This window comes from Podarcis gaigeae (assembly GCF_964106915.1).
Source record: "Podarcis gaigeae genome assembly, chromosome: 5".
In the NCBI taxonomy this organism is placed as follows: domain Eukaryota; kingdom Metazoa; phylum Chordata; class Lepidosauria; order Squamata; family Lacertidae; genus Podarcis; species Podarcis gaigeae.
Window position 1 is genome coordinate 81,738,292 of NC_139681.1, and position 288,358 is coordinate 82,026,649.

Here is a 288,358-nt window from a genome sequence, read left to right on the forward strand (position 1 = left end):
GTCGCTATCTGTACCCCCTATCCCCTCCCACTCAAACCATGTATACAAGGTGACTCCACTTCCTCTCCTCCCCCCAGTCATCTCCCTGACTGCTTCTTCCCTCATGCCTACATCATGATATATCGGAATATTGTGATGTTTAGCTGCTGATATATCATGATGTTGAAAACCTATATCGCTCAGCCCTAGCCTGTTTTTTTAATACACCTAAAATCCTTTGCTGATTAGGGGCTACCCCATATTTTGTTGAAAAAATTGCTTTGCAGAGGTAACTACCATTGAGTTATCAAAACTTTCAAAAGTAGAGGGGGCTGTGGCTTGGCTTTTAAAAAATAGGGGGTCCTCCATAATTAGCTAATTGGGAACCACTGATCTAGGGCAAGAACTTTAATAATTTTGCACGCACACACACACAAAAGAGCAAAACAGGAGATGCAATCTTTTCTACTTTGATTTTTTGAATATTGGTGGGAACTCTCTCCTGCTGAAAATTCTTAAGTATCCAGTGTGACATTCATACTGTCTCCCCACCTGCTGCTCTTGCATAATTGTTAACTGCATGTAAAACCATAGTATGTGTTCCATTCCATTCAATGCTCTGCTTTTGGAACGAATCGGGGAATGAGCATTGGGAAGAGAAAATACATCTTGGTGGTGGAATGGCTAGCCAGTTGATGCCAGTCAGAATTAGCTTCTGTTGCTAACTTACAAAACTAGATTATTTTTTCAACAAAAATAGCAGATAGCTGTGCTTGTTCATTAAAAAACAACAACCAAAGCCAACAGTTCCTGTAGTAGAAAGTCTGGACTCCAGTTCCCATTGGCTTAAGACAGGAAAAAGCTTATGATGGGAGAGTGAAGGGAAGGAAGGGTTAGTGGGTCACTCTGATCCCTGCATGGTGCAGTGCCTGAGCCAGCAACCTGGGTTCTCCTTGAACCTTTTCAAAATGGTGAAAGCAGAACAAATACAGGCATCCTCTGATTCTGGTTGTTTTCCAGGTTATCACGCATGATGGTGGAACACGCATAAGCCTGTTCTGCCCCCTTTCTGGCCACTTTTGTGTCCCTCTGATGTGTACATGAGCAGTCACCATCACACGCATATCAAACATGTAAATTGGTCATTGCCTGTACCTGAAAGAGAGAACGCAAGGCGTTAATGTTCTTTTTTGGGTCCTGAGTAGTTCCAATGGAATAATAAACCTGTGGAGAAGGCATGGGCTGGAGAATCCCACAGAGACCAAACAGACTTAAAAGGTTTTGTTTTCTGAGGGGAAGGGTTACATAAAACAAGGGAATGAAATTGTGAACCTGGCTAGATGAGGGGTTTGTATACTAGAGTGGAAGTTTCGAGCTGTGGGGCATTTAGGGTCTGGCTTACAGGACAAAGTTGAATTTTATGTCCAAAATTGAATACTTATTCTAAGTCAGATTGATATTTACCATAAGCATCAGTGTAAAAGTACTGAATGCAAAAAAGATTCTGTGTGTAGCCTTGGATAAAATATCCTAACCTTAAAAAATGCAAGCGACTCATCACTTTACTGGTAGAGATAATGTTAGTTGAAAAGAAAGGTGCTTTAGTTCGTGTCAGCTAATGAACAGCCAGAAGTGTGTGTCTGTATTGGTCATGTACAAAAGGCATCTGCTGCTAAATAAGATGGATTTGTATCCAACCAGAGCTTTTGGTTCTCATGGAAGAGAGAACAAATTTCCCTCTTGTTAGGGAAGGTAACTAGTATATACCATTGTATACTTCCTTTATCATGATTGCAAAGAAAACACCATGCCTTGATTGACTGTCACTTGTAGCAGAAAACTCAAAGAGCCAGGGGCGCATCCTGTATTACAGCAAGACGAAACATCACAGAAACAATCGCTAGAAGAAGAAAAACAATATTTTGCAACCAGTGAAGCTTCTGCACTACTTTAATGAAGACCTCAGCACATTTCAGCATGGTCGAAAAATGCTTCTTGGATCTGAGTGTTCTATATTGTTTACATAACATCATATGCAGGAATTATCCCCATATGTTTTAGCTTCTCTTATATAAAATTTCACACGCTACACAGTTTGAACAGGCATCTTTTCAACGTTTCACCAATTTTTAAAGTTTTCTATTGCATTAATTTTGGGGGGGTTCCTTTGAAAAAACAAGGATACTGTACTGTAACTTTTTCCTGCATTTTCTTCTGGACCTTCACATCTTTTTCATAAGAGTAAGTTACAACATTTTCATTTCAACTGATAAAAGCTGATCTTTATGCATGGAATTCAAAGATGTTTTTTACTTAGAGTAGACCCACAAAAGTTAATGAACATGACTAAGTCCATTCATTTCAATGCAACTACTGAGTATTATTATTATTATTGGCCTTTATTCACATAGGTTTAAACAATAAAATCCTACAAAGTCATCCAAATACATTGGCAAACACATACTATATATAAAAGACTAGATAGCCACCGTTGAATAAATCAGGCAACTCTCAATTTAGTTTTAAAGATCTCTGCTAAATACCCCGAAACAATCTTGGTAGTTTACTCTGAGTAAAACACTGAGTAAAACTTAGTTGAATACCACCCTATGTTCCCATATTATTATATATTTGTATTGTTATTTACTGATATTATGTATAGTCACTATCTTACAACATTCGATAGTTTGTTAAAATATGTTCCTGTTGCTTGCCTATTACCTGGGAATATCAGTGCAGACCATAATGGGAATATTGCTAAGGACTTGGTGCTGGATCCAAGATCTCATATTTCCCAGTTCTGTAATGATCAGAAGCGTATATCACCTACCTAGGTTCCATAGAAATGATTGTGGAAGCCATTGCTAAATTAAGAAATAATTTAGGTTGTAATTCTGTGCATACCTGCTTTGGAATAAGCTTAATTCAAAACACACCCACACTCACTTCTGTAAACATGCATGTATAGAGTCCCTGTAGTTTGAAGACAAGCTTAGAATATTCACATGGGAAAATGGGAAATGGAAGCCAATTAGTTTGAACATATTCTTGTCATTTAACATGAAAGGAGGAAAATTTACAATATTCATAATTTAGTATGTGCCCTCCAGACACATCATCCCAGGAAGTTTTCCAGTCAGTTGCTTGCCTGTGAATCTGGCTCAGCAGAAGTTTTTCTAATTGCTTAGACCATTGAATAGCTAGCTCCAGAAACTTCCATGGGAGATGGAGACCTGCTCTGGTAAAAGGTGAAAAGAAGCCTCTTGGTTGACTTTCCTTTGACCAGAGCTGGCTGGTGACACCCAGTCTTAATCACTGCCAGGCATCTCTCAGATTAACATGCACACCCAGTTCAGAGTTGAGAAGCAGGCTTAAATCCTGACAGCCAAGCTCAGTAATGGACCTGTGCTTGGGATTTTTATTCAAATATCTTATTATGCTTGGTTGTGTTTGTTTGTTTGTTATTTTAATTGACTCTTAAAGGCTTGTTACTCAGTGCAGTCCCCAAATGGCACAACTAGGCAGTACCTGATTGACAGAATAAAATACCGTATTTTTTGCACCATAACACTCACTTTTTTCCTCCTAGAAAGTAAGGGGAAATGTCTGTGCGTGTTATGGAGTGAATGCCTGCGGGTGGCGGGGGGGGGATCTGTGCAGTTGTGAGCAGAGGATCCATGGTTCCCCTTCCTTCCCTCCACTGTGGTTACAAAGCATGGATCCACATGGATCCTCAGGATTTTTACATTGGGCTACTCCAAACTCACTGTCAGATCACATGTCTGTGGCCACAGCATGAACCACAAAAATCATATATCCACTATTTCGTTTAGAATATTTTTTTTCTTGTTTTCCTCCTCTAAAAACTACGTGCGTGTTATGGTCTGGTGCGTGTTATAGAGCGAAAAATACGGTAATAGAAATTCTGCAATGGTTTTTCCAATAAACAATTCCACTTTTCTATATTGTGCAGCTTGTTTGGAACTTGATATGCAACAAGAAGTCATTTCTTTGGCCACAGGCTGCCATGGCACAGATAAGATTAGAATTTTGCTGCCAATGCAAGCTGAGACAGAGAAGAATTGATAAGGAGACAGCCTGTTTGCTGTGCACATGTAATTTCAGCAATAGTAACCAGAGGAGGCAAAAACTAATGGTTTGCGTAAATACTGTTCTTTTCAAGTTTGCCCTAGTTAAAGAAGTCTCTTTCAAAGTTAGGAACAATTGCTGATAATTTATGGGAGTTCTTTTATCTCACCAAGAAATAACCAGTATCTAAACTATTCATGTTTTTTCTGGAAGTCCCCCAATGTTACAGCAATGTTCAGCTCAGTGATTAATGCCCCCCCAACTTAAGAATGATTTGCTGGTGCACTGTGCCTGTTTATTGCTTCCTACATCCCCTGCTGCCTCCTTTCATTCTTACACTGCAAGCTCTGTGGGGCACAAACCGCAGTCCTGCCTGGGGGAGTTTCATGGGGCACTGCTTCTAAGCTGGGCTCTATCTACTCCTCCTGCTTCTTTCCTTTATACTCTCCTGTCCACTTCTTGTTCCATCCTACAAAAGATTGTGTAGGCGTATTTTTCGGGGGGGGGGGGAGTGTATTTTCACAACAGCTCTGCAGGAAGAGAGCCTCTTCTACACCACCAAGGAGCCACAAATTGATTCAATTTCCTTTTTTTTATTGCCACCCTATCTTTCAAGCCATAAAGATTCCCAAGTGAGCTTGCTTTATTTAACAAAAACTATATACTGCTTGATAGTAAGAAACCTCTAAGCAGTTTGCTTATTTATGTAAGGTTTACTTACTTATGTAAAAAAATAATAATGACTGCTATCTCAGGGATGGAGCCACTGGAGCAGCTCACGGTCGCCGAAAAAATCTATCGTAATAAAAACAGTGTAAAATCTCCATAACTATAATATGCATATACAATATAAAACAGCATGAAAGAAAATCCAGCCGTGCAAACGTCATTAACAAATTGCAGGAGCTTGATCAACAGCTTGGGAGAACAATTGCATTTCACCTTCCTGTAAAAGGAGGCATTTCAGCTGTTGGCAGCTGTGTGGTCTGCTGCCGGGCTACATGTTCCTTTCTTCCTCATGGAACTGCAGGTCTTTTCACTGTCCAAAGGCAGAAAGAGAGAAAAGTTGGCAGCCTGGGTGTAGCCAGGACTTGGGGGGGGGGGCAGGCCTTTTGTTGGGGGGGGGGACAAAACCTCAGCTATCTATATTGATTTGACTACACCCATGGTTGGCAGATAATCAGTTGCCTGGCTGCACACTTCACATATTGGGGATTGAGGGCCTAAACACATGGTAAACTTAGCCAGTGTCTGAGATGCCACTAAAAACAGCCTTCCTTTAGCGGTTGTGCTAAAACAATTGGGACTACTTGCTGGAGGAGACTCTTGAGAGTCCCATGGACTGCAAAAATATAAAACCTATTCATTCCTAAGGAAATCAGCCCTGAGTGCTCACTGGAAGGACAGATCCTGAAGCTCAGGCTCCAATACTTTGGCCACCTCATGAGAAGAGAAGACTCCCTGGAAAAGACCCTGATGTTGGGAAAGATTTAGGGCACAAGGAGAAGGGGACGACAGAGGGCGAGATGGTTGGACAGTGTTCTTGAAGCTACTAACATGAGTTTGAAAAAACTGCGGGAGGCAGTGGAAGACAGGAGTGCCTGGCGAGCTCTGGTCCATGGGGTCACGAAGAGTCGGACACAACTAAACAACAACACATGGATCACTCCAAATTCACTCTGCGGACCACATGGTGAATTATCTCTGTGGCATGAAGGCTGCAGATGTCACCTAAATAGCTTGGTAGATAGTGCTGGAGAGGAGTCAGTTGTCACTGTGCATGCTGGCACCAATGGCAGAAGTGAGGTAATCGGAGCAAAATTTAGGTTGCCAGGTAGAATACTGAAAGCCAGGACCTCCAAGGTAGCGTTCCCTGAAATGCTACCGGTTTCACGCAAAGGGCCAGCTAGACAGGCACAACTCTGTAGTCTCAATGAGCCGATGTGAGGATGGCTTTGGATTAGTTAAGCTCCACTTAAACTGGGATGAAACCACAGTTGGTGCTTAAATTTAGAAGAAAGGTGTCTTAGCCGCTGAGAAGGGTCCAGTTCAGAACAATCCCCATAGGGGACAAAACATTGTAGGTCAAACAACAAGCTGTTCTGAGAGTCTTTTTGACTAAAGGGCCGGGTATAAAATGCTGTAAGTACCGTAAATATGAGACAGCCCTCAAATAATTGAATCAGAATTGAAATCTGTGATTATTTACATATATTTAAAATTGAAGGTTTAAGTGGTATGTATCAATGCTACATAAGAAGAAAATGCAAAATGTTCAAACTAGAACCTACAAAAACGCTTTCCTAAATAACCAATGAACTTTGCTGTTTGTTTTGAAAGAATCAAGCCTGTCTGGATTAATAGAGACAATTTATCAGTGTTTGTTTTGCAAGATCCTAGCTAAATCTTAATTTTACATGAAGTTACAGCATTTCACACTGGCTCCTTCTGTACTTCTAATTGCAACGGGTGTAACAAACCAACAGATGGCTCACTTTTGAAAAGCTCTTAACTACAACAGAGTGCCTCCTTGTGGTATCCTATGCTAATAAGGAACTCATTCCTTGAACGAGGATCCTTGTGTAGCCAAAATGGCACCGTCCATGCCCAAGAGGAAGGCGTAAGCAGGTTTGGGAAAACCCCAAGGTTTGCAGGAGTACATAAAAATCTTCAGGAACACAAATACTAAAGGGTGCTGAGGGTGGGGAGTGGAGACAGACCCAAAAGAGCCTAGTAAGGGTTATGCATGATCAGCTAGACAGGGAATTCTGACTGCTGGCTGGGTGGGCAGGAAATGGAATGGAGTTCCTGGAAAAGGGAAGGCTGGTTGGAACACTCTCTACTGGAACATTTTGTTGCAGGTCCCACTTGTGTCAGCTTTTTTCTAATGCAACTTTGCAATGCCTGTTTCTTTGGGGTCAGGTGAAGATCCAAAGGAAGTGACGGTCCCTTACTTAACTTGAGAGAAGGCCGCCTTCCCCCTTGATTTTTTTAAAAGATGGATCTTTTGAATTGACTTTCACTTATCTTAACTCTTTTCCACTTTCAATTCCAGTGCAGATTGCACTAAGGATAAATACCATTTTTAAAATTTATTCTCTGGCTGTATATCTTAACCTTAACTGGCCTGGGGCTGACCTTGTGAAAACTTAGCTCATTTGAATAATTTGATCTGACTTGTAATGCATTAGGCTGATTAGAAAGCAAGGACAATTAGAGGCATGTTAACGATAGGATCTAGAGATGTAGGAGCATTGATAGCAAGAGAGGGAGGTTCTAAAGTTCATGTGTTCCAGTTCCTGACTGCGCCACTTCTGTCTAAGTCTCAGGAGCACCTATGCCTATTCACAAAGATCACAGACTGACATTACCTGAAGTCATTTGTATGATCAGGCGCTTCCACACAGCGTTTTATCAGCAACTGCCCCAGTTCCCATTCTGGCCATGACGTTTTTTTAAAGGTCCTGCATAAAGATTGTCCCTGCAGAGGTGCCGATTCATACAGCCTGCTTCCATGAAGTCCTGGCCAGGTTGTGAGGCTGGCGATAATAGCTCCGTGTGCTCCCAGAGACAATTATACAGTGCCTACTAGATGCAGGAAACCCTTAAGCCCCATGTGATATCTTAAGCTTTTACTGTACATTTTCAGACATTTTAAATAAAAAATATCAGGAAGCTAGATGATATGTATTTGTTGTAAAATACAAAAATGTCCATGCTATTTTTTATTTTATTTTTTAGGAGATAACACATGTTGGATTAAGGAACCAGGTATCTATGAGGCATTTGCAGCCCACGATTTTGATTTCAGTACTGTACTGGACCTGTGCTCGTATTCCCTTTCATAGGAAGATCTACTCCAGGTTTTCCTCAAAGCTACCTGTGCTGGTCCCGGGGGGTTACAATGCGGCAAGGTCCGAGGTCGAGGGTGCGGTATGGAGGCTGTCTGTCAAAGCTGAAGCGGGGTCCAAGACAGGGAGTCAGGCGAGGTCAGGAACTCTGGCAGAAGAGCAGGACAGGGTGCAGACAGGTACCAGTTACCAACAATGTTGCTCCCACAACCTGGGACTGGGCAGGCTGACTTTTATCTGCCCCGAGGCATAGGGCGGTCCTGGTCCACAGGTGACTTGCCTCTCCTAGCCCGGAGGTGAGCACTCCTCCTGCGAGAACTTTGTTCCCTCCACCTCTCGGCCCTGAGCCTCTGCAACTCAGGAAAGGCTGGAGGGTTACCAGACCCAGAGGCAACCTCACCTTCCCCTGATGGGGCTAAGAGTGGAGCACCTGCAGGCAATGGGTCCTCAATCACCTCCAGAGCCAGAGCAGACTCAGCTGGTGTCTGCTCCTGCACAGGTGAGGACCCTTGAGGCTCAAGCCCCAACCCTGGCTCAGCTGGTCCTGGAGGCAGGGACTCCTGTGCAGGCTGGGATTCCTCAGGTTCAGCCTCTGAATCTGATTTCCAGGCCATCACACTACCTTTGTTTCAGCAGTGTAACGTAGGGTGTAAAAAGTATTTTAGCTGTCATGATTAAACAACGAAGAGTTAGAAACTTTTGCTGATTTACTGTGTATCACCCAGAGACCTGCCAGTGTATTAAGCTCTACCATCGGTTATGGTTGTGGATGATGGGAGTTGCAGTCTTAATGTCGAATGAAGAGCACCATATTGACCATCCCTAGGCAGTGGCGCTGGAGCTGGGAGTGTTCAGTACCCTTTTATGTGCTCCTTTTCCTAGGATGTGCACAAACTGCTCAGCAAACATTGACATTGTATTCCAGAGCTTGCTGCTACAGGACAGATGTGACTCATTCCACAAAGATGTTTCCAAGCGAGTCACTGTGTTACTGTGCACCAGTTGGAGCGACAGGGCGGGGAGGAGGTACCTAGGTTTTGGGAATCAAGGAACAATGGCCTTTTAACTTCAACAACAGTATAGAGTTGTTGTCTTTAATAAGCTATGGACAAAATGAATGCATCAAAGGAAGTTGGTTTTGTTCTGTTTCGATGAAACAAAATGAAGTTTTGTGCTAAAATGCGAGGTCCTCCTTGCTTCAACAGAACTCTGCCATTGCCCTCTTTGGGCAGGGTTTTTGTTTCGGATTTGGGGAGGCGCTGTGTGTGATAGGAATTTTGAGGTCTTAAATATATGTTAAATGTTCATAAGTGTACCAACCAAGCACGTACATAGATCAGCACAGGAAGACCGACCTGAAACCATTTTTGATTCCCAAACTGACCAAATGTTTTCTCTGCAAGGTCAAAGGAAAATGGAAAATCCTCCTCGTTGTCTTTTCCTTCACAAATCCTGTCTTAAGGGCACATTTAAGATATGAATAGGGTGTGAGCCTGTGACCTGGCTCAGGAACGAAGTATTTATCATTACAAAAGACTGGCCAGGCTCCCCAGGCAATTCAATCAAGTGTCCATTAAACAGGTAACCTGGCAGAGGAGATAAACAGCATTCAAATTTCTGTTTTAGACCACCTTTTCTGTGATGTAGGTATGATGTTTGTGGGGGTGGTGGTCTTGGGTTACACCCCTTCTGTGATGTATGTATGTATGTATGTATGTATGTATGTATGATATATGGAGGGCTGGTCTTGAGCTCCAGGGCAGGGAATTTAAAATGTCTATATAAGGGCAGGCACGCCTTGGTTCTGGGTTCCTCCTCCCTCCTGCGTGTGGTGAGTGAGGACCCTGTTGTAACAGATCAATAAAGATCAGGCTAGTAAGCGGCTTTGCTTCTCAATATTCTCTGGTTGGCCTCTGTTATTTTCTCCTACCAATAGGGAACCCACGTAAGGACTCTATATGGGCTCTTGGATACCCCATAAGGGGGGAAAGGGCAGATTTTTGTTTACAACATGTGTCACATCAGAATTCCTTTCACCCCTCTGCCTTGGCTTCCCACCAAGAGTTAAAATTCCTGAGCTTTCAGTTAATCTCTTCCTCCTAGCATCTGCTGGCAGCTTTCCCAGTCCAGTATGAGATGAGAGGGATTGGCCCCTTTGAATGAGGAATTCCAACTCTGCCTCTCTCTGGGCCCAACCTTCTGTGTACTTCCCAGATTTATTCTCTTGGCGGGAGTGTGGGGCAGGCGGCCAGGTTGAAGAGAAGAAACGTAGGCCTTTTTAGGCCCTGTGGGGAACCTTCTGTGTAAGAATACCAAATCTACAGCGGACTGGATTGAACCCAGTGTGATTAACTCAAGGACCTGAAACAAAAGCTTCCAACAAACCATTTCATGACTCTCCAAGTAATAAAACTGTTCTAATGGGATGTGCAAATATTCCCAATCCATTTAAGAGAACAAACATATATACATGATACAAATTACACAAGAGTTTGAAAATCGACTCTCAAAATCTAGTTTCTGTGGACTACTTTCTTAAGCAAGAAATGTTTTTCCCCCAGTCTTCGAAAGTCTGCTACTTGGAATGGATCCCTTCTTCTAAATATGGATGCAGCAGATTTGCCAGTTTGGAAGAGGGTTCTGTTGCAAACAAGCAGGATTTATCCCAGCCAAGGGAACTGATAATCCGTGAAATGACCTGTTTATTCACCCTCATTTGTTTGCACAAAGTTTGTGTGGAGATTATAAGATGTTGACTTTTTACTTGGCATCATTTCAGATTTGTTTCTTAACACAATTCTAACTTGGGGCTAGAGGGCAGGGAAATGGGTTTGTTGCACAACAGTGCTGAAATTGCATTAATTGTGCACTCTTGAATCCCACCCACAAACTTGCGGCAGTCTGGAAGTGCCTGCAGAGAAAAGTGAGCTCCTCTTTAATAAATAATAATAATAATAAATTTTTATTTATACCCCGCCCTTCCCGGTTCAAAAACCGGGCTCAGGGCAGCTAACAACAAATTTAAAACACTTTTAAACACTTAATTATAAAATTTAAAGAGCCACTTATGTTGCATGTATAATTAAAACAATTATAAAATTTAAAGAGTCACTTATGTTGCATGTATCAAAACTGAAAGTGGAGTAAGCTTCTAGATGTCACTGTTTCAGGCCTGTCTATTTACCTAACAAACTGGTTTCACCATGTTAGCTGCCCCCTTTTTCTGCAGAATATTGTCGTACAACTATAAAATCACAGGGTTTAAGGGGACCACCCCTCAAATAATCTAGTCTAACCCCAAACCATTATAGAAATATAATTCAGCTAGAAATATACCGTATTTTTCGCCCCATAGGACGCACTTTTTCCCCTCCAAAAATGAAGGGGAAAAGTGTGTGCGTCCTATGGGGCGAATGCAGGCTTTCGCTGAAGCCTGGAGAGCGAGAGGCATCGGTGCGCACCGACCCCTCTCGCTCTCCAGGCTTCAGGAAGCTATCCGCAAGCCTTGCGCGCCCGGCAGGAGCTCCTGCCAGGCGCGCGAGGCTTGGGGCGGCAGCCTGCTGCCCGAAGCACAGGGAGCCCTCCGGAGGGCTCCCCGTGCTTCGGGCGAGTGTCTGCAAGCCTTGCGCGCCCGGCAGGAGCTCCCGCCGAGCTCGCGAGGCTTGGGGCGGCAGCCTGTTGCCCGAAGCACAGGGAGCCCTCCGGAGGGTGCCCCGTGCTTCAGGCAGGCGTGTGCAAGGCTTGGGGCGGCAGCCGCGGCTGGGGGGGGAATATATATTTTTTATTCATTCCCCACGCCGAAAAACGAGGTGCGTCCTATGGGCCGGTGCGTCCTATAGGACGAAAAATACGGTAATTCAGCACCTTTTGCCCACTTCTCTTGTCAAATCTTTGTTTCCAATCAGATGCCACAAAAGGTAAACTCATAGTGAAAGACCAACTCACAGCCAAATTCACAACAATAATTGTAATTCAGTTTTTGAGAGCTTGTGATAAAAAGCCCATGATTGTATGCTTTCAAAGAGCAAGCAAAAAACCCAATTAAATTGTTTTCATCAGAAGCTGTTTATTTTATAGCTTCAGGAAGGCTTCAGTTACTCTTAATTGTGCTCCGAATCAGAAAATGACTAAAGTCAAGTCTTGCTTAATTGCTTTGTACATTTGGGGATTTAGGCCTCAGTGGTTTTTTTAAAAAAAAATGTTTATTATGTGCATGTTGTCTCAAAGGATGGCAATCAACAAAGGATGAAATCAATAGGCTTACATGTACAGAATAAGTCTATAAATATGTAGGTAATCTAGAATCCAATTTAAAATTAAATAAACGGGGGGGAGGGAATTCTATAGTTCTAGGCAATGCGTATTGCTTTCTCAACCTGCCTCTAACATTTTATTTTATTTTAAATTTGTTGTGATTTACCTTCACCCATCCAGCATCCTTGCTTTTGTTATATTCATCCATAATGCCTTAAAACGTGGCTATATTCCAGGGGAAAATATGAAGCAGCGAGTTAAGATTTCAACCTTAAAGGCACAGCCTAGAACCGTTGACATCAGTGGGGAAACTTGAAATACAGATTGTTAATAAGATGCATTGAAGCCATACATATGTTTCATAAAGATAAATATAATTTTAACACAGAGCAGGCTGTTTTCCAGCGATACATATCAAGGAGCATGAGTAAGTAATATACTTCAATATTTCTCTCCATCTCTAATAACAGGTGAATGGGGCATTCTTACAACTGTCAATGAGGCAACATTTTTGTAAGCCCTTTTGAACATTATCTAGATTCATATATGAGGTGCAATGGGCAAGGAGGAGGCTGCTAGAGTCCCAAATCTATTGTCCTTCACTCCCAGTTCAGTGTGACTGGGAGTGATAGGTCTAGTAGGCAAATAATGTATACAGTGGTACCTCGGGTTAAGAACTTAATTCGTTCTGGAGGTCTGTTGTTAACCTGAAACTGTTCTTAACCTGAGGCACCACTTTAGCTAATGGGGCCTCCCACCGCCGTTGTGTGATTTCTGTTCTTATCCTGAGGTAAAGTTCTCAACCCAAGGTACTATTTCTGGGTTAGCGGAGTCTGTAACCTGAAGCATCTGTAACCTGAATCCTCTGTAACCTGAGGTACCACTGTACTCTTCATTAGTGATGTAAAATTCTCAAGAATAATGAGATTTAAAATAGGAGGATATTCATTTTAATGCATTGAAAATTATATAATTTTAATGCATTGAAAATTATATAATTAATATATATGTTTATTCATGGGTAAACTTGTTCAGATGGCAACCAAAAACTGTACAGATACTTTTATTCAATGGGGTAATACAGTGATTCACATTCTTTGATATTTGTTTTTGCAGCAAACTTGAAATTGACTCATGTTAATCACTAAGCCTGCCACTAACCGTATATTTACCATCAACTTTGAATTCTAATGATGTTATGCATGTATGAAATGTAGCTTTTAAAGTAAAAGGAATATAAAAAACCCCTCAGGTCTGCTACATATGTTCTTTAATAAGCATATCTGCATGGTACAGTATTTTCAGTGCAACACTAATAAAATCAATGTAAAGTTTAAAATAAATGCTATTTCCAGAAAATAAAACACAAATAATCAGTAATGACAAGTTACATAACATCAGAAATTCAAACCACTATCTGCTTAGACAAGTAAGGCAACACACAACATTTTTAAATTATAACTGATAAATTGGCACAAGAAAGAAATTTATTTTAAAAATAGGCATTAAGTAACAAGTCTCAAATGTTTATAAATTTATATTGACTTCTCAAACATCTTAAGAGGATAAGTCACCATCTTCATCTCCACTGGTAACAGAGCTTTCAGTTCCACACTGATCATCTGTCAATCTCTGGAAAATGGCACCTTGTACCATTTAATGGCACTGCAAAAAACAGTTACTGGCACCAAATAAAAATATAGAAACGTCAATTGTTTAAATCAAGGCTACCTCACATGCTGTTACACATAATTGTATAGGCCTAGGTACTTTAAGTGTATAAAGCATCAAAGCTACTTTCTGTATTAAAAAAAAATCACACTGTATGGCAAAGGGTATAGAATTGCTAAGAATAAGGTCACACTAAAACAGAAAAAAGGCTATTACATATAGCTGAAATACATACAAATTCAAATGTTCATCAAATTAAATGAATGGTGTGGGTGTTTTTTTTTAAATGTTTTCTGTAGCTCACATTTCAGAACTGCCAATGGTGAATGACACAATACCCAGTAATTTAACTAGATTTAAAAAAAATCATTATTCATTACACTGGCAATATCACAGCTTGACTTATTATTTACTAGATTTTTTTAAATGTGGGTTGTAAAACTGGTTCTTACATTAGAATTTACAGTTTGTGGAGAATATTCTCACCTCGCATCATTACTCTTCATCCACCCTTCACACTTGAAGGCTATCCCTTCCCAATATAACCCTTTCATATATATGAAAGTGAATATATTAAGGATTTATTTAAGGGAAGAGTTTGACTGGGAAGCAGAATAGGTTAACTATATACACACTGAAACAAGGCTAAAAACATGCGGGTACGGGAACTCTGACTGCATTCAAACTTTCTCCAGTCAACTGTTGCATAGTTTTCTTTGGCAGTTATACCACTCCTATTATGGGTACCAAATATTTAAAATTTCAAGAACATTCCAGTCCAGTTTTATGCCGTTTCATCATCAATGAAGTTGGGAATTGCATTTATTCATTAAAATGCAGCAAAATAGTAACTCTGAAAACAGTAAAGTGACTTGGGATAAATATGTTCTATCTTAGAAAAGTCCGAACAGCAGCACCAGATATTCCATTAAATGACTGACTTTCTGTCCCAGTCAGCTTTGCATGGCTGTTCTCCCTTGCATCAGAATAGAGTATGTTAATCTTGCTTGAAAAGAGCAAAAGCTTCTTGTTTAGATTTCATGCAGGATTTTGCAAAGGACGTCACTTTACGAAACCCTTCTGATAAGCCCTCACCTGTAATTGCACAACAGGGTTGTACGTACCAGTTTCGGTCGTGGCAGTGCTTTTTCATGTTCAGCCTCCTGGTTATTTCCTCAGCACTCAGAGCTCCAGGAAGATCCTGTTTGTTTGCTAGCACAACCACAGGCACATTCTTAATCCTCTCATTCCTCAAAAGAAGCTCCAATTCTTTCTTGGACTCTTCCAACCGCTGGTTGTCTGTGCTGTCCACAACATAGACCAGGCTATCCACGTCCTCCAAGTAGTTGCTCCAAGCAGGCCTCATTTGGTGTTGGCCCCCAACATCCCAGACGGTTAAGGCAATGTCTTTCCCTGTTTCAAGCATCTCCACATTGAAACCAATGGTTGGCAAAGTTTGGAAGACATCATTAAATTTCAGCTTATACAAGAGGGTGGATTTCCCTGCTGAATCAAGCCCAAGCATTAGAATCTGGGCTTGTTTAAACTGCTTAGAATTTGCAAGGCCCATTCTCTCTACAGTACCTTGTTGCTTCTTCTTTCTCAAAAGCTGTTTCGTTCAGTTGACGATTATCATTTTTGCCGCGTCTGCCTTTCTTTGTTTCTCCAGTGAGCAAAGGAAGAAGAAACAGAAGGCCAGGCTTGCGCTATGTGAAAAGAATAAGAACATTTATGCATTTGTTCTCCGACTTTATCGCTGTTGCACTGTGCAAACAGAATGTGATTAAAATATAACCTTAGCTGCCTAGCTGGAGGGTGGAGTTTAATTGAACAGTCACATAAGCCAAAGGTTGACCAGTGTCACAACTCAGGTCCACATAATGACCATATTCTTGTGTTCTGGGGTATTCGTCTCTCTTACTGTGTAGGTGGGTGTAGTTTTGTAATGCATGCTCTTAATCAGCCACTAACCCTGTAACTTTCTTAGACTTTGCTCATGCCACTCAAACCAGGGATGGTGAACCTCAGGCCCGGAGGCCAAAGGTTCTCTCTTTGGGACAGAGGTAACTTGGCTGCTGTATTCCATTCACTGGTAACCTCCAGATTGGATTATTGCAATGTGTTCTACACGTTGGGTGTGATGGAAAAGTTTGGTTTTGCTGGGCAGATTGAGTCCCCAAGTGTTTTCTTTTTCCCTGCCAGAAAATGGTTAATGTAATAATAATATTATAATAATTTATTATTTATACCCCACCCATCTGGCTGGGTTTCCCCAGCCACTCTGGGCGGCTTCCAACCGAATTAAAAAAGAACATAGTGTCAGACATTAAAAACTTCCCTAAACAATTGTCTTTTAAAACTAAAATAGTTCTTTATTGCCTTGACATCTGCTGGGAGGGCATTCCACAGGGCAGGTGCCACTACCGAGAATTGGCCAAGGTTCCAGAGGAGGGTGGGGTTTGAAAAGGAGAGGATTTGGAGAGACAGTTAGATTTGGAGAGACAGAGAGGAGAGAGTTGGTTCTGGGTAGAAACATCCACTATGAGGAAAATATCACAAGCTAGAGAAAGGAGTCTCTGAGTTTAGTGTGAAGGACAGTGTGTGGTGTCCTGTAAGAGTAATTAGGCCGGGAATTAACTGGGAGGCTGAGGCTGAGCCAGGAGAAGTAGAAGCTTTAAAGAGACAGTCTACTTAGGTCTCATTCCAATCAGGAGGGGAGAGATTCTGCTACAAAAAGAGAAGACTCCCAAACCAGTTAAGAGGGGTGTGGTGATCCCTTGGGTCTGTTACTTGGAGTACCTCAGGAGTAGGGGTGTGTAACTGACAGAAAATGCCACCGTGTTTAAGAACCAAAGTATTGTTTAAGAACCAAAGTATTAAGCGGCAACAGCTGTGCAACATCTGAGAAAGCATTGAAGTGAACTAACATCATAATCTGAAGTATCCTGTTTCACCCACTTGTGTCATAATCTTCCTTTGTTAAATAAATTCTTTATTGGGTTTTTTGAACAAATCCTGCCTGAGACTCCAAATTATTAAGTTCTCCCTCTCGCAAGTCCCCCACAAGATAATCTGGGGTAGTTTGTGGGAATTCATGGAAGAGGTGGGTGCACTATATTTCAGTGAAGTAAGGGCCCAACGGCGCCATTGAGCTGTCCCATGGGACTCCCCTGAAAATGACTCAGAAGCTGCAAGTGGTCTGAAACACAGCAGCCAGATTACTGGTCTTGCTCAGCACTAACATGTGGCCCCCAGAAGAGAATGTGGCCCTTGAGTTGAAAAAGCCAGACCCAACACACCTTAAACAGCTGCATTTATCAGGCATGTTTAAACAGTTAAACAGAATAACCTATCACTGCCCTTTGCCCCTTATTCTCCAAGAGATCTGTGAGAGATGACGACTGATACCCAAGTGGTCATAGGTCAGGAAGCTATCGGAAAGCAGGGTGAAGCAAGACAGCGGCAAATAACCAAAACAAGATAGTTCACTTGGAAGAGCTGGAGGGCTTTGCTGAGGATCCGTCACCTCTATCAAGGGTAAGCAAACCAAGAGCTTCCTGACTTTTGCAGACCGGCTTAGAATTACCCAGTTTTAAAACTATTCCTACAACATCTGTTTTTAGAGATGTAAACACTAAAAGCTAAAACTGGCAGACTTCAGCCTGCTGGTGCAAAATCATTTGTTGTTATCAAAAATGATAAAAAATAGGTCACCAAGGGAAATGTGAGAACAGGTATGTAGCACTTGAGCAGTGAGCTCACTGTGGAAGCATCGCCACCAGGTTTTGCTTAAAGTTACTTCTTGTTTCCCAGCTTGAGCTCAAGGTAACCATTCCTGCGAATTTGTAGTTGGTTGTGCACAGCTCTAACTGGCTAGAACCAGTATCGTCATTAAGTCAGCTCCCCAGATGCATTTCCCCACTATTTTAGAATTTGTTATAGTTTATTATCAGTAAGTTGGAGTATTATAATAATTGTACACTTAGCCTCTAAAAATACAGGGGATACAGGACAGTGGTTAGAGGGTTGGGCTAGGACCTGGAAGACCAGGGTTCGAATCCCCATTGGGCCATGAAGCTCACTGGGTAACTTTGGGTCAGTCACTGCCTTTCAGCCTTACCTACCTCAAAGGGTTGTTGTGGGGATTAAATGAGGAGAGAGCACCCTGAGCTCCCGGGGGGAGGGGGATATTAAATAAATACATACATATGCACATACTTAGAACACCTGAAGTATGGAGGGAGGAAACAACTGATTGGTTCTGCATTCAGTTCACTCATTAGTACTTCTGTCACTTGTATTCCAAACTCAGGAGGAAGCCTGGCTCATGGTGGGGGTGGAAAGTAGGGATCCACTGTGACTACTTTTCTTGTTCTTCAAATATTTCTATGTGCCCTTAACAGGCCAGACTGTCTCCACAGTCTCGTTGCTGAGCAACAAAGTGCAGAGCTCAGTGGAGTGGGAAGCCGGCCAAATTAGAAGAGTCTTTGAGATCTACTTGCCTGGGCACATCTGAAGTCAGATATAATAATAATAATAATTTATTATTTATACCCCGCCCATCTGGCTGGGTTTCCCCAGCCACTCTGGGCGGCTTCCAAAAAAATATTAAAATACTGTAATACATCAAACATTAAAAACTTCCCTAAACAGGGCTGTCTTCAGATGTCTTCTAAAAGTCTGGTAGTTGTTGTTCTCTTTGACATCTGGTGGGAGGGCATTCTACAAAGAGGGCGCCACTACCGAGAAGGCCCTCTGCCTGGTTCCCTGTAACTTGGCTTCTCGCAGTGAGGGAACCGCCAGAAGGCCCTTGGTGCTGGACCTCAGTGTCCGGGTAGAACGATGCGGGTGGAGACGCTCCTTCAGATATACTGGAACGAGGCCGTTTAGGGCTTTAAAGGTCAGCACCAACACTTTGAATTGTGCTTGGAAACGTACTGGGAGCCAATGTAGGTCTTTCAAGACCGGTGTTATATGGTCTTGGTGGCTGCTCCCTGTCACCAGTCTAGCTGCTGCATTCTGAATTAGTTGTAGTTTCCGGGTCACCTTCAAAGGTAGCCCCACGTAGAGTGCATTGCAGTAGTCCAAGCGGGAGATAACCAGAGCATGCACCACTCTGGCGAGGCAGTCCGCAGGCAGATAGGGTCTCAGCCTACGTACCAGATGGAGCTGGTAAACAGCTGCCCTGGACACAGATTTAACCTGTGTCTCCATGGACAGTTGTGAGTCCAAAATGACTCCCAGGCTGCGCACCTGGTCCTTCAGGGGCACAGTTACCCCATTCAGGACCAGGGAATCCTCCACACCTGTCCGCCTCCTGTCCCCCAAAACAGTACTTCTGTCTTGTCAGGATTCAACCTCAATCTGTTAGCCGCCATCCATCCTCCAACCGCCTCCAGACACTCACACAGGACCTTCACCGCCTTCACTGGTTCTGATTTAAAAGAGAGGTAGAGCTGGCTATCATCTGCATATTGATGAACACCCAGCCCAAACCCCCTGATGATCTCTCCCAGCGGCTGCATGTAGATGTTGAAAAGCATGGGGGAGAGGACAGAACCCTGAGGCACCCCACAAGTGAGAGCCCAGGGGTCTGAACACTCATCCCCCACCACCACTTTCTGAACACGGCCCAGGAGGAAGGAGCAGAACCACTGTATGACAGTGCCCCCAGCTCCCAGCCCCTCAAGACAGTCCAGAAGGATGTTGTGGTCGATGGTATCGATGTTTCCTAGATCCAGCAGAACTAGGAAACAGCTCTCACCTTTGTCCCTAGCCCGCCGGAGATCATCGACCAGTGCAACCAAGGCAGTCTCAGTCCCATCATGAGGCCTGAATCCCGACTGGAAGGGATCCAAATGGTCCGCTTCTTCCAGGCGTGCCTGGAGTTGTTCAGCAACCACTCGCTCAATCACCTTGCCCAAGAATGGAAGATTTGAGACTGGGCGATAGTTGGCCATCGTGGCCGCATCTAAAGATGGTTTTTAAAGAAGCGGTTTAATAACCACCTCTTTCAGCGGGTCTGGGAAGGCTCCCTCATGTAGGGAAGCATTCACCACCCCACGAAGCCCATCGCCCAGCCCTTCCCGGCTAACTTTTACAAGCCAGGATGGGCAAGGATCAAGGAGACAGGTGGTTGGTTTTACTCATCCAAGCAGCCTGTCCACATCCTCGGAGGTAACAGATTGGAATTGATCCCACGCAACTTGACTAGACAGGACTCTAGCACTCTCCCGCCCCAGCCCTGCTCCCACGGTGGAGTCTACCTCTTCCCGAATCTGAGCGACTTTATCTGCAAAAAACTTTGCAAAATCATTGCAGGAGATCATGTGGCCCGTACTGGGTCCCGATGTAGCAGGTGGTTCCGCTAAATTGCGAACCACCTCAAAAAGTCTCCTGCTGCTGTTTTCTACAGATGCAATTGAGGCGGTGAAGAAAGACTTCTTCGCCGTCGCTACCGCCACTTGGTAGGCTCGACATTGAGCTCTAACCCGTGTCCGGTCAGCTTCAGAATGAGTTATCTGCCACCGGCGCTCTAGCCGTCTCAACAATTGTTTCATTGCCCTCAGATCCGTGGAAAACCACGGGGCTGTCCTGGGGTTGGGTGAACAGCAATCTGCGTGGTCAGATGGTCCAGGGGGTCAGGGAAGCTGATGATCAGAGGGTCAAGACCAGCAGGAAGCAGAAAGGTATGGTCAGCAACTACAAGCAGCATCTGACTGCTGCTGGAAGCTCTGCTTAAAAAGGTTGATACTGGCTGGTTATCATCAGAGCCTTCTCCTCCGTATCCCTGAAGGCTGATCAGCTGCAGGTGGAGTCACTCCCCCCTCAGGCTGTTGTGCACAGGTGAAGCTGATTCCTGGCCCATGACAAAAACTCTGAATCAACATCTTAGCTGGGCACAGTATTACCCATAACTAAACTGCATGCCTGCATCCATCTAGCTCTAAACCAGACAGGAGATTTGCTGAGGCAGCTTTGAAAATAAGAAAGGAGGATCTAATGGTAGGAAGAGCCACTGCTAAATTGCTAAGCTCTGGACTAGAGGTTCTGCTATACAGTGGTACCTTGGTTTAAGAACAGTCCTGTTGAAGAACGATTCGGTTTACAAACTCCACAAATCGGAAATAGTGTCCCGGTTTGAGAACTTTACCTTGGTCTAAGAACAGAATCTGAACGGTAGAAGGGCACCGCCAGCGGGAGGCCTCATTAGGGAAAGCGAGCCTTGGTTTAAGAACAGTTTTGGATTAAGAACAGACTTCCAGAATGAATTAAGTTCATAAACCGAGGTACAACTGTAATATTATTTCTAAAGTTGACACGCAACCATACATACATAAAAGTGATTTGTTAAACCAACAATAAAGCACCTCCATAATCAAATGGAAGAAGGGTAAAACATCTAGTAAAGAAGAATAGCTGCAAGTAATAGTACTATTTCTTAACACTGAGGCTCAAGAAGGGTAATAACACTTCCTAATATCAATATTCTGCGAGGCCTCAACCGGCATTCCTCTATGGACTGTTCCAGATGACCAGTTTACTGAGCATTCACCCTGATTTGCTTGTACAAATCTATGCAGTGGTTAGACTATGTCTGATCTTCATTGAGAATTTTCCTTCCTGGTTTGTTTATGAGGCAATTAAATGACAATGAGCATCGATACCGATCTGTTCCGGTACTCCTCCTAAAAGTCCTATTTCAGATAAAGAAAACTTTATAGGCTGAAGTATTTGTTCAAGGAATCTTGGCAAGCAAGCTATCAACTGAATCATGTTTTTATGTAGTTTTTATGTAGTTTTTCAATTTCATTGTTCTGCATGGGACAATGACAATAAAGATATCGTATGTCTCTCAGATCAAAGTCCAAAATTACATTTTGTGATCTGCTGCTTACAAACTCTGCTACTTGTATTCTCCTTGAACAAACCCATGGCACGAGGTGATCTTGTAAAATTATAAATGCAACTTGTCCCATCAGGCCAGAATTATGATGAGACATAGGCCCCCAACAAATGAAAATAAGGCATTAAGATTTAAAATTCGGCTACACAATACAGTGGTAACTCGCAAGACAAAATTAATTCGTTCTGTGAGTTTTTTCGTCTTGCGAAGCACGGACTTTGGAAAAGCTTCAAAAATCACCAAAGTCTTCAAAAACCTCAAAAAGGGCTACCACACTGCGTGCTATGAGTTGCTCCTCGAAGTGAATGTACGGTTTTAAGAAAAAGGAAACAAACTTGCAAGACAAAGGAAACAAACTTGCAAGACGTTTTCGTCTTGCGAAGCAAGCCCATAGGGAAATTTGTCTTGCGAAGCAACTCAAAAAACGAAAAACTCTTTCGCCTTGCGAGTTTTTCGTCTTACAAGGCATTCGTCTTGCGAGGTACCACTGTAATCTAATCAAGTTTGCATCATGCACCGTGCCAGATTTTTAAATATCTGAATGAATACAACTCCCATTAAGTCAATAACCACCGCAGACCTGATAAACGTAATTTTTAATACTGTAGCCCACTCTTTGCCTGATAAAGGTTCCCGGAATTTATTATTGTTTTAATTTTATTTTAGACCACCTCTGTACTGCTGAATATACAAAATAAATCTTAAGCAGTGTACAGCAAATTTTAAAAACACAAGTATTACAGAAATATACAAAAAATGAGTAGAAATCAATACAAGGGTAATAAATTCAAACTGATTTGATTAAGTTGGCAAAATATTTTGGTGAAAATATCCAACTATCAGCATAGGAAAGATTATGGAATAAAGAATGGAAATTTACGGCCTGTTATACACTAAAAGAAAATCTTTTGAAGATGTTTTACAGGTGGTATATAACTCCCAGAAAACTATCCAAAATGTATAAAATGAGATCTAATATGTGCTAGAGGTGTAAACAGGCAGACGGGACACTGTTTCATATGCGGTGGGGTTGCAAAAAAATTAAGAATTTTTGGGATGTTATATATGAGGAATTGAAAAAAATGTTTAAGCAAACTTTCATAAAGAAACTAGAAGCCTTCATCTTAGGCATTTTAGATTCAGATATTCCAAATGAAAAAAGAGAATATTTTTATATGCTACAACAGCAGCAAGAATAGTAATTGCCAGAAATTGGAATGGAGAATTAGTACCAACAAAAGAGGAATGGCAGGATAAATTATTTGAATATCTTGAACTGGCAAAAATGATGGAGACAATTAGGAGATAACCAAACCTAAAGTTCAAAAAGGAGCGGGAAATTTATAAATAATATTTAAAAAAACAGTGCCCTCAAGTTAAAACCTGGACATGCTTTGATTAATCTTCGCAAACCACAATATGGATAATAAGTATAGTATTCAGATAACAGAATAAATGATGAAATGATTAAAGAAGCAGTTTATTGAACAGATAAGACAGACCCGCTTTGAGGAAGACGGAAGTCTATTGGGGAAGATAAAGAATTGGAAATTAAGAACATGGTGGCATTAAGTTCTTTTGTAAGAACGTATGGATGTATGGATGTTTTTGCTATTATTTTATCATTTTTGTTAATTTCTTGTGTGTGTTTGTTAACTAAGAAAACTAATAAGAAGAATATATTTTAAAAGAACATGAAAAAATACATACATGCATACATACATACATACTGATATCAATACCATAATAGAGTATGGATGCTACTATCTTCTAGCTTAGCTCCCCTTCCCACTCAATATCGCTCTCATCCTCCTGGCTTTTACTCAGGAATCTACCTATCCATCCTGGCTCCAACACAGGGCTCAAAAGCTCACAGGTCTCCCCAAAATATGTCACACTTACAAAATTCAGTAATAAGACCGTCCCTGCCCATGGCAGACCCAGTACATTTTGTCATTTGAGGCAAAACAACAAACCACACACACCCTGCCACCACCGCCTCCTTCTTCAGAGACCCACCCTGTGTGCTGAAGGAGGAAAGGGAGCAAAAAGAGCTCAAATCTGCCGCCAGAGTTGCCTGCCTCACCGTGCCCTGCCATGCCCTTTGACTTACAACCTACGCCAGATGATGTACAGGAAAAAGGGATTGAGAAGGAGGAGCACACCGGAATATAACTGAACTTAGAATGTCTGTCCAAGGGCCTGTTTGGATGTTCCCTAAAGGTCTCTTCCCTATTCATAGATTGTGCTTCTTCTTACACAGTGAGAATACCCTCCAACATTTCGCTCATGAAAACAGGGACATCCTATTCAATAATATTAATAATAATATTACATAATAATAAATAATAATATTTATACATTGCCCATCTGACTGGGTTGCCCCAGCCACTCTGGACAGCTTCTGACATATATAAAAACATAATAAAACATTTTAAAAACTTCCCTATACAGAGCTGCCTTCAGATGTCTTCTGGTAGTTGCTTAGTTACTTATCTCCTTGGCTTGGGGATTGCATAACTCCATACCCTCCAACATTTCTCTGATGAAACTAGGGAAATTCTAAGGAAAATATGACACAACTTTGATAATAATAATAAGAAGAGTTTGGATTTGATATCCCGCCTTTCACTTCCTTTTAAGGAGTCTCAAAGCGGCTAACATTCTTCTTTCCTTTCCTCCCCCACAACACTCTGGGCGGCTCCCAATAAAGTATTAACAACAATACAGCGTTAAATATTAAAAACTTCCTTGAACAGGGCTGCCTTCAGATGTCTTTTAAAGATAGGATAGCTACTTATTTCCTTCACATCTTGGCAGAAAGTGAGGAGGAAGTAAAGAACCTCTTAATGAGGGTGAAAGAGGAGAGTGCAAAATATGGTCTGAAGCTCAACATAAAAAAAAAAAAAACTAAGATCATGGCCACTGGTCCCATCACCTCCTGGCAAATAGAAGGGGAAGAAATGGAGGCAGTGAGAGATTTTACTTTCTTGGGCTCCATGATCACTGTAGATGGTGACAGCAGTCACAAAATTAAAAGACGCCTGCCTCTTGGGAGAAAAGCAATGACAAACCTAGACAGCATCTTATAAAGCAGAGACATCACCTTGGCGGCAAAGGTCCGTATAGTTAAAGTAGTGATGTATGGAAGTGAGAGCTGGACCATAAATAAGGCTGATTGCTGAAGAATTGATGCTTTTGAATTATGGTGCTGGAGGAGACTCTTGAGAATCGCATGGACTGCAAGAAGATCAAACCTATCCATTCTTAAGGAAATCAGCCCTGAGTGCTCACTGGAAGGACAGATCCTGAAGTTGAGGCTCCAATACTTTGGCCACCTCATGAGAAGACTCCCTGGAAAAGACCTTGATGTTGGGAAAGATGGAGGGCACAAGGAGAAGGGCACGACAGAGGACGAGATGGTTGGACAATGTTCTCGAAGCTACTAACATGAGTCTGACCAAACTGTGGGAGGCAGTGGAAGACAGGAGCTCCTGGCGTGCTCTGGTCCATAGGGTCACGAAGAGTCAACAACAAGGAAAAGAGGGACATTCCGTGATCACATCAGAAACCGTGACGGTTTGTTCCATGGCCTGATGATTATCAGTGTGTAACAGAGAGGTGGCACCAGTTAGGAGGACAAAACCACAGTTTAGATTTGACTTGCAGCGATGTGGGCCAGAAGTAAAGCAGCAAGTTGGGGAGCAATTACTCATTTCTAATTAAATCCAAGGCTGAGACTATGGGAGAAACAAGACCCCTTTGGCAGGTCAGTACTGTGAACCCTCCATTGCAGGCTCAGGTTGTATATGTGTGTAAATAAACCCTATATCATACAGACACCAGAGACTCCGCTGTGCCTCATTCCAAAAGGAAACATAAACCCTGGGTCTGCATCTGAAACCCCTGGAATCTAGCACCGCTTGGAGAGGAAGGCAACAGTATGTTCTGATTAAAGGATGTTTAATTGTTCCTGTTCAAATTCTTACTGTGTTATCTTATAGCTGCAAATGGCTTAGAAGCTGTTATGGCACATTAGTGTTACATATCAAAATAAATACAATCTGATAGGGTGCAGCTGAAGGAGAGAAAAAAACAGCTCCCTGGAAAAAGGGGGGTGGGAAGTCGACAAAAATAAGAGAAAAGACGAAATTGTGTTAATAGAAACGGAGTTGGAAGGGACCCAAGGGTCATCTAGTCTAGGCTTCCTCAACCTCGGCCCTCCAGATGTTTTTGGCCTACAACTCCCATGATCCCTAGCTAGCAGGACCACTGGTCAGGGATGATGGGAATTGTAGTCTCAAAACATATGGAGGGCCGAGTCGGGGACCCCTGATCTAGTCCAACACCCTGCAATTTAGGAATCTCAGCTAAAGCATCCATGACAGATCAAACCCGGATGTTGTAAATACAGTACAGTGGTACCTCGGGTTAAGTACTTAATTCTGAAACTGTTCTTAACCCAGTGGCGTAGCGTGGGGGGTGCAGGGGGGGCCGGCCGCACCGGGCGCAACATCTGGGGGTTAGGGTTAGGGGGCGCAAATCCACGGGTTAGGGGGCTCAAATCCACCGGTTAGGGGGTGCAAATTACTTGCCTTGCCCCGGGTGCTGACAACCCACGCTACGCCACTGTCTTAACCTGAAGCACCACTTTAGCTAATGGGGCCTCCCGCTGCCGAAGCACAATTTCTGTTCTCATCCTGAAGCAAAGTTCTTAACCTGAAGCACTATTTCTGGGTTAGCGGAGTCTGTAACCTGAAGCGTATGTAACCTGAGGTACCACTGTACAGTGTTTTGGCTGTATATGTTAAAAACGTTGAAACATAATGAAACATAATTGCAAAATAAATACATAAAACCTAATATTTAGGAATCAGTTATATGCTAAACTCTTACTGAGTTCTTCTTCCTCCTATATTCTGATTCAGTTCTCCGAGCGCTGTTGCTTATGTAGTCACAATGACGCCAGCCAAAGGGAGGCACTGAGATGCATTGAGAGAACTGGAGTAACCAACTCGTTAAAGTACAAAAAAAACCCGCAACCCCAACCTAAAAGTTCTAAATAAAACATGACACACCTTGCACTTTCTAACAACTCTAGATAAGGAATGAGCATGTTCTGTACCCACGCAAAGAATGCTGACAGCAAGAGACCCGTAAATCAAGTGGGAGGGATAAAAAATGGAGTAGCCGGGAGAGAAACACCCAGTTATGTAAAAGGCTGCCGGGAAGGACTTTGCTTTCCTTGCTAGCTCAGCTTCTGGTACGACTTGAGCCTCGCGGTTATTTCTCCCCTCCTAGCGCAAGAAGCATTTGAAGCGCAATTTTTTTGAGAGTCGCACAGCGATTGCATTTGATTCCGCCACCCCACCCCCACCCCGTCTCCATTGCCTACGAAAGAAAGCACGAGTTTGAACGATCACGAACTTCTGCCTTTCCCCTTTAACAAGCAACCAAAACAAAGAAACTTTCCCCGATTCACTTGCCGAGAAACTGCGGCTGCTACGCGAAGCAGCGCAAAGCGATCAGGAAATCCGGCCTGCAAGCACAGGGGTCGCTCGCCGGGAACTTGCACATGTCTGACTCGCTTGCGTCTCTTTCTTCTTTCTCCGGGAAGCCATCGCCGGCCGGAAAGGAGGCGCGATTGCCATCTGGGTTTTGCTGCAGACCGGCTGGAGTGAGCGGGATCCGGGCCCGGAAAGCAGAAGCGAGCCGGCGGAACTTTCGGAGAGGTTGGCGGTGAGAAAGGAGACGTGGGTGGGGAAAAGATGGGGGAGGGCGTTTTATGCTGCTTCCAGTCGTCTTTCGGGGTGGGGGTAGGGTAGCTCATGAAATCCGCATTTTTCTGTTATCCCGAGCGATTGGAAACGAGGACAAGGCTCCTTGCCTTTGGCTGCCGCTCTCTGAAACCCAAACAAGCATGGAAACAACAGGGGGAGTCTCGCGGCAGCGCCTTAAAGACATAACGGGATTTTGTGTACGCACCGTCGGGTGCCTGGATGAGCTGCAGCTTACCGGTCAGATTTATAGACAGGGGAACATCGAATGGCACTGGGAGGCAAGGTGATGGATTTCCAGAGCATAAGAAGTTCATTAAACAAGCATTTGCAGGAGTGAATTGGTGACCCGCGGTCACCAAAGCTCAGCCACGCCCTACGATCTGCCCTGCGCAGATAAGAGGAAAAATCGGGACAAGGAGAGCCCCCGGAGGATGGACGGGGCTGGGTTGCAGTCTGTGGATTTGTAGATTTGTAGGGCGACCGTCCAACCACGTGCAATGCAGGATCCTCAACGGAGGCATCCATGACAGATGGCCACGTGGAGGGAGATAAGGAAGGGATGGCTCATCAGTGGAAGATGGGAAGTGGCTCAAAATGGTTAAGGGTCGGGATGAGTATGCAAATAGAGTTTGAAACTGAAAGTGTGTACAGTATATAGTACTGAGGTCAAGCTGCCTCTTAAAATGGTAAACAAACAAACAGTACAACATCCACACAAAACCTTTGGCAATATTTCACAATATGGGGCTCTCTGAGTGGCAAAATGGATCTTCTCAATAATGGGCCTTCTCTATTTTGCACCCCCTCGGCTCGATTGACACCCTGTGTGGGGGAACCGCCTACACAGCCCTAAATCTGAACAAAACATTCCCCATCTTGGAAAGCATTTGCAGATACTGTACTGTATTAGATTTCAGGATCTGAACTGTGTGCAATGCTCCAGATGGTCAAGCTGTGCTGGCTCTATTTCTGCAGGAATAGTGTGGTACAGGAATGGGGATCTGTTGGCCTCTAGGTGGTGGACTGCAACTCTCCTCAGCCCCAGCCAGCACGCCCAAGGGACAGGGATGATGGGAGTAGTCCAATTACCGGTACTTCTTGATGGACTCCAATGTCATCAGTCCCATCCAGAAGAGCCAGTGTGGTGTAGTGGTTAAGAGCGGTAGTCTCATAATCTGATGAACCGGGTTCGATTCCCCGCTCCTCCACATGCAGCTGCTGGGTGACCTTGGGCCAGTCACACTTCTCTGAAGTCTCTCAGCCCCACTCAACTCACAGAGTGTTTGTTGTGGGGGAGGAAGGGAAAGGAGAATGTTAGCCGCTTTGAGACTCCTTAGGGTAGTGATAAAGCGGGCTATCAAATCCAAACTCTTCTTCTTCTTCAGAAGGAAGTCACTGTGCTGTCTACTTTTTCTTAGTTTGATGAGAAACACCCACCTATTTTAAGGTGTGCTGTCCTGCCTTCAGTTATGTCATGAGTCATTCCAGCACTTTAACTTGGCAGGGATGAAATCTTAGATGGTGTGGTGTGGAAAGCAGTGCAAAGCTTTTGCTGTTGTCTAGTTTCCTCCATGCCCAAGGATCACATTTCCTCTCATGCCAGGGACAGATAATAGATTCAGATGTCATTCATTATAGTCCTAACAATGCAGTTGGTTCAGGTTCTATAGCCTGTGCTTTGGGGAAAAACTTAGCGCGACTCATTCTAAATTAACCACTTTGGATTCATGTGATGAAGCAAAGATTTGTTGCTGTTCATATCCAAGGTTTATGTTTTACCCCAGCTTGGCTTCACTTGTCTCTTCAAGTTAAAACATTATTGCTTCCTGTCCTCCATTATCTGCAGGCATTTCTGCACAGACTTGAAGAAACCCATCTCTTTCTTTCTCTCCACCAAATTCACCTGACCCCATTTCCTTTAATATCTCCTTCCGTTCAATGCACCAGACAGAATTTTCTGCATATGACATACTTTGGTAGCAAGCATTAGCCCCTTCCCTGTGCTTTTATGAGCATCTTGTTCTTGCAGAGTTTACCAGGTCTTAGGGTTTGTCTCCATTTGATCTGCAGATTTTTGCAGATCAAGTTGCTATTAAAGGCACAGGAACAGGCAATGCTGACCTTTCTCTAGACACCTGGTAACCCATTACCTAAATTAATCAATCCCCATTTATTTGTTTGAGAACAGGAACTCCATGCTCTTCTCTAGCTTACTAACAATGGGCCTCCTGAACCAGAAGTCCCATAATATTCAACTTTTTATGTCATTTATTGCATTTGTATACAGTGGTACCTTGGTTTACAACCATAATCCGTTCCGGAGGTCCGTTTGTAAACCAAAACAGGTTGTAGCCCAAGGCGCGCTTTCATCAGTGGGGCCTCCCAAAATTAGTTCGTAATCCAAAAAAAAAAATGGGTTGTAATCCAAAAAAAGGTTGCAAACCGGGACACGCACTTCTGGGTTTGACGTGTTTGTAATCTAAAACGTATGCAAACCAAGGTACCACTGTACTGCCTTTCTGCCAAGGCACCCAAGGCAGTTAACAATTTAAAAATACTAAAACAAATAAGTTATATAAAGTATAGAGTGACAGAGTCCTCTCAGACTGGCTGGGGCCAATGGGGCATGCTCCCTGGCCTGGTCTCCCTCACTTCTGAAGGTGGGAAAGGGCTGCTCTGAAAGTTCTCTTAGGATATTGGTTCTTATTAGGAGACAATGTTCTTTGCTTCCTGGCCTGGCCTTCCTGATTCCTCCTCTCCCCCACCTGCACCCCCAATCACAGACCCACTTTGAGGGCAGAACTGGATAGTGAACTTCAAACAACAGCCTTTTTGTGTGTGTCAAAGTTGATCAGGCCTGAAATATACAGGATCTTTTCTTTGCAAAAGGGAATGTGTAGATACCAGGGTAAAAAACTATGTCACATATGAAAATTAAAAACTTAATTTGCTAAACTAATGTTACTGCAAGGGCATTTTCAACTTAATGAAGAGTCAGCCTGGAAATGGGGAGTAGAAATTGTGGAGTGAAATAATTAGCCTGCCTTGGCAGACTAGTCCTTAATTCACACCCACACACCAAGGACTCAGGCTAAGGATTCTGTAACAAGCACAAATAGAAAAAAGGTGAGTGCTGGAGACACATGTTGCTTCTTTAGATTTTGCTGGGATACTCTTCTGCCAGTTGAAATCCTTTTTTCAGACTTCAATGAATCTTCTTGGTCTTCTCTTTGTGGGATAACCAGCCTCATATAACCTGTTGATTGAGCCTCATTATTGCATGAAGGGGTTAATATCATAGAGCAGGCATAGGCAAACTCCGGCCCTCCAGATGTTTGGGACTACAATTCCTACCATCCCTAGCTAACAGGACTGGTGGTCAGGGATGATGAGAATTGTAGTCCTAAATTTCTGGAGGGCCAGAGTTTGCCTATGCCTGCCATAGAGTAAGCTGTCCTACCAGGCACTCTCCTTATCTTGGGAGGAAATAGGTAATCAAGCCTATGTTCCCCCGCAGTCTACCTAAGAAGTTCAGTGTGTGAAGAGGTTTGAACTGGTTGCTCCAGCTTAGACCACATGGCTCCCGCCAGCCTCTCTTGAGTTCCTATACCAATAATTTAGGAACCTGCCCTGCTTTGTAGCTAAGCCAAGGTTTACTGCCTGTGCAACTTTCTGAAGCACATGAATATGACCTTTGAAGCATTGGTAAGCAAACAATTTTTAAACTTACCAGACGTGTGGTATTTTTCGTATGCTGAGGGAAGAGCGAAAGAAACTTACCATATTTTCAAAACTAGGCATCTAGGGGTTTCCAGGGGTTTCATCACTTGAAAAGGAAGCACTGGGTCATTTTCCATTTTGGAAAATGTTCCACTTTACATCACAGCTTGAAAGGGGGGGGGCATTTCTGTGATATTTATTATGCCCTATCAGTGCGCATTACATGTTAAGAGTAATTTAAGAAAAGCAAAAGAGGTCCTATCCCCTGGGAGCTTACAGTCTAACTTCTAACTGTGGGAGACAGCAGGAGAAGGGAATGGAGAGGAAAGAATAAAGGGATGAGTGCAGTTATGCAGATTCAAGTTTTATTAAGGAATGTATATGCTGCCTTTGGGGGGGGGGGAAGCTCTCTAAAGGCAGCTTACAAAACATAATGAAAACAATATAAAACAACTTTTAAAGAAATGCATATTAAAAAATCAATTAGGAAGCTAAAACAGCTGCAGTTTAAAAATTAGCACAAAATGCAAATTGAAACCAAAACAGTTTAAAAGTCCTTTTTAAGAGCTAGCGAAAGTGGGAGGGGGGCACCATGCACATTTCCTTCAACAGAGAGGTCCAGAGATACAGGGCCAGAACTGAAAAAGTTCTTTCCAGTCTGCTGGAACTTGATGGGAGGCCTCTGATGCTGCTGCTCCTAAGGCAAATAGAGTCAACCAGCAAAGAGAACTACAAACAAATCTCCAACAATGAGGAGGATAAATAAACAGAAGCAAAAGCTAACATTTTGTTGCCGCCCTCCAGACTTCTTGTCGAAGAAGCACACAAAGAAGGGGCTCAGATGATGATCGCAGGGTCTGGGTCGGTTCATATTCAGCGAGAAATGATCCTTGAGTTGTTGCCATTTAAGGCTTTATAGGTCAAAACCAGCACTTTGAATTGGGCCCATCAATTAATTGGCAGCCAAGCAGTCAGGCCAAGATTGGCATTATATGCTCAAGGAACTTCTTGCCCCAGTGAGCAACTTGGCCACTGAATTCTGCACCAAACTGTCTTCAGAGGCCGCCCCACATGTAATGCATTGTAGTAATCTAACACAGAGATTACCAGAGTGTAGATGATAGAAGTTAGGCTATCCATGTCCAGATAGGGGCGTAGCTGGACCACCAGCCATAGCTGATGGAAGGCATTCTGTGCCACTGAGGCCACCTGAGCCTCAACCAACAGCATTGGATCCAAATGAACCCCCAGGCTGTGTACCCATTAAGGGCAGGAAGAACCACTGCAAATAAAAAAACCTGTGATTTCCCCCCCCCCCCCGCATCAAGAGTGCTCCCACCACTGGTTTGTTAAGCCATGCACACACAATATTAGCCACAGTCTACAACTATCCTGTATTTTCTTGAGAAATACTGCTTTTTGAGGTATTTCTCCTCAAAACAGCTTTGCTTTGATTTGAGAACAGAAGCCACATGTGAATTGAAACACAGTGGGGGAGAACTACCTTACTGTGTTTTAGGTAGGTAATGTGTACGCAGCTGTAGCTAAAAACAAGTTGAATCAGCAACAAAATGTTGTAGTGTGGAGTGCTTCACTCCCTGTACTCCATTCCTTCCATATCTAGTTGTGCATCCCCCCCCCCACCTGCAAAAAGCAGTGTTTTGTGACCCTCAGCATGCTCAGTCCTCAGTGGGGCATTTTTGGGGTTTCCCCTTAAGGGGTTTTTGTTTTGGTCACCCTAACCCTTCTTTTGTATTCCCTAACCCTTTTTTCGTACAGTGGTACCTCAGGTTAAGAACTTAATTCGTTCTGGAGGTCCATTCTTAACCTGAAACTGTTCTTAACTTGAGGTACCACATTAGCTAATGGAGCCTCCAGCTGCTGCTGCGCCGCCGGAGCACGATTTCTGTTCTCATCCTGAAGCAAACCCTTCTTTTGTACTCCCTAACCCTTCTTTTGTACTCCCTAACCCTTCTTTCGTACTCCCTAACCCTTCTTTCGTACTCCCTAACCCTTCTTTCCTACACCTACAAACCTGCTGTTTCCCTCAGGGGATGTTCATTTGCCTACATAAGCACTAGCACTGAAAGCCTGAACATCAGGGAGGGAATGGTTGACTCAAGAACCTTGTAAAACAACTCTCTGATTTTAGAACTGCGGCTTCTTCCCTACAGTTTAGTGTAACTTCAGCAGAGGGCAGCAAATTCCTTCTTCTGAAAGTAGGCAGTGCTGGTGGTTGTTTTACTTTCTGAGAGAGGCGTAGGATGTGAAGCGTGAATGCCTGCAAACTGATTGCCAAATAATATTCATGTTTTTCAAAAAAGAGAGAGTAGAAATTGGGGGTTGTAGATGGTTGATGGAGAACCCTGGGTGAGAGACAGAGAAATGTCATTCTCCCAGGGTGAGAAGCTGCGAGGAGAAAGGAAAGATCCCAGGTGAGAGCTGGGATGAGTGAATTTAGTCTGCGGGTGTTAAGGGCTAAGAATTATTTTTTAAGAGAGGACTCCGTATCCTACTTATTCTGTTCATATTTTTTGTAGCTGCTATTTTATTGTACAGTGGTACCTCAGGTTACATATGCTTCAGGTTACATACGCTTTAGGTTACAGACTCCGCTAACCCAGAAATAGTACCTCGGGTTAAGAACTTTGCTTCAGGATGAGAACAGAAATCATGCTCCAGCGGCGTGGCAGCAGCGGAAGGCCCAATTAGCTAAAGTGGTGCTTCAGGTTAAGAACAGTTTCAGGTTAAAAACGGACCTCCGGAACGAATTAAGTACTTAACCCGAGGTACTACTGTATTCTGAAAAACTTTAATAAAAACCTCATACCTGAAAGAGAGAGAGAGAGGTGAAAATTTTGATTGAGAGCTGAAAATTTTGTATTGGAGTTTGGGGGAGAGACACAAAACATTCCACTAAAACAACTGTGAATTTGCTCTCTGCTTGACTTCGTCCCATCTTCAATTTGTACACCACATTGTAAATTTAAAATGCCACTCTGTATTCATTTACCTCAGATTTCCCCCAGCTAAATGCCTTTAATGCCTGGTATGGAATTCAGTGGGGTTATAACCATTTTAAGATTGTAGACGTGGAAGGTTCCCCCCCCGCCCCCAAAGAATTTTCATCGCCCATCATTCCCTTGTTCTTCAAGTATGATTGTACATGACTGGAACAAAGGACCAGTGAAACATTGATCCCAGCGCAGTATTGCAACCAGCCACAAAGACTGTTCACATGTTCCATTCGCCAGCAGTAGCATCTGTTCACTTTGTAATGTTTATGTACTAATCCCACAGCTCTGTAAGGCAGATTATACACAGGAACATAGGAGGCTGCTTTAATGAGAGTCAGGCAGTTTGCCCATCTAGATCAGTGTTTCCCAGACTTGGGTCTTCAGCTGTTTTTGGACTACAGTTCCCATCATCCCTGGTCCTATTAGCTAGGGATGTTGGGAGTTGTAGTCCAAAAAAAAATAGCTGGAGACCCAAGGCTGCTTGGACCAGGGATGAGGAACATGGGGCCCTCCAGATGTTGCAGTACCACAACTCCTATCATCCCTGCCATTTATTATTATTATTAATAATAATATAACGCCCTATACCCGGAGGTCTCAGGGCAGTTCACAGAATAAAATCAAAATATAAAACCACAAAATACACAATCAAAATAAAAACAACAACCCAATACCCCCTCCCAACCCCCACATTTTAAAAGGGCATAGGATGTCAGGAAGAACTTCAGTTTCTTAGGGCAAGACTAGCTCAGTTAATTAGAGCATGATGCTAATAATGCCAAGGTTGCCGGTTCGATCCTTGTATGTGACAGCTGCATATTCCTTAAAATGGTTATAATGGTTTTTTTTTTACTAGCTAATCCTCCCAGTTCTACAAATCTGTGATCCTATGACTAGATGTTAGGGAGTCGTTGCAGCTCCATAGTTTTCATCTCTTCCCCTTGTTGTTTCGCATTACTAGATTACAGCACATAGTGCCATGAAGCCGTACCAACGCTGCCACCTGTTACTGGTTGGACAGAGAAATACACAGTGTATAATGATGCCATGTTGCGCCTTGTGCATGAAACCAGGCATCCAGAGAAAAGAAGGAGAGAGAGAGAGAGAGAGAGAGAGAGAGAGAGAGAGGAGCTGTAGTCTATTAAGGCGGTGAGAGTTTTAGGAGACTCCTGTTCCCTTCACACAGCTACACTTTCCCTCTTCTTGGAGTCAAGGCGCTAACTCCTTGGTAGAGGTTGGGCAACCAGTGAGTGCCCCTCTTCAGTTTCTCAAGACATCCCTAAATACATTGAAATCTTGAATTTGCAAGAAATCCTTTTCATCCCTGCTCCACTGCACATACTAAGCAGTGAACAACATATTTAGTTCTGCTTTCTGCATTTATTTGTCTCTGTGGTGTACCTCAGCTAATAAGAGTTCCCTCTAGTGGCCAAAGGAGGGGGGGAATCTTCTTGGTCTCACAGACTTTAGAGCTAATTACTGTATTTTTCGCTCTATAACACGCACCCGACCATAACACGCACGTAGTTTTTATAGGAGGAAAATCCGTAGGCATGCCACCCGTAGGCATTCCCTTCATAACACGCACAGACATTTCCCCTTACTTTTTAGGGGGAAAAAAGTGAGTGTTATGGTGCAAAAAATACGGTATCTCACGTAATAATTGTGTGTGTGTTTTTATGGAAAAGCATTTGGACCACTGTTATTTTATTTTTCACAAAAGGAATTTGCACTTTTGTCCCAATAAGCATCAGCTCCAATGAGTTAACACTTTTGTAATGGAAAATAAGGCATGCAGACCCAGACAAAAACCCATATTGTGCAAAATGAGCTGAAGAGGAGCTTTATTTCACAACGGCTGTCACATGGAAGACAGAACAAGCTTGTTTACTCCTGCTCAGGAGGGTAGGACTCGAACCAATGACTTCAAGTTACAAGAAAGGAGATTCCGACTAAATATTTGGAAAAAAAACTTTTGGACAGTAAGAGCTGTTTGACAGTGGGTTGTGGACTCTCCTTCCTTGGAGGTTTTTAAGCAGAGGTTGGATGGTCATCTGTCATGGATGCTTTAGCTGAGATTTCTGCATTGCAGGGGGTTGGACTAGATGACCCTTGAGTCCCTTCCAACTCTTAAGATTCTATTTTGATCTGCAGGGCAGCAAACATCAAAGTTTTAAAACAATACAATTTAAAATGAAATAAAAGCATATCTCAAACATTTAAAGACAATTAGAAGTGTTTAGCATATCTAAAAACCATCATGCACTCTCACTAATTCCAAGGCTGCTGTGGCCAGTGCAGTGGTACCTCAGGATAAGAACTTAATTCGTTCTGGAGGTCTGTTCTTAACCTGAAACTGTTCTTAACCTGAGGTACCACTTTAGCTAATGGGGCCTCCTGCTGCCGCCGCACGATTTCTGTTCTCATCCTGAGGTAAAGTTCTTAACCTGAGGTACTACTTCGGATTAGCGGAGTCTGTAACCTGAAGCGTCTGTAACCTTAAGCATCTGTAACCTTAAGCGTCTGTAACCCAAGGTACCACTGTATATTTCAGCCATCAAAGGCCTGGGTATTTTAATTTTAAAACAGGAATGTTTTAACATTTCTCCTGAAAGTCGATAAAGACAGAGACATCATATGCTCAGTCACTGTAGATACATTTATAGTCCCAGAATTTTATTATTGAATCTTGAGATGATGTATGCATTTGTTTTATGTGCAGCTGGATAAATGTGCTTATGCCAGGCCTCACCACTTACATGGACCACACTCATCAAAAGACATGTGAACTTGCCTAAGTTGTAATTTTTGTGCATTCCTAATAAGCCATAAAACAAATGGAGAGCAACTGTTTTCCTTTGATAGCATCACTTCTGGTATGAAGGTTCAGATATACAGAATGCGAACGCCTGTGTTCTCCACGTAGTAATTTTCTTCTTCACTGGTTTTTCTTTTTCAGCAAAGTGTTTATTGCCCAGCTCTTCTCTCCATAGCTCAACAATCCTCTGGAAACGCGATCGAAAACTCCCGCTTCTCTTTCTTCAGATTCAAGGACCGATGCCTTTGCCATCCTTGAAAAAAGTTTTTTTTGGTCTGTCCCTTACCTCAGTCATATTCACAGCATGGTACATGGTCGTCCCCTCCAACAATGTGGTGGAATATAACAACTGGATGTATTTCTATGACTACGAGCCCATCCATAAGCAGAACTTCCTCTTTACGCTACGCGAGCGATCGAAATGTGAAGACAACAATCCGTTCCTCATCATTTTGGTGACATCACGGCCTACGGATGTGCAGGTAAGGCAGGCCATTCGAGTAACCTGGGGGTCTCAAAGATCCTGGTGGGGGAACCAGGTGTTGACACTGTTTCTGTTGGGCAAAGGAGCAGAAAGCGACGACTTCGCAAGCTTATCTATAGAAGATGAAAGCATTCTTTATGGTGACATCATCCAACAAGACTTCATTGACACTTACAACAACCTTTCCTTGAAAACCATCATGGCTTTCAGATGGGTGACGGAGTTTTGTTCCAGTGCTAAATACGTTATGAAGGCAGATTCAGACGTTTTCATCAACACGGGCAACTTAGTGAAATTCCTTCTGAATTTGAATGCCTCGGAAAACTTCATTACCGGCTACCCTTTAGTGAATACCTTCTCTTACAGAGGATTTTATAAGAAAACCTATATTTCTTACACGGAATATCCCTTTAGGAGGTATCCTCCATACCTCAGTGGACTTGGTTATGTTTTTGACACCAGACTGGCTGCAAAGGTTTATAAAATGATGGGTCATGTTAAGCCTATTAAGTTTGAAGATGTCTATGTTGGGATCTGTTTAAATATACTTGGTGTGAACATCTCCATTGCAGAAGATAAAGAACTCTTCTACTTGTACAGAATTCGCTTTGATGTTTGCAAGTTCAAGCACTTGATTGCTGTACATGGTGTATCGCCCCAGGAAATGGTTTCCTTCTGGCAGGAAATAACAAGAGAGACTTCACTTCTGTGCCAGTGATTCCATCCTGTTTTAAAATCCTGTTACTTCAAGCCTGTTTGCTCCCCAGCAGAGCAGGGGTGGGCAGATTTTAGGCTGTGTGTCCCTCCCCCCCCCAAAAAAACCCAAGAACTACTGTTAAGAGCCAGGAAGAAAATCTGTAAGCACCTTCCAAGTCTACAAAATGTCTTTTCCCAAATGTGGTTCGCCAGCTGTTGTTGGACTACAACTCCCATCATCCCGTCACTGGTCTTTGCTAGCTAGGGATGATGGGAGTTGTCGTCCGACAACAGCTGGAGACCCAAGTTTGGGAAACGCTGCTTTTTAGAGGTTGAGGTGTTCGATGCTCTCCCAGCTTCTGCAGTTTATACGACATAAATTTGTGAGGACTTTTGTGAAGCTAGGAAATGATTATAAGGAAAGTCTTATGCACCAGTGGACATGCACATATTGGACACTCAGCGGGGCCCATTATAGTTGCAAAGTTCTGACCTTATGCTTCTGCTTCTAGAAGGGGGAGGCAGAACATTTGGGTGATTCAGCAGGAATGTCCTTTGCACAGCTTCTCCCAACCTGGTACGCTCTAGAGGTTATTGCGCTCATAGCTCGAACCATCTGTGCCCACCAGCCATGCTGGCTATGGCTGATGGGAGTCCAAAACATTTGAAGGTCACTTTCAGAAATGTAAATACTAGTTGAGTAGTTGTGCTTAGTGCAATACTGACAGAGGCCTGCTTTGTGCACCACAGTAAGCCAGAGCAGGGCATACCATGAGTCCATGAACATGCTGGTTGCCAGTGAGGAAGTGGCACTCGTTTTCCTCCTCCCTGGACTTCTTAGCTCACCGCAGCATGTGCTTTGGCTCAGCGTGTCATCCAAACCAGGGATCATGGTTAAGGTGTCTCAGTCGTGACCTGTAACCATAGATGGTTGTTAAGGAGGGAGGAACCTAACCAGGTTCAGGCAACATGCTAAGCCAATCCATGGCTCCACCGCCATTTTGCGCTGTCCTAAAAAGCACAGGGAGGAACAAAAATGCCTATGGCGAGCCATTGTTTTGGTGCTAAACCATGGTTTGAACTGGGTGCGTGGTCAATGTGATAGCCTGTTACCACATAATGAAAGATACGCTTTCTGCAAATGGGTTTGTGCATTCTGTTCCTCCTCCTTTAAATAAATTTAGGGGAGGTATGTATTACAGCTCCGGAGAATCGAAAAGCACTGAAATTTAACAGTGGCTAGATAGTTATCCACTGCCGGTCATATCTTGACATATCTAAACCTCTTGTTTAGGTTTGCTGCAGTACTTTTTAATTTTAATAAGTTTTTACTGGTGGTCTGATAGCTTTCAAATCACGGAACTTCCATCCATGGGAAACTCACTTGATTCCCTCAGTAAAGGGAACCTCAGACAATAGGTCAACACTCAGAGGCGTACCTAGGTATTGGAGAGACTGACTCTCGCTGTTGAAACTTCCCGCCCTTCTCACATCGCAGCACAAAGGTGTGCGTTCGTCCCCCCTTACCCTTATTCCAGACACTTTTTGAGACAAATAGAATGGAGCAATTTCTAATGTGGCAATTGTGGTAACGTGATTGGGGGCGCATGCCGATACAGCTTCTTGCCCAGGGATCCTAGGGATGCCATTGTCGACGCTTCACTGCTTCAAGGCACATTTGGGATAAGATTCATTTATTTCTATAATTTACACGCTGCCTTTCTGTTCTTAATCTGCACAAGCATCTAAAATGCAAAACAGCACAGTAGCCGAACCATTGCCATTCCTTTGAGAGCAGCAGCGATTTAAAAATGCACTGAGAGCCAGAACTAAATAAGTAAATGACCACTGAACCATTCCGGAATCCTCTGCTCAATCTGGAAAAAGTTGTTCCTCCTGTGTGTGTGTTTTGGTAAAACACATAGATATCCAACTACGGCGGGGTCCAAAACTCTTCCCAAGCTGCAAACCAGCGGCTTCAAATGTCATGTGATAGGTCATTTAGCTGTTGTTCTTAGGGTTATGTTTTGTTTTCTGTAGTTCTTATAATGTTGCTGCTGTATTGTTTTCATATAATATTAGTACTTTGTGAATTTTGAATAACGGGAAAGTGGAATAAAAATGAATGTTGGCTCTACCCTTGCCTCCGGTCATGGGGGGTGGGGTGGGTCGTCTTCAGAACTCCAACTGGTCTTACATTCTCAGGAGATCCCAAATGGGCGGGATCATACACAAAGAGGTCGGTTAATCACCTTTCATCACTGGACGCCGGTCTGTTTTGGTTTTGCATACAATTTTCTCTCCTGTCTTTTCTCCTCTCTTACTCTTTCCCAGTCACTTGTGTGTCTCCCTGCTCCCCAGTGGTTTCCTCTCGCCTCCCTTTCTATAGATCCCTGCCTTTTCATCTCTCTCCCGCTTTCCTGCTCACTTCTAGGACTAACAGCTCCCGCTCCTGCTATCCCATTGCACCCTTTCTGACACAGCACCCACTCCCTTTGTAGCTTGCTTCATCTCTCGACTTCCATCTCTCTTCTTGTGCCCAAACCATCCTGGTTCCTTTGCCTCCTCTGTGTTATTCCTCTGTCACTCCTGTCCTCCCACAACCCACCACCTTGCAAGGACCTGGCTGAGACACTTCTAACCACTGCATCCTTTGGCTGCTGGCTGTTCCCACCCTCCAGGATCCCCTCGCAATCTGTATTCAAATAAACACTTTAATTAAGATGTTTTTGATTTTATTTTTACCATTGGAGCGATATTTATTAGTGTTAGGACTTGGTATAAATTTATGTGGCTCGTGACCTCTCCTGGAAAGTTTCCCCAGGAAGAATGCAGTCCTTCAAGCTGAAAAAAGTTCCTCATCGTTGCCCCAGCAATTCCACTTACAACTCTTAAAACCAATTGTCTGTCCTTAGCAACATTAGCTTAGGATGCTGTTCCTTTTTTTGAAGGGACAGGGAACTCCTCCAACTTAATGTCACTTCAGAAAAAAAGCGCATGGCCGTAGCTCATGACTAGTGGGAACTGCAACATAATCTTGCAGTGGATTCGCTGGAGAAGTTCTCCCCCGCACACCCCAAGTTTGTGCATGTGTGTCTCCTTGGACCTTTCTGCCGATTCCCTTGGTTATGTGCTGGCTCATTCGCCAACTGCCTTTCTCTCCTGCGCAGCCCATCCTTTGTGTGGGGGCAGTGCATACCAACTGTTGCTTTCCCTATTTCCCTCCTCGCCTTCCTGTTTCCCACCATCCCCGGGCGGTGCGAGAATAATCCACACACATCTTTCAGAGCTATTGCCTAGCTAAGGCTGAGGTAACTTCCCTTCTGTTTTCTGTGTGTGTGTTCATGTGTGTTATTTCTGTGTTTCCTTGCTCTCTCCACCCTCTGAGGCAAATGTGTATGCTGTGTCTTGTGTTTTTTGGAAGGGATGGCTCATTCCACTTTGTGGAGCCACCTTTTAGAAGTCCATGGGGTGCTCAGTTTTGCTGACAAACTGGAATGGCCAGGGTAGGGGATCAATCCAGTTTGCTGCTGGAGGGAATGACGATTTCTGGTGTGGGCTGTTTGCTTTCCTGATGCAGAACTCAAGCAGGGATCAGAATCGTTTATTCCTGCGTAGGACGAGGACGTGTGTGTATCAAAAGAAACAGCAAGACACCATAACCCAAAAGAGAAAAGAGGCTTGTTATTTATTTAAATATGCTCCTTTTATAGCCTTTATTTTTTATTTTAACCATACAACCAAAGCCTTCCCCCACCCCCAAATCAGTAGTTTACACTTCCTGTAGACATTAACATAGAATCTGCAGTTGCATGAAACATATATTCCTCACACATTTAAAAGGAAGGGGGGGGGGGGAAAGCTACTTCTAACGCACACACTGAAAGATACAATGGTTGCCCACATCTAGAAGTGACAGAGCACCGCCACTTTTAGGTTATACTACAGCTAATGTTATATTTACATTTCGTTTGACCGTGTTTCAGATTGTCTCTTAGAGACAGATGTAGATTAAGTACAAAAGAAACCTACTAGTACCAAGAATTATGAGGTTTCGCCAGTTTCTTCCTTTCTTGCGCATTATGGTCAAAAGTGCTGGGTTTGGACAGGTTAAAATGAGTTCGAATCATGATTTCAGTGTGCGGTTGTAGATGCCACACTGGGTTCGTTTTTAAAACCAGCAAGAATTGCTTCCAGAATTCTTTCTGAAGTCTACCTTAAGATGTGCACAAATGCGATGTGACAACAGCATCTATGTGCTGAGAAAGGTGTCTGTTCTCTGGCTTGGCTTCAGCCTCATCTGGAAGAACTGATGGGCACAGTGTGCTTTCCTACATGAACATCTGCATACATCTCATGATGCAGTTACACGCCTGTGTTTTTAAAATAACCGATGCCGAAAGATTAGCAAAGTAGAAAGCAGCTCTGTAGCTCTCCCAGATTTGGCTCCCTTATTTCACATTAAAAAGGCCTTGAGCTCCTATTGATTGGCTTTGGCGAAAATGGCATCGAACACCCTTGTGCTCTCAATTCAACAATGTAAGAAACGTGTTCCGATAGGGTGCCTTGCAGAGAGAGAGAGAAGCATTGCTGTTAAACCAGAGTAAGTGGTCTCTTAGGTCCTACTGCATGGAGAATGAGTTGGTCCACCAGGACTGTAGCTCACTAGTCAAGCTGAAGGTCTCAGGTTTGATTCCCAGAATCTCCAACCAGGGCTAGGAAAATACCTTGCTGGAAACCCCGCAGAAGCTGCGGACAGCCAGTGTAGACAATATGGGCTTGACTCAGTAGCTTCCTGTGTAGTGGCTGAGACTCTCTCACCCGTTCCCATTTGCTTCTGAGCCACCTCAGTGGCTCTGAGAATCTAGTGGTGCGTTATTCACCAACCCTTTCCTGAGTCCAAGTTAGTGTAGACCCTTTTTTTTTTTCAGAAGAAGGGAGTAGGGATTGTGACTTAAATTGCAGCCGTAGTAAATAATTTAAGACTGCAGCAGTGCTAGGTTTTATGAAGTGCCAGGGCAAAGATGTTTACTTTTGGCCTGGGTATCTTTTAAGTATTAATTGTTCTGATTGTGGATAAGTGCCAGACTTTTCGCTGAAAACCTGCCAGAACCTTTTACTTACTTAAAAAGTGACTGGGTCATACGTAACCCTAGGACTGTGGAGAGAGGCTTGGCAGCAGCTAATGTTGCTTTTAAACAATACTCTGCAATTAGGGGCAATTTCTTCTGAGAAATTATTTAAGGCAGACACGTTTATGGCTGGGAAAATTAAGATATGGCCACAACGTTAAGAGAAACGGCTCCAGCAAATGCCACTTTCCCCAGCCACGATACTCATTTTTTAATGAAGTGTTGCCTTCTGGAAGCTAAAAACATGTTGGGCTGATGCCCCTGTTTAGCCACACTGAAATTAAAGTGACAGTATTGCTTTACTGAATTTTAGAACAAGTTTAAATTCTAGAAAATCAGCTGTGTGAAGAAATCAAGAGTATGATGTTTTCAACAATTCTACATGATGAATACACCTGTCTACCTTCGCAGATGCCTTTTGTTCTACATGAAAGAACATGTTTCTTCTAAGGTGGTGCCTTGATGGTGGCTGTTTTTAAAATCTCCTGCTCGGACAGTTGGGATCACCTTTTGAATCGACTAGAAGGTTTTCTACTGAATAATCTAAAAATTAGCTAAACTTTACAGTCCTGTCCTATCTAGATCCTACTTTCTTGCTGCATTTCTGTTTTGTCTTAAATGTTCTACTCCACCACATGTTTATCTCGAATGGAAGAACAATTACGCTACAGCAATTGCAATGTCACATTAATAGCAATCTGCTGGGGCAGATACATATGGACTCTGCTACTTAAAATAAATTATAGGGGGGGTGTGTGTGTGTGTGTAGATATATGCACATATGTATGTTTTTGTGGAATCATTTTCAATATCTCATTCCACAATTTAAACACACCTGCTTTTCAAAAGACAAATCCACTTACAGTACCAGAGCAAATGTTTGTCATTAAAAAAAAAAAAGCATCCACAAAAATGCCTCAGAACCACAAGTTATGGTTAGCTGAGCTTTCAGAGCAGGGCACAGATGATAGTTTTCATTCCAGAGCTGCAACAGGGGTGACAAATAAAATATTGTGGGGGCCCAGATATGCCCCACCCTACATAATCATATGGTGATTTGAATGACAATGCCCATCAACTTGGGGGGGGGTCCTACTCAAATGTTTTACTGCGGGGGCTGAAGCCCCCACAGCCCCTAGGAGTTGGCTCCTATGAACCCCTAAGATTTTGGTTGGATCATGTAAGTTATGTGAGGGGGACTATGGGAACTCATTAGGTCAACTTTGCGCCCTAAATGTTGGAAGCCCGTTGTCCATGCTGAATGTGCATCCATGCGCTCATGCCTAGGGGAATCATAGAACTGGAAGGTACCCCAGGAGTAATCTACTCTAACCCCCTGCAATACTCAGGACTCCATGGAGTATGCACAAGGTAAACAGGCACTGGTATATGCACCTGCCACAAAGAGAGCTCCAAAATTTATAGCCATAATTATATGTACCACTGTACTTTACATCTTGCACTATGCCCTTTCTAGGTGCACATGGAACTAATAACTGAAGCAACTATGAACAGTGGTGCCTCGGGTTACAGACGCTTCAGGTTACAGACTCTGCTAACCCAGAAGTAGTACCTCGGGTTAAGGATGAGAACAGAAATTGCTCGGTGGCAGTGTGGTGGCAGCGGGAGGCCCCATTAGCTAAAGTGGTGCTGCACGTTAAGAACAGTTTCAGGTTAAGAACGGACCTCCAGAACGAATTAAGTTCTTAACCCGAGGTACCACTGTACTACCATGTGAGCCATCCTGGTTTTAACCTTGTAAATCCCAGCCAAAGTGAACACTTTAATAGTCCATTGATTTCAATAGGAGAAACGAAACATGTTCAACTCTATTAAAATCAATGCGGCTAATTAAAAAAAAAAGTTTCATTTTGGCTGATCATGACCATAGATTTCAATGGGGCTGAATCACATCTGTGTTTCTATAGGTTGTGCCCCCAAAGTATCATCTTCTACATATTGTGCCACCAGTTTTATGAACATTTCCGGATCTAGATACTTTCAGTGACTACACAATAAATGTTGATGGACTATCCCTACAATCCAGGGAATGATGTGCCCATTGTATATACCATAATGCTGTAAATCAAGGCTGGGGAACCTGTGGTCCTCTAGACGTTGGGACGTCCATCAGTCTCAATCAGCATGGCCAACCGTCTGAGTTGACAGGAGCTGCGGTCCAACATATGGAGGGCCAGAGGTTCCCTACCCATGTCATTCCCAGGGAAATGCATGCCCAACAGGCTTAGATACACATAGCTGCATAAACTAGATAGGTTAAATACCTTGCATGATTCCAGTCTACAATTGGATTCATTTCTCTTTACAGAATACTTGTAGTTTCCTAGACCTAGATCTTAACCCCTGTGCAAACCCACTATTTAAATCCATTTTCACATCAAACACATTTATTATTTTCACATCAACTGTAAATGGTCATATTTCCTACCATTTCTTAATTCAGTATGAAAACATTGTTCACTTTCTCAGGCCCCACATAGCCATAAAGCTAAACTATATTTGTCCCTACACATTGATTCTTTAACTCCATGGTTAAAGGCTGATGAAGAATAAGGAAGTGGAACCATAAACTGAAGAGGGTTTACAAGTCATTGTTGGCACTAATCATGGTTATATATTACATGTGCAGTGGGCTAAGCATGGTTAGGCTTGTGTTATACTAATTCCACTAATCTTTCCAAACAAGACCCATTGTTTGGGTCACAACATGCCTGCTCCCCTAGAAGTCGTTACCCTCGTCAGCCTTTCTGCTTGCAAGATAACAACAAGGTTCTCCTTGCTGGTTTCAATACTGCCTCCTTAGATCTCATCTTCCCACAGAGCTTCATTCAGCAAACTAAACCATGGTTTCACTGTATGGTTGTGATCTTCACTAGGGTTAAGGCAACGATCCATGGTTGATTATTATGTTTGTACTGGGCTAAAATAGAATTAGAAAATCACTGAGATGGCTATCAATAAGTCAACGCAGCGAATTCCTGACACATGTAACAGGTATGAGTTGTAAACTTGGGTCTAAAAGCACCATTTAGTAATCTGGTATAACTCTTTGAACTCAGTAGCTATTTCCCCTCTTTTCTTTTTTAAAACTAAGAAGGCATTTTTTCTATTATTGAGTGTGTGGCAATGAACTATCTCAAAACGTCCTTGCATATATGATAGGAATTAGTTTCAAATTCTCCAGGTGTGGTTATGCAAGTCATGTTTCTGTAGAAGTATTATTTCTCAAGTCAAGCAATTTCTGCTCTTCCATTAAGCCATGCTTGTTGGGTGCTTATTTCCTTATGTAGGAGCCTTTCCTACAAGAAGAAAACTGTAAACAAGTCTATAAATATTCGTTTGAAGCCATTAATTCCTAATATACGGTGTGAGACAATTTTTCTTTATGCCTAGCTGGCTGGGCAAACGAGGCCTTTTTAAACACTTGACTGAATCTAACCTGTGTTCTGTAATTGTTTGCAGACTATTGCCTTTTCACAATGAGCTTTCCCCTCCTTAGATGTTTAAAAAATGGCTTTGAACAGAATGCAAATTAACAAACATGCAGGTTTCCCTGATAACCCAATTATCTTACACACTGATGATAAATCACCATTTCCTCTTGCTCATTTTGATCTATGCTATGTATAGTATCTTCTGGACTTATAACAAAAATTAATACCTGCTAGCTATCAAGTTTTGTAAAGATCCCACATACTTCAATTTTCTGATCAATAATCAAGATGGGGATGAGAAATACATTTCAGTTATTTCTTCCTCTAATACATTTAATGGTTTGTAAAGCTTGTATCAGTGACCTAACTTTCCTACATTTAAAAAATGTCACAGTTCCAAGAATTAAGCTGCACCTAAAGTAGTAGGCTACTGACTAGTTTTGTTTCTTACTAATGGTTTCCCCCCCACTTTTATTACATTTCCCACCTTGAATTGTACCCCCCATCTCCCTACTTTCATTGCACCTTTATCCTGCTTATGAATGGAAGTCTCACTTGTTTCACATCAAGGCTGCTGAGCAAATCTGCACCTGCTTGGGTTTTCCATAGCAATGCACAGCCAGCTGCTTCTACATCACTAAACTGGGCCCCCTCTTCCTATTTCAAAGCATCAAGTGAGTATCACATATCACAGTTTTTACTCACCTTACTTCACACAGCAACTAAGTGAAAACCAGCATTACAGGAGCCTAAAAGATTTAAGCGCCTCTTGAAAATAAAACTAAGTAGTGAAATTACCGGGAACTTGGCACAGGGCCTTCTCGGCAGTGGCACCCACCCTGTGGAATGCCTTTCCATCAGACGCCAAGGAGACAAACAACGATACAACTTTTAAAAGGCATCTGAATGTATGATGTTTTATTATGTTTTTAATATGTGTTGGAAGCTGACCAGAGTGGCTGGGGCAACCCTATAAGATGTGTGGGGTATAAATAGTAAAAATATTATTATTAGAAAGGCAGGCCTTGGAAAGCTGTTTTCAATGCCATGGTCAGTTGTGCTTGTGAAAAGCAATGGATCACAAAAGCCAATGTGATCTCCCGTTAGAGAAGGGCAGGTAGGGGATGCCAGCAGATATTGGCAGAGGCAGAGTACACCCATGAAGTATGCCATGCATCAAAGGATTACAACAAAGGAAGAATTGGCCATGGCTGAAAAAGATGCAAAGTGTGACAATGGGAAGGTTAAAAAGACCATTAAAAGAGTGATGTTATGGATGGTCCCTCGCCAACATCTATCAATGTTTTACAACAGCATCTTGTTCTTTTGCCACTGCATAGAATAAGGATTAGCCCAAGGTTAAGTGAGATTATTGAAAACAGTTCTTTGCAGGAAGTGAATAGCACTTCTAGTGAATAGCACTTCTAGTTTTGATTCACCTCCCACAGAAATGTGAGACCAGTCCTTTCAATGACCTCCACTGAATCTGGTTGCTTATATCTTTTATCTACTCTTACAACAAATGTGCCAGCCCAATTAGAAGAAGAAGAAGAGGAGTTTGGATTTGATATCCCGCCTTTCACTCCCCTTCAGGAGTCTCAAAGCGGCTAACATTCTCCTTTCCCTTCCTCCCCCACAACAAACACTCTGTGAGGTGAGTGGGGCTGAGAGACTTCAAAGAAGTGTGACTGGCCCAAGGTCACCCAGCAGCTGCATGTGGAGGAGCGGAGACACGAACCCGGTTCCCCAGATTACGAGACTACCGCTCTTAACCACTACACCACACTGGCTCTCCAATTAATCCTCCAAAACAATCTGGCCTGATCACCATGCGGACTGGCACCTCGTACTCAGGCTCAGTGGTAGAGCAATGGCTTTTCATGCAGAACATCAGATCCAATTCCCTGCATCTCCAGGAAAAAAAAGCCCTGGAGAGCTGCTGTTGATCAGTGCAGACAGTACTGAGCTACATGGGCTGGTGGTGTGACTCAAGTCTAAGGCAGCTCCTATGTTCCAATCTAAAAGATCCTGGGCAGAGCTGGTATCCTTGGGCACTGATGAGATGCATGCTGTTAACCCCCAGAGCTCTCTGCCCCTATCTTATTGCAAGGAGAATGCATTAAGAGTCAATTGTACTTTGCTAAAAGCATTGGAGCCATTCATTAAGTCATTCAGTTAAAGGAGCTATTATTCCACATTAATATAGGAGGGCAGCAAAATAGGGGCAGGGATAAGGACTTTGTTTGTATTTACCTGCCCAAGCGGTCTGACACCGGAGTTCATTTGTTTTAAGAGTGCACACAATATAATTGAAGACAAGGGCAAGAAATAAGAGACCAGAAGGATGAAATACACACTTTGCGTATCTTAATCCCTTGCTGTGTTATTTGCAAGACACTCCTGTTTCAGGGAAAGTTAAGGACACTTTCCTTGCTGCCATTGAGGGGCATGGGTTATCTGTTGAGGGGGTCCTACGTATACCTACAGGAGGGATGAGGAGTAACACTTTCCAGCTCCCATCATCTGGCCAGCATGGCCACAATGGGCATTTGAGTTCAACAACACCTGGACGGCAACAGGCTCTCCAGATCTACAGCAAATGAAGAGAGAGAGACTGCGCAAATGGCACTTCCAGAAGTGCTAAAGTCTAGCAATAGCCCACCTACTAATGCACATTCACTAGAACCTAGTGGCCATGCTCTAGTATGTGAATGGAGGCCTTCTCCTTCACTTCCATCAGAAGCGAAATGTCTCCTAACAGGGCGTTCTCCACTATATGTACTCAAGTTTCCCTCTTCATAGAAGAGACTGGGAATCCCTTGCATGCATATGGCTTTGAATTATAGCTTACTGACATGACCCAGCAGCCCACATGTCTCTTTCTTTCTTTCTTTCTTTCTTTCTTTCTTTCTTTCTTTCTTTCTTTCTTTCTTTCTTTCTTCTTTCTTTCTTTCTTTCTTTCTTAGGGCAGCAACGCTACACAGGTGAACCAGGGTAGCACTCACCCACCTTTCTTCAGCTCACGGAAACATACAGTTTGCTCTGCACATGCACATCAGAGCCAGCAGAAACAGGCAGGAGTTCATTGACCGCCAAGTGCATTTAAAGCAGTTCAATGGGTAACCCGGGATCAGAACCCTGCTGAACAACAAAGTGTCTCTTGTTAAGCTATGGTATAAAATTGTGCAGCCTCTGCAAGTGACGTTTATGAAGGCAGCACCGCTCCACTGGCCCACCTGCCCATTTCCTCGACCATGGAGCTATCAGGTGATGAGCATTATGGGGGATTAAGTAGCCAGGTCACACCTACATTATTAATCAATACTGGGATTGGAAAGGTCCATTTTCTATGGCAAAGCATATGATATTCAGAGGCTCCAAAATACAGCTATACATAATCAACACTTTTGATTCCTTAGGCCGGCTTTCGATTATTTACATAATTAAATACCCAGGCCACCAGAATTATTTTACCCTTGTCCATCTTTTTCTTTCTTTTTTTGAATTAAGCTTCCATTCTACTGAAAAGCTGCTGCTGGTGCGTGCGTGTGTGTGTGTGTGTGTGTGTGTGTGTGCACGTATGTGTGTGAACTAGGCAGCAAGTTCACATTTCAGCTTGTTCGCTTCATCAACAACCCTGCCTTGTATCTGAACACACGTTGATAACAGAATGAAAATAGTATTCTGTGCTAAACACTCAGCTGACTTACACAGGATCTTTGTATCCCCAGCCCTTACAACAATCTGTGATATATATATATATATATATATATATATATATATATAAATATTTTTTGCAGGCATAGCCTAGTCCTGATATCCACCATGTCTAGAAGGAAGAGTCAATGAATGCTGTTTGTGCAATTTTTCCCAAGGAGCATGGACCGCAAAAGCTACCTGCTGGATGGAATTGAAAACAAGGCAAAGCACCATTCAAGGCATGCACACAGACAGTAGAAACAGACAGCTGGAGAAGCTCAAGAGCTTGTCTTTACTTATGTGGCAGGAAGGATGTTTACCTATGAAATGAGGGAGAAGGGTGGCCTGTTGTGTGCCCAGCAGGCTCCCTCCTTCACCTCCTCCTATGAAAAGACAGATCAACAGTTACAAATTTGTTTGCTACCCACCTTCCTACTTCTGCAGTTTAGCAGGGCTTGGGGACAGAGAGCAATAGCATTAAAACAGAGTGCATGCCGGGGTGGAGATAGTTACAATGGTGAAAGTCCTGTGTCACTTCCATCAATTGCTCACAAGCCATTCTTGTCTTGCCCTGGCCGTGCCACTCCCAAGTTGAGCTCCTGGGTGGATGACTAAGAAATCACAGCTGTTCAAAATAGCCTAAGCAGGAGTTGATTAGCCTTTGAGAATGGGAGAATTTATCCTTAAAAGAGCTGGAGAAAAGAAAGCAAGCATGAGCTTTTTTTTTTTAACCCCCACACAATGGTTTTAAATGCGTTTGCCACATAGCTCTGCTTTAAAAAAAAAAAAAAGGAAAAAATGTGATTTCTTTTTCCTCTTTTCTTTTTGGATGTACAGTCTTAATGCTAATATACTTGCTACAGCTGTCTACCATGTTGAAGTGTAAAGGTTTGATGAAGGAGTTCGCTGAGAGAGAGAGAGGCAGAAAGATAGGAGAATTATTATTATTATTTTACTGGTCTTCTGTTTTACTGCTACTCTTGAACTTCACCACCATGACTGTTATGTTGTCAGGGCAGCCTCTGTAAAATGACTGCAGGACTATACTCTTGGCTCCAAAGTGTGGCTCATCCAAGCGTTCTTTGATGAACCGTACGGCCTCCTCGTTGCTGAAAGCATCCCACAGCCCATCAGATGCTAAGATCATGAATTCTGGTTGAAGTTTGTCCAGGTCAAAGGTTAGGATATCTGGGTCAGGGATGACAACGTTCAGATTTTTCAGCGGGTAATCTCCAAGGGAGCGGGACATGGCCAGGATCCCCTGAACACGCCAGGAACCATTAAAACTGATGAAGCCACCTGGAGGGAAGAAAAACAAACAAACACACACACATATTGTATTAAATTGCTACTGCATGAGGTTGTTCTCAGACGCTTCTGTGCCTCTGGGCTGTAAAACTAGTTAGAAAACAGAGAAATTGTTTTGCTTTGCATTTCTTATTGCGATCTTTCTTTCCCAAGCACTCCTCACATTTCAATGCCCCCTTCCTATTTTCCTTCCATTCCCCATAATACACCAGTGTCTCTGCTGCTAAGACGTAAGGAAGGAAAAATTCCTCAGGGAAACCATTTAGGAAACGTGAAGCTAAGAGCGAAGTTTCCTTATTTGGAGAACCATTCCATTATAACTATACTTCCTGTGCTTCGATTCAATGAAAACTTTAAAGAGAGGAGAACACGCCACCATTGAAGGTACTATTATAGGATGTGTGGATGTGTGTGTTAGCTTGAATGTGATATTTGAAATCACCCCCAAGCTTGTCGTTTTGTATCCACAAGATGGGATTCTGCTAAAGTGGTAAAGCCAGTCTTTCCGGCAAGTTATTGGCTGTAGGCAAGTCTGTTGTGTTATCTCTTTGCATGACTAAAGAGTACAAGTGACTGGTTGCCATAGAAATTAATAGCTGGAGGTGTTTTCAGAAGATGGGCTAAAGAGGGCAGGCCTTCTTCCTGTTCCCTGGCTGGTCTTGTCCATCTATACTGAATCCAAAGCTATGACTTTATCCACCCCAAGAAAGAAAAGAAGGAAGGAAGGAAGGAAGGAAGGAAGGAAGGAAGGAAGGAAGGAAGGACACTAATTGTGGGACAAAATTTGTTGGGATGTAAACAGATCCCAACCATCTTACGTTCAGCCTGTATATATTTTTATATATAAACTTTATATTATAAAGATGCCACAGTCTCTAGCGACTCTCATTCTAAAGAAACCAAACGCAAGGTATGTGTTGGCACCCTGAACTATCACACTGTGCATGTTGGGTGTGCATAGCAATGCCTGTAAGGTCGAAATTACAGCTTCCTCCTGATTTGAAGATGCTCTCAAAAATGTAACTCATGAATTGAAGTTCTCTCCCGCTTCCAGGTCATGATGTCGCCACATGGCATTTCTGCCCTTCCTCACTTGATTTCACTGGCGGCTGCTGCTGGTAAGGTAACACACCTGTTGATGCTGCAAATATTCCTAAATATCAGTAGGAGGGGAAGACAGGGAGGAGGAGGAGAACTTAACATCTGCATGATTGCTGCTACCATTGTCTCATGGGTAACACCCCAAGGCTGGACTTCTATGCACATTGTTTCTTAGATCCATTGGATTAGTCCATTAAAAAAGAAAGGAAGATGTACTGTGAGAGGAAAAACGTATAAATATTGAGTAGCATGATTAACAGAACCTGCATGAATGGACTGTGAAGATGATCTCCTTGGAGTTATTTCCTCCATTTTATGCTATGTATTTTGAAATCCATTTTGAAATACCCAAACATTGCTACAAGGAGTTGGGTTGTGTCAGTATCCAAGCCAATGCCATTGAAATGGTTGTCACATGAATTCCTGGAGGCAAGTACATCCTTACGTGTTTTGTTTTGTTTTTTGCTCGCCAAATAGACTTGACAAATTGCTCAACAGCAAGAAAATATCAGCCTTTGTTTCTGATGTTTGCCATACAGTGATGTGCTCAGGCAGCCTGCCTCCTAGCTCTAAGCAAGCCCTCTTTCTCCCTTCGGCACAATTCAAGAGGAGGTTCGCACTCATTTAAAAAGATTTATGAAGGCGGCGGCACATCAGATACACACTTGTAAAGACCAAAATCTTACCCTGGGGCAAAAAGGAAAGGAAATAACACAAATGAAGTTGATCCTCCTTCTCCCCAAGGGTCCTTGCAATGATCCAGAAAAGTCTTTTGAAAATAATCACCTCACACTTCAGAGTTCTAGGAAGGAAAAGGGGGGAACGTTCTGGGTACAAACAGCAGGCATCTTCCTTAAAGCAAAGGATATGGCAGGGGAGGGGAGCAGAAGGGAAGGACTCCAGCCATTTGCAAAATTCCATTACATTCTGTGACTGCCATCAAACTGGATCCACAGGATTCCCATGGCTCTGCATGTGTTTAAGCCAAAACTTTATTTGTTTGTTAACTTTGCTGCGTTAAATGTTGATTCTGTAGCTGGCCTTCTTTTGCAATGTCTTGTTTTGAAATCTTCAGATAATATTTTAGTTTCCTGTTGCTTTGAATTGTATACTTTATATTTGACTTCCTTCTCTAATGTTTTATTCTGGATTGTTTTATTTGACGTTTTAATGTAGGTTGTAAACTGCGTTGAGATTCCCCCCCACCTTAAAAATTTAAAGCGGAATAGAAATGAAATTAACAACTGCAACAATACATGTAGCTCCCTTTGCCTGCAGCAAAGAGTTGATATTCATTGGTTTCCATCTTTGCAGGATTGCTTTTTGCTTTTCCAGGCCTCAACAGCCACCTCTTATGCACGGAAAGTGGCTTTCTGCTGCCTCTGTGAAGCAAAGGCTGAAATCTCAACAAAAAACATGTGGTGTTTGCCTGCGGCTGGATGAGAAGCATTTCCTTTTAGAAAAAAAGTTCAGGTTTCTGCCTTTGAAAGAGCACTTCGAAATCCTCATTACAAAACCAAACATTGTGCACTTCAAGCTTCTGCTTAAGAGGGAGGTTTTTTTAAAAAGGTTTTTGGCACTGCTGCATGTTGAGCTCACGTCAAAAGGATCCGAAAGTTCAACATGAATAAAAAGTATATCCATATCAGGAATATGCAGTTTTTGCAAACTGGAGCTCCACACCTCTGCACACCTTTTACAGCTCCATGTGGCACCAGTCAATGGCACCAGTCAATATGGATTCCCAAAGGAAACAAAAAAACAGCACCCTCGCATACGTGCGATCACGAAGTACGTCAGTGAACAAAGGCTACCCCCTATTCTAATTACATAAAAGTTAAATTGGTACAGGAAGCCCTTTGTTCTTCCGGTCCAGCAGAATCCAGTGGCCAAGCTGTGGAAGATGAGCAGCCAAAGCTAACAAATGCATATTTTTGCTAGTGAGCATGAGAAGGAGCTAACACCACAGAGCTGCATTGCTGATAGGCAGATACTCAAACCATAGAAATACAATTGATAGAGAGGGCTCTGTGTGATGTCATTTCCCCTCCTTTCCTGGAGAAAGAGCATATAGTACTTCCTGTTCCTCCCTCTCCCTTTGACCGGTGCTGGAGGCAAACATACCTCTGCTTGCCCCAGTTTTAGGCACATGCCTGAAGCTGGTTATACTGTAAATATAAGAATTTTGCCGGCATAGATTTGCTGCTGTCTTTTCTGCGAACCAATGTAAATAAATCTTGTTTTTAAACTTACTTCACAAGTTGTTAAGCTGGGATAGAAGGGGGAAGCCCACTTACTTCATTAGCTGGACTTGAGCAAAACAAGCTTTTACATTCTAATTCCTATACCTGTTACTGCTTGCACATACAGGAAGGCACTGCTCAAAGCAGGCAAATAAGCAGTAGCTGTTAAGGAAAACCAAGGGGAGGGCCAAGGGGCACCATGGTGAGGACCCTGTCAAGGTATCAGATCTCAGCAGCTGCCTGGTGATGTCTGGCACCATTGCTGCCCATAAAAATAAATTTAAAAAGGAACAACTCCCTCGCCTACCCCCCCCTTCCCAAACAAGGCCAATACAGCATACAGAGAGAAAAATAACATAAAAGTTGCATTTCCAAAGCAGCAGGAGTTCTTTCAGCTGATTATTTAAGTGAAAATTTTAGAATATTCATCTCTTTAATGAAGCCGCCTCTTCTGGATTACAATAATCAGGTTCAAATGTTAATTGCTAATAGGTGCTCTGCTGTTAAAAGACTACTTTGTGCTCTCTCACCAGTGTATGGAATCTACATTTTCTTCTCTTTCCCACAGAGAACTATTGCCTGCTCTGAATGAATCGCTATCACAGGACATAACGCAGCATTAGCCAGAAGAGGCACTGGTTTTTATCCATTCTGAACTGGAAGCTTCAAGTTGTTTTTTTCCTCTCCAATCAAGCTACCAGAGTTTTGTGTGTGCATCTTTCTATGTTGTGTGAATTTCTATGTTGTGTACCACCCTGTGATCTTTGGATGAAGGGCGGTATACAAATTTAATAAAGAATAAAAGAATAAGCAATCTCTGGTCCTGGCTTCTCCAACCTAGACTATTGCTAGACTACAAGTCCCATTAGCTACAGGCCATACTGTCTGGCTCCAGCCTCTCCACTCCCTGAGGAGAAGCTCCATACAGCCGTATTTCCAAAAATGCAAACAACATCTTCCCGCCAAGTTTATTACAGTATATAAGGCCCACAGAAGTAAACACCAAACTTTATAAGCTTACCGGCTCTTTTAATCCTCTTCCTCTCCTTGAGCTGGTAGGGCTTGTGATCGTGCGACAAAGGGATAGCATTGCCATCCTTATCGCACAAAACGCCCCTCGAATCCCCAACGTTGGCCACCGTGAGCTCCTTATCTGACAGCAACGCAATCAAACACGTTGTACCTGAAAGGGGCAGAGGAGGAGGGACGGAGAGAGATGAAGAGAGCATCAAGACAATGGAGCGGAAATCACTACTGCTCACGTCAACACTTTCTCCCCCCCGCAAAAAACCCTGTGTTATCTGCATTCAGCAGCCATCAGAAACAGCAGCTGTGTTTGTATCTGAACGAAACATCTAGTACTCCGATGACAGCCTATTTAATGACACTGATCAAATCTGACAGTAAATTTCTTCCCTGCACAATATTTCTAGTATATCTGATTTTGGGTTGGCATTACAGGGGTCAGTCCTCCGGCACAGCACTTCTCACCTGGCTTATCATTCAGGTGTAATTTTAAATGGCAGGAAATCACATTATACACATACACACACACACACACACACACACACACACACACACCTTTTCACGGTATATAAAGACTGCCCCTTGATTTTGGGGGACACAAATGCATGGGAGACTTGCAAAAACGTGAACGGCACCTTGCTGCGTGTGGTAAAGGACACGAGGAAACAGCCTCTAAATTACGAAAGGCAGAGGGAAATATATTCCCGGTGATAACCTGACAGGTGTCTTCTCTCACTGGGCAAGGAGAGTAATAAGAGAGAAAATTCCTATTGACATATCAGCCTGCTTGTTGCCGTTCATGACTGACAGCGACTTACATTTACAAGATGTAGGAATCAACTATATCTGGGGCAGCTGCAACCTGCTTGACCCCCCTGTCAAATTGAGTGCCGTAAGGAAAGGCAACTTCTGGGCATGTGACCACGAGAAGCCTCGTTATCCAGAAAAGGTTGATTTTACATCCTCAGAGCATATGCTGCTGCCTCATACCTGCCCGGACCATCTAGCCCAATTCAGTTGTCCAATGCAACGGCAAACCTGCAATCTCCTACATGCAATGCACTTGCTTTTAGCTGAGGGTTTGGGCGCTGGTCACGCCTCCTGCAAAGACACCATAAATGTGCCCTTCTGGAGGAGGTTTGAGTTGCAAAATCATCTAGCATGAATCGATTCAGAACAGTTCATCAAGAAAAGCTACCCAATCTCTTTAAAACTCCGTTTTTTTGAGGGGGGTGCTTTATGTATGATGCACTTCCTATAAAGATACAACTTCCTTGTAGAAAACTGAAAGCAAGAAGAGCCCTGTGGATCAGGCCAAGGTAAGGTAGGTAAAAGTCAAGGACCCCTGGACAGTTAAGTCCTGTCAAAGGTGACTATGGGGTGCGGCACTCATCTTGTTTTCAGGCCGAGGTAGCTGGCGTTTGTCCACAGACAGCTTTCCAGGTCATGTGGCCAGCATGACTAAACTGCTTCTGGTGCAACGGAACACCGTGACAGAAACCACGGCGCACGGAAACGCCGTTTACTTTCCCTACTTGCACTGGTGTGCCTTCGAACTGCTAGGTTGGCAGGAGCTGGAGCAGAGCAATGGGAGCTCATTCCGTCACAGGGATTCAAACCGCCAACCTTCCGATCGGAAAACCCAAGAGGCTGAGTGGTTTAGACCACAGTGCCACCCGCGTCCCTAACAGGTCAAAGGCCCATCCAGTCCAGCACTCTGGTGGCAAAGCAAGCAGGTCGTGAGTGCAAAAGCACTCTTCCCACTTGTGATTCTCAGCAACTGTTATTCAGAGGCATATGCTTCCTCCAAAAATGGAAGCAGGCCATAGCCACCATATCTAGCAATCTGATTACCGCCATGTGTGGTGATACACACTTAATGTCTCCTTTTCTACACGTAGTTGCTACCAAAAAAAGTCCAACAGCGATTGAGTTTCAGCTGTCCTTAACAGGCAAGCCTATCCATATACTGCCAGAGGCATCTAAAAGCATGCCCCACCCTCACCGCCAAGTAGAATTAAATCTTTCTGAACAAGATGGGATCTAGTTTTGCACATACCTTTTGTGTGCTAAGACCACTCCCATGGTTTTAGAACGTTTGACTTAATTGCCAAGAAACCCCTGCATATCTGCCACAGAATCCCCACGCACCACGTGGAATTCTGGATTGTGTTTACGGAACATGTTTCTTGCGGCACGTTGGCCAGGCCTGCTGGGCCTCACCATCACGCTTAAGGGACAGCCTAGAAGACATGCAACACTCCAGGGTGTTGATCTGCCACTGATGGAAGCTTTCTGCCCTTTGCTGGTCTTCTCACTGTAAAACTAGCTAATAACCATCAGGGGAATGACAGAGCTTCCTAGGCCATTACCTGGATTTTAAAAGGGGTTGAAAGCTAAATGCAGCTTCACGAGTATTTTCAGAAAGATTCCTGATGGCTCAAAGGGGGAACAGCATCCATGGAGGGGTTAAGGAACTTAAGAACATACATGTTAAATAAATGATAATGAAATGCAACAGCCGTTTTTTTGTCCTTCATCCCTCACTCCCTTCCATCCATTCATCCCAGTATTGCATCTGAATAAACTAGATGGGTCTGCACAGTTAGAAATCTTGAAGGACTGGATTCTGTCTTATGCTAACTCTGGGTTTCCTTCATGAAGTTGCAAGGAAAAGCAGCTATTAAATATTTCCGGGGTACACACCTGACATTTAACTTGACTTACTTGAAGACTGCTGAAATTAATTTATTTTCGCATCATCACAATTCATGTTCTGGTTTATCATTTACCGGTAAATAAAATTAATTTCATGCTTGCTTTCTTTTTCCTTTTATGTGGGCCAGAGGAGTGCGAGGTGAATTTTCACCTCAGTTAGTTAATCTACATCTGATTATTCATAAGACTGAAACATCTGTCTCTGCATATAATGGAGACTTGGAAGATGGTGTGTGGTTGTGTGGGAATTATCAGCTGTGCAGGAGAAGGAGGAAGTTATGGAAACCCATTGTTAATGTATGCATGAGAAGGAAAGAAGCGTAAAGCAGTAACATAGGCACACATTTTGGAATCCTGATCCTGAAAAACTGTGATGCTGTTGCAGCCCAGAACACAGAAGCGATGTCGTTACAAGTTGGTGCAACAAGATGATTTCTGTAATACTGCAACTGTGCTAGTTTGACCCCTTCTAAACATTCACCTGCTATTGGCTCAAATTAAAGGACTGGGCTGTGAAGGTTGTGTTGTACCTTCAAACGACTGGTTTACACCACGTGGATTCTGCAGCTTTATAGGGAAGTTATGCATCACAGTTTCCAGTAATGCAGGAAAGTGGGAAGGGAGCCAGGTGTAATGATCCCACCTCCAATGTCGCTTTTCAGACAGGCTACACCCCCGAACATTTGCATGTTGGGTGGAAAAGGCCTGAAGGAGAAGTCAATGCATGTGCAGCTGAATACACACACCGTCCTCCATGCAACCCTGTGTAATCTGGGTTCTCAATCGCATGGAAAAGCCTGCACATGTTCAGATGAATATGGGTTTCCCCTTCAGAATTCCGCTCAATGTACAAAGATCTGAGGATTGAGCCAGCAGGGATGGGGATGTTGGCGTGTGCATGGAGTGTGCATGTCTCATTTGTGTAAAGATCTTGGGTATGACCTCTCCTTTCTCTGGGGGTGGCTAAAGGAGGAAAGGGTGGGGGGGAAATCACACAAACAATGTGCAGAGCACCAAGGTTGCATCTTACACTGCGCATGCCATGGAACAAATTATGTATGTCCACTTCTCCATCCTAGAATTGCTGGCTGATTAGATACTCACATGTGAGTCACCCCAAAGAGGTAGATGTAACTCTTTGGTACATTACAGAAAAAGCCATTACGGCATAAGGCGAATGCTGAACAGCTTCACAGTGGTACCTTGGTTCTCAAACACCTTGGTACTCAAACAACTTGGAACCCAAACACTGCAAACCCAGAAGGTTTGCAATCTTTTTCCGAAGCTGAACGTGAGTGTTACGCTGACAATTTGAGTGCCACACTTCTGATTTGAGTGTTATGCTGACTATCTGTTATGCTGAGGTCTGTCTGTTTTTGCTATTTGTTTTGCCTTTTTGTTTTTGCAACTCTTTTTGTTTTGTTTTGTGTGGAACCCAGTTCAGCTACTGATTGATTGTGTGACTGCAGTACATTGTTTATTGCTTTCATTTTATGGATCAATGGTCTCGTTAGATAGTAAAACTCATGTTAAATTTCTGTTTTAGGGGTTGCTTTTAAAAGTCTGGAATGGATTAATCCATTTTGCATTACTTTTTATGGGAAAGCGTGCCTTGGTTTTGGAACGCTTTGGTTTTGGAACACACTTCCAGAACGGATTAAGTTTGAGAACCAAGGTACCACTGTACTATACCACTGTTCTGATTCTGTTCATTGGCTTTGGCAGAAAATCTAGACACAGTTGGAGTTTTTAGGACAAAAAGTTATACATCTGAAAACAGCAATTCTTAAGAACACCATCTCAGATACTTAAAAGGACTTGTCTCCAGCACCTGACCTTGACTTGACATTTTCAACTTCTGCACTAATTCCCATGTGACTGGAGAAGGAATAGATGCAAGCAATTGGGGACGGATGGAAGGTAATTGCATTAAATACCAGGCCTTTGTCTGTCCCACAGTTTTGGGAATAGGGAGATTTTGATCACCTGTATGGAAAGAGGCAGGATTAAACAATGCTTTCTTGCAGAAAATTCAAGTACTTTACCCCACTGCCTTTAAGTTTGTTTTTAAAAATAAAGATAAAAATTGGGAGATCCAGTTACAGATTGCTTGCATCTCATCTGTTTTGGCCCTGAGAGATGTCAGCTAGTATTTGTCCGTCTCCTGGTTTTATGACAAATGTGATATCTAATCCTCTTTACTCTCACGATGCTGCAGCAACGCTGCAATCCTATCCCTGTTTATTTAGGAGTAAATCCCACTGAGTTAAATGGGGCACAGTCTAGGGTAACTGTGCACAGGACTGCCGTTTAACCCTCTTATATGATCTATTTCTCAGCCTCTCTCTCCTTTCTGAAGTGATACATTTGCATGAGCAGCTGCAAGACAATGTCACCGGACAACAGGAAACCATTGTAGGCGATGATGTCTTCAAAATGTATCATGAGAAACATTAAAGTGGTTTTCGTTTCATGCTTTATTTTGGGGCAGAATGAGTTCCTTAGTGTTTCTAACATGGGTGTGCAAAAGAAGAACACCCCCCCACACACGTAGGAGCAGGATGATAATTTCCAGTGTGATTTATGAAACCTCACTTTTCATCTTTTGCTGCAAGAGTCGACTGACAGCGGGGTTAGCATTAAGTCCCTGACCCCATGTGGGCAGCCTGCCATCACGGGAGAAGAAATCCTATTTGAACTTTGTTTTCCTTTCCAGCTATTGTTATTTCATTCGTGTAACCTTGCATTGTGTGTGTGTGTGTTGTTGCCGGGGTGAAGGTGCACTTCTCAGGCGCCTCCAAATTTAACGTAATTGCACAGTGGAAAATTCCTAACATAAAAGGCCCAAAATTGAGAACACATGTTGTGTCTTGGTCCCCAGACAGCCCACTGAACACCAACCTGCTGTGCGCTTTGAAAAGAAGTCCCCAGAAAACATGAAGGCCCCTGTACACTAACTGGAAGAGAAAGCCTGTGCTTTTCCCCGCATAACCAACAAGCTGGAAACAGAAAATTAAAATGAAACAAGGCATGGTTTAGATCTCTTGGAGCTGCACAGATTTACAAAGCACACAATCTCCCTATCCCAACATTAGGGACATTGGAGAATTCTGCTGGAAATGGGAAAGGAAACTGCCACCATGTGCATGTTCTTCTGAGGTCAGGTACAGACATTACGCAAGTGTGTAAAAGCAGTATTTGTGGTTTGTGGGGATTCTTTTTAGTCCTCAAACGTTATGTAAATAAGTTAAGTAGTTTTCTGCATTGTTGCAGGCATTTCCCTTCCACTGAAATGGAGTACGTCGTTGATTGCTTAATTGATTATAGTGGTACCTCGGGTTACATACGCTTCAGGTTACATACACTTCAGGTTACAGACTCCGCTAACCCAGAAATAGTGCTTCAGGTTAAGAACTTTGCTTCAGGATGAGAACAGAAATTGTGCTGCTGCGGCAGAACGGCGGCAGCAGGAGGCCCCATTAGCTAAAGTGGTGCTTCAGGTTAAGAACGGACCTCCGGAACGAATTAAGCACTTAACCTGAGGTACCACTGTACATTAGTTAAAGCCACAAAGGAAAGAATGTAGTAACGTAGGAAAAGCCGGCTGGATCAGGCCCATCGCCTGTGGGAAATTGGCAAGCAGGATCTGTGCACAAGAGCAGTTCCCAGCAAATGTATTCAGAAGCATTAATGCCTCTGACTCTGGAGGCAAAGCATAGCCATTGTGACTAGCAGCCATTGGTAACCTTGTCCTCCACAAGAGACAAATAATGTTGGTTTCAGTGGAAGCCGAACTGTAACAGAAGAGAAACAGTGCTGAATCCAACGATCCCAGTTATAGGATGTAAATCGCTGCCTCTTTACATCCCTAGTATCATCTGATGCTCATCCCCCCTCCCCCCAAGAGTTGTCATTCACATCCTATCACTTTTTGACCATGATTAGATAGACGGTTACAGACTGCCAAGTTCATTTTTGGCAAGACGGCAGATAGCATGAGAGCGCTAGGAGGTGTCATGTAATTCCTGCGATTAAGCCAAGCCCTCCAGTTTGCAGAGATTACGCTGCTGTTTTTCCCCTGCCTCCCTCCTCTCACTAGACACTAAATTCACCTTACAAAGGAAAATACTGACACCCTAAAAGCTGTTTTTGGTTGTTATGGCAACTAATGCTCCATAAATTACTATGATCAGGAAAATGCCACTGGCCTTGAATTAAGAGGAGGGTTCTTCCACTGTGGGTTCTATTTTCTATATCACTGCTCTGAACTCTCTTTTAAATTAAGAAGAGGAGGAAGAGGAGGAAAGGTGCTGCAGTGTTGCTCAGTCGAAGCGAAGAGAAAAAACAGGGACAAAGAGTTGCCATCAAATGATGGCCCAGCATTTGTTTGGGTTTGTTGTTGTTTTGCATCCTGTGCGAGCTGTCCCTGATTCTGAAACCAAATGAATATGCAAAGCTAGAAGGCATACACTGCCAAAGAGTGTGAGCTTGGAAATGCCACTTTCAAATTTCATCTTAGCTATATATTCTGGTCCTTTTCAGATACCAGACTAAACTGTGATTTAGTGCTATGTCTATGAGCACCTCAAGGGACGCGGGTGGCGCTGTGGGTTAAACCACAGAGCCTAGGGCTTGCCGATCAGAAGGTCGGCGGTTCGAATCCCCGCAACGGGGTGAGCTCCCATTGCTTGGTCCCTGCTTCTGCCAACCTAGCAGTTTGAAAGCACATCAAAATGCAAGTAGAGAAATAGGTACCGCTCCGGCGGGAAGGTAAATGGCATTTCCGTGCGCTGCTCTGGTTCGCCAGAAGTGGCTTAGTCCTGCTGGCCACATGACCCAGAAGTTGTACGCCGGCTCCCTCAGCCAATAAAGCGAGATGAGCGCCGCAACCCCAAAGTCGGTCACGACCGACCTAATGATCAGGGGTCCCTTTACCTATGAGTACCTCAGGCCTGTATTCTCCCCACTTCCTTTTCCTCAGATACCAGGAAGACTACAGAAGTTTCTGCAACGAAGAACTTGGGGACTTCTAGTTAGTTTAAACTAGTGCTGGTTCAAATAAAGCAGGAACAAACCATGGTTTATGTTCCTGACCTGCTCATTATTCAGAGTTTAATCTAACCAGAGTTCCAGTCAACTTACAGGTTAATAAATAATAATAATAATAATAATAATAATTTATTATTTGTACCCCGCCCATCTGGTTGGGTTTCCCCAGCCACTCTGGGCGGCTTCCAACAAAGATAAAAGATACACTGAAATGTTACATATTAAAAACTTCCCTGAACAGGGCTGCCTTCAGATGTCTTCTGAATGTCAGGTAGATGTTTATCGCTTTGACATCTGATGGGAGGGCGTTCCACAGGGCGGGCGCCACTACCGAGAAGGCCCTCTGCCTGGTTCCCTGTAACCTGGCCTCTCGCAGTGAGGGAACCGCCAGAAGGCCCTCGGAGCTGGACCTCAGTGTCCGGGCAGAACGATGGGGGAGGAGACGCTCCTTCAGATATACTGGACCGAGGCCGTTTAGGGCTTTAAAGGTCAGCACCTTTAAAGATTTTGGTAAAAAAATTGACATCTTCGGAATCAGAAAGGTTTCAGAAAGAGACAGAGTTAAATGTGGTTAAAAAAGTGAAGTACCTAGGGGTTAATTTGACTGCTAAAAATTTGAACTTATTTAAAGATAATTATGAAAAATGTTGGTCAGAAATTAAAAAGGATTTAGAAATTTGGTCAAGATTGAAACTTTCCTTATTGGGTCGAATCGCAGCTATAAAAATGAATGTATTGCCAAAGATGTTGTTTTTGTTCCAGGCTCTACAGATTGTGGACAGAGTGGAATGTTTTGGAAAATGGCAGAAAGATATTTCTAAGTTTATCTGGCAGGGCAAAAAGCCCCGAATAAAATTTAAAATACTAACTGATGCAAAAGAAAGAGGGGGGTTTGCCCTGCCAGATTTAAAGTTATATTATGAAGCTGCAGCTTTCTGCTGGATGAAAGATTGGTTACTTCTTGAGAACACTGATGCCCTAGATCTGGAAGGGTTTAACAATGCTTTTGGTTGGCATGCATACTTGTGGTATAAGGTAAAGGTTCATAAAATGTTCAAAAACCATATTGTCAGAAAAGCAATATTTATTGTTTGGACAAAATATAAAGACTTGCTAGAAAGTGAGACCTCGAGATGGTTTTTGGGCTAAGGCCCAAAAGAGACTCAATATGGAGGCCGGTTGGCCGAAATATTGGGAAATAATAGAAAAAATTGGAGATAAATGGAGGTTGCAGAGCTTGGAGAAATTAAAGAATAAGGTGCAAGATTGGTTACATTACGCCCAAATTCAAGAGGTTTTTAAATTGGACAAAAAGATAGGATTCCAGGTGGAGAAGTCGAAATTAGAGACAGAACTGTTGGAACCAAAGACTAAGGTACTTTCGAGAATGTATAACTTGCTTAAATGGAACACACAGGATGAGACTGTTAAATCAGCCATGATAAAATGGGCCCAGGATATAGGGTATAACATTATGTTTGAGGACTGGGAAAGGTTATGGACCACCGGAATAAAATTCACGGCATGTAATGCCTTGAAGGAGAATATTATGAAAATGATATATAGGTGGTACATGACCCCAGTCAAGCTTGCAAAAATATATCACCTGTCTGATAATAAATGTTGGAAATGTAGAGAGGCTGAGGGGACATTCTTTCATCTCTGGTGGACATGCCCTAAAGTGAAAGCCTTCTGGGAAATGATCTATAATGAACTAAAAAAGGTATTTAAATATACCTTTGTTAAGAAACCGGAGGCCTTCCTCTTGGGCATTGTCGGCCAGAAAGTGTTAAAAAAGGACAGAAGTTTCTTTATGTATGCGACAACAGCAGCAAGAATACTTATTGCAAAGTATTGGAAGACACAAGACTTGCCCACGCTGGAAGAGTGGCAGACGCAATTGATGGACTATATGGAATTGGCTGAAATGACTGGCAGAATCTGAGACTTGGGAGAAGAAACAATGGAAGAGGACTGGAAGAAGTTTAAGGACTATCTACAAAAACATTATAAGTTGTATGAATGTTAAGTATTTGCACGATTTAGAAAATATCAGTTCCAGCAAATAGACTTTGTAAAAAAGCAAATTAAGTTATAAGTAAGAAAAGGTCGAAATTTAAGGCAACACTACGTTTAATTTTAAGGTATGAGCAATTGATAAAAATTGTTTTAAATTTTGAAGTATAATATTTGGAAAGTACAAAATAAGGTATGAAACAAGGTAATAATTTGCTGACATTCTTATTATAAATAATGCAGGGTAAGGAGATGTGAGGAAGTCCAATTAGTTATATAAGAAAAGTTGTACTGAATGGTTGGTTATACTTTTCTCTTTTTTCTTTTTTCTTTTTTATTTCTTTCTTTCTATATGGTTCTTTGGTGTTTCTGTTCTGGCTTTTTGGTGTAGGGATCTTGTATTATGTATTTGAAAATTCAATAAAATATTTATTAAAAATAAAAATAAAAAATAAAGGTCAGCACCAACACTTTGAATTGTGCTCGGAAACGTACTGGGAGCCAATGTAGGTCTTTCAAGACCGGTGTTATATGGTCTCGGCGGCCGCTCCCAGTCACCAGTCTAGCTGCCGCATTCTAGATTAGTTGTAGTTTCCGGGTCACCTTCAAAGGTAGCCCCACGTAGAGCGCATTGCAGTAGTCCAAGCAGGAGATAACCAGAGCATGTACCACTCTGGCGAGACAGTCTGCAGGCAGATAGGGTCTCAGCCTACGTACCAGATGGAGCTGGTACACAGCTGCCCTGGATACAGATTTGACCTGTGCCTCCATGGACAGCTGTGAGTCCAAAATGACTCCCAGGCTGTGCATCTGGTCCTTCAGGGGTACAGTTACCCCATTCAGGACCAGGGAGTCCTCCACACCTGCCCGCCTCCTGTCCCCCAAAAACAGTACTTCTGTCTTGTCAGGATTCAACCTCAATCTGTTAGCCAGGTTGATGCCAGAAAGGCATGATGACATCATCTAAAATCAGACTCCTGCCCCTTATGCCAACAGAAATGCTCAGATCAACACCAACAGGTAAAGGGAAAAGCAACAAGGAGAAGGGGCCCTTGAAGTAGCTTATCAGCAGGTAGAATATGGACAGCAGGTGAAACAACCTCCCAGGTCATCTGAGCTCAGTCAATCTTGCTATGGTGTAATGCACTGATTTCTAATCATCGTAATCATTTCTAAAAATTGCATACATACATACATACATACATACATACATACATACATACATACAATTTAGCATTTGTGAATTTTAAGCCCAACTGTCGTTTGTTGTTGTCTTTTTAGGTATTGTATTTCTCTCTCTTTCTGGCAATACAGAAATAGCCACTCTATCTGTGAGTTCTGGGGTATTTAATATATAAAAAAATCTGCTCTGATAATCGGGCTCTGAACAGTCATGCGTCATGTTGTCAGGATCCAAATGTGTTTAAAAGAACAAGCCCTTAGTTCTCCTGGCCTTATTCATTCTGAGATCTGTTTGTTAAATATTATTTTAGATACTACTTTTCTGCTCATATGCCCCTCTTATTCCCGCAGGCTGGGAGAGATAATATGGTAATTACTTTCATTCCATTGGTTGCTAAATGTGAGAATTAATTATATCTGTTAACGATAGCGATACCTCTAGCTATGCTGCCACTTCATATCCTTATACCACGGTGTAGCCAAACACCCAAGGTGATATTTCATAATTCATTCCCCCACCTTCTCATTTGACTACCCCAAAACCCTGCAAATTAGAAGCTAATAAAGAAAAATTAAATCTGTATGGCGCTGCAGGAAGGGAGAATTGCTTGACTTTGTAATTCTGCTCCTTTGAAGATATCATCATGGACATTTTAATATTTGCAGTGGAAACCGTGTGAGGATGCTAATTGGGCTTGATGTTGCCGGCTCAGAGATGATCAAAAAGGCCAGACTGGAAGCCCTGGCACAGCCTGTAGGGTCTTCCCTGCTGGGCTTGCCACAGGTCACAGTGGATCTCACAGTGGATCTCAGGCAAAGGAATTTGGGTTGAGGCCCATCCAAACAGAAGACAATAGAGGATTCATCTTGCAATGCTAATCTGAAGATTAGAAAGAGTCCATTGACGATCAAGAGTACAGGGACCCACAGTACAGGTTGTCAGAGCAAAAACATGAAGGTTAGCATTCTAATTGGTGGCCTATCCAAGACACATCCTGGGAAGCAATTGTGAAGGGGGGCCTGACAGAGGCAAAGATTCACAAGACCATCAAGGCTAGATGGATGCCTCTGAGCAGCTCACAACCAGGCCATAAAAGCAATAGCCCTTCGCTGTGGTTTATCCCTCAGTAACTAGAATTCAGAGGAAAACAGCTTCTGGACCTAGATATTCCCTTTAGAAAGAGCTATCAACAGACCTACCCCCCGCCCTGAATGGGCCTGGACAATCAGGCAGAGACAGATTATAAAAAACTGAGGCCCTTGGGTTGTGGGCAGAGAAGCAATTGAACAGATATTGAAGGGAATTTGTTTGAGGGCAATCCCTGAAACAGAAGACGGGGGAGAGACCCTGCAAAATCTCTAAAGGAATGGTTTAAGAGACTAAACATGGGAATTGCTGTCACTGCTGAGGGTACTAAAGGAGCACACAGAGTAGCAGGCCCACAGTCTTGCAATGAAGAAGTGACCAGAGATATCACTGTGTGCTTTGAACTGTACTGCAAAGAGAGAGCAGGTGTAAAAAGCATTGCAAAACAATGACGAACAAAAAGAGATATTTCAAGACATATACATCCTGAGATGTTCAAGTGATTCTGAGCTTTCAAGCCCTTTAGAGCAGCACTCAGAATCTTCTCTGTTAAATTGGTAGTGCAGCACAACGGGAAATTGCTAAACCCCGGGGATGAAAGGCCAAGCTATTTCTGAAAGATCTCAAAATATCTCCTGTTGAACCTGGCCGAGGAGTGAAGCCAAGATGACCCAAAGTGGTTTGGGATGTCGCCCTATCAGAGCATTTAACACACCACAGGGTAGTCAAGGGAATGTTCAAGCACAATCATTTTGATGTAATATGTTTTCCGTTTCTTTATTTTGTCAACGTGCAACATTATGGCATGGACATCTCTATATAATAGACTTTTGCATTATTGTAACATTCCTAACTTACCTGGCACTAGAACAAAACTGCTATGATTGTTTATTATTTGTTTTGTATTCTGGGAAATTAATAAAACATTTTTTAAAGAAGGGTGAATATAGTGTTTTGATACTTTCAAATTCTATGGTTTTAGGATTTCTAGCATTTTTTTAAAAAAATAAAATTTATAATACCTGCCATAATGCAATTAATGCATTTTTTTCTTAACAATATAGCATGAATAGTATCCTTCAAACAATGAGGGTCAATAGTATATTATTTTGCCCCAACTATTAATAAAGTGCTGTTTACTAACTCAACAATTCTGGAATCAAAATGATCTCCTTAAATCCATTTGAAATATTGTAAAATCTGAACTTGTACATGGCACATGATCTCTATTAATTTATGAAACTCTCCTTCCCATTCTTACACAGGCCATGGGCTTGTGTAATATTGGATAACCCCATACCTGGCTTTCTCATTTTAAAACTGGCAACAGATTTGAAGATGGAAGTGGTTTCAGTGCCAGATTAAGCAGCATGGAGAAAAACAGATGCCTACCTGAACAATGAAGAGTGTACCGAGGCAAAGAGATTATTACAACTCATGCAGACTAAACCAGAGATTATTAGAAACTGTGGTGGGAGGTGGGGGAGGAGAGAGACCTGCTGGCAGACAGTGAGGAAGTTGTTTGTGAAATCACGAAACAATGGAGGCAAAGCAATCTAGGTAGCAAATCTGCTAAAGATGGATTAGGAAGAGGGATACAGGAACAAAATGTACACCTGTGCCAGCTCAAATGATGTATTGCTGTGGGGGGAAATGCAGTATGCTTTGACAAAGACTAGGCTTGCCACCTCCATCAGAAAGAGAGAGGGGGGAAACTCTACAAATACACAGCTGCATACACTTAAATATACGCACATCTGATGGCTGCTTATCGACCAATATATAGAAGGGAAGTGGCAGAGCTATGGGTTGAATGCACACCAGATGTGGAATTGCACTGCAAACAGGTACCACTTTAGTATTATACTAAATATTTCAGTGAGGAATACTCTTATCCAGTTTTTCAATTTGTTGTGTTCTGCTGGCAGGCTATTCCATTGCGCACTCCTGTTTCCATCCCTCCCACTTTAAGCAGGGATATAAGAGAGCAGCAATTTCCATTCTGGCCTGTATTGATCACAATCAGCCCGTTTCTGTTCTACTGCAGTTCAGCTTCTGCCAAATACTATGTTATTTATCTCGCTTTCTGCTATTTAACTGAAGTGATATAACTTACATTCATTTCAGTGTAAACACTGAAAGTATGTTCTTTTTTAAAAACAACAAATCCTACCACTAATTATTATTTGTAAATGATACAAATAAATACTGAATGGATTCTCTTTCGATCCTGGCCACAGACAAACACACAAACTGCAGCAATTCCTACTTCCTTTTCCATTTTCATTAGATTTTTTCTGACATCCATACCTTAGAGCCAGGATTACTTCCCTTAAAACCTGCACATTCTGGAATAGGGCAGTACATTCTGAAAAAATATCATGGCTGCAGGTAGCAGCCACATAACTAAGAAACCTGGACATTTACAGGTTACAACTCTAATCAGCATAACTAAAAAACTAGGTTTGATTCTTCCATCTTCTCCACCCAGTGACGGAACATTTAGAAAGGAACAATGTGGCTTGAGTTACCCTGTTATAGATGCTGCTCCTGACTTGTTATGGACCCAAGCAACATCTTTGAACTTTCCTGCACTTTCCTGCAGTTTAGCTCAGTAAGTGTGGTGTAGTAGAGAGACCCAGTTGGGTGTAATGGTTAGAGAGTGTTGATCCCCGCACTTGGCTCCAAAGCTCACTGGGTGACCTTAGGCCAATCACTGCCTGTCAGGCTAACTTACTTCACAGCAGTTGCACCAACTCCTAGGGGCTAAGGAAGCCCTCCCCCATATTTTCTGAGGGGACCTAGTCCCCTCAATATTCAGGGGGCGTTTGCCCCTGCCCCTGGGCATGTGATGTCAGGGCGTTGAGCAGCACCACACACAGGCCCCCTCAATCCCCTTGAGAAGATGGGGCCTCTCGCCGCACAGGGTTGTTATGAAGTTTAAATGAGGAGGAGGACCATGTACGCCCCCTTGAGTTCCTTGGAGAGAACGGTGGAATAGAAATTATATATTTCCTCCTATTTCCTCTCAGTTCCAGGTTATTCCGACAAACAACCATTTGCCTTTACAGTTGAATTTTGAAGGTGGTGATTTATTTTGAAGGGTGGTGAATACAGCACAAGATATTATGGGCTGTCCCGTGAATCCGCTGGATGACATTGAGGAAGAACGTTGCCTCAGGAGAGTGAGTAAAATTCTCAGGGATGATTCACACCCTGGCCGGCACTTTCTTGATCTCCTGCCCTTGGGCAGAAGATATAGAAGCATGATTAGTCGCACCAACAGGGTAAAGAACAGCTTCTGTCTGTGGGCTGTTAGGCTGCTGGATGAAAAGATAACATCAGGGCAACTGACTTTGGGTTTGGCGGGTGTGCGTCAATAAACAAGGGGAATTAAGACTAAGAGAGCTGAGTGGGGGGTGCTCGTGTAATCTCAAATTGTACAAGTGACAATAAAGTATTTCATTTATTTAAGCCATACCTTGCTCTCAACTTAGAATGGGAAACTACAGTTAGAAACCAGTTTCCATGTCGGGCTTGGAGGTTTGCCCCATGTGGTTGTAATGCAAGCACAGTTTGCTGGAATTAGGAAATGAGGGAGGGATGACAGTGTACAACAGGAAGCGGAAGTATGTGAGCCTGAAGGCCAAAGTAAAACTCATGTGGCTATTAAGTTCAGCTGAGCCAGAGTACTGGAGCTGGGCCAGGAAGTCCAGGTACAAATCCCTGATGTGCACAGGTAGGGCAGCCATGGGCAAGTCATGGGACATAGATAATAGAAATTTGCCTTATTATCCCAAGTGAGACCACTTGTCAATCTAGCATGGTACTGTCTATACTGACTGGAAGCAGGTCTTCCAGATTTCAGAACTTTTCCATGTACAGCAAATGAACTACTACTGAGCCAAGACCCTCTCTCAAATCTCTCTCATTCAAATTCCCCTCAAGAGTTGTTGTGATGATTAGATGCAGAAACATACACTGCAGTCATATGTAAGGGTGGGGCACAAATGTAATACTTAAAAAGCAGGCAAAGGTAAGGGCATCTATAAGAATACCAACATAAATAAATATGTTACAATGACTAGCCCAAATCCCTTCAGCCAAAATAAAAATGTGTAGCTCGTAATTATCAGAAGGAATATCACCACTACTAAGACTAATAAATACTAATAAATCTGCCTCCATCTCCCCCCTGTTCTCTTGGGTTGTTGTGAATAATTGCATGATCTTTAGATTACTGAAGCTTGCAAATATTGGGTCTTGCTTAATTATGGTGTGAATTCAAGCTTGAACACCAGTATGTGTATATGTGTGTGCGTACATAATAGTCAAGTCTGCTTTAATAAATAACCACCACATCTCACGTTTCCAACTTTAAGTTGCATTTACTCCCTCATGCTATAGTGGGTTTCCATTCTGAAAGGGCCAAGAACTGCAAATGGGGTAGAAATGCAAACCCATGGGTTTATCAGCATGTGATGCCCACTTCTGGAAAAATGGTTTTCGGTTTTTAGCAGGGCTTTTATTTCCTTCCAACAGTGGGCCAGATCTATAGATGAGCTACTACAGAGAATGGGCTATAGCTCAGTGGCAGAGCCCATGCGCGGCATGTGGAAGCTACTGGATTCAACCCCCACATTTCCAATTCTTTCTCTACAAAGTAAGTCACTTGTGCTTACTGGGACCATGACGGAATGGGAAGGTCAGTGTGGTGCTAATCTAGGGGTCCTGCTGTTGTGTTTGCACCTCATCAACCTTCCCATGGTCTGGTCTCCCCCTTCCCCTCCCATTTCCTGGTAACCATCAGTGACCCAACTGTCAGGAGGTCAGGTGTGCATTGCCACCCCATCACAATGGGCTTCTTTGACAAGATCCATGGATCTTGTCATATACATGCTGCACGCAAGGAGCTGTAGATCAGGATGCTTATCCCAACATCAGCCCTGGAACAACATCTTTCTGACGCTCCTGAGCAGGGAAATGGAAGAAGGCCGTAATGGGAATGTGGCCATCCCGACAAATCTCTTGTGAATGGAAGGTGGGTGGAAGGGGAGGCATTCCACCTACACAGATATTCGCTTATGGGGAAAGCAGTTTCTACCTGTCTCAGGATTCTATCCCTTCCCTGGAATTTTGCAAAACAAAAAAATTCCTTCCAGTAGCACCTTAAAGACCAACTAAGTTAGTTCTTGGTATGAGCTTTCATGTGCATGCATACTTCTTCAGATACACTGAAACAGAAGTCACCAGACCCTTCTATATAGTGAGAAGGTGGGGAGGGGTATTACTCAGAAGGGTGAGTATATACCTTCTCACTATATAGAAGGGTCTGGTAACTTCTGTTTCAGTGTATCTGAAGAAGTGTGCATGCACACGAAAGCTCATACCAAGAACTAACTTAGTTGGTCTTTAAGGTGCTACTGGAAGGAATTTTTTTGTTTTGACTATGGCAGACCAACACAGCTACCTATCTGTAACTGGAATTTTGCAGCTTCTGCTCCATATGCCTACGCTGCCCAGAGAGACCTTCATGCCCTTCACTGTTTGGAAAACCATTGCAGTAAAGAATATTGGAATCGATTTACTCCGATTTACTGTTTTCTATAGCGTCAAATGCAATGAATGTTGGAAATGATGGCAGGGGCTGCGTCCAGTTGCCGGCCTGAAGGGGTAGGTTGTGCCCTGGTGCTAGGATCCTGAAGTTGAAGCTTTTCAAATGCTACAAGAGCAAAGCCGTTTCTGAGATCAGCAATGAAATAAACTAACACATTTCCTTAGGGCATAACTGTTGTTAGGTAATGGGTGTCCAGCAGTCAGAAAGCTAGGCAATTGCCTTTCTTTGTCTAAACATGCATATCTTTGTGTAGAATATTGGGATATACCCCCCCCCTTTACACATCAGATACATTCCCCTTTTGCTTTCTAGCGTTCTGGGAGTCTTCAGATTATAAAATATATACGTGGGAATCTGTGGCCCCCCAGATTCTCCTGAACTACATATCCCTGGGCATCGGCCATGCTGCCTGAGGCTCATGGGAGTTGTAGTCCCCAACAGCACCTAGAGAGCCTTAATTAATACGCTGACAGAAAATACTTCAGTAGCTGTGAATTTGGTAAAACAGATATGGATAGGAGCTCCTTCTTCTCCCTGCCTAACCCAAGACAAGTAGAAAAGAATACCTGGCGACTAACAAATCTTTTGGGTGACATTACATTTTATGTATCAAGGCACGGAAAGTTAATCACTGAAAAATGGAACCGCTATCGGGCAGCCTCTCCATCTTCTGGACTGCCTCATGAATATAATGCTGGCCTCTGCACAATAATGGTTGGCGACACAGCACCAACGTCTTCACACAAGACAAAAGGAGGGTGATTAATTACTCTTCCTTTTGCTTTCTTTCTTTTTTATTTTTTTAATAAAAAATAATGCAAGAGAGAAACTGTAATCTCAAAGCTGCTGCTCTGTGCACTGCTCATGACACACAGAAAATCTCCCATTAAATACCACATAGACGAGAGCTTTCTAAACTTCGCATGTTGTTGACACACTTTTTAGACATGCATCATTTCGCGACATACTAATTCAGTTTTACTTGCAAACCAGCATCCAGGCATTTATTCTAACTGTGGGTGTTTCCCATTGAGCTTTCGTCTTGATTCGTTTGCAAGGAGATCCCACAATGTTGGCTATTTAATGAAGGTTCCTTCTGATTTGTTTGAAGCAGGGTTAGGTGGTGGTGTGTCAAAGCATCTGTGACTCCACACATTCCGGTGCATTTTCCTGCCACTTTCCTTACTGCAAAAAGCCTGAACTGGGGAAGCAGGACTATTGCACAAGACCTCCCACTCTGTTAGAATTGCACAACTTGAATTTCTCAGCACATGGCTGAATTTCAACCAGACCCCTCCTGCCTGCCTTCTTACAATGAGTCCAACAGGTTGCTCTGGCTGCAAGTTTCCTCCTCACTATTCTCAGTTTTGCCCCTGTAGAACTCAGCAGGGAGGAGGATGGGGAGAACAGTACAATTAGCTGGCTCTGCCTGCCACTGGCACTGACTCCAACTGCTGTTGGGCTCCTTGCCTTCCCAATGGGCACTAGGAACCACTGCTCTCAATCCTCACAGATTGCTCTTGCTCACCTACCTAGCATATGGTCACTGACTCATAAGGAATAGGGAAGATCATGATTCAGGTATTAGGCAATGTCTTCACATCCCCCCACCCCCATCCCCCAGTCGTTCTCCCCTATTATTTGAAGAAGCAGAAATGTTGGCCTTGGCCTTGTTTCATTAACCACCTCTAAGAAAAAAGCAGTAGCAAGAGCAGCTTAGGCGTTGGGTGTTGATGGTAAACATATATTGAGGGTGGTCATTTTTTATTCAGTCTGTCCCCCTTAGGTACTTCCTGTCTGCAACAATCTGCACATTGTTTAAATTATTCCAATTAATATTTTTGCTCCATAATGTTCAAATTATTCCAATTAATTTTGTTTTCAGAATCACCGACTACAAGGATGGCTGCAGGCAATATGGCAAAGTACTGATTGCTTTCCGTACTGTGAATACGCCTCATTTCCGCTTAGAAGTTCATGCTCATAATGATCTGCAGTTGATTGTTACAATAAACCCAGTCTCGAAGAATGGAAAAGTGCTTCCAACTAATTTTATAACTAAGGCGATATTCTGACTTCTGATAAATCAAAAAGCAAGGAGGTTCTTTCCCCAAGAACGTAAAATTCTCAACCAAAATTAATTTAGCCAAATTGGGGGAAACTTCTTCACTGTTCCAGCTTCTACTTTTACTCTCATTTGGCTAATCTCTCCCCCCCCCCCCCAATTTCTATACAAGCAAATATAAAACAGCAAACTCGGATCTAAAGCCAACAATTTAACTGGGTAAAAATAGCCTAAGAGCAACAATACAAGAATATACCAATAGCAAACTCGGGTGCTAAGCTGCCTCCAGAAGCCAGCTTTATTATCATTACTTATTTATTTATTTATCTATCCATACCCCACCCCATCTGGCTGGGTTTCCCCAGCCACTCTGGGCGGCTTCCAACAGAATATTGAAAATACGATAAAACATCAAACATTAAAAACTTCCCTAAACAGCATTGCCTTCAGATGTGTTCTAAAAGTCAGATACCGTATTTTTCGCTCTATAGGATGCATTTTTCACCTCCAGAAATGAAGTGGAAAGGTTCGCGTCTCCGCTCCTCCACATGCAGCTGCTGGGTGACCTTGGGCCAGTCACACTTCTCTGAAGTCTCTCAGCCCCACTCAGTGTTTGTCTCTCAGCCTCACAGAGTGTTTGTTGTGGGGGAGGAAGGGAAAGGAGAATGTTAGCCACTTTGAGACTCCTGAAGGGGAGTGAAAGGCGGGGTATCAAATCCAAACTTTTCTTCTTCTGTGTACGCCCTATGGAGCGAATACAGGCTTTCGCTGAAGCCTGCAGAGAGAGAGGGGTCGGTGCGCACCGACCCCTCTCACTCTCCAGGCTTCAGGAAGCTATCCACAAGCCTTCGGAGCGTGGCGGGAGTTCCCGGGGCTCCGAAGGCTTGCAGCCCGAAGAGCGCAGCGCTGCGCACCCCGGGCTTCGGGCAGCTATCCGCAGCGCTTGCCGCCACTCCCAGACCTGTTCTGGGGGCTGGGGTCGCCCCAGCCCTGCGGCTAAAAACGAAGCCATGCGCAGCCTCTCCCGGCTGGAGAGGTTGTGCGTGGCTAAAGAGGAAGCCAAGACAGCCAGCGGGATGGATCCCGCTGGCTGTCTTGGCTTCTTTCCTCTTTGGGGCTGGGAAAAAAAATAATTTTCTCTCTCTTTATTCCCCCCCCCAAAAAAACTAGGTGCGCCCTATGGTCCGGTGTGCCCTATAGAGTGAAAAATACGGTAGTTGTTTATTTCTTTGACATCTGATAGGAGGATGTTCCACAGGGCACGTGCCACTACCGAGAAGGCCCTCTGCCTGGTTCCCTGTAACCTCACTTCTTGCAGTGAGGGAAACACCAGAAGGCCCTCAGAGCTGGACTTTAATGTCTGGACTTAATGATGGAGGTGGAGACGCTCCTTCAGGTCTACTGGGCCAAAGCCATTTAGGGCTTTAAAGGTCAGCACCAACACTTTGAATTGTGCTTGTAAACGTACTGGGGCAGGGCTGGGCAGCAGAGAAGTTGGGGCTGTGTGATACACCAATGGCGCCAATCTGGCATTCCCACTGGTGCATCTGGGCAGCCTTGACCTTGAGCACCAGCATTGTTGGTGCTGGGAGGATGGCTCTGCCCTACCACACCGGCCTCTGCTGAAGGCAAGCATGTTTTCTTGTGGGCTTCCTCCCACATAGCCTTTACAGAAAAGATGATGGGAGCATCTCCTAGTGTGTCAGAGGGCACTTTCATTCAATTGAGGATAAGATGGGAGTTTGGGCTAGGGTGGGGATGCAAACTGAAGGGCTATCTGTTGCAAGCCCAATTTATAGATAAAGAATCTTAAGAAGGCACTTTGCAACTGTCTGTTAACAGCAGACCTCTTGAACAGCAAGAAGAAACTCTGGGCACATCAAGAACAGAGTCAGGGGAACCAATTTTTAGCAGAAATTAAATTTGCCTTAATTTGTGGCTGATTTGGAAAATGAATAAAAAAGATTTGGCAAAAAAGAAGAGAGATTTCTTCACTTTGATGAGATGTATTTAGAGTAGAATGTCTATTTCTAATTTCACATCTGTAATGTATAAGTAAGCATATATCTATGTCCCCTCCTGTCCTTTTGTGTATGGAGGGGGGGGAATCAGTGGCCTTCCTCCAGATGTTTCTAGGAATCGGAACTTCCACCATGAGCCTCAGACAGCACAGCCAGTGGTAAGGTATGTTGGGAGTTGTAGTCCAGCAGCACTCAGTGGGCCACAGATTCCCCACCCTTGATGGAGTTATGAAAGACGCTGCAATGAGTCGCCTGTTTGTTTTGACGTAGAACCATCCCACTGTAATACTGGTTGAAATTAATTGGGCTGGGAATGGCAGCCAACATACTGGGACACCGCTGTAAACCCTGAAAAACACCCCAACTTTGCCTTTTAAGGTATCGTACAAACAGATGAATTGAGCAATTGAGAAAACAGGTTCCAGGTTTTCTTAACCACGAAATAATTTGGGATTCTTCAATTACTTAAATGCTGAACAGGAGTCAGGCACTGGAGACTGGCTGAGAAAATTAGGAACATATAATTGGAAAGTTTTGTCTTCAGTAGTTGGCAGCAGGCTTGGGAATAGGGTCCAGGAGTCTGTCACTAGTCCTGTATATAGCAGCAATATGAAATGCTTGCAGAGATAATGGATTAAGGGTGGGATGCGAACCTAAACCAGCAAATCGGCTTACAATAAAATCTGCAGAGTGCCATGCAATTCATGCAAAGCCGTAGAGAGCAAGGAAGCTTGGAAAGAAGGTCTCCATTTAAAGCCTAGCCTTGTATTAGCCATACCACATCGTGTTGCTTCTGTTGGCATAAGAGTAAGATGACAACAAAAGGGTGAAATTACGTTACAGGTGTATATCAGTTTTAGATCATTTGAACTTTTAGCACCTTCAAAGGATTCTGGGAATTGCAGTCTGAGGGTCCTGAGAATTTTGTTAGAGAACTGGAGACCATTCACAGAACTGCAGTTTCTAGGATTTCCTGGGATGAGAGAGCAATATTATATGAGTTTAACAAATACTACCAAGATATTCATGGCCAAATGCCTGTTGCAGACCACATCACGTGCATATTTCTGCATTTCTGGCCACGTGAACTTGCTCTCAGATGGCCAAATAAGCACTCCATGTATACTGTAGGTTCTTCCCCAAGTTATATTCGTTTTCTCCGCCACCCAGGAGGCAAATTTATGTCTAGTTTGTTTTGTTGAGTGGCTAAAGTATTGTACTTGCAGACTTGACAGGAAAGGAGATCTAGGCTTAGACTTTTGTATTTCCACTGACACTTTTGCAAGACAGGATTATTATGAATCATAAGAATGATACCATAAAAAGTAACTTTCTGCATTACAATCATGTGCAGAGGAGGTTTCAAAACACAACATCAACATAAAGCATTCTTAGTTCATGACAGTGCACCTCCTTAGTCTGTCATATATATTTTTTAAAGTGCGGGAACCGAATTAATATTTATTGTTTTAAAGAACACAAATGCGTAGCAAATGAACTCCTCATTAACTCAGATGTTGCAGTTGTAAACATCAAGTATAAAGGCTATGAAGAGCTACAGGTGCTACAAGCAGCATGAGTTGAGTGACAGATTGATGAACATTTATCACAAATTGTTGTTCCTTGATCACTTCAGCTTTCGAAGCCAAAATATCCCCAACCATCTAAAGTGACTTATAGCAATGCTTTTATCTTTTAAAAATCTGATTTAATAAAATCCATATGTCTTGATAACTGTACTTAAAACCAGCACCTGTCTAAAAATATGGCTGCAAAGAAATTAATGCAATATACAAATATGAATCATTTATATAGGCTTCTATGGATTCAAAGCCAAAGCTCATACCAACCTCCCAAAACCAGAAAGTAGAGATCAACATCTTGTTGCATTATATAGCAGGGATAGACAACATAGCGCCCTCCAAATGTTGCTGAACTACAACTCCCATCATCCCAAATGGCTATGTTGCCTGGGGATGACAGGAGATGTAGTCTGACAACATCTAGAGGATACCATATTAGAGACCTCTGGGTTACAGCTTTAAAAAATGCACATTCTCATGTCTGTAATGAGGCACACCTGTTCTGCAACAAGCTATTCTGTCCTGATATTGTGTTTATGCTAATTCGGCTAAACTCAAAGTCTAGGAGAAATTTAGGTTGTAGTACTATACTCACTGGGGAATGAGTATATGAGTGCATTCCCAGGATTGTGCTGTTAGTGTCATTATCCTAGTGTCATTATACTATTTTGCAATCTGAAACGTTCTTAAAATGTATCAGCTGGATTTTAAGTGTCAATAGGATATATATGCTTCTTAGATTATTCATTAAAGCTGCCAGTTTTAAATTTTGCATCCTGATGTTGCATTTCAAGTCCATCAAAACCAGATGTGGAATTGGAATTACAATAGCAATAATCCTTTTCCGCCCAGGGAAAAACTTCCATGACTCAAATGGCACTGATTATGACTGAGAAGAACCTTCTGCCCCCCAAATATGCATTTAAATCCCACAGAAATAATCCACTCAAAATATGTGGATGTACCAGGGTTCACTCTTTTGCAGCCAACTGTACTGCACACAAGCCAACTTGTGGCTTTTATGAGGAGGAGGAAATGTTCCAGATGTATATACAAATGTTGAAATGGAAGTACCCAACATTTCCATAGAAAGCTCCTATGCACCGTATTGACGATTTGGCATGTGCATTAAGAATTACAAAAATACAGCCTGTGCATCAGATTCACAGCAACAGTGTGAACAGGTAGAGCTCCTGAAAAAAAATGGGTTACTTATACCAACTTGCTAAAGGTGAGTAAAACAAGGGTCAAAGTAAATGGATCTGCCTTTTTAAGTGACTTGCAACCAAATCCCACCTTGCACCTGTAGTTAAAAGGAGAGGTTATCTTTCTTCCAAATTACTTTCCGTCTCCTCTACTACAGAAATAGGATGGCCCCAGTTTTGTGAAAAGAAATCAAGACAACGCACACTGCAGCAACAACTCAATGAAGCAACATTAATTTCTACACCAAGTTGCAAAGGTACTGGGCGAATATGGTACATAAAGATGGCAGTTGACCACAAGAGGAGAAGAGAGGCTAGATAACAAGGCTGGAAGTAATGCTTTGTTTATAAATTATAGGAACATAAGAAGCTGACTTGCATACCAAATCAGGCCAGTGATCCATCTAGTTCAGTACTGTTGGCAATGACTGGCAATGACTCTCTGCTGTTTTCAGACACCAGACATTCCCAGTCTTACCTGGAGATTCTGGGAATGAAACCTGAGACCTTCTGCATGAAAAGCAGATGTTCTACCACTGAGATCCTATTCATCCCCATATCAGTAAGTTAGTGTGAGAAAAGTACTATCTCCTTTTCCAGTTATGGGCAGTTTTTTTTACAGTGATAGCACAATCCAAATCACTGGTGCAGCCCTAGTTAATTCTGATGCTCCAAATCAGCCTGCAAATTACTAATAACAATGAGTTAAACTAAGTCATTGTTTCTCAGTAAAAGGTAAAAAAGTAAAGGACCCCTGGATGGCTAAGGCCAGTCAAAGGCGACTATGGGGTTGCGGCACTCATCTCGCTTTCAGGCCGAGGAAGACGGCGTTTGTCCGCAGACAGCTTTCCAGGTCATGTAGCTAGCATGACCAAACTGCTTCTGGTGCAACGGAACACCATGACAGAAGCCAGAGTGCACAGAAATGCTGTTTACCTTCCCGCCACAGTGGTACCTATTTATCTACTGGAACTGGTGTGCTTTCAAACTGCTAGGATGGCAGGAGCTGGGACAGAGTAACGGGAGCTCACTCTGTCATGGGGATCTGAACTGTCGACCTTCCAATTGGCAAGCCCAAGAGGCTCAGTGGTTTTAGACCACAGTGCCACCTGTGTTTATCTGTAAATCAGTCCATTCCACAGACCGTTTAAGCATTAGGCTAATTGCTACCACTTTTCTGTATAATAACACAGACGCGAATGCATTCATAAGATTCCTGATGAAGAATATTCCAAAAGCAACAGTTTAAACTCTTAATATCTTGTGAAATAAAGCAGCCATGTATTATGGTAATCATTAAAGTAAAAAATAAATAAATAGATCACAGATTTGGGTAGAAAAATTGACATTAACTCCCCCGCCTCCAAAAATTCTTCTTAGGAATCTCGGTAGGCAGCCAACTATGGAACCACCCCAGACTTAGAAAAGAAGGACTGCCTGAGGTTATAGTTATCCATTGGAATTTCCATTATCTTACTGTTTTCAGACAAATAACAGATCCCCTAACCCCCAGTGCCAAGAACATTTCAGGGTTTGTATCTACAGTACTCCTTTGCTTTGAAGACGCCAGCAAAACAATTATCTAAAGGAAAACATGTTTGTGTTTCGGCAGCACTAATAAATGCCAGAGATAGAGAACCAACACCTTACTTCTTCTGGACACAGATGCAAAGGCATACGATTTCCAAGGTAGAGGAAAAGGTGGGTTCACAAGAATCTTTATTACACTATGTGCCTTTCCCCCTTAAAACACAGGGGTTTGATGCCCTCTCTCTTTATGGCTATAAGACTAAAGAAGAAATAGTTGACATGGTGCCCTACAGATGTTTTGGGACCTACATTTTTTAGAAAGGGAAGTACCAGACATTCTCGATTTTGGAAACCACATTGAGCACCAAACAACATATTATAAGCAAATCTATGTAACTATAGCCCAACATGGGTTTGTTTGAAAAGATTCTGGTGACTCTCTGTCACTTCTCTGCTCTCCATTACTCTGCCCTAAAGTGACTTTCCAATCAAAAAACAAGGAGTCTATGGACCAGAGTAACTTTATTTGATGTATAAGATATACTTTGGCCCGGTTGCTTTCTAAAACTAGAGACTATGTGGCGTTAACCGCCTCTCCAAAACTACAAAAGTAGACCAACACAAACAAACAGCCTTTGAAGAGCTGTCTTCTCCATGCCACATGGCAAAGCATTTCTTAAACTGGAGGGAATTTCAAAATACGTTTTGCCACGTGTCATGGGAGAGGACTCAAAAAGACCAATTGGGTTTACGTAAGCATCACAGTGATTCTAAGGTCAATCTTTAGAGCCCAGCCTTTATTAATTAATTCCATGTGAGGCATCTATCAGAATACATTTCAAGATAGCAGCAGAGTTCAATGCGGTTCAGAACCTAAGAGAGAGAAAAGGGGAATTCAAATAAGGTCCTGACATTACTAAAAATAAGTGCATGATAATCTCTTCTTCTAAAGCTCATAGTACCTAATAAGTGGAGACCAATCTCTAACTTTCATGCTTGGTCTCAATTTAATAGAGAAGGTTGTCTTCATTTTGATATTCTTCCTAGTTCTTAATTGAGAGACAGTTACAGATAGGTAGCCGTGTTGGTCTGCCATAGTCAAAACAAAAAAAAATCCTTCCAGTAGCACCTTAAAGACCAACTAAGTCAGTTCTTGGTATGAGCTTTCGTGTGCATGCACACTTCTTCAGATACACTGTGTATCTGAAGAAGTGTGCATGCACACGAAAGCTCATACCAAGAACTGACTTAGTTGGTCTTTAAGGTGCTACTGGAAGGATTTTTTTTTGTCTTAATTGAGAGAGTTACGGTTCCTCAACATCAGCTGGCTATGGTTGTGTTTGCAGCAATACTTAGAGAGTCTTTTTCCAGATTGTTTGAAAAGATGTCATCCTGAAGCACTTGGAGATCTGTTCCATAATACAATATACATATAAGTGGAGAAGTTCTTTCCCCCTAGAGAGGGGGAGTGAGAGAGAGCACCTATGGAAGAGCTCTTAGCTTCCTACAGTTTCACCAGCAGATGGTGTCCATACCTGGACAAATTCAGTACCATCTAGCCAACAATTTACGGCCACGCTAGATGTAATGTAATGTCAGAGTTCCATCGCTGGAGCTCTTGGAAATCTTGATAAAGCCAAATTCTTGACTGTGGAAGTGTCTAACAGGCTTTGATTGAATGTGTTAAATATGCCTCCTCTAAACCTTCACACCCAATGCACAAAGGTTTGAAAGGAACACGAAATGTGCACACCAGGAGACAGGATACTGGGAGTAGGGCTTGGGTGCATCAAGTTGGCATATACACACTGTATTCTCTCAACATAAATTACACTGCTAATTTGAATGCAGAATGGTTGATTTCCCCCACATTTACAGATGGGAAGGGGAAGCTAAAGTTCATATATATGAAACAATTTCATATATGGTTGCAGCAAGTTATTTAAGCAAAGTATTGGAGATGGGCAGATTAACAAGAATGTAGGAATATGCTGCAACGGCTGACTTGACTAATTATGTACGTGTAAAGGAAGAAAGGCAGAGAACACATGTATCTGTGGAAAACTGGACCCTCTACTGAAGGTTTTGGAAGAACTGCTTTTAATGTATTCAAGATGTGACAGTGTGTCGGATTCGAAGTAGTGCAAGTGTTTTTTCCAAAGCACACAAAATGAGCTTCCTTTGCATTTTATACAGAGGGAGCCATGCTGTCTAGCCCATGTGAACTGCCCCTTAACCCAGAGATCTGGGGCTAAGCTGTGGCTATTCAAGGGTAAGGAAATGGCACCAGCCAAGATTCAGAAGCAGCCGCCTCTGCATTCCTTTGTATATTCCTGGATTAATTCCTGGCACTGAGAAGAGGTCGCAGGCGGAAAGCCACTGAACTCTTGGCTCAATTTTTTGGCTGTAGCCAAGTGGAGGGGACAAAAGTGAAAAGGGGGACAGTTCTCTTGAGAATACTGCAGATCCCCTTTCTGAATTCCAGGCCCCTACCTGAATTTGCATGGAATTTTTAGTAGCCCCTTTATTACTACAGGGTATACAGAAAATCATATATTCCATCTATAAGCCAGCTCTCACCGACCTGCTGAAGATGTTTAGGACTACAGCTCCCATTATCCTCAACCAGCATGACTTGTGACTTAGTCCGATACTCTGACCCCTGCAATCATGCTGGCCAGAAACTGAATTCTGGCTGTTCTGTAATGATTTCCCACATCCTTATGTCTATTTACCACAATTCTAGCTGTAAAAGGTACAGGTAAAGGACCCCTGACAGTTAAGTCCAGTCGCGAACGACTCTGGGTTTGCGGCGCTCCTCTTGCTTTACTGGCCGAGGGAGCCGATGTTTGTCTGCAGACAGTTTTTCCGGGTCATGTGGCCAGCATGACTAAGCTGCTTCTGGCAAAACCAGAGCAACGCACAGAAACGCTGTTTACCTTCCCACTAGAACGGTACCTATTTATCTACTTGCACTTTGCAGTGCTTTCAAACTGCTAGGTTGGCAGGAGCTGGGACCGAGCAACGGGAGCTCACCCTGTCGCAGGGATTTGAACCGCCAACCTTCCGATCGGCAAGCCCTAGGCTCAGTGGTTTAGACCACAGCGCCACCCGCGTCCCTATATTCTAGCTGTAGGCTTCCTCAAATTAAGCTCTGCAATGTTTGAAGGAAAACACACGTGCACACACAAATGTTAGATGGACCAGGACACGGCAAACACATCTTCTCTCCCAGCTTCCAACAAGCATCAGTCTTAAGCAAAGTCCCATCTGGTAAGTTCTTGAGTCACCTCAAGGGATTTAATTAGCAGATCCATCACAAGCGGTATAAATAATGACTAGTTTGTAGATGCTGCAGACATCTCTTGATCGCTTAGTGAGCAGAAGCATTAACAGGGCCCATCTGCTAGAAAAACCCCTTCAGGATTGGATATTGTATTTGACAAATTGTTTCAACCACAGCCATATTATCCCTAGGCTCCAGCAATCAGGTTTTATGAAGGACTAACACACATCAGTAGCAAAGCCATATATCAGATAAGCAGCTAATTTCATCAGGGTAGCCATAAATAACTGTCCACTCTCCTGCTGGCTGCAGGGCACCTCAATATAAAGATTGCTTACATTAAGTCCTTTAACATGTAGGAAAATACAAGAGGCAGCTTTTTAAAACGTCGCTTTCTGAGCTTCCAAAGTTATGTTTAAGGAGCAAAGGAAAACAATTTGGATTGCATAATTTAATTTAGAGGAACAGTAGACCTGGACACGGGTGTCAATGAAAGCAGTGCCACCCCTTTGTGCTTTATGTTTTGTTCTTAGGCTGTGTCTACACTGGAGATTTTGCTTTGGTTGGTTCAATAATGGTATTGTGCCACGTCACAACTGGTCAGTGTTCAAATGTTAGTTTTGACCAATAATTGTGATTTTTTAACCATGTTTCTGCCTTTTTAATGTTCTGTATTTTAACGCTGTGTTTTAATGTACTCCTACTATTATTTTGACTTGTAAGTAAACAAGACCATGCATGTAGTGCTCTTCAGGCATCCTATATGTATTGAATAGGGACGGCTCATTAACTGGAGGAGACATCAGACAGGTATTCCTCTACTCAAAAGCCTAATTTTATTTGGTTGTAACCAATGGTGGCTTTGGTTTGAGGGGGAAACCTATTACACCCCCAAAAGTCAGGGTGCTTGAGGTCTGCCAATTCCCATTATGTACTACAGTTCTCAGTGTAATAGCCCACTCTGTTTTGGAGAGTCTCCCAACCTCCAGATCAGCTTTCTGTCATGGCCCTGGAGTCAATTTCCCCTTCTTCCAGGGGATGAGGGGAAGGACTCGAGTCAGAAGGAGAACTGCATGAAGGGCCAGCTCAAGACATTTTGCCACCTGAGGCGAAGGACAAGGCGACACCCTCCCCCAAGGCACATACAGGTAGTTGAATCTCTCTCCAATACTGCTGAAAGGATAGTGTATTCCACTGCACTTAAGGGCAGCAGGCGAGCACAGTGAGTACAGGGCAGGCCACATGGCACTCACAGCTCTGGCCATTCCCTGCATCTTCAGCATCAGCCACCTGAGGCAGCTGTCTCACTCTGCCTCATCACTGACTGCATGCAAGGCCACACCCAGCAGCACTTCTGCAAGGTGAGGCTCTGGTGCCAGTGCCCTAGGACTGCCATATCTCAGACTCAAAGGACCCCATCCCAGAAGCCCCAGTGTGACCAGAGGCACCTTTCAGTGAAGGTGCAGCTTGCAACTGAGATCCTGCTGCTGCCCCTATACAGGGCTCAACTTTGACTGTTTCTTAAGCAACAGCGGATCTCTGCTCTCTGTTGATATTCAGCCTGAACCCTGCACAGAGCAGCCTAGCTGCAGGTGACCTCTCATGGAGGGCATACAGGATTACTTGAATTGGTGGGACTGGTGAGAACTGAGTGCGCTAACTTGTGGAAGCAAAAGCGATTCCCGCTAACCACCATTAGATAAGAACTGTCGATTTGAATTTCTGGATGCTGATCAGCACAACTCTGAACAAACAAAGTCACAGTGACATCTTGTGTTTTGACAGTGAAGTAAGACTGTCCTATGCACTCTACATGTCGCAATCTCACCCTTGGACGTCACTGTCTAATATTAGGCATGTTGATTTGGGTTGGCATAGCTGGGTGCTCTGGCGAACAAAATGTCATGTCAGTGACTCATAACCTCTCCTGAGCTATTATCAAGCATCACTGGCTGCCAAGCGGGGTCAGCACACACCACCAATGAAATTCCACAGGTCGTGACATCACAGTCAGTATGTTCCAACCCAAAAATACTTCCTTTTCCAGGGTAGCAGCTCACAGGATTGAATCACAAGGCTACAGGTTACAGCGTCTATCCTTCAAAGATCAAAACGAACTTGCCGGGAACAAGAGGAACATAATGCAACACAGCTGGTTGTCTTGTGATGTACTTTAACACAAAGGAACAACATTTCACAATGTGATAAGTGTTAGGTGCATTCATTTGTTAGCTTGAAAATCATAAATTAAAGCTGTCATCAGGTATGACCCGATTAAAGCAGTCGTAATTGATAATATTTTTGCTTCTAATTTCTACATGAATATTTTCATTTTGGGGCTCATCTGCAACTGTTAAATCATCATCTTTTTTTGGTCCTGCAAACATACATCACAGAATAATTCCTTTACGTGCATGAATGCTCAGAACACCTAAACAGAATTCATACATTTTCCTCCATTATTAAATAGAAATATATATTCCCGATTCGGGATTTTTGAGAAAGTTGCAAACAGTCTGTAAGAGGAATAGAGCTTTTTTTGGATTCTAAATGTTGGTAATAATATACTGGACAACACTTTATTGCACTGTTATATTTCTTAGTAAGAGACCACCCCCAACAGTGTTAATTGCGAAAGCCAATTGCAAACCAATGATTTGATGCTTGGATACAATTTTTAAAAAGTGATCTCCTTGGTACATTGTTAATTGTTTAATGGTTCAGTGCTATGGCTAAAATCAAAACTAATTCTGTGTCCAAGGGGCTCCTTCTATAGTAAGTAGTTCCACACTTATGAAACTGAATTAGGATACTTCCCAAGGCAGATTTTCAAATTGCATGAGAAAAACAGAAAACTCCACTGGGCATGCCTAATACCTTTTCTAGAGATGTTTCCTTGAGCAGAATCCAAAACCAATATTGCATCTGATTCAAAATGTTCACTAAAACGAGTGAGGCTGCAGGATCAGATGATGTTCATTATTAAGCAGACCAATTGAGAGCTGTGTGCAGGTGGCCTCTTGAACTTCTCTACCCTAGGAACTAGGAGGAGCATTTCACTAAATTTCTCCAGGTGAGGGACAAATTCTTCAACAGAATTTGGAGAATTCTGGCGCTCATCATTAGTGGTAATCGTAACAAAGACCCCACCACCACCCCCTTTAAGGTTTTGTTTTATGTTAGCTCCTTTGCTGACAGCCTGGATCTATGTCTGGAGGTGGAATTGTTCTGGGACATCAGTAGTGGAAAATGGTGGTTGCTCAAAAAAAGATGGTGGATGATATTCAAAGACACCTTATTTCCTTATTTGCTAGTGGCAGCAGCAATTGTGTTCGAAACCACGCCTGCCATTTGCAGGCTCCACAAGCATCTTTCTGTGGGAAGAAAATGGAGGCCAGCACAAAACCAACCAACCAAACAAAATGATGAGGAATATTCAGAGGAATACTTCCCTAAGGTGACAGAGACTGAGAAAAATGAAAAAATCACATCCATTTTCTCGGGGGGGGGGGGGAATTCTTCTGAGAAATTTCAACTCAGTTCTACATTGATTAAGTCATCACAAGGATATATGTATATGCATCCACAAAGCAGACTTTGTTTTGATGCATGCAAACATTTACTTGGTAGTTTCCATCTAGAGAGGAATAGGGACTGGTGGTGAGGTAGCTGACTAGGAGGTAAATTAAGGAGGGCTAAATAGCAGCAGATAAATAGCTGCAATAGTCCAGCAGAAAAAGATCAGGACTTTGAAGAGGGAAATCTGATTTAAATTTCCACTTACAAAGCCACGCAGATAGTGTTCAGCTCAGTTACTATCTAACGGTTTCTTGTGAGACGAATAATATGAAAATAACATACCCCAAATATGTTCATAAACCTCAACAATTAATTTAAAGTATGCTCATTAAAGAATTATTGAAAGTGGATTATTGATGTACGCATTTCATTACAATGAACCTAAGAACCCCATTGCTAAGTGATGGACAAGCCAATCAGAGCGCGGCTTTGGCTGCAAATACACAAATACGCAAAGCAGATCTATCCAAATCATGGCACAGGCTGAGTGCAGATGCCTTGTGCACCAAACACACAAAAGGTCTGTGGGGACCTAATGACAGGCCAGACGAAGGGCTAGTGTAGTTGCTCTACCGATCCGCACAACTTTTGGAAAGGTAGCCAAATGAAAATTTATATGTGATTTATTATTGTGTTTTTCATACCACTGCCACCCGGTTTCAGGTTTCTTCCAGTTTGGGATATTTATTATGGTTGGTCTGCCCAAGTGACATCTCAATGAGCTGGTCTCAACGCAGCTGTTTCAACAAAAGAAAGCCAGATGTACTGCCTCATCCCTTGCTGATAGAAAAAGCTCATTTTCCCTCAGTGACCCCATTCCCAATGTCCCTTCTTGAAAGGGTGAGGGAGGGAGAGAGAGGGAGGAAGGGAGGGAGGGAGGGGGAAGATGAATTTATTGACCTACAAGGCTGACATTTAATCTTGCTTGTTTTCTTCTCATGTTATTTTAGCCACAGTCTTGTAGTGGCTTCGTAAATACCCATGGGAATGGCTCCAGTCACGTTGCCATCAATCTCTAAGGCTACAGCCAGTAAAATACTGTCATTCTAAATTTGGGCTCGAAACTGGTTTAGTAGCTGGAGATATGGGCGAAAGGAGGAATCAATTTTTGGAGTATAAATTTTAACCAGAACATCCAACTTGCTTTCCCATTCTCCACAATAAATAAATAAATATCACTGATGATCCTGAATAGCAATCTGAAGCCTTGCTGGACCTAGAGTCTGATAGCCTGAAACGATAACAAACTTTTCATCTGTTTATGAACTTTGTAGCATAATTACACCTTTCTCTTTCTCTCTCTGGGGTGACCACACATAAAAGGGCAAAACAAAAGGATGAGTACAAGTAATTCCCCCAAAAGATTCCTAAAATAGAGGAATCACTTCAACTGAAAAACACACACAGAATAATTTTAGTGCATTAGGTTATGTTTTAAATGCATCTTATGTTTCACAGTGATACAAGAGATACCAGAGATATCTGGAAGTGACTTAGTCAGATAGTGGGTTAAATGAATCAAGTGAGAACATGTGGCTTAAAAAATATGTTCTGATTGCATAAAACAATTATAAAAAAGACAGGGTCTGCATTTATTATTTTAATGAAGGCATTGATTGTTCTAATAAAGGTACCAACAATTATATTAGGCAACACTTCCTTTTTTTCTTCAAAACTCTTGTTTGTGAAATATAAATGTCTGCAGATATAATTGATTAATGAATGAACCAACACCCATTTTCTTTACTTGACTAAGAATTGTTTGCTTGGGTATCAGCCCTAAATAAAAGCATGAAGAGGAGTTTGGATTTGATATCCTGCTTTATCATCCCGCTTTATCACATGAAGCTTTGTTGTTATGCTGTTAATATATTTTGCATCATCATGTAGTCCACAATTTGATCCATTTGGCTGGCCTATATGCATGGTCTCTCTCCCCGCCCCTCATCGCCGACCCGCCTTTCAGGGGCCCTGTTGTCCGATGTGACTGGAAATGGAAAGATGACTTACAACCTAGTTTATTTGTTTTTTTCCCTTGGGTGAAGAAGGATTTCCCCGACATCTTGCTGAAAATGATTTTTTCCCATTGCTTTGTCCCTGGGGATTGTGCCATCTTTTGTCAAGGCCAGACAGTTTCTATTTCAAGCGGAGCCCTTGTTTAAACCAATTTTATTTTTATTTTTTTGGTCTCTTGTTCTAAACAGCTCTTTGCAACCAGCCAGCCAAGATACCTTCCATCTTCCAACTGGAAGAGAAGCATCCTTAGTGTACATGTTAAGGCTTGTTTCCAATAAAATTTGTGGTCTGAAGCCTTTAGTCTGCTGTATATGAAATGTACCAACATTTAAGATGGCTTCACATAGACCTTTTGGGGTCTATGGGCACACTTGCAAACAAGAAAAACTTATGGGCCCCACATGCATGCCCAGGACCCTGCCAGAGATCTCCCACCTCCTTCCCAAAGCCAGGCAAGCAGCCCTCCACCTTACAGGGGGTGCATGTCCAGGGGTCCATGGCTTTACGCGTTTTTGCATTTTTTTCATATATGCATGGACCCACGAAACCTAACCCACACCTTATTATTATTATTATTATTAATATTCCACCCATCTGGCTGGATTTCCGCAGCCACTCTGGGCGGCTCCCAACAGAACATTAAAAACATGATAAAGATCAAACATTAAAAACTTCCCGAAACAAGGCTGCTTTCAGATGTCTTCTAAAAGTCAGGTAGTTATTTATTTCCTTGACATCTGATGGGAGGGCGTTCCACAGGGCGGGCGCCACTACCAAGAAGGTCCTCTGCCTGGTGCCCTGTAACCTCACTTCTCACAGTGAGGGAATCGCCAGAAAGTCCTCGGAGCTGGACCTCAGTGTCTGGGCTGAACGATGGGGGCAGAGGGTTCTTAATTCTAAGACCGTTACGTATAATGTCCGGGTTCTTGCATTTAGTCAGAAAGGAGATATCATTCTGTACCTTTGCAAGTTTCTTAGTGAGGCTGATGGACTTCCATTTCATGCGACTCAATGTGGCGCCTTCTATGATTCTCGATTCGGGTAGGTAGTCGTGTTAGTCTGATGCAGTCAAAATAAATTTAAAAATGAAAAAATTGTGCAGAACCACCTTAGAGACCAATTAAGTTTGTTCTGGGTATAAGCTTACGTCTCTAAGGTGCTACTGGACAATTTTTTAATTTTGTTATTTATTTCGGTGGGGGTGGAGGCGCTCCTTCAGGTATATGGGGCCGAGGCTGTTTAGGGCTTTAAAGGTCAGCACCAACACTTTGAATTGTGCTCAGAAACGTAGGCTTATTGCATATTGTTATGAGTTTGGGGGTATTAAGCTGGGTGCCAGACCTCTTTAATTCCTAGATCCACTAAGTGTTAGAATTTAATCAAGGCTTCTAATTTTTGGAAGAGCCAGGCTAGCCTGCTGGTCAGATGAGAACCTGGTTGATGAGCCATTAATGGGGATTAAGGGGCTCCATGCAAGACAGCAAAAAGGTTGGGCTTCGCTCAATAGATAAAACTAGAGTTTAGAGTTGAAAGTGCAGTGATAGGACCCAGAAGCAAAGCAGAAAGCAGCAAGAGAGAGAGGGAGGGAGGGAGGGAGGGAGGGAGGGAGGGCCATGCTGGAACTCTGCCTGAATCCAAGGCAAATAAGACCCTTTTTGAGTGTTAATGCCGTGAACCCCTCTATCATAGTCTCAGGTCCTATGTATGTATAAATAAACCATATATCATAAAGACACCCACAGTCTCTGATGTGCCTCATTCCCTGACGTTGAGGACCACTGCCACTTACTGGGAAGGGGAGGGGCAAGGTGTGGTGAGCTCAGCGTGGTGCAGGCACGGCTGCAGAGCCAATCCAATGCTCTTGTTCCTGTGTCCATCCTGCACCCAGCTCCCTGTGCCTTCTCCTCTCCACAAATGGTAGCAATGCTCAACACTGGGAAGCCAGAGAACAACACCACCCTGGCTGAGCTGCCCTGCTGCACCTGAACTACATGGCAGAGCAACCCAAACTCTCTTTATGCCAGTTTGGGTATCCCTCCACCCACCTCTCTTGGCTGAGCTGACTTTTTGCCAGCCTCTGCTGGCAAAGTGGTGCAGAACGATGCAGCTTCCACCTGCCAAACACTGGAGGAAGCCAGCAGAAAGTCCCCAAATGGAGTATTCCAAGGGTGGGGAGCGGGCAAGGTTGAGCCAGTCCAAGATTGACTGGATCCCAAGCTAACCTCACTGGGTTTGATTGTTTCTCTCTCCCAGCTTCCACTGTGTCAGCCATGGCCAACAGGACCGGGGAAGCTGAAGAGACCCACCAGCGGGGTGGCAGTGAGTGTTTGGATTGCACCTCAATCTCCTTCTTGGTTGTTACTCTCTCTTCTGACACCACTAAACCAAAATATCCCACGTGCGGCTTACTAAAAAATGCATTGACACATACACACGGGACAGAAAATAATGTGATGATGACAGAGTCCACCTATTACATTTAGCAGGCCTTCTTTTTGGAATGCTTCCTTAGTTAAAACTTCACTGGAAATCTTGTCAACTCACATGGTTATTTTTAGCTGAGCTCATCTTGTTTGGTGGCTTTGATGTGCTGACTTACTAATGAGAAAGATTTACACACAGAGAGGATATTAAGAATGCAGAGTCCACTGATGACATGGTACAGTTGGAAGGACAGATTAACATATAAAATTGCATCAAAGATGGAGAAACAGAGTACAGTGGTACCTCGGGTTAAGAACTTAATTCATTCTGGAGGTCTGTTCTTAACCTGAAACTGTACTTAACCTGTACTTAACCTGAAGCACCACTTTAGCTAATGGGGCTTCCTGCTGCACAATTTCTGTTCTAATCCTGAAGCACAGTTCTTAACCCAAGTTAATATTTCTGGGTTAGCAGAGTCTGTAACCTGAAGCGTATGTAACCTGAAGCGTATGTAACCCGAGGTACCACTGTACCTGACTTGAAACTCCTTATTCTGCAAGTTTTAAATTTAAATTAAATTATTTAATTTGGTCTTTTTTATTTTAGTTTTTTATTTTAATTGGATTATGATTGGATATATTAATTGGATGTTTTGTATTCTGCAAGTTTTAAATTATGCCTGAAGGTTCCATAAAATGGGCGGAACCTGATATTAAAAATTTGGGACTTGCCTATGTGCTATGGGCAGGGAAAGGAGGGGCCAGCCCTATGAGTGAGCAACATCATGAATGCCATGGAAGGGGGGGGGGTCATGAGAGGGCAGAAAATGGTTAGGTTACTTAAATTGTTGTTTTTATTGCTCTTTTATTCCCAGAGAGAGACATTTCTGGAGATTCTCTGTTTCAGGTGCCAAAAAATCTTGGCCAGCATTGCACATTTTGCACACTGACTTGTGAGGGAGGAGGAAACCATTTGCCATTTCGCCTCAGGCGGCAAAATGTACTGGGACTGCCCTGTGGAAACAACCCCTCCTCATTATTCTCTGAAACATCTGGACATTTTGGGTCAAAAAAGTTAGTTATACATTTCTTGCTACTTGAATATATAAATATACCCTGTAGATAAAAACAACTTCCTGACACTGGCTATCAACCATCTAATTTTGATGTACCTTCTAGAAAATTACAAAAATGAATACCTGTAGGTGAAATAGTATAAATGGTGAGAAAGCCCGATCAATCTTCAATCTAGCCTGATCCACATACACAAAGGTCATCAGTTGGTCTAGTAAAACAGTTTAGCAGTCAGATATCCTGTGGCCATAGTTTGAAATCTAAGCTAAGTAAATGGATATCTAGTGGGGGGTGGGTAGTTAATTCCTGCAGATAAACAACCCTTTATGGTGTTTAACGCACATGAAGTCATAAGTATTCTGAGGCATGAGGCAAGTAAAAATAGAGTCTTAAAATTTAAGGTCTTGGTTTTAAATGGCTTACATTAGGTGCAAGTTGGGCATACCTGGTGGGAATTTTGAGTAGCAGATTCATATGCTACATAATATCTGAAAACCACCCCAGTTTCAAAAGCAGTTTGCCATAGGATAGGATAGGATAGAGGGGGGGCTCAAGAAATCTAAATCCAAAAGCACCTTGAACATAACAAACAACATACCAATGATTCCTCAGTAAAAATCGGCAATGTGAGGTATGCCAATTTAGATTGCTTCATGATGAGGTTGGCCGTCATCAAAAACCCATGCAACCTTTCCTTAATTAAATTTATTTAAGCAGAAAGGCCACATGACCCTGAAAAACTGTCTGTGGACAAACGTTGGCTCCCTCAGCCAGTAAAGCAAGATGAGCGCCGCAACCCCACAGTCGTTCACGACTGGACTTAACTGTCAGGGGTCCTTTACCTTTACCTTTTTTAAGCAGAAAAACCACAGCTCAGTGGTAAAGTATTTGGCTTTACTTGAGGAAGCTCCCAGTTTCAATCCCCAGTATATCCTGGCACGGCTGGGAACGTCCCCAGTCTGAAACCCTGGAGAGTTTCTGCCAGTCAGTGTAGACAATACTGCATTAGCTGGGCTGGTGGTCTGACTGAGAATAAGGCCGCTTCCTATGTTCCTTGTAGTAACACAGACAAGAAGCTGAAGGAAGTGTGAAACGTTTTCAAAACTTTGCAACCAGGAGGGCTAAACCTTCCTTTGATTTAGAATTAAACTGGCATTTTCAAGTCTTCACCATTGCTCACAAATTACGTTTTCTGTTGTGAGCCTAAGAAGTCTTAAGTGTGCATGAATGTGACAACACATGCATCATAGACACAGCAACTGGCCCCTGAGAACTGGGCTGCAGCTCCCCACAGAAACCTGGGTGGGATCACTGAGCCAGCCTCTTTAAATCATAGTTAAGTTAATTTATGGTTTAACGGTGAAATTGCGGTTTGCTTCTGCATAATGCTGAAATCAGAGGTGTTTTCTTCCTGCTGTGCTGCCAGAAGTTAAGCTGTAGTTCCAGCTTATCACTACGTCTGAACCTGGGCTTGTGATGGTGCAGCAGGGTCAGGGGGGAGCAAGGTGCCTGCGATTTTAGTGGCATGAACCAGGAAGCTGCACTGTGTCACCTTTAAACCATAGTTTGGTTTAACTATGGTTTAAAATGGAATATAGGGACGCAGGTGGCGCTGTGGGTTAAAGCCTCAGCGCCTAGGACTTGCCGATCGAAAGGTCGGCGGTTCGAATCCCTGCGGCGGGGTGCGCTCCCGTCGTTCGGTCCCAGCGCCTGCCAACCTAGCAGTTCGAAAGCACCTCCGGGTGCAAGTAGATAAATAGGGACCGCTTACCAGCGGGAAGGTAAACGGCGTTTCCGTGTGCGGATCTGGCTCGCCAGAGCAGCGATGTCACGCTGGCCACGTGACCCGGAAGTGTCTCCGGACAGCGCTGGCCCCTGGCCTCTTGAGTGAGATGGGCGCACAACCCCAGAGTCTGTCAAGACTGGCCCGTACGGGCAGGGGTACCTTTACCTTTACCTTTAAAATGGAATGCCGACATATGACCCAAGGCTACGCCAAAGAAGCTTGCAGCCTGAACTCAAGAACTAAGTGAACTAGTACAATGCCTAACCCTTCTGCTGTTGCACAACTTCAGCTCAATCGTGAGCCAGGCCCTGCGATCGGCTGTGTCTACGGCAGAAGTTTCAGGATGCCAGATGCCTCAAAGATTTAATTCCACGTTAGATTTCCGACTGGCACTTAGGAGAACTCCAGCTGCTTCTGATTATAGATGTTAAGCACTTGAGAGGCAGCCAGAGGATATGTTCTGATGCCATCCTGCTGATGTATATGAAGACAGTTATACTTTCACCTGAAGTGCTTATAATTTGCTCACTTTAAAACCACTGCCTCTCTTCTTCCCTTTTGCAAACCCAGCCTCCCCAGCACTCCACCTACTGCACACCTTGTATTGCTGAGGAGCAATCTGACCTTCTCATTAAAATGAAAGAAGTTTGACAAAGCACTGAAGTCTATCGTCGCAGGAGGAAACGTTATGCTTAGAATTGTCATGCAGCTGAAAGGCTGAAGGATTTGGAATTGCGAACATCTGCTGCAAGTATTATTATTTTGTGGGCTTTTCTTTTCCTTTTTTTGGAAAACCACACATATTTTGCAGAGCAGTCATAATCAGGCTTCGCTTCAGAACAGGTAGCACCATTACTCCTCTTGTACCAAACAAGAGACTTGATTAGAATACTAAAGCAGCCTATCTTCCTCATTATGGGCATAAATACAGGACTCATATTTGCAGTGTGTGCCATTCGGAGGGTACATATATTTTAAAAAATCGCTTTTCACAAAAGACTTTTATTCCAGACTTGCTTGTGCAGCTCTTAAATCTGACATGATTGCCTCATTTCAGCATTAAAAAACCCAATTTAAACAGGAAAAACAAATGGGGGAGACGCTTCACACTTCTTTTCTATTGTTCAAACATATTTTCCAATGGGGATAAAAAGTTGTGTTTTCCCTCCCTTTTTAGATGCATTTATAATTTTCTGCCATCTACTTTTTCTCCCTATGCCTAAAGTTGAAAAGAGATGGTTGGATCATCTGACGAGCACACAATATAAAAAACATATATCTTTTCTCACTTTACAGTCACAAAAAGATATAAAATATACATGCATCTGAAGTGTTTGCCAAGTCACTGATTTCTGCTTTGCTCTACAGATTATATAAAACCGAATTACTGTCCTTTATTGCGTTGTGTATATAAACCAGATGGGTTTTTTAAAAAGTGGTGATTAAAGGAACAGATGCAGTAGGATTGATGGTAAGAAAAACAACAGGGTTCAGCCATATAAGTCAAGCAAAACAAGAGACAAATTGTGGTATAAAATCTAGAGATTTGTGCAATCAGGGACAGGGATGTCTTAACCCTTACTGTGTGATGTGGATAGTTATTCATCTTTAAAAATTCTTTGTAGTGGAAAATTTCTTTATTTCATCATTCTGTCTACCAGACGAACAGAACAAGCAATTTTCTTTTCAGATCGTAGTCTGGAGGATACCAAAAAAAAAATATAAAAAAAATGAAAGATACTGCTGTCCATAGTATGTGTGTAAGAAGTGAGAGTTCTGCAGAAGCGAATGTGCTGTAACAAATCATGTCACTAGGATGGCTGCAGTTTCAAAGATCTTCCACCACGAGAAAGACCACAGGTGGACATTCCACCTGAATTGTCAACATACCTGCTTCATCATAAGATACCGTCAACTTTTCCAGCATTTCTCGGTCAATGGACAGAATTTGTTGTTCCAGGATGGTCTGGTAAGACAAAACACTATTCTCTTTGTCCTTTTCATAGTCTTGAAGGTGCTGTTTTAAGACTTCAGGTAAGCGGGATTTAACATATTCTGCTGCTGACTAAAGAAAGAAAGAGAAAACCCAGTTAGTTTTGTTCGGGTAAAGCTTAGTTACTTGACTTATCTGTTTTGTCACATTTCTCCTTGTACAGGCATATTTAAACACATGCAAAAAATATTAACGTTTTCAAAAAATGCAGTAATATCAGAATTGTGAAATAATAAATAAATAAAAGGACGTACTTCTTCACACGGCACACAGTTAAATTCCGAAATCCATGACCACAGAATGAAGATGAAGCAATGGCTAGCAATGGGAGAGCTTTAAAATGGATTTAGACAAATTCATGGAGGATAGGATATCAATGGCAACTAGCCATAATGGCTATATATTGCCTCCAATATCAGAAGGGGTATGTCTCTTAATACCATCAGAGAGTGCTATTGCACTCAGGTCCTGCCTGCAGACTTCTTGCAAGGCATCTGATTAGAATAGGGTGGACTATTATGTTCTTACCCAAGGCCAGTCAAGTTATTTTGGCGCCTGAGGCAGAATATTCCACAAGTGCCTCTCCCACTCCCTGGCAGTAGAAACACAAACACACACACACACACACACACACACACACAAATTAAAGTGGAAAACATTTGCTGCCCTTTATGGCACCCAAAGTCAGCCACTCGGGCGGTTGTCCCCCCATGCCTAATGGGAGGTCTGGCCCTGTTCTTCGTACAGTTCTTGATTTCTGAACTAGCTTCCCCTCCCCTTGAAAAATCTATTGAATGGTTTCTTTAAATGTAAAGGTTCATCATTGTTCCACCCGATGTGTATGTCTTTAAGGGGCCAGAGCAAGGGCCAGAGCAAGATAACGAGACCCAGCTTTACAGCTGTGAAACACAGCAGGTGCTGCTGAGTTGTACTGATTAAGCTGTGTTGGCAATTGGGTGTAGTATATAAGGAGCAGCACCCAGCTCTCCCATTACCCTGGGGGATGGGTTGGTGGTTGGGTCTGGTTTGTTGTTGATGTATTTAGTGTAAATGGAGTTTTTGCTTTTGTTATTAAAACCTTGTTTAAGTTATTTTTCAGTCCCTTTTTTAATGCATGGTCTCCCCAGCAAGCTCTCTGCAGCGCTACCATACTGCAAATAGCCAACATGCTATTGTCCCCCCCATGCCTAATGTGAGGTCTGGCCTTGTTCTTCATACGGTTCTTGATTTCTGAACTAGCTTCCCCTCCCCTTGAAAAATCATGTTGCCATAATAAGGTATTGTGAGTATTTGCCTTCCCTGAGACATCAGCATCAACATCATTTATTTATACCCCGCCCTTCTGGCTGGGTTTCCCCAGCCACTCTGGGCGGCTTCCAACAAAATATTAAAATACAGTTTTAATTTCTGGATTTCTTTGGATCTGGTTATCACAGATCTCTACCCTATTTACTTCTGGTTTCATGGTAACCACGTCTGTGGGCTCCACATCATTTTTAAAAAAGAAATATTATCTTCTAGATGACTACAAGAAACTAGATATGAATTCCCAAATATATCACTGGAGTAATATTTACTGTTGCAATCTTTGTAAAGTGATATCACAAGTGAGGAATGAACTAACCTTACTTAACACCGTGAGATTCTTAAACCAACGTATATAAATATGGCTATTGCCTTAGGATGCAGCTCTGCAGGTGAAGCACAGAGCTGCTTCTCCCCAGGTACCAACTCACAGAACACTTTGGTTCCTACTATCATTTCAGGTGGTATTCAAGAATGGAGAATACATTCTCTGACGTTACAAAGGAATTAATATACTGAGGAAAGCTTTTTTTTTTTACAAATCCGCTTATTGCCATCTCAATATTATATGAGACACTGGGCACTTTATGAGGCAGCTATTATTTGCCACTTACATGTGCAAACGTGTCTAACAGATGCATGGCTCCAAGCACACTGTGGACAAAGAACAGGGAGTTGTGGCCAGTTGTGGCTTTTCTAACATGTCCATGCTTCAAGACACGCATCTCCTCTTCACTGATAGGGTTGCCATATGTTCTCTTTTCCAGGACATGTCCTCTTTTTCAAGGTTATGTAAAATGAGAGTCGTCATAGCGATCCATAGTTAAATATAGAAGAAAATGTGCCCTCTTTTTCGCTCTTCAAAAAAAGGAAAGCCTGAATTACAGTGAATGAATGGAAGGCGCAACTGGAAGCTCAATGGCTACGATGTAAACAATGGCTGTGGTGTAAACAATCATATGTTCGTTGTTTAGATTGCTAGATTCTTGCTGCTGAACAGCCACCATATGTCCAACTTGTTAAAGATGCTTGGCAAATCACCAATATACTGGGCTGACTCAAAGTTTTTCTAGCTGAAGGATCATTTAACGCCTCAGCAGGATGGCTGAAGAGCAATGCTTGCTTTTGGTAATTTAAGTACAGTTCCCTCAATTAGTCATTGTTTGATTAAATTATTCAGAACATTTAGCTATAGCTAAATTTGGCACTCAACCACCAATGAACTGTTGTTAAATAGCACAGATTGCCAATAAACAATATAACACATCATTATTTGAGCCAATGGCCTGGAAGATATCCAAAGTATGCAGAGTTGTTCAGCAGGAGAGCAAAGTACACAATGTTGAATTTGCATTTTAAAGAATACACAACATCTTGGCAACATTAAGCCAAATATATGGCAATGCATAAACTGATAGTAGTAAGCTTCTAACCCAAATAGTAAAAGGTAAAAAATGGTTAGCAAAGGTAAACAACAACAATAACCCACCAATAATGAGCTAAGAGACCCTGGATAGTCAACATGGTGCCCTACAGATGCTGCTAAACTACAATTCCCATCATTCTTGGCCATTGGCTTTGCTGGCTGAGGCTGAATGGATTTGGAGTCCAACACCTTCTGGAGACTAATGACTTATAAATTATTTTATAAAGAGCATTCTAAGACAAGAAAACAACTCTTGAATTTTGTCCCATTGTAACCAATATAAGATAAAACGTTTACCAATAATTTGCTACCCTTTTTACCTTTACCCTTTTATGGTACTCAAAAGCTGCTGCCTGAAGCTGCCACCTCACTTTGCCTAATGATAGAGCCAGCTATCGGTGCATCAAGGTTGAAGTAAATGTTAACAAGTGGTGCACTTCTTTAATACTGGACAAAACTTCTAAACATTGCCACCTGGAATGTATTCCTGAGGTCACTTTTGCTATTGAACTGAAGAACTACCTCCAATGAAATTTTGCCCAGGTGTGTGTGTGTGTGTGTGTGTGTGTGTGTGTAAATACCGACAATGCAAACTCATTCCCAGATCAACCCAAAATGTCCTTTGACCTCTTGTGACCAAGCACAGTCCACATGGTTGGTGGAAGCTGAAATGGCTTTACTTGAGCACACTTGGGGAGATGCAACCTTGGAAAACATGTGCTGCTGCCCCAGTTGTATGCAAGTAGTGAGCCACAGTGCAGGCAGAACATAACCAACATGGCTAGCAGTCACTGATAGTCTTCTCCTTCATGAACTTGTTCGTGGCTGGGAGCAAGTTCCATAGCTTAAGTACTTTCTTTTGCCTGAATCTTTCAAAACTTAACTGCATTGTCCATGAGACTGAAAGTTGTGAAAGAGGGATAAAAACTTTTCTCTATCCCCATTCTCTATACCATGCATCATTTTTATACACTTCCATTCTTGCTTGCCTTTTCTCTAATGCTCCACATGCCTTTCCTCACAGAGAAGTTGCTTCATCCCCTTGATAACTTTGGTTGCCCTTTTCATACACTTCACAGCTTTAGCAATCTGAGTGCAGAGGACGAAATGGGGCGGGGGGAGTGAGTCCTGTTTTTATCTACTGAATATATCTAAAGCTTTTTCTATACCGCCCTCCAATTCTATACTTCCCAGGCAGGTCACAATAAACATACAAAAAGGCACTGTTAGAAACCCTAACAATTCTTTGTATTTTCCCTGTCCCTATCAAGAAAGCAGCTTGTGTTCCTGAAGCAGAAAAAGTTCATGCATCACTCCATGACCCCCATTTTGGATGTCAGAAATAAGGAGGACTTGATATGCTTTTTGTTCCCTCTGGGAGTTCAAGCATCTGAGTCTGCTCTAAGTCTTAAGGCGGCAAAGGCAGAGCCTGCTGATAAAATATGTTGAGGTTATGTCTAGAGACTTTAAGGAGGAAGTCTCGTTGAGTCTTTGTGCTGTGATTAAAAATAGGGCAGAGTGGCAAGTCACAAAACAATGTAGGGTCTTCCATTTTAGTCTCTTTTGGGTGAAGAAATGCAAGACGAAACTTTGTCCACCACTGCTTCCGGCTTTCCTGTCTATGACACTAAACTACAAACAGAGAAGGAGGGAAAATATTTCCTTCTCTTGGCTGCAACCAAAGTACAATCAAAGACGACATGCGATGGGAAAGGACCCAGTGAAACTTTTGTGCTTCCTTTCCAGTTTCCAAGGAAAATGGGCTCCGGCACAGGAAATGCTAGATTCTGCTTGTGAGATTTGGCTATAAATTGTCCCCTGCAATCCAAGTCTCGTTTGTTTCTGAAGGTTTATATTTAGTCTCCCTAACTCTACAGCTAATTGTGTTAGGAAGCCCTCACGTATCACTGAAGTTATATTCAATTTGTCTAGAAGCCAGGCAGTGCAGAACGAATGAAATTATTCCATCAAATGCAAATTAACTTGCAACATGAGCACAAGATATTTAATGCTAGGTTTTAAATAGTCATTTGCTTCCAGCACTAGGAAGCGAAAAGAAGACACGCCATACAGTAATTGTTTTAGTTCATCGGCACACTGGTGTCAAGCTCAGCAAGTGCCTGAGATGTGAATGTGCATTTTTGAATGGCTCACATCGGATAGCATTCTGATGTAAACATGTTTGCAACCATGTGGGTTAGAAAATATGTTGCACTTTTCCTGATTTTCAGTTATTACTTCATAGGCGATTAGCCCCTGGGGCCATTGTGGAATTGTGAAAGACCAGCATAGGTATGTATGAAGCTGCTGTCCATACTGACTAGAAGCAGCTGGCCTGTTCTGCTACCCTCAAATAGGGATGCAGGACAACTTTAGACAACAGACACCTTCAGACAACTTAAGTTTACACTGACTTGACTCAGGGTGATGCAAAAGCAGTAAATATTTGCAAAGCACTTGGGATTACTTTAGTATGTGCAACAGAAATACGAGTTGGATCCAGATAAGGTTCCAACTCAACTGATGAAGGAAGAGCCTCTGGGTTCAACCCAGTGTGTGCAATATTTCTTTTCAGTGAATCAATGTAATTTGTCTTAATGATGGACTTCAGAATGTTGCAAAGGGCCTCTGCACATCTGGAAATCTCTAGTCCTCTTTGTATCAGTTCAGCACAGTTCAAGGACTGGGGGGGGGGGGGCAAATCGGCATTTTCTCTAAAGCAAATGGCGGCGCACATAAAAAACAACAAAGCCACTGCAACAGGAAAAGCTTTTGAAAAATGGAGAAATTAGAAAGATCTCAAAGTTGTTCTAAAATGCATCTAAGTATTTCCTACAGGGGAGATTTATGGTGCTCTCACATACGCTCTCCACCTCCTCCAACTTTCCCATTGCATGACGAGATATTACAGAGATTTCATATTCCATCATCCTTTGGGAACAGACAAGGTCCTGCTGCCCTTGAAGGATGCTTAGGCACCCATGTATTTGGCAGAAATGATATAAACAGTTTTTGCAGCACACATTTCAACTTTCTTAGGTCTACCTTTAAATTCATCTTGCTTAACAGTTAACTTCTGACATCTGGTTTTTTTTGTTTTCTGTTTTGTGAAAAACAACAGCAGAATGGATATACTGACCCAGCAGAGAGGGATGGTAAAGTATTTGAATATGGAGCATTAAGACTTCTACTAGGCTTGTTGTTTATCATCGTTGGGATGAAAAATCTTTTGGGGATTTTTATTATTATTTAATGAGTGGGTGTGTTATTTTATAGTTTAATAACAACATTTTTATAGTCTATATATCTTCAAATTCCATGGTAACCAAAAAATGCTCCAAAGGAAACATAGAATTTTTACAAGCTTTTTTCTCTTTTTTTGGCAGAAGGACTTGGTTGACACATGGTGTTTGCGTGTTTGCAACTGGCAATTGAACCTTATTAAAAGAAAGATAGGCCGTTTTATTTTATTTTTTTCTTCTTGGGACTTTTAAAAAGAAACATTTGTGAAATCGATGAGAAACAGAGGGGATATGAATATTGCCTGGAACTCATTGAAATGCCATAATATGGTTCTGCAAATATGCTGAGCTTTAAACCGTGGAAATCAAAGTAACATGTTAAACTTTTAAAAAGCCATTGACAATATTGAAATACCTTGGAGAGTTATTATCTAGTCACCTTATGCAATTTAACTGTAAATGGCTGCATTTTATCACTCCAATCAATAATAATAATAAAAATTTCTGAGTATAATTTCTTTCAGATAAGGCATGAGTTTATTCTCTAGTTAGAAATATCTTCTTTAGATTCAGAGGAGAACTGTATGCACTTGAAAATATTCTTTATCCAAAATGGCAGTAAGGGATTAGTCAGGTATTTATGAGATCTAATCTCTACTGAAATATCAGCTTTCCTTAAAAAAAAAAAAAAAGGTAGGAAGATCCAGACCTTTTGATTATTTGGGAAAATGAATCATACCAATTAATTCGTTAATTTAATAGATTAATTGCAAAAATCAAATAGCAATTGTACATACCTCCATTTGGATGAAGCAGGTGCATAATTTAGATCGCAATACATGTTAGAGGGGAGGGGAAAGTCACGCTGGCTTTTTACATGCATTTTCCAAGTTCAAAATGGTTACGGCCATTTGGAACATAATACTGAACAGGCAAGTGCCTATCAATTCCAGCTGACATTTTAATAGGTTATCTCAAAAGCAATGTGGAAGAAGACAGATTTGCTATCCACAGCTAAAATGGCAATTTTAATTTCTGGAAGAAAAATATTCCTCATCAAGTATCTCAATGATTTTATTAGATATGGGACATAGCATTCTGTGAAAACTCAGGAAGGGCAGGTCAACTGAGAATTGTAATGAAGTTCAGTGGTGTTCTGGAATGACAAATTCAGCAGCACTGCATGACTGCTCACTTTGTTTGCACTGATTAGACTCAAGACACTGCTTTAAGTTTGCTGTAATTGTTTCCCCACCTCCAACATTATTGGATCTACATTGATGCCTATCTTGTTTCTGAGCTCAATCAGCTTTAAAGGCCTACATGTTTTGAGGTCAGAGTACATAAAGAACCCCTCACTTGCTCCCACATAATCCCTCTCTCCCACTGAGATCTTTGAGGAAATATCTGCTATGTGTTCCACCACTGTTGGAGGTAAGGGCTGGTGGGGACATGGGACAGAGACTTCTTTATTGCAGCACCATGGAACTCTTTCTCATGGAAGAGTTGCACAACTCATTGCTAACCTTCAGAAAGCTGGTGAAGAACATCGTGTTCCAATGATGCTTCAGTGGTGACCTGCCGTTCTGATTAGATTCACATCTGTTCTGTAGCTGATGGTGCTTTTCTATTTCTATGGTGCTCCTGTGCTTTTTAAAAATTAGGCTGAGTGGTGTATGAAATTTTATGGTTGATTTTATGGTAAAACATAGGGAAGCCTGCTTGAAACATGGGGTGGGTTTGGCGGGCAAGACCAATGGCTAATCTGTCATGCAAATTGTTGCATCTGGAGGAAGTTAAGGCATCTGGATGGCTACTGTGAGAACAGGCTATGGGACTAGATGAGCCTCTGGTTTGATCCAGCAGGTCTTTTCTTAAGATAAGCTCATATGTCAGGTGAAGAACATATTGTGACCTCTTTCCAACATTATGTCTGCCATCACCCTCAGTCTCCTTATGTTCTATGTCCTCTATATGAATGCAACCACATATAAACATTTATCCCTCTTAGGCAAGATCATAAGTAACCAAACATTTTGAATTCCCTCAGGCCATTAAATTAATGAGGCCTTACTGTGGATATTTAGAAGTTGAGGCATTCCGTGCCCATCAAGCTAAGAAATAAGAAATAATTCATCAAATATTGTTTCTAGTCACACCTGTGGTTTATCCTGGAATGAACCTTCCACTCTTTTAAAAATTGTTTTCTTTTAATCTGATTATATGTCCGATTACGTGCCTGTAATTTGTCGAGCAAAGATTTATGCCACCTATTACTACAACTGTACTTTTAAACTAGATGCTATTGCAACAGTAAATGTGTGAATCCCAGAACTCAAATGTGGAGTGACATGGAATATACAATATAATCACTACTTCAAATGCAGTAATTCTGGTTTTTAGAGAGAAACATTTTATGTATCTAACTTGCCTTTGGCCACGGGAATATTTTCACTAAAAGCAAACACTTCTCTCCTCACCCGGTTTCAATTCACACTATTACAGTTGAGAAATGTAGCAGGTGAAATTATACATGAACAGCAATTTTATACATGGGGGCTCCCCCCATGTATCCCCTCCCCAGGTATTCAGTGGTCTGGTTTGCAAATTCTTAACAACAACATGCATGAGACTCTTAATCCCAGGATCGTGGGTTCAAGCCCCACGTTGGGCAAAAGATTCCTGCGTTGCAGGGGATTGAACAAGAATGACCCCTCTACAGGTTGCAGACCTCCCAACTCTACAGTTCTATGATTCTAGGACTAGATGGGTCATTTGTTTAACAATGTAGAAGTCTGCTGGATCAAGCCACTGGCCCATCCATCTTCTTCTCACATTGACCAACCAGATGTTTATGAAGTCCGCAAGCAAGACCTGAGTGCAACAGCCCTCTCCCCCACTATGGTTTCCAGCAACCAGTATTCAGAAATCTGACAGGCACATGGTGAAAAGTTTGACCCAACAGGGCAAATCTTAGATTTTTTATTAAAAACTACCATTAAATATCACTGTGGAAAAACCCAAAACTGACCAAAGCAGATTTCCACATAAATAGATATGTATAGGATGTACATATTTTTCAGAGGCATCTTTCTATACACTCTGAGATATGATCTACTGGAATACGTTACTGTATTAAGAGCAAAACTGAGGAACTATTATCTGAAATAGGTTGTTTTGGGAAATATCTGAGGCATGCGAGACATATAATACTGGTCGTTCTCTGCTCCACTACTGCCTGTAAAACACTGATTTTTCAACTGAAGCTGGAAGCCATTAAGACTTTTATAAATGTGTCCAATGAAGTGTGAAGAATGTGGACTTCTCCTTTTTCATTCCGTTTCCAACTGTACAACGATCCAAGCTGAGCTTTAATGCAGTTCTGGAAAAATTGGAAGCATCGGGGCTTAGACTGATTATCAAATGAAGCAATTCTGTTCGGCCTTGATGAAACTCACATCCTGCTTTAAGACAGTTCAAGGAAATGTGCCTGTAGATCAAAAGCTCTCCACCAGCTAGACAAAACGCACTTCGTATTTTGAACACCTAAGTCTTAATTATTTGGGCTGATCTAATGTTATTCAGACAATTAAGGTTATTGCTTCTACAGTCTTATAGACACACTTATGAAGGTCTCACTGCTTGCCATTTGACAACTGAAGAGTTCTAGTAATCTGAATTTGTTCCAGAACAGATGTTCCCAAACTGTGGCTCGTGAGCTTCATTCGAGTGCAGTGGTTGAAGAAGGGAGACAGCACATCCATCGCATTAAATATTATTGCTTTTTAATTTCTTACATTTCCTATTTGCAGTCTATGGAATTTGAAAGGAATTCCTAGAAAGGATCGAGTCTATAATGTCGGGATGATAAACCAAACAGAGGCACCAAGTGGCCTGTATGGGTGGGAGACTTAGATATGACTCCACTTGGACAAAGACAACCTTGAAACTGTTATACATGCCTTCATAGAATCACAGAGTTGGATCCCGGGAGTAACCCAGTCCAACCCCATGTGATGCAGGAATCTCAGCTAAAGCATCCATGTCAGATGGCCATCCAATCTCTGTGTTATGTGTGCCGGCGTGGTTGCTCGTGAGCGAACAGGCAAGACCCTCACTGGTATTTTCAGAGGCTTTATTATCGGTGCAAAAACATTCACAGTGCAGAACGTCTCAGTTCCATGTCTTGCTCAGTCACTAGCAGATTCTGGGAGTGGACGGTCCTTAAACTTTCACCAGCAGAGTAGTCTCTTGACCCCCATCCCACGCTTCCCCTCTCTGCGCGTAAACCGACTGCACAGAGAGGGCATGGGCAAAGGGGGACCTGCCTCCCCCCCGCTTTGTTCATGCTCGGTGCTGTGGCTCCCCCTTGCACTCTCTGAGCCCTGCATCCCTTCCCCACTGGAGGCGGGGCTTCCCTCCTCTGCGGAGGAAGTGTGCTTCTCACGATCTTTGGAGGCTCCCTGTAACCCAACTGCCCTTCCACCTCTCGCCTCTGAGCTGACGGCAGTTCCCTGACACTCTGCTTCATAGTCTCCTGTACAGTGAATCGTATGCAGTGCCAGAAACGTCAGTTTAGTTCAGAATGTGGCTGCCAGTATGAACACATTATGCCAATGATATATAATCTTCCCTGGTTCCCACTCCATTTATGGGAATTCAAACAACTGTTTTTGATATTTAAGGCCCTTCATAGCTTGGGATCCACATATACGAAGACAGTTTCTTTTTACATGTACCTATGCAGACTCTGAGATCTTCTAGAGGCAAATGCCCCTGCCAGGTGAGGTATGGCTACCAATAAAAGGGCCTTTTCAGTGGTAGCACCTCAGTTGTAGAATCCACTTCCCAGACCGTGTTGCCCTGGCACTTACTCTGTTGACAGGCAAAAGCCTTGTTATTTTCCCAGGCCTCCAAAATCTGTTTTGGTCTATGCTGTTTTATTCTGCTCTCTTGAGTCTTATTTAAGCTTTATACTATATCTTTTGAGGATTTTTAGCCCATAATATATGTTAATTAGTTTACCATTGCCACGTTTTCTATGTGATCAAGAACTCTGGGCAAATACCACAGCTAGTTAATTAAATATCACTGTCTGTCACTTTCTTCATTTCATTTCCCTCTAACCTCACCGTTTACAATCCCCCTCTTCCAAAACACACTCCTGTAACTCAGGATAACACTTTATGCACCTGGTAAAGCAGATGATAGCCCGCACAAGCGCATGCTGTAATAAATGTGTTAGTATTTTCAGTTGCATGTACATGATCCCAATGTAATGCAGGCATAAGGAAACTAGAAAGAAATTGCAATTTAAGATTATTTTGGTAAGCAAAGTATCTTCCTCTGCTGTTCAGGATCCCCTATATTTCAATCAGCCAAGATAAATAATCCTTGCTGGCCCTAGTGAGAGGCTGAAAAGTTCATGCCATGTAATCTTCAGTTAGTCAAAGAGAGTATTAATGGCTATGGTGAAAGTACCCAGTTGAACTAACAGATGCCAATTGCTTCCTCAGGGATGAACAAGGTAAAAAAGAAGCAATGCTCACCAAATTACATATTTCCTCTTAGTCATTTCAAATGAACCTGTTTTTTGAAAAAACCCTCACAGGGACAACCTGCAGTATGTGCACTGTGTAACGGCCTCAGTCTGAAAGGTAATTAAGTGTCCTTCAGCTACAGTCTATTTTCCTACATCATGTCTTTTTTGCTTAATGAAAAATCTATAGTCAAACTAAAGGAGTTTTAAAAATCCATACTAATTCATTGCTGAAGACTGCTATGTTCTGCGCAGGAAAAGCAAAGGCGAGTCTGAAAGCGAATCACACTTCCCCCATAAATCTATTCAAGAAGACTAATGGGGGTGAGGGATAGTGGCACATCCTTGTTAATGATGTGTGTTTTTGGAGCTTTTAATGTGGGTAGCATGGATTTAAAGAGCAGTCTTTTTTAAAAAATAAAATAAATATTAGTAATAATTTATATAGCCATCAGCATGTGCAAAGTGCTTTATGGCCTTTAAGAACACATTGGAAGATTATTAATAAACCATGGAGATTTTGCCAGATGATCCAGTGGCTGCATTGCCCATGTAATGCCAAGCTACACACCCAAACGGCCTCACCCAGCCACCATCTTTCTCTTCTTCCTGCCTCCATGGCCAAGATGCAAACGCTTGCATTCACTTTCCATTTTGCACAGGCTCCTGTCTTAGCATTGCTTATGGTAACACAAACTCTGGTTAGCTAAAGAAGCCAGATTCATAACCCATGATTTGAAGTCAGCTTGTTTAGAAACTGTCAGGGAACTGCCATCGGCTCAGAGGCGAGAAATAGAAGAGCAGTTGTGTTATAGGGAGCCTCCGAAAATCTTGCGAAGCAGTTCCTCTTCCGGGGAGGAGGAAAGCCCCACCTCCAGTGGAGAAGATGTGCAAAGACCAGAGGATGCTAGGAAGAGCCTTAACACCACTCCTGGGCAAGCCGGACTGGAGGGAAACAGGCTCTTGCCATCGCCCATCCTGTGCAGTAGCCTAAGGTGCAAAGAAGGGAGGAAAGGTTGGGGGTAACGAAACTTTTATGTTGGGGGAGGTCCAAAAAAAGACCACTCCTGGATTCTGCTAGCGATTGAGCCAGGCATGAGCTTTGGGGCTCTTCACCGTAAATAGTTTGCACCACAATAAAGCCTGTAAAACACAGGTTGCAGTCCTGCCTGGTTACTCTCAAGCAACCGCAACAGCCACCTGACAGAAACTGACCAGGGTTTTGTTTTGAGGCACAATCTGACTGGAAACAGCAGGGTACAAACGGTCACGCTCCGGCTGAACTTTCCTGATGTGTGTTGCATAGCACGCTCAGAGTGCTTCTGACCAGCATAACACAACCAGACATTATTAGTAGTGGAAGAGTGGCTAGAGGTGTCCTTATCATTTAAGAGCAAGCAAACACAACACAACACAGCACAACACAACACAACGCAACACAACTGAAGAGATTTGCTTATGGGGGACTCTGCATTACCAAAAATGAGTGGAGGGGGTCCCTTGTCAAGGACTCTTAAGGCAACAGTATCATGGCTGGGGTGGGTGTCTTTACATTTTTAACTCTTTCACACTAACAGTTTTTTTGGGGTGCTACATAGGCGCCGACTCCATGGGGCCTGAGGGGGCCCGAGCCCCCTCAAAAATTCATTTGGGGGGGCTCTGCCCCCCCAATAATTTAAGAAAATTATTAGTTATATTATGCTTTTTAAAATCACAAAATTATGTTGGTATTTTTTATTTTCCTTGTTTGACGATAGTTACCTTTTAAAATACATTCAGTAATGAGTTAAAACAAAGCCACTCCCGATCTAGAGAGGGGGTGGGGTTGCGGGCTCTCGACCCATCAACAATCTCGCGGGGCTGGCGTCAGCCCCGCGAGAAGCGGGGATTCCCCCTAGCTCATTAATATTCACCGCCCACATCGGCAGCCAATCGGCTGTCGCAAAGGGCGGGCCCTCACAGGTTCACTTAAGGTCGGGGCAGCCCAGGGCTCGCCCCTTTTGTTCCCCCAGCAGCAGCGGTTTGGAGGTCTTGGGCCCCCCAATATTTTTTATAAGTCGGTATGGGCCCCCACCCCCCCAATATTTTTTATAATTCAGCGCCCCTGGGGTGCTACCTTCCTCCTCCACACCCCATACAATCAATGGAGACGCCACTGTTTCTTTCCATGTTGGGGGGGGGGAGAATGAACAGCTGCATCCCCCAAAAAAGTGGCTGGGGGTGGAGAAAGTCCACCCACTCCAAGGAACCTTGTGGCAGCAATGGGGTTCCTTGCTGGAAAGAAAGGGAGTGGCTATTTAGGGACTCGACAGCAGCAGCAGAAAGGCGAGGGGAGGAAACAAAATGTAAATATAAAATTATTCTCTCCAGCAAAACCTTTTGGGGTTTTCATCATGCAAAATGGAAGCGCATCTCCTTTTGCTGATTTTGTTGCCATGAAACGGCTGTTAGGAAAACACCAAAACAAGATTATAGGCATTTTTCAGATATTGGAATTTTGGGAAACACTTGTTTGAAATTACATATGCTCTGATAGAATCTGGCTTGCCTTAAACAACCATTAACTGCACACAATATAGGGATCCATAACACAAAAAACAAACAAACTCATTCTTAATTGCTCCACATTTTTACTGGGTAACAACAGCAGCTGGTGAATAACACTGAAGCCTGAAAACTGAAAACTAATGCTAAGCAATTAGAAAGGAGGGAGTGTATCATTAATGTCATCTACAAGAATGTTCTGTGCTGAGAAGTATCCCCACCGAAATATCCTGGCTTTCCTCAGATATGAAAAGCAGAAAAAATAGATATGACTGTAAGAAATATTTTATGGACATACCGTACTTCTAAATGGCCTTATTCCCTCCACAAACTCCCCCCCCTGCAAAAAATGCATTAAGGCTACATAAAAATAAGCAGGTCTACCAAGACCTTGAAAAATATGCACAGAGTTTTCATTAAAAAAAAAAAAACCGCAGAAGAAAACCTTTATGGTAAGATAAGCATGGTCTTCCATAATGCCGCTGAAGAAACTAATTAGCTGGAAGGTAGGTTATCATTTATAAAACAGATTTCCCTGCATCAGAAACTGGCAGGATGAAGGCTCCCTTCCCCACAGCCTTCACCAGAAATTTATGGCTGCTATTGTTAAAGGGGTTTACAACCCACCCTGCCTGCCCAGCAACTGTGTCCCGCTACCAAGTAAATTAATTACACATGGTTAATCCTGTTGCTAAAAATAAATCAGGTTTTCCTGTGCTGAAAGCCACTTTTCCTTCCCATCTGCTTCATTCCCAACCCCCTTTCCCGTCTTTTTTGGAAGAAGTTTCTTGAAGTTGATTCCGACACCTGCTCAATAGGTCATCAGCCTGCTTCATGACTTGCCTCTTACCTGAGCAAGCCCTTGTTGGAACCACTGTTTGCCTGAAATTGGACTGTGGACTGGCCCTGAACGTTGCTGTTGTCTGTGCCCATAACAGCCTTGCTGGAAGGTTCGCTGCAACCTGGGACTCAGCTAGGGCAAGAAAGTGTGCTCAGGGCCAGTGAAGGAGAAGCCTAATTTTGCCCAGAGAGAGCATGTGGCGCAAAGCAGGTATTCCTGAGGGCACAACTCTGGCAACCCTGGTCTTAAAAAAACAAGACTGGCCATTTTTAGAATGTTCACATTTGGCCATCCTTGGACTTCTCACCTGTATCACCGGAGTTTGCTTGGTTACATATGGCACAGTATCTTGGGGTGTTAATAGACCAAAAGCTTAATTTGAGTCAACACTGCTGAATTGCAACTTATCACCAAACTTGCAACTTGTCTGAATTGCAACTTATCATCAAACTTAAAACCATGGAGAGACCTGGTCTGACATTGGATTCTTATCTCATTATACATGACAAAGCCATTTTCACCTTCTCACCCCTTGCTTTTTCCTGTAAGACCTATTGCAGTCGTTAAGAGTCGTCAACAGGCTCATCACAGCTATCTGCCAATCACCCATTCCCACCACCCTTCTGAGTAATACCCCTCCCCACCTTCTCACTATATAGAAGAGTCTGGAAACTTCTGTTTCAGTGTATCTGAAGAAGTGTGCATGCACACGAAAGCTCATACCAAGAACTAACTTAGTTGGTCTTTAAGGTGCTACTGGAAGGATTTTTTTTTGTTTTGACTATGGCAGACCAACACGGCTACCTATCTGTAATTGAGTCGACACTGTGATGCGGTAGCAAAAACAACAAAACCCTAATGTAGCATCAAGAGAAGATTTATGTCCTGACCAAGGGAAGTAATAGTCTATTCTGCAATGGTCAGACCACACCTGGAGTACTGTGTCCAGTTCTGGGCACCACAATTTAAGAAGTATATCGACAAGCTGGAATGTGTGACAAGGAGGGCAACCAAGATGATCAAGGGTCTGGAAACCAAGCATTATGAGGGGGTAGGGTATGCTTTTTGAATTATGATGTTGGAGGAGACTCTTGAGAGTCCCGTGGACTGCAAGAAGATCAAACCTATCCATTCTTAAGGAAATCAGCCCTGAGTGCTCACTGGAAGGACAGATCCTGAAGCTGAGGCTCCAATACTTTGGCCACCTCCTGAGAAGAGAAGACTCCCTGGAAAAGACCCTGATGTTGGGAAAGATGGAGGGCACAAGGAGAAGGGGACGACAGAGGACGAGATGGTTGGACAGTGTTCTCAAAGCTACCAGCATGAGTTTGACCAAACTGCGGGAGGCAGTGGAAGACAGGAGTGCCTGGTGTGCTCTGATCCATGGGGTCACAAAGAGTCGGACACGACTAAACAACAACAACAAAAGGGTATGCTTAGCCTGAAAAAGAGGAGACCGAGGAGATATGATGGCCATCTTCAAGTATCTCAAGGGCTGTCACATGGAGGATGGAGCAAGCTTGTTTTCTCCTGCTCTGGAGGCTAAGACCCAAACCAATGGCTTCAAGTTACAAGAAAGGAGATTCCGATTCAAAATCTGGAAGAACTTTCTGGTGGTAAGAGCTGACAATGGAACAGATTCCCTCAGGAGGTTGTGTAGAGGGTTTTTAACCTTGAAGGGTTTTAAACTGAGGTTGGATGGTCATCTGTCATGGATGATCTAATTGTGATTTCTGCACTGCAGGTGGTTGGACTAGATGACCCTTGGGATCCCTTCCAACTCTACAATTCAATGAATTCCCACACACTTAAACCCAGGAAATATCTGAAAAGAAATGTGTCTCAAACTTCAGAAATATGTATGCAACTTGAAATGCTTTCTGAGGAAGCTGAACATAAAGATTCGCAGTCAGAATATGTCTTGAGATGTTTAGGGGCTCCTTCTGATGCCGTGACTTATGGAATAAGTCAAGTGATGTTAATGGAATCACACTGGGGCAAACCTCATGTGCATTCAAAAGAATAGTAGCCTCTTGGTAATAATTCTGAAGTCAAAACCTAGAATATTAAAAACAGCACAGACTGTGGAAGATAATAAGCACGCTTGGGAAGTGCAAGGAGCATTTACTCTTCAAAGGAAAGGAATAGGTTTAAAAATAGTTATGGGGGGACTCAGAAATAGCACTCCCTTGGTGCAACACATTTTTAGAATATTTGGTACACTGCTAACGGTTCAGCAAGAAAGAAGTCATTTTCATGTGGATCTCTTGCATTTTTCTACGAAAGTATCGCCATAAACCTGCTGGTTGAGACGTCTTTTCCTACCAGTCTCCAGAACTTAAAACAAAAACCAGAACCTATGACCTAGAAGCCAAAGGCGGCACAAATGATCTCTCCAGATTCTCCAAAGACACAACAACAACAACACAAAGTCAATGCGACAATTTCTGAAAAACACTGATTTTGTAGGAGCCAAAAATCACTGCACTCTCAAAGTCCTTTTTCAAATCAGAAATGACATAGCCATGAGAAAATTAAACTGGTAGTTCCAAGGAGATGTGCTAAGTTTGAATTAGTATTCACACTGAAGTGTCAAGGATATATTAAATCCATAATTACAGTAATCCACAGCTGCTTCAGTTGTAGAAAATAATGAATTGCCCAGTGAGAACTGGTGTCCATGAAATGGAAAGAAAAGGCCATCTGCTGTAGGACATGGCTTCAGCTTAATGCTTTGAACACAAGAGGGCTTGATCCTCCTTGACATCATCCATTTATGGATTTATGGCTATTAGTATTTCCAGATAACAGCATGGCAAAATTGAAAGACAGTCGAAATAAAGGAGGAAATGGAGGTTTTCAAATACTTCTGGTATGTTCAAAATGCACTTGTCAATCTTTTTCCTTTCAATGCTTGTTTGTTTAAAAGAAGGGATCTGTATATTTGGGTCTACCAACATTAGCTACTCTGCTTAATGCTATGTGTTAGTTATATGGAAGCCTGTTTAGATAATGAAGTTTATAGCACAGAATGTACACGCTTATTTGTGAGGACAATGTGTGCATCTGCTTCAGGAAGATTAAATAGAACTGGCATTTGAAAATATAGCACGAGAAATGTTGAACTGGACTTCCGACAGCATAATTCATCTGAAGACCTTAGAGTATAGTAATAGAAGGCACAAAACCCACACAGAGCGGTTGATATTATTAAAATGATATAACACTTGGCAGAAGGGAAGGGAAGAGATGTAGGAGCCATGCCAAGGTCACTGCAAATTGGCAGCATGATCAGGTCCTACAATTCTGGTTTGTGTGTTTCAGCATTTATGCTCTGCTTTCCCATTCAACAAATCACATCACCAACAGTTAAATGAGAAACAAGCACAACAACAAAAAGCATAGCAAAGATAGAGCAGAGAAAGTAGATTCTTAAAACTCTGAGGTGTAAATAAATCAATAACCATTGGCTTGACGTACCAGATTCTTGCCGAGGCAAAGAAAACGGAGAGCGGATCTCTGTGACGATGCAATTGATCCTGATTTTCAGGTCAAGTGAAAACTTGTTTTCTGGTTCTGATGGAAGTACTGAATTACAGCTTGACTCAAACTTTGAAAGGTGGATGGAAACTGGCAAATGAGATGGGACTGAGGTAGGGGAAGAGGAGCACGCAACAAGCCCAGGGTGTCCTTGATGGTTCTTGTAGGGCAGGAGTAGGGAAAGTTACTCAGTCTGAGGGCCGCAAATTTATGGGATCCACAGGTTGGTGTGGGTGGGGCCAGAGGCAAAAGGAGCAATGCACGTGACTCTTACTTTTGTACATAAGCCTGAATTACAACTGTACAAAATTCAGAGTTACACACACACACACACACACACACACACACACACACACGGATTACCAACAGTTCAAAGACACATTCTAGCCAGGCAAAAGCACTTGACGGAGCTGTATTGAAGGGAGAATCTTGAGGGTCTTATAGTGAGGGCTGGCAGGCCACTCCTGTCAGAGTGCCAAACCATAGTTTCACGTTTCATCTCAGGATGACTATTGCCTTTTCTAATTCGGAAGGGCAGATTACCACTGGGTCACTGGCAAGACGCTGGAGGGATTGACCCTCTCACCAACCTTCTTCATCCAAAGCCTTGAGAGGTTTTGGGGTGAACAATTTTTAATTTCACATTTCCTTGGAATGCTCAATGACAGGCAGGCAGAAGGAATGAAAGGATGTGGTACTCCAAGGACTGGAGCTGCTGCTATTATTACATCAGATGGATACAGAAACAAAGGCATGTTACTGCTCAAAAATTCACAAGAGAGTTCGCGATGGAAAGCTCTAATATGCCGCTCTTATGTATGGTGATGCTATCAGAGGTCCATGTTCCCCACTTTACAATTGACATCCCTCTTCTTTCAAGGGCTGTCAGAGGACAGTCCTGAACCTGAAAGTATGCCCATTCTAAGTCCAATGTAAAGGATCTTAAGAAGGGAGATAATGAGACCTTGAAGTTGCCCATCAACAGTTAGCTCCTAGATGCCAGACACAGATCACTTGGACACGACCTTGCCTACTATGGTGAGAAGTATTCCATTTCTATTTAAAATATAATAATCATTTTTAGTATTTTAAATCATAGTAATTATTGTGTAAATTTGTGTCCTCTTTTCTCTCCCTTGCTGACGTGCAAGTAGCCACCCTAGAATGCCAAAAGTTTATATAATGTTTTAACTGTGTTTACAGATAAAATGCCAAGATGGAGACAAAACACCCCCCCCACACACACACACATTGCAACTTAATAATTCCTTAATAGGAAGGCTAAAATATTAATTTAAGTTCACATCTCAGTTCACAAACCTAGTGAGAACTAAGTGTGCCAATTAATTATTGTTTGCAATTCATAGGCACATATATGGTTTTTGGATTAGAAAATCTAAGGCTGGTTGTTCCAAATATTTAGCAGAACGTAGCATGCCCTGAACTGGATCAGTTCATGAAGGAAATCAGGCAGTACTGCAGGAGGAAATAAGATAATGTGTGGCATTTTAAAAATATATATCCCTGAAACAAGTTATAATTAGGGTAATAACTGTCTTCCAAATCCCCAAAATGGAACTGGTGTGATATTTTTCCAACTACAAGCCTAACTGAACCCTAACTAAAAGCAGATGCTACTGAATGGTGATGAAATCAAACTGCTCGCCGTTAATTTATGTATTCTACTTTGTTAACATGCGAATACAGGCTCCAGCAGATTTGAGTGGATGAGACCAATAGTGGGTCCAGCAGTCAGGAAGAAATTTCTGCATGTGCTGCAGAGGAAAAATAGAGGCAGTTGGAGCTCATCAACCTGGGAAGGTAGCCCATCTGTAGGAGAAGGAAATATCTGGTCCTAAACCTCTGTTGCCTTGTGGCTATACTCATCTGTGAGATAGGCTTCAAGAGTAAACCCTGAGGAAAAATCCATACCCAGTGCCTTGTGGAACATCTTTGGGAGAAGAAAAGCCTAAGTCCTACACAAATCCCTAAGATGTCCTACACAAATCCCTAAGATGGTTGGATGGCACCTTGTACACCTCCTGCAGGCAACTCCTGCAGCCAAGCTGGTGCCAAATGTATTGTTCTGCTTCCTTTTGGACCACATCAGCAAGAGCAATGCCATATGAGCAGCCCAGGACTTCCATACACTTTGGTGCTGCTAAAGCAGCAAAAACAATGCAAAAGGCAGCAGTTACTGTGATTCTCAAATGGTTTGACTTTGCCCCCAGAGGTGCACTCCATTGTCTTCGCCAACAACAAACAGGAGATAATGCCATATTATTTTAGTACGCTAAAGTAAAATGCGACGCTTCTACAACAGCTCCAAATGCTGTGGCCAACATGAAGCACAGGAAGAACTAAAATACTGTAGGTCTACATACGGAAAACAGAATCAACCTAAAAACGTTGTAACTTGGGAGATTAAAAGTTTTCACTAAATCTAAGGAAAGCTTACATTTTTATCACTTGGCAATGCAAAGAGCCTATTACTTTAGAAATTGTGACGATAATGCAGTCTCAAGGGCCTAGTATGACTCCCAACTCATTAACAGAAGTGATAAAAAAAAAAAATCTTTGTTTGCTGAGTCCCCACAATTTCTTCCGAAAAAGCTTGGTCAGGCAGAAAGAACAGAAAGAAAATTCATGATTGTTCAGCAGCTCACCTGAAGCACAGGTGCTGTGTCCGGCTCCTCCCTTTCTGCCATTACAGTAGTTGGGAGGTCTGTTGCCCTGGGTGGAAAGGAGCCAAGAAGGCACAAACCACCCTATTGCCAACACTAAACACTGCGATGGGGTTGAAGAAACAGTGCAAAAATCTAATGAGAACTAGGTTTTGTGAACAGGTGGGGGAAGAGAGGGAAAATGTGCCAACTGTTGGATGGATCAAAAGCAGCCCAAACATCATTGTATATTACTTTTTTTTTTTTTTAGTTTAAACCACATTAGGGATCCTTTGGAATTGAAATATGGGGTCAAATTCAAACAATTTTTTGTGTGTGCGCAAGCCTCAATGGAAACAAATGGAAGATAATGCCACCAATGGCTATTAGCTAGAATGGCTATGCTCTACCTCCACTGTCTTAGAATGCCAGTCCCTGGGAATCACAGGCTTCCCATGGGCATCCCATCGAACACCTCAGGTGCTGCAATGGGTCAGTGTGTCTGGCTGTTAACCAGAAGACCGGTGGTGTGAACCCACCCAGTGTCAGGGGGCTGTCAATGATCCAGGTCATCCACAGGGCAGGCACACACACAGAATGCAATTAGCTTTCCATTAGTAGAAAAACAACAAGACAGCAACGTTTCTGGTAAGTCTTAACTCAATGAATGGGGTTGCTGAAACTAAGCTCTAGGCATCCTCTTCCCCTCTAGCCCCTCACTCTGGATCCCTCCCAAGCAGTCAAAGGCTGTGTTGAAGGGGTGGGTGAGGAGATTTCACCCCTCCCGTTCCAAGAATCTGCTGACGTTTTCTGCTGATTCTCCAGAGAGGAGGGGGGTGATTTCTGCTCACTACTTATTCCGCTCCAGCCTCACATCAGAGAGAGACTGAGTGTTAGAGAGAGAGAGTGTTATCTCTGTATAGATAAGGTTGCTGCTAAGAGCAGCTGCAGACACTCAGTGCAGTTCAGCCTCTCCATTTAGCTCTGTATATAGTTTGTATGATAGTTGTAGATAGAATAAAAGTAGTTATTCTACAGAGCTGTTCTCCGAGTGGTTTATGCTCTGCTATACTCTGCTGTGCAACAACTGTCTTCAGGAGTGAATCTGGTGCTCACAACTCTGAGTTGTGAGTCCACAGCACTTTGACCTGTTCCTGTGCAGAAGGTGGTCTCTGAAAGTGCTACCCCAGCTCGCCTGGCCCAGTCGGGCTGAAGTGGATAAGGCTCAAGGGCGATGCTGACAGTGGGCTCCTTCTCTGGGCCTGGTAGGACCCCCTCGAGCAGGGAGTCGGGGGGGGGGGAGAGAGTCAGCAGGACTGGGACTGTCTGCACGCATGCTGTGACCCTCAGCTTCTGATCCTGTCCCCAAGACCCCTTCCAACTCTTAGCTTCTATGATATGTTTGGCACTCTGGACCAATAGGATGCTGGACTGGACAGACAGACTATGGCCTGCCCCAGCGAGGCTTTTTCTGATGCTCTTGTGTTCTTAAATGGAATGTATGCAAAATGTGTTTTAGGATTTTAGGAAGGGAGAATCAAAGAGTACCCACGTTATCACATCCCTGCAAGCAGCATTTTCTCGGGACCTTAGCTCATGCTGGCTTTCTGTTTGTCCACACACAGGCAGGCTATGGCCAATAAATTACAGCATGCTGAAGGGTTTTTATTTAATTACTTCTTGTTGCTACGATCCTGCTATTTTCTTCTTCGGCAACACTTCAGCTGCCATATCTATAGCCGGTAACTGCAGTGTATATAAAATGAATCATTGTACAAGGTTATCACCTGATACCTTACTATTTCTTCCAGTTTAGTATATGAGCATCCAACTGTGAGCACAGAACACACCTAGCGGAAACACTCCAAATGTGGAAAAGAGGTGCAAAAATGGAGGCATGGGAAAAGGCATCTTAAGGAATCAGTCTGGATTTCCTTTTTAAGCATCTATAAAAGTTAGCTATGCATTTCCTTTTAGAATTCGTTATTACAGGTATTTTGATGGCTGCTGACATAAGGTGCTTTAAAATGGATTAGATAGATTCATGGAGAACAGCCTATTAGCAGCTTTTAGCTGTAATAGCTCCAAATGAAAATTCCATGTTAAGAGTAGTGCACCTCCAATTATCTGATGCGGAGAACAAACATCAGAGAGAAGCTGTTATACCTCTTTGCTTGCAAGGTTTGTAGGGTCATCCGAATGCTGGACTGGACTGAGCTTGGGTTTCAACTGGCATGGCAATTATCAGGTGCTCAGGTCGACAGCAAACTTTATAATAGCTGTGCATTGCTACCCTTGCACTTGAGGTCTATTCCAACCCTCCCTTAACAGAGCCAAATGTTTTCTTTACTTTTTATTTTCGTTAAGCATACAAGACACAGGGAGAAAGTGGGGGTGGAGGGAGGCTAAAGAAACCAGGCCTGTGACAGAATTGCCATATTTTGCAACCTCTTCAAAAATGGTATCTGGTGTATCTGATATTCTCCTAACGCAGCATATATCAGCACAGCTCCTTGAACAGCAGATGTTTTTAGCAATTAAGGCTCATTTGGATTTATCCAATATACAGAGGTAGGCACATTTTGGACACTGACACCTTTGCATTTAAAATGAGTGGGGTGGGGGTGGGGATATGTGGCAGCTTAAAAAGAGGAAGCAATAGAGATAGGTGACTTTTGATTTTGGTACTTTGGTGCAGGGGGAAGAATATTTAGTGCAAGAGGCAAGCAAGCAAGGAAGTTTAACTACCAAACCCACTATGCAATAGCTTTCTTTGTGAGTGCTTTATTAATTTGTTCTTTGGAAGTGTGTCAATTTTCCACCAAAGTCTACAAGATATTTAGAGGGTATTCTGAGCTATTAAAAAAAAAAATGTGGGTATTTCATGATCCAATAGCTTGGCTTCTTATTTTAAGACTTCTTTTATGGCCACATTTTCATTTTTTGTAGTGCTAGTAGAGATAATGTTTAATGCATTCCTTCTATCCCATTTCCCCAGTCAACATCATTTCCTAGAGCTGCTATTGACACAACCTGGTGCTAAATTAAAAAACAAGTACCGTATTTTACACCCCATAGGACGCACCTAGGTTTTTTGGGGGGGAAAATAAAGAATTTTTTTTTATTTCCCCCCCAGGCGCGGGGCTGGCGTGGGGGAAGCCCGAGCTTCCCCCGACCTCAACCCCCAGAACAGCCTGCTGCCTGCAAGCCTTGAGAGCCTGGCGGGACCTCTCGCCGGGAGCGGGACGCTTGCAGACACCTTCCCGAAGCACGGGGCGTCCTCCAGAGGGCGCCCCGTGCTTCAGGTTGCAGGCTGCAACTCCAAGCCTCACGCGGGAGGCTTGCGGACACCTTCCCAAAGCACGGGGCGTCCTCCGGAGGGCACCCCGTGCTCCGGGATGCAGGCTGCTGCCCACAAGCCTGGAGAGCCTGCGGGAACTCCCCCGGGCTCGCAAGACTTGCGGATAGCTTCCTGAAGCCTGGAGAGCGAGAGGGGTCGGTGCGCACCGACCCCTCTCGCTCTCCAGGCTTCAGTGAAAGCCTGTATTCGCCCCATAGGACTCACACACATTTCCCCTTCATTTTTGGAGGGGGAAAAGTGCGTCCTATAGGGCGAAAAATATGATAACTTTGAAGCTTGTTATATGTTTGGGGGACAAACAGATATGTTCTACTTTTCATAGTACAGTCCTACTTGAAATGTATGGAAATCTATGGTTGAGAGACTACAGTTGTACCATAATACCAGGCATGCCCTTTCTACCCATAACCCCTAATACAATCCTAACCTTATATGGAAAACACTGATTGAAGCTAAGTGTTCAAAGCGAGTTGAGGAGTGTACCCAAATTGACTAGAGGGGGCTATGATGACCTGCAACGGGAGGTTTCTCAGGACAGACCCTGTGGTTTGCAACGGACGCTTACCACTTGGTGGGTTGTGCATTTGCATTAAAACACCTATCAAGAAATAAATTGTGAGATTGCATTGCACATTACAATAAAAAAGAGAAGAAGCTCAGATGATGATGAATTAAATTTGTATAAACAAAAAAATTCCTTCCAGTAGCACCTTAAAGACCAACTAAGTTAGTTCTTGGTATGAGCTTTCGTGTGCATGCACACTTCTTCAGATACACTGAAACAGAAGTTACCAGACCCTTCTATATAGTGAGACGATGAGCAATTAAATAGTCCCGAGATGGTATGTGTGAGCCAGACTGATACCCAGAGAGAACTTGCTGCAAGACAGACCCCAAAAAAGAAAATAACAGAACACCTCTAGTCATCACATACAGCTCCCAAGTTAAAACAGTACAACACATCATCAGAGATCTACAACCTCTCCTGGACAATGACAGTTCTCTTTCTCAAGCTCTGGGAGGAAGACCTTTCATTGCCTACAGACAGCCACCCAATCTTAAACAACTCCTAACCCACAATACTACAACCAGACTTAACACAGACACTGGCACCAGAGCCTGCAATAAACCCAGATGCCAACTTTGCTGCCCCAACAACATCACACATACCATCTTGGGACTATTTAATTGCTCATCGTCTAACATTGTATATGCCATCAAATGCCAACAGTGTCCTTCAGCTCTCTATATTGGAGAAACAGGCCAAACCTTACGCCAAAGAATAAACGGACATAAATCTGACATCAGGAATCACAAGACAGAGAAACCAGTAGGAGAACACTTCAGTCTCCCAGGACATTCTATACAAGATCTCAAAGTAGCTGTTTTACTACAAAGGAATTTCAGAAATAGACTGGAAAGAGAAGCTGCTGAATTGCAACTTATTACCAAACTTAAAACCATGGAGAGACCTGGTCTGAACAAAGACCTTGGATTCTTATCTCATTATACATGACAAAGCCATTTTTCACCTTCTCACCCCTTGCTTTTTCCTGTAAGACCTATTGCAGTCATTAAGAGTCGTCAACAGGCTCATCACAGCTATCTGCCAATCACCCATTCCCACCACCCTTCTGAGTAATACCCCTCCCCACCTTCTCACTATATAGAAGGGTCTGGAAACTTCTGTTTCAGTGTATCTGAAGAAGTGTGCATGCACACGAAAGCTCATACCAAGAACTAACTTAGTTGGTCTTTAAGGTGCTACTGGAAGGAATTTTTTTGTTTTGACTATGGCAGACCAACACGGCTACCTATCTGTAACTAAATTTGTATACCACCTTATACCCACAGGTCTCAGGGCAGTTTACAAGATAAAATCACAATATAAAAACACAAAATACATAATAAAAACAACAACAACCCAATAATCCCTCTCCCTGACACATTTAAAAGGGCATTGGATCAGGTCTGGTTAAAGAGGAACGTTTTTGCCTGGACTTAAAGGTATATAATGAAGGTGTCAGACATACCTCCACTTTTTTTTTACACAGACACCAGCAATTGTATCTTGGCTCTATGATCATCTGAGCTGGCCCACTCATGCCTTTTGCTTTTCTAAACTGCCAGGTGGTTCTTAATTTAAGGCAATGCTTCTCCCTCTAGCGTTGTACAGCTCTGAAACAAAAGCAAATAAATAAACCCCCAAAGGTGATCTCTGCTTCTGTACTCTTCTTGTTCCCAACACCCAGCCTCTCAGCAATGGGACGTCAGGCAAGAATTCCTGGCTAATCCAAACAACACAACTGCCACCAGACCCACAGAATTGAAAAACAAAGTACTTGAGAAGCTCGTCATAATCCGTCCCTTTCCCGCATCAACTTCTGCAAGCCTGCAATTAAAAAGAAATCCTCTGGATAAAAGATTTCAGGATTAAAAGAAAATCTGAGCTAAGGGGGAGGTGTGCTGGTGATAGGGAACCAGCCAGGCCAGCAGAATTTTGGATGGTTGGCTAACTTAAATCCAATTGGAGCCTCGCAGAATCTGGTAGCTGTGACGAATACTTGCTGAGAACAGTTGAAGGTGAGGGGGAGTTAAAACAACGACTCTTTGAAAGGAATTTAGCAGGAGGGCCAGATGACATTTCCCTTTAGCGGTGTACATGTAAATTAAATATTGTGCTGGTAATGACTTTTCTGATTCAGTGCACTCTGCTTAAACGTGATTATGGCTTCTTCTCCGATGCTCATTCTTCACTTCAGATTACTTTTGGGTTGGTTTTTTTAAGGCCAGTACATTGACCTGTGCTATCAGGAACGGGAAGGCTCATTGAGAAAAAGTGCTGCTTCAGTCTCTTTCTCCAAGGGCACGGGCAAATTGATCATGAACGACAACATTCAGGCAAAGCATTCACAGCCATCATCCCTGCCTGTCCGTCACATTCACAGCCAAAGAACTGCCACCCCTCAGCATGGATAATACATAACAGATAGTATAGGCAAGGTGGAACAAAACGTCAGCGGTGCAGGTGCGAGCAACGGCTTCTCTTTGAACAGGAACTGGCTCTTATAATCCCATTTCTTTCACCCCGCAGTCATTGCCAAAGAACAAGAAATGAATAGAACCCAATATAGGTTGCTTTGTGTGTCTCTTCCTACAGAACTTCCTTTACCTTTTTTACAGTAATTAAAGCACTAACCAAAATGCAAGTGCATGGGATTCTCATTAGCAAATCCTCAAAAGAGAGTAACCAAGCTGGTGAAATCTATACATGGGGAAAGGAAAGGGGGAATTGCCCCAGCAATCTGATTATATTTGTGTAGATACCTCTGAAGTGCCGTCAAATTTCTAATTGTTCCCACAACTTTGTGACTGACTGCATCTTGTCTGTTTGTTTTACTGCAAATGAAATAGGGCAACAGAAACTTCAGAAGAACATTCCCAAAACTTTAATACCAAAGAAAATGTTACTGGGGTTTTGAATGCTTTTCCGCAGCAACAACATTCAGGCATTCATCTTAGGGATAAAATCAGCATGCCGATCCTATCACCCTTCAAGGCCTCATGACACAACAGCAACAATTACTTCTCTCTGTTTGTGTGTGTATATATGTGTGTGTGTGTGTGTGTGTATACCATAATCTGTTAGTAATGTCCAGTACATTTTTTAGCACAGGGGAGGAAGATATAGTTCTATGGCCTTGAGTGATGCTTCCACTGAATGGGTGTTCCAAGGGCATTAGAAGAGCCCTGCTGGATCTCGCCAATCAGTGGCCAACCAGGTGTTTATGGGAAACCTGAAAGCAGGACATATGTGCTCTCCCCACCTGTGATGGTAGCCATATCCTCCATGAATTCATTTAATCCTCTTTGGTTGGTGGCCATTGGCAACTCTTGTGGGAGCAATCACCACCAGGCATTGATGCTCTGTCTTTCTAGTGTGCGCTGCTGTCCCCATACAATGCTGCTCTGGCTGAGAAATACAAAGCACCCTCACCAACCTCCCTTCCTTTTTAGATATGCAGGTGTGCCTGATCACTATGTTTGGTGGAGGAGGGACATGGTGGTCTCCTTTGGAAGCAGGGTGGGTAGGAGTCTCTGTCTGTGAACTCTCTCCATTATCCACCATCCCTCCCCACTTGTGCAACAGCTGTGCATGATGATTCCTGTGGGAATACAAGCAGTGGTTCTCAACCTGTGGGTCCCTAGATGTTGTTGGATTACCAACTCCCATCATCCCTGAGCTCTGGCCTTGCTAGCTAGGGGTGATGGGAGTTGTAGTTCAACAACATCTGGGGACCCACAGGTTGAGAAAGGCTGGAATACAGACCATGTCCCAAATGTGTTGAGCTTGTGCACTTTGCTGTCTTGATGCATAAAATTAATTTGGAGCTGAGAAGTTGCTCCAATCAGTTTTCCTGTCTACTCACCAAACTTAAACAGAGAATCAGCAGCAACTCATGAGAATCCCTGTCCCTGTGGGAGTTTCTGGCCTGAATGCAGGAGCCCCTCCTAGGGTAAACTTTTCCAAACTTGGGTCTCCAGCTGTTTTTGGAGTACAGTTCCCATCATCCCTGACCACTGGACCTGCTAGCTAGGGATGATGGGAGTTGTAGTCCAAAAACAGCTGGAGACCCAAGTCTGGGAAACCCTTTCCTAGGGGAACGACTCTTCCCCTTTCTCTTGATGTGCTGCCTCTGAGAGACATCGCTGGACACTCTTCCCTTCCTCCCAAACCCTCCCCCTCCCCAAACCTTCCTGGTCATCGATAGCACCCACTCCTCCATGGGCAGGGGAGAGGCAGCCTCTGGGACTCCTGCCTCATCAGCAGATGTGGGTGCATCTGGAGGCAGAGGTTGTTTCCCCCCATCTGTTATCTCATCCTCCCCTTCAGAGTCCTCCTCTCTTCAGGTGCCTCCCACTTCCACTGAGAGGGAATTGCATGCTCCCTATGCCCCTGCCTCCACTTTTAGTGGGCTTCCAGTTAGTTTTAAAAGGTAAAGGTAAAGGTCCCCTGCCCGTACGGGCCAGTCGTGACCGACTCTAGGGTTGTGCGCTCATCTCACTCTATAGGCCGGGAGCCAGCGCTGTCCGCAGATACTTCCGGGTCACGTGGCCAGCATGACAAAGCTGCTCTGGCGAGCCAGTACCAGCGCAGCACACGGAAACGCCGTTCCCTTCCCGCTATAAAGCGGTACCTATTTATCTACTTGCACCCGGGGGTGCTTTCGAACTGCTAGGTGGGCAGGAGCTGGGACCGAAGGACGGGAGCTCACCCCGCCACGAGGATTCGAACCGCTGACCATGTGATCGGCAAGTCCTAGGCACTGAGGTTTTACCCACAGCGCCACCCGCGTCCCTGTCAGTTAGTTTACAGACACAATTCAAAAGGGTTGGTGTGCTAGCACCTGTATATGGCTTGGGGACCAGAATACCTTAAAATAGCTGCCTTCTCCCCCCACGCCTTTGGCCCTCCTTAAAGTACCTACAGAAGGCTACCAGCACTTGGAGAGGTAAGAACCCTTTTTAATTTTTACCTCTTTCTGTAGTTCTTCATTTTTATCCGCTTGACTACTTTGCTTCTTTGGGACTTGGCACACCCGCCCCCCTTTGCCATTCCTATTCTCTGCCAACTCCTTTCCTCTTGAAACACTATTGAAAGCTCAATTGCCACCTACAATTTTACCTCTATATTCCCCCACTGGCAAGGAAACAGCAATGTAAAACCTGGACTACACGAAGACTGTTCATTTTATCAGTTTATGGAAGGGAGATTGAACCCTATGGAGGTGTACATGTGTTTTTATGGGAGGTTAGTCTCTTGCCTATTTTTGGGTTCAGTATAATCAGTTTGAAACAGATGTTCAGATGGAAAGAATCTTTGATGAACACACATGATTACCATTTTCTTCTTCTCTAAAGAGATGCAAAATGTATTTAAGATTTTATGGTATAGGAGATGGAAAAGCAACTTACATTTGATTTTCTGTCGTGGGGTTTTGTTATTGTTATTCTTTTAAAAAAACAAATACTGTGCATTTTAGAAAAAAATACCGATTTGCGTATAAAATCACCAGAGGTAAAGGATCACAGTTTAACTGGTGCTGAATTTTGAAAGCCATTTTCTTGCTAAGCTCTATACTGATGATAAGTGGAGTGACATAGTCAATAATAATCAAGTTTACAAGAACCGTCAAATGGCGGTTGAGTGGCGGTCATGGCCCGGGGCAGCTATGGACCAGCCTGGGTCCCCTCTTTTGCCCTGTGTGACCATTAGAGGACATCCTCCTCCTTTCCCATGAGCTTCTAGTTTCCTGCCCATTTCCTCAGAAGAAGATGGATGAAGTCAGAGAAGCAGGCCTGAGAAGAGGCCAAAATACCTGGTGGCGGCACATGGGCAGAAGGAGGATTGGTGGCTGCGAACGGAAGAGCCCAAAGTGCTTGGGCGGAAAAGCAGCTCAGAGGAGTGTGAAGCTCCTAGTGGTGTGGTGGTATCCAAGCCAAGGAGCAAGGAGGCAGAGGAACCACATGTTGTGGTGAGTTGGGGGAGGCTGGGTTTGACTCCCTCCCCCTCCCTCCTTTTCAGCCACAATGTCAAGGGAGCAACAAATAAAAAGGCACTTTTCAGTGCCCCAGTTGAATCACTACAAGGGCAAACCTAATTGCTAGAAGCGGCTGGACAAGGGGACCAATTTTGGGGAACTGGCAGCCATCTTGAGGGAGTGGCACGTTACTGTTGAAGGCTGTTCTTTAACACACACCCCTTAAGGGGCACCGTGGGTGTGGGCATAGGGAGCACATTTTGAGCAGGGACTGTGTAGAGCTCTCTTGCCCCTGGAGGGGACAAATAGGGGACAATAAGAAATGTGATAGTTCTAGGAAAGGGGGAAGGCTCAGGTTGAATTCTCTTTTGGTGGATTTTTAAAAATCACTGTAGCATGACCAGAGAGGGGCTGGCTTTTCCCCAGATGCCCAAACGGGGAACTGATAGCCCATAGCACCCTTCCAAATGGTGGCCCTGGCCCAGAATTGATTTGCATCGAAGGCAGACTCTTACACCAGCGTTGACTCAGCCAAAATAAGTTGGCTGTCTCAGTTGGGCCGGCTGATTTGGGATACCCACCCAATGCCCACACCAAAGCCTACTTACACCTGCAATCAATAAACTTGTGGCCTATTAAAACCCAAGACCCTCGTCCTGTGTCTTTATTTGTCTTATTGGGCCCTGCCAGCTACAGGCATCCTGTACCTGGGCCTGCAAACAAGCCTCTGCATGGAGGGGAAAGCACAGCTGCGATGCTCCAGCTTCTCCCTTCTCTAGACTCGTCCAGAGAAATCAGAAACCGCACAGATGGTTTGTTGTCTTTGGAAAAAGCAATCTTGGGAGTGGAAGCATTCTGTATGATCCAGCAAAACCCATCACTTTCTCAAAAAATGAAAACTTGTGGCATGTTGCAGACTGTGTGACCTCTTCCAAGGTCTATCACAAACTTGCTACGACACCGAGTGCGATAATGGCCACACGCCGCGAACCTTTACAGTGCGAGTTGTAACCACCTCATTCCAAAGCTCATATATCTTAGTGTATCTTAACAGCACAATATACAGAGTGCTAACCCCTCCACCCGCAATTTCATCTTTATCAAGCTGGCAGCAATAAATGGGCATGACTGGATTTATTTCATGGCAGTGCCAAAGCACTCCGCACAAAATGTGAAACTGCCAAAATATTCCAACCAACACCCTGAGCTTTTGCTTCAATTCAACTACTTCTGAGGCTAGCCATAATGAGCATTTAATGTCCATGATATCTCAACAGAGAACTTCAAAGACACAACGGGAAGTTATTCTGCCTTTTCCGGGAGAACCTCCTTGAAAGAGCTCCTGGTCGGACGAGATAACGGCACCACTTTGATTTCAAGCCTTTTGTATCACTCACTCTGTTTGTATATTTTAAACTGACACAGCCCCAACCTTTCATATTTCACAGCAAGTCTCGAGATTAACGGAACGTGTGTACCTTTATCGGGAACATGTAACAAGGCAACTTGTTGGCGAAGGAGCTTAATGTTTTGGAAAGTTCCCAAATATATTTTAACTTTCTTCCCCCTTCTGGAAGTCTGAAGAAAAATTTAAATAGGGTTGAGCCAGCAGTTCTAAACAATCTGTGGGTGTCAGAGTTGCCATGAAACATAAAGCTTGCCTGGTTGAGTGCTTAAGTGGTGCACTTTCCAGTACAGGAACCTTGTACTGCTATGGAACATTTTCAAGCCATATTGAGTCTGGGCATGCAGATCCCAAAATTAGTTTTACATCTGTTGGGGAGGGCACATTCTTACTACTAACTAATCAGATGTGGATGTCCTGAAATGGGCTGGAGGACCAGGCTGCCCATCAAGCATGTGCCCCAAGGGTCATGCCCTTTTGTTATTGACAGCTGTCAATTTCAATTCTACTTTAATTTGACACCAAGTCACCCATTCCACTTCAGTTAGACATAAACCAGGGGGTGGGTTATAAACTGTTGAACATATGAAGCTGCCTTATGCTGGACTCAAACCAGTGATGTGGCTCCCTCAGCATCTTCTACTCTGACTGACAACACCCCTTCAAAGTCTCAAGCTCCCCTGCTATGCAAAATCCCTTATTTGCTGGTGATGCAAGAGTCTGAATCTGGGATCTTCTACCCGTAAGCCATGAGCTACAGCATGGGGCTATTGGTTTCTGAAATAGTCAACCTATATGTTATTAAACATGGATTCATCATTATTTCTCTATCTAGATCACTCTGATGAATTAGGGTAAGAATGCTAAGAGTATGTTAAGGCTCTTGGGATGTACTATTGCATTTTCTTACATCAACCAACCTTACACTTCCTACTCAAAGGGCTTACATGCCTAATGCAGCCTTTCTCAATCTGTGGGTCCCCAGATGTTGTTGAACTACAACTCCCATCACCCCTAGCTAGCAAGGCCAGAGCTCAGGGGTGATGGGAGTTGTAGTCCAACAACATCTGGGGACCCACAAGTTGAGAACCCCTGGCCTAATGGAAGTATGGGAATTGAGGGGCTGGAAAATAAGGGGCCAAGGTGTACACAGCGAGTAGGGGATGAAGTGACAATGGAGAAGCTGCCAAGATGGGGCTCAGATTAATAAATGGCAGGCTGTGCTTAGCAAATGGGATGTGAAGAAGGAAAAGGAAAACAGCTTGACAAATAAGAGGCTCAGACAGGAAGGCTGTTCCAGGGATATAGAACAGAATGGGAGTAGATAAGAAGAGAAGAATGGGAAGGGAAGAGAGGCCTGGCAGATGATGGAGTGCAATCACCATCTCAATAGATAAAAGGCAGAAGCTTTTATCATTATTGAATTACAAATGGAAAAAATCAAAGGAGCTTGCCCTGAATGCACAATGGATGAGCTGAAGTTTCAACCCAGATTTCTTGCAGGCTAGCATTACAACCTTAGGCACAGAATTATACTTCTTCCCAGAATACTGCAAATGGATGCTCAGAGGGCATATAGATGGCTTGATGTGCACCTTGACTCCCGGTGCAAGACAAAAACATTGCTGATTTCTCAACTTTGGTTGAAGAGTTTGGGCTCTTGGGCTCTCTCTCTTCCCCCTAACTTACCATGCAAATTCTTCACTTCATTCCCAGTCCTACCCATGGTTCAATGCAACGTCTACATGATTAAAGGCAACATTAAAAAGGAATGTGTGCCAAAGAAGAAAGAAAGGGAGGTGGGGTGAGCTCATGTCCAAGACTGGCAGTTTTTGTACCTGCAGTTGTCAGGATTAAGCCCTACCCAGACCTTTAACCTGAGATCTCCTCAGAGGAGGAGCAGGGGGAGAAGGATACCCCAGCAGATCTCTACACTGCCAGTAACCCTGAAGTGACATTAGATGCAGACATTCCTGTTCCAGAACTAGAGTCACTGCAGCTGATGCCTCAGTTCCTGTCTGCCTCTTGAGTCCACCCCACAAAAGAAGAGAGGATGGCAAGCCAGGCAGGCGATCTCCACATGAGGCTACTTTGGAGAATAGAGGAGCACATTGAAGACTTGCCCAGAACGGGGCCTGGCTAAGAGCCAGGAAGGGGCAGAACCTCCAGTTCCTCTATATAAGCTCCAAGCCTGAGATGTTTCATTGCTGAAGCAACGGCTGCCTTTGAAACTTCAGCCTTCCTGACTTGAGGAAACAAACAACATTGGCCACAACTTCCTCCTCTTAAAAATAAATATTTGGCAGCTGATGATACTTTAAACAAAACACACGTCCCCTTCCACTTCCCATAGTCTACTGGAATTGAGAATAAAATAAACTCTTACCAAGTCCTTCCGGCCAACCGGTGTCCTGGTATTGCTAGTCATGCACCCTCTATTTTGAGGGGAACGCATAATCCTGCTCTTCTTGGTATTCTAGCACAGGTGCTCAAGTTGTGGAAGGAGAAGCCCTGCCCAGATCCCTACCAAAGGCTTCAGCAAAGTGCAGCAGCAAGAGTCTTCCCTATGAGTCGTATTCATGAAAGTACCAAGTAGTTAAGAATATAGCTTCTTCTGTCTTCTGAAAGCCGACTGAAATCACAATCCCTTGGGTGGATGAATTAATGCGGTTTCTATGATCCTTCTAGCGCAAAACATTTTTTATTTAAATGCTAGCTTGAAAACTCTCAAGCATGCAAGGCAATGACAAATCAAAAGTGTTCCTTTTGAAAGAAAGTTTCCCCAGGCTGATTGGCACTCAGTTGTTTTCGCCCCGTTTTCCTGTTCAGCTTAAATAAGAATTTCTATGTTCATACATTTAATCTCCATTGGGACACCCCAGAGGAGCTAACCTCAATTTACATGCACGGAGAAAAGGAGGCTTTAGTATATAGTGTTTTATACATTGTATAGTGTTGAAATGCTGTCATTCCACCTGACCATGATAAGGACCTCTTTTTCACCTGAGTAACCAGGAACTCCCCCCCCCCCCGAAATAACATTACAATCACATTAAATCACATGGATACAAGGTGAACATGTCATGTCATCCAACCCTCAACCAGAGTAGCACACCCAGCACGTAAAGCATTACTTCCCTAGCATCAACTTCTGTGCCAGTAGATTGAGTAGATTGATCCCTGTGTAAGGGTACCATACTAACTGCAACAACAAAAAATGGCAGCGTTCAGTCACAGTCAGAAGTTGAAACCTATGATCCCCTTGGAGGAACAGCAGCAGGTTTCACTAGAAGCTCTCCAAACAGCCAGGGACCCAGAAGAGCTAAAGGGTTCCAGTCATCCCTGCTCAGAACTGGGGAAAGGGACCATCCCCATCTCCTCCATGGCCACAGGAGCTGAACAGATGACAACCTACCTTAGTTAAGCCATGACTAACAGCAGGGCCCAACCCACTAGTTGAAGATCAGCAATCTTCATAGGCTCAAACATTCCACAAAGAGAGGATTAAAACACAAGGGCTATGTAGGATCAGACTGAAGGAAGCTGGCTTAGTTGTCCTTACATGATCAACTAACCTTACAGGATCAACCTTACATGATCCAACTATCTCGCTGACTCTAAGGGAGGCATTTTTTGCTTCCAATGATGTAAAATCTGTCAATGAACACTGAACTAAAATGGATTTAAAATTATGCATTCAAGCTTTGTTTCATTTTCTTAAAATGTTGTTTTCTGTTTATATGCCTATGGCACTTTCCTTTGTTTTATTTTATCAGAGTCCTAAACTCAAAATGCTGCTTTACAAGAGCCTGCATTGAAAAAAGGCCTATTATTGTTTGAATTTGGGAGTTGTGACAGATCATGGCACAAGCAATACAATTTAACAGAAGATGGCCAAGAATAAGGGCCAGGCTACACACTATAGCCTGATTTGACAGCAGACAGAGGCAGAGTGACACACTTAAACGTTTCCCTCCATACCGTTTCCCCAAATCAAATATCCAATTCACAAGGTCAATTTAGGGGAAATGGTGCTACGGTAAAAGGGTTAACTGCCTCAAGCTCCGCTCCAATTTACACCTTCCTCTCTGTGGCTGCTTTAAGTAAAAAAATAAATAAAACAGAGAGAACTGGCTGTGCATCTTCCATGCAACATGTATTTGTTAAGGGTGAGTTTATACTGAAAGAAGGGAATATAGGAAAGTGTCAAGTCATATGCAGCCTTGGGACTGTGGGAAAATGTGGTGGCTCAAAGTGGACCAAGTGCCTAAGAGCAGCAGGAATAACAACACCCACACACATACATGCACAGAACAAAGAGGGAGACAGAGTTAAAGAAATCATATTAAATAAAGGGGAAACAGCGCAACTACAAAAATTATAAAACACTGCACTTGGATAAATGATATTGTGTGCAAATAAAATCTGAAACCTATTACCTGTATAGATTTTACAAATTATTCCAAATATTTTTTCCCAGTGATGGCAATAATGCAGGCTACTGAAGTCTTATATCTAGCCACTAGAAATCTCATTCAACCAACCTTGAGATTTCAGCAGCACACATTCAAAACTACCGTATTTTTCGCCCTATAGGACGCACTTTTCCCCCTCCAAAAATGAAGGGGAAATCTGTGTGCGTCCTATGGGGCGAATGCAGGCTTTCGCTGAAGCTTGGAGAGTGAGAGGGGTCGGTGCGCACTGACCCCTCTCGCTCTCCAGGCTTCGGGAAGCTATCAGCAAGCCTGGGGAGCCTGTGGGAGTTCCTGCAGGGCTCCCTAGACTGGTTTGGATTGCCCAACCTGGTTTTTTTTGGGGGGGGGAATAAAGGGGGGGAAATTCCTTTATTTCCCCCCCAAAAAACTAGGTGCGTCCTATGGGCCGGTGCGTCCTATGGGCCGAAAAATACGGTATCTTCTCAGTCATAAGGGCTAGAAACATGCATTCAAAAGGAAAGGAAAGAAAGCTGGGATTATTAGTGCTTTTTCTGGATTCTGTGCTGTTTCTGGCAGAATTAAATTCTATCTTCCTATGGAATCATGGCATATGTACAAAGTCCCATCTCAGAGAGTACAGGCTGTTGTTCAGCTGCTTTACAACCACCTCCAAAGCATGCATATTAATGAAACATTTTTGAATGCAAGTTCCACAAATGGTCCCAGGTTAAATCACCAGGTGGGACCGGGAACAATCCTAACCTGAAGCCACGAAGTCTGTGTAGTCACATGGAAGATGGTGCAAAGCTTGTTTTCTCCTGCTCTGGAGGGTAGGCCTCGAACGAATGGCTTCAAGTTACAATGGAGGAGATTGCGACTAAACATCAGGAAGAATTTTATGACAGTAAGAGCTGTTCAACGGTGGAACGGACTCCCTTGGAGGTTGTAGACTCTCCTTCCTTGGGAGATTTCTAAACTGAAGTTTGATGGCCATCTGCTACGGATGCTCTAGTGGAGATTCTTGCACGGCAAGAGGCTGGACTTGTCTGTGTCTACAATACTGAGCTAGATAGATCAATGATCCAATTCGATATAAGACAGCGTCCTATGTCCCGACGTTTAAAGAAAAACAAGAAAAATGTACTGGCAGCACATTGTCTTGGAAGTTGGGTTCATTTTTCAGGGCGCTGTGTGGAAAAACATGGTCCTTGCATGCATGGGCGTAGCCAGGATTTTTGTTGGGAGGGGAACAGAACCTCAGTTTGCTATGCATTTCTATTGATTCTTATTGATTTAGGGGGGCAGCTGATCCTCCCTGCCCCCCCAGCTACACCCATGATTGCAGGCAGCAAGGCAATCAAGGCCAGCCCTGCACCCCATGAACCCTGGAGGGAACAGCCAACCATTACCCACAAAGGGCCCCCACTGGAAAGCACTTGTAGAGGGATCCCTCAACCACGGAGCAGACCCTGTTGCCTGCTAATAAGTCAGAAATTACTGACTGGCAAGAAAGGGGTTGAAAAGAAAGCAGATGGTATTTTGAATCTGGGCAAGCACAGAGTCTGCAGTTGCAAGTATAGTTGGACAGGAGGCAGCCTAAAGGGCTGCAGGAATCTACGCGGTAATCTGGTGTAGAATCAGCAGTTTTGCTGGCAGCTGAAGGCTTCCTATTTGCCTCCATGGCGCTCTGTTTGCATCTTTCTTAATAGAACCCAAATAGTATGAAAGCGCTGTGAACTCTCCCATGCTCTGTCACTCAAAGGAAGCGAAAGCCTCCAGCACTACCCCTAGACTTTTCATTACTCAGGGGAGTGACTAATCCATCCTCTCCATCCGCAACGAGTCTGAAGATCATGGATCAGTAGCTAATACTGCTAAGAGCGTCATTAACTTCCAAGTGGTTTTCCGCAGGCAAATCCATGGATTTCTGGAATTATTCAGCATCCTGATCCACATTAGGGCACAGCAGAAACCTAAGAGCTTATTGACTCCTTTATAGCAGAGAGATTAACCCATTTATTGGGGGACCCAATTTGGGGGGCAATTGGTTATGAGCACTGCCAAGGGGGGGATAAACAAGGCTTTTGGAAGTAGCAACCTGGTACTATCTAACAATGGGAACTAAATTTACAAGCACTTATACTTGGTCACTGGGGATGCGGGTGGCACTGTGGGTTAAACCAGAGCTCCCATTGCTCGGTCCCTACTCCTGCCAAACTAGCAGTTCGAAAGCATGTCAAAGTGCAAGTAGATAAATAGGTACCACTCCGGCGGGAAGGTAAACGGCGTTTCCGTGCACTGCTCTGGTTTGCCAGAAGCGGCTTAGTCATGCTGGCCACATGACCCGGAAGCTGTAGGCCGGCTCCCTCGGCCAATAAAGCGAGATGAGTGCCGCAACTCCAGAGTCGGTCACGACTGGACCTAATGGTCAGGGGTCCCTTTACCTTTACTTTATACTTGTTCACAAACATATCAATGCATCTAATGTATGTACAGGGTGAGCCCCCCCCTCTCATAATACTAGAACTGGGGGAAATCCAATGGAACAGAATGTTGGAAGATTCCGGACAGCAGAATAAAGTACTTCCAGTGCACAGCCCAACAAGGGAAGTCACTATCACATGATGTCATGGTGTCCCTGCAACTTGGCTTCAGGAGAATGGCTTCAGGAGAATAGACAACTTCGTGGAGGATGAAGCCGTCAATGACAGCCATGACAGCTAGGTTGCCATGACAGCTAGGTTCTACCACCACCAATATGCCTCCATACCAGTTGCTGGGAATCACAAGTTGGGAGAGTGCTGTTGCGCTCCGATACTGTCTATGGACTTTCCATAGGCATCCAGTTGGCTCCTGTGAAAACAGGATGCTGGACTATGTTGGGCCCTTGGCCTGATCCAAGAAAGTTCTTCTTATGTTAGCTCAGTGCAGCAAATCTAGGTTTGTCTGCTAGCATTGCCCTTTCAACCAAGTCTTCATTTGGATCACTGTAACTTGCTGTAACCTGTGGCTGCTTTCGGAAAGGGCTCAGGAACGTCCACTAGAGCTGCAGCCAAACTGTTGGCAAGGGCGGTTACAGAGTGCTCATGTCAACAGCTCTACTGTCTACTGGTCTGTTTTCAGACACAATGCAAAGTGCTGGTTATGACCTATAAAGCTCTATATGGCTTAGACTCCAGCCAGATGGGTGGGTTATAAATAATAAAATTATTAATATTATTATTATCTGAAGGACCGTATTCTCCCATACCAACCTGCCTGGGCTCTGAGATCTTTGGGGGAGGCACTTTTCTCTATCCAGCCACCCACGCAGGCATGTTTGTTGGGACAGGGTAGAGGGCCTTCTCGGTTATTTAAACTAATATACACATTTTCATGCACTTAGTAAATGTACTTTTGCACATGTTTATTGGCTGGAGAAGTGCACTGCAAAATTTCAAGAAGTGTGGGTTCGCAAGGGTGTTTCTGTATTTCCCGGTTGATATAATCTCTTGCCCCTACACACGTGACATCCCACCAGATAAATTACATGATTTTCATCTTAAGCTAAAAAAGCATTGAAACAAAAACAACAACAAAGCAAGACAGCAGAGAGAAAACGGAAGAAAATCTTATTAACTAAGAACAAATTAGCGTGACAGACCAAGTTTAATTCAAGCATTGTTTTCCGCCTTTCAAAGGTATTTTTTTTAAAAAAGCAAAATTTAATTTCATTTTCCATTTAACATGCTCTGCAACATGTCATACAAAACAAATAAGCAGAAAAGCTTGGAAATTTTTTAATCAACTCCCTGCTTCTGAACTTCTGGTTTCACTGCATGTAATCTGCAGAGACCACTTTTAACTCGCGGTGATGCAACAACGGAGAACACAGAATTTCTGTAAGCTGAGAAAATCAAATTTACCGAACAGTTGCTGCAGAATGTGTGTGTGTGTGTGTGTGTGTGTGTGTGTATCTCACACAGGTTTTGATGGCAGAAACCCTCATTGCTTTTACAAGAATTTGTATTAGGTTGAAATTGCCTGAACATATGCTATAAATCATAGACAATATTTAAAACGTCATAGATTTCCGGGGGTGGAGAGGAGGGGGAGAGTACAATGTAAAAGAGGAAGTGCAAACACGACCACAGATCTAATTTTGCTCTACCAGACAAGATATCATAAACTGTCAAGGCTTCATCATCTTCTTTTTTTACCTCCTATCAAGGCCAGATTTGTTCCTATAAAAGGGTCATTATTTCCATTGCTTAAAGCTTCACTCCCACTTACAGCTGATAAACCAAGACAGTATCAATTTTCTTGCTACATAAGAATCTTCCTATTTATAATGTTATCTCTTAACATCATCATTCAACATTTAGCCTTATTCTTTGGATGAGGGGGTGAGAATTTAATAATAATAATAATAATAATAATAATAATAATAATAATAATAATCCAGAGAGACCTGAAAGATTATGAGGAAGGCAGAGTATATAGTTTGGTGTGGGAGGGGGTGATTAAAGCATTTCATGCTGAAAAATCAGTATCTTTTGATTCACAGACTGATACCAGCAAAGCTGATACAGATTGTATCTGGTTTTCCATTAGGAGAGCAGGTTCCTCTAACAGCTTCTCTTTCGGGACTAAACAGAAACACTGGAAATGGGGGGAAAAGCAAGTTTCCAAACACAGGACTACAGACAATAGACTAACACACAAGAAAAAGATCCAAAAAAACCAATTGGTAGTATACCTATCTAACAAAAGCTCAATTAAGTGCAAACTTAAAGAGTATTAGAAAAAGGACCGTCCATCATTTGTGCCAATAATAATAATAATTTTTAGCCCACGCATCTGACTGTCTTACTCATGAGTAGGCATATTAAGGCCCGGGGACTCACCTTCTAAATCCAGCCCGCGGACAGTCCAGGAATCAGCGTGTTTTTTACATGAGTAGAATGTGTCCTTTTATTTAAAATGCATCTCTGGGTTATTTGTGGGGCATAGGAATTCATTCATTCCCCCCCCCCAAAAAAAATACTCCGGCCCCCCATAAGGTCTGAGGGACAGTGGACTGGACCCCGGCTGAAAAAGTTTGCTGGCCCCTGGCTGTTAGCCCAGCCACCCTGGCTGCCTATACACAATTCGTATAACTCTATGGCTGAATTACAATCTCTGTTTACAAAGAGAAAAATTGCAGCTTCTTTTTTAAAAGGGGAAAGTGTGCCAACTCCAAAACAGATCTCTGTTATTTGGACCTAAATCCACATGTGATCCATTTGCAACACTCCCCCACCCCCATGATTCAGGACATTGAGGACCTAGTCAAAATGTAACAAAATCCAAGATTACTGTATGAACCTCATGACTGAACAGAGATTTGAACCTAGTTCAAGTTCGACATACTTTTGCATTTTGCCACACTGGTTCCCTATTGCACCAGTACAACCACCATGTTTTGAATGGGATGTGTTGAGGAAGAAAGGACTATCTTGCAACTCTTTCCAAGTTGTTGTTGTTTTAAAAAACAACATTCAGTAATACTCCTTGGAGGGGGAAATACAGCAATTCACATTTCTAATATCCACCAATTAATTTTTTATTATTATCCGTAGCAGTAGTATCATCATAATCTTCTTCATCAACATCTAACAAGTACAGTGGTACCTTGGGTTAAGTACTTAATTCGTTCCGTTCCGGAGGTCCGTTCTTAACCTGAAACTGTTATTAACTTGAAGCACCACTTTAGCTAATGGGCCTCCTGCTGCCGCCACGCCGCCGGAGCATGATTTCTGTTCTCATCCTGAAGCAAAGTTCTTAACCCAAGGTAATATTTCTGGGTTAGCGGAGTCTGTTACCTGAAGCGTATGTAACCTGAGGTACCACTGTATGTGTATAGTTTTACAGTGGTACCTCAGGTTACATACGCTTCAGGTTACGTACGCTTCAGGTTACAGACTCCGCTAACCTAGAAATAATGCTTCAGGTTAAAAACTTTGCTTCAGAATGAGAACAGAAATCGTGCTCCGGAGGTGCAGCAGCAGCAGGAAGCCCCATTAGCTAAAGTGGTGCTTCAGGTTAAGAACAGTTTCAGGTTAAGAACGGAGCTCCGGAAGGAATTAAGTACCTAACCCAAGGTACCACTGTATACAAATAAGAGGAATGATGTGTCCCCACCCCAAGTGGACTACAATCTAAAGTAGATGGACAGGACAGAGTAAAGGAAATTGGGACAGAGGAATGAAAACATGGGGAGAATATGTGATTATTTCAATTGCACTAAATAATAGTTTAGTTGCTTCGCCAACCTGGTACCCTCCAGGCAATATAGCAGGCTGTTCTTATCTCCCATCAACAACAGTCAGCATGGCCAAAGTCAAAAACCTCTAGAGGACACCAGATTGGGGAAGACTGCAATAGGATATTAAGGGCAAATGGGATGATCCAAAAGACACCTACAGATTGCAGACCTCGCCAATCAACTTTGTCCAAAGAGAAAATTGCTAATTAATATATGCATAAACTCTTCCAGGTGGGACAAGGTATTCCAAAGCTGGAGAACTACACTAAAGACTCTTGAATATAATGAATAGAAATAGTAGTACTGAATGAATCAACCCTTAGGAATTATAATGAGACGCTTTCCTCCTGACTCCAGGCAGCAAGAACTAAATAATTCTACCACTATTAGAACAATGAAAAAAAAATTCTATAATTTGATTTATAGAAGAAAAGTTGTATACCAAGTAGGTGATTAGTCTGCAGTATTGACTTGCCATTTAATTAAAAAGCAATCCTGAGCTGTTTGATTCCCTTCCCCCTCTGAAAGGACAAGCAAAGGTCTAACTATTCAGAGTTGTTTCTAACTATTGGTACGGTCGTCTTTATGTGGTCCCTCATGGCTCATTCTTCTCAGCAAAAAGAGAGTGCCTGGAAAAGTCTTCAGCATGGAGACCTGGAACAGTGAAAGGAAATTTGCTATTTGCCTCACTTGACATGCAGCTCAGTTTTTCCTAGCCAGATATAAGACTGAAAAGAATATTCATGTGTCAGGGGTGGAGGAAAAATAAATGTTTAAGCAAAGAGCTTTCCATTTATTCCACAGCAGAACTTAAGTCATACAAGTAAGATACATTCGTGGCCAGAGAAAAACAATGCAGATGCATCATCAAAATCTGGCTATACCCTATGATCCTATCGGCATCCTATTACAAAGTCGACGCCTTATTGCAACACTTGCCGGGCTCTGATCCATTTGTTTGAAAGTTCTTTATTTCACAGATGTGCAAAAAACCCCAAACCAACCCAAAATTGGAACTCCTCCTCAATGAATACCCAGTCCCTCTGCCAAAGGGCCTTCTGACCCCTGTCAGTGCCTGAGGAGAGCCAAAGGAGGTGGTACTGTTACTTCCATAAATTTTCCTGGCATTGTGTACCTCAAAAGGAACTCTCTTGGTCACTGGGGATTTCCATTATGATGAGATGAAAGTCAAGCTGAAAATCTCAGGGAGGCACGGGATCTCAAGGCCTGTCGAGATTTGAGGGTGAGGTTTGGGAGAGGCCTCTATAAACTCTCATCTCTTGTGCTTGGCCTGTTTGGCCAAGCAGGCAGAACAAGTGATCCACCCTCTTGATCAGGGTTACCCCAAGCTATAGTTGGTCACAAGATTGGGGACCAAGCAATATTCTTTTCACCATCTCATCCAGATTGGCCAAGAATGTGCATTTTCTTTTTCTTTGTTGAGATATACCCCTTAGGGCAAGGAGAGCCAACCAGGTATCCTACAGATGCTGTTGGACTACAACTCCCATTATCCCTTAAAAAAAAACCACCTCACAGTGATGAGGGGAGTCTTCCCAGGGCTGAGAAGGCACTATAAGCAACAGCAGGTTGGGGACCGCCCAACAGACTTTGAGCATCTGCTAGAAATGGGACCTGCTCTTAGCTAAATTTCATGCCCAAACATAGGATTTCACCACTGGAAGTCTGAGCAGACCACCTGAGTGGAACTGGGTGGGATGGGGAGAGGAATCAATGAGGTATTTTCTCTTTTTAATTTGAGAAGGAGGGATAGAACAGAGCAGCCCAAGTTAATCTGATAAGATCTCAGTTCCCAAACTTTGAGTTCTACAGTTGAAGCCTTCAACTCCTTTCCCATGAAAGGATGTCTTCCTTATCCCGAGACTCAATCTGGGCAAACTGCTTGCTTTTTAATGAATTTTTACCAAATGTTAATGTGTCTCAGTAGCACGCCATACGAATTGGCAACAGAAAGCTTTGATTTAAAAAATATACAGGGTACTTCACCCTCAATAATATCAAATATCTTTCCAAAGGACAGCAGAAATATTTAAAGCAACATCTGGCTGTAGAAAGAAGTTAGGATGACTAAAAGAAAAGAAAAGAAAAGTGTAAGTGTGTGTTTGTGTTTGTGTTGTTGTTGTTGTTGTTGTTGTAACAACTGTGATTTAGGAAGCTCTCATTAGGATGAAAAATCAGCCTATCCTATTGGTTAGTTACAGGCTTGCTGCTGATGGAGAAAAATTAGCACTAACGAAGACAGACCTAGGATAAATGCACATTAATAGTGTTCACCAAAGACCACTTCATTACTGCATGGCCCAAAGGTCAAGAAATAAATAATGGTTCAGAGGAACAGCCTCATTTGGAAGACTAGTGAGACCAAACATAGCACTATGCAATTCATGGAGCATATATTAGGCTACCTCATCTATTTAAGCGATACCACAAAAAATGGAATCAATTTCAAGCTTACTATATAAATACGACATTTACAGTCCAAACCTTTGCATGCTTTACTCAGAAGGAAGTGGGACTTCTATTACATTTACTCCCAAGTAAATAGGCATAGTGATTGCAACTTTAATGTGATTGGTTTTTTTTAATTATTATTAAAAAAATAACTTTTGGTATTTGAAGCCAGATGCCATTTCATTTACAATGAAAGATTCTGATTAAATTCAGACTGTCAGGCTTACTAATGTCATATGTTCTGGAAATGGTATGTTATATTTTAAGAAATCAGGTCAGGAGTCTGCACAATTTGAAAGCTCAGAAACAGGCAAACTCTTAAGTGCACCTGTTATGTTCGCTTTGCCAACACTGCAGTATGGGGTTTATTATATAAAAATTGAGCTAGAATCCAATTATTTACAGTGAAAGCACCAGATCATACTATCTGAAAAACAGTAGGGATACTCAAGTGATCTTCACTACCATCGCTGAAAAACGTGCATGGTTCAACGGTCAACAAGTTTTACTCATATTTCTGTTTTAATGCTTGTTCATTGGAGTTGCCAGGAGTGGGTGGATTACAGTTCCCCATCCCTGATTATTGGCCATGATGGTTGGAGTTGATGGGGTTGCAATCCAGTAACATCTGGAGGCACTACACTGGCTACTCCTAAATCAGGAGTGATGAACTGGATCCAACTGGAACGACCTCCTGATCAGCCTTGTTTGAAATCCATTTGCAAATGCAGTTTGGATTTAATCTCTATGCAAACAGTCATGTTTCCTTTGCAGACCATCAAGCTTTCTGTAGAGGAAAAAGTCTGTCTGCAGGCATGATCTGAATCCAGCCCCGTCTGCAAATGGACAAAGCAGGGCATGCAATGAACCCCTTTGTAGGCGCACAGTCAGTACCAATAAGCTGATCAAACTCTCAGGCAGAGAGGTTCCCCACCCGCACCCCTAGGTCTTTCCAAGTATCTCATTTTGCATTTTAAGCATCTCTTAAACAACCCCTCAAATCAGGAATCATCCTCTAGCAGCAGGAATCTTTCTTCTGAACTTTTAATCAAGGGACCAGTCTATTTACAGCACAGTTTCAGCCTGTGGTATTTGGACCGTCAATGATGACTAAATAACAAAACCAGCAAGAGCCTTTCAAAGCACACAGTATTTGAGCTGGCTCAAATATATTAGTAAATACTCAAATAAACTGACAACGGAAGAGCATTCAGGGTCACAGATCTGTTTCTTCATTCACAAACACAATGCTACTGACATAATCTTCGTCACAGTGCTTTTGTAGGAATAGAACAGGGCCAACAGAAATTATTTATGTTTCTGTTGAAGCTGCAGTCAGATCCACACTTTGTTGTTGTTTAGTCATTTAGTCGTGTCCGACTCTTCGTGACCCCATGGACCAGAGAACGCCAGGCACCTCTGTCCTCCACTGCCTCCCGCAGTTTGGTCAAACTCATGCTGGTAACCTCGAAAACACTATCCAACCATCTTGTCCTCTGCCGTCCCCTTCTCCTTGTGCCCTCCATCTTTCCCAACATCAGGGTCTTCTCCAGGGAGTCTTCTCTTCTCATGAGGTGGCCAAAGATCCACACTTACCAGGGAGCAAGTCCCACTGAACTAAGCGGGGCTTACTTCTGAGTAGACATGCACAGGCCTGCACTGTGAAGACCATAAGCTAAAAGGGGAGAGGGAGGAGATGGAGGCTTGTTTACAAGATCAGTACAGACCCACTGCGGATAAGAAAATGTTCTAACAGTGGACATCCTGTGATGAAAAGAGATTAAAGGAAGGGGGGGAAATAATGAGAGAGCATTTATAATTCATGGTCAGCCAGCATTGCAACACCACTCATGGAAACTAGAAAAGAGGCACTTCCTGTATTTCACTGGGATTTAAAATATCTATTGGCAGCCTTTTAAAACAAACACTCCTGGACAGTAGACCTCTGAAGGGAAATTCTGAGTCCCTTCCAAGACAATGTTCATAGAGCCTCCAACATTTAAGATTGATCTTCCATGAGAGCCTTTCTAGCATATTAGCAATATTACAGCAAACCATTTCTATTACACAAAGTGGTTTCTCTCCTTGCTCGATGCCAGAAAATGGGCCATTAGATTGTCCCAAAGATCTGCAAGGATAGTTATACCTACTATGTGATTCATCGTGGGAGAGCTGGAAGCAGTTTGGTTTGGCCTGGCATAAACAGGTTTTGGGATGTCGATATTGCTTTGAGACTAGTATAGCCTGCTCGAATGATTGCTTCCACAACCTTGCAATACCTGCTCAACCTGTGCATTTGAAAGGAGGGAGAGAGTCAGAGACTCTCTAGGTCTCCAGTCCTTGCTTTCCCCCCAAACTGCTCAGATGTGAGTTTCTATTGCTTGTATAATATGCAACAACCCATGTAGCTTTAATTTCATTTCCATGATCTGAACTTTGACTTAATCAAAGTATTTTATTATCATGCACCTCTTATTACAGCACTTCAGCCTCTTCTCATTAAATGCAATTTCTGCAACTCAGAAAGAGCTCCTAATAAAGTTAATCTATACAAGTAAGTTTCATGCCAAATTTTCAAAAAAGTGCTTGGCTTATGCCTGACAGTCATGCACTTTATCACAAGTTAAACCTTTTCACAACTGTGTTATCATCACTCACCAATCCCAGGAAATATGAATTTTTCTTTACAGTGGCTGGCTTCAGATGTCATGGTAGACTATGGCTTATCATAATGGAAAAAGCTTCTGTTTCCATATTTGATTAACCACAGCTTGACGTTTTGCCTAAACCTGTCAAACTGTGATTAATCTTAAATATTGCTACTGTTTAATTGTTTGACAGTTTACTGTTTGAGCCCAACACTAAACTGGATAATCAAAATAAAAGTGAGAGTTGACCACCTTCTCAGAGGGATAAGAGGGAAGAGGAGAGTGTGCCTGAGCCATGGGTTTATTATGTCTTCCTAACACAGCCAATCCCCCTTTAGACGAAGGAAACCAGTTCAATTTTTAAGCACCATTCCACAATATCTTTTTCATTGTAACTCAGTTCTCAGAATTATGCTTCCCCGCCTGCCCAGAATCTTTTAAGTATCAAGAACTGTGGTGCACATAGAATCCGTTTGTTTAAAAGATTAGCGAAACTAGACACTTCTTAACAACCCGCTATCTCCGTTCTGTCTATGCCAAGACCTAGGCCTCTCTCACCTGCAAAGATTCTTCTGCAAAGATCCCTGGTTGTTCTTGACCTTTGTGGCTCGGTGTTTCATGAGAATTGCTTAAGTGGCGTTAGAATTTGGAGACTCAACCTTACTTAGTTACCAATAGAAAAGTATTTATTATGTTTCCTTCCTAACCGCCCCCCCCCCAGTTATTTTTTTGCCATTGGTCAAAAGTCATTGTAAGTATTTGACAATATGTAAAACAGACAGATGATCCAATCACAGATCTTCAACCTTTCATCTAGTTTGGTCTTGTATCACTTGATTCTGTCTTTCTGCAGGATGCTCCTCCCTCACCCCAGGTGTCTGCTACTTATTCCTGCCGACATCTGCTGCCACCTGTCACCTGAATTCCTGCCCAGGCAAGCCTTGGTGGACCAAATCCAGGACCCACAGCCAAAACAAGACACTAACAGTGCAATCTTATGTTTGGTTATTCAAAAGTAAGTCGGCCAACGAAACCTGCTTCATAGCAAATGTACATAGGATAGCAGTCAAAGCAATTTTTATTCATCTTGGCCTTAGGAGAGAACTGGGAATTCAGGATCCAAGAGCCAAACTGTAGATGCCCAAATTATCTTACCATGCCTTAAGAAGGGACTCCTACAGTATACCAATGTCTGAATTAAAACCAGCCATTCCCCCCCCCCAAGTAAGCTCTAGCTCCACTGTTATTTTCAAATGCATATTCAAGAAAATGAGTTTGACAGACTAGAATCCCATTGGTGCTTTTGGCGATACAAAATGGCAGCCTGTTCCACAGCTGACGCAAGGGGTACACAAGACAACTTCAAGACAGCATTCAAAACGGTGAAAACATCCAGTTTCGCTTAGGGAAAGTTGGAAACCTAACACTACAGAAAGCACCGGACAGGAAAACTGGTGGCTTCTATGCCAAAATTGTGAAAATATGTTCTGCAGCATTTAAATTTTATGTATCTATATGTCAGAGAACATAAAAATGCAACTGAGATGGAGCCACAACTGTTCGTTCCAGATGATCCAATTAAAAATGAAGTGGCTTTACTGTACTCAGAATCTGCTCAGAATATTAGCCAACGATTTGTGATTAGCTTCCATATGCTGAAAAGCTCGTTTTGACAGAAATCCCAAGTGGCTAGTAGGACTGCCCAAAGTGTCAGGATTACATATTAAAAACAGACAGAAATCTAACCAGCCACTATGCCTCGCCCCCCCCATTCATCTTTCCAAAAGTTGCAGGAGTTATGGAGGTGGTGTGATGGGACACCGTGAAGTGCCAGAGCGCACAGAAATGCCGTTTACCTCCCCCCTGCAGTGGCACCTATTTATCTACTTGCACTGGTACCCTTTCGAACTCCTAGGATGGCAGGAAACTGGGACAAAGCAATGGGAGCTCACCCCGTTGCGCGGATTCGAACCGCTGACTTCCGATCAACAAACCCAAGATACTCAGTGGTTCAGACCACAGCGCCAGCCACTCCCTCATATAGCTAATGGTCAAGGGTGACGGTAGTTGTGGTCCAATAACATCTGGAGAGCCATAGGTTCTCTGGCCTTGGCCTATAAAGGATGCAGGCTATTCCTGTTCCTGCTTGCAGCATGCTATGCAGACATTAGAAGAATGTCTTCTTTCTATATCTCCACCTTATCATAAACTAGGTCAGTACAGAAGTACAGTCTATTTGGGTATCTGAATTTAAAGGCTTGCTAACAAATGGCCTGATTGTATCTTGAACTTGGCAGAGGAGGTTATTTCATGCTGACGAGCCTCCATAAAAGGAAATATACGGTAATGCTGTTGTTTGGGCGACAACAGTACAGATCTTGTTTATGAGACTGTAATCACTGTGTCTCTATTGGAGCTCCAAAATTGAACACAGGCTTTTCTATATCATTTTTTGGGGGGCCGCTGTCAAGGACAAGCATTGTTATAAAGTTGACTGCAGAGAGGCCTTTCTCGGGAAAAACAATGGGAGGAAAGAAAACCCAAAATGATTGTTGCAGGCACTTAATTTCCAAGCAACTGCCAGAAGAAAACATGGACCTCTTTCGTAGAACAAAGCTCTACTGCATACAGGCTTAACACATCATGCGAGTAAGAGATGAGGGAAAAGACCATCTGGTGCCTATTCTCCACCGGGGGACCAAAAGCTTCTGGAACATTCTACTCCACCAATGCACACATACACGAACTAGAATAGCAACAGCCTTTGGTGATCAGAAGGCCAGCAACAACTTGGAGACAAGCTACCTTCTCCTTCCAGGAATAACTGTTTCCGAAATGATGAAGGACAAGATGGTCAGCCAGGTGAAAAAAAGGTGATGGGAGGTTCGCACCCCACCCCTCCAAACAGCAGTTGCAACTTGCTCCCATCCCATATTTACTGAGGGCAATAGCTCTTTTGGACAAGTTCACCAAATTTTGAAGAAAAGTCTCTCTCCTCCTTTGTTTTATAAACACACACACACACACACACAAAATCCTGCAATAAAAATAGAACGAGAACACAACCATGATAATAAATTGTGCAAAAGTTTGGTATATACTACCACAGTTGCAAATAAGATCGAGGCCTATTACTGCACTTCCAGCAAAACTCAGTAGTGTTGTTATAAATTAGAGAGAGAGAGAGAGAGAGAGAGAGAGAGAGAGAGAATATATCATCAGGGCATTCACTTTATACCAATTTTCCTTTAAAGTGGGAGCTAAAGCAAGGGAACATCAAAGAACTTCATCATGGAAGGTATTTCAAGGATCCTCAATCATCACAACTTGCAAATCCTCCATGCATTTGTAGTTCAGCAGCTCTGTATCAAATATTGTTCCCTTTCGAATAGAAAGCTTCCAATATTTGTGTAAACTGACTTTGAAACAGAGTAGGCTTTAAACCAAATCTCAAAGCATCAGAAGAAAAGAAGGAAACCTGACGGCAATAAACCATATTAGTCATCTGAGAATATCCTTTGTCCTAAATCTGGGCCTTGGCATCCTCAGGCAGTTGTCAGCTGGTCTCTACTGCTGCCGTTTACCATGGGCACTCCTTTAAAATGATTTTTCTTCAGGTCAAATACTTTGGACAGCATTGGACAGCCTACCTGCAATTTTAATGCCCGGGGTGGCACAGCTGTGGCAGAACACCAGTCGTTACAACCATAAACGCTCTTTTATTCCAACCCAGTCATTCCCCTAGAATGTCATCTAGTAAATATTGAGAGGGCCTGGTCTTGAAAGTCATAGGACAGATCATTCCTTTCCTGGTCCCTAAAAGCTATTCTTGGGGAGGGTGCTGAGCCACAAGGGATCCTGAGTCAGTCTTATGGGCTCCTTTCCAATCTGCTGCTTCCAGATGCTCTGTTGCTATTTCTGCAGTCGACATATACCCCCATCAGAAGGGATCTTTATATAGCATTCGGAACAGTGCCCTTGATGAGTGAAAAAGGTGCATTGGCCACTTTTTCCAGAGGCTTGGGAAATTAGGTTCCAGAATTGCTTTGGTTTAGAACAGTGTTTTGGTTCAGAGTATTGCTTCCCATGGACGACGGCTGTACCAATATTGCCAATTTAGGTACCATATTTTTCGCTCTATATGACGCAGCAAATGTGTATAGGAAATGTGTGTGCTTCCTACCGAGCGAATACAGGCTCCTTGGCTTCAGCGATAGCAACATGAAGCCTCCGAAGCGCAGAGGGAGCGCTCCCTCCGCACTCCAAAGGCTACGCGTTGCTTTCGCTGAAGCCTGGAGAGCGAGAGGGGTTGGTGCCCATCAAAAGTCTTACCTCTCACTGCCATGAAATCTAGGAACACTCCCCACATGGATCGCAGCATTGCAAATTTCCTCACCTCTGTCATTGGCTGTTGCTAGCAAGTACCTACTGGAAATATCACAAAATGAGATGGCCCATGTGGAGAGTTATGGCTCGGAGAGGGATGATTTGTCATGTGGACGCCAATTGCAGCAGTACACCTGTCACAAACATGGCATATATTCTGGCTCCGTGAAAGACTATAATCTTTAGTTATCTTGATTAATAGCCATTAATGGCTCAGCTAGTAGCCAATATTTTCTTCCCATGATTTTTCTGGAACAACGTTTCCGTTTTTCGGTTCCATTCGTCTTCATTTTTATCCAGTTTCCCTTCACAATATGCCCACAATACTCAGGTTATTTACTATTTAATAGTTGAATGTGAACCACAGGCCGTTGGGTGCTGGGATACAGCCTTTGCCATGAAACAGGAATGTTTGCTTAAACTGGAATGGCATGAACCTATCTTAAATCAAAATACGTCCTATCTGAAATGGGATTTCAGCAATGAAATGCAGTTAGCTTCCAGCTGTGAGATACGTCTGTGTTTGCTTTTGTCTACTGGAGTCCCATCTGTAGGGAGCAACAATGAGATATCCGAGAAACGTACAAGGAATGTGCTAAAGCCTCTTGATTTGTGTCCTTGGGAAGACTTGCACGGGCTAGCTTACTATATATTTCAGCTCAGGTCCCTCATTGTCCTGCTGTCTGGCCTTTCAGAAGCCATCAATTCCTTTAGATTACATGTCAAGAGAGAGTCTGTTTTACAAGTAACAAATAGGCCCAGCAGGAAAAGGAATGAGTAGTAGATACTGCCCCTGTCTGGTATCACTGGAGGCCTTACACACAGAGAGATAACTATGCACAAGGGGAAACACTGATAGTTAAAGAACGACGCAACAAACAATCCAATGTTGAATCAACAGGTATCCCCTTCCTTAGTGATATGGAAGTTACTACAGACTCACCAAAAGCAAACACCACAGTTATTTTTTCTATCTACACCACAGTCTAAAACCCCTTTACGTCGATTCTCTTCCCCTGAGGTAATATTTGAGAATCTTCACTATTTTCTTTATACTGTAAACTAATTGTGAACTCATTCCTCAAGTGTGGATCCTTGTGTAGTCGGAAATGCAGCATCCACACACACAAGGAAGAAGTAGGCTTTCTCTCTCTCTCTTTAAGTGATATATCTGTATACCTTTCCAATGCTACAATTCTAAAGGCAAAAGGTAAAGGACTCCTGGATGGTTATGTCCAGTCCAAGGCGACTATGGGGTTGTGGCGTTCATCTTGCTTTCAGGCTAAGGGAGTCGGCGTTTGTCCACAGACAGCTTTCCAGGTCATGTGGCCAGCATGACTAAACTGCTTCTGGCGCAATGGGACATCATAATGGAAACCAGAGCACATGGAAACGCCGTTTACCTTCCTCCAGGGGCAGTACCTATTTATCTACTTGCACTGCTGTGCTTTCGAATTGCTAGGTTGGCAGGAGCTGGAACAGAGCAATGGAGAATCACTCTGTTGCGGGGATTTGAACTGCTGACCTTCTGATCGGCAAGTCCAAGAGGCTTAGTGGTTTAGATCACAGTGTAACCCACATCAATTCTACAATCCCTTGTGAACTACGCAAAAAAAAGCCTGGATCTGTCAAGTCATTTCTGGAAGATATGATTACATCTTACTAAGATTAAATCACTGAAGAAGACCTGAATTGTCAAAACACACTTGGCAAGCTGACATTTTCAGCCCATGTTGTTTATACTTTTGGACACTAAGGTGTTGCATGTTTGCTAGTGAAATAATTTGTTAAGCATTTATAAGCTTTGGGACTTTTGTCCTAGGCTGGACTGTTTTATGACTAATGGTTGCTTTGACTAGGATTTAAAAATACCTTTTCCATTATATGCAGGTGTTTTTTTAAGCTGGAATTCGCTGGAAATCCATTCTGGCACCTCTCAGGTGGGCACCATTGCTATGATAAGAGAACAAGGGAGGCATTCATGGTGAGTTCCAGCACCTCTTTTCTAGATTGATTATATAATTTGAATAAATCTTTTTATTATTTATGCTTATGCATTGATCATTTATTGTATTTTAGTGTTCTGTTGGAAGTGGCCCAGAATGGCTGGGGAAACCCAGCCAGATGGGCGGGGTATAAATAAATAACAGTGGTACCTCAGGTTAAGTCCTTAATTCGTTCTGGAGGTCCGTTCTTAACCTGAAACTGTTCTTAACCTGAAGCACCACTTTAGCTAATGGGGCCTCCCACTGCTGCCGCGCTGCCGGAGCACAATTTCTTTTCTCATCCTGAAGCAAAGTTCTTAACCTGAAGCACTATTTCTGGGTCTGAGTCTGTAACCTGAAGCATATGTAACCTGAAGTGTATGTAACCTGAGGTACCACTGTATTATTATTATTATTATTATTATTAGGTGGTTAGGCCAAATGTCAGTTTTCTGCTTGTAGCTACCCTGATTCTCAGAAGTACTAGGCATCACTGGGGATATTTTTCACAAATTGCAAACATTCCTGTAACCTAAACAGAACAAAATTTACACAGCATGCATCTTAATAATTCTGCTTCTTAACCCCTTGCACAAACATATACTGAACCTTTTTTCTGTATCTTTGTCTCATAACGAGACAGCTACCTGAGAACAAATAGGAATATAATTTATTTATAGTTCATGCACCATCAATAAAAAGTTGCAAAAGGAGAAGTATAAATGATTCTTAAAAGAGGGCAGTATCAGAAAGCAATCATAGTCTAAGGAACACTGAAACATTTAGAATTTTGCAACTTGCCTAGTACTTAAAAAAATTGATCCCCTCCAATAAACCACATCAGGAGAAACTCTAGGGATCATCCTGGGAAGAACTGCATTGTGGAATATATTTCTCTAGCTTCTTGATAAAAACTGCATTTAAAAAGAAAACCAACTTCTTCTCTTTATTATTTTGAGGACACTGTTTGTTATTTACAGGAAGTGTGTTAGATCTGCCCTCTACAATGCCCTCTCCCAGGAAAACCTAGACTGTCCTCTCATTAAAGTACTTTTTGTATAGTTTTACTGCACTGAAAGTTTTGATTTTATTAATGATGCAATTATCCTCAGACCGGAACTGTCATCATATTAGGCGGCTGCTGAAAGAATTGCACTGGCTGCTGTCTTGAGCCATGTGGCAACAGTCTTGGCAGGGTTATTTTTTTATTATTATTAAATTTGTACACTGCCCTTCATTCATAGATCTCAGGGCTGGTCTGAGGGGGAAGAGGAATGGGATGAGATTGTGGAACTCGATCTTCCGTAGCTTGGGAGGTGCTGATCTGGACACTCGGGAGGGACCAAGCAGGTTGTCAAGAGAAAACCTGACCTCAGTGAGAGCAGATGTTCTGAATGAGGAGAAGGAGAGGTCTGGTTTGGCCTTGGACCCACCTCTTGTTAGCAAAGTAACACCCGGTGCCAATGAGGCACTTAAGCCTAAGTCAGATAGTGAGCTGGCCGTATCAAATCTGCAGGATGCAATTGGGTAAGCAGGGGATGATGAGGTCTTTTCTGTCATCCATCTCTAGCCATTAAGACAGACTAAGCTATGGCTATGACTCAAAGAGTCCCTGTGAATTCTAGTGTCACAGATTTGTAGAGTTGGAAGGGATCCCAAAGGAACATCTAAGTCCAACCCCCTACAATGCAGGAATATCAACTAAAGCATTCAACAACTTCTTGTTCTGCATTGGGTCATGTTTTGGAAGCGACTCCAAGGCTGCGGACAAGTTCTGAAGCTCTCTGGATTAGGATCTATAAATCTGAATTAACTAACAGCTGAAAATATTAAACTGGATACACCACTGACTGATTTCTGATTCCGTGCCTAAGTGTTTCTAAGCAATCCACAAGGCATTTAATTCAGAGTAATCCCACAGGCTTCCAATCTGTAGATTTTCAGTGAGACAACTCTGGAATAAAGGGTTTATAGTTTTATGCCATTTAGAAGTAACACTTTTGCAATCACGGGCTCCCTCTGGAATATGACATTTAATGATCTCCCCAGTGAATTTGGAGCACAAGTCATAATTAAGATTCCCTTGCATATCTGGGTAATGTTAACCATGAGGGGGCAATTTTGGGAGGGAAATAGCAAAGATCTCAGTAAATGGCAAGCAATGATAACATGGATTTAAAGAGAGACACAAAAATTTAGTGTTGCAATCCTATCACAATAACTTGCCAGTATGTATTTCCTTTCACGTGCTTATTAAAAGTCATATATTGCTTGTCACTGCAGGGACACCAGAAAAATAATTACAGAAAATGAAAAATGGAAGTCATTGCACCCAACGCACACCCATACATTTAAAAACAACCGCTTGTTTGTGTCTAACATTATTTTTAAAAAACAACAACCAGGAAGGTTAGAAGTTAATCCAATAAGCACACAAGAATTTGCAAGCTTTAGAAACCATGCAACATTTCCCTTAAATAAACTGCAAACCCACATCATCTACAGAGAAATGTAATTTATATTAATGAAGGGGGCAAGAACGCCCAGGGCTTTTCAAGAGATTGCTCTGGTACCAATTTTAATGATCTGGCTTGCATGAAGAGGATTTTGAACATTTTAGTGGTTCAGGATGCTTAAATGAAATAGCTTTTTAATTGTAAAGAATCAACTTAGAATCATACAGTAGATTTACATCTTAAAGCCATAATGCAGCTTCTAAGTAGGACTCAGCTACAGATGCTTCAACACAAACAGTAATATCTCAGGCTGCATAGACACTACATATGTTTGAGGCACATTATCCCCCTTAAATAATTCTGTTTGTTTGTTAAAGGTTGCTGGGGACTGTAACTCTGTGAAGTGACCTACAGTACCCAGAATTCTTTGCAGGGGCATATGTGCTTTGAATGTGTTTTAAAGGTAAAAAGTGGGTATGCAGTTTCACTGTGTCATCTGATGATATTTTGACTCAAAAAGGTGTCCTACCAACACCCCCTCCAAGCCTAGTAGGAAATATGCACAGTTCCACCTAAGAACCACCACACCCCACTCTTTCCCCTTAGTGCTGGCACACACAAAATGGCTGACAACTGAAAGCGATTTTGAATGATGTCGCTCTCCATGGTGTCTGTCTCTATGCCGCAAGCTTGCTAGTTTACAGCACCTTAACATGTGACTTGGGGCTTTTCTCTAAACTATCACCACCTTTCACATTTTTTATGGAATTAAAGAAGCCTGACAAAGCAGTGCGCCCCCTTCTGAACGAGAGTTACCGGTAAGTTGTAGAAAAAGTTTTTGCTTCTGTGAAAGTCTGTTTTGTGTGATCTTTTTCTTGTCTTTAAAAATGAATCCATTTAGTCTAGGATTTAGTAGGACCTTTGAGATAAATTTCATTATATGCTCTTTCTGGAGTCCTGATACTCTGGCAGATCAATCATAGCCTTTAGGCTGGAATTCAAATTCTACCTCCACCATGAACATGCTACATTGGCAAATTATGTTTAATACCTTGGCTTATTAAGACCAAATATGTAGGTATATTCAAACAGGGCTACCAAACTGTGATCCCAGACATTCACTTCTGCCAAAAAGGTAAGAGAGATCTTTTTATACACCATGGTCGCAGCAAGAGTTCTCATTGCGGCAAATTGGAAGAATGACAAAGTTCCATCAAGATCAGATTGGATTAAAAAACTGGTTGAATATGAGGAACTAGATACCATGTCAGAAAAAAATAAATAAATAAATCAAAACAGGTATTTATTTCAAAATGGGAAGTCTTTAAAATCTATTCGAAAAATAACAATTGTAGTTTAAGGTCAGTTGCAGCATTTGAATAATTTCAGTAGCAGTCTCAAGTATGATGTAAAATCTAAGATAGATCAAAGATTATTAAACTCTAACAAAACTTGTTATGTTAAGGCAGTGAACAAATAATGAGAATTTGAAGTAAGGAGTAGACAGGAAGTCTGGTTGACAGAAAAAAGACCATTTTTATTTCAAGGTTAGGAGATTACTAGTTGATGTATCACTTCTTTTTTGCTTTGTGGTGATGGATATTTCTTTTCTTTTTCTGTTTGGTGTGTTGAAGTGAAAGATAATAAAAAACAACAACAACAACCACACTTCTGCCATCAATCCAGTATGCAACTTACTTTTATCTCATCCCATCTGCAGTATGGGGGTGTTAATAAGGAATGAAAGGTACTTTGAACACTCCAAAACACTACAGCCTATGAAGTGGATTCCTGTTTATCTGTTTACCTACACAGGGACTCAGGTGGGCTCTGCAGAAGCCGTGTAAGCAGTGGCTCTTGAGTATGTTGAATGAATGCTCAAAGATCTGGCAAGAACCCTCAGTGTGGAAGAATTCTAAAATCAATGTGTACTGGTTAGCCAGATCAACGTAAGAACAGATAGAAGCCATGAGATAATGAGGATGTTTGAGGAATTGGATCTTTGCAAATTCTCGTAAAAACTGACTGAAACTCCTGCACTAAGATGTGGGTTGGGACTTGAGTTATCCAGCAGTTTCTGCAGTTCCCAAACATTTCAAGCAAGTTATTGGCTCAGAATGGAAGACCTGAAAATATATGTTTCTAAAGGTGTTTTTTTTTTCCTATTCAAGACATGCATTTTAAAATGTATTTTGAGAGAAAACTCATTTAGAAATCATATTTTTCATGGGAATTAAAAGAAAAAGAAACTGCAGGTTAAAATCAGACAGAATGAGTGCATGTGAAAGTTACGTGAAAACAGATTGCTTGTTCAACCCGACTCCAACGTGCTAAATTTCTCTTCTTTAAGAGAAACAAACAGCAGCAAAAAAACCCATCATCAAATATAAATCCTAAAAACTGCAGATGATTAAAAGAAACACTTAACGAATGCTTCACCATTGACTGATCCAATGCAACAGTGATAAGTAAATAAAACATCACCTCCCAAGCAATTACCCTGGATTCAAAATCCATTAATTTCCTGTCCTTCTCCTCTTATGACAAAATACACTTCACTGACATTTACACAGTGCTAGAGGAAATAAACCTGGTATGTGCCACACACTTTCCCTTCTTTATTTTTTGCAAGCATTCAATAAGGGCCATGTATTTAAAATCCCCGTCATGCATCCTGCAGAGAACTTAAAGCCAGCGCCCTGCTCTGTATATTTTAGAAGGCACAAAATCAGATGACCTTGAATATACAAAAAAGCAAAGTGTAGAAGAAATGGAAGCTCAAAAAGGTAATTCAAGGTAACACAAATACTGCAGGCAGCTGCCTTAATGCTTCACTTTAAGGGTTTGTGCTGTAGTTGTGGATGGTTTCCAAAAACGTCCTGTGTATTATTTGGCAATACCTTCCCTGAAACAGGAAGCTTAGCCTGAATAGCAACATACACCAGAGGTGCGTGGCCATCAAAATATTTAGCCCACAACATGTATGCAGCTGAGATTTTTTGTTGAAGAAGAAAAAAAAAGAAATTCAAAACCATTTGCTTCTGCTTTTGAAATTCTTCATGCCAAAGAATTCCAATTACTTCACAATCACAAGGTCACCCTTTGTTAGTTCCAGTTAAATTGATTTCAACATCAGAGTAGAGGGTAAAATTGCGGGTTAGCTCTTCGAAGCTCATTTTAGAAAGGTTTCAAGTACAGCAAGTACGTATCCTCACAAATGCATATCGGATCTGGAAATAAAAATAGACAGAGGTGTGTGCATATGAATGGCGACCACACTGTGACTTAAGTCACAGATGCTCACCAAACTGAGATGGTCTCCTATCAGCACCCACCCAAATCCCTTACTCCCATAAGCTGAAGAAATGCTCACCCCATGTCATTATGCCACCTGGTTGTGAGAATGCTATTCTAGGCTGCGCTGACAGACGTCTAGTGTCCAGATCAAGGGAAGTAATAGTCCCACTCTATTATGCCTTGACCAGAGCACACCTGAAGTACAGTGGTACCTCTGGTTGCAAACGGGATCTGTTCCGGAGGCCCGTTCACAACATGAAAAGAACACAACCCGCGTCTGCGCACGCGCGGGTTGGGATTTGCCGCTTCTGCGCATGCACGTGACATCATTTTGCACATCTGCTGTCAATGTATGATGTGGTTCTGACCAGGGTCTCTCCCAGCCCTGAAGCCCTACATAGCCAGACTATGAACCCCTGGTCTCAGTTTGCCTTCTTGGTAGTGGCACCCACCCTGTGGAACCTCTTCCCATCAGATGTCAAGGGAATAAACAACTATCTGACTTTTGCAAGACATCTGAAGGCAACCCTATTTAGGAAAGTTTTTAATGTCTAATGTTTTATTCTATTTTTAATGTTTTGTTGGAAGCCACCCAGATTGGCTGGGGAAACCCAGTCAGATGGCCGGGGTATACATAATAAACTACCACTACTACTACTGCAGTGAGGTGCAATATATTTCTATTAACTATTTCTATTAACTTAATGACGTGCATATATACATATCAATCAACACAAGCAAATTTGCACCTTTTTTGGGGGGAAAAGGACACTTTGTTTATGTCCCCCAAATCTGGAACAAGCTCCAAAGGATGTGGAGCAAAGCTGCTGGAAACCTTGAGTTTGGGGGCTGAATCCACGTGACCACACTGGTCAGATAAGGAGTGAGGAGTAGGAGTTTGTTGTTCACTTAACTGAGGATGAAAACATGAAAGCAGAAGTGGTGTGTGTGTGTGTGTTCCCAGCAGGAAAGGCTGGCAAAGTTCTTCTTCAGTCATGCATTTCATGGATTAGAGATGAAGGCATTTTTTAGCCATCAAAAGACCACCAGGCCTTAAAAGGACAGCCTGCAACTCTTGCATTTCTGCTGAACTGCTAAATGCTATTTTTATGCTGTTGCTTTTTGTTACTTGATGGGTGTCACCTGAAGGTGAAATGCACATCTCTTCTGAGAAGCTAGAAGGAGAGAGTGCAGGATGGTAAGCAAAAAGGCAGAGTTTGCATGGTAGGCCTACAGTAAGATTGTTCTCCAGAGACGTTGCCCCAACCCCTTCAGGGTGGGTTACTGGAAATTCTGGGTAAAACGATGGGAGCCTGAATTTTCAGTGTTCCTTCTTGTATGAAGTACATCTGTGGTATTATTTTTCCCATGCTCCCCAAAATGGAACTCTATCCAGAGTTGGCTCAGCATGAGGCTCCAAAATTTACTTCAAGGGATTTAATTTCTAAAATGCGAAGAAAACAAAGCAGTCATCAAACAATTTTTTCTGGGGCTGTGAAAATTGTTGATACACATGCAGAAAATCTAATTACCACTGAACATGCAATTGGCAACCAGTATTTCCAGTTCCATATGTTGTTGTTGTTGTTGTTATATTTCTTACCTTTCTTCCCCAAAGGGAGTCCAGGGCGACTCACAGTAATAACATTGCATAAAAACAATTTTAAACAGCACTGAAGCATATAAACTAACAGTGGCTCTTATGACTATAAATATATTTTCAGAGTTGTGATTGTGGTGGCATTTATACTTAACTTTGTAGGTATGAACCTAAAACGTAACATGAAAGGAGGTTCCAAATACAATCTGCTACAGTATTAGTTTTGCCAAGCTGCATTTATGTCATGCAGTGCTCTCTGGTACTCCCTCCTGAAATGTCCTATGGGGAATTACCTGTGATTAATATATAAAATTAAAATATGGCCATAACATGCATTTGGTGGTTATAAATTCCCTTACTTCCGAGTGCCTGGTCGGTCAACATAGCACTGTGAAACCTTTAAGTCATTCCTGAAGTAGTTCTATGGGCTTTTGTGAGGTGACTGTACAGAAAGTAGTTGGAGAACTGCACCTCAAATATCTTAAGAATGACAGCATTCATTTGCTGGACCCAATTTTTGCATATAATGAAAGGGAGGAGGAGAGTTGAATTTCAGGAAAAGCAAAAGACTTTTGAAGAAACATTAATTTGCTTTGTCTTGCTTCTTGTGCTTTTCAAAATGTGGAATAAATAAAATTAGCAAACTAAACACAGTGGTGGGGTAGGGGGTCCTGATGTTTTGCATTTCATGTGCTGGTTGGGGCTGATAGAAGCTGACATCTAGTGGGCCCCAGTTTAGCAAAGGCTGGCCTAAGGGACACAATCTTAAACACAATTAGTAGGGAACTTAATGCAGTGTGTAAACATGGACAGAAGGACCTGTTGATGGAGTGTGGCCAACGCTTTTAGGGCCACAATCCTATGCATAATTCACATAAGGGGAAATGTCCTGTAACAAAACAGAACCTTCCTTCAAGTAAACATGCATAGAATTGTGCTGTAAGCTATTCAAGATACATTTTATAGTTGATCTTTAAAACAAAGAAAGATTTAATTTCTTCTTCTTTCTTCTGTCTTTGACTTTATGAGAATGGAGCAAAAAAACCAGTGTTGGGTGGGAAATTAAAATAGGAAGCAATATTTTGCAGGTTGCCCTGAGGACATAATCTTTGCTTTAAAAAACACTGAAATATTATCCAGCAAGCTTTGCTCAACAACGCCATTCCCTCAAATACCAATGTCACCTGTAACACCACATTATGTTGATCAACAGAGGTTCAACATGACATTTCTTCAAGATGCTCCTTGCAATTTTATTAAGGGACCAATTTATGGGGGGAAAGCCTTACAACCAACTGTTATGGGGCAGAAATGGGGCAGAGCCACTAGGATAGCTTTCCCAGAGATGGGTTGCTATTGCTTATAGGGAGGAAGAAGGATGAGGTGGCAGAAAGGTTGGCATGGTACAAATGCATCAGTCTGATGCTCCTGCTGGCATGTTTGCAACCTGCCAACCTCAGCTCCCTCCACAACTCACCTGCTGAGAAGGTAGACTAGCATCTCTGCCCCACCCAGCAACCAGCTACCACAGATGGAAGCAATCTGAAAGCATGCACCGGTTTTGAGAAGCACTTGTGAATATCAGATCTGGCTTGAGAAACCTCTTGAAACCTTGCACCTCAGCTATAAAACTCATGCTTTCTGCCATGAACACTTTAACTGATTTGGTAAATGACTGCTAGAAACTCACAGACACAGGATTTTCTTTCAGACTTGTGATTTGGCCCAGGAGGATGCTAAAGACAAAACGGAAAATAACTCAGGTGTGCAACAGAACCTGGAAGCTGCCTTATACTACTTCAGACTTCTGGTCTATGTAGCTCGATACTGTCTACACAGCTCCCCAGAGTTTCAGACTGGTGATGTTCCCATTGCTTTCTGGAGATTCCAGGGATTTAATCTGTGGGCTTCTGTATGCAAATGAGATGCTATAGCACTGAGCTACCAACTTGATTGTGCAGACAAGATCACGATCAGCATTTACCTACAATTTCTACTGTTCTATTCTCTCAAGCTTGCTCAGTCATTCTCTATATTCTCAAAGATTCATTTTTAGCACCATGACTTTCAGTGTTAATTCTGTGCGTGCTTACTCCGAAAGTAAGACTCGCTTATTTTGAATGGGGAAAACTTTCAGGTAAGCATGCACAGAACCGCAGCCTTTATGCTTCCTCTTCAGCCAAATGTGCATTATTAAGTTTGCAGAAGGAGCAAAGCCTTGACATGACAAAGGAAGAAACATCTGCAGCTCAATAAATTTTCCATTATGCACATATAAATATTTTATCATTCATTCAGTGCTAATTGTGTACACGCACATTTGCATGTGGTGATATTTATCTTAGGTGCAAAGATTTTTATGATGTTTAAATTAAAACACACAAAGTGTCTATCTCCCCAGGCCACACCTCCAGCTCTCCTTGAATGTTTTTGCCTGGCTGAAATGGGTCCTTGAACTCTGTTAGTTCTTCTTGGCTGCTTACATGAAGGATAGAGAGGCATGTATGTTTGTGTATGTAGAAACTATTCTACTGCAAAAACCATAGAAAGCTGAGGTGAAGTGGGATAGCTGAGGCCTGAACAGTAAGCTATTCTTCCCTTGTGTGGGAACTATATGTTGTTGGTAAAGATCAGAAGAAGGACGCAGAGGTGACTCTGTGTAAATATATCTCCAGAAGAAGGTGACACCAACAGGCCAGAGCAGTCAGAGGTACCACAGAAGAAACCTTGCTGTCAAGAGGCAGATTGTGACCAGTGACTGGACCTGTATTGTAGGTAAATTTGGCTGGGGTGGAGGTATAGGTCATTTTGCTTGAGGCAAAAGCTTTTTAGCCTTTAAAAACTGCTGTTAACCAAATTTAAAACATCAAAGTAAATATTAGTGTTTGCTTATGTAGAAAATATCTTTTTAATAAACTTTACAATTTAATAGTTCATTTTTGGGGAGGCACATTCATTGCTTTGCCCACTTCCACCTACAGCCCTGCTAGCATTACCACTGACCTCTGACCCTGCCCATCGCTCACTTAATGCATTTTGGGCAAACCTGTGCTAGGAGACACAAGTCTGCTGCCATTGTGACTGGTATGGACCTCTGCCCCCCCCCCCATTTTAAGTCTACCTGGCTCCAACTCTCCCAGGTAAACCTCTCCTCCTTTCTTAATGATTTAGTACTCTAACAGCTCTGAAGTTGTTTTATCCTATATGGAATCTTTGAATGTTCTAGTCATTCAAGGGTAACTATAGCCAGGTCAGTAAAATGGAAGGCTGAGTGAAGCCGCTGCAATTTGATTTACAAAAGTGGCCCATCTCAGGAGTCCTATATTACACTGTTTGCTAGGGCTCCCTGAAGACTGCAGGTTAATGCTCCTTACAGCAAAGGTTCATTGCAGAAGGACTCAAGAGAGGTATGCACCATACCTATAAATAACAAGTTCAACAAGGCATGAAACTTGGGTCAATCCAGACTTAAAAGTTGATGAGTTTTCCTAGGCTGCTGTATGCAGTGAAAATTGATATATATACCTGTACAGTAATGTGTGAATACAATAACGTCTTTCATGCCAGGCCAGACTATTTGTCTGTTTAGCCCAGCAACAGCTCATCAGGGTCTGAGAAAAAGACCCAGGGTTGCAGCTAATGTAGGTTAAGGTTTTGTGTCAGGGGAATGTTGTTGAGCAACAGAAACAGGATGCTGGTAACTTTGTTGTACAATAGATTGTGCAATCTGTTGGACAACAAACTCCAACTAGCACAACTGTTGTGCTGGATTTCACCCTTGCCGTAGATGACAGCAAATGTCGGCTACAGCCCCAAATCAACAAAATGTAAAAACAAGCATTACATGACTGGATTATGACTAGATTATCAAAATCCCTGCCCTTTTAGTTTCTAAACCCGCAATCCTATGCCCATATCTACTGAACTCAGTGGGAGTTGCTTCTAAGAAGATGCACTGTAAAATTCCTAAATGTTCATTCTTATGGAAAATATAGCAGAAATATAGTAGAAATATAAAAGGCATACCACTTGGGAAAACATTTTGGTTGAATCCACACAGCTATTTCAGAATCAGCTCTAACGGAACAAAAATTCAGGTAAAGGATTATTATAAAGGAAAAGTGAATCATGGCGAAACATGTTTAGTTATGCATCGTAGGCATTCTAATTGTCTATGTGCCTAATTTTGGATGTGAGATGCAAGCATGAATACATCCACATTAATTATTTCTGCATCACTGTAGAAAGGTTAACCAGGCCAATAGAGATGGCAGCTTTTCTAGCCTCTTCAATGCTCAATATTTCAGCCATTAGCAAGGAACTTAAGGATCATCTTATGAAATATTAAAGATGGCTAGATGTTTATGAAACAGATGCATTTTTAAGAGAAAGAGACTCTAACCATAATTTAGCTACTCTGTAATTTAGACTGGAATAATGACAGTCTTGAAATCTTGCTTTTCCTTTGTTCGTGCCCAGTTCCTGAAAGCCACAAACACGCAACCATCTACCAACCCTATTTGTTCAAGAAAAGCTTACAATGTTGCTTATCAAGTCAGGCAAATTAAAACAGATATGCTTTTGCAAAGAAGAAGAAGAAGAAGAAGAAGAAGAAGAAGTCGTCTTGTGCAATTTAGTAAATGGGAGAGGAGAGATGAGATTAAACCCAAATTAAACAACAGCTCGAATTTTTGTGTTTCTCCCATATCCCATATAAAGTTATTTTATTGTTTTTTCCTGTTTGGTATGATTTCATATTTGGGAAGCCTAACATTCAGAGTTTCCACGTGTTCAAGCATGTGTGAAAGCTGCTTATTTATTTTCATGGATATTTCCACTTTATTTTGTAACAACACTGGAAAAGCAGATAAATAATTTTTGCAAAGTGGATCTGAATTATTATTGCAGGTGTGCTGTATATCAAGATTTTCGATAGTAATTCAGGTTAGTATCATGGTTGGTCCATAGCTACAGCAACCAGCTTAAGAGAGGGACAGCTTGAGAAATATTGCTAGTCTATACATGTCTACTAAAAAGTAAGATCCATTGAGTTCAATGGGATTTAAGGTTAAGACTGCAATGCTATCCTCTTACTTGGCAATTAAGTACTATTGAACTCAACAGGGTTTGCTTCTGAGCAGATATAGTTATACTGCTAGTCATGATTTTCCCCCCCACAGAGCCTAGGAGTTGCCGATCAGAAAGTCGGCGAGTCGAATCCCCGTGACGGGGTGAGCTCCCGTTGCTCGGTCCTAGCTCCTGCCAACCTAGCAGTTCAAAAGCATGTTAAAGTGCAAGTAGATAAATAGGTACCGCTCCGGCGGGAAGGTAAACAGCGTTTCCGTGCACTGTTCTGGTTCGTCAGAAACGGCTTAGTCATGCTGGGTCCCTCAGCCAATAAAGTGAGATGAGCGCCGCAACCCCAGAGTCGTCCGCGAATGGACCTAATGGTCAGGGGTCCCTTTACCTTTAACTTTACCTCACTTGGGGAACAGGAAAAAAAATATAGATAATCATGTTTTTCCTGCATCAGGGGCTGAGCAGAACGTTCAAGAGGAATCCCATAGATCTTATTCATTTAGTTAATGTAAAAGAATGCCATGCTACTTTCTACATTAGCTACTGCAATTATTCCCCTTGCCCCAAGATGGAAATAGTTTGAGCCCAGGAAAACGCCAATGCAGTATTATCACATCAATACCACCTGCTGCTTTTCCTTGCTAGTAAATGCAGTGAGGGAAAGCATAGGCAGTCATTGCACCTCAGTGAGCGCTCAGTCCTGGAATCAGAAGCTGCTCTGGAGACCTTATTGCAACCCTCTCTATTAGCTCTTCATGGCTGGATATTGTCCTTACCCATCATCATCTATAGAATACCTACATTTCTCTAAGCGCTGTACAAGGATTAAAAACAAGGCAGTCATAAGAACAAAACACAAGAAAAGCCTGCAATATCGGACCAAACACATCTAGCTCAGTACCGTAGCATCACCCGTTTCCCTCATCTCTGCCTAAAAAAGCAGTAGCAATAGTATACATCTAACCTTTGGGAACAAAAAACTAGATGGGGAAAATACGGCACAATTTAATGAGCTTTTAGGGCAATTTGCATTAAAACATAACTAAGCAAAATCTTGTGGGACGCAGGTGGCGCTGTGGGTTAAAGCCTCAGCGCCTAGGACTTGCCGATCGAAAGGTCGGCGGTTTGAATCCCTGCGGCGGGGTGCGCTCCCGCTGCTCGGTCCCAGCGCCTGCCAACCTAGCAGTTTGAAAGCACCTCCGGGTGCAAGTAGATAAATAGGGACCACTTACCAGCGGGAAGGTAAACGGCGTTTCCGTGTGCGGCTCTGGCTCGCCAGAGCAGCGATGTCACGCTGGCCACGTGACCCGGAAGTGTCTCCGGACAGCGCTGGCCCCTGGCCTCTTGAGTGAGATGGGCACACAACCCCAGAGTCTGTCAAGACTGGCCCGTACGGGCAGGGGTACTTTTACCTTTACCTTTACGCAAAATCTATTTCAATTCAGTTTCTGCAGAAAAGCCAAAGCTAATTGAAATGCACTTTATTGGATCTAAACAGTGTAATTATGATGCCAAAGATTTCTCTCTCAACATTCTAGTTACAATATTTCATATATGAATAACAGAATCATATAACTGTAGAGCTGGAAGGGACCCCTGGGGGTCATCTAGTCCAACCCGTTGCAATGTAAGAATTTTTTGCCCAATATGGGGCTTGAACCCACAGCTCTGAGATAAAGAGTCTCATGCTCTACCAACTGAGCTGATAGGTAAGCGATCAATATGACTAAGAGGGACATTGGGCACAGCAATGTAGAGTAGACTAGGTCCTTCGCATTCACACAGGCCTCTCTATCCTCTATACAGGTCAGCAAAGGAGCACTGCACATGTTCAAGGCCACTTTCTAGTGAAGCAAAAATGCTCCAGGAGTAAAGTGAGGGGTGTGAGACCAGGGGCTAGAAAGAAGGTTGCACCTGGTCCTTGGCTTCAAAATTCCGAGCTCATGGTCTAACGTTGAGCCAAAAGGAAGCACGCCTCCAAAATGTTTCCACAGTGGTACCTTGGGCTACAAACGCTTCAGGTTACAGACTCCGCTAACCCAGAAATAGTACCTCGGATTAAGAACTTTGCTTCAGGATGAGAACAGAAATCGTGTGGTGGCGGCGGCAGCGGGAGGCCCCATTAGCAAAAGTGGTACCTCAGGTTAAGAACAGTTTCAGGATAAGAACAGAATTAAGTTCTTAACCTGAGGTACCACTGTATTTGACAGCAGATTTTCATTTAGGTGGTGCAAACTTGTACAATGGTACCTCAGGTTAAGTATTTAATTCGTTCCGGAGGTCCGTACTTAACCTGAAGCACAACTTTAGCTAATGGGGCCTCCTGCTGCTGCCGTGCCGCTGGAGCACGATTTCTGTTCTCATCCTGAAGCAAAGTTCTTAACCTGAGGTACTATTTCTGGGTTAGCGGAGTCTATAACCTGAAGCATATGTAACCCGAGGTACCACTGTATATACTTTCTTCATTACCCTTCCTCTGGGGAACCGGAGAGCTCCTTTCATATTAAGCCTGTGGTGGTCTCCCAGCCAACAAATGAGCCAGACTAGTTTCAGCTTCATCAGCGGAGCTGCACTATACACCTTAAGAGCATTCACTGGGCCATTTCTTTTGCAGCTCGAGATACAATCTGGGGTCAAAAATAGAAAGAAAATGGCTTACATTCACTTGAGCCCTCCTGCAATCAATCAATCTAAACAAGTTTAATCCAAATACTTCATCTCCACTAGGCTGTGGACTGGGCTGTTCGCTTTAAATAATGTTGGGAGATTGTGAAGCTGAATTCTTCCCTCGGATTACATTTTTATTTATAGCCTGTGTTTAGCAACGGACAAGTGTTCCCGTTAAATATCCCAGCACTTTCAAGTTCAAGTTGTTTTGCAAGCATAATGACCATTCCTCCCAGTGCTCCAAGGCAATATGTCAAGACCATAAAGTGAATTCCTGTCTCAGCCCAGGCATTACTGGGTTATTTGGAGGAATGAGATGATGACCTCGGAGGAACCACATTTCACAGAAAGCACAAATTTCTCAAATAAAACTTTTATTCCCTTTTAAATCAAGAACGTACATGCAAGAGCAATCCTCCCCGAGGAAGGTTGGCTCGCAGTTTTACATTGTGTTTAAATCTGCAAGTCCGACCTTACAATTGAACAGCTGACCTGGTAACTTCAGCCAGGCAGGAAAGAACTCCAGGCAGACAGGCAGGCAAATGGGCTGGTAGAAGGAGGGCTGATTTTTCCATCCCTGCTCTGCCATTCCAATTGGTAGAAAGTATATATAAATATTTAACAATTCTGCTACGATATGAATATTCCCCTCTTCTGCGCCAGCATGGAAACACAGAGTGCTTTTCAACATCTACATGCAGCCGCTGGGAGAGATCATCAGGGGGTTTGGACTGGATGTTCATCAGTATGCAGATGATACCCAGCTCTACCTCTCTTTCAAATTGGAACCAGTGAAGGTCCTGTGTGAGTGTCTGGATGCAGTTGGAGGATGGATGGCGGCCAACAGATTGAGGTTGAATCCTGACAAGACAGAAGTACTGTTTTCGGGGGACAGGAGGCGGACAGGTGTGGAGGACTCCCTGGTCCTGAATGGGGTAACTATGCCCCTGGAGGACCAGGTGCACAGCCTGGAAGTCATTCTGGACTCACAGCTGTCCATGGAGGCGCAGGTCAATTCTGTGTCCAGGGCAGCTGTTTATCAGCTCCATCTGGTACGCAGGCTGAGACCGTACCTGCCCGCGGACTGTCTTGCCAGAGTGGTACATGCTCTGGTTATCTCTTGCTTGTATTACTGCAATGCACTCTATGTGGGGCTACCTTTGAAGGTGACCCGGAAACTACAACTAATACAGAATGCGGCACCTAGACTGGTGACTGGGAGCGGCCGCGGAGATCATATAACACCGGTCTTGAAAGACCTACACTGGTTCCCAATACATTTCTGAGCACAATTCAAAGTGTTGGTGCTGACCTTTAAAGCCCTAAATAGCCTCGGTCCAGTTATACCTGAAGGAGTGTCTCCACTTCCATTGTGCTGCCCGCAAACTGAGGTCCAGTGCCGAGGGCCTTCTGGCGGTTCCCTTGCTGTGAGAAGCCAAGTTACAGGGAACCAGGCAGAGGGCCTTCTCGGTAGTGGCACCAGAAAAGGACAATAAAGACAACATTCCCACCCTGACTTCCTTTTCTCAAAAGTTTGGAACAAAAGGCTGCCAACTGGTGGAATCAATTTGCAAGTCTCTTTCTTAACAGGCGGTTCTCCATTAAACCATACTTATCCATCCACTTCTGAAGCCCCATTGTTTCAGTGGAGTAAAGCAAGTTCTCAAACCTTTCCCATTAAAATAAATGGAACTTTAAAATGCTTGCCCCTGGCCCATAATCAAATTAAGGAGTATGTGCTGGCCTTTTGGCCAATTCAAGTACACCATCAATTGCCCTCAACTCATTTTCAAGCTCCTTTGCAATGTCCCTATCACCAGCGATGACCCAGCTCAGGATTCCATTCCCATATGTGTGTGTGTGTGTATATATGTATGTATGTGTGTGTATATGTGTGTGTATGTGTGTGTGTGTGTGTGTGTGTGTGTGTGTGTATGTATAAAGAAAGAAGCAGAAGCCAGAATCCATCACTTACTACTACAGAACTATACTTAGGTCTAAGTTAGTTTAGACCAATCTATTTCTATTCAATCACTTTGGGGATTTCGACTTAGAACTGGTAGCAATACCCCTGGAAAAGCCCCCATGCTCCTGCATTGAACCAAGGTCTACAATTTTTGTGCATGCCAGAAAACTGGGGCTGATGGGAGTTGGAGACCAACCATACCCAGAGGTTTTGCACCACTAACATAGATCACCAGGAGGTGATCTGCACCCAAGCCCCTCATTTCTCCTTCTTTACTATGAAATCTGTCACATTCCTTATTTGGCTTAAACAACAACAACAACCAGCTATGGTTTTGTGGTTTTTTTTAAGGTGTAAGCTAAAAGGTAAAGGACCCCTGGACAGTTAAATCCAGACAAAGGTGACTATGGGGTTGTAGCACTCATCTTCCTTTCAGGCCGAGGGAGCTGGCAGTTGTCCACAGACAGATTTCCGGGTCATTTGGGCAGTATGACGCTTCTGGTGCAATGGAACAACATGACGGAAACCAGAGCGCATGGAAACACCATTTACCTTTCCACCATCTACTTGCACTGCTGTGCTTTCGAACTGCTAGGTTGGCAAGAGTTGGGACAGAGCAATGGGAGCTCACCCCGTTGTGGGGATTCAAACTGCCAACCTTCTGATCAGCAAGTCCAAGAAGCTCAGTGGTTTAGACTACAGCGCCACTCGCGTCCCAGAAGTTGTAATCTGCTTTGGATAGCTCACGTGAGCTAAAAAACCAAGTTATACAGATCATAGATGGGGAACCTGTGACCTTACAAGATGTTGTTAGACTCCAAAATGCCATCAGCTCCAACCTGTAAGGCAAAGGGTATGGGGCAATGGGATTAGAAGTCTAAAAATGCCTGGAGGCCACAGCTTGCTCATTCCTAGTGGCAGGCCTTTAAAAGGATGGCTAAATGGATGGATGGATGGGTGGATGGATGGATGAAGATGAAGAAGGGCAGGAGCTGACCAAAGACGCATGAGGCATAACCTTCCTTTGCCCTGGTGGGAAACATCTCAAATGCATTATGGAAGCATGCACAGTGCATTTATCAATTCTTTCAGTTTATGTATTCATAGAGGTGCATAAAGCAACCAAAACATTTCAGAGGCAGGGACCGATCTATATTAAATATGAATCAACTGTAGCGAAGAAGATAAGAGTGAAACCTTTGGAAATGAATTCAGAGGGATTCGGGGGACACTGGAAGTGCTGCAATATTCTGAGAAGTATTAACTTCTGAAAATTGCTTGAGGAGAAAATGAAAGCAACACTTACAATAGTTCTAATAGGGGGGAAGAGAGAGAGAACATACATTATTACTCAGAAAGATCCCTCCACCCCGCCTCTTTGTAATCCCTCATTCTCAGAGGCTGAAGTATTTTACAAGAAATAAGCTTGGCAATGGTTTTTTCCATCAGGAAAACGCCCATTAAGGAAGCATGGACTTCTGAAAAGGACTGCTAACCCATACTAGAACTCTGCATCCATGGATAGGGAGGCGCACAAGACCCACTCCCAATATTTCCATGCACATCGCCCTGCACACTGAGCCTCTGACCTTTGCAGTCTTAAGTGGGGAAGATCTGCAAGTGAGGTAGTTATTTGCATTTACAGTGGTACCTCAGGTTACATACGCTTCAGGTTACATACGCTTCACATTAAAGACTCCGCCAACCCAGAAATAGTGCTTCAGGTTAAGAACTTTGCTTCAGGATGAGAACAGAAATCGTGTTCCGGTGGCATGGAAGCAGCAGGAGGCCCCATTAGCTAAAGTGGTGCTTCAGGTTAAGAACAGTTTCAGGTCAAGTACAGACCTCCGGAACGAATTAAGTACTTAACCTGAGGTACCACTGTAGTTGAACACAAAGTGGATCTTCCTGCATGATTGTGGACCTTAATCAAGTGAATGCAATTAAAAGTTGCATGAAGAACCTTCCTGTGATAAATGGGGAAGGCCAAGCATGCATGAGCGCCAACCAAAGTTGTTGAGGTTTTTTTTTTAGGAATGAATAACTCGAAACCTAAACTGCCACAGGGGCTGGATAAAACTGGCCGGATTAGACTTTGGACATGCCTGGTCTACAGTGATTGGCAGCAGTTCTCCAAGGTTTTGAGTCAGAGTCCTTCCCAGCCATACTGGGAGATGTGGAAGACTGAATCTGGGACCTTCTGCATGCAAAGTTTGAGCTATAGCTCTTCCCCAAAGCTTGACTCTCACTCCTCCACAGCACTGGGAGATGTTTTCTATCCAGTACATTTAGGTTTTTGTTTTTTGTTTTAAGTTATAGGATGATTTAAATACAATCACAGCGAAGTAAGGTAAAATGCAGGCATCTTGTGAAGACAAATTGCTACAAAGTGCTAAGCACATAACAGACAATCATCCTGCCATTTTTTAATACGAGGATGTTAAGTTTAACTTCTTTCTAACTCCCACTGTTTCATTCGCGGCCCACACACCTCCCTTAAGGGCCCAGTACTGTTTTCTGCTGAATTGCCTGATTGTTCCAGGGAAGGAGCGTCCTCCGAGCCACTAGGAAGTCAGAACAAATTAATTTCACTCGAACCTTGCGTGCCGCAATTGAAGCCAAGTTTGCAAAGGTGCAAATCAAGAGTGCGCATCAGCCTTTTTTCGGCAACAAAGGACTTGTGCCTTCAAATTTGTGTTCCCATTAATTTTCATTATATTCTAAATACATTGATTTTTCTAAAATGCATGACAGAAAAGCAAGCAGGAGGGGGGAACAAAACAAGGCAGGGGAAGTAACAAGCTGTTATCAAGCTGGCAAGCATTCAGGTCTCCCAAGATATTTTCATGCTCACTGAAGGAAAAGCAGTAGGCACTGAAAGTGGATTTCTGCTCTTTTTACAGCAAATGTAACATGACTTGTATATCCAAAGGGCTACTGAACCAACGGGGGCAAAGAAATCTCATTCTCCTCTCTCTTTAAACACATGCACACCAGATTTCCCTCAGTAATTTTTTGCAGTAGCTCAGGGTGAAGCCTTATTCTTTTAAAAGTTGTTTACGACATTTAAGCTAGCTCATGGCAACTTGTTCCCTTGACATTTTTGTGAAAAAGCCTGATGCATAAACAGAGAAAGGGGATGGTTTGCACCCAAATGCAGATGTTTTAAGTTACAGCATGTGCCTTCCAACACTCTGCTCTCACTCATAACTAATTTCAGAATTATTATTTTTAAATTTTTGCATCGGAAATACAGTTAGGCCTTCAAAAGGTCAAAGGCAGCACTTTGAATGGTGCCTGGAAACGAACTGGGAGCCAACCAAGAGCTCTTCATTATCTAAATACAAATTTCTAATTCTAAGCAGGCATCAGCCAACAACCCAGCTGCCGTATATAGAATGGGTAATCAAGTCTAGGTGTTACCAAAGCATGAGAAAGAATGGCACAGGAGAAGATTCAGATCCCACAATCTGCACCATGCTCCTAAAGCACTTTGATGCTCCTTTAAACAGCCATGGCTTCTCATGAAAATCTTTGTTTAGGGTGTTGTTCCCTATTCCCTTTGAAGCTATGACTCCCAGAGTGGTTTAGTAATCAATCCCTCTTCCAAGGGAACTCTGGGAATTGTAGCTCTTTGAGGGTCTCCTAATAGCTCTCAGCACCCTTATCATACTGCAGCTCCCAGGATTCTTTGGGGGGAAGCCATGACTGTTTAAAGTGGTATGAAACTACTTTAAATGTACAGTGGTACCTCAGGTTAAGTACTTAATTCATTCCGGAGGTCCATACTTAACCTGAAGCACCACTTTAGCTAATGGGACCTCCCGCTGCTGCCGAGCCGCCGGAGCACAAATTCTCTTCCCATCCTGAAGCAAAGTTCTTAACCCAAGGTACTATTCCTGGGTTAGCGGAGTCTGTAACCTGAAGCGTATGTAACCCGAGGTACCACTGTACAGTGAAGAGGTGGGCAAAAGGTGATTCAAGCTATAGGTGGCACTTAAGCATCCAATGCTGGATTCAAGGGTACCTGCAAGCTGTCAACTTGCTATTTAAGAGGGAGTGTAACCCAACTCTACTACTGGTTAAATACTGCCTCCACAGTCAGGACAACAGTACCTCCATCTTAACTGTTTCAGCTTCCATTTATTACTCCCCCCCCCCATCCCATTAATGACACCACACATCTGTTCCGAGCACCATAAATATTTGCATAGTTGGCTGCTGCCCAATCCCTGTTACTTATCACAGAATAAAGTCTGCTAAGGGGCTGGCTGAATGCAGAGGAATCAGGTCAGAGGCAAAGGTCACTTTCCCTAAAAAGGTAAAGGTAAAGGACCCCTGACAGTTAACTCCAGTTGCAGATGACTCTGGGGTTTCGGCGCTCATCTCGCTTTACACGCCGAGGAAGCTGGCATTTGTCCACAGACAGTTTTTCCGGATTATGTGGCCAGCATGACCAAGCCACTTATGGCGCAACGGAACACCGAAACCAGAGCAGTGCACGGAAACACCATTTACCTTCCCACTGGAACGGTACCTATTTATCTACTTGCACTTTTGGGGCATGTTTTCGAACTGCTAGGCTGGCAGGAGCTGGGACCAAGCAATTGGAGCTCACCCCATTGCAGGGATTTGAACCACCGACCTTCTAATTGGCAAACCCAAGAGGCTCAGTGGTTTAGACCACAGCACCACCCGCGTTCTCTCACTTTCCCTAGGGGTGCTTAAATCATTTTTTGAAACTTTCCTAGCAGCTCTCTAACATTGCACAACTCATATTCTGCATGTTCACGTCCTGCCCATCTGGTTTCTTTTTTTAAAAAAAAAAGATATGGAAGGTCACAGCTCCAGGAGGAGAGATTAGGTGCTCAATCAACAGATCAATGCACGGCCTTATTTAAGTCAATCTGTGTTTGCCTCCAGACCCTGTGAACATCCTGCTTACTCCTCCTGTTTCAAATTTCTCCTTTCTCACTCTCCTCTAAACTTTTGGAAGGCTGGAATCAGGGCAGGGTTCAAATATAGCACCATGAATCAGGCTAGGTAGATCTGGTACATGGTAGAAACGAAGAAATTAGATTGCGTTGTGTGGCTAGATAAATTTAGAAATTTTAAAACTGGCCCATGTTTTCCAACGTTTTGGCAAGGCAAGTTCCAAAACACAAACTTTTAATTTTGAAATCTAATGGTTTGTCATACTCTAGGTCAGTGTTTCCCAACCTTGGGCCTCCAGCTGTTTTTGGACTACAACTCCCATCATCCCTAGCTAGCAAGACCAGTGGTCAGGGATGATGGGAATTGTAGTTCAAAAACATCTGGAGGCCCAAGGTTGGGAAACACTGCTCTAGGTAAAACTCAGAAGAAACAGTGGGAAACCAACCACGTAGTGATATGAAGTGTATTAAAAACCAATCTAGGTGGCCAAAAGCAAAGACACAGATGGAGGGAAGGCCATTCCTAGGTGTTGAGTGAACAAGAGGAAAGGTTCAAGTGGCAATGCACAGGACTGCAAACAAGCTAGATTCTGGGCTAACACAGAGCAGCAGAACAGAGTTGAGAGTCACTGTCCCCTGCAGCTGATCTGCCTATTTTACCACTCATTTTTGTAGGCTGCTAACAGGTTCTGGCTCATCAGGGCTATTAAGCCTATGAAGGGAGACATGCTTCTTTCTACATTTACAGACTATGACTCTGCATCTATCATTTTGTCAGAATAAAATAGAAATATATACACTGGATGGGTGGGGCCCATTATCCAGCATTAATTCATGGGCACAATGCGTCTCAGGATTCTAGAACCATTTCTTGCATGCAGGCTCATCCATTCCAGAGCTGTCAAGAGAAGCAGCATAAATATAGCTCAGAGCTAGGCAACTTGTTTTGTGCATATCCTTCCATGCGTCGGGAACATAGAAGATCCAAGAGCAATTCCATACATACAGTTAATCTGCTAGCCAGATTCATGATTATCCAAAAGGTCTCATGAGGGTAGAGGCAACACCATAACAAATTTGGCCTAGTTGGTGCCATAGTCTTACTCTGTATAGTCCAATAATGTTGATTAATTCTGCCATGAGCCTGGGAGCATAAGGAAACTTAGGATGGCCAAGAAACGAACTACAGTACAAACAGTTTAACTTAAGAAAATTCCTCAATTCTCTTTCTAGAATCCTTTGCTTTTCATACAAGCCTGCTAGCTGCCTCATACCAGGTAAGACTATTTGTCTATCAAACCCAATTTACAGTGTCCTCTATATGACTGCCAGCACCCAGGATCTCCCTCAAAGGCAGGCATCCCCAAACTTGGCCCTCCAGACGTTTTGGGACTACAACTCCCATCATCCCTAGCTAACAGGACCAGTCAGGGATGATGGGAACTGTAGTCCCAAAAACGTCTGGAGGGGGATTCCCAGACACCGAGTTTGGGGGTGCTTGCTCAACGGTTTACGACACCATCTGCTTTCTGAGTCCCTTTAACAGGAGAGGCAAGAGGCAAAACTGAGGGCCTTCAACGATGTGATGTATGTGCCCTCCCATTCAACTATGGTCCCAGCAGCATCCCTGTTTAGGGAACTCCTCACTCCAATCACTAAGGATAGGCAAAACACATGATCCGCTACACACATGTGATCCTAAATTAAAATTATATGCCAGGGTATAAAGATTAATGCCACTCATCAAATGCTCTAAGTGTACCTTTATGTACAATCTCTGTAAGTCTGGCTAGCAAATATTGCATGTCAACATTTACGGCATGCGTCACTCTATTGCAAGACACATAAATTAAATGCAATGAATAAGGACTTTCTGGCAGCTCTTTCTCTTGTTCCATTTAATCTCCTTCATTAACTTCAGCCCTCTCATTCTCCCGACAGTTTTCTGCAGTCATGCCTTTCAGGATGCAAACTTCGATTGTGGCTGCAAATATTCCAAATTGTAGCTGACTGGAAATTAAACTGGAAGTGTTGCATCCTCAGAGAGCGCTCTCTAATGAAAATGAGGGTGGTCACTGATACCGCCGTGGAGAGGATGCATTCTGAAGGGGCGCTAAAGGCCAAGAACCTGGCAGTCATCTGTGCCTGCCAATCTTTCGGTACAATTGTTTCTTCTTCTCACTCACTATCTGAACGTCTTGCACACAAGCTTGAATACCAAACATACAAGAGCACAGGTCAAAGAGGCTGTAAGTGCTGCTGAAGATGAGCTCCCTCAACATTCAGTCGTGAGACAACAGGAGCAGGATGGGGTACTAGGGAAATTCCACTCCTTGGTACAGGCGGCAACGTCCAATTGACGCACAACCACTAACGCACAGGTCATTTTGGATGTAGTAGAGGAAGGAATGGGGACAGAATTGGGGGTGGAACTCTGCCATGGCATGCTTTGACCTGGAACACAACCCCCAAGGAAACAGGAAGTTGCCTGTACTATACAGTGGTACCTCGGGTTAGAGACACTTCAGGTTACATACGCTTCAGGTTACAGACTCCGCTAACCCAGAAATATTACCTTGGGTTAAGAACTTTGCTTCAGGATGAGAACAGAAATCGTGCTCCGGCGGCACGGCAGCAGCAGGAGGCCCCATTAGCTAAAGTGGTGCTTCAGGTTAAGAAGAGTTTCAGGTTAAGAGCGGATCTCCGGAATGAATTAAGTACTTAACCCGAGGTACCACTGTAGTTCTGTGTGGATTTCTGGTCACCTCATCTCAAAAGAGGATACTGTTGAGTTAGAAAAGGTTCAGAAAAGAGCAACTAATAAAATTAATGGGGTGGAACGACCCTCTTATGAAGATAGGTTGCAATGTTTTAAGACTTTTTACTTTAGAGAAAAGGTGAGGAAGAGGCAACATGATAGAAGTGTGTAAAATTATGCAAGGTGAATAAAGTTTCCCTCCCTTTCTCATGAGAACTTGTGGGCATCAAACTGAAGCTGAATGTTGGAACATTCAGGACAGACAAAAGAAAGCTCTTCACATGTTGTGTGCTCCCAAACTACATTGGTGCAATGTTGTTGTTGTTGTTGTTTAGTCGTGTCCAACTCTTTGTGACCCCATGGACCAGAGCACACCAGGCACTCCTGTCTTCCACTGCCTCCCACAGTTTGGTCAAACTCATGCTGGTAGCTTTGAGAACACTGTCCAGCCATCTTGTCCTCTGACGTCCCCTTCTCCTTGTGCCCTCAATCTTTCCCAACATCAGGGTCTTTTCCAGGGAGTCTTCTCTTCTCATGAGGTGACCAAGCTGTCTCCAACATACCTAAAAGACCACCTTCTGCCACGATCACTTGGAAGCCAAGGAATGACCCCTGTCGTTTGCTACCTATGGATCATCAAGACTGCAGGAGTGTAAAGAGGCATTCTGGGTGGCAGACACCCTCCCTGCGTCTCGGCAACATGCAAAGTCCCCCAAAAATTGAATTGTTTTTATCCATGTTGGTTTTGGGTAGCCACAAATAAGAAGAGATGAAGTTGGGTGACTATGTAATTGAGATTTTGTTAGTTTACCAGGCTAGAACCCTTGGGATGGAGCAGGCTATAAATGAGCTATGTTCTGTGGTTCCCAAAATCCCTAGATGATGGGGCAAACATGCGTAGCTGTGCCTAGGGCCAAGCTCCTGCTGAAGCTCCTGTGTGTGTATGTGCATGGATGAATAAGAGAGGCAGAATAAGTCACATGCTCTTTAGAATTAAAAACCAAGGTCAAGAGAGTGTTCCTCTAACAAAAAAAGCATCTGTGAAAACAAGAATAATTGCGTGCCCTTTATACAGAAGCTTACAAAATGGGCATCACCATTCTACAAAAGAATGTCGATGAGAGGGAAAAATTCCTGAACGGAACAATTGCATTCTGCAATGGAAGCCTTGCTAAGTGGGTTGATTTAAATTTTTCTGTTGCTGGACTGTACACAAAATCCATCATTGTTGCTTTAGGGTTCTCTTCTCTCCCGCTACCCACAACTCTTGTCTCCAGAGTTTAGAAAAGGGGAAGGAGGCTAGTCCTGCTTTTGGGAACAGTGATGCATTTGTTCAATTATCTACATACCTACAACCTCTTCATCAAATTAGCAGATCTCTATTTATAGCTGATTATACTGTAGGGGTGATCTAATGAGAAACCCACAGAGTGATAAAGCACTGTCAGGGTCTTTCTACTTTCTTCCCTCTGAGGATTTGCTGCACATTAAGCAGCTATGCGCCTGGTACAAGGGGTGCATGCACAAAGCAGAAGTGTTCAGTTTAACAGGCTGTAAACAAGGAATTTTTAAGAAAGGCAAGCCATTCAGCATTGCAGCTGACAAATTTAACTACACTTCCCCTTCCAAGGGCTGTGTTGCGCATTTGCATTGCTTAAGTGATGAAGCAATACTGTAAATCTAATTAGGCACTGAGTAATTACTCCAGCGGAAAAGAAATAAATCAGGAGTTGATAAGCAGTGTCATGTAAAGGGCGTTGCTATAGTTGTGTGTTGCTTTTATGCAAATGTAGGCAGAGAATTCAGGGCGCTTGGAAATATTTTTTGATGTAGGTTGGGAGGGTTTTTGTTTTTTAAAAGCACCTGCCAGGAACTGGCTTCATCTATCGTGCTTTTGCAATTGATGAACTGAGCGGCTTATAATGGCCAAATTCTGTCTCTCTGTGGCACCATAATCTCGCCCACAGTTCTGTAGGTTTGAATAATGCACACTTCCTTTCAAAGGCAGCTGCACGATAGCCATATTAAAGAGTTCTCATGAACATGTGCTTAGAAAAATATGCAATGTCGTTTAATAACTTTCCTGTTTTCAGTGCAAAAAAATAATAATTTACTAAGCAATACTCCTGCCCCTGAAACTACTTCAGTCCAGCCCGGCCCCTCATTTCCCAGAACAGCTACTGCAAAGAGAGAAATGCATCTTCAAGTATAAACCAAGATTCAGGTAATGAAAGATGAGAATGATTTGCCTAGGGCTGGTTTAGGCAATTAACAGAGCATTCCTAAGCACATTCCTATTCCACACTCAGTTCAGGAGCTGAGCTGGCAAACAAGCCTTTAAAGTAGAGTTTGAGTTACCTGTACCCTTTTTTGATGACGTTCTATGATGGGGTTGTCAGGTCACATAACTGAGCTGCAAGAGGTTTGGACTAGGTCCCCACAAACAATTTCCTCCAGAATAACTCTCTTATCAAGTGACTTTTCTAAATTTGAATGGCGAGGACACCAAACCTCATACGAAGGTGTTAAACTAGCAGTGGCAGGTTTAGATGCCAGCAGAAGATCTCTGCGTTCCACTGGAGATCACATGGAAAAGTCCCTCCTTTCAAAGAGTTGGAAGCCATTAACAGTTCCTGAGGATATGTACCCAAATGCAGGTGTCACAGAGATGAGCAACACAGTGGCCTCCTGATGTCATTGGGCTTGAACTCCCATCACCCCTGACCTGACCATTAGCCAAACTGACCAGAGCTGATGGGAGTTGGGACCCTGTATAACATCTGGAGGCAGCATGTTGACTTCTGCCATATTGCTTTCAATGCAGCAAGCATTCAGAAGCCCCGCCTGGCTCAAGTAGGGCTGGATCAGGGCCAACACATGAAGTACGGCATTAAAAAATATTTTATTTTCTGGCAAACAAGTGTAAGATAGAAGTACATTCCTCTTCTGGAATTGGAATGTAGCCTAAAGCAACCATTTTTACTGGCACAACAGTGCATCGTATTGTATTTTTACTGGTAGTGCTTTTCAGTTAAACTGTTCAAATCGTTTGGAACTTCTTATAAAGGCAGACAAGGCTTGCTGCAACATAGACTCTGTTTAAGCATCCATTAAAAATAGATGATGTAAAAGGGCAGATTAGTTTTCCAGCAATCACAGCTAACACAGGAAACAGTCATCGGCTATGAAAAAGGAAAGCCCAGTATTAACATCAAAACTGTTTCATGACTTAAAAGATGGAAATATTTTATCAGCTAATAGATTTTTTTCAAAAAGGAAAAACAGGCCCCACTGGGGAGGGAAGCATTTATGAAATTAGTATGTCATTATCTCACATTAGTATGTCATTATCTCAGTTATACCATCTATATAATTTTATATGCATACTGAGAAAAGAGCTGACCCAGATAAAACTATAACTAACAGCATATTTATCTGAAAAAGCTATCTTTTTAAGAGTGTTTTAACATTTCAAAACAGCTTTCTGTTCATGAAAGACACGTATCTGTGTTCCCAAACTAACAAGCAAAGCTCATCTGGGAACTTCTCAGTTTGTTACATGAGGGGTAGCCAATGGGATCTCTCCAAATGTTGTTGGCCTTCAGCTCTCATTGTCCCTCATCATTGCCCAACAATGTTGCAGATGGGCTGAGAGGAACATAGACATTACAGTGGTACCTCAGGTTAAGAACTTAATTTGTTCTGGAGGTCTGTTCTTAAGCTGAAACTGTTCTTAACCTGAAGCACCACTTAAGCTAATGGGGCCTCCTGCTGCCGCTGCGCTGCCGCTGCACGATTTTTGTTATCCTGAAGCAAAGTTCTTAACCCGAGGTACTATTGGGAAAGATGGAGGGCACAAGGAGAAGGGGACGTCAGAGGATAAGATGGTTGGACAGTGTTCTCGAAGCTACCAGCCTGAGTTTGACCAAACTGCGGGAGGCAGTGGAAGACAGGAGTGCCTGGTGTGCTCTGGTCCATGGGGTCATGAAGAGTTGGACACGACTAAAAACAACAACAATATTTCTGGGTTAGCGGAGTCTGTAACCTGAAGCGTATGTAACCTGAGGTACCACTGTACAAGTAACCGGGTCCAATTCAGAGGTACTGTTGGGTATTTAAAGGATTCCGGGCACAGACCCATGACCCAAATGTGCAAAGGCTAATTTGTATGTATAGATGTAAAATTTGGGTCTCTGGACAAAATAAAAGGCAAGTAGCTGCAGCCTCACTGACACTGTATTGCCTCTCAACAGCAGTTGCAGGGATTCACAAGTAGGAAGTGTGGTCTTCCCATGAGGCTTCCCATGAGCATCTGGTTGGCTACTGTGAGAACAGAAAGCTGGGCTTTGGCCGATCCAGCAGAGTTCTTCTTAAGGTTTTATGCAGCATGTCTGAAGTTTTGCAAATGGGGGGAAAGGAACAAATCTGATGTTGAGAGCGCATGTCAGGGACTCAGACACCCTTAACAACATCCCTGGCCCAATTTATGCATCTTTAAACTCGATGGAAAGACACTGTTTTCTCCACCCAAAATGTTGCAGTCCATTGACCCAAGACTCACTGGCAACTGTTCATGCCCAGTGAAGGACAAATATTTATTTTCTCTTGCTTAAATTAATCACTGATTTGCTAGGAATGGCCTCAACCTTATTGAATCTGGAAGTCTGCTACCTGACCATAGCAGCTTGCCTATTCAGTATACAAACTGCATGGTAACATTTTTATTTTATTTTTAAAAGGTTTTTAAAGACACCACTAGGCAACAAAATGTTATGTGGTCCTCCCAGGCTGGTGTGTTCCAAGGAGGAAGCTGAAAGCAGCATATTAATTATGCCATCTGTTCATTCACTTAGAAGATTCTTAACTTGTCAAGATTACGTCTCAGAGCTGTTTAAACGGCCTTCAAGTCTTAACTCCCTCTCTCTCTCTTAAAAGTGCAGGGCCATTTTAAAGCTGAAACGAATTTGTTTCCAATCCATAAGTTTTTAAAATTAAATTGTCAGGTTCGATGACATGACTTTGCTTATCTCCCTGCCTAGATTTCTGTGAGGGTAGGCTGGACTCATCCATGCATTTAATATAAAATGAGCCCTGCTTGACTGGACCAAAAAAAATACCCCAGGTACATCTAGTAGGGAACTTCTGCAGCCTGAGGGAGAGGCCAGAGGCTGACATGGATGGGATATTATGCTTGCCTCTTGCCCTTGTACAGCGAAAGTCAGAGGTTTCTACACACAGCCACAATCCTCTCGCCACACATCTCTTGATTCTGGATAGCTCAGATGGTTAGAGCAAGGTGCTGACAATGCCAAGGTTGCAGGTTTGATCCCCATATGGGACAACTGCAAATTCCTGCATTTCAAGGGGTTGGACCAGATGATCCTCAGGGTCTCTTCCAACTCTACAGTTCTACGATCGTCCACCCAGGGCAAGCAAGAGGCCTTACTGCGGTTCAAGGACACATTCCAGCCAGGCAAAAAATGCCTGGGGAAGGTGCAGGGTCATTGAAGGGTACGGCCTGGGAAAGAGGGTGTGAACTGCAAAGTCCAAAGGGCCATGCTGGCAGCGGTCCCTAGCCTGAGATTTCCCAGTACAATATTCTGTTCCCCTCCTCCCAGTAGCCAAGCAGGTATCTCAAAGAAGCCCCCAAGCAGGGATTTAATCATGACCTGGAATAAGCGCTGTAGCAAATGTGCACTGCCACTGTTCACAAGTCCTGCTTTATCTCCTATTTAGGTATCGCCACACATAACGCAGGAGAGGGGCCTCTGAGATGCTGAGCCATGGTGCTCTGCATCAGCATCTGAACCCAATCCCATGATTTCACCTCCATGGCGTTTTGTCGGTTTCGATTTACAGTGGTACCTCGGGTTAAGAACTTAATTCGTTCTGGAGGTCCGTTCGTAACCTGACACTGTTCTTAACCTGAAGCACCACTTTAACTAATGGAGCCTCCTGCTGCTGCCACACCACTGGAGCACGATTTCTGTTCTCATCCTGAAGCAAAGTTCTTAAGCCAGTGTGGTGTAGTGGTTAAGAGCGGTAGACTCGTAATCTGGGGGACCGGGTTCGCGTCTCCACTCCTCCACATGCAGCCGCTGGGTGACCTTGGGCTAGTCACACTTCTTTGAAGTCTCTCAGCCCCACTCACCTCACAGAGTGTTTGTTGTGGGGATGGAAAGGAAAGGAGAATCTTAGCCTCTTTGAGACTCCTTCGGGTAGTGATAAAGCAGGATATCAAATCCAAACTCCTCCTCCTCCTCTTCTTCTTCTTCTTAACTTGAGGTGCTACTTCTGGGTTAGTGGAATCTGTAACCTGAAGTGTCTGTAACCTGAAGCGTCTGTAACCTGAAGCGTATGTAACCTGAGGTACCACTGTGCTGGGTACATCAGTGCTCGTGAAGACACAAGGCCCTTTTAAACAAAGCACAGCCAACATGTACACATCTGGAGATTGGGAACATGGAGGGAGGAAGACTCAGCCAGAAAATTAGGAAGTTTCCATAGACGTTTTCATGGGCACTGAAGAAAACAAGCTGATGATTTGTCGTCACTGCATGCATTTTTGGGAGGGCTGAGGGGATATGTATTGCAGAGGTGGGGAATCTGTGGCTCTTCAGGTGTGGCTGCACTACAGCTGCAGTCCAGCTAAATCTGGGAGGCCACAGACTTTACATCCCAAGTATAAAAGACACCCTCAAGATAGCCAAAGACTTGAATAACAGGAGTGTTGTTATGGCTACAGTTCAGTCTTTTCAATAGGCTAACTTTGCAAAAGTTTCTCTCCTCATCCCATCCAGTCCTGCTCAGCAAATCAGAAACGTTACAGTGGAACTCAGTGTTCTGGAGAAAAAAACCTGCGACAGCAATAATCTTCTGACTTCTAACAAATTGCACCCATTAATAGTGACCCAACAGCCACTGACCATGCAGAGTGGAGAGGTTAAAACGTATTTTTAAAGGGACACTGTCAGACACAGACAACCCCTACAAGAAGAAAGAAAATGTAGGTAGAAAACCTGTCACAGAAATGGCATGAGGACTGAGATCTGTCCACTGTGAATCCACTTTTCCTGCCTGGTCATCAGTTGACAATAAATTGATTTTAAAAGCTAATATGTAGGAGGAATCTGGAGATGCCTTTTCATGTTCCACCATATGTATGCAAGCCACAGGGAAGAGGCTCAAAAGGGTTTCAAGCGACATACATGAAATTGTTTCAACGATACACAGCTTAAACCTGCAATTCTCACAGCATTATCCCCACCTAGGGCTGGTCTCAAACAGCACTAATGGTGCCCAAGGATCAACCTTTTTCTTTATTAAAAATTAGCCAGAAGGGTGAAATAGGGCAATCTGGATCAGAACTGCACAGTGCGCAAAGTGGTGTTAACTCTTTCTTCTCTTGCTAGTTTCCTGCTCTAAGTTATCGCCTCCCTGCAGCTGCTTTTTGCTCCTAGCGGTTTCAAAACAAAACCAAACCTTATATCCGTGATGGTCCTACTCCCCACTGAATGACTAAGATTACTGGCAAATCTCATTCCATTGTATGAGCTCAGTCTAGCCTATCTCACAGGGTTTAGAGCGGGTTTGGAAGCTGCACACCAGAGCTTTCCAAACTTTTCATGTTGGTGACACACTTTTTGGACAAGCATCATTTTGCGGCACAATAATTCGGTTTTACTAGCAAGCCAGAGGTTCAACTAAGCCCTTTACAGCCCCAAGAAGAGCGCGGGAAGCGTTTGCATGACACACAGACACACTGCAGCCAACACACTAATGTGCCGCAACACACAGTTTGGAAAGCTCTGCCGTGCACAATGCCAAACTCCTTAAGAGAAAGGACAGATATACCAATTGGTAATTTAAGATTCCCAGCCAACAATGTGATTTTTTTATGAAATTGGATTGGTTCCACTGAGCATCTACTTTAAAAGCATAGGGTTGTAACCAGTGCTAACCCTAGCAGAGTAGACCTGCTGGAAATAATGGACATGCTCAACTTAAGTTCATTAATTGCAGTGGGTCTACTCTAACTTAGCCGGATTTGACCAACAACAGGCATCACTCCATCAACTTCCGCACATGGTTCATTATTTAGTTCATTTCAAGAAGGCAGCCCATTCCAGGGTCACATGTGAGTGAAGTTCATGTGCACTCCTGAATGAGCAGGCTTCCTGATCAAGCTGAATAAATCAAATTGGCACAGGTGCTGTGCTCGCGTCAAAGCTGCAAAGCCAGAGTCATTTGCCTTTAAGCATGTGCTGTGATGAAATCTCGAACGACAACATGAACAACTTCCTTTGAAAGAAAGTTGGGTTTCTCCTCCAGGTTAACAGGTGATTAGATAATTAACTTGCTACCAGCACTATGCAATAGCTATAAAAGTGTCAGGGAATATAAAGAGCCAAAGAATTATGTGGCAAGAGACTAGACGGATGAAGGTTGTCTAATCATCTGGAAAAACCCGAGGCCTGAGCCAAAGCGCTATTGTCCCACTTAAGAAAGGGAATTGTACCAACTGGCACTGTCCACATTCATTCATCCTTTACTACATTAAAAAATAGAACAAAAATAAATGATAGAGGTATTTTAAATGACTGCTCAGAAATACACACAAGAGAAACCTCCAACCCAATGTACTATAGTCACACTCAGAAAAGAATAGAAGGGCACCTGAATTTGGCGTTTGCACATCAGGGGTTTGTGCATCAGGGTTCCAATAAATATGAAAATTAAGCTAATCCGTTGCTCAGAATAAAATAGGCAGTGTTTTGTTTTTCAAACAGACAAAGGTTTGTGGGGTGTGGGATTCCCCCTCCAGCTAGTAAAATGCCTTATTGCCATTTCCATGGTTAGGAAGATACAGGCACTAGCTGCACCAAAATGACCTCCTCGGGGTGCAAGCCTGGGCAGTGTGTATGGGGGTCCTGGGCTGCCAGATGGGCTGCCTTGCTCATGTGGCCCAAAGGAAAGAAGAGCAATATGTTTTGCACCAGCTTGGCTGCCGGAGCTGCCGGAAGGAGGCGCATAAAGTGTCGTGCAACTTTTAAAACTAAGGATGAAAATTTAGAAAGGAAGGCTAGAATATTCTTCATAAGCTCTCACTCTCTCCATCTCACTACTCATCATAGCTATAGCCCTCTCAAGCCCACATTTAAACAACAAATAGTGTACATGCATTAGAACCACACAAGACAATATATTTGGCCCCCTCCAAAAGGAATACACAATTCATACAGGTCTTGCTAGGTTTATTTGGGTGGATGTGTTTGTTTTCAACCTGGTAGTCACCACTTATTTGAGGGGCTTCAGCCACAACCCTGAGATAATACGAGTCTTGCACACATGTCTAGTGTGTTTCCTTGTGTGTTGGGAAACAGCAGAAGGAGAGGAGAGCACTGAGATAGATGGGCTCATGACCAATAAATGGCAGCTTTCTGTGTTTCCATGATAATCTAGCTGGCTGCTAGGGAAACAGAATACTACACTACATAAGGCTTTGGTGTGATCCAGCAGGGTTCTTCTTATGTATTGCTGAGCCCACTTGCTCCTCAACAGCCTCTTCCAGGTGATCATTTTGGAAAAAACATTCATGAAGAGAGAGAGAATTTGCCACACACTGTGCTAAGAAGTACCAAGTGTTCTGCAGACTTTCTGTCCTCCTGTATTTTGCTCTCTCACGTCTAAAACAGAATCTGGAGATGCTTCAGCTGATCCAGCATCACAAAAATCTGCAGCCGCTTGGCTCCCAGCCCATTCCTCCAAAGCCATCCAGTCATTTATATCCCAAACTTTACTGCTAGCCATAGTATCCTTCTAGTTTGCTTATCTAGATCAGTCATGGGAAGAGTGCTTTTCAAGCAGATCCAGTCTTTTTGGAAGAATGGTTGTAAAAGGTGATGCTGGACCATTTCTGTTGTGCCCATTACCAGCGAGCTTGTGGCAAGGTTAGGAACCTCTGGCCCAGGGGCCCTTCTACCTGGCCTTCAGAACTCTCCCCAGGTCACACACATTGCACCCAGAGTCTTTTTGCCTAGGTGGAACATGTCCTTGAATTCTGATAATACCTCTTGCCTGTCTGGATGGAGGAGATGGTCTAGAAACTGGCCTATTCTACAAAGATTTTGTCCCCACCCTCATGCTGCAAAAGTCAGCAGCTGCAGAATCAGACAATGGACCTTTACGAAACAGACAGGTGCAGGCCGGCCAGCCTTAACCTAGAAAGCTGCTGTGACAACCATCTCTCAATGGATGATGAGTACCATCCAGCTCCTGCCATAGTGACCTGTCCATGGTCCTGACAGACCCCTCTCCATTGGACACTCTGCTCTATTGGATCAGACTCTGTTCTTCTGGTTGTGATTATTCCCTTCCAATATGTGCCACTGATTTAACCCAGCCTGCCCTGGGAGCTTTAAGCCAAGCAAGGACAGGACACTATCCCCCAGAAAGACCAAATGCAAAGTTGAGAGACTTTGCACCACAACTGGGGGAGCTCAGGCAGTGGCAGCCAGGCAGGTCTCTCTTGCCTTAGTTTTCCATGCCCAGACAGGACCACTGCAAAGCACTCTTTATAGGGCTGCCATCAAAGATGGTTCAGAAGGTTCCACTGACCTAGAACAACTCCCAAGTTGTGTTGGAAGCTGGACTTGATGCCATTACTGTACCAGCTGCACTGGCTATCTGGATTTCCAAGTGCTGGTTATGATATTTAAAGTATTCAATGATTTGATTTATGCGACTGTTCCACCATATTTTATTTGTTTATTGCATTTCTACCCCACCTTTTTCTCCAAGGAGCTCAAGATGGCATACATGGTTCTGCCCCTCCTCATTTAATCGCCATGACAACCCTGTGATGTAGGTTAGGTTGAGGCAGTGATGGCTGAGTGAGGATCGGAGCCTTGGCTTCCCAGGTATTAGTCTGATACTCTAAGCACTTTTTTTAAAAAGTATTTATACGCAATAACTGTGTTTTATTGTGCACTGGCTTGAGGATTGCCCTCAAGGGCAGGAGATATTTTTAAAATAATAATTAAAAAGCCCCTTCTGATACTGCACATTCATGCAACACACCATTTGCTTGAAAACTAGAATGAACACTGCGTTGTTACACTCAGAGGAGGGTGCAAAGGTTCTTTCAGCTTGGGGAGGCTCGGCTTGCCCCTTCATCTTCATCCAAAAGATTTTTCATTCCCTCTTGTGCAACACCTCCCAGCAACCTCTATTCCTCTCTCTCTTAAATTCCTCCTTATTACTCTCAGACCACTTTTCCAATCCATCAAAGTCACCCTGATTTCCAATCCTATCCTCCAACCCTTCCTATCACCTCAGAGAGCTGCAGGTCTTACATTTTTATAGTGAAGAAATGTGTTACTACAGGTCTGTTTTTATATAATTATTGGTGCTGAGATAGCCCTGTCTGAAGTTATGGCATGTTTACAGTATCATCAAACACATTCGTAGCACCGGTGTGCTAGACTTCACATTACAAATAATAAAACACACCGGAAACCTGTGCTAAGGTTTGGTATTTTCATAGTGAAAAAAAAGGGGGTCTGGATTGTACCAGGTCCCCAAAAGCGGTAAAAGATTAAGAACTCTCAAAAGTTGACTGAAGGAACCTGACAAACGGATTTCTGTTAAAATTAGTGAACATTTAATCAGTGCATCTGGTTAGAATCTCTTTCCTCGGTCTATAGTTCTAACTTACAGGTCCAATTTTAGGAATGAAAATACCATTGCTTCTGGCACATTTAATTTACAGCAAAACAAGCTGGGATGGAAATATTTGTGCCTATTAGTGGTGAAAGAATTGGACATTTTCAAAGGTGAGAGGGGGGAGGGGAAACAAGCCCTTTTATCCAGGCAGAAGGAAAGTCTTAAAATTAGATTTTTCTCCCCACAGATTATACCATTTTGAGGGCACACAAACATGTGTCAAAGGAGACAAAAATATTTTTCATGATTTTACAACCAATGCAATTATATAACTGAAAACAGGCAACTTCCCTTTTCTTGATTGAAAAGCAATTGCAGTGAGGGACACTTTTAACCTCAGCAGTATAAACAATAAGATCACAATAACATCTCTGAAGAGGCTCCTTTCTTATAACGTCTCACCATAAAGTTGCCTCAAGATAATAGTCTGAGCAAAGGAAGCGCGTCCTTAAACATAAACAGGAATGGACTGCCGGGGGGGGGGAGGGGGGGATCTGTGAAAAAACATTAACAGCAAGTCAGTGGGTATAACCTCATAAATTGTATTTATCTTTTGTAGGGTAAAATACTTTGTGCTGCGGCTGGCTAGGATCCAAACAGCCCAATGTGCCAGCAGAAGCAACAACCAGTCATTCTAAAGGTACTGTTCCTTATTTCTACCCAATCGCTCCTCCAGTTACAGTCCCCTCCCCCCCTGTAACCAGCACCATTCTAGAGGGTCCCTTGACAATCAGAAGCATGAAAATAGGCCTCTGGGGCAAAAATCTAATGATGCCCCTATGGTGGTGAAAAAGAAAGAAGGAAGGAAAGAAAGAAAGAATACAGTGGTACCTCTAGATGCGAATGGGATCCGTTCCGGAGCCCCGCTCACATCCTGAAGCGAACACAACTTGCGTAGTAAATAGCACTCTTTATCTATCTATCTAGCGCGCTCTCTCTCTCTCTCTCTCTCTCTCTCTGTGTGTGTGTTTAATGTTCTGCTTTCATGGCACCCCCAAATTTGCACAAAGCCCCCCCCCCCGCCTGATCCTAGAGTCAGTTCTTGGTTAACATCAAATAAAAGAGAGTTGGGCTCTAGTCAGGGTCTCTGGGTGGATTCTAAAGAGAGGCCTTGCACCTAAACAACCTGATTCACAGGGAAACAAGAAAGAAGAAGGACTGGGCTCTCTGGTAATATAAATACAGTGGTACCTCGGGTTAAGTACTTAATTCGTTCTGGAGGTCTGTTCTTAACCTGAAACTGTTCTTAACCTGAAGCACCACTTTAGCTAATTGGGCCTCCTGCTGCCGCTGTGCCGCCACTGCCCAATTTCTGTTCTTATCCTGAAGCAAAGTTCTTAACCTGATGTAATATTTCTGGGTTAGCGGAGTCTGTAACCTGAAGCATATGTAACCCGAGGCACCACTGTAAAATTAAAACTATTGTGGAGCTTTGTGATAGCAGAAAGCACTTCTGCTCACACAAGGTGAGGTACCAAATTTTGGGCAAATCTCCCTTACCTACTGCAACCCTCCAGGGTTTTTTTTTGGGGGGGGGCAGCAGCTGCAGTGGGAGAGGAGGGGGAGATTTGCAAAAAATCAAGTGCCCTACTTCGCAGAAACAGAAGTGGTCTCGGTTAGCACAAATGCCCCTGTTAGAATCCACCTGTTATATCTGGCAAAGAGAAAACTGGAAAAGTACAAATCCCTCAGTTTGCTTTGCGCTACTCTGCAAACTGCAGGCAGCTCCCCCCATCCTGCCAGCCTTTCGGCCAAACTCCTTCCCCCTAGAGCCAAGGTTATCAGTAACCCAAATGCTTCACAACCGTAACACCATCTTTAATCCAATTTTTCTCTTGCCAAGGTTTGCGAAGAATCTCGGCTTTCCTCCCTTGTCCCTTGAGGTCAGCAGCAGCCATTCTCTAATAAAATCCAAAGTGGAAGTGGATTGCAGGGAAGCTGTTGCGGCAGAAGGGCTGCCTGTGACGGCCCCTCTGCTTCTCAATGCCAGCCATTTCATAAAAAAGGCAGCACAAGGAAGATATGGCTCCAAGGGGAGCTGCAAGGATCCAGGTGAAGGGGGGGGGTGCTGTGACAGAGCCGTCTTTACCTGGGGGTGCAAGGGATGCGGGGCACCCAGGTGCCGATTTATGGGGGGCACCAGGCGCCCGTCGCTAAAGCCACCCAAGCTCTTAACTATCTCCCTGTTATAAAATAATAAATAATTTTGATCAAGCTGGAAAAACAAAATACATATATGCCTAGGTGTTACCGAAATGTATACCTACTGTTTCACTAAAGGACTTTCGACTTTGTGCGCTCATTTACCAAAGACGCGCTGCACCCGCGGCAGCACTTGTCATTCACAACGGGGGCGCTGGGCAGATCTTTGCACCCTGGCGGTGCATATGCTAAAGACAGCACTGGGCTGTGATTCCTCCCACCCCGAAACAAAGTATTTTCATCTCTTTCCCCCAAGATTAATTGCTCAGCTAAAATGCTTCTACGTGCTTGCCTGAGGTTCATAACGGTTCTTCCTGTAAAGTACACAGTTAAAACATATCCCAAACAAGCTAAAGGAGAAAATGGCCAGGTGCAATTTATTTCTACACACTGAATATTTGTTGATGAGCTTTCATTTTTAGGATGCCAAGACTGGGGGAGAGGTTCCCCAATTAATGATTTTTATGATGTATATTTAATCTTGATTAAGGTCGTGCATTGACACAAAACCCCAAATAAAGAGGGTTTCTCACTGTCACTTCCACCTGTCGAATGATTAACTCCCCGAAAATTTTCAGTGTGTTGCCAGGATCTTGCCAATGCTTCCACACATGTCCAGATGACAACTGCCTCTCAAAAATGATATGAAATCTGAATATGCCCTGACACATTCGTAAGCCTCCTTGGAAGTGTCAACTGGTCACCGAATGCATTTAAGAAATAAGAAAGATTGATTCGTTGCACTCCAGCAGCTCAGTGTACGTTGACAACACCCCCCCCCCCCCCCGCTTATACAGATAGAGCACTTACAACCTACTTGGGTAACTGAATATATGAACAATTTGGAGGAAATAATTGTAACGGAGTGGAAAATAATCTCAGCTGTCATAAGTGGGGGAATCGAAGTTGTCTCCTTGAGAGATTTACTCACCAACAATATCCATATGATCACCAGCTTTATTTACTTGTTATGCCATTTGATGTAGAGCAAAAGCCGTTTCTCATCTACATTACATTTAAAGTGGTAAAGGATGAGCCAGTGGCTTCCATGTCTCTAAACACACAGGGTGACTTTAAGCAAGTATACAGTGGTGCCTCGCTAGACGAAAAGAATTCGTTCCGCGATTCTCTTCGTCTAGCGGTTTTTTCGTCTTGCGAAGCAAGCCCATTGACAGCTTAGCGGATTAGCGCTACAGCTTTCAAGCGGCTTCCAGCGATCAGCTGTTAAGCGGCTTATCAGCGGAACAGCTGATAAGTGGCTTAGCGGCTTAAGGGCGAAAAAAGCAAAAAAACACTGCGGGGGGGGGGGGCGCAAGATTTTTTCGTCTTGCGAAGCAACCCCATAGGGAAATACGTTTTGCGAAGCGCCTCCAAAATGGAAAACCCTTTCGTCTAGCGGGTTTTCCGTCTTGCGAGGCGTTCGTCTTGCGGGGCACCACTGTATCTCTTATCTCTCCAACCAAGTCTCTTGTAGCATGAAGGCAACAACACCTACAGAATTGCTGTAGGATTACCAAGATAACATATGTGACATGCTATGAACACAGAAATAATCTAGGCACTATGAGGTTTCACTGGAGGACTAAGTAGGAGGAATCTGCCTCTCTGTGTGTGGATGTTTACAGGGGCTCTATGGGCTAGGTCCTCCACCTGATGGTGCCCAGCTGCCCAGCACCCACATTTTCAGCAAACATGAAAAGCCCCTACACCCGGAGTGGAGGGAAATCAACCCAAAATTTATGCTTCAAAAATTGGTTTATGAGGTTATTTTCTTTTTTCTTTTTGTTATTTTTGGAAAATTAAAAAAATGTTATCAAAAAGAAGAAGAAGCCCCTACACACAAAGTGTCAGGGTCTCAGCCCATGGTTTCTGCAAGTGGGATCCACACACCTTACTCTGTGTACCAACAGGTCAAAAGAGGGATCTGATGGATTCTTTTCCAACGTGCTGGAGTGCCACCACTGCGGGCAGTGAAAGGTGGCAGTGGAGCTGGCAACTCAGCAGGAATCAGGTGGCCCAAGAAGATCCACCAGGTTCCATCTGGTCCTTTAAAGCTACTGGCTTTGACTTTTCTCTTCACCCTGTGTGCATTACCACTCAGCTACAAACATTTTTGGACCATCTATTCCAACCAGGTAGAGGGGACTATCCACTGTCCAGATATAATCCTGTTCCAACAGTGGGCATTTCCAGACATATTCTGTGCAGCTAAGAACAGAAGGTGTGTGTGTATTCACCAGGGACTGGAAGCCAAATGTCGGCTTCTGTTCACATTCCAGCCATGCACTGCTGCCTGCCGCGAACTTGATAAACCCCTGGGTTTTCCGAGGCTTGCTTGGAGCCATAAAAACAGGAGGGTAATCAAGTAGTTGGCAGGATGGCACATGGCTGGCAAGCTGGGTATGGCCACCAGCCACATGCTTGATAGGTTAACAGATTCTGAATGATTAGAATGGCAGAGAGCTTTTGACAGAAGGGGGGACGGGACAGGAGCCTGCATTCAGAACACATAAAAAAATAAAACAAAAAGGTCTACAACTATTTCCCAAGGCTTTCTCAACCATCCCAGAAGCCTCTCAGGGTATTAACAAGTTCCTGCACCATTGATCCAAGGTTGCTCATGTAGGATGCTCAAGCAAAGACACAGAACACAAGCCACAGGTCATACAAGCTTTAAGTAAACTGCGATCTGCATTACGTTCCAAATCAAATTAGATCTCAGGTTTCACAACTCTGCTTTACTGCAAGCCTTACAATTCAGACACAGGCGACAATTTCTCCAAATAGTAGGAAGCATTTCCATTAAGGGGGGGTAAGGATAACCTCTGCCTTGCAATACACTGTAATTGGAATTCTAATTCCCAGCAAACCCTGGTTTGAAAGTTGGAGTCAGTCCATACTGGGCTCATGCATGAAGTCCCCCATCCTTTACCAGAGATTATTAGTACATCAGCACCAAACACATATCATGGTTAGCGTTTGCTGGGATTCCCATCTTGACCACCATTTTGGGCCAGCTCAGATGAAACTGATCCGATCTCATCTTCAGTCAACAGCACCTTTGCCAACCATACGGCGATGGCCTGTCTAAATGCAGCCTCCACGGGTAAAATCCTATGTGCAGGTACTAAAATTACAGACGAGGTGCGGGCCCCCCTGGGGGATATCATCAATCTGTCCCTTGGCACCGGGACATTCCCAGGGGAACTGAAGGAGGCAGTGGTGCGCCCGCTCTTAAAGAAAACATCATTAGATCCTTTAGATCTATCCAATTACTGCCCAGTTTCGAATCTTCCATTCCTGGGTAAGGTGATTGAGAGAGCGGTTGCTGAACAGCTTGGTAGGTTTCTGGATGAAACATCAGCTCTGGATCCATTCCAGTCCGGCTTCCGCGCTGGTCATGGGACCGAGACGGCTCTGGTCGCCCTAACAGATGATCTCCGCAGGCAGCTGGATCGAGGCGGGTCGGGGCTGCTGATTCTTCTAGACCTGTCAGCAGCCTTCGACATGGTCCATCACGAACTCCTGGACCACCGCCTTGCCGACGTGGGGATTCAGGGCACAGTCCTTCAATGGCTGCACTCGTTTCTCTCTGGTCGGGGACAGAGGGTGGCGCTTGGGGGGGAATTGTCATCCCGCCACTCCTTGGTGTGTGGTGTGCCCCAGGGTGCAATACTCTCCCCGATGCTTTTTAACATCTTTATGCGCCCCCTCGCCCAGCTTGTCCGGAGTTTTGGGCTGGGCTGCCATCAGTATGCTGATGACACCCAACTCTATCTGTTGATGGACGGCCACCCAGACTCGGCCCCAGACACACTGATCAGATGCTTGGAGGCTGTGGCTGGATGGTTTCGTGGGAGCCGGTTGAAGTTAAATCCTTCGAAGACAGAGGTCCTCTGGCTGGGACGGGACGACATGGGACTGAGGGGGCAACTCCCATCTCTTGCGGGGGTGCAATTAGTGCCAGCACCGTCCGTTAAGAGTTTGGGTGTAATCTTCGATACCTCCCTCTCCATGGAGGTGCAGATTGCAGCTATAACAAAGGTGGCATTTTTTCATCTCCGCCAAGCTAAGCAGTTGGCTCCTTACCTCTCTCGCCCTGACCTAGCCACTGTGATCCACGCGACGGTCACCTCCAGACTGGATTATTGTAACTCGCTCTACGTGGGGCTGCCCTTGAGACTGACCCAGAAACTCCAGCGGGTGCAGAATGCCGCAGCGAGACTCCTTACGGGGTCTTCGCTTAGAGATCACATTCATCCGGTGCTATATAAGCTGCACTGGCTCCCGGTGGAGTACAGGATCAGGTTTAAGGTGCTGGTTTTAACCTTCAAAGCCCTATACGGCCTAGGGCCCTCGTACCTACGGGACCGCCTCTCCTGGTATGCCCCACAGAGGAACTTACGGTCTTCAAATAAAAACACCTTGAAGGTCCCAAGCCACAGAGAGGTTAGGCTGGCCTCAACTAGAGCCAGGGCTTTTTCGGCTGCGGCTCCAACCTGGTGGAACGCTCTGTCACAAGAGACAAGGGCCCTGCAGGACTTGACATCTTTCCGCAGGGCCTGCAAGACAGAGCTGTTCCACCTGGCCTTTGGTCAGGGCGCAGCCTGACTCCCTCCTTTGGCAATCTTTACAAGACTTTAGTTTATGGTTGCCATTAATTTTGATTTTAATTCATTTTTATAATGTTTTATAATGTTGTACTGTTTTAGTGTTGTTAGCCGCCCTGAGCCCGGCTTCGGCTGGGGAGGACGGGATATAAATAAAATTTATTATTATTATTATTATTATTATTATAGAGAATTCCCCTGTTCTTATCTAGCAGTTAATCATGGGAGATTGGTGTAAGTTCATGGACTGCATTTAGAAAGGCCGTTTTCCAGATGGATGAGACAGGACTTCTTTGCTGGCTCCAGATATGCGATGGACCTGATCAGACCATTTGAGTATCATCCAAACCATCCTACTGAGATGGCCCCAAAGAGCTTTGGCAAACCCGGATTAGTTTAGTGTTAACCACAGTGAGCACTGGTGCAAATGTAATCCTAAACCATGGTTAAGGAAAATGTAATAGGAGCCCTGCTGAATCAGAACAGAGGCTCATTTGGCATTTGGTACACAGTGGCAATCAGATGCCTATGAGAAGCCCACAGCAAGACATGAATTCAGGCACACTCACGCTACTTAAGGGAGTGGGAATTCATGCCAGAATAAAGTGGAAGAAGGGTACAATTGTGTGCACTCCCAAGGCTACTTCCATACCACCAGCTCCGACCACCAGCACTGAGAACATACAGCCCCAAACTTAGAAACCTTTTAGCAAAACCAGTTTTTGAACTGCTGCTATTTTGAGTTCATTCTGCATGCATTTAAAATTGGTTTTTAATAGTATTTTAGTTATGCTTACAAGTGTCCTTGGGAGGTCTTTCCTCTGAAACGGTGGTATACATAAATGAACAAACAATGCTTCTTTAGAAAAAATCTTCCTTGGGATTTCCAGGGTTATATCTGCACCAGGCCAAAAGCATGCATGTCTATTTTTGCTATGTGTATCTTGGGAGTGGACTCATCGCCAGTTACAGCTTCCCACTGGGCAAACAGAAATGTGTACAATGATGGCCATATACAGAGAAGTAATGTCTGTGCATGAAATTACCTTGCGGGAAATATCACTCAGATAAGTCTAAAGTCAAAACTATAAAACTATAGCAGGCTTTAAATGGGGGGGATTACACATATTATTCAAACAGTGATATAAATATGTGGATTTGTTTTTCAGGGCAGAGGAGGTTTAAAATATGTATAAGTTGCACTTCAGAGGGCAGCTCTAAGCACCTTTCCTAGCATGGGATCAAGAGATTATTCCAATGCTGCGTCAGTATTTCTCTCTTTGTCAAGGAAAATCTATACAGATGAGGGAAAATGAATTTTAGATTACTTCTAAAAGTCTAAGTATAGTGCATTGACTATACAGAAATGAATGATGCTGCACTTCCATTGATTTAATACCAGACTGTAAGCAATAGCAAAGCTGATGCCACACACAGACATCTAGGTTAATCTTCAATGAAATATTTAGTAAATATACTTCTAGATATAAAACATACTTATAGGTTATGAGTTTCTCTTGCGGCAAAACCATCCATTATTTCTTGGATTCACATCATTTATATGTATGTATCTCAGAGCACCATTTACCCCAATTTAATACAAAGCAGGTGCAAGTTCAAAAGGACCAGAGGACAAATCTGTCCACTTTCTGTTTCTTTCAGTTCTCATTTTTCCAACGATAAATTCAGTTTGCATTTAAAATAAAGGCCTCGTGGAAATTCAGCGTTTTAGTGTGCATCTCTTCTAATATACGTGTGTACATACAATTTGCCTAACATACACATTTTTGCAACGCAATTTGCCCTAACGTAACACATTTTTGTATGCTACTGTCACTACTACATGCATTTTTATTGCAGCGACGTTTTTGTACATGTTACTCATCTGGAGAACTGCATTTCAAAATTCAGAGAAGTGCAAATTTCAAAGCATGGTTGTGTTTCAGTTCCTGTACTTGTTTCACACAAGTGCAAATCAGACCGGCTCACCTTTAATTGCAAAACGAATTGAATTTGTTTCAATCCCTAAACCTAAGTGATATTGGCTCACATGTCCTTTCATTCCCTTTGAGCATTAATTCTGAGCACCCAATTGGCTCAAGAATGGGACCTTGGCTCCTGGGCAATGCAGCTGTTTCTAGTCCACATCAAGCAATATCCGAGCACCTTAACATCCATTCTGAAATAATATGATGACCATACTATCAGCAAGAGATGGGGGGAGTCAATGATCCACGAGGCCAGCTCAGTGTTACAGGCATAGAATGCTGAAATTTGAAATGAAAGAAATATCACTGAAACAAAATGTACCATATACAGCCGATGCCATGGACTGGCTGGATGCCGAGGAGTGGTGGGAGGCAAGAGCTGGGGAACCCCCAAGGGAACCCCCCAGGGAAGAAGGCTCAGAGCCAGGGGATACTGCATCACGGTGTGGTACACTGGTTTGACATCAACTGATAGGAAGTGCCTACAGAGGGTGGTGAATACAGCACAAGGTATTATGGGCTGTCCCGTGAATTCACTGAATGACATCGCGGAAGAACGTTGCCTCAGGAGAGTGAGGAAAATTCTCAGAGATGATTCACACCCTGGCCGGCACTTTCTTGATCTCCTGCCCTTGGGCAGAAGATATAGAAGCATGATTAGTCGCACCAACAGGGTAAAGAACAGCTTCTATCCGTGGGCTGTTAGGCTGCTGAATGAAAAGCTAACAACAGGGCAACTGACTTTCGGGTTTGGGGTGTGTGTGTGAGTAAACAAGGGGAATTAAGACTAAGAGAGCTGAGTGGGGGGTGCTTGTGTAATCTCACTGTATACAAGTTGTACAAGTGACAATAAAGTATTTCAATTTCAATTATTGTTGGTGGGACAACAATGAGTGGTCAGAGGGAGCAGACTGGGAGAGAGATGTGTCGGAAGCTGAAACGGTAATAGGGTTTAGTAAGTAGGAAGAGGCTGGGGCAGAATCAGAGGCAGAAGTGCAGGCTGGAGAAGTAAAAAGGTAAGGGGACCCCTGACTATTAGGTCCAGTCGTGACTGACTTTGGGGTTGCAGCACTCATCTCGCTTTATTGGCCGAGAGAGCCGGCGTACAGCTTCCGGGTCATGTGGCCAGCATGACTAAGCCGCTTCTGGCGAACGAGAGCAGCACACGGAAACGCCGTTTACCTTCCCGCCAGAGCGGTACCCGTTTATCTACTTGCACTTTGAGGTGCTTTCAAACTGCTAGGTTGGCAGGAGCAGGGGCCAAGCAACAGGAGTTCACCCCGTCGCGGGGATTTGAACCCCCGACCTTCTGATCGGCAAGTCCTAGGCTCAGTGGTTTAACCCATAGCGCCACCAGCGTCCCTTAGGCTGGAGAAGAGAGGAGGTTAAAAGGCACCACAGCCCCTCTAGACAGCAACAAAGTGGTAGCACTGGGGAAGCATTGCGGAACAAACCAAAGCAGAATAAATCCACCAGTAACTTCAGGAACATGCAGCAGTATGCACATACAATAAAACACCAGTCTTGCAGAGCTCTTGCCGAGGTATAATCATGCCAAACCCATCTTGAAGCCAGAGCACTCCTCCGGCGCTACTTTCAAAGAGTAATTTAGAATGACGCACATCTACTGCAGCACTGTTGCCATTACTCCAAGTGGTTTAGAGAGGGCTCTCGGTTCCCTTGCGGTTTTATGCTTGGAAATGCAAACATTGTTTCATCAGATAATGCCACATTGGACAAACAGAACTTCTCTGTTTAGAATGGAACATAGCAGGCCGCCTGGGATCAAGGGCCTTAGATGAGGGCTTGCGGTACCTGGCACTTAAACCCTATTTTAATTTGAATTAATAAAATCTAGTGTGTTTAAAACAAAGATGCGTTTAGAGTTTGTTGTTTATGACCACCTTCCAGCACACACCTCATACAAAATCTTGGACAAAAGGCCAGCCTTCTTGCAAAAAAAACCCCCACAAAACCCTGTGGTGTGGGGCTTCCAGAAAATCCTCCTATGCAAAAATTAGGTTATTTTGAACCAGAAGCATAGAAAGTCTATGTTTTGCGTTGGAAACATTTTCTGATGGCCTAGAGCAGAGATAGCCCTTCAGATCAGCCCCAGCCAGTAAGAACCATGGTCAGGAATAACAGTCATGGGTGATGGGGAGGTTGAGATTCACAGCATCCGGAGGGCATTCTGTCCTAGACAGCAATCTAATCTCGCTAACAGGCTTATCTTACTTGTATTTAGCAAACAAAGGTCAAAACACTGACCTGCCGAACTTGCCTAATATTTTATTTGCAACTGGCATCCATTTATTGTTACTCAATGCACCTACGAAACACGACACCTATCCTTGGAAAAATAAAATGCAGAAAAATCTTCCATTTGTGGGAAATTTCCCCAGAAAAGGTTTGGCCCGCATCACAGCCAGTGACCCTCCGCAACCAAGTTTGATGGTTGCTGATGTGAGGGGACACCAGTGGCTCTCCCTCTACTCTGTCCCTAATACCTCATTAAAGCAAAGGGTAAACTACTAGCAGAACAATAGGAATGCGGGTGGCGCTGTGGTCTAAACCACTGAGCCTCTTGGGCTTGCTGATTAGAAGGTCGGCAGTTCGAATCCCCGCGATAGGGTGAGCTCCCGTTGCTCTATCCCAGCTCCTGCCAGCCTAGCAGTTCGAAAGCACACCAGTGCAAGTAGATAAATAGGTAGGTGATGGTTTCTTGTGTGGTACAGAGGACAAAGCTTTCTGCACTCCAGTTCTAGGTGCTCCAGAACTAGTTGACCAAATGTTGGGATAAGTCATAAGGACGAAGTCCTAAACACCTTTGTTGAAATAAGTGGGGTTGATTCCAGATAAAATAATTTCAGGCTAAGGCACAAACTATTCCTAGAAATGACCTATTGAAGAGGCAGGGAAGATTCCAGGGTTGCAGTTGTATTAATCAGCAGAACACACAGAATGATGCCGTGGCACCTCGGGGACCAATTTGATTGCAGCACCAAGCTTTCATTGGACCAAGAAAGGCCAAAACAAACATTGGGTTTGAAGGTCTCTGGGGGCAAAATAAGTGAGCCGTCTACAGGGAGGTTGGGAAATGCATTAAAATCAAGATCCTGGGCAAACTGAAGTAACAAACTGTCCAACAAACAAATAAAAAAAGGGGGGGATTAATTTGAGAGCACTACAGGGAGAAAGATAAATAGATGAGTAAAGGTTAGCAATAAGCCCTGAAAAACTCCACTCAGCTTTTCAACAATGCAGACTTCCACAAATAAGAAGAATGTGATCTCCTAAAAAGTTAATTGGAATAGAGAGAGGGGGGCAGGGAGTGCTAGCAGCTTTTGCTACAGAGCCTAGGACTTGCCGATCAGAAGGTCAGCGGTTTGAATCCCCACGACGGGGTGAGCTCCCATTGCTCGGTCCCTGCTCCTGCCAACCTAGCAGTTCGAAAGCACGTCAAAGTGCAAGTAGATAAATAGGTACTGCTCTGGCAGGAAGGTAAACAGCGTTTCCGTGCGCTGCTCTGGTTCACTAGAAGCGGCTTAGTCATGCTGGCCACATGACCTAGAAGCTGTCTGTGGACAAACGCCGGCTCCCTCGGCCAGTAAAAGCGAGATGAGCGCCACAACCCCAGAGTCGGTCACGACTGGACCTAATAGTCAGGGGTCCCTTTACCTTTACCTACATCAGGGAAGAGCCCACATGGCACAATGGTTAGAGCGCTGGACTATGACCTGGGAGACCAGGGTTCGAATCCCCACTCAACCATGAAGCTCACTGGGTGATCTTGGGCCAGTCATAATCTCTTAAGTCTAACCTACTTCACAGGGTTGTTGTGAGGGTGAAATGGGGGAGGAGGACCTTGAGCTCCTTGGAAGAAAAAGGTGGTATATATATGACATGAATGAATGAATGCATTTACAGCCCAAGAGCCACATTCTCTTCTGGGCATTCTTACAAGGGCCATATGGCAGTGGTGGGGCGGAGCCAGAGAAAAAGGTGGTGGGGCAATGGCTTCAAATTATAGCTTTGTATAGTGGGCTAGTTGCTACATGCACCCCTCTCTGTATCCTCCCATCCATGCAATAAGAGGCACTGTTAAGAGATCAAAGACACATTCAAGTCAGTGAATGTTCAGGGCTTGCAAAGCAGGGTCAGTGAATGGTACAGCATGGGGAGAGTCTTGAGGGCCACTCCAAAAGGACTTGAGGGCCACATTTGATACCCAGGCCTGAGATTCCCCACTCCTGCTCTAGATACAGAATTCTTTTTTTATTATTATTATTTATTCAATTTATATACTGCCTTTTATTCAAAGACCCCAGGGAGATGTATGACATTAAAAACATATTTTACATAAAATTATAATAAAAGACAATGAAACAATCACAGAAAAATAATAACTAAAATAAATGCTCCCCCATTTAAAAGGTCAAAGATTGTTTAATGGCAGGATGCCTGGATAAAGAGGAATGTTTTCGCCTTGTGCCTAAAGACATGTAATGATGGCACCAGGCAAGCCTCTCTGGGGAGAGCATTCCACAAATGGGGAGCCACTACAGAAAAGGCCCTTTTAAAAGTTGCTGTTGTCAAGGCATCTCTTCAGAGAACAAGACGCTATTCTAGGTTCCACAGAAAACTTGCAAACACTGTTCAAAGGGAACTTTCCCCTCCCATTCCAAGTACATCCCAAAATGACTGGCAAAAATAGTCTTTAATACCTGTAGCCAAAAGCATGCCTGCCCTATCAGCTCATTTGCAAGAAACGAGAGTAAGAGATGAGGAGTCTGCAGAGGATCTGGAATAAGGGCAAGGCTTGGGAGCGAGAAGATGCAAGATCCACATGAGACTAAGCAACAGGAGCAAGATGAGAGATTAAGCAAGGTTAACAGAGCTGCAGACAGACCAGATCCAGTTTGCTGCACAGGCAACCAGCCAAGATTTCATCTGATCAAGAAATAAATAGAATGACTTGTTAAAGCTCAGGTGGCCACTGCTGTTAAACAGGGTCACAGGAGGCCATATTATCTAGCAAGCCAAGGCACAATCATGTCTCCCTGGAGTCTAGAGCACCCTGTACCGAGCTTGTGAGGGCAGTGTGACACACACATTCCTCACCACCGAGCCTCGGACAGCTGAAGATTCAGTAATGGAGAAATCTTCCTCAATCAAAGTCAGACCGTAGGTCCGTTTAGCTCTACACTGAAACCTTGGAGAGTTGCCGAGAACCAGACATGAGAGCGTTTCCCAGGAAAACTCAGGGATTGAATCCTGGAATCTCTTGCATGCAAAGCATGCACCCTACCACCGAGTGACATCCGTTCCATCAATCACTGGAGAGCCGTGACCCTTTTTCACTCACAAAGTTGAACTTTTACAGCATGCGAGGATAAGAACCAGCTAGCCTCAGGACGAGTCCACCCTTCCTTTCTGCATCTTGCTAATCTGGATGCAGGCTGCCTGACTGAAAAGACTGAAGCCCAGAAAAGTGACTCATGCACAATAGGCAAGTTCTTCAGAGGATGGTGTATTTCTTCCATGTCTTTGAAGCATGAGCAAATGAATGACCATGGGAGAATGAAATATAGACTTCCTGAGTGCAGATGGCCAAGGGGCATCCTGTAGCATTCAGCCAAGCAGGATCCAATGCCCTTATTGAGCTTCTGGTGTTGGCCTGGCTTCTCCACCTAAGCCAGATGGTTAGGAACTGACGACAGCCAGACTGAACCTCTACCAAGCCACACACTTGCTTGCCTCCAAAGCGCCAGCAACGTGTGCATGTAGAGCAGGCTTCCTCAACCAGATACCTCCAGATCTTTTGCAATACAACCCCATCACCAATGACCACCAGCCGTGCTGGCTGGGGCTGACAGGAGATACAGGCCACCTAGAGGGCACCTGGTTGAGGAAGATTCTAACCTACTATCGCTCAGGACCTCAAGGCCTTAAGGATCGCCTCTCCCCATATGAATCAACCCAGACCCTGGACTTGTCATCTGAGAGCCTTCTCTATGCCCCCCATCCAGGAGAGGTTTGGAGGGTGGCAACACATGAACGGTTCTTTTCTGTGGTGGCTCCCAGATTGTGGAATGCTCTCCCCAGAGAGACTCGCCTGGCACCGTCACTACATGTCTTTAGACACCAGGCAAAAGCATTCCTCTTTACCTAGGCCTATCATTATGAAAGTGCAGGACAGTAGGTTGTTATTACGATGATCATTTTACAATGAAGGCCATTCTGTGATCTTTCTTTTTTTTAACTCACTGATGCTCTGCGATGTGTTTTTAATGTTGTACTCTGCCCTCGGATCTTCTGATAAAAGGGCAGTATAAACACTGAATGCATAAATAAATGAAAATGCAACTAACATTTGCAGTCTTCACTACTGTTTTCTTCCAGGAAAGGACTGAACATTATTGGCCATTATTGGTCAGGGAGAACATAATCAGGTTAACTAGATGTCATCTGCATCCCACACTGAGAATTGTAGAGGAGGGGAATCTTTTTCAGACAGGGGACCACGTTTCTTTCTGGGTAGCCTCCTGAATACCACATGCCAGTGGTGGGAGGAGCCAGAAGCAAAAGTGGGTGGGGTAAATTTTTGTCTTTGTTCAGTAGGCTAGTTTCTACACACAGAGAGACACAGAGGATTTTCTGTCCTCCATCCAGACAAGCAAGAGTCATTATCAGGCAAATGTGTGTTGTAGGGTCAGCAAGGGCTGTGGCCTGGGGCAAATCACAAGGGCCGAATAGGAGGGCTGCACTTGACCCCTAGGCATGAGGTTCTCCACCCATGTTGCACTGCTTGGTCCAGGGCAAGGAGAGGGCTTCACTTCACTTTTGAACCCATGCTCTAAAGCTCACAGACACCTTCTGTCTTTTGTTTCAAGCCGTATCCTAAAGCACCCTCCCGCGACTGTTTTGAGGACAACGTCTTTTGTCATTTTCTTAAGTGGAACATGCTTATGCATTCAGCAAGCATCCCGGTCGCCCCACGATAACCATTTCATTATGTAAATGTGCCCAGAGGCTCAGGCAAAAGGTTGCAAGCTTTTTTTTCAATAAATAAAAGTAATAGGTGTATTACTTGATTACCATTCTCTCAGAAGAGGCACACTTGTGGCAGGTATAAATTATAACAAAAAGGATCAGAAAAGTGAAAGTCGGGGAGGGCAGAAATTGCTCAGGGGTCCAGTGATACTGGTTTGGGGGAAGTATATACTGATGGTCTTTAAAAAGAACCGCCTTGCATGCATTAGAGGAAGTAAGAGAGCAACAGATCCACAATGTGTGAATTTGTAACAGCAAACCTATGGAAATGTGATCAGGACCACAAACAAAACGGTTAGCAAGCCACAAGAGGTAGCATTACATCAAAACCTGAACATTTCTTTGCTTTTCAAAGCACATGCCTCCTTTGATTTGTCTCATTGTTGTATGATAGTGACATTACAAATCCATTTGGAATCACTGGCAGCCATCTCCTGCAGACATACCAATCGCAGACTTTGCTTATCCTTCTCTCAACAGTGATGGGGCTTCAGATGATCACAGCAGACGCTTGATCCCAACGTATCTTTCATTTCCACTAGTGCAAAGGTATCTGCTAGTTTGTGGGTGGCGAGCTATCATCGTTAAATTGAAAGGTTGTATGCTGTTGCTAGCGACTATGAAAAACGTGTCGACAGAAGAACTGGCGTGCTGCTAAACCCTATTCTGGCGTTCAAAAGAATACACAAGGTTGCAAACTGCCTAGGGGCAGTGTGTACCACCCCCAGCCTAACTGATCCCATGTGCACCACCCTGTCTGTACTGAGGATTCTATATGCATTAAGCCAAGGGCCCTTAGAATTCCTGATCCCATGGGATTCCCTGTAGCAGGAAAGATTGGAATATTCCTTTGGTCCGACCAGCTCAATTCAGCAAGGTCAGAGGTGAGGCAGGTAAGACCACCTCAGCACATAAAAGTTAGAAGTGGGTAGGGGTACAGCCAGCACACAGACCCCTGGTCCCATCCACAACTGTGTTTCCTGGGTTGTTTTGACACCTCTATAGGATTACAGTTAAGAGCTGAAGGCTACTAGGTCCAAGATCCCACAGATTTCTGTTCCGCATATTGCGCAGACTTAATATGCTAATGCTAACATCTTATCAGTGGCTTACTGAACACTGATTTTTGTGCTCGGGTACGAGAATGGGGAAAAGCTACCCTTCCAAATGATGACATGTACACACCATATTCTTATGGGATTTCCTCTTGGATGATCTCTCTCTCTCTCCTATACTAGGAGTAGGTCAAAGCTACACCTTGGCACATTCATTTTTACCTTAGAGCAGAAGTGAGCAAAACCATGCCCTCCACATGTTGATGAACTACAGCTCCCATCGTCTCTGACCACTGGCCATAACAGCTGAGGCTGATGGGAGATGGAGTCCAACATCTGGAGGGCACCATGCTGACTACCCCTGACTTACACGTTTGCTTTGCTACCAAAGGGTAATACTATATAATGCATGCACAAATCCTCAGCTAGCTGTGGAACATTGGCTATGTAGATCTTTATAACTTAACTCTTATGCCATTATAAGGATGTAATGGAAAAAAAGCAGCTAACTTCCCAAGCCTTCGAAACCTGACCCTATTGTGCAAAGATTTGTTCTTGTAAGACCTACTTAAGTAAATGGTAGCCAATAGCCATTTAAGCTTCAAGGTTCTATACAAAACAGTCATCTCATGATTAAGTATTCATACAGTAGAAAGCGGTTGGGCTCTCTACCAACATTAAATGCACTATCAATGTCAAGGTGAATTGCAATTAGCATGCAACTGATTCGGTGCCGATAAAACATTTATATTATTGAAACTGGGATACACTTCATGACAACACTAATTAACACTGTCCGACTCTAGTCTTGATTTTTGCTACTTACCTGATGGTTCTAAAACTGTGTCTGCTTACATAACGGAGAATGCACCATGAGACATTTGCAAGAGCCCAAAACACATGCTGGTGGCAAGAGAGTTAGCCTGTGATCTTACTGACTTCTCACTAACAGGCTGCAAAATACTGACAATTACATAACTAGCTTGACATTCAGCAGCGGTTCATAGGCAATTGACCGAAGAAATCTGAAAACCTTGTGAAGCCTATGCATTCGTTGATCTAAGGCACCACATTCCAGACATTTTTAGCAATGACTACTTCTACTGATAAATTGTGGATATGCAAAAACACTTATACCTGAACCATCCTTGCGTGACTATCCTTAGCTTCCAAGCAAGGCGGAGCACTTTTAAGCCCCCAGACCTGCTTACTGAGCTCTAGGAGGTTCTCATGAGATCTCGTGGAGTTCCTGTGAGAGCATCCCAGAGGCCAGTGAGCAAGTCTGAAAGCGGAAAAGACCTCCCCACACTGGGAAAACCCAGTTTGAAAAGAGCTTTTAAGACCTTGCGTGCAAGTGGTCCAAGCTAGTTCAATTCCCCGAAACAGATGCTCAAGCATCCATCTAACTACTAGTATTTCTTTGCACACAAGTTGCCTTCCCCAACCTGGTGCCCTCCAGGTGTTTTGGAGTACAATTTTCATCCTCTCTAATCATTGGTCATGCTGCATGGGGCTAATGGGAGTCATAGATCCAACATCATTTGTTTGGACCCAGGTTGGGGAAAGGCTGATTTAAGGCATTACACTGGAGCCTTCACTTCTGTTTTGACACCGGAGATCTCAGCTTGCTTTTATTCTGTGAAACTTACCGTATTGGCCCAAATATAAGCCCCAAATTCTGGCAGTGAAAAGTTAAAGTGTGGTTTGTATTCGTGACCTTATGCCACCGGCAAAGTGCCGTCATTCCCCCCCCCCCCCCAAGGAAGCAGCCTGGAGCGCGGGGCAATGGCGCGCAGCCTGTCCGCCACTTCCAAGCCTCCCCCAGCTCCAGCTTGGGGAGGCAGTGCTAGGAGTGCCGGGTGGCGGTATTGTCAGGAGGCGGGTGCGCAGTGCGCTCAGAACCGAGTACCAGCCACCCCCCCCTTTCAGGGTGGTAGTGCCACACACACAAATAAGCCTTGAATTTTAAAGGTGTGGCTTATTTGCAGGTGCGTCTTATACTTGGGCCAATATGGTACTTCTCTGTTTCCCCTTTCTTTGGGAAAATTTCCCTGTCCTCTGCTGGGATGATCACAGCAAGCTCTCCGATGTCCCTGAACAGGGATGTCACATAAGCCTGCAACCTGAGCCACCGAAACCGAGGACAACTATACCAATTAGATTGTCTAAGGATCATTAGCTCCTCTTGGCCATTCACTTAGCAAGGGGAAGAGCACACAGCTCAGATTACAGCCTTTGGTGACATTTCAGATTTAGGCTCATCAGAAAGCGAAACCATATTTCTGCTAGACCTATCATTCAGTTTTTAAAAGAGAATTAGAATCAACCTCTCAATGCTTTAATCACAAAGGAACTAAAAGTGTCCTGTTTCTCTCTCTCTCTCTCTCTCATTCTCTCTCTCTCTCTCTCTCTCTCTCTCTCTCTCACACACACACACACACACACACACTCTTCTTTTCCATGTGATAGAATACTTCTGGTAGCAAGTGGCTGTAGGTCATGCTGAATTTTTCAACTTTCATATTCCAAAAACGAGGGGTGCTATAAAGTTCTAACATGACTTGGGAATTCAAAAGATAATTGTGAATATCGTTGTTGCTTTCTTTCTTGCCAATTGTTACACATCTCAGTACTTAAACAAACATTAAAAAACAACAAGCGTCTGGAACAGAATTCTGGTGACCACAGTCCTCTGCTACTACTGTTAAGGGCTCTCAAAGCCTCTCTTGGTTTTAAGTAAGGCTGGGTGCTGTTTTTTTAGTTTGCCAAGATCCTAAAACAAAGCGAATGGGAAACGCTCAAGGTGTCCAGGGAAAGTACTGCAGCTGAATGGGGGAACACCTGCTATGAATGCAGAAAGCCCTGGGTTCAACTGCTGGTGTCTCCAGGCAGGGAGGACTCTTTGAGGAGCTATGGAACCAGAAGACAGCAAAGCAGGGAGGAGGGAGGAGGAGGCAGAGTCCCCAAACACTACAAGACGGATCATATCTTAGCAACACAGCATATATAGATGGCCCTGCTTGCTGGCTTCCCACAGGCATCTGGCTGGACCCTGTGAAAACATGATGCCAAACTGGATGAGCCTTCGGTCTGACTCTGCAGGGCTATTCTTATATTCTTATCCAAGGCCGGCCAACTCCTTTTGGCACATGAGGCATAAAATTCCGCAAGTGCCTCTCCTACTTGCAGGGCTTCTGTTCTTACACCCCATATTTAATCCATGGGCCTCTCTAATTAAAGGATCTTAGGTAACCAGGGTGGAAAAATATCTCTCTCCCCCATGGCAATGCACCTTATCAGGAGCTGGAGGGCCTAGAGGCAGAAACATTTGATTCTGTATGTAGCTGTGGCATGGAAATGGAGGCATGGAAAATCTTTCACCTGCCAGGATCCACAGGGTCTTGCTGGACAGGACAGGCTGTAAGAGGCCTCCTCTGTTTGGGCAGGCTGTAGCTTTGCCTGAGCAACAAGATCTTCCTGGCTCTCGTGTGCATTTCTGAGTGTTCCTCGCCTCCGGTTCCTGGCTTGGTCTCTTGGCTCTGGCTCCCTGGCTCACCTCTGACAGCCGTCTGTACCTCAACCTCAACACAGTGCCAGCCAAGAGGAGAAAACCCTGAGCTAGGGTAGACTAACGGCCTGGCCCCAGGCAAATCCTCATAAGCTTAAAAGCAGGCCTGCGTTAGCTTACAAAAGACAAAGCGATTGCTTGCCCAAGCACTGGCCCCACGGAAGAGGCAGATGGACGACCAACAAACATGAAACGATCGAGCCAAACTCCAAGTCGAGATGCGCACAGGTCCATGCCAGCAGCCCCGTCCGTCAGCTGCAGGGAGCAACTGTGAAATCCTTCAAATTAGGCAGCTCTTGGGGGGGGGGGGAAGCTGGAGAAGGTACTCCAAAGGTCCCTTCAAGGCAGAAGCTGCGCAGAGAGATTGGCAGCGGACTTGCCCCTCTCTTATAAGCAATGAAAGGCTTATGAAAGGAGGAGCACGGCGCTAGTAAGTTCTGAAGAACATATTTTACATTAAAATAAAAAGGGCAGTGTAAGCTGAGCTGTATTCCCGACAGTTTTAAGGAACCTAAAGGTTCCTTAGTCCTCAAATAACCCCTTTTAAGTGCAAATTTCAACATAAGCCTAGAAACAAAGAAGAAAATGGTAAGATTTGTAGAGTCAGGGCAGAGGTCATTTTTCAAGACAGTAGTAGCTTGTCTCAGGGCAGGGCCTGCCCCTTGGCACCCTGTAAACCTTACTATGCACATTTAGGAATGCAACTTTTGGTGTAAGGGAGTTCCAGGAGGCAGTTCATGTGGCCCTCACAGGTTTTCCCAGAAGGCAATGCGGATCTTACACTAACTAACTGCCTCTGGTGTAGTGCCTTTTTCAGCCATTCTGGGAACATGACTTGAGGGGTGAGGTAAAAATACCTTAAATAAGCAAATACAGGAGCCAATTCCCATATTTGGGGCCTGACACAGAACATCCTTTCACTCGTCACACACAGGTAAATTTTGGCTCTGCCACATTGTGTACATTCAGCAGGGAGCTTGGCCCAACTGAATATCCCCAACAAGTGCAGCTTTATGAAGGGCATTTGGAAACACAAGTCTTCTGCATCCAACCTTAAGATGTTTAGGTTTGTGGCATGTGAAAGAGACTCATCCATGCTCAGTTTATCTGTGGCTGAAGATGCTTCTTTTAGGAACAGGTTTTTGCCACCAATACACAGAAGCCTTGTTAATGTTTTAAGACCAAGCCACTACCTCTGAAAAGTATTGGTGGGGGTGGGGGGACAGGAAACATATTTCAGATTCAAATTATCTAGCTGGACAACCTGCACATGGCAAAACACTCATTTTAAAGGTTTATCTTCTCCCCCTTAACGCAAGACCTGCAGCGGTGCTGAGAAATATGTTGTAAGGTTTGCATTTCCCCTTATCAGAAGAAACGTTGGGTGCCCTGGAGCACTTTTATAACTACCAGGGAATGGGAAAAGTAAAGATTTACTAGCGGATATTTTATTGGCTGAAAGAACCCAGTCTCCACGCCAGTCCCCGCTATTAAAAATGGAAGCATAATATAATTAATGTTTACCCCCAAAGGCGATTGGCGAAAAAGGGTGGGGAGAGTGGGGTAGGGAAGAAAGGATTTGCCAATATTTATGATGACTCGAAAATGTGCAAAGGATGAGGGGCGGGAAAGAACCCTGGAAGGCTGGAATAAATGAAAATAAATGTGCATTTCTCCCAGGGAGCCTTGAGGTTTCCTGTATGATGTGCAGAGGATAATTGTGCTGTGGCTTAGCAGTTAAAACACGTAGTTTGATTGTCTGGTTGAAGATCGTCAGCTGCTCACACAGCTGTGAATCAGACAAGGTCGGAGATGATGAGAGCCAGCAATGTTTCAGCATCATAATCAATTTGTAGCATCAGCAGCCTGATGGGTGCTCTATGCTGCCACCCACTTCTCTTCCCAAAGTTCATTAAAAGTTCCCACCAAGAAGAGTGATGCACCCTGCTCCTCTCTTCCCCGCCCCATCTTATCTCATCATCCAATCAGCCTTGAGTCCCACTACTCAAAAGTTGACAGCTTTGTCCCACCTCGCCACTCTCCATATCCTTGAGCTGTCTTTCTTGGAATGAATTTTCAGCGAAACAATGCATTTTCAATTAGAGTATTTTATGGCTTGTATAACAGTCCAGGCCCTAAGCGCCCATTACTAAAATCTGCTGGGCTGGCCTGTGCATGAAAAGAGGAGGGAAGAAACTCTCAAGTCATCTACTGACTATGCATTTTTTGCCAGGTGACCAAGATGCTTATTAGAATCATGAGAAGCATCTTGTTCTAAAATATGCAATAATTACTTTAGTCCTCCCACAGAACTGCTTTATACCAAGTCTAGTCCTTTCAGAAGATCCCTCAAATGACCAGACCACACATCAATCTAGTCCGGCATCCCATTTCCCATGCCGGCCAACTAGAAACGTCTTGGAAGCCCACAAATAGGGCATGAAAAATCAGTAATCTGAAACCGGAGATTGCATATAACCATAATGGCTAATCATCGCTGATATTTTCCTCCAGTAATTTACCTAATTTGCAGTTCTGCAAAGCAATTTCCCCTAATGTAGTGCACAACTACATCTTATGACAGCAGTTTCCATCAATTACGTGCTGTGTATGTTTGTGTGTGTGTGTATAGATACATAGTATACATAGTATAGTGCTTCCTTTTGCTTGTCCTGCATTTCCTGACAATCAGTTTCATTAGATGGTCCCAGGATCTAATTTTACAAGACTATTTTGATGGAAGCGCTAATCTCAGCAGAGGTGAGGCAAGACGAAGGTACCTTGGACAGCTCCAATCAGGGATCAGGTTGAATACTGTACTGCAGGGGTCGGCAAGGTTTACCTCGCCTGGGCCGGTTCATTTCCGCGGAGATCGCTCCGTGGGCTGGATCGCATCTGCGCAGACCCGATTTCTGGCATCTGCACATGTGCAGACACGATTTCTGGCACCACGGAAGCGAGTCCCTGCTCCGCGCTGTGCCAGTTTAGCACAGCTCGTAGGGCGTTGCCGAGCAGGCGGCTCGGGGGCCGTTTAAACGACCCCCGTGGGCCGCTTGTGGCCCATGGGCTGCAGGTTGCCGACCCCTGCTGTACTGCATGAGAACAGAGCTCAGATGTTGCTTTGGCAGGAGTTAACTATTGGACTGAGTCTCATATAGGAAGCTGCAGCTCTGCCTTACTAGCAAGCTATACTCTGCCTTTACGGTTGGAGGCAGCATTATTTCTGAAGACCAGCTGCTGGAAAACACAGGAGGAGAGAGATCACTGCTGTACTCAGGCTTCCCATAGGCATCTGGTTGGCCACAGTGAGAACAGGATGTTGGACTAGATAAGCCACAGGACTGATCCAATAGGCTCTTCTTATGTTCCTATCTATGTGCAGGACTAGACTTTTTTTTTTAAGACCCTAAATTATACCTAAATTTACACTGTGCATGGGATAGAGGATGTACACTCAAATTCTGATTTGTAATTCAACCTTTAAACATTGGGTTCATCAATTAAAATGACCCATGTTTGCTTTTCAGCCCCTAGCGTAGATGTCAGCAACTGAGACAGAGATTTTTTTATATATATAAGCATGCTATTGACAGCATAAATATTTACTCCAGTCCTAATGCAAATGCAAGCATTTCCCATCAAGGCTGGAGGAAAGTTCTATAAATGGGAAACATCACTAATGTCCATGAAATCTTGTTTGAATCTGAGGTTTGGCTGTTTATTTAAAAGGATATCAGGCAAAAACAAAGCCTTTCACTATTTCAGTGCAGTACATAGCAAACTCCTTCCTCCAGCCACAACTTATTCTGCCTGAAACCTACTGTCAGTCCGTATAGCTCAGTATTGTCTGCTCTGACTGCCAGGCAAGGGAAATTCCCAATTCAACCTAGGCTGTGTACACATTATACCTTCAAAGCACATTTGAAGCACACTCATATGAAGTTAGAACAAATTTACTCATCCATGATTTATGGCAACCACAAATAGTAGAATATACCTATTCAACAGGTATGTAGAAGGGATGAGAAAGGTAGAATGGGGGGGTTGATGGGTGCAGCAGTCATTGGAACATGTTAACACCAAAGAACTGGAGAAGATAACAATAATGTTATTATTTACATGCCACTCATCTGACTGGGTTGCCCCAGGCACTCTTGGAGGCTTCCAACATAACAAAAACATAGCAAACATTAAAAAACTTCTCAATACAGGGATGCCTTCAGAGGTCTTTGGAAAGTTGTGTGGTTGTTTATCTGATTGTCATCTGATGGAAGGGCATTCCACCGGGGCTGGGGGGGGGGGAGAAACAACTGCTGGGAAGGCCCTCCACCTGGTTCCCTGTAACTTTACTTCTCACAATGAGGGAACTGCCAGGAGGCCCTTGGTAGTGGCGCCCGCCCAGTGGAATGCCCTCCCACCAGATGTCAAAGAAAAAAACAACTACCAGACTTTTAGAAGACATCTGAAGGCAGCCCTATTTAGGGAAGGTTTTGATATCTGAACGACTACTGTATTTTAATATTTTGTTGGAAGCCGCCCAGAGTGGCTGGGGAAACCCAGCCAGATGGGCAGGATATAAATAATAAATTATTATTTAAAAAGTAAAGGTAAAGGACCCCTGACAGTTAAGCCCAGTAGCATATGACTCTGGGGTCACGACGCTCATCTCGCTTTACAGGATGAGGGAGTTGCCGTTCGTCCACAGACAGTTTTTTCCGGGTCATGTGGCCAGCATGACTAAGCCACTTCTGGCGCAAAGGAGCACCAAAACCACAGCAGCGCATGGAAACGCTGTTTACCTTCCCGCCAGAGTGGTACCTATTTATCTACTTGCACTTTTGGCATGCTTTCAAACTGCTAGGTTGGCAGGAGCTGGGACCAAGCAAGGGGAACTCACCCCGTTGCGGGGATTCAAACCACCAACCTTCTGATGTGCAAGCCCAAGAGGCTCAGTGGTTTAGACCACAGCGCCACCCGCATCCCTAAATTATTATTATAATATTATTATTGGAGCTGTATCTCAGAGTCCAGGCTGAGTGACAGGGGTGGAGATGTTCCTTCATGTACACAGGGCTGAGGTCATTTAGGGCTTTGAAACACTCTGAATTGTGCTTGGAAACATACTGGGAGCCAATGTTAATCTTTTAGGACTGGTGTTTTATGGTCCCGGCAGCTGCTCCCAGTCACCATTCGACCAGCCACATTCTCGATTAGTTGTAGTTTCCAGGTCACCTTAAAAGGTAGCCCCATGTAGAGCGCATTGCAGTAGTCCAAGTGGGACATAACCAGAGCATGTACTACTCTGGTGGGGCACTGCACAGACAAGATAGGTTCTCAGCCGGTATATCAGATGGAGCTGGCAGACAGCTGCCCTGGACACAAAATTAACCTGGCCCCAGGCTGAGCACCTAGACCTTTAGGGGCAGTGTTACCCCATTCAGGGCTGACAACTCAATGCAGAAATTGCTGATCTAGATGGACCAAAGTTCTAACTATGTGTAAGACTAGTTCCTATGTTGCATCTCCCCACCGATACTATATTTAACATTGAGTACCAGCAAGTACTCTTAATTGGTTGGCGACTTTCTGTCCTGGGGGCCTAAAACTGAACAAGCTCGGCTAATCAGCAAGGCAGACCTGATAAAGGCACTTCCAGCATCAAAGAACCCCCCCCCCACGAGAGCAAATTTGTCTTTCTAAACAAATCTTTACACATGTAAATCAGAGACCCACACTGTCATTACTTGTCCTTTGAAGTCAAGGAAAAACTAGCAAGAGTAGCCACTTACAAGGACCTAAGAAAATACAGATCTGAGTGTATATTAAGCTATGCTACTTGAATAGTTATTAAGTCCCATTTCATGCATTTTTCTATTCAGGCATTCAGAAGGTACACAAAAATGCCACTGAACAAAAATGAGGAAAAAGACAAGTAAAAATATTCCCTCTTTTGTAAAAGAATCCATTATGCTGTTTCTTTCCCAAACCATTAGAATAAAGAAAGCCTGTGTTGATAGAAGTAACTCTCACACAAATTGAACGATTAAAAATGTCAGTCGCATGTACCAGGTACATCCTGCTCCAATAACACCACTTATTTGCTTTTATGCAAAATTTGTTTCCTTTGTGGGTGGGAACCCGAGACAGGAAAACCACTTATGTCTACCTCACTTACAAAGAAGAGCAGACACTTTGTTTGTATAAGAATGATGAGCTATTTAACTTTTTTAAAATTTTATTTGAAAAGAGGGACTCTGGTTACGTATTTAGCAAAATTACTTTAAAAGAGACTGAGAGGGGCTTCATAAACAGCTCCAAAACTAAAAACTTTTGATATCAAAATCCTACTTTACTCTGTAATAAAATGGTTTTAGAAGGTAGCAGATTAAAAAACAACAACAGAAAGAGGATACAATATATATATATTTCATCTCCTTGTTATAGGAATTCTAAGGTCTCACATATATATAAATCAAATGTTCATAAATCTACAAGGCAAATGGTTGGATGGTGTTCTCGAAGCTACCAGCATGAGTTTGACCGAACTGCGGGAGGCAGTGGAAGGCAGGAGTGCCTGGCGTGCTCTGGTCCAGGGGGTCACGAAGAGTCAGACATGACTAAACGACTAAACAACAAAGAGCACAGGACAGAGCCAAATGACATTTACTGCTACTATACTGTTAAAGGCAAAACTGAAAGGGTCCCACAGAGGTTTGACAACCATCTGCTGGGTGTACACTTATTTATTTATTTATTTATTTATTTATTAATTAATTATAGAATTTATATTCCACCTTTTCCTCCAAGGAGCTCAAGGTGGTGTACAAAGTTTACCTTCCCCCAATTTTATCCTCACAACAATGCTTTGAGGTGAGCTAGGCTGAAAAATGGCAAGGGGCCCGAGGTGAGCTGTGAGCTTCATGGTTGAATGGGATTACAACCCTGGGCTCCTGGGGTTATAGTCCAACACTCTAACCACTATACCACACTGGCTTTATCTCAATTTCATGCATCAGGCCCAATGAGGTACACCTAAAAAGCCCCTGCTACAATTCTGTGCTTCGTTCAAATTGGCATGCAACAAAAGTTTTTAACACAGCAACAAGCCTGTGTACACATAGCAGAAAAAATGCAAAGACCAGAACACCTTTTCTAACCCTTTAATAACAACAACAACAAATTATTTATACTCCGCCCATCTGGCTGGGTTCCCCAGCCACTCTGGGCGGCTTCCAACAAAATATTAAAATACAATAGTGTGTCAAACATTAAAAGTTTCCCTAAACAGGGCTACCTTCAGATGTCTTCTAAAAGTCAGGTAGTTGTTTTTCTCTTTGACATCTGGTGGGAGGGCGTTCCACAGGGCAGGTGCCACTACCGAGAAGGCCCTCTGCCTGGTTCCCTGTAACTTGACTTCTTGCAGCAAGGGAACCGCCAGAAGGCCCTCGGCGCTGGACCTCAGTGTCCGGGCAGAATGATGGGGGTGGAGACGCTCCTTCAGGTATACAGGACCAAGGCCGTTTAGGGCTTTAAAGGTCAGCACCTACACTTTGAATTGTGCTCGGAAACATACTGGGAGCTGCTTTTTTTAATGGCTGCTTTGAATGTTATGACCCTCACAGTGAGGCGGCCAGAATTTTGCACGATAGTGATATGCACACTGGCTGTAAACAGCGAGTTAGGAAGTGGAATATCACCACCTGGCCACTTGTCTGTGATGAAATCAAGAACAAATGGTTACCACAATTTTTTAAAAAACAAAACCTCACAGCTGCCCCCTAGCTTGGCCATCGTATCAGCTATTTATTTCCCCGGGTCCACCCATAAAAGCACACATTTAACACTGTCATTTTCAATGAGGCCTGTTAACAACAAGTGTGCAATACTATACAGAGGAAGAAGGCGAGGACAAACAAAGGACTGGGGGTGCTAAAAGATCACAGAGAGCTTAAATGCATTCTGAGCAGATAACCAGCTGCTACAGAGTAACATCATCCACTCCTAACACTTCGCTGATTAAAAGGCAACTGTAACCTATCTTTCAACCAAGTTTCCAATGCAGCTAACAAGGCATATTAGACACAATATAAATTAATACGAAAACATACTGGAAATGCAGAAGTATGGAACAGAGCAGCAGAATCAAGAAAAGGAGCTAATCAAGGCAAAACCCTCCCAAAAGACCCCCTGAAGCGGACTGCTTTGGTTTCCTACTGAAAAGCCATGGGGGAAGCAAAATAGAACTTCCTTAGGGAGTTCCACAGCTATGATGCCATCTCACAGAATTCCACCAAATAGTTTCTCTGCAGATTAACTTTTATTACTACTGTATTACCTAAAGACCCAGTGCTCCTCCAATTCTGGATATTTCATTTGCAAAACATTTTGCCTTATATCCGGGGGGATTGTTCATAGGTACCAACATTTTTGGCCATTTCATCTTTAGAGGGGCAGATTTGTGTAATGTGCACTGACATCTAGAAGACAGGAACCCAATGCCTGATTGCATGAGCCAATCTCTCCATTTAGCCAGAATAAATTCAGATTGCCTCATTTTCCAGCTCTGTTACTTCCCCACTACATCACAGACAGTCAGCTGAAATACTCCCCAACATCTTCCCAGTCTTGAGGCTCCACCCTCCACCCACAAGGAGCTTAGTGGTAACCCATTTCAAGAAATTCCAGTTCCGTGATTGCATCCTTTGACTAACACCTAAGCTCAAGCGCTCCAGATTAGGAGACAATATGCTTTTGTCCAAAAGTATGTGTTAAAAGGATGGAAACTTTCATATGCTTTTTTGCTCTTCAATCAACTTGATTCCGAGTAGAATGGAGGAGTTAAGAAGCAGCAAAAGAACGTTAAGGAGAGTCTGGCTGGATCACAACAAAAAGTCTATCTAATGCAGTACCCTGTGTCCCACAGTGGCTAAACAGATACCTATAGGTAACTCCCACCCCCAATGCAAGAGACAGCCCTCTCCTGCTGTGGTTCTCCAGCAACTGGTTTTCAGAGACAAGCTGCCTCAAGCTGCTCCTGGAGGTGGTACAGCCATCATAGCTAGCAGTCACTGGTCCTCCACATTGTGTGACCTATAAGGGCAAAAAAGGGTTTTGTTCCATATAATCAACTTCCTACAATAACAAACAAGGACTATGCACGACCCATATATTTTAACATCACTGCTCTTCATGCAATCACAAATACCTAAATTTTAAAATAATGGCATCTGAGGTCAAATATACTAATTCAATTTACTCCTATAAGTGAAATACCATCTGATACAACAAAAGAAGACTCATTATTACACCCTGAGCAAAAAGTTAAATGCTAGCATTCTGTTCTAAAAGCATGATGGAAAGCCTACTGTAAAAAGAACTCAGTGCACCAGACATGGCTTAGCTAGAACTTTTTTGCCGGCATGGTGGTGGAAAGAAATAATATTCTAAACTGGTTAGGAAGAAAGGTTTTGCCAAGCTATATTTCTGCCGCAAATCTGGATTTAACTAACGTACATAAAGCTACCAAATTTCAACGCAAGGGGTTTTTTGGGGGGTGAGTTGGGATAGAGAAGAGATGGTTTTCAAAGGGCTCTGGGCTATAAAAGTTTATACTTAGCTTGAAATGCTTCTACTTTTTAAAGAGTGGCACAATCCACCAGGTATTTCTCCTGAGAAAAGAACCCATCAAAAAGAGCGGGGAGCCACAGAAAAATGCTACTATGTTCTTGCACAGCTCCTGATTTTTGTAAGGTGGCCTGTAGGGAAGAATTTGGGACTCCAGGCAGCATACAATCCCACAAACACACAAGCATTTGCTTCCCTTCTTTGAAAAACAAAATAAAAATATTTATCTTAACCAAACATCAACATCCATTACAAGGTATCAGTAATAAAAGACTTCAACAAATAACTAATCTGAAATTTAGTTGATTCCTAAACCCACAGTGGTTGTTCCTAAAACAAAGTCCCAGTCATAGGGATAGTCTACACCCTGCTATCCCTGGAGATTTGGGCTGCAGATCTATGCCCACTTACTGGGTGCAAATGAGCATTACTTCCAAGGAAGAACATATGCTTAGGCTGGGGCTGTTAGAGGCCCCCCCCCCCAATGTGGTGAGTGCACAGAAGGAGTGCAAGAGGTGCAGCCTATCAGGAGTTATGAGAACAGCTGCTACCCTTGGGGACCTCGATTTGTGCCAGATCGCTGTCACAGCTTTCCCGGCAAGTCTGACTTGCCAGAACAGCTGTAGGAAACCCGAAGACCCTCAGATCATAGCACAACAGAGGCAGAATAAAAACAAACACAAGCAAAGCACTTCGGGTGGTGCACCAAGTATTTCATTTAACACACCAGCAAGATTCCTCCCCTAGCACCCTGTCACTTCCCCCAGCCACTCTTAGCATACAAGCAAAAGAAAAGGGAGGAGAAACCTCCCTGTATTTCATCGCTGATTAACCCGAGACAGATAATAGGTCTGCAGCTAGGGTATCACTAACTGATTCTGCCACTCCCCAAGCCCACCCGTAATAAAGCTACAACAACCTTTCCAGGCATCCCTTGCAAAGAGGAAGGGAGCGACACATGGTATTTGCACTGCTGTCCAAGACAAACAGCCTGTCTCGGCAAGTAGAAAGGCTACAGAATGCGGCGTAAACAAAGAACAAACTTCTATGGCCAGAAATAATAATAATAATAAAGGCAGTGGCACGAGGTTAATTCCTTGGGTCGGCTACAAGAAAGTAAGTTTTTTAGTTCTGTTCCCCAACTGAGGACATTAGGGATCTCCTACTAGCTCCTTTCTTTCCTACAATAAAAAACATCCCCCCTTTCAATAAACTTTCCCTTTAAACCAACCCTTACAGCATCTGCTGACTTTACTCAACTGGCAGCAGCATGTGAAGCCTCATAGCTTGTTTAGAAGAGCTTTAACAGAGCAAGTTTGTGATCACAGTTCATCGCTGCTAAGATGCTCAAAGTGCAAGGTATTTTTTAAAAGGAAAGAATGGAAGACTAGGCTTTTGTCCTGCTGTACCCTTTAAATGGCTTCTACCCAAACCGGAGGTGTGAATGACCGTAAAACAACTTTGCTACTAGTTTAAGTCAAAGAGTTGCAATAAATAGGAAATGGCAGCAAATCCCAAACCCCCAAAATGAACAGCCCAAGACTTGCCTCGCCTCCGTGCCCATCAAATATCCCAAATATGGAAGGATGGGTCTTGTTCACCAGGTCAGTGATTACTTCGAACCTGTCCTCCATGTGGTCTCTCCGGCCTTGGATGGAGTAAACGGCCACATTGTGGTTCTTAAACTCCCAGGTCTTGGAGAACTCGGCATCCAGCACATCCAATCCGCCGAGCCGGTCATTCTGCATGATCTCCGCCACTTTGCCCTTCACCATCTTCACAGCGTCCCTGCTGGACTTGACGATGGTTTTCACTTCATCCGTATGGAAGAAGTAGCTCCACAGTGCCAGGCTGATGCATAGCAGGAAGAGGGTCTCTGGTCTCAGCAAGAAGTAACGCATGATCCGACCCAGCAGAGAGAGCAAAGTCATTGTATCCTCTATCATTTATTACGGAGACAGTGGATTTCCCCCCCTCCCTCCTGACCATGCACCGCACACCCGCACAAACCCCGGTGATTGGGATGGGTCTAAAGACAAGGCAGCAAATCAGTGCATGCTCCGGTAATACAAACCCACTGAGGGCAGGGTTATCATCGGCTACTAAAGCTGCCGCCTCCTCCTCCTCCTCCTCTCCCTGTACCACTGCTTCAGGCAGCTAGAGTCACAGATGGCTGGGAGTAGCTCTGGTGTCAAGTAGTACGAAATCAGAACACCACTTCTGTGCAACCAAGGGCAGGCTGATCTGCCTCCTCTTCTGGCTCCTGCTGTTTCCAACCAGCATGGGGCTCTGGAGAAGGTGAACTGCAAGAAAACAAGCATCGGCACATGAGCAAAAAGGGGGAAGGGGATGGAGAACTGAGCACTTAAAAAAAAAAAAACAGCAGCAAGAGAGAGAGAGCTGTCAGCTTCTGTGTGCTATTGCAAAGAACTCTTCCAGCCAGGATGGAGGCGAGGAGGAAACAGCCTATGTTCGAGGGAGGACACAAAAGGACCCCTTCTGCCTTCTCCCGCCTGCTCCTCCTCTTGCTGCTGTTTCCCGGGCGCTCGCTCCCAGCTGCCCAGAGATGCCTCCGAAGTAGGACAGTAAATCAATTCATGCTTTTGCCGTCTGCAAACTCCAGGCAGAGCACACTTTTATCCAGCGGCAGCCCGGAACAGTTGCTAGCAGAGGCTCCAGGAGATTGGAAGGTACCGAAGGGAAACAACAACAACAACCACAAAACGCCACAAGGAGAACGTGCACGGAAAAACCAGGAACAATGAAAAGAAACAAATAACAAAGGGCCACGTGGGCTTTAGGAGGGGAGGACTGCATTGGAAAGCAAGACAGGATTACAGGAGGGCAGCAGAATAGAGGAGCAGTAGTAGAAATCAAAAGGGAATGAATTATATTATTATTATTATTATTATTATTATTATTATTATTATTATTATTATCACCTTCATCAGGAGAGTGGGGTCCTATTAAAAGGAAGCAGGGGTGGTGTTTTGTTGTGTTTCTTGTAAAATAAACAAAACAAGGCAGAATGTCACAATCAGGAGGGCCCTTATGGTGAGCCCCAAGAACTGCAGGGTCCTAAAAATAAGGCGCAGGGCTTTAAAACAAGGCCCGCTTGGTCACCCCTAGTAAGATAATGCAGCTCCCCAGGAAATCCCCAGCACGGGCGCTTGCACCAAGGCTCCCTCACCCAGCTGCCATGCAGCCTTTTCCTTTGCAAAACCCAAGAGGCACCGACCACCCGCATCATGCGCTCTCTTTGCACCCCGTCTGATGATGGTGAACTTCTGGGGGTGGTGTCTGTTTTTGTGGAGGGGTTATTTCTGCTTCTGGCAGGGGCTCCAGTTTGCAGGCCACGAGGGCGAAGGGGTGCATGCCTGGGGAAGCGCGGACTCCCAAGGAGGAGGAGGGAGGGAGGGAGAGACGCGCTTCCTTTCCCCCAGCCCTTACACCCACCGACTGTACCATCCCGGAGCTGCTGCAGAGATTTGCATGCTCAGGCGGCCGACCTCGCCGAGGAAGAAAGGCGGCGGCGGCAGCAGCCCGCCTCGCGCCTCTCCGCCCGCTTTGCTGCAATAAGAGGGGAGCACGGCGCCGGCTCCAATCCCCGGGCCGGCCAGCCAACCAACCAAGCAGCCGGCTCGCCCCTCGCCTCCCTCGGGCCTCCGCTGCGCTCCCGGATACCACTCGCCCCTCGCCTCGCTGCCCTGCCGCCCCTTCCCCTGCCGCCGTCACCTGCAGGGCCGCCCGAGAGACACCTGGCTCAGCCTCGCCGCCTCCGCCGCCGGTCCCTCCCACTGGGCTGGGCTAGTGGCCGCCGCTGCCTACGAATCCCAGGAGCCTTCGCGCAGGAGCGCTCTCGTACGATTGGCGGGAGGCCGCGCCGCGGGTTTCTGGGGTTTGTAGTCCTCGAGAGTGGGCGGGCAGGCTCTCTTGCGCCCTCTACCAATGAAGTCACCGTTATTATTTATTTATACACCGCTTGCCTACAAAAAAAAGCAGCAGCAGCAGCAACTACTACTGCTACTACTACTACTACTACCAATATTGGTTTACAGGAAGATAAAATAATAAAACGGGGGGGGGGGCGGAATGCAACCCTACTTTAAGACCTATATTAGACTTCCTAGCTAGGACTGATGGGAACTGTAGTCCCACCACAGTCCCGTGGTTCTCAACCTGTGGTTCTCCAGATGTTGTTGGACTACAACTCCCATCATCCCTGAGCTCTGGCCTTGCTAGCTAGGGGTGATGGGAGTTGTAGTCCAACATCATCTGGGGTCCCACAGGTTGAGAAAGGCTAGCACAGGGGTCTGCAACCTTTAAGACAAAAAGAGCCACTTGGACCTGTTTCCAAAGGAAAAAAAAAACTGGGAGCAGCAAAACTCGTCATTATAAAAATAACATTTTTGTCACTTTTTATTATTTCTTTGTTTGACCCCTCAGAATTACTCCTCCTCATAGAAATAAATTAACAAGTTACCTTTTTGTGTGTGTGTGTTCTTCACTCCCCTTCAAAACAGTGACCAGCGTACATGCCCCCTTTCAATGCAGTGACCAGCGTACATGCCCCTTACAATGTAGTGGGCAGGTGGGCGGGAAGGTGACATCAGGACGGTGCGTGACTAACGCATGCACCACCCCCATGCGACGTCACAGCCAGTACAGCGCCCGCCACAGTGGGGAGTGTCGGGGAGCACAATGCGCCTCCTCCCCTCGCTAGTATCCGCCCCGGAGCCGCGGCAAAGGTGTAAAAGAGCTCCGGAGCCACGGGTTGCAGACCCCTGGGCTAGCAGCACCATGTTGGCTACCCACTGCTTTATACGGTTATAGATTTAAGGGAGGGGGGAATCCCCGAACCCTAGATATTAATGTGAAGGTTTTGATCAATTGGGATATGGATTAAAGTTCAGAACTGTGCCAAATAGGGAATTCCTGGGTTCCTTATGCAAACCAACCCATGAACATGACCACAGGTGTTGATGGGCCATTGGGGAGTGAGACGTTACCAAGGTGGCAGGGTGTATGTTTGAGGGCACGGGAAAAGGGTTTCTGGGAAGAAGAAGCAGGAGGAAGGGGGGAAATCCGTCTTGGGCAGGGAGGCGGAAGGTTGCCTGCACTGCTGTGGGCCATGCAGTAAGAACTGGGCTCCCTCCATGCAGACTGAAGGTGTAAGTAGGCAAATAAACCATATTTCTTAAAGCCACAACAGTGTCCGCCATGTCTTCCATTCTCCAAAGGAACACAGATCCTGTGTGGGTGCCTGGGACCACATGAGTTCTTGCCACCGCCTGGCAAGGAGAGGGGCAGGCACCCGATTTTTGTAACAATACCATAAAGAAAAGAGCCACTGTTGTGGTCAGAGCGTTGGATTTTGGAACTCCCTCCCTGGGGAAGTTAGACTTTCTTCCTCCTTGTTGTCTTTCTGCTGGCAGATGAAGACTTTCTTGTTTCAACAGGCTTTGGGGAACTGACTGCTTTTAATGAAAGGACTGGTGTCATATTGTTTTTAACTGGAATTATGGGTGTGTTTTAATCATGTTATATATGTAAAAGTAAGGTAAAGGACCCCTGAATGGTTAAGTCCAGTCAAATTTGACTATGGGGTGCGGCGCTCAACTGACTTTCAGGCTAAGGGAGCCGCCGTTTGTCCGCAGACAGCTTTTCTGGGTCATGTGGCCAGCATGACTAAAACGTTTCTGACCAAAACACAACAGGATACCGTGACGGAAGCCAGAGCGCATGGAAACGCCGTTTCCTTCCTGCCACAACAGTACTTATTTATCTACTCATGCTGGTATGCTTTTGAACTGCCAGGTTAGCAGGAGCTTGGACAAAGCAACGGGAGCTCACCCAGTCTTGCAGATTTGAACTGCCAATCATACAACCAACAAGCCCAAGAGGCTCAGTGGTTTAGACCACAGCACCACCCTTGTCCCATTATATGTGTATATAATTTTAATTCTAGTAATGTTTAATTGTTTTTAAATTATTGTTTTTTCTTTGTTTTTAGCAATTCTTGTTTTAGCAATTCTATGCCATGTGTCCCATAAGGGAAGAAGGCACAGGATAAATAAATGCAAAAATAATAACAATGGAGTTTGCAGATGCATCCGAGGCAATCAGCCAGGCTGCTGCCCACCCTCTCTCACTGGCAATCCACATGGTCTAAATATATGCTTCCCTTCAGTCTCGCCTGTTCAGCCAATTTAATGGTCTTGATCCTATTTAACTTTGACCGGATCATGCCCTGTGTATAGGGCAAGTAATATGAAGGAACTTCAAATTCATGTATCCCCGACAGGAGAGTGCGGTAACTTCTCACAGTTTCCTGAACACTGCTTTTGAAAAACAAACAAACGCATCCAACTCTTTAGAGGGAAATGTCACGGATGATGACAAACAACAGATATATAAAAATAACAACACTATTTTAAGGATACTTGGAAGTTCACTGGTTCAGATAATTATCTTCTGCTCAGTACTTCTTCCATCATAATGTATCTCTTTTATTTGAGCAGGTCAGTCGGAGCAACACCATTAGGTAGAGAAACCGACTCTGTTAACTGCACAGACGTTTTGTTTATGAGCAGGTCAGCCTCAGAAAGGGAATTTACTGTTTTATTTTTAAAATAGAGCGTGCTCTTTGATCGTGTCAAAGAAATAATTATGCCATGGTACTTTTTCTAATATCCTTTTTAAAAAATTCATTTATATATGAGCAGGGCCAGTCTTACCATTCTACTTCGGCTGCTTACACATTATACCTTTAAAAACACATAATTTCCCTCAAAGAAGAAGAAGAAGAGGAGTTTGGATTTGATATCCTGCTTTATCACTACCCGAAGGAGTCTCAAAGCAGCTAACATTCTCCTTTCCCTTCCTCCCCCACAACAAACACTCTGTGAGGTAAGTGGAGCTGAGAGACTTGAAAGAAGTGTGACTGGCCCAAGGTCACCCAGCAGCTGCAGGTGGAGGAGCAGGGAATCGAACCCGGTTCACCAGATTACGAGTCTACCACTCTTAACCATTACACCACTGGCAGTATCCTGTTAAGAACTAAGAGGTAGGCTGGATCTTCCTCACCCTTGGTGTACAGTGTTGGACTAGCACCAGCAAGATTCAAATTCATATCCTCCGGAGATGTTATGCTCATTGGGTGACCTTACTCCTTCTCTTCCTGACCTACCTCACAGGGTTGTTGTGAGAATTAAATGGTGGCAGTGAACCATGTATACTAAGTTCCTTGGAGAAACATGTAATAAATATATAACTGAACTGCAATAAAATGTTAATTAAAGTATGAACATAGAATAGATCAATATGAGCCATAAGGAATAATCATCTTTCCAGGGAACATCTGATTAAAAACTGGGATTGTATTGTATTAAAAGAAAGGAGAAAAGTTCAATCCTGGGAACAAAACAGCTCATTGTCTCTCCTTTGTTTTGTGGCGGATATTCTGTAGAGTAAATCTTATTTTAATTGTTTATTGCATTATTGCCCTATTTACTCATTATGAGTTAAGACTCACACAAAGATGCCTGCATCTGCTCTGGCAAGATTTGCTCCAAAATGATTGTGTTTGGGGCTTTTTAAATAACTGCTGCATTTGCGGTTTCTCCTGGCAATATATAATTGAGTTAAATTCTATGTTTAATGAAAGCTTTAATAAAATACCTTCCAAAATGTGGAGCGTAATGTTCACGATGGCCAAGAAATTCATTGCTCGCATTATCTGCCTTGCAATGAAATATAAATGCATATGGTACCCTGAGGATGTCTCCCGCTTGTAGGAAAGTTTCGTTCATATTTTTCTCGATTCTAATTCATGCGGCACATCAGCCTGCAAAACAGAGACAGCAGCATCCTCACTTCAAACCTTTCTGCCCAAAACATGGGAAGTGTGCCGCATGGGCGTAGCCAGGATTTGTTTTAGTGGCGGACAGGCTTTATGTTGATCAGTTAGTTAAGTATTTCTATTTATTTACTTGAGCTGCCCCCACACACACACCGCCAGCTACGCCCATGGGGTTGGGTAGCACTGAGGACATGAAGTCAGTGATTATGAGAGCCAAAGTAAAGTCACTTCCAGATTACTAGTTTATCACGCATTCATTCTGTTTTGCTTGCAGGGAGACTAGACCACAGCAGTTTGTTTGAGCATTCATTCAAATTTGTATGTGGGGGGAAATACATGACATTGCATATGTCCTTCCATACTTCCCAGTGCATTTTCGCGCATGGGTGTAGCCAGGAGAGTATGGGGGGCAGCTTCCCCCACCAAAAAAAATAAAGTAAATAAATAGAAATACTTAACTGACCAATTGCATTGCACATATCTCAGTTCTGCCCCACCCCAACATAAAGCCTGCCCCCCTAAAATAAATCTTAGCTACGCCCATGTTTTCACGCCACTTTCCATACTGCAAGAAGTCTGATTTTGTGGCAGGTTTGGGATATAAGAGCTCTCCACTCAACTTCAGTTGCCCATCCTGAATTTGCCAGCAAGTATTTGGATACCATCACCTTATGGCAAATAGAAGGGGAAGAAATGGAGGCAGTGAGAGATTTTACTTTCTTGGGCTCCCTGATCACTGCAGATGGTGACAGCAGTCATGAAATTAAGAGACGCCTGCTTCTTGGGAGAAAAGCAATGACAAACATAGACAGCATCTTAAAAAGCAGAGACACCACCTTGCCGACAAAGGTCCGTATAGTTAAAGCTATAGTTTTCCCAGTAGTGATGTATAGAAGTGAGAGCTGGACCATAAAGAAGGCTGATCGCTGAAGAATTGATGCTTTTGAATTATGGTGCTGGAGGAGACTCTTGAGAGTCCCATGGACTGCAAGAAGATCAAACGTATCCATTCTTAAGGAAATCAGCCCTGAGTGCTCACTGGAAGGACAGACCCTGAAGCTGAGGCTCCAACACTTTGGTCACCTCATGAGAAGAGAAGACTCCCTGAAAAAGACCCTGATGTTGGGAAAGATTGAGGGCAGAAGGAGAAGGGGAGGACAGAGGACGAGATGGTTGGACAGTGTTCTCGAAGCTACTAGCATGAGTTTGACCAAACTGTGGGAGACAGTGGAAGACAGGAGCACCTGGCGTGCTCTTGTCCATGAGGTCACAAAGAATCGGACATGACTAAACGACTAAACAACAACAACAATTTGGATCCCAACCAAAAATAGCGAAAGTCTGGAAGTGCCCTAAAGGTGATGTGGGAGATTCAGGAACAGGATTCTTCTACCTATTTTAAAAGAAGAACTTATTAGGATTGGGGCCATGGCACCAATTGTGGAGTTAAAAACAAAAAACAAACCTTTCCTCCAGTGCTGCTGTCTCAATGAAAATCAGGCCTTCCCCACTGCCATTTGATCCACAGGACAAAATATACAGGTGCCATATTGGTATTTACATTGCTTCACTTCTTCTATTTACTGTAGTCCCATGTCACCAGAGAAGACCTAGGGGTGAAATGCGGCACTCCAGACCTTTTTACCTGACCCTCAGAACTCTCACCAGACCACTCCTATCGTTGGTCCTCCAAGTATTTTTGCCTGGTGTTCTTGAACTCTGACCATGACTCGTTTGCCAGGATGAAGGATACAGAGAGATGTGTGCACACATCTTTGTGCAGCCCACTGTACAAAGGAAACTATTATTATTATTCTTAAATATTAACTTATACACTGCCCTTGTTGTTCCACCTACTTTTGCCTCTGGCCCCTCCCACCACTGGCATGTGGCCCTCAGAGGGTTGCCCAGAAGAGAATGTCGGCCCTTGGATGAAAAAGGTTTCCCCACCTCTGCACTAAAGTGCGACTTTAGAGTGTGATGCAATGCATAGTGCTCACCGCTGTAAGTTTAAGTGGGATGAAATTCTGAAATGTTCATAGCAAAATGATTGCAAGCCAGAGATAAATTCTCATTCAATTTCCTGTTCTGATGAAGAGAAAGAAAAATGGGTTAGAAAAAAAGTTAGGATGCATATTATGAGGAAGAATGCTATGCCTCTGCTTGATTTCAACCAAAAGATCAACAAGACTTGCCTTTCAGGCTGGTACTTTATTGCAATACTGTTTCTTCAACCCAGTGAAGATAGACTAGAGAGAAGAGAGTGTCAAAGGAATAGCAGACGATTATCATCTAAAATTAGCTAATTGCTCTGCAATTTCCCCCCCTCCACAGGTCAGCGATGTCTGTTCTATAATGTTGTGAAACATTAGGCAAATATTTCTCACGCAACAGCCCCTCCTACTGATTATATACACAGAAAGCATTGAAGTTTGGTTTCAATTAATTGTAGGTATTAATTTTTAACAGCAAACTGGGCATCATTATAAATTAGACATTCAGGTATTGCAGTGACTCATTAGGACGAAATCAACAAGTACAATATTTATTTCACAATTGGGGGGGGGGAATTGAGATAAAACTTCTTTGGAAGATTTCACCTTTTATTTTTAACACATTTTGATTCCAGATAATTATCATTCACTGTTGACTTTGATGATCATTGGAATCTAATGACTGCCCTAAAAAACTATTTTTTTTGGGGGGGGTTACATTATTATTAAACACACAACCAGCCATGTTCTCCTTTCCTATATGTTCTGCTGAGACATGGATTTCAGTTTCCTGAATAGAAATTAAAATGCATGTGAAGCTAATTTAAATAATCAACATAATAAAAATGCAATTTCATTTCATTTACTCTGGGTATTTGTTGAGGATATCATTACTTCACCCTGGGGAAAGCTTGTAAAAGTGGAATCTATAATCTTTGTAAATTACAGTACAGCATTCAAGAATGATGAAAATAATTTGGAAAGAGCCCGAGGGAAATTTTGGCTTATATGCAATTGTCATGACACCCTCTCTTCAAAGGGTGAAACCAGGGATTAATAGTGAGATAGGGAATTGTCCTTGGAGCCAACCCCAGATGGACCAACTAATTCAAAACACTGGTATCCCAGGTGTGCCAGTACCTCTCCAGCCCAAAAAAGTTATGTTGCCCTTCTCTAACTCTGGCTTATTCACCCTTCCCCTTGTGCCTCTACTTTCTACAACTCTTTAGAGCTCAATTGGAGCAAATAGCAATTAGGTTTTCCACAGACTGCTCTTTGTTCCGGTTTAGAGCTAAAGAGCAGATTTTCCCTGGGAAGGGAGCGGGACAAGAGGGAAACTGCCTAGCAAACACAGGTCCAGCAGAAAACCATTTGGCCCCATGCTTTCCAGGCACGGAACAAGTGGAAGTGTGGACGAGCACGCTGGATCCTTTTAAATGAGAGGCTTCTCCCACTAACGGCGGAACTTGCTCCTCAAACAAAAAGCTACAGCTCTCATTTAAGTCTCTGTCTGAAGTTGATTGGTGCTGAGCCCCCACCCATTTTTGGAATTGCAATGGGTTCTCCTTTTTGTACTGTTTTAAACTGTATTTTAATTTGTTGTAACCCACCCTGGGACCTTAGGATGAAGGGTGGGTAATTAATAATTAATAGTAATTATTAATAGTAATTAAGAGCTGGCCAGGGTGCCCCAGAAAGCCAAGCCTAGCCTGAACTTAGACCTTGCCCTACTTTACTCTACTTGCTTGAATCTGATTGTTTTCCTGGGGTCAAACTCTCCTCCCATACATACGAGGCCATTGCTGAAACATAAATTGCAGTTATGCCAGCGCAGTTAATTACAAAGACAAGCCCCTGATGCAGATGGACAGGGTTGAAATGGGAATTGTGATTTAACTCAGGAAATATTTCTTTTGGCCAACAAGATAAAAGCAAAGGATAGTGAGGCTGCCACTGGTTGCGATGGAAGGGGAAACTACTCTACTGTTGCCAGATGTTCTCATCTACACATTAACAGCATTATGTACATATACTTGTGTAGGACTTTTATTTTATGTTTATTTCATAATGTGACCCCAACACTCTCCAATAGGGATCCTCCCACCCTGCTTCTCAACCAAGCAATGACAGATCAGACAAGTTCGAATGCTTTCCGGGTCATGTGGCCAGCATGACAAAACCGCTTATGGCACAACGGAACACTGCGACAGAAACCAGAGCGCACAGAAACACTGTTTACCTTCCCGCCGCAGTGCTACCTATTTATCTACTTGCACTGGCATGCTTTCAAACTCTCCAGAAACAAATCAGGAAGAGCACTCAATAACCAGGTTGCCTAAAAGCTCATCTGCATTTCTGCTTGTCCTGCCACTTTCCCCTGGGAAAACACACTCTTTACGGCTGAATCGGAGCAAACATCAATCAGGTTTTCTGTGGATTGGTGTTTGCTGCGATTCAACAGTAAAGAGCATGTTTTCCCTGGGAAAGCAGGGGAGAAAACTGCTTGGACCCACGCCCCAGAAAGTAAGAGGCAAGCAGAAAACCACTTAGACCCATGCTTTCTAGCACTGGGGCAAACAAAGTGTGGACAAGCCCTTCCTTAACGTTCTTCTGATTCTCATCTCAGCCCGAACTAATGCTGCCCTTACATTGCTCTTTCAGTCTGAGAGGCGGTTCTAGCTGTCGAAGCACTGAAAGATTAAATCTCGTCTCAAATGTTGTTGTAACAAGTTAATTACTAGAAGCTGGCTTTGCTCCCACACGGTAGCAATTTGTTTTCTCTCACACAGATAAAAAATAAAAGGGTCTTATCACAGGAATGTAATATTAGAAAACATCTGAGAGCACTCAGGCTGTTCTCTGGCCGTGATGAAATGGATTTTTTTGGGGGGGGGGACTGAAACACGCTAAAATATAAAATTGTCTTTCCCAACAGGGAACCCAAGCCCTGGGGGTGATTATCAGTATAGTCTATCTTCTCTTATGGCCTCTGATTAAAAATCATTGAAGCTTTTATAATTTTCCTCTTCAATAGATATCAGTTTTTAATCTTATAGCCAACCCCAGGTAGCTCATGCCAAAGGGTCTTTCATACAAAATTAAATCCTTTCACAGCTTCAAAATGAAAAGTTAGCCTTCTGGCTAAAGAGGTCAGTATGATATACCCACTTCATACCTACATTCCATTGGGGAGAAGAGGGGGGAAACTGGAATAACACTGCTCAGTATATACTGTTGTGAGTTTGGAGAGTTGAATAGGCTGTATGCCTGTAAAGATAAAGGTAAAAGTAAAGGGACCCCTGACCATTAGGTCCAGTCATGACAGACTTTGGGGTTGCGACATTCATCTCGCTTTATTGGCCGAGGGAGCTGGCGTACAGCTTCCGGGTCATGTGGCCAGCATGACTAAGCTGCTTCTGGTGAACCAGAGCAGCGCACGGAAACGCCGTTTACCTTCCCGCCGGAGCGGTACCTATTTCTCTACTTGCACTTTGACGTGCTTTCAAACTGCTAGATTGGCAGGAGCAGGGATCGAGCAACGGGAGCTCACCCTGTCATGGGGATTCGAACTGCCGACCTTCTGATCGGCAAGCCCTAGGCTCTGTGGTTTAACCCACAGCGCCACCCGCATCCCTCCTGTATGCCTGAGTCCCTTCTAATTCCTGGATCCAACAATGATTCAAATCCTGGACTAGCCAGGCAAGTTGCTTTGTTATGGCCTGCTATGTATGGGCGGTTATGGTAACAAAGAAAGCAGCTTTGTGTCAGAGGCCAAATAGATTGGAGCCCCTCCCTTAACTGTCTCGTAGGGTAGATCTACACACAGGGGAAAAACAAAGGGAAAAACATGGGGTGGGGAAATCACAAATATTCTTTTTGCTCTCCATCGCCATCTGGTGTTGCATGTTTTTTTTTACTAGCTTAAGCTTCAGGGCCGCTAATCCCGCAAGGGCCCCAGAAACGACTTTAGCCCACATTGCTTTTTTTCTTTTCTTTTTAAAAGGATCTGGTAGACCCAATTTGAGTCACACAACTCAAATTGATTAATTTGTTCAAGCAAAAACTCTGAAACATTACAGTGGCCAACATGTTTGGCAAATGAACCAGAAGGGATGTTCAAAATGTGATGTACTGCTACCTTAAATTTAGTTATATATATGCAGCCTTGACATATTATTCTAGCCTACTTGTTCCTGGTCAGGAAGAAATAGCAACCGTGCCCATTTCCTCATGTCGGAGAGTATGATGAACGCTCCTGCTTCAGCAAGGAAGCAGTTCAGATTGGAAACCTACGTAGGATCCGGAGGCCACATCTTTCTGGCTCTCAGTCAGGCTCTGATCCACAGAGGTATTTCCATGTGCTCAAGAAGCAGTTCTGAGGTTCCTGCATGGCATGCTGTTTCCTTTGCTACAGTATGGTGTAGTGGTTAAGAGCGGTGGACTCGTAATCTGGGGAACCGGGTTCGCTTCCCCGCTCCTCCACCTGCAGCTGCTGGGTGACCTTGGGCCAGTCACACTTCTTTCAAGTCTCTCAGCCCCACTCACCTCACAGAGTGTTTGTTGTGGGGGAGGAAGGGAAAGGAGATTGTTAGCCGCTTTGAGACTCCTTCGGGTAGTGATAAGGTGGGATATCAAATCCAAACTCTTCTTCTTCTGTGGGAGATGGGTGGTTGTGGCAGTCCAAGAAATGACCAGGAACCCAGAGGGCTGGTGTGGGGACCTCCAGTAGGGAACCTCCAGCCAGCGATGTCTGGATCCTACAAAACTCCAGGGTCACTGCTTCGATGGGTATCTGCTAGATAACTTGTAACTGCCCCATAACTTGTTATTTGTCAGAAGAACCCCCAGATTCAAGGCCTGGACAGGGCTGAAACTCTGACAGGGTAAGGCTTGGCCACAGGAAAGTTGCTTTTGCATTCATAAACTGAACTTTTATCGCTTTTCTTTCTTCTCTTCTGTTTGTCCACTCCTTTTCAATCAATCATTTAAAAAAAAATATTTATGCTTTTCAGGTTTATACATTTCACTAATTTTACAATCATTTTAACATTTCATTTTTTTTATATAAATTTTTTATTAAGATTTCAACAAATTTTTTATCGTAACAAAACAAGAACATAGAAAACACAACACAGAACATAGAAAACAAAAAACACATATAAATTCAATTCTTAATTTCTTATACCTTACTTTGCAAAAATTTACCACTTGCCTGATAATAAATGTTGGAAATGTAAAGAAATTGAAGGAACATTCTACCACCTTTGGTGGACATGCCCAAGGATTAAGGCTTTCTGGGAAAAGATCTATAATGAACTTAAAAAGGTACTTAGGTACACATTTCCTAAAAAAAACAGAGGCCTTTCTCCTGGGCATGGTTGACCAATTGGTGTCTAAGAAGGATAGAACATTTTTTATGTATGCTACAACAGCGGCAAGAAAACTCATTGCAAAGTACTGGAAGACACAAGACCTACCCACCGTGGAAGAATGGCAGATGAAGGTGATCGACTATATGGGTTTGGCAGAGATGACGAGCAGAATCCGAAACCAAGGAAGAGAAACGGCGGAGGAAGATTGGAGAAAATTCAAGGACTATTTAAAGAAATATAGCAAAATTAATGAGTGTTAAAATGACGTGGGATCAGAAATTAAGTGGTTAGTAGCGGTAATGGTTAATTTAAGGAGAATAAGCAATATTAAAAGTAAGCTAAAAAGTAAGGGAAGGATTTGCTGGAAATAAATTTGAAATTGGAATACAGAAAGGGGAGGTATGAGGAAGTCGGGAAAGTACTGTAAGGCATTTTAACATTTCAAAACTTGACTTCCTTCCCCCTCTTTCTCCGGTTCCTTAATTTTTTAAAAAATATTTTCTGCATATCCAAATTAACTAAATTTGCCCATTTATTCATCTACTTAAAATACATACTCTTATAAAACTGCAGGTTATTACAATAATCCTGCCAGTGTTCTTATCTGTTTACAATTTATCCGTAAATATTCAATAAACCATTTCCATTCTTTTATACAATCAATCATTTCTATTCTTTTATCAATCATTTTATTCGTATGCCACCCTTCCATGCTCAAGGCAGCTTACAGCATATAACTACAAAGATAGCAAAAGTAGTCATAAACGCTAAACAAAACATCAGAAAGTAAACAACCAAACAGAACACTTTCCACATAATAGTAATTTTATACCAGACACTCACACAGGACATTCACTGCCTTATCTGATTTAAAGGAGAAGTAGAGCTGGGTATCGTCCGTATACTGGTTAACACTCAGCCCAAACCCTCTAATGATCTCTCCCAGAGGCTTCATATAGATGTTGATTGCGTGGGAAGTCCCCTCCCCCATGAGAAATGAAGACACTGGACACATTATTTAAGGTTAATGGGCATAAAAAGGCCACAACTTTATTGATTACAGAATTGAAAGGTATTGGCCTTAGGCATTGGCTCCTATTGTCTACCCGGCATGGAGACCGGGAAGGGTTGTCCACAAGCCGTGGGAGTCCTGTTGAAGTACGCCAACTAGGATCCCCAGGTGTCACCGCTCGGGGGCGTGCCGGGGGCCCTTACCTCCCTAGGTTTCGGACAAGGCAACGCCCCCCCCCCTGGAGTCCTCTACCAGACTACCCTTTCCATTGGGGAAGGTGATGGTGCTTCCTTTCCCCCCATTCATTTGCATAACAATTAACCCCTGCCAATGCCTGCCAAAGGGAAAAGAGGGCGGTCCCCGGGCGTGCCCGGCCTTAAATGGGCAGACGGGGTGGAAGGCACACCCCGGGATTCCCCGTCCACGCAGGGGCAAGATCCCGCCCCCGCGTGTGTGGGAGGAGGGTTTAGCCCGCAACCCCCTCTCCTCCCAGGAGGAAATGGCTAAAGCATGGGGGAAGAGGACAGAGCCCTGAGGCACCCCACAAGTGAATGTAAGGAAAGCAGTTAGTGGGGCAGTGCTCAATTTGCCCTAATAGACCAGTCGTCCCTGGCGCTGGGGTTCTGTTATCAGGGAAGGAATTAGTTTAATGCTGTAGTAGTTTAAAGCAAGTCCTGAGGATCTTAACCTCGAAACACTGTCCTTACCGTGTATAAGATTATGGGTTTTTTTGCTATCAAAAAATTAGGCCAAAATTGGGGGTCATCTTATACAGTACATGGATAGTGAACAACTCAAGAAATATTGATTTATTAATTTTGGGTTTTAAAAAATAGGGGCCGTCCTATAAATGGGGGGCTCTTATACACAGAAAAATATGGTATTTCTGTCCTTGTAGAGAGAATTACCTCCAGAGCATGTAAAAAGATAAAATAGCATGGCTTTTAAAAAAATATTCAGGCTGTATGTATAAAATACAGCACAGACCATTGAGCTGTTTATAGACACATTGTTTAAAAATGTCATTTTATAGCTTATATGGTTTGTCATTTTTTAATATCACAACCGAGTCCAACCTGTAATGAGAAGCAAAGATCTCTTGTGGAGAATCATTCTGTGATCATGGCAGAAAATAACGTCTGCATTATTGATCCTTTGCTGTGTTTGCCATTCTTTTGAGGCCTACAGGCATATATCAAAAGCACCAAGGAATTGAGTTGTGCTGGAAAGTGGGATTGTATTCAATATTACTAATTGATTGTTATGGGCATCTCTTTTCCAAAAGAAATTAACGTGTTGCCCCTGTCAGGCTCAGTTCCCCCGCTGCCAAAATAAATAAATAAAGCCAAGCGCAATATTGTGTGAAATATAGATTATATGCAGCTGGGAATAAATCCTGAAAACATCATGGCGTGAGGAGATGGAAGCAGAATTTATGGGCTGACGGCAGGTAACCACATTTACTCTAGGCATCCATCTTTCTTCAACAAAAGAACATAATGAGGTATTATCAAAAGAAAAGCCAGCTGGAACAGGCCAGTGGCCCAGAGAGCTAGTGTGGTGTAGTGGTTAAGAGCGGTGGACTTGTAATCTGGTGAACCGGGTTCGCTTCCCCACTCCTCCACATGCAGCTGCTGGGTGACCTTGGGCTAGTCACACTTCTCTGAAGTCTCTCAGCCCCACTCACCTCACAGAGTGTTTGTTGTGGGGGAGGAAGGGAAAAGGAGAATGTGAGCCGCTTTGAGACTCCTTAGGGTAGTGATAAAGCGGGATATCAAATCCAAATTCCTCCAAACTCCTCCATCTAACTCATCATCCTGTTCCCACAGCGGCCAACCAGATGCTCGGGGAAGACCACAAGATGGGTCAAGTACAACCATGCTTCCCCTGAAAAGTATTAAGAAGAGGAGGCCACACAAAGGTTGTATAACAACAGCTCTTACTATAAAACAGCATGAAGAAGCAGCGGTAATCCTATTGGCTTGCCATGCTCCATCTCGTGTCTGAAGTGGGCCTTCCATACAAAGGCAGACCTGGGCCTTCCCAACAGCCTTCTCCAACTTGATGCCCTCCAGATGTTTCATGCCACAACCCCACCATCCCTTGGCCTTGTTTGCTCTGGCATCTAAAAGTTGTAGCAGATCTGGCGAGAACCGGGTTGGGGAAGGCTACTCTACAGCAGAAGCAGGGAACCAGTGGATCTGTTGGACTCCCATCAGCCCCCAGATCTTATGGTTACCAGACATCCCCGTTTCCCGGGGACAGTCCCCAGATTCATAAATCTGTCCCCGGACAACATCCGCCCCCGGATTTCATTTAATGTCCCCGGATTTATATTTTAAGTGTTGTAGATTCATTAGTAGGGAATGAATGTTGCGTGATTGAAACTATAGGCCTATATCACTGTTGAATGTGGATTATAAAATTTTTGCAGACATTCTGGCAAAAAGATTTAAAAGAGTGCTAGTAGGGGAGATTCATAAGGACCAAACAGGCTTTCTCCCAGGGAGATATATGTCAAGTAATGTGAGAAATATTTTAGACATTCTGGAACTGTTGGAAATGGACATTAACAAAAAGGCAGTTTTGATTTTTGTGGATGCGGAGAAAGCCTTTGACAATATCAATTGGAGTTTTATGATGAAGAATCTCCAGGGAATGGGGGTAGGCCAAAGATTTCAAAATGGTATAGGTGCGATATATGCAGAACAAAAAGCAAAATTAATCGTGAATGGTATGGTGATGGATGATATATCAATAGAAAAGGGTACACGACAGGGATGCCCTATGTCTCCCCTCCTGTTTATATCTGTCCTGGAGGTTTTGTTAAACATGATTAGAATGGACCCGCTGGTTAAAGGTATTCAGGTCGGAGCGAAACATTATAAATTAAGGGCATTTGCAGATGACTTAGTTTTAACATTACAACAGCCAGAGGAGAGTACGAAAAGAGTGTTGGACCTAATTGAGATATTTGGTCAAGTGGCAGGATTCAAATTGAACAAACAAAAAACCAAAGTGTTGGGGGAAAATTTGATACCGGAAGAAAAAGATAGATTTCAAAACGTAACGGGTTTGGAAATTGTCAAAAAAGTTAAATATCTGGGGGTAAACTTAACATCAAAAAATGCTAACTTATTTAAGGACAATTATGAGAAATGCTGGACAGAAGTTAAAAGGGATCTAGATATATGGTCTAGACTGAAACTTTCCTTGTTAGGCCGCATAGCTGTTATCAAAATGAATGTATTGCCGAGAGTGTTATTCCTGTTTCAGACTTTACAAATTCTGGACAAGATGGAATGCTTCAAGAGGTGGCAAAAAGATATATCTAAATTTGTCTGGCAGGGCAAAAAGCCCAGAATTAAGTTTAAGATCTTAACAGACGCAAAAGATAGAGGGGGATTTGCCCTGCCGGACTTGAGGCTCTACTATGAGGCAGCAGCTTTTTGCTGGCTAAAACAATGGCTACTTCTTGAGGACACAGACATCTTAGATCTAGAAGGTTATGATAATAACCTCGGCTGGCATGCGTATCTGTGGTATGACAAGGTGAAAGTGCACAAGAGTTTTAAAAACCATATGGTACGGAAGGCATTGTATAATGTCTGGATCAGGTACAAAGATTTAATGGAAAATAAAACCCCCAGATGGTTATCACCAATGGAAGCAAAAGCAGTTAAAAAACTTAACATGGACTCAAATTGGTTAAAATATGATGAAATGTTAGAAAAGGATGGAGAAAAGTTTAAATTAAAGAGCTATGAAAAATTAAAACATAGAGTTAGAGATTGGCTACATTACCACCAAATAAATGAAGTGTTTAAGCTGGACAGGAAAGTAGGATTCCAGAGTGAAAAGTCAAAGCTAGAAACGGAACTGTTAGAACCCAATACAAAAAACTTATCTAGAATGTATAACCTGCTGCTGAAATGGAATGTACAGGATGAAACGGTAAAATCAGCTATGATTAAATGGGCACAAGATGTTGGTCATGACATTATGTTTGCTGACTGGGAACAGTTATGGACCACCGGTTTGAAATTCACAGCATGTACTGCTTTGAAAGAAAATATTATGAAAATGATTTACAGGTGGTACATGACTCCAGTCAAGCTTGCTAAGATCTATCATTTGCCCAATAACAAATGTTGGAAATGTAAGGAAGCTGAAGGAACCTTCTATCACCTTTGGTGGACCTGCCCAAAAATTAAGGCCTACTGGGAAATGATCTATAATGAAATTAAGAAAGTCCTTAAATGGACGTTTTCAAAGAAACCAGAGGCTTTTCTTCTGGGCATGGTGGGCCAATTGGTACCGAAGAAGGATAAGACTTTTTTTATGTATGCAACCACGGCAGCAAGAATTCTTTTAGCAAAGTACTGGAAGATGCAAGAACTACCCACTCTGGAGGAATGGCAGACGAAGGTGATCGAATATATGGGATTGGCAGAGATGACCGGCAGAATCCGTGACCAGAGGAAGGAGGCGGTGGAGGAAGACTGGAGAAAATTTAAAGTATACCTTAAGAACTATTGTAAAATATCGGACGGTTAAGATGTCGAGAGGCTAGAAACAAAGAACTACAGCTGTAAATCGTAAATTAAAGGGGGAAACTTAATGAGAATATATAGAGAAATGGACTGAAGGGTTGCTGACACATTATAAAATAATGATGCAGAGAAGGGGAGGTATGGGGAAGTCATGTTTTATGTATTTGTTTGTGATTTGTTTGTTTTTCCTATACCCTTGTTCCCTGCTTTTTTTTTTTGTTTTGTAAAAACAATAAAAAATTATTATAAAAAAAAAAAAAAGAATGTTGCGTGATTGGTTCAACAGCACAAGACACATCATATGGGGACTTCCAGCAAGGGAAAATGGCGGGCACCACGGCAGCAAGCAACTCCTGAGGCCAGCCAGAGCCAACTGTGCTACCAGGCTGGCTCTGGGCTGCTGAGACAGCCGCTGCCGCTGCCGCTGCCACTGCCAAGGGGGAACCGGGGATGCCAGGCGCGTCAACTGGGGGAACCGCTGACACACACACCCCACGACCCAAATTGAGCCAGGAGTGAGAGCGCCCAGCCACCCAGCCAACTGCCCAGTGGTGCTGCAGGGCCAGGAAAACCCTGGCTCCGACACAGGGAGAAAGGGGAGAGGAGAAGGAGAAGGAAGAGAGAGAAAGAGGGAAGAGAAAAAAGAGGGGAGCCCCGACCTTGTTGCGCTGCTGCTGCTGCTGCCACCATTGAGGAGAAGAGGTAGGAGAGCACCAAGAGGGCAAGGACACATGGCCAGGCCCAGGCCTGGCCCAAGCCTACTCCATGGTGGCTAGCACTCCAAGAGAGCAGGCCGGAACCCAGAGGAAGGCAATGCGACAAAGGAGACCACAGAAGAGAAGATATTCTTCTTCTTCTTCTTCTTCTTCTAAAAAAAAACTTTTAAAAATAAGTTTTTTTCTCTTTTCAAAAAAAAAAGTGTTCCCGGATTCTTTGGGGGGGGGGGAAATCTGATAACCTTAGCTTAACTGTGTATGTGTTGCCCCTGATGCGATAATAATTCGATTTTGAGAAAAACACATACAATGGGGGCGAGCTTTTGGTTTCCAATGCTCATATAGTTATTTCAAATTACAAGTGTGCAATCATTTGAGAATGACTTTATGAGGATGCCCTTTCCCATGGGAAAATCTGCAGAAAGGACAGATCTAGCCGCCTTTTCTCAATGTGGCAATACTTTGATGCCTATAGTATACAAATGGACCTTTTTATGAGAGCTTGGAACACTTCAATTAGACAAGTTTTGAAATGGCATCCAGTGATTCTGCCAACAAGAAAAGCATAGCGCTTATGCAGTGCAATCTGTTTCCCTACCATCCCAGAGTACACTCCCTCCACCTACATGATGCTATTGATTTTCCATTGGCTTGCAAGATCAAGCTCTCCACACAGTCATTAATATTTCAGTGCTGCAAGACTACCTGAAATTTATTTCTAGCTACTTATTCACTGGGAGTACAACCAAGACTGAACTATCATTAAGAAAAACTACTGGGTCAGTAATGGAATTGTGTTAATGGGTTCTGGTATACTTAAATACAAGGAGATTCTGGGCAGATTCGTAGTTCAGGCAGTTATGTTAAATGATTATATCGGGCTGACCCAAGTTTCAAGGTTCTCCCAACCAACAGAGGAATGGGACTGGAGCTCAAAATCAACAGAAGGTGCGGATTTGCTACATGCAGAACTAAAGGCTCCCACCTTCAGCTCCTGAAGCTGGTTGGATAGCCTGTTTACAGGTGAGACACAAGCCCCCTTCATGCGTTAATTGAGGATGTTTATCATATTATCCTGTATACCTGAAGGAGCGTCTCCACCCCCATCGTTCAGCTCGGAAACTGAGATCCAGCGCCGAGGGCCTTCTGGAGGTTCGGTTCCCTCATTGCGAGAAGTGAGGTTACAGGGAACTAGACAGAGGGCCTTCTCGGTAGTGGCGCCCACCCTGTGGAACAGCCTCCCTTCAGATGTGAAGGAAATAAGCAGCTATCCTATCTTTAAAAGACATCTGAAGGCAGCCCTGTTCAGGGAAGTTTTTAATAATTAACGTTGCACTGTTTTTAACGATTGACAGCCGCCCAGAGTGGCTGGGGAAACTCAGCCAGATGGGTGGGGTATAAATAATAAATTATATTATTAATAATAATAATAATAATAATAATAATAATTTATTTGTACCCCGCCCATCTGGCTGGGTTTCCCCAGCCACTCTGGGCGGCTTCCATAGAAACCAGAAAACACTAAAATATCATACATTAAAAACTTCCCTGAACAGGGCTGCCTTAAGATGTCTTCTGAATGTCAAGTAGTTGTTTATCGTTTTGACATCTGATGGGAGGGCGTTCCACAGGGCGGGCGCCACTACCGAAAAGGCCCTCTGCCTGGTTCCCTGTAGCTTTGCTTTTCGCAATGAGGGAACCGCCAGAAGGCCCTCGGCACTGGACCTCAGCGTCCGGGCAGAACGATGGGGGTGGAGACGCTCCTTCAGGTATACTGGGCCGAGGCCGTTTAGGGCTTTAAAGGTCAACACCAACACTTTGAATTGTGCTCGGAAACGTACTGGGAGCCAATGTAGGTCTTTCAAGACCGGTGTTATGTGGTCTCGGCGGCCGCCCCCAGTCACCAGTCTAGCTGCCGCATTCTGGATTAGGTGTAGTTTCCGAGTCACCTTCAAAGGTAGCCCCACGTAGAGCGCATTGCAGTAGTCCAAGCGGGACATAACTAGAGCCTGCACCACTCTGGCCAGACAGTCCGCGGGCAGGTAGGGTTTCAGCCTGCGTACCAGGTGGAGTTGGTAGACAGCTGCCCTGGATACAGAATTGACCTGCGCCTGCATGGACAGCTGTGAGTCCAAAATGACTCCCAGGCTACGCACCTGGTCCTTCAGGGGCACAGTTACCCTATTCAGGACCAGGGAGTCCTCCACACCAGCCCGCCCCCTGTCCCCCAAAAACAGTACTTCTGTCTTGTCAGGATTCAGCTTCAATCCATTAGCCGCCATCCATCCTCCAACCGCCTCCAGGCACTCACACAGGACCTTCACCGCCTTCACTGGTTCTGATTTGAAAGAGAGGTAGAGCTGGGTATCATCTGCATATTGATGGACACCCAGTCCAACCCCCCTGATGATCTCTCCCAGCGGCTTCATATAGATGTTAAAAAGCATGGGGGAGAGGACGGAACCCTGAGGTACCCCACAAGTGAGGGCCCAAGGGTCTGAACACTCATCCCCCACCACCACTTTCTATTATATGAAGTCACTTCGTGCACATCTAAAGGAGGCTACAGGCATGCTGAGAATCTGGTCCATATGTATCAAGGTGGTGAACCTGCTTGGAACCAGGGGCCGTAGGATGTCCCACCTCCCTGTCAAAATCCCTTGTGCAGGGTCCTCAAGTACCCAATAGCCAGTGGAAGAAGTCCCACTTGCCACTCATGTTTGCAAAAGGTAGCTGTCCTCCCCTACCACCAAGAAAGAAGCCTGCATTAGTAGGGCCAGCCCTATCATTAGGTGGTGGGGATCCTGTTGTCCTCAGATGGGGTTCGACTTCCAACCCCCTGTAGCCCCAAACAGCATGGCCAATGGCCAGGAATGTTGGGAGCCAGAGTCAAACAACATCAGAAAAACCACAGGTTCCCCACCCCTGCATTCAACAGACAGAGGAAGCCACTTCAGGTAGCTGTTTTAGTTCATTATTGAATTAAATATATTCTAGTCTGGTACACTCTGCTCCGACAATTTATTATTTCAGTGCACTACCTCATTAAATACTTATGCCCCAGGACACTGGGTACAAATATTTGGGAAGGGATAAAAACAGCATGGGGTGGATTAACATATGAAATATGGCCCAATAACAGGAGGAAAGTAATCAAAGCGTAATGCGAAAGAAAGAAAGAAAATTGATTTACAAGCACTTTGGCTTGGCCACGAAACAGACAACTCTCTCATTAAGCACAAAAGTTATCTGAAAACAAGGAATCTTAATTTTCTTGTTCATTAAGTTTTATACGGTACAACGTTTTTTGTGTGTGCACATGTGTGCGCATTGGGTTGTGAGACTTTTAAATTAGCACCATACCAGGTGGGCAACTTTGATCCTTTATCTTCTTTTATGGATTACATGAAGTACACCGAGTTGCTGTTGAATTGACACACTATAGAAGGCACGCTCATATATCAGAAATGCAGGTGTGATCGTCAAGCGATGCTTATGAATGTGATTGCCACATCCATAGCGAAGTACCTTTTAGATTAGGTAGCAATATGAGAACAATTTTACCGGGTCAGATCAACAATCTTGATCCATCTAACTCAGGATGCAAGTGCATGAGGAAAATCTATGTGCAGCAAGAAATCTATGCCTGGATCTCCTCCATTTGGGTGGCTAGTGCATGGTAGATGGGTCTTGCAAAGCTTTTACTGGTTTTACTACAATCCAGCAGTATAAAAATGGATAAAATAAAAATGGTGCATGGGTCAGTTGTTCAAAGGGGGGGGGGGATTCCAAAGTTCCACTGGGCCAATTAAGTCTGCTTACATCAAAGAACTCTTGCCCAAATTTGTACTTCAGAGGGCTTATGCTCCACAAATATTGTACAGGCCAAGGGGAGAAGGATGAGAAGCTTGAAACCGACAATACAGGAGCAATCCTATCAATATCTGAGTGAGTTAGCAGCCAGGCAATCTCTAGGGGATCCTAATTCCTCAGCTGGAGATCATAGAATCATAGAGTTGGAAGAGACCACAAGGGCCATCGAGTCCAACCCCCTGCCAGAGCTTATCACCTGCATCCTGACTTAGGGCTTAGCCACCAGGGCCGTCTTACCCATAGGCACTAGGGGTGCGAGGCATCCGGGCGCCGGGCTCTCAGGGGTGCCAGGCCGAGAGTCCAGGGCCAAGATTTGGAGTGTGGAGACTGGGAAGAGCCGACAGCCGCTGGCAAGCGGAGCAAAGCCCATTGGAGCGCTGCAGCTTTTCTGCTGCGGGTGAGCGAGGTGCTGAGGCAGCTGGCCTGCTCCGCCCTCCAGGCCGCCGAGAGGCTCACAGGAGGCACCCAGCTTCACTCAGTTGCTGCCACTGCCTCGGGCTGGACTGTTGCTGCACTGGGCTCTGCTGCCGCCACCTCAGGCTGCACTGTGGATGCTGAGGTGGCCGGCCATGTGTGCCTCGCCAGCCCGCCTGCCCTAAAAAAAGGTCCCCTCTAAAAAAGGTCGACAACTCTGGGCAACAGGGGGCGGGGCCGCTGGGCGAATCTTTGCACCCTTGCTTAAGACAGACCTGTTAGCCACACTTACTTTTCCTCCACTCTTTCCAGACACAGCCTGAAACTTAAAGTTCCATAGCCAAGCAGCCCATCCACCCCTCCTTTTGCTCCAGAGCTTTCCCATCGAAACACCATTCCTTAAAGCTTTGTGCCAATTCGTTGAAAACCTGATTTGACGTTTGTTCCAATTCCATTACAAAGTGGACCTGGGGAGAGAGGAGCAAAGGGAAAGTGTGGATAAGCCCTTAGCCAGGACCCAGCTGACCAGTGGATCCTTAGTTGCCATAAGCTCTGGAAAAGGGTCATTTTGGGGGGTGCGGCAGCAGTGGGACCAGAGTGCGGGGGGGGACTTAGGCTGGATCCTAAACCTGTCCAACCTGGTCGTCTGACTGACGAACCCGGCATAAAATAAGCCGGCAAAAAGTGTGGTGCAAGTCCAACACTGTTTTAAAGGCTCGTTTCCCCCTCTGACAGGCATATACGGTTGCTCCCTAGGTAGTGGTGTTGATGGTTGTTTTTGGGGGGACAGGAATGTGCTTTAAATGTATAGTGTAAATGTAGCCTTAAAGTAGCCACCCCATGTACCACTGCCAAGAAGAGAGGGGGAAGAAATTTGGTTCCTTGCTCAATATTCCAAGCATGGGTCACACTGCAGATTTGTAGAAAGTCATTACAGTGGTACCTCAGGTTACAGTCGCTTCAGGTTACAGACACTTCAGGTTACAGACTCCGCTAACCCAGGAATAGTACCTCGGGTTAGGAACTTTGCTTCAGGATGAGAACAGAAATCGTGCGGCGGCGGTGGCAGCAGGCCCCGTTAGCTAAAGTGGTACCTCAAGTTAAGAAGAGTTTCAGGTTAAGAACGGACCACCAGAACGAATTAAGTTCTTGACCCAAGGTACCACAATATGATATTGGCAGCTTTGTTTTCCATTCCATTCCTAACGAAGGAGCAGAAAAGCTCAAAGGGAGGGCATGATATAACTGGGAGGAGAAACGGAAAGCTTTTAAAGTAATGCCTGGAAAGTTTAAGTCAATGCAGAACATAAATGGAGTCAGTTTAAGGATATAACCAGAGGCCGACCTGCTCATAGGAACAGAAGAGGCACAGCTTACAATGTGGCAGCACACAAAACTTTGGAGGCAGAGCACAGTCATCACGGCTAGTAGTCGCTGACAGCTTTTCTCTTCCCTGACTTTGCCCAATCCTCTTTTATAGCGTTGCAATTTCCCAACCGTCAGCTCTTGCAGTTTGAGTGCTCCAAAAGTGCTTCTCTTGCTGTGTTTAACTCGGAATACATTAGAATTTGTTTCATTGGATTCATTGGCATTCATTTTTCATCCTGTCACAAAAAAGGAGTGGCAACTGCAGTTATTGCTGAAAACCCAGTATGATCAATCATCTGGAAGAAGGCATTCTCATTCATCCAGAGGGGCTTGTGTCCTGTCCTTTGAACCATATGTGTGTTCTGTCAACGCACGGTTCTTCCCACTGTGAAAACTAATGAAACACGACAAAAAGCAAGCAAGAAAAACCACACCGATACACAGAGGTCACCTATGTACCAGAGAGAGCCAATACTTCACAGGCTGCTGTCAAATCTGATATTATCTCCTTCCACCAATCCACACTATGTCTTTCCAAAATGGATAGTCTTGAAACTTCCACTTGCCCTGCAACTTTTTCCTCTTTCCCAGCACTGAGCAAAACTGCTCGACAGAGACACAAATCCTGTTAATATGATCACATTTATTTATCGCCTTAGAAAAACTCTAAATGACACTCGTACAGGAAATGAGTCTCTTTGCTGGATGGAGGCTATGACTCTGTTCGCACGCAAATAAATAGAAACATTGGGCCAATTCAACTAAATGATGCCACTAGCAGAAGCCTGTGCAAGGACATCATGGGGCTCCTTCTCCCCCATGCATTCCCTGTACCCCCAAATTGGCTTAGAATCATAGAGTTGGAAGGTACCCCCAAGGATCATCAAGTCCAACCCCCTGCAATGCTGGAATCTCAACTAAAACATCCATGACAAATGGCCATCCAACCTCCGCTTAAAAACTCTCCAAGGAAGGAGAGTCCACCACCTCTAGTGGGAGTCTGTTCCACAGTTGAATAGCTCTTGATGTCAGAAATTTCTTCCTGGTGTTCAGTCTGAATCTCCTTTCTTGTAACTTGAAACCATTGGTTTGAGTTCTACCTTCCAGAGCAGGGGAAAACAACCTTGCTCCATCTTCCATGTGACAGCCCTTGAGATATCTGAAGATGGCTTGCTTTCATATCTCCTCTCGGTCTCCTCTTTTCCAGGCTTGCGTGTGTGTTAGGAGAATCTCCTTATCAGCGCATGGCAGGTGGTGGGGAGAGAGGGTGATTATATTGGACAGGATGAAATAACTGCACTGGTGGAACGTTTGGAAAAGAACAACATTGAAGTCATCTCCCTAGCAGCTGACTTGTAGAGCATCAAAACCACCGGTCCAGGTCCACCTAACTCAATATTGTCTGCACTGGGGCTTTCTGGGGTTCTGGACTTCCCAAGCCCCACCTAGATAACCTGGCAGCTTCTGTGCATGGAGCAGGTGCTTGATTACTGAGCTATGCCCCTTCCTGCTCTGGTGGGGTGATTAGACATGCATGGTCCCACCTCCTACATTCTGGTTCAAGCTGCTCTCGTTCTTCGGCCTCTAATCTGCTTTGCATGATATTGAAATAAGAGGATATTTCTGTTTCCTTGCAGTATTCCAGGTGGATCTGAATGTGACAGCCAAGATTTATTATGTGGAACGACCCCAATGCTTGAGCCACCTGTACAGTAATAAGCACGTTCCGGGTTTTAGACAATGCTGTGCGTTGTCCTGGCAATCTGGATGATACGAGGCAACTATTGGCGTTTAGAAATCATTTGGAAGGATCAGCTGGCACAGAGAGCAGCGGTCAAATTGCTAGCTAGATAGCTAGCTGGCGAGAAGCAGCCATTCACAAAAGCTGCTTGGGCCTTCTAATCTCGATGAAAGAGTCTGGGGTGCTTTCATACCATTGTTTTTTGCAGGTGTGGTTCAATTGCACACCAGCAAATTCAGGTTGCACATTCAAAGTAGACTTGGCAACCCACCCACCTCCAAAAGCCAGCTGGACTTTATGCAGGAAAGGAAAATGATGGGGGAAAGCACCAGAATCATAGAACTGTAGACACCCTGAGAGTCATCTAGTTCAATCCCCTGCAATGTGTCGAGAAAGTGTGCATGAACAATTGCTTCAACTGCTATTGTATAATCTCCCTGCAAACAAATTGGGTCATGTTCATTCACATTTCACACCTACACCATACATCTAAAGCACTCTTAAGTAAGAGGGTTAGGACAGCAGACAGGGAGAGAAACTGAGGGCTCATCCCCCGGGAAAACCTGCTCTTTTAGCCTTGAATCGTCAGGCCCAAGAGTTTTGTAAGCTCACCTTGTCCTGACTTTAAAACCTTGGAAGGGGGCTGTCCCAGTTCTTTGAAACAACTCAGTTGCTTCTATGACAGGCATAGGCAAACTCGGTCCTCCAGATGTTTTGGGACTACAATTCCCATCATCCCTGACCACTGGTCCTGTTAGTTAGGGAATTCTATGGAATTCCTAACTCCATGTCCTGATCTTGCACTCCTTAAACTTGGGCCAGCTGGCCTTGCCTTTCCTTTGTAGCCTGAGTGTAGCAGCTGATGTGACTCATTACTCAAACTGTAAGTCTTCTTTGCTTCAATAAAGTTCTCTTCCTTACCGCTCCAGGTTAAGAGTCTCTGAGCTCATCCACACTTCTGCTTGTCCTGTGCCTAAAAAGCACAGAGCGGAGCAGTTTTACATTTGCCCTACCACTTTCCCTGGGAAAACTCACTCAGAACAAACATCAATGCATGAAAAACCCAACTGATATTTGCTCCGATCAAGTGGTAAAGATCAGGTTTACCCAGGGGAAAGCAGTGGGGGCAAGCAGAAATCTGGATGAGCCCTCTGCCTTTGTGGTCTGGGAGGGAGCCAGGACAGTAGGTATATTCCAGCCACACACGCCATATTTTTTTTCCTCTACTCATGTCTAGCAAAGCTTGCCAGGCTTTAGGCCAGAGATGGTTCCTTCTTGTTGTTGTGGATTTCAACACCCAGGATGGTCAATGGTCAGAGAGGATGAGAGTTTCAGTCGACAAAACCTGGAGGGCACCAGGTGAAATATCAAAATGTCCACTTCACCCAAACTCTGTAGTAGAACCCTTCCCCCTCTGTAAAAAATAAAAAAGGCACAGAAACAGAGACTGGGGGCAAGGAAAAGATGCTCCTCTAAAATGGCACTCCACTGTGGATTTAATAATGTTTCATGGGAAGAGCTGCTTGGATTTTATTTAGAGTTAACCTTTACAATTTGGTGAAGCGGGAGCATTTCTCAGCGAATGCTCGCAGCGCAACCTCAAGCCTCATGAATTTACGAGCCACTGTTCAATTAACTTTGAAATTCTTTTCCTCCATTCATTGCTCCATCATTTGTCAGCCTACCAAATAATCATAAAAGTGTTCTGGACGCAGACACTCCAAAGAGACCGATTGATTCAGGTGTGCAGCAGGCTCAGCATTACAGCTCATTTCATGTTTCATAAATTTTTAGATCAAACATTTGTCCCTGACATGCCTTCCAATGTGATTGACATACTAGACCTTCTTTCAAAGATGAGCGAAATCTCCTTACAGAGCTACACATTGTTAATCAAGTAAAATGTTGCTCTAGGAAGTCTTCCTTCGTGCGACGCTTTCTGAAGGTGAATGGGGTTGTGTTCACACCTCTCTCTTTAAAGGAGAGCTGTTTCTGCCCACATTAATGTCTGCAATAAACTGCTCCACTTCTTCCTTGCTTGTACAATGACTCCACTGAGGATTAAACTACTGCTTATCCTTCTCTGCTTTGTGAAACTGGGAGGGAGGTTTGAGGCTATTCTACATTCCCATGCACTGAGCTAGGGAATATAGAAGGGACTCGGGCATCCTCCATTGCTTTTAACCCTTGCTGGATCCAGGAATTAGAAGGGACTCAGCCTACATCCAAAAAACAACAACATCGCAACACTATGTTACTACAAAGACACACATAAGTTCATCTGCCCTTTTGGGCAGAAATAGAACATGCAGCATCCTCGCTATGGTTGCATTGCTGTGCTGCAGTTCTTGTATTGATAAAGCAACATCACCTGAGGAACTAGGGCCCCTCCATACTCTTCCTATGGAGGTGAAGCAGCAACTGACCTCACACTGTGTTTCTGGTTCCCAGCCGGAAAACAGATTTCAAACTGGTTGTTGGGGCTTGAACCTGGGACCTTTGACTTTCTACTTTCAGCCATGGAGTCACCTTTGAATGCCTAGCATTTTAAAACTTTGCTTTTTAAAGAAACGTCTAGGAAGAGATCCACAGCATTACACCTAATGTATTCAAACTGTGGTGTGTATGTGTTTGCAATCAATGCCTGATGGAAGGGAGCTTGAAAGTTAGCATGCTCTTTTGCAACACCGGGCTAAAAACGAAATATGCATTTTGGAACATGATATATAGTTTGGTCCTCAGCCTTCATCAAAGTTATGCAATAAATGAAAATATGAAACGCACCTGTCATTTAAAATGCTTCTCTTACTATTTAACCTCCCCACCTTGCCACATCTTGCATTGGCAAAGAGGCCTGAAAGTAAAATTATTATCAGGTGTAAGTTCAGATGTAAGTTCAAACAATAGCCTAAAAACACAGAAAGAAGCTTGGGTTTGAAGCTTTGCCACTTTTGCATCTTGACTTTAATTAATAATCAGTTGTCTGAGGCTTTTACTTTTGAAGTTTTAAAAGTTTGGTTCATTCTGTTTTCAAATTAAAATGTGATCTATATCTATATCTCTCTCTATATATAACAGTGCTGGTATTTCCATTCTAAAGCCTCAGAGAAACTAGGACAGTGTAAAAGATGCAGCTGGATATGAGGGTTGGGTAGAAATGGGGGGTGGGAGCTGCTAATTAATACCAGCCAAGTAGGATCCAGCCAAATCCCCCCTCTTTGTTCCTGCTCCCACCATGTCCTCAGAAGAAACACCCCTTTTGGGGGACTTAAACTAGCTTCTCGGCTAGCTAGCTTTGGCTCATCTGGCTGAGCTCTGGCTGAATTGGGCAGTGCAAGGTTAAAGGTAAAAGCAAAGGGACCCCTGACCATTAGGTCCAGTCGTGACTGACTCTGGGGTTGCGGCGCTCATCTCGCTTTATTGGCCGAGGGAGGCGGCATACAGCTTCCGGGTCATGTGGCCAGCGTGACTAAGCCACTTCTGGTGAACCAGAGCAGCGCACGGAAACGCCGTTTACCTTCCCACCGCAGCGGTACCTATTTATCTACTTGCACTTTGAGGTGCTTTTGAACTGCTAGATTGGCAGGAGCAGGGACCGAACAATGGGAGCTCACTACGTCGCGGGGATTTGAACCGCCGACTTTCTAATTGGCAAATCCTAGGCTCTGTGGTTTAACCCACAGCGCCACCCGCGTCCCTAGTGCAAGGTTACACCAGTGTACGGTAATTTTGGCTGAGCCAGAGATGGGGAATTAATGCTGAGCTGGAGATCCACTGCATCCCAGGCTGCTCACCCCAGTGGTTCTTGCCCCCTAATACTTGAACTGAATCAGAAAAACATGCTGATTCTCAAAGCCAAATGGAAATGGAATGCACAGACTAGTAGCCTTCCATTCAGGATTGGTAGCAGCCCCCCACCCTAGTCAGTTTATTCCAGAGGAGAACGCTTTGCAGTTTCAAAAAAAATGTTTTTATGGGATTGTGTTTATTTACAGATTTACAAATTAAAAAGGAATGGAAGGGCAACAACAGCCAGCACAAGGCATTGGGGGGCGGAAAGAAATCAACGTTCATTGAATAGCAATGAATGCACTTCAAACAGAGCATGTACCACAAGATTGGGTTTTGTGCATGGGGATAATCAGGGTTTCTGCTACCATTAGATACAAATTATGGGAATTTCATAACAGCTGATGCTGGTTTAAACTCTGAATAAATGAAGCTGCTTATTCACCAAGTAATGAGAATTTTCACTAGTAAGGGTTTTTAACATAGAACAATTCCTGTCAGACTGGCTGTTCCATCCTAACAACAACCACTTCACACATCCCCACAGGACTATTTAAGTATGTGTATTCTGATAAATATTTTTATAGCTGAAGGAGTGTCTCCACCCCCATCGTTCAGCCCGGAGACTGAGATCCAGCGCCGAGGGCCTTCTGGCGGTTCCCTCATTGCGAGAAGTGAGGTTACAGGGAACCAGGCAGAGGGCCTTCTTGTTAGTGGCGCCCGCGCTGTGGAATGCCCTCCCATCAGATGTCAAAGAGATAAACAACTACCTGACATTCAGAAGACATCTGAAGGCAGCCCTGTTCAGGGAAGTTTTTAATATTTAACGCTGTACTGTTTTTAACACTTGATTGGGAGCCGCACAGAGTGGCTGGGGAAACTCAGCCAGACAGGTGGGGTATAAACAATAAATTATTATTATTATTATTATTATTATTATTATTATTATTTTGATGATTGTTCAATTGACACAGTCTTTCGGGTGAAAAATATCCAGTGTGGCTAACAACAATCTAACATTGAAGCGACCACAGCCAAGTCCAGATAAAATAATACAGAACACAACAATAAGATAATATAACAATTATATAAGAACAGATATTAAAAAATAAAATAAGATTGTCAGGCTGTTAGAAAAAAACCCCAACATTAAGCTTTACTATGAGGCAGCCTGCCTATGTTGGATAAAGGACTGGGCCACTCTAAAGAATACAGACTTATTAGATTTAGAGGGCTTCGACATTAGGTTTGGCTGGCATGCCTACTTGTGGCAGGAGAAAGGGAAGGTCCACAGGGGCTTTTCCAACCATATTATCAGAGGCCCGTTACTTGAAGTCTGGAATAGAAATAAAAACTTGATTGAAAAAGGTACAACCTGGTGGCTCTCCCCGGTTGATATTGTTAAAATTAAAAAATTGAATATGATAGGTGAAAGGTGGACGTATGAAGATCTCCTAGTTAAAACAGAAGAGGGGTGGAAGGTCAGGCCATATGATGAGATGAAGGATAAAATCAAGGAATGGTTACACTTTCACCAAATTAATGCATTGTGGGGTGAACATAAAAAATTAGGGATGAGCGAAAAAAAATCGAGATACCAGGTGGAAATTCTAGAAAGCAATAATAAAATCCTTTCCAAAATGTATAAACAATTATTGGAATGGGACACTAAAGAGGAAGAGGTGAAAGGAGTGATGATTAAGTGGGAAAGAGATCTCGGGCATAAGGTGGAATATAATAAATGGCAGATACTTTGGAAGAAGGGTATGAAGTTTACGGCATGTGCTACTCTCCGAGAAAATCTAGAAAAAATGATGTATTGCTGGTACCTGACCCCGGCTAAACTGGGGAAGATGTACAGGAATGTTGAAAATATTTGTTGGAGATGTAGAGATAAGGTGGGGACCTTCTTCCATGTTTGGTGGACATGCGACGCGGTGAAGAGATTCTGGGGACAAGTTTATGAGGAGCTGGAAAAAAATTTGAAGTATAATTTCCCTAAGATACCTGAGGCGTTTCTTTTAGGTATGATCGGCGAGGAAATAAAGAATGTAGATCAAACATTTTTTCAATATGCTACGGCAGCGGCGAGGATTTTAATAGCGCAGAAGTGGAAATCCCCCGATATACCTTCGATTAGAGATTGGCAAGAGAGACTGTTTCAATATATAGAATTAGCGAGATTAACACAAAGAATTAGGCAACATAATACTGCAAAACTAAAAAGTGAGTGGATTAAATTTTTAAGCTATATTGAGACTAATTTGGGAATTAATAATCTATCAGCAGACGGTAATTAATACCTACGATGTTTAGAACTACTGTTAGTACAACTGCAGAAACTGTATAAGATTATGTAACCCCAAACTGAGTTGGACGGAGGTCTACTGTTTGTAAGTGTATAAGTGTTTTTTTCTATTCTTTTTGTTCCTTTTGTTCCTTTTTTGTGTCTTTTTCTTTTTTTCTTTTTCTTTTTCCTTCTTTTATGTATTTTTACTTCTTTGGTATGTGTGTATTTTAAAATCTGTTTAATAAAGCTTTGAAAAAAAGAAAAGAAAAGAAAAAAACCCCAACGGTTAGTAATGTTCTGGTGGGATCACTTCATTTGATCTGCATCATGGGGAGATCCCTGAACCCAGGATCGACCCTGAAAGAGAAATAAATCAGCTTACGGGTTGGTTGATTCAGGATACGTACCCCGTGCCTAGGCCAAAGCCTACTTACATCTGTAATCTGTAATCAATAAAGGTGTGGCCGTTTTTAATTCCATATGGTTAGCTTGTCATAATTTCTGCTACTACAAGTCACCCACCAGCTCACCTGCACTTGCAATGAACTTTGCTCTGGTCCACATTAAAGTATGTGTGTAACAAAGAATGGGGGAGAGGGTAGCAATTGCTTGCTTTTTATGCTGCTCTGGCCATAAGAACAAAGTCATGCAAAAATATTCCAACACATGTAACTACAGACTGCCAATAAGGCAAAACAACTGCTAGACAAGCTGGTTTCAAACGTAAATTTAGTAACTTGCTGGAATCTTCTTGCAGCTTTTGCAATCTCCCAGTATATTTTCAAGGCAGCCCTGTTCAGGGAAGTTTTTAATATGTAATGCTGTACTGTTTTTAACACTGATTGGGAGCCGCCCAGAGTGGCTGGGGAAACTCAGCCAGATGGGCGGGGTATAAATAATAAATTATTATTATTATTATTATTATTATTATTATTATTATTATTATTATTTCACAAGTCATGTTACCCAATCACACATGTGCTTGTTGCGTGTCAACTAGTGCACCTATATTTTGCACTTTGTACAATGGTCTGAGCACCAATGGCACTGATGGGCAAGCATATCAGAAAGAAGTGTTGCCACTTGCAAAGGTTTCAAACAATTATCTTGTGGTCCGAATCCCGCAGCACCTAGAAAAGCACAGTGTTTAAGAGGCTTCCCTGACTCTTGGCTCTCTGAAAATCCATGTCAGCTGTTTTTGAAGCTACAGCTTACAAATGTATCTTGAATGTGCACAACCACTCGCATTTTGATATTTCAATCTCACAGGCACCTATTACAATGTAGTTTGCATTTTTTCTTTCTTTGCAAATTGGGGGTGGGGTTAGGTAAGCAGGTGCACATATCAAAGAGGGAAGTGGATAATCACCATGTTGTGATTATCTTTTCTTGTGTCTTCTGTTCCTCCCAACATAATGGCATTTCATTGGGTTGCTTATTGCTGCTGTTTCAAGATGAAACGCAGTGTTGAGGCCTGAATAAATAGATCAGATTTCATGAGGATTTCCTTATGAAACAGAGATATCATGCAGTAAATAAATAATCTGATGCCTGGAGTGCTTGGCTAATTAGTTCCAGTTTGAGTCATTTGAGGGCGTGTTCCAAAACCAAGACGCGCTTTCCCATAGAAAGTAATGCAAAATGGATTACTCCATTCCAGACTTTTAAAAACAAACAGTATTGTAGATGATAAAAATTAAAATTATTACTATTTTCTTACCTGCATTGATGATAGTCATTATTTGGATGGAGGGCTTTTATCCATTTCCGCAGTCACACAATCAATCAATCAATCAGTAGCTGAACTGGGATCCACACAGTCACAAAAACAGAACACTGCAATCAGAAACAGAAGGCTTGAATTACAATGGGGGATGCAAATTAGCAGCGCAACAGGAAACACAGGGGGACACAGATTAGCAGCACAACAGGAAACACAGGGGGGCTAAAAACGGAGCACGTTCAGCTTCTGGAAAAAAGTTTGAAAACCAGAGCACTTACTTCCGGTTTTGCAGCATTCACATTCCAAGTTGTTCATGAACTAAGCTGTTCAAAAACCGAGGCACCACTGTATTAACAAAATGTCTGTCACTCTGCTGATTCTGTTTTATTTCTGTTTATTGGATGTTACTTCACGGGATAATTATAAACCACCGAGCGTGCCTGCTAAGTAGAAACAAATGAGGAGGTCGTTGCTGCTTAGGCTGCAACATTTAAATTATTAATCTATGCATTCCAATATTTTTCAGTAATTTTGCTGTCTTGTTCCCATCTGCCAGCAGTAGATGCCTTGAAGCACCTTTCCAGATTAAAGAAGTGGGGAAAAGAAAGAGAGACTCCCTTACACAAATTCACTTAATGCATAACATCAAAGTCACCAAAATGGGTGAAGCTCCCCTAATCCCTAAACAACATCCTGAATGAGTAAAGAGGTCTGACACCTTTCTTACGCTTCAGTGGACACATCTATTTAAATCACCCTAATATCATTTTAAATAAAAAAATTCCTTCCAGTAGCACCTTAAATTCCTTCCAGTAGCACCTATCTGTAACTGGAACCATTTTAAATAGTCATGGTTTCCCCCAGAGAATCTTGGTAATTGCAGCTTGTTGTGGGTGCTGAATGTTGCTGAGGAGACCCTTCACAGAGCAACAATTCCTAGCATCCTCAAGTTAACTACACTTCCCAGGATGCTTTGGTGGTGGTAGGGAAGCCATGACAGTTAACGTGATATAAGGATGCCCCATCAGGCCTACCTGTGGCCATGGTGGACCTTGAAGGGCCTCACCGCGGCCATGTTGGGCCCCACTGGGTGTATCTGCAGTCCACCGGGTCCTCTTGCAGCTATGATGGGCTCTGGCAGGTCTTCCCATGGTTTCAACGGGCCCCACTGGGCCTACCCGCAGCCACAGTGGGCCCCGTCAGGCCTTCCCATGGCTACGGCGGGCCCCGCTGAGTTTCCTCCTGCCATGTGATGTCACACGTGTACGCTGGACCTCCCAAATTTGGGTGGAACTTGTCGCCTGTGTCTGACACACTAAAAAACTTGGGCCCATTGATACAAGTGTTCAGATACAGGAGATGTGTTCTTTCATATATCGGGGCCCCAAGTAACTTAGGTAAACACCAGCAACTAAAATTCTTCCAGGAAGCAAATCAGCAAGCAATTTAGTTCTTTCAGGATCAGTGTTACACAGCCAGAGGTGTACCTGTGCTCCTGTTGGCAAGGAGATCTCTCCTGTCCCTTGCCCCCTTGCCAGAGGAGCTGAGTCAGAGTGGAAAGGCATGGTTTTTGTAACCCCCTGGGCCTGCGCCCTTGGCGGGAGCCAACTTTGCCAACCCAAGGTACGCCTCTGTACACAATACCTGCTAGCAGATTCAGTCCTCATTTTGATAGCTGCATTCTGCTTGGCACGACTTTAATGCAGGTGAGCCACAGCTATAAAAACTGTAGGCTGAGTGGGAAGCAATGCTAACAAAGCACCTTAGCTCTTCTCATGGGAACACTCACATGGGCCAGATACTTGTAGTGTCTTCTTATTGCCTCCAGTGCCTAAAGGAAAATAACTAGCTGTTCTTTTTAAACGACATCTTAAGTTTCAAAACGAAGCTATCCATTTAATTGACGGACAGCAGTCAACGCTGGCCAAAAAGGAACTACAGTGGTACCTCGGGTTACATACGCTTCAGGTTACATACGCTTCAGGTTACACACTCCGCTAACCCAGAAATAGTGCTTCAGGTTAAGAACTTTGCTGCAGGATAATAACAGAAATCGGGCTCCGGCGGCGCGGCAGCAGCAGGAGGCCCCATTAGCTAAAGTGGTGCTTCAGGTTAAGAACAGTTTCAGGTTAAGAACGGACCTCTGGAACAAATTAAGTACTTAACCCAAGGTACCACTGTACAACTTTTAAGCTGTGCATCTTAAGTGATGTTTGGCCAAGTTGTTGCACTCCATTGTGTTGTTTGTTGCACCATGAGCTTGAGAATTACAGAAAACATTGAAGGCTTCTCACTATTTTAAGCAGGATGCAGTTGTGCGGAATTGTCACAGGGGTGCCAATGGGGGCAGCATTCTGAAACTGCAGGTAGTTTTAGCTTCATATTGCAAATTTTGCAAAAAGAGAAATCAGCTGTCCCTTGGTTAAATTGCAATTAGAAATAGCAACATTTCACAATGGGTAATGTTACCAGGGAGCAGTGAAATGGATTGGTTTTTACCCACTGACGAGAAAACCAAAAACCAAACTCCCTCCCCAAAAAGAAAAGTGGAATTACCTGTTTACTGAGCGTTCATTCTGGTTTATTTGTACCAAATCTGCGAGTAGGTTGGAGGATGACGGCTATTTGTCAGGCAGCCATTATTATTAGTTTGTGGGAAGTTTATATATGACGTTGCATCAAGCAAGTGTTAATTCCGCACTTTCCAATGCAAGTTCCCCTATCGTTTTCCTTATAGCAAGAATTCAGTGTTTGGCGGGAAATGGGTTTGTTGTGCAAGAGCACCAAATCAATTTATATCGTGCAACCTGAATTTGCTTGTATGTCAAAACAAAAAAAAATCCTTCCAGTAGCACCTTAAAGACCAACTAAGTTAGTTCTTGGTATGAGCTTTCGTGTGCATGCACACTTCTTCAGATACACTGAAACAGAAGTTTCCAGACCCTTCTATATAGTGAGAAGGTGAGGAGGGGTATTACTCAGAAGGGTGGTGGGAATGGGTGGTTGGCAGATAGCTGTGATGAGCCTGTTGACGACTCTTAACGACTGTAATAGGTCTTACAGGAAAAAGCAAGGGGTGAGAAGGTGAAAAATGGCTTTGTCATGTATAATGAGATAAGAATCCAATGTCTTTGTTCAGACCAGGTCTGTCCATGGTTTTATGTTTGGTGATAAGTTGCAATTCATTCAGCAGAGAGATTTTCTGTGATCACATTATTTCAGAATTTCTTTCATTACAGCATTCCTTGGTAATCAGCTAGTATGTTTCTTAAAAGGGCAGGAAGCAATTGCATTTCTCTGTAACGTTGTTCAATTGTACACAATCAATGTTTATGATTTTACATATTTACAAATTCACTGTTCTGCACATAATATGCAGTTTGTTCCACAATAAAGAAATATGGATTGATTGAGTGCTATTTTCAGAAGCTGAATTCTTTATTAATCTCAGTTTGCTAACTCTCAGACTCAAAGCTTTTAAACAGGTTTTGGAAATCATTAAGATGTGGTTCGTAGTTTTGATCCCAGATTTGCCCTCTCAGTTTATTTGGTTTCAGATGTGGTTATTAAAAAAAAAAAGGAGCAGCAATCATTACACCAACCAGTCCAGCCTTCTTTAAAGCCAGCTTCCAAGCAGTCTACACTGTAAGTCCAAGAACATTCTGGAAACATCAGAAAACACAAGTTCGTTTTTTTATATACTGTATATTTGCATTTCCAATGCTAAATTCAGACCTGTATGTGCACATTTCTCAGGAGAGTTCTTAAAAAGCGGTTGTGGAGGAGGTCCTTGAAGAAGAATTTCAGCCCTCCAGGCTATGAGAATGGTGCACCGTGGACATTTTTTTGTCAGACTTTCTTCGGTGGTCGTCCTGTTGGAATCCATACGATATGAGAAACATGGCCTGTGTGCAAGATGTTAGCTGCTGTTTTTAAGAACTCTCCAGAGAAATGTGATCACAGAAATCACAGAAATGTGATCACAGAAATAATGTGATCACAGAAAATCTCTCTGCTGAATTAATTGCAACTTATCACCAAACTTAAAACCATGGAGAGACCTGGTCTGAACAAAGACATTGGATTCTTATCTCATTATACATGACAAAGCCATTTTTCATCTTCTCACCCCTTGCTTTTTCCTGTAAGACCTATTGCAGTCATTAAGAGTCGTCAACAGGCTCATCACAGCTATCTGCCAATCACCCATTCCCACCACCCTTCTTAGTAATACCCCTCCCCACCTTCTCACTATATAGAAGGGTCTGGTAACTTCTGTTTCAGTGTATCTGAAGAAGTGTGCATGCACACGAAAGCTCATACCAAGAACTAACTTAGTTGGTCTTTAAGGTGCTACTGGAAGGAATTTTTTTTGTTTTGACTATGGCAGACCAACACGGCTACCTATCTGTTGCTTGTATGTGATTGAGTCTAACAACATCAGGAAGGCTACAGGCTCCTCATCCCTGCTTTAGGGTCTCAAATGGAGACCTCTCTCATTACATTCTACCTGATCCTTTCAGGGGCAGATGGGGCTCAGCAACATGGGAAGACTGTCTCGCCAGAGTGGTGCATGCTCTGGTTATCTCCCGCTTGGACTACTGCAATGCACTCTACGTGGGGCTACCTTTGAAGGTGACCCGGAAACTACAACTATTCCAGAATGAGGCAGCTAGACTGGTGACTGGGAGCGGCCGCCGAGACCACATAACACCACTCTTGAAAGACCTACATTGTCTCCCAGTACATTTCTGGGCACAATTCAAAGTGTTGGTGCTGACCTTTAAAGCCCTAAACGGCCTCGGTCCAGTATACCTGAAGGAGCGTCTCCACCCCCATCATTCTAACTGGACACCAAGGTCCAGTGCTGAGGGCCTTCTGGCAGTTCCCTCGCTGCGAGAAGTGAAGTTACAGGGAACCAGGCAGAGGGCCTTCTCAGTGGTGGCACCCGTCCTGTGGAATGCCCTCCCACCAGATGTCAAAGAGAACAACAACTACCAGACTTTTAGAAGACACCTGAAGGCAGCACTGTTTAGGGAAGCTTTTAATGTTTGACAGTATTTTAATACTTTGTTGGAAGTCGCCAGAGTGGCTGGGGAAACCCAGCCAGATGGGTGGGGTATAAATAATAAAATCATCATCATCATCATCATCATCATCATCATCATCTAGGAGAAGGAAAACTCTGATTCCTAAACCTCTGCTGCCTTGCACATCTGCGAGGCCAAGAAGGAGGGAGTGTCTTTTCCCCTGGGCAGTTCAAAACCTCCATACACAGTGCCCAGGCTAGTGCCCCGGACAGGTCACTTTGGTGGCGCCAACACTGCGGTTTGACTTCACCCCCGGGGAGGCACACTCCATTGTCTCTTAAGATAGACAAATGCCAACAACCTGATCCTTTTAATTAAGGATGGAGGGAGTGAATTTTCTGGATTACATCCAGCTAGGTCATATTCAGGCAGACCCATTGAAATCAATGGGAACGACTAACTTAAGTCCATTGATTTCAGTGGAATTGCTCTGAGTATGACTTAGTTTGAGACCACCAATTGTATGCAGAGCATATGCTCTGCTAGTCGGGCCTGAGCTCGAACCTTGCTGTTTAGGTAGGTATTTAAAAGTGAACTCTTTATTGCCTTTGCAATGTAATTCATTGGCTATCACATTGTGAATGGTGAAACACCAAAGAGGTGGAGCCTCTGCAAAGCAAACTATATTAAACGTGCAGGATGAGGGCTAAAAGCTCGCAGTGCAAGTAAGAAGCTAAACCAGCTGATCAGCACCAAGGTAGGAACAATAATAACAGCTTACCTAGGCAGACATGCAGAAAGAGAAGCGAGGCCTTTTTGATACTGGATGGAGCATATGCAGCCTTTCCCAATGCAGTCTGGCCTTTTTATGTTTTTCTTTTCAATGCCAAATTAATGCGTGTTTTAAAAACGTTTTTATTGTAAGGTGCAATGAATGAATAGTATCAAAGGTGATGTTATAGAATGCATTTTTTGAAGAAAAAACAAACAAACGAAAATAAGCAGGGCAAGCTTATGCATGTCTGCTCAGAAGTTACTATTCAGTTAAGTGGGGATTATGGCCAATTAAGTTCACATTCAGGGCATTTGAAATACTGTATTTTTCGCTCTATAGGACGCACCGGACCACAGGAGGGGGAGAACAGGAAAAAATTTTTTTTTTCTTGTTCTCCCCCTCTAAAACAAGGTTCATTCTGTGCGTTGAAGGTGCGCTCACCCAAAGCCTCCGGAGCCCAGCAGGAGTTCCCACTGGGCTCCGGAGGCTTTGGGTTCCTTTCAACCTGCTGCTTTTCCCCGCTGCCAGTCCCAAACACCAGGTCGGGGAGCAGCGAAAAGGCGGCGGGCTGCCTTCCCGCTGCCCCCCGAGCTTGTGGGGCTGGCGGTGGACGGAAGCATTGCAGCCTTTTCCCCACCTTCATACAGCCTTATTATTATTATTAGCCTTCGTAGCCTCCGCAGGGCAGTGGGGTGAAGGCACCCTGCTGCCCTGCGGAGGCTTTGCGCAGCCGTCCGCAAGCTAGAACAGCTAGACGGAGTGTTCTGCAGCGCTAAGTCTTGCTGTTCTGGCTGCGGGAACTGCCTTTGTAGCCTCCGCAGGGCAGCGGGATGAAGGCACAAAGAAGGCTTTGCGCAGCTAACCCCAAGCAAGAACTGCCAGACGTAGCACTCCGTCTCCCTGTTCTGGCTTTGGGCTTAGCCGCGCAGCCTGCATTCGCTCTATAGGACGCACACACATTTCCCCTTAATTTTTGGAGGGGAAGAAGTGTGTCCTATAGAGCGAAAAATACGGTACATTGTCCCCATCCTCACCCCCACCCCCAAATAATGGGAACTGCTGTTTACACACAGAGCTACAATTCTGAGCTTCTTTAACAGTTTCTAGGATTATATTGGGGGGGGGGGGGCAAGCCATGAGCTTTAAATGTATACTGTGGATGGGACCAAATTAACCTACAGGTTGTTGTTTAGTCGTTTAGTCGTGTCCAACTCTTCGTGACCCCATGGACCAGAGCACACCAGGCACTCCTGTCTTCCACTGCCTCCCGCAGTTTGGTCAAACTCATGCTGGTAGCTTCAAGAACACTGTCCAGCCATCTCGTCCTCTGTCGTCCTCTTCTCCTTCTGCCCTCAATCTTTCCCAGCATCAGCGTCTTTTCCAGGGAGTCTTCTCTTCTCAAAGTATTGGAGCCTCAGCTTCACGATCTGTCCTTCCAGTGACTCAGGGCTGATTTCCTTCAGAATGGATAGGTTTGATTTTCTTGCAGTCCATGGGACTCTCAAGAGTCTCCCCCAGCACCATAATTCAAAAACCTACAGGACCGCAGCTTTTATATAAAAAGCTTTCATGTAAAAACCTTAACAGCATTTATCAGTTGATACAAAAACTGTGAGACAAACTCGAATGTACATCTTAGGGTCACATTTAGAAAATATCTTGCTTTCCTCTCTTGGGATAATGTATCCTCCCCCCCCCCCTTCTTTTAAAAAGGGATGTCTTGATGGTACTGCTGAGATGCCAGAAAGGAAAGTATAAAAAGAAAACAGGACTGCAAGTGTGTCCTTATAGTTCCAATGCCACGGAAGAAATAAACGGTCAAGCACTAATAATAATAATAATAATAATAATAATAATAATAATAATTTATTATTTGTACCCCGCCCATCTGGCTGGGTTTCCCCAGCCACTCTAGGCGGCTTCCATAGAAACCAGGAAACACTAAAATATCATACATTAAAAACTTCCCTGAACAGGGCTGCCTTAAGATGTCTTCTGAATGTCAGGTAGTTGTTTATCGTTTTGACATCTGATGGGAGGGCGTTCCACAGGGCGGGCGCCACTACCGAAAAGGCCCTCTGCCTGGTTCCCTGTAGCTTTGCTTCTCGCAATGAGGGAACCGCCAGAAGGCCCTTGTCGCTGGACCTCAGCGTCCGGGCAGAACGATGGGGGTGGAGAATTATGTGTTAATTAATATTTGGAGACCTGATTTGTATGCATTTTGAGCAAAATGATGTGAAATAAGTTAGAAGATGAACGCCATATAAGCAAGTGGCAAAGAAGTGTCATAGCTTAGTGGTACCTGCTGCACTGCAGACTGCTGGTTCAAGGTTCAACCCCTGGCATCTCCAGGTAGGACTAGGGAAGATTCCCTGTCTGAAACCCAGGACAGCAGCTGACAATCAGTGTTGACAATACTGAGCGAGATGGGCTTATAAGGTAGATTCCTGTTTCTAGCTCGCCTTGCAAATATAAAATAGAATCCCCACCACGTGAGCTTAAAAAGCAAACATTGGAAATGTAAAAATGAGAGCAGGGGAGGCTATTAGTATGGTGCGAGGAACATTTTGTGAAAAAGCGATGGGGTGTGTGGAATAAAAATTAAATAATAAGAGGCAAAGATTATGAAATCACACTAGACCCAGTGTTCTTTTCGTTAAATGATATGGAAAGCTTAGTGAAATGGTAACGTAGGGAAGTAATTTTGCATGTCCTAACAGCCACATGATTATTAATTGAAAAATAAAATAAATGGTGATTATTATCAATGCCACCAGCAAATGACTGAACAGAAAAGGTTTAGCTCTCCTTATGCTCTTAATGTGCTCAAGACATGCTTTGGATTGGTCGTTTTGGGATCTGCCAGTGTCATCCATAGCAGTTTTGGTTTGGCATGGCAGGATAACTGTGCTTGGTAAGTATGCACAGTATATAAGGAAGACGTGAAAGGTAGATAAGGAAGAATCTTAATGCAGAAAAGTGGGAAGAGCCAGGAAAGAGCATCTGCAACCCCAGCTTTCTTACCCTTAAGTGGTCTTTCCCCCCAAAGATGTGGTAGGCGTGTCTAACTGATGTTTATATGCTATATTAGTGGTATGTTTGGAACCACCTATCATGTTGTTTGCCTTTAGGGTATAAAAATGAGAAAGAAGCAAGTACAGGTCTCCTCCTGTACTGCCACTTTGCCAGTGGAAGCAGAGTGAGGCAAGAGAAGGTGCCAAATGGTTTTAAGTTTCCGTTGCTGCCCGAGATTCCTCTTCAAGTAGGGCAATTGCTGCAGACACTCAACAAAGACCAATTCACAAAAGAAAGCTCCTTGTAGTTGCTCCAAGAAAGCCTCTCTTCACTTGGCAGAGCAACCGTGGCATAAACTTAACATTTGCAAAGATATGCAGGAAATGTTCCGGCCAAGCTGTTCTCCTTTTATTCCCATTAGTTTAGTTTTCCTTCTTTGTTTAGGCTGGAAAAAGCATAAGGGCTCTCTGAGAAGTTGATTCACAAACTGTTTACTCTGAAGGAACATCTCACTTACCACTGTTTTATCTGTTTTAGTCTTACTGTATGTCTAGTTGCATTTCTTTGGCACTGAAGGTAGTTCCACACTTTTTGCGGCGAATGCAACTGCTGGTTTGGGTTTGTTGCTCTTATGTCCATATAATAGCATCTCTTGATCATAGTGGCTCTGTTTTAACACACATTTGAATAAATAAAATCTATAGAAAGCTGGACAAAACTGTCTCAGACCTGAATAAAAGAAAGCATGGAGAATGCTGAACATCACCTCGTGCTTTTGAGGAGGAACGTGAGATGCTAGCAGCTACCATTTGCTGTAAGGTGCAGCTAGGCTTCTCCTCTGGCTCCTCTAACACAGAAGAAGCCGTCTGTCTACCCAACCTTTCTTCCTCCATGGAATCTGAGACAGTGTACATGTGGCTCCCAGGCAGTCATCTACCCATGTACTGATCAAACTCAGGTTGGCTCAGCCATCAGTAAGGTTGGGACCTGAATTGAAAACCTGTGCTCTGACACTTCAGTATTGTAATGCTTTCCCCACAAAACAGGCAGTCGTTTTAGGAAGGGTTGCAGATCAGTCAGAACCACTGCTTTAGATGCAGAAAAGGTTCAATACCCAGCATGTTCAGGGAGTGCTGAGGGGAGGGGAACTTGAGCAGGAAATCCTGGGGAGAACCACTGCCAGTCAGTTTAGACATCATGTCCCACAAGTGTCCTGGAAAAACCAGGACATCCTGTTTTTTTTCCTTGCAAGAAGGCGGAGACCATTTTGGGTGTGATCTTGCACAATTTCCTCCCTGGAAAAGTGCTTTTGGGGGACTGTGATCTCGCATGACACCTCAAAACACATATTTTTTGGTGCTGTGTTCAGAAAAGGTGCTTTTTTGGTGAGAAAGATGGTGTCTCAGTTTTTGTCTTCATTGTGTTGGAGGATATGAGACAGGACTGAGCCTAGATGGGCCCAAGTGTCTTAACTGTATAAAGTAGTTTTCATGTACCCAGCTGAACTTCCAACAGTACCTGGAGGAAACAAGCTCCCCCCATTCCTGCTTTCCACTCAATTCACCTTTTTAATAATAATAATAATTATACTTCCTTATTTATATGCCACCCTTCTGACTGGGTTGCCCCCAGTCACTCTGGGCTGCTTTCAACAAATTAAAACATCAAACGCGGTAAAACATCAAACATTAAAAACTTCCCTATACACACCCTATGTTCCAAGGCCTGCACCTTCCACCAGAAGTATTGCCTCTCAATTGCCCCAATGAACTCATTGCCCCTCATTATCCTCTATTCCCTCGTCTACTCCCACACTAGGGCGTACTGGATTTTCCAGCTTTCAAATCCCCAAAATTAAGGGTGCTCAAAAGTTGCAACGTGCCCTGGGAATTCAAGAGACATTCGGGTTAAATGAGTATAATTTAGTTTTGCTTGGTAAGTAAAGCGTGTGCAAAATTGCACAAAGAAATAATTAAAAAAGGGATTGCCAAGTACTTGCAGTTGGATTATATGTTATTTCTCCTCCTTCTCCTTCTTCCTCTTCTTTAGCATGAGCAGACCTTATCAGAAGCTAAAATTCCAAACCCTTTGGTTTCCTGAAAGAAGTGGATGTGCTTCTTCATCCAACGTAGACATCCCGAGCTGCCAAATCACAAAAAAACCACACTACAGATTTGAATTCCTCACACCCGAAAAACATATATTTAAGGCTCCTCACTGAATAACCTTGCAAAAAATTAAGTCCCCCATGCCCAACCTCCAGGGCTGGATTTAGGTTTGATGAGGCCCTAAGCTACTGAAGGTAGTGGGGCCCTTTATATGTCCAGCTGCCCTTTGTCAACAACAAATTGTCACTGCTTTTTGTGTTGAATATATGCTATATGGTACCGTATTTTTCGCTCCATAAGACGCACCTTTTCCCTCCTAAAAAGTAAGGGGAAATGTGTGTGCGTCTTATGGAGCGAATGCAGGGGGGAGGCAGGCGGGAAAAGCCCCCAAGGCCGCACACAAGCTCAGCGCGGCTCTTGCGGGCTTTTCCCCAGGAGGGAGAAGGGACTGACTGGCCGCGCAAAAGCCGCACGCTCTTTAAAGGGTGTGCGGCTTCTGCTGGCTTTTCTACGAGGTGGGGGAATTCCGTCAGTGATGAGCTGCCCTTCTCCCTCCTTGGGGAAAAGCCCCCAAGAGCCACACACACACATTCCACACTGCTAGTGAAAGGGAGCGCTGAGCAGAGCCTGGGATGTATACAGGCTCTGCTCAGCGCTCCCTTTAAATAATATTTTTTTCCTTGAATTCCCCTCTAAAAACTAGGTGCGCCTTATGGTTAGGTGCGCCTTATGGAGTGAAAAATACACTAATTTATGGACCTAATAGGTATCTAAAGCCATTTGCACATAACAAAATATGTATTTTCTCAAAGTAATTGTTGAACTGCAGTATATTAATAGTGTAATTTGGGGGGGGGGCGCAAAAGAGTGGGGCCCTAAGCTATAGATTGTTTAGCTTGTACATAAATCCGGCACTGCCAACTTCCCACATGCTGCTAGCTTTTTCTGCACTGTGCTCAGAAGTAAAGCTTGTAGAATTAGGGAACTCTGGGACATGTAGTTCTCAAGCATAAAAGGGCCACAGATGACAAGTCCTAGAGTGCCAGGCCTGCCTCAGCGGGTCAAGCTCATAGGCTGCCATCTAGGCAGGGCTGTCCAATCAAAGCCACGCTGTTCTGAGGCCTGGGCTGAATAAGGCCCAGTGTGCTGAGAGCAGCTTTTGGGGACCAGGAAGGCTGGCGCTGCAACCTATGAACCCCTGAGCTCAGGGTGCCAGGTAAGGAGGGAGAGGGCCAGGGTTACTGGTGGTGGGTCATGCCTGAACCCAATAATAATAATAATAATAATAATAATAATAATAATAATAATTTATTTATACCCCAGCCACTCTGGGTGGCTCCCAACAGAATATTAAGAAGACAGTGAAACATCAAACATTAAAAACTTATCTCAACAGGGTTGCCTTCAGACAGTGCTTTTTTCTGGGGGGGACGCATACCCCTAAACATTTTGTGAATCTTTGTACTTTTGTCCGTTTACTGTATTCCCCCCCCCCATTTGAACTATAAAATGGTGGTTTTCTTGAGTCAGAATGAGAGTACCCCTAAACATTTTGTTTTATTTTTAAAAGCACTGCCTTCAGATGTCTTCTAAAAGTCAGACAGTTGTTTATTTCCTTGACATTTTAAATACACTTCAGCCAGATTGCTGGGTTCGAGACACGTGTGCCCGATTGAGCCCTGGCTTTGAAGCACACACCCTCCTCTAGAGTCATAGAGTTTGCTGCCCAAGCACTCTCTGGTTCTCTTGGAAATGTTAGATAGTTTCTTTGTTAAACAATAAAAAGTGCAAAATTACAAGTGCACAGACATAAGACACGCAAAAAAGAAGAAACAATAAATAGTATTTCTTGGTTCTCTTGGAAACAGGTGAGTGAGGCCTAGGGTATTATTATTATTATTATTATTATTATTATTATTATTTCTATACCACTTTGTTTTTAAGAAAAACATCTTTAAAAAAGCAGTTTACAACACAAACCGCCTAACCACAACAATTCTTTTCTTATACCCCGCACATCTGACTAAGTTACCCCAGCCGCTCTGAACAGCTTCCAGCAAAATACAGAGGGGAAAAGGGACATCAGTCATTAAAAGCTTCCTTCAGATGTCTACTAAGTCATATAGTTGCTTATCTTTGACATCTGACAGGAGGGCGTTCCACAGGGCGGGTGTGACTACTGAGAAGGATTTCTTCCAGGTTCCCTATAATTTCACTCCTCGCAATGAGGGAACCGCCAGAAGGCCTTCGGAGCTGGACCTCAGTGTTGGGGCTGAACAATGGGGTGGGGTGGAGATGCTGTTTAAGATATACACATAAAATAAAAACAATCCAAATTAAACATCACTGGAGAAAGTCGCATATTAAGTATGCCTTCCAAGCAACATTAATTAACAAGGAAGTAAAATATTGCCTTAAAGATTTCAAAACAAAGGAGGTCAGCTACAGAATGTGCATTTAGAATCATAGAATCATAGAGTTGGAAGAGACCACAAGGGCCATCGAGTCCAACCCCCTGCCAAGCAGGAAACACCATCAGAGCACTCCTGACATATGGTTGTCAAGCCTCTGCTTAAAGACCTCCAAAGAAGGAGACTCCACCACACTCCTTGGCAGCAAATTCCACTGACGAACAGCTCTTACTGTCAGGAAGTTCTTCCTAATGTTTAGGTGGAATCTTATTTCTTGTAGTTTGGATCCATTGCTCCGTGTCCGCTTCTCTGGAGCAGCAGAAAACAACCTTTCTCCCTCCTCTATGTGACATCCTTTTATATATTTGAACATGGCTATCATATCACCCCTTAACCTCCTCTTCTCCAGGCTAAACATGCCCAGCTCCCTTAGCCGTTCCTCATAAGGCATCATTTCCAGGCCTTTGACCATTTTGGTTGCCCTCCTCTGGACACGTTCCAGTTTGTCAGTGTCCTTAATGCGACAACAGCAAAAATTATCTTTAAACATTTCAGAAGAAAACATTGCTAAAGGAAGTCAAATATAATATACACATTTAAAACAGCATAATTAACAAGAAAATAAAATTGATATCTGTAGACCATAAGAGCTTTGAAGGGCCAAAGCTCAGCAGTGGAGCATCCGCTTTGCATGCAGAAGGTCCTATCCCTGGCATCTCTAGCTATGGCTGTGGGGAGACACCTGTCTGAAATCCTGGAGAGGCTCTGCCAGCCAACCAGTGTAGACAATAGTGAGCCAGCTGGCCCAGTGGTCTGACTTGGTAGACAGCAGCTTCCTCTGCTCCTGTGTCCCATCTCTGAGTAAATGCGCACAGACAGCAGTAAGAAGGACACTCAGGCACCTCTACATGGAAAGGGCCAAAGCATCCCTTGATGTACAGAAGGGGGGAAAACCTGAAGCAACGGGAAGGCACAGTAATAGTATAAGGTGTAGAAATAGCAATCTGGAAGACTAAAATAAGTAATTTATACATTCAGCTAAAGGTCAAAAGTGTTTAGGTATAATGGACAATGAAGATCTGGGGGGCTGGCTGCTCCAGATGTGTTCAGACAAGCTTTTGTCCCATCTCAGTTCAGGGTCGTGGCCAGTATCGTGTTTTCTGGTCACATGTTCAGCATTTATGTGAAAGGTAGCTTGTCACATCAGTATGCAACCCATGTAAACTTTCACTCTGATTGGGGTTGCGTGGCTGCCAGAGGCCGTAGTCAACAGGTTGGCAAGAGGAAGAAGAAGATTGGTGTTGGGTGGGACATGTAGCCAGATCCTGTTTCCCTTTTGTGTGTTCTTATACTTGCTGTTCTAGAGAAGGGAGAAAGGCAGGGACTACGACACATTGTTTGGAATACTTGTTCTTAGGGCTTTTTTTCAGCCGGGATTCACTGGAACTTAGAATGGCACCATTGCCATTCTAAGAGAACGAGGGAGGCATTTGTGGTGAGCACCTCTTTTTCTAGAAAAATATCACTGCTTGTTCTGTTCCAGCAGATTGAGTACAGCAAATCTTAAAAGTTCAGGGCACCAAAGGTAAATAGAGGATTAATAAATTTGGACAGACATTCTTAAGCATAATTTACAATTTAGCCTCATTTTTTCCTTGTGGTAACGGGACAGCCAGCCTTGACTCAGTGCCTGCACACCCTTAGCCCCAGTAAAGTGTATGTATGTTCCTCCCAAACTGTTAATGGGAAAGGAGCCCTGTCCTCCTTTGGATCTGATCACCTTCACTGTTTCCCATATACTGCAATCTGCTTTCTATATCCATTCCACAGTGCCATTTCTTCTGCATTCTAATTTATTTATTTATTTATTTCTATTTTGCTGAGAGTATTACAGAGAATGAAAGTAAATCAGAAGAAAAAGAAAAGAGAAAAGGGGGGATTAAAATGCATTAAATTGCAGGGGAAAACATCAATAACAACAATAACACTAAACTATAATTAAGGTTACAGAACAAATAGCATATGTGTAAATAGATAAACTTATTATTTCCCTCATGTATGTATTGTTTCATGGGTCACTATGGTTTTGATAATATAATATCATTACATTTGGACAAATTTCTTCTGCTTACTAGAGTTGCTAGAGTTCTCTGAATGGGCAGAAAGAGATGAGGACCAGATCACTGGTTGGTTACTACTGAGAAGAGGAGAAAGTTGCTGAGAAATTTTAGCATATCTTAAGGAAGGAGCAGGTAGCTTTTACATTCATTTCCTTTAATGCTGAGAGTAATCACATCCACACCACAGACTTAAAATGATTTAACAGACTTTCCCTCTCTAGGAAACTTTGGGAACTGAAAGTAGGGATCTCAAACAGAGACAGTATTCTCACCAAAATATCAATATTCCCATGATTCTATGGGAGAAGCTGTGACATTGCTATAAAATGGACATGTCTTCAGTGTAGATATGCCCAGAGGACTGATGAAATCTCTCTCTCCTTTGTCTCCTCTGCACTTTCTCTCATTTTTTCATTCTGATAAACTGACATTTGTTTCTAATTCCCCAAACTTTGGGAACAACCCAAACATAGAGAGAAACTCCAAGAACTAATGTTTTTCCCTCTGCAGAAACATAAAATAGTCATGTTTTCTCTGGGATTTTTTAAAAAGCACAGTATCACTTTAAAGTGACAAGGAGAGAGAGCAGCTCTGAAGTTGTTGGCAGCTGCTATTGCTGTGTTTATGTGTGTGCATAGATGTGGGGAATCATAGTTGTTCCTTAACTGTGACATCCACATATTCAGCATGTGCTCAAAGCAGCCTTTGTGCATAGATGTCAATGTGTGGTTGGAGCCTGCGTGCATTTGGAGTCCATGGTTGTATGTCAACTCACAACTTACGTGCATTAAACATGTGCAGTTGCAGATTTATGTGCTTGGCTGAAAAAGTTTTTTAAAAATTAAAAGGGGGTGGGAGAGTGGGGGAAAACCTTTGGCAATCCCACCCACCATTTCACACACCCTGGCAGAGCATTCAGAGGTGCAGAGAGAATCAACAGCGGTCTTGAGAGAGTGATATGTGCTGCGCTTGCTGCACTTTTTACGGTTTTTACAAGGTTGTTCTGATCATACAGTGGTACCTCGGGTGACATACGCTTCAGGTTACATATGCTTCAGGTTACAGACTCCGCTAACCCAGAATTAGTACAAAAAAAAAAACTGTAACCAAAAAAACCAACTGTAACTGTAACCTGTAACTGTAACTATCTGTAACCAGAATTAGTACCTCGGGTTAAGAACTTTGCTTCAGGATGAAAACAGAAATCGTGCTCTGGCGGCGCGGCGGCAGCAGGAGGCCCCATTAGCTAAAGTGGTGCTTCAGGTTAAGAACAGTTTCAGCTTAAGCACGGACCTCCAGAACAAATTAAGTACTTAACTCGAGGTACCACTGTATGTGGTTTTGGCTATTACGTTGAGAGTCGACTATACTTATAGGCCATCCAGCACATGGGGTGCTATTCCATTAAGTTTTACTCAGAGCAGATGAACACGATGTAAGTTACGTCCATTAATTTTGGTCTACTCTGTATACAATGTAGTTGAATACCACCCCTGGATATCAGGTATAGTAAGGGTCAGGAAGGCTAGGCAGTGGCTGTGTGATTAGAGGCTCCCCTGCCCTGCCCAATTCTGAACAGGACTTGAGTCTTCTCTCTGATACAGATTGGTCTTTGGTGCCCTCTAGAGACTGTTCTTACTCTTCCTGCTTGTTATTTCAACCTGGCTTTATATTACAACGGCACTCCAAGCCAGCTTTTTCCAACCTGTTGCTCTTCAGGTGTTTGGACTGCAATCTTTGAGGCTGAAGTTCAAAACTTAGGAAAGGCACCAGGTTTCAGAAAGATGCTTTGGGCGGGGGGAGAGTATCACCATCCCACATGATCTTCACCCAATCTGAACTGGAAGTCTCCCGCTTAAGCCCCAAATTAGATGAATAATTGGATGAATAATGTTTCAAAAACCCCAGCAAGCCTCATGAGAATGTCATAGCTCTACAGTTTATATTGTGAACCACCCTGAAATCTTCCTGAGGGGTGGTGTACAAATTTATTAAATACAGCCCCAAACTCAAAACTGAAGCAAGCTGATCATTACCACTTAATCCACTTAATCCTATGAAGCCTTCAATGGCTCAGGCCCTCAATACCTCAAGGACCGCCTCTTCCCATATGAACCTACATCTTCTGAGGCCCTCCTTCTTGTATCTCCTCGAGAGGACCAGAGGGTGCCTTCTCTGCAGTGGCTCCCCGTCTGTGGAATGCTCTCCCCAGGGAAGTTCGCCTGGTGCCTTCCTTACACACTTTTAGGCGCCAGGCAAAAATGTTCCTTTTTAACCAGGCCTTTGGTTGATCTGTTGACAACCTATGCCCTTTTAAAATGTGGCCCTTTTCTGGGGTGTGCATATGTTATTGGGTTGTTGTTTTTATTCTGATTATATATGTTGTGATCTTTTCTGTGAACCGCCCTGAGACCTCCGGGTATGGGGCGGTATGTAATCCCCATAGACCTGAAAATAACCAGCAGGACTTACTTTGTTCTGATCAGTGTGTGAGTCAACAAACATTGGGTGTGATCTCACTCTGCCCTAAGTGTTTTGAACAAGAATGCTTTTCATAGTGTTAATGAAGTAGCTTTCTGTGGAGCCTGGCTTAATTTGAGGTAGATCTGACCAAGTTTTAATCCCAGAACCTAATTTTTAGTGCTTCAGATGTGCAATATCTGAATAACCACGCATATATGGAAGGACTCCGTGCACCTTTGGCATGTCATTGTTCATGTTCTTGTGATGTAGAAAGTGGGAAACAGACATTTTTCATACTTTATCAGCCAACAATCAGCATGCAATTATTTAAAAATGGGCTTTCCACTAGGAAACTCAATTTTACATCACTATCTAGCAAGGTAGCTTATGGAAAGCTTAACACAGCCTGCCTAGCTGGAAATGGCCTTATTTCTCTCCAATGACCACAGGGTGTCACTCTCACGACATTGGGCTTGCCTGCTAGATCTTTGAATCTCCTGCTGAGAGTGTTGAGTCAAAGCCTCTTTTTCTTCCATGTTCTTGCATTAAGTGTTTGATACAGCACTTTCTGAACCTCTGTGTCCACAAACCTCTTCGCACACATCTGCCTCACACACGATATACATTTTCTGTCGATTTTTTACCACTTTAACAGACACGGTCCCCCCCCCCCCCCAATATTGGGAAATGTACCATAACACCATAACACTCACTTTTTTGCACCATAACACTCACTTTTTTCCTCCTAGAAAGTAAGGGGAAATGTCTGTGCGTGTTATGGAGCGAATGCGGGGTGGCGGGGGGGGGGATCTGCTGCAGTCGTGAGCAGAGGATCCATGGTTCCCCTTCCTTCCCTCCTCTGTGGTTACAAAGCATGGATCCACATGGATCCTCAGGATTTTTGCATTGGGCTACTCCAAACTCACTGTCAGATCACATGTCTGTGGCCACAGCATGAACCACAAAAATCATATATCCACTATTTCGCTTAGAATATTTTTTTTTTTCTTGTTTTCCTCCTCTAGAAACTACGTGCGTGTTATGGTCTGGTGCGTGTTATAGAGCGAAAAATACGGTAGTTTGTTGACTGCAGTTTCTAGAGTACCCTGGGAATAGGAATTAATTGTTAAATCAGTTTAAGGCTGTGTGCCTATTACCATCTTAAAACAAAGCTAGCATAGGCTCCAGCATTTCTCTGATGAAAATAGGGACATCCTACCACACCCTCCAATATTGTTCGATGAAAATAGGAACGTCCTAAAGAAATGTGGGACATTCCGGGATCAAATCAGAAACTGGGATGGCTTCTGTAAATCCAGGACTGGCCCTGGAAAATAGGGAAACTTGGAGGGTCTGGTTCTCTTTCTCAATTTGGATTGAAGTTGGTTTGATAGAAATTATAGGCTAGATGTCAGGCGGCAGAGGATCCAACCCCACAGCAGGTTGCCAGGAACGGATAAGACAAGGAAAAGTCTTTACCAACCGCTTTTTATTCCATATTCACAGAGAGAGGCTTGGAAATGAAGCCTCTTGGAACAAAGGCTTTGCCCCGAATGAGTCTCCACCCCCTCCCTCTCTCTTGCGCCATCGCTGTGGTTGCTGCTACGTGCCCTCTGCCTTTGAGCTCTTTACTCTCCTATTTTCAATGCTTATCAGGTTCTGGGCGAGGGGCGGTCTGGAATGCTTTCTAAAGACACTGTGTTCGTCATCTGTCCCTCTAATGCTTATTCTTCCTCCTCCTCCTCTCCCATTTTTTCCCAGGTTTTCCCCTCATCTGCCTCTGAACTGTGATCTTCTTGCAGTCAATGGGACTCTCAAGAGTCTCCTCCAGCACCATAATTCAAAAGCATCAATTCTTCGGCAATCAGCCTTCTTTATGGTCCTGCTTTCACTTCCATACTTCACTACTGGGAAAACCACAGGGATGGGCTTGTTAAAAAAAAAATAATTGTTCCCGAGTGGGTCAGTCATGATCCTCCCAATCACATGCATAAAGTATTGTGTAAGCCAGGAAACTGATGTATAGGCCCTAGCATGCACACAGCTGATTTGTCATAATTTACATAATTTTAAATGGGGAAATTAATAATTGGGCCGCCTTGCATATTGGCTTATTAATGCAGTCGCCAGCTGATGAGTGTAAACCTGTTCTAAGATGCAACTTAAAATTCATGAGATGTTCCTGGCACACCCTGTTGCAGAAGTAACCTTGGCACCTCTGGCCTTTGGGGCTTTTACAGGTGAAGCATTTTGAGCTCAAAACATGCCCCAAAAACAAACTTCCCTTGCCTTTTACAGAAGCGTCACATGGTCATACTTACTTCATTTCCTGGAGTGGTGAGAAATTCCATGGTCGTGGCACTTGTCTGAGTTGGGTTTCCTTTGGAAAGAAGTTAGTGGAAAGAACCTAGTGATCCAGGTCCAGTGCCGAGGGCCTTCTGGCAGTTTCCTTGCTGCGAGAAGCCAAGTTACAGGGAACCAGGCAGAGGGCCTTCTCGGTAGTGGCGCCTGCCCTGTGGAACGCCTTCCCACCAGATGTCAAAGAGAAAAACAACTACCAGACTTTTAGAAGACATCTGAAGGCAGCCTTGTTTAGGGAAGCTTTTAATGTTTAATAGATTTTGTATTTTAATATTTTTTGGAAGCTGCCCAGAATGGCTGGGGAATAAATAATAAATTGTTGTTGTTGTTGTTGTTGTTGTTGTTGTTATATTATAGTGGAATCTTGTGGTGTTTTGTTATGTTTACGTTTATTTACAAATGTACAGGCTGAGCCTAGGTGGAGATACAGTTTAACACTCACAGCAGGCAGACTAAGCCACTGCCCCACACCAGGTCCCCAGAGTGAGGCAGCTCCCCCCACTACCAAAAGGCCCTTCCTGGAGCTTGCCCGCTCTCTGAATCTCTCTTAAAACCTCTCACTGCAATCTGCTTCTCAAAATGTTTCTATTGATTTCCACCCTAGCTTGCACCTTCTCTCTATCTGGAGGCAGTGGGGAAGAATAAGAGTGAATCATCTTTCCCCATCAATCTCCTAGCCTTTTGGGATTACATTTCAAAGAATCATAGAATTGTGGAGTTGGAAAGGACCCGAAGGGCCATCTTGTCCAATCCCCTGCAATGCAGGAAACTCAATTAGATCATGACAATTGGCCACCCAACCTCTGCTTAAAAACCTCCAAGGAAGGAGGGTCCACAACCTCTAGAGTGAGTCTGTTTCACTGTCGAACAGCTTACTGTCAGAAGGTTCCTCCTGATGTTTAATCGGAATTTCCTTTCTTGTAACTTGAAGCCTTTGGTTCAAGGCCTACCCTCCAGACTCGAACCCTCCAGAAGATGAAACTTGCTCCATCTTCAGTGTGGCAGCCCTTTAGATATTTGAAGGTGGCTATCACATTTCCTCTCAGTTTGTGGTGTCCAGAACTGGAGACAGAATTCCAGATGTGGTCTGATCAAGGCAGAGTGGAGTGGCAGACCACACCTGTGTCCTGTTCTGGCCACCAGAACAATTTTCCCAGCAGATGATATGTCTGGAAGCTTTGCCATTCCTGTTATGTAACGTCTGCAGTTTTTTTTTACCCTATTAACTTTCTGTGATCCAAACTTCGGAAACTCACAACGATATAGTCACAACCCTGGATGTACTTTGGCTTGTACCCAATAGTGTGGGAACATAGGAAGCAGACTTATATTGGTTTGGTTCACACAACACACTAAGCCATAGTTTATCAGGCATTTCCAGCTCCTCTGCAAAGCAAGAACATCAGCTGGGATGCTTAAAAGGGGGAGTACTGACCATCAGCAATGTTACTTCACCTGTTCCTCACTCGGTAAGTTACTTCCAAGTAAAGATACTGAGAAATAAGCTCTTTGGGGCAGGATGGGATGGAGCTTACAAATTGCTGACCCAGTATAATGTCACAAACCATGATGGCATGCTCCCATTGAAGGGGTGTTTATGCCATGAATCATAGGGGAAGAAGTTGAAGTGTGGCATTACTCTGCAGGGAGTAGGTAAAGGCAAATGATTCAATCAAGCAAAGCCAGGACCTGGCCAATTAACATAGCAAAGTATTTCATTCACCTAGAATAATGGCACGTTTTGACTTAGACGGGGCCTTGGAGCTCCGCCAGTCCAAAGTCCTACTCAGTGTAGGAATTTTTGTGCGTGTCTGAGAGGTTGCTTCTGCTGAAATAGCTTCACTGAAGGAGAGGCCATCTGTTCCTCTGTGAAACTGGTTGTCCTGTTAGCGGGTTTCCTCTTTTGTTAAACCGGAATGTGTTTCTTTGAAATGCCCTCCCATTCATTCTGGAGCGACCGAGAACAAGTTTGCTCCATCTTCCATGTCAGTGTTTCCCATGCTGTAGACAGGAGCCCAAATTGGGTCTCAGGGTTGTTTCAGGTGGGCCGCGCTGTCTGCAGCTGTCTCCTACCAACCTCTCCTGGGAACCCAGATGGGTCTCATTTGGCTTTCTCCTCTTTTGCTGCCACTGCTGTACCAGGAAGAGGAGGGTGGAGCGAGCAGAAAGGAAAGAGGAGACTGAGGCAGAAGTGGAGGAAGTGAGCAGCCTGAGCTATGCTATCTTCAAGCCAGTGGCGTAGCGTGGGTTGTCAGCACCCGGGGCAAGGCAAGTAATTTGCACCCCCTAACCCATGGATTTGCGCCCCCTAACCCGTGGATTTGCGCCCCCTAACCCCCAGATGTTGCGCCCAGTGCGGCCGGCCCCCCCTGCACCCCCCACGCTACGCCACTGCTTCAAGCATCCTAACTGACTATGGCATTTTATGATTGGCTCTGGCCCCATCGTCCGCCATTTTGTGACTGATAGGCCTCTCAAGTGGGCCCCACGGGTAGAAAATGTGAGAGCCCCTGTTCTGTGTGACAGCCTTTTGGACTTTTGAAGACAGCAGTCATCCTGTCTTCCCTTAATCTTATCCAGGCTACACATATGTCGCTGTTTCACAAGACCTGTTTTCTTCACCATTGAGGTTGCCCTGCTCTGGCCCTACTTTGTGAAATCCAACTTCAAATATGGCACCCAAACTGGGCACTAGTTTATTACATAAGCTGCCTTGGCAGCAAGGCTATAGACATAAAATAAAAATATGGTAATTAATATTCAGTTTTATGTAATAAAAATAGATGAACATCCTGGCTTAGGCTGCAGTATTACAAGCATCAACAAGTCATGGGCTTCCTGAGGAATATTAGTTGACCCTCTCAACCCCATATAGTTTGGTTACCAATCTTTATGGTGGAAGTTTTACTGGTTTTGTTTGCATTTGAATTGTAATTATCTTATGTGTATTTGGTTTTTTAAATAAAAAAAGGTTTATGCATTTTAGCTGTGTTTTTACGTGGTATACATATGTTTAACTACAGTGTGCTTTTTACTATTTTGTAAGTCACTTTGGGACCAAGGTGTGGTTGAAAAGCAGCGTATAATTTATTCAGAATTATAGCAGTAAATATTGTGTGCGTGTGTGTGCCTCCTCTCAAAACCTCTAGAGTTCTCATTAAACATTTGTTTGTTCACTTGTTTCTCTTAGGTGTGGCACCTGAGCGCTGTTAAGACGACTATGGCTATTAAACGCAAGTTCAGCACTCTCTCCTGGTACTACTGGCAATACCAGCTGATCACGATGGCTTATCTCATGGATCCTTTCGAATGGTGGCTCTTCCACAGTTTGCTCCTTGTTTGCATTATGGGGTCGGCCTACGTTTTTTATGCCGTTGTTCCTCCTCAGATCCGCCTGGTTCTGAATCTCGTTTATCATGTGTTTGGCTTGCAACCAGAAAGCACCATTCCAGCAATGATGTGAACTTACAATGCACAATAGTGACTGTCATTCCCCCCCCCCCCCCTTTTAAGCCATGTGCTTACAGAGACATTCTGGGATTTATAAAAGCAACTTTCTTCTTCTTCTTCTTCTTCTTCTTCTAGCAAAGAAGCCTCAGGAAAGTCACAATAGTTGCATCCTTATTCACCTTATAACACCTATAGAGTCTCTACATGTCTCAAGCAGATTGGTGGGTGAAATGCCATGCAAAAAACATTTTTTTAACTTATCCAGAGAGGTTTGCTCCTGGGATTTTCTTCAGCTCTAATTGCTTCCCTTCATGTTCATTGTTTCTTACCAGAATTAAATCTCGCAATGTGCTTGTTTTCATTCAAATTTTATTCATTATGTACCACTATTCTGCGAGAAACTATAAAATGTGAATAAAACACGGAAAATAGATAGGACAATGTCTGTACTGTGCCTGAATGTTGTGCTATTTTATGGACACGATCCAGGTTTAGGTTGTAATCCTGGACACACCTTCTTGGAATTAGAAGAATAAGAAGAAGAGTTTGGATTTGATATCCCGCCTTTCACTCCCTTTTAAGGAGTCTCAAAGCGGCTGACATTCTCCTTTCCCTTCCTCCCCCACAACAAACACTTTGTGAGGTGTGTGGGGCTGAGAGACTTCAAAGAAGTGTGACTGGCCCAAGGTCAACCAGCAGCTGCATGTGGAGGAGCGGAGACGCGAACCCGGTTCCCCAGAGTACGAGACTACCGCTCTTAACCACTACACCACACTGGCTCTCAATTAGCCTCATTGAATCAGTGGAACTTACTTTGGAGGAGTAAACTTGTAGTAAAGAAGTGAGCCGTCAGAGCTGTCCTTCCTTGCTGGCTTTCCTCTGTGCCTATCCATCTCAAATGCATTCAGCGCATTCGACAGAGATCCTACCAACAGTGCCAGTGTTGATTTGCAAGTGTGCCCAATATTTTCCAGGTTATCAATAAGCCCTGCTGGATCAAAATGGTCCATCTAGTCCCACATCCTCCTTCCCAAATATGGCTTTGGGAGACCCACAAGCTGGGTATGAATGCCAGTGAATGGCAATAAGTGGCATGTGGCCTCTGAACATGGATAGTCTATAGCAGGGGTGGGGAATCACTGGTCCACGGGCCAAATGTGGCCTGCCAGGCCTCCTCACTTGGACCACAAGACGTCAGGTTGTGGGTGGGTAAGAACAGGGCTTCAGAGGAACAATCGGAAGCGTAAAATGAGCTCCCAGTGAATCGTCTCTTTGCTAGAGCAAAGCACCTCCCACCCATTCATCAGCTGACAGATGGGTGGGAGTGTGTCTCGCTCAAGGAGGGGGAAGTGGTCTCCATTCAATGGAATCTGCTTCTCTTCCAGCACCGCTCTTGGAAGGAGCTTCACACTGCTTCTTTAAACCTCCTCGGGCCTGCTCAAAAGGCCTCCGCAAGCTGATTTGCAGAGGAGCAGCAAAAAGCTGTTTGCAAAGGCCATAGTGAAGCCAGGTGACTGATAGGTGGGTGGCCCCACTCACCTGTTAAATTAGGCCCACCAAGGATGGGGCAAAACAATCTAGCCTGCAGGTCAGAAAAAGTCACCCACTCCTGGTTTATAGGCCTCAATAAGCTTGTCTGCCATAAATTCACCCAACCCAACTTGTCAAGCCATTAGATTGGAGAACTTGGCCCAAGCCAACAAATTTAATTTCATTAGGGACAAATGTAACTTAGGCAGGAAGAAACAGATGCACAAATATAGGATGGGGGGCACCTGGCTTACTAGCAGTACATGTGAAAGGGGTCTAGCAGTCTTAGTGGACCATAAGCTGAACATGAGTCAACAATGTCATGCAGCATCATAAAAAGCTAATGCTATTCTAGGCTGCATCAACAGAAGTATAGTGTCCAGATCAAGGGAAGTAATAGTACCACTCTATTCTGCCTTAGTCAGACCACACCTGGAATACTGTGTCCAATTCTGAGCACCACAATTTAAGAAGGATGTTGACAAGTTGGAACGTGCGCAGAGGAAGGCAACCAAGGTGATCAGGGGTCTGGAAACTAAGCCATATGAGGAGCACTTGAAGGAGCTGGGTATGTTTAGCCTGGAAAAGAGGAGACTGAGAGGAGATATGATAGCCATCTTTAAATATCTTAAGGGCTGTCACATGAAAGAGGAAGCATGCTTGTTTTCTCATGATCTGGAGAGTAGGACTCAAACCAATGGCTTCAAGTTGCAAGAAAGGAGATTCCGACTAAACATTTGGAAAAACTTTCTGACAGAGCTGTTCAGCAGTGGAACAGACTCTGAGAGGTGGGAGAAGACTCTCCTTCCTTGGATGTTTTTAAACAGAGGTTGGGTGGCCATCTGTCATGGATGCTTTAGCTGAGATTCCTGCATTGCAGGGGGTTGGACTAAATGACCCTTGGGGTCCCTTCCAGATTCTCTGATTCTGTGATTCTACATAGACAAACTTGTTGCTTAAATTCTCACATCTTACTAATTGCTACTTCTTGGGCACATAGACAAAGATGTTGCTTAAATTCTTACATCTTACCATAAATAAATTAAGCAACCACATGCCCCAGCATTTCATGGAACTTTGGTGTTGCAATCCAACCTACAGAGGTTGAAACAAATCGAATCTGATTTCTGTGGGATTGTCAGCCACACTGCACACCCAAAGACTGATGTAAGATGTGCAACAATTCCATGCACTAACTCCTAATACATCTCAGGAACTAGCAGAGATTTACTGGTTCAGGTTGTCTTCCGCTCAGTCCTCACCCTTGCCATCTTGATTTAAGCACTTTTCAGTATGCACAGTTCTGTCTGAGGACAGCTCTATGCTTTATATGGCAGACACAACCACTGTGTGAGCCCTGTGCATTTCTCTGATGTTTCTTTCAGCAAGTGTGTTAAGTTGGGGGTTTTTAGTTTAGAAAAATAGACCACCTCTTCCCATATAAACCATCCTGGACTCATCCCGAGGCCCTTCTTTGTGTGCCTCCTCCACATGAGGTCCAGAGGGTGGCAACACAAGAAAGAGATTTTTCTGTAGAGGCTCTCTGTTTGTGGAATGCTCTCCCCAGGGAGTCTCACCTGGTGCCTTCATTATATCTTTTTAGGCGACACGTGAAAATGTTCCTCTTCCACCATGCCTTCGGCTGATTAATATTCTACAGCCTCTGAAATGTGTTTGTGGGAAGGGTCTCCCAGGTCCTAGTCCGACATTCTGACCACTATACCGCACCAGATCTCAAGCTGATTTCACTCAGGTGACTTGGACTATGGCCAATGGTCAGGGGTGGTGGGTGGGTACCAGGTTGCAGAAACCTCCATAATGTGCAGAGCTCCCATGACAAGTGCACAGGAGTTCTTCAGCAGAAAACTCAGTGTGGAATGTGGTCCATGAAGTCAAAAAGATCAGAAACCACTGTCATACTGGATCTGTTCCTGCACCCATAGCAAACAACTCGTGGTAGAACACAACGCCTAAGATCTTGTTTTTCTGCCAATCATATCAGGAAAAGGAAATCACCCAAGGTGTGGCTGGAAATTCTGTGGTGATCTATTGACGGAAGGCATAACCATCTCTTTCAAGTGGAATGCGATCTGATCGGAGCCTAGAGGTTAGGGTTAGGGTTAGCGTTTGATCATTCTCTTCACTTAAGAAAAACTTAAGGTTGTCAGGGAGCTTCCTTAAGCCTGAATGCCAAAAAGAAAAACCCATATTCTCTAGGATGGGGTAGCACAGATAACCAAGCTCGAGTTTGGCAGGGCAGGCATTTCTCTCCAAAGGCCTGTCGAGGCATGAGGGGAACAGGCCTGGCAAGGGAAGCAGGCAGATAATACCAGAATGCAGATGAAGTTGAATCAACATGTTGCTCAAAGGGGTGTGTCTGAAATTATGCATAAGTTGTCCCAGTGTTCTGACTCTTTGAATTACCATTTATAGAAGATAACTCCATGCATTTTAAAGCTGAGTTACAGGAAGAGATCAATGGATAAAGGCTTTTCCGTCACAGCATCTCCATACACCTGCTTGGCTATATTTCTGGCACACAGTTGCTAAATGACCAGGATCACTACTGCCCATAAAAAGGTGACAATTCTATATTAAGGCTTAGCAGGTCCAGGCCCTGAGAGGCTTCCCTGCCTTTCAAGCAAAGGCAGGGAATCTGCAGCCTTCCTGACATGTCCTGGGAGTCCAGCAGTGGGCAAGACACCCAATGAATGGGGTCCTAAAGTACCAGGGACTTTACAGGCCTGAGAAGCCAAGAATCTCCTATGCTATCTTGCGGTTCAGGGAGCATAAATAAGGGACAGCATGCTTTATATCTCTCAACCTCTCAAGGTCCTACATGGAGAGAAACCACACAGGGACTCTTTGAAAGACAGATAATGCTTGAGGCATAGGATCCTTGAATCTCCAACTGCATGGGTGCTGAGCACCCATAATATTACATTGCTGGTTGCTCTTCTTGCTTCTGTATTGCAGTGTGCTTTGTTTTGTTTTGTTTTGTGCAAGCTTGTAACTGAAATAATTATGTGCGGTTATATTTGTCATTTGTCCTGTTTAATGGAAATAAAACAAAATTCCTCAAAAGGAAAAGGAACAATGTCAAACCAAGGGTGACGCTATCGTGGTAGCACTGTTGAGTCTTCAGCATGCTCTTCATTCACTCTCCAGTCCTCCTTCATGAGCCTAGAAAATCCTTGAAGAACTACTTGAGAATGATTTACAGATGGTATTTAACTCTGCGTAGACTTGCTAAGATATATAAGACTGAATCAGGTAAGTGCTGGAGATGCAGTGATGTCAAGGGTACATTCTTTCATATGTGGTGGACCTGTAAAAGAGTATTGGGAAGTAATTTATAATGAATTGGAAAAAAATGTTTAAAAGCACCTTTCCCCCAAAAAAACACAGAGTCCTTTTTGTTGGGGATAATTCAGATGGAAATTCCCAGGTGTCAAAAAAGGTTATTTATGTATACCATTAGTGTTTCGTTAGCCTAAAAATGGAAAACAAGCGAGGTCTCAACCAAAGAAGAATGGCAATTTAAACTGATGGAATATGCGCGGCTTGCAGATCTAACTTAAAGAATAAGAGAACAAGAAGAACATTCGTTTAAAGAAGATTGGAGAATGTTTATTGAATATATGGGGGGAAATTGGGTACACTTGAAAACGCTGGCAGCACTAAGATAAATTCAACAGTGTAAATACGTTTTGATGGAAATAATAATGCTGAATAGTTTAGTTTATTTAAAATATGCAGGGATTTATGGTATGCAGGACCCTTGATGTCCCTCCCAACTCTACAATTCTATGGTTCTGCTGTATTGGCCCTGTGATCCTCGGACGAAGGGCGGTATACAAATTTAATTAATTAATTGCAATTCTGGCAGGTGCAGCCAGCAGGATTGCATATAACTGCCCCAAACACCATCACAAAAAAACCCCACGATGAGTGTCTGGAAGGACCCTGAGGCAACATCTCCTCAAAAGCTGGCCAGCCTGGCAGTTGAATTTTGCTTCAACAGTGGCAAGAAGAAAATGTCCTCCCCTGCACCTGCGGGCAGCACACTGAGCACAGCATGCAGGCCAGGCTGTGTGACATACAGCTCTCTCCCATTCCCTGTCCTATTGGCATTTGCCGCCCGAGGCAGGGCCGGCCCTAGGTATTTCATTTCCCGCTAAATAAAACGCAGAAGCGGAGGTGGCATCGCTCTGCATAAAACAAAACACAAAGGTGATCTTCTGCTGTGTGTGGTGTTTGCCAGAGCCTGCGGTCCTCTTGCTCTATAACTGCTAATTAGGATTACCCTAATGAGCTTTGTGGGTTGGAGCCAAGGAGAGAATTGATGTCACATTAAATCAGGGGTGGGAAACTACAACTCCCCTCACCCCAACCATTGGCCATTGTGGCTGGGGCTGTTGGGAGTTGGAGTCCAGTAAATCCAAAGGGCCACAGCTTCCCCATCATTTGGAAAGGTGGTTTTAAGGAGCTTAAACTAGTCAGTTTGTAGCCTTTCCATATCCTCATTAGGAAAATCGTTTAAGTGGATTAGCTGATCCATAGGACCCAAGTGATGTCATTATGGTTTTACTGGTTCAGGAATTGAGCGGCTGCCCAACAATTTCCTTCGGTCACACCCTGCTGGTGACACTTTAATAGGGGACTGGAATGTCACTGAGACACATTTGTTCCTTAAGGCACTCCAGTTGTGTGGTCATTTAAGGCAAGTCCCAGGAAGCACGTTGTTTCAGCCAGCCGTTGTCTGGCTCTCCCCATTTGGTCTGCAAGGCTGTTTTGTGGAAACCACGTCCCCTGCCCCACACCTATGTGATGTCAGGTATGGGGCAGGCTGTGGCATGGCTACAGAAAGCAGGACTGAACCCCTCACGTGTCACCTGATGCATGTGGGGAGTTTGATCCTGCTTGATTTGAGCACGCCACCTAAGAGAAACTAGCTGGCATGCCCAAACCCTGTGGGAAACAGGATCGGACTCCCCAGGTATCAGCTGATGTGCAAGGAATTCAATCCTGCTTGGACAGAATCTCCCCTGCCCATCCCCAAGGACCAACTGTGGCAGGCAGACAAGGCAACGCACTTGTTAATCTCCCAAAATCCATGTCACACCAGATAATTGGCATGTCCAAGTTGGCTCACCAGGATTGGTTGGGGGAAGATAAAGATTTGATCTCGCCAGGCCAAAAACATTCCCCACCTCTTACATAGAAGGAGATGACCAAGCCCTACTCTTGCCTCCTAAAGGTAAAGGTAAAGGACCCTTGGATGGTTAATTCCAGTCAAAGATGAATGGGGTACGGCGCTTATCTTGCTTTACAAGCTGAGGGAGCCAGCCTTTGTCCACAGACAGCTTTCCAGGTCCTATGGCCAGCATGACTAAACAGCTTTAGGCGCAATGGGACACCGTGACGAATGCCAGAGCACACGAAAACACCATTTACCTTCTTGCCGGAGCAGTACATATTTATCTACTCACACTGGCATGATTTCAAACTGCTAGGTTGGCAGAAGCTGGGACAGAGCAATGGGAGCTCACCCCGTTGTGTGTATTTGAACCGTTGACCTTCAGATCGGCAAGCCCAAGTGGATCAGTGGTTTAGACCACAGCGCCACCTGCATCCTCGCCTCAAATATCCTGCCAGCATTTCCCTTTGGCAAAGGCACCACGTTGTCCATACAGCAGCACAAGTCAACTGGTATTCCTCATGCAGTCAGATTCTGCATCATGCATCCTGAGTCTGAAGCAGATCGGTAGACTGGCTAAACTTTTGCCAGATCCAGAACCCAACATACCCACTTATAACTTCGTTAAAGAATAATAATCCTAATATTATTAGAGTTGCTGGCCAGCCATTCCCTTTGTTGGGCAGACTGATTGCTAATAGTCCAGACTGGTGACTAACATTTAGCTGAGGGTGGTGACTAACATTCCGTCAACATAAAGTAATGGCAGGAGATGATCTTCTGATAGCTGGGAATTTCTCTCATGTGCTTGGAGAGACACGCTTCAGAGCTTTAACCTAGTGACACCCTTCCCACTGAAGAGGGGGTGGGCAGAGTTGGGGGCCCCCACAGTAATGCACAGTTTTAAAAGAGAGAGCAAAAGCCGTTTCTGGCTACTGCCAGGAGAGAAAAGACCCGAAAGATGTCCTCTACCTTGGTCCAGATGGGATGTGTGCTAGGCCAGGAGTAGTCACTGTGGCACCCTCCAGAAGTTAGAATCATAGATTTGTACAGTTGGAAGAAACCCCAAGGGTCATCTGGTCCAACCCCCTGCAGTGCAGGAATCTCAGCTAAAGCATCCATGACTCCAACTCCCATCAGCCCCAGCCAGCATGGCCAAAGATCAGGGATGATGGGAGTTGAATGGCAAAACAGCTTGAGCCCACCATGTTATCTACCCCTGTACTATACAGTGCATTTGCTGGCGGTATGTGTCGCTATATTTTTGTATCACTACCAAAACAACAAACAAACAAACAAACAAACAAACAAACAAACAAACCACTGCAGATGCTGATGCTACCCCTTTTCAGGGGTCACCTCAGTGGTGCCCCTTGCCCTCACACATTCCTTAAGAGGCTACATTCACTCCAGTGTCCAAGTATCATCTCTCTGGTCCCAGAACCAGTGTGTGCAACCCTCCTTGCCTGTTGTCTAGTTTGAAAAACTGGAGGACTGATTTCCTTTTCGTTATTTCCTTTTCTTTGTT

The 288,358-nt window shown here is 43.6% G+C and overlaps 3 protein-coding genes and 4 long non-coding RNA genes across 10 annotated transcripts in view; 4 read left to right on the forward strand and 3 right to left on the reverse strand.

The window, feature by feature from the left end:
- Positions 1–14,631: 14,631 nt before the first annotated feature.
- ARL14 (ARF like GTPase 14) lies at positions 14,632–15,414 on the reverse strand (the record flags this gene model as incomplete). Its single annotated transcript, XM_083739969.1, has 1 exon — positions 14,632–15,414. One exon carries the CDS (start codon positions 15,412–15,414, stop codon positions 14,842–14,844), a length of 573 nt encoding a protein of 190 aa, XP_083596095.1. The 3' UTR covers positions 14,632–14,841.
- An 11,535-nt stretch (positions 15,415–26,949) lies between these two features.
- Positions 26,950–40,401, forward strand: B3GALNT1 (beta-1,3-N-acetylgalactosaminyltransferase 1 (Globoside blood group)). Of its 3 annotated transcripts, XM_083739825.1 has the most exons (3): positions 27,363–27,489; positions 31,048–31,235; positions 37,227–40,401. In XM_083739825.1, the coding sequence occupies exon 3, from the start codon at positions 37,325–37,327 to the stop codon at positions 38,285–38,287; it is 963 nt and encodes a 320-aa protein (XP_083595951.1). In that variant the 5' UTR covers positions 27,363–27,489; positions 31,048–31,235; positions 37,227–37,324; the 3' UTR covers positions 38,288–40,401. The 3 variants fall into 3 exon arrangements, with proteins under 3 accessions (XP_083595949.1, XP_083595950.1, XP_083595951.1); XM_083739823.1 differs by lacking the exon at positions 31,048–31,235 and having other exon boundaries at positions 26,950–27,489; positions 37,261–40,401; XM_083739824.1 differs by lacking the exon at positions 31,048–31,235 and having other exon boundaries at positions 27,351–27,489.
- An 11,087-nt stretch (positions 40,402–51,488) lies between these two features.
- PPM1L (protein phosphatase, Mg2+/Mn2+ dependent 1L) lies at positions 51,489–223,479 on the reverse strand. 2 transcript variants are annotated; one of them, XM_083739863.1, is made up of 5 exons: positions 223,397–223,479; positions 221,209–221,964; positions 98,357–98,531; positions 56,225–56,386; positions 51,489–51,850 (listed from the first exon to the last, which is right to left on the reverse strand). In XM_083739863.1, exons 2-5 carry the CDS (start codon positions 221,605–221,607, stop codon positions 51,504–51,506), a joined length of 1,083 nt encoding a protein of 360 aa, XP_083595989.1. In that variant the 5' UTR covers positions 221,608–221,964; positions 223,397–223,479; the 3' UTR covers positions 51,489–51,503. The 2 variants fall into 2 exon arrangements, with proteins under 2 accessions (XP_083595989.1, XP_083595988.1); XM_083739862.1 differs by having other exon boundaries at positions 98,357–98,527; positions 221,205–221,964; positions 223,397–223,478.
- Positions 62,413–69,219, forward strand: LOC310845122. The gene is made up of 3 exons (XR_014564482.1): positions 62,413–63,545; positions 63,898–64,091; positions 66,946–69,219. It is a non-coding gene; the product is annotated as an uncharacterized lncRNA (long non-coding RNA).
- On the forward strand, positions 125,218–169,027 carry LOC310845187. The gene is made up of 3 exons (XR_014564557.1): positions 125,218–125,503; positions 152,986–153,079; positions 168,127–169,027. It is a non-coding gene; the product is annotated as an uncharacterized lncRNA (long non-coding RNA).
- Positions 223,480–268,306: 44,827 nt separating the features above from the next.
- On the forward strand, positions 268,307–280,541 carry LOC310845099. Its single transcript, XR_014564453.1, has 3 exons — positions 268,307–268,511; positions 271,842–271,958; positions 279,841–280,541. It is a non-coding gene; the product is annotated as an uncharacterized lncRNA (long non-coding RNA).
- A 4,121-nt stretch (positions 280,542–284,662) lies between these two features.
- The window catches only part of LOC310845118, an 11,287-nt gene continuing 7,591 nt past the window's right edge, over positions 284,663–288,358 (reverse strand). Inside the window, exon 2 of the long non-coding RNA XR_014564476.1 lies at positions 284,663–284,958. This is a non-coding gene — a long non-coding RNA (uncharacterized lncRNA). The remainder of the gene's footprint in view (positions 284,959–288,358) is intronic.

What these genes read in the sequence shown, in the direction of transcription:
- B3GALNT1 (XM_083739823.1), top strand. Translation starts at nt 27,326, where the DNA reads ATGTCTGACTCGCTTGCGTCTCTTTCTTCTTTCTCCGGGAAGCCATCG. An exon ending in AACTTTCGGAGAGGTTGGCG is followed by an intron (nt 27,490 to 37,260) that starts GTGAGAAAGGAG and finishes TTCTCTCCATAG; the next exon opens with CTCAACAATCCTCTGGAAAC.
- PPM1L (XM_083739863.1), bottom strand. Translation starts at nt 221,607, where the DNA reads ATGATAGAGGATACAATGACTTTGCTCTCTCTGCTGGGTCGGATCATG. An exon ending in GGTATCTTATGATGAAGCAG is followed by an intron (nt 56,387 to 98,356) that starts GTATGTTGACAA and finishes TGCCCCTTTCAG; the next exon opens with GTACAACGTGTTTGATTGCG. An exon ending in GAAGAGGATTAAAAGAGCCG is followed by an intron (nt 51,851 to 56,224) that starts GTAAGCTTATAA and finishes TCTTCCCTCCAG; the next exon opens with GTGGCTTCATCAGTTTTAAT.